Source organism: Aythya marila (assembly GCF_965140915.1).
Source record: "Aythya marila genome assembly, chromosome: 6".
NCBI classification, from domain to species: domain Eukaryota; kingdom Metazoa; phylum Chordata; class Aves; order Anseriformes; family Anatidae; genus Aythya; species Aythya marila.
The window spans coordinates 24,413,489-24,650,903 of record NC_139047.1 but is presented as its reverse complement, the minus strand read 5'-3'; the positions used below and the strand labels follow the sequence as shown (position 1 = coordinate 24,650,903).

General features: G+C 42.0%; 2 protein-coding genes across 4 annotated transcripts; one reads left to right on the top strand and one right to left on the bottom strand.

Moving 5' to 3' along the window:
- The first annotated feature begins 2,748 nt into the window (after nucleotides 1-2,748).
- SEC22A (SEC22 homolog A, vesicle trafficking protein) lies at nucleotides 2,749-18,776 on the top strand. Of its 3 annotated transcripts, none has more exons than XM_082763906.1 (9): nucleotides 2,749-2,832; nucleotides 3,634-3,703; nucleotides 4,962-5,190; nucleotides 6,998-7,201; nucleotides 9,228-9,391; nucleotides 10,508-10,702; nucleotides 13,402-13,520; nucleotides 15,986-16,051; nucleotides 17,646-18,776. In XM_082763906.1, the coding sequence occupies exons 4-9, from the start codon at nucleotides 7,020-7,022 to the stop codon at nucleotides 17,844-17,846; spliced, it is 927 nt and encodes a 308-aa protein (XP_082620032.1). In that variant the 5' UTR covers nucleotides 2,749-2,832; nucleotides 3,634-3,703; nucleotides 4,962-5,190; nucleotides 6,998-7,019; the 3' UTR covers nucleotides 17,847-18,776. The 3 variants fall into 3 exon arrangements, with proteins under 3 accessions (XP_082620032.1, XP_082620033.1, XP_082620034.1); XM_082763907.1 differs by lacking the exon at nucleotides 2,749-2,832 and adding an exon at nucleotides 2,843-2,941; XM_082763908.1 differs by lacking the exons at nucleotides 2,749-2,832; nucleotides 3,634-3,703 and adding an exon at nucleotides 3,718-3,853.
- A 2,566-nt stretch (nucleotides 18,777-21,342) lies between these two features.
- ADCY5 (adenylate cyclase 5) lies at nucleotides 21,343-237,172 on the bottom strand. Its single transcript, XM_082763626.1, has 21 exons — nucleotides 235,177-237,172; nucleotides 113,186-113,335; nucleotides 107,912-108,033; nucleotides 83,823-83,934; nucleotides 83,485-83,612; nucleotides 78,986-79,144; nucleotides 77,812-77,953; nucleotides 67,411-67,551; nucleotides 54,120-54,142; nucleotides 49,483-49,627; nucleotides 47,706-47,803; nucleotides 44,791-44,878; nucleotides 38,558-38,674; nucleotides 36,853-37,017; nucleotides 34,707-34,882; nucleotides 30,898-30,924; nucleotides 29,979-30,111; nucleotides 27,827-28,090; nucleotides 27,316-27,520; nucleotides 26,350-26,474; nucleotides 21,343-24,465 (listed from the first exon to the last, which is right to left on the bottom strand). The coding sequence occupies exons 1-21, from the start codon at nucleotides 236,185-236,187 to the stop codon at nucleotides 24,337-24,339; spliced, it is 3,660 nt and encodes a 1,219-aa protein (XP_082619752.1). The 5' UTR covers nucleotides 236,188-237,172; the 3' UTR covers nucleotides 21,343-24,336.
- Between the last annotated feature and the right edge of the window lie 243 nt (nucleotides 237,173-237,415).

Below are 237,415 nucleotides of genomic sequence, written 5' to 3'. Positions count from 1 at the left end.
TCAAATCAGATGCAGTTTTTTTTAGAGTGCAGAGCTGTTAAAATATCACACGTTCTTAGCCCATGTCGTGATGTCAGGAGCTTGATTTCAGAGTTTTAAGCATTCGTGACGAAGTTGGGCTGCACTGAACATAAACTAATAGATACTGATTTGATATATCTGTGTTTTTATGAGAATCGGCATTTCTGTAGAAGGAACGGAAAGCACACTATTGCATTATTAGCATGGTTTCCAGCTAAATCCCCAGCACCAAACTTTAAGAAAGATATAGAAAAAGTTGGCAAGGTCCAGAGAAAGGAGCAACAGAATTATAAAGATATTTGGTAAACATAAATTTTAGGAAAAGATGAAAGGCTTTGGGTTTGATTAGTGTAAATCAGGGAAGGCTAAGGAATATGGTAGCACTTTTCCCCATAAAAATGGGTTACAAAATGGATCAGAGATCTGGTATATTCCACACCCACTGGGTATTTAATAGTTTAATTTGCTACAAAGAAAGCTGAGGTAGAATTTTCTGAGTGACCTTTAAGGGTCCTTTGGCCTCTGTGCCTCTCCTGAGACTCCATCACTGGAGCACAACTATTGCCATCTCCTCAGGTTGGTTATTTTTCCTCTGGGAGACCTTTTTTAAAAACCATGCTTAAACACTGCATAGAGAGGCCACGAGTTTATCCTCCCTACCTCTAGCCATCCAAAACCTCAGCATATAAATGAGGCTGCTCCTCTTGGCTCCCCCTGCAGTGACTGAGGGGCAAAAGCAACAGCTTCACAATGGGCAATTTTGGTGAGAAAAATCCCATCCTAACTTGTCTCAGCTGCTGTTTTTATCTCCAGCTGGCTGATGGCACATTAAGCAGCCACATGGCTTTGTTATTTTGCTGCACCCACAAAAGGCTCCTCACTGCCATTTCTGAGGGTTTTGACACCACAGGGATGTACCTGGCACCACTTCTCTTCAACCTCTGGTGCTGTCCATATCCACTTTTGTGCTCCTCTTAATCTCTTTCTCTCTCCTTCTTTCCGAATGCCTACATTCCTTCACTTGACTTGCCTTTGTACTGACTGGATTTACTTCTTACAAATCTTACTTTTATCTCTTGCTTCAGCTTTCCCTAATTTATTCCCTGTGTGGTACCCTCTAACAATGTTTTACTGCTTCATTGTCTTAGGGGAGCCAGTGGGACAAGGAAAAAAAAAAAGATATTTAAAATGTATCTGGCTTGTTAGCCATGCAAATTCTTAAATAACAGGTATGATTTAAGTTCACTGTGAGAGCTGGAAGCACTTGAGCTGCAACTTCACTTCTGACTCTGCCATCGCCTCTCTCAGTGACCTTGTGCAATTTGTTGAACCTCCTGGGGCCAGGTTCACCTGAAAATAAAGAACATTACCTTTTTCTTTTTTCCCTAGGAATGTGTAAGTATTAATTAATAGATGTGTATATAATTTTTCAAGTTCTTTTTGTATAAATGCAAAATGCTTGTCATTATGCCTTCAAAGCATTTACAAATGGTCAGGAGAATTTTAGGGTTGAAAGATAAACAGTTCACAAGAACTGGAAATATTAAAATGACACACGTATGCACTTATCACAGACCTTTAGGCAGCCTTTAATTAAGCAATCACTACTTCTCAGCATTTGGTAGATGCTATCGTATCCTGTTAAATTGTGTAGCAGCTTGTAATGCTCTGCACTCTGTTTGTACAGGATAAGGACTCTCTAGAAATTATTTAGATTAGTGTATTATCTTCCTAACATACACTGCAGTTGTGCCTCCTCATTCAGGATTGAGATGTTCCTGTGCTCAGCTCTACAAAAGCCTGGCATGGACACAGTTTCTTCCTGGCAGGCCAAGATACTAACTTCAAATAAGCTGCAGCACAAGCAGCGTGCGGAAGGCTGCTCACGGAGCCATTTTACCACAGCACTGGGCACCGGGCTCACATCTCCTGCCTTGAGGCTGGGGTGAGAGATGGTTTTACCACAGCACTGGCACCTGGGTGTCCACTGCGGGTGTCCACTCCCAAGTGATGCTGCCCAGAGAAGGCAGACTTGAATTTGGAGAGTTTGTGTTTTAGTGCTGCCCTGCTGGCCACCTTGCTCCGGAGTGAGGCTGAGCAGAACCAGAAGGCCCAGAGCATGAGGCTTGGTGCCTGTACCTGGCGCTATGCAGTGCTACAGCCCCTCGTGCAGCTCAGCCAGCAGCGGACGGGGAAATTAAAGGGTGTTAGCAAGGAACAGGCTGCTTCCCCGGAGAGCTGAGCTGGCAGACTGAAACTGCAGGGAAACAGTAATGATGACGAGTAATGGAGAAAAATGTTCTTGTGCTGGTGAGGAAAACTGTAAAATAGAGAGTCTCACTTTGGGCTTGGTAATGGGATTTTCCATGTTTGTATCGTCACTCAGTGTTATTTGACTGTTATATGACTGGGAATGAGCAAAAGTGACACACTTGTGTCACTTCTCCGTGACCCGCATGCACACCAGCCACTCCGCTCACGAACCACAAGCAGTGCCACGTCCAAAAAGCCTTTATTAACCGGAGTGGAAACCAAGGATTTATCGCCCGGTGCCACCCGAGGAGCACAACCCAACCCCACACCGCCTCGGGCTGCACGGAACCGCCCTGCGCAGGGCCAGCCCCCGCCAGGCGGGGCCGCCCCATGCCCAGGCCCGGCCCCGGCGCGTCGCCATGGCAACGCCCCGAGCCGCGGCCGCGGCGCAATGGCGGGGCCGCGCGGGCGTCACGTGAGCGGCGCTCCCGCCGGCGGCGGCGGACGTGGCCGGTACCCAGCGTGCAGCGCGGCAGCGGCCGCCGCCACGGCGCTCCGGTGAGGCGGCCCGCGGGGCCTCCGCCGTTGCTAGGCAACGCGGCCTGCTCGCGGCCTAGCGCGGCCTGGCCGGGTCCGCTTTGGGTTTGGGTGGCGTGGGCCGGTCGCGGTGGGTGTCGTTAGGCGGGCTGGGTGCCGGGAGGGGGTGAGGGTTGCTGTCTGGGGATGCTGTGAGGGCCCGGAGGAACGCGGGGTTGTGTGGTGCGGGGGGTGCTGGCGGGAAGCGCCTTGGTTGTGGGGGTGCCGGGGGCTGTCAGGGCAGGAGGGGAGGCTTGCTGCGGCTCAGGGGCTGCCTGCGGTGTCTGGGGGTGTCTGCGGAGCTGGGGTGGTTTTTAAAGCAAAGAGAGATGATCGCCTGCGCCTAAGTAGTTATGATGAGATCTCAGATAACTGTAAGGTAATTATTATGAGATCACTAATCGGAAGATCAATTTATTAGCAGTACTGCTATATAAACCCTTCCTAAGGCCTTTACAGGTGCTGCCTCAGGACTAAGTGCCACCGTGACACGTAAATAAACTAGATAATAATTGCATCTCTCTCTAAAAAAAAAAAGTCATGGTAAGACAGGCTCTGTTTTTCATCATCTGTCTCATGGGAAGAAATGAAGCTGCAGCCACACGTGGCAGCTCCTGTTTGTGAGCGCAGGAGAGGCTGACGTGTATATTGGTTGGTATATTGGGTGGTTCTGGAGAGGGTGGAACAGCAGCAGGCAGGCCAGCCAGCTGCTCTCCTTCCTGCCTGGGGCCAGGTTCCTCCGTGGCTTTCTTTTTCCTGAGTTCTGCCAATTTCCATTTGCAGGAAGAGCCACTAAGCATTTCTGTGCGGTGAAATCAGTAGACAGACCAGAAGCAGATGCACACGGGGAAAGGTGAGACCAGGATGAGCACTGAAGGATGCTTCTGTAGCAAACTCTCCCTGTCAGTCATTGTCAGAGGCTCAGAATCTACCCGTGCGAGGGGAGGTGTTCAAAGGATATAAGCTTTTTTTGAGGAAAAGCTGTGGAATGTGGAATGTTAGGGTGAGTTAATATCTGCAGTTTTGAATAGATGATTAAAAAAATTAAATTTAGTTCTAAAAGAAGTCCCATATCTTTAAAACTCTTTCTTCAAAATCATGTCAGTTTATCTCTTGATGCCTTGTGTGAAGTGCTGTTGTTTTGAGAATTGAGTAAAGTAGCTTTTTGAAGATTTGGTAAGCTTTTCTTTTGTGTGAATGCATTTTCGAGCGAGGCTGAATGTTGTGTTATAGTGTATGTACTACACATACCTCTGTACGTACGTGTGATCTTGAAACCGAAATAACACTTCTTTTATTAACTTCATTTCTTGGGTACCTTTCTGATTCTGCTTTAAGGAGGCTGAGAAAGAAGTACATCTTTACACAGGGTGGGTTTTTTAAATGACAGTAACAGAAGCTGGTTATCTGCTGGTGTTAAGACAGACACAGTTTTTACCTTGTATGATTTCACAGTACATGAAGAGAACCGGTGGGTTTTAATGGTGGCCTGTCTTCTCTAAAAGAGTAATTTCTCTGAATGTGAGTTCTGAAGAAAGTAACTATTTTTGTTCTAGATTTATGCAAATATTTATGGGTAAGGGTCTGCAGCGGTCTTTATTGTTCGCGTTATTGCCCATGTGTACATCCTGTTGGTAGTGACACTTCCCTTGTCCCTAACTGTAAAACAACTGATGTCAGACTGAGCACTGAGAATCTGAATGCTGTGGAATTATGGGTATGATTGTGTGGTGTTACCTTTCTAAAGTGTTTGGGTTTCTAATTGGGGTGGATTATAAATTAATTAAACTTAGTGTATGAGGTGAATTCAGTCAAAAGGTTACATTATTTAAGTTAGTAATGTATTGTACAGGTGGATACATGTTTGTTCCTAGTTTAAATGGCTGAAGTAATTGCAGATTCCTCAGCTTCTTGTAAGGAATGTAAAAACACTAATATTTTTGTTACTCTATTAATATTTTTTTTTCCTTGCTTGACTACATCCGAATAATCTCTTTGGGGTGTATTCAGGCTTTTCCAATGTGACCTCACAAAAAGAGCTTAAGAATGTTGTTAGCCAGTAAATACATTCTTCTTTATTATTTTTTTTCTGTTTGTTCTTATCTTATCAGATAACTCAACATGAACTATAATCAAGATCATTTAAGAAGTGACCAGAACAATATTTTTCCTTCTGAGAGCTGGCAACAGGATTCTGAGATTCTTCTGCTGTGCTGTCATACTTGCTACCTGCTCCTGAAATAGGACATGGAGTTATGTTCCTTTCTTCATGTTAGGTGCTAATGAAGTTACTTGCTTCATCAGAGGAAATGCAGATTCATGAAATTCCATTTTGTGCAAGTAAGTTAATGAGAGGAATTCTGAACTTTGCTCTCACGTTACTGTTCTTATGTTTAAATTGATGTAGCTCCCAGAATTCCCTCCCAGAATTGGGCCCCAAGTGGTAGAAATGGTTATTGTCTGAGAACTGCTGCTATGGAGAGCTCATCTGCAATTTTGTCATGCTCTGGAGCTGCTGTCGTGGTTGTGTGGTTAGCGGTGTAATTAAGAAAATGTGTGCTCTGTGTATTCCACGTGAATTGTCCTGCTGGAGGCGTGTGCATGAACTTAAACACAGATAGGTTAAAGTTTCTAGGACTGCAGGTTAAGTTTCCAGAATGCTTACCTCTAGGAAGTCCTGAAGGTGTTGGGAATTCTGGATGGCTGCTTTTTGTTGGTTATGCTGCTGATCAAAGCATTTTGTACAACAGGGAATTCTCTAGGGACATTGTGAAAAACAAGCATACCTTATAAAAGCCCAAAGGCACTCAGGAGACTACAGGCAACAGTGACTTCTGCCGCCGTTAACGAATTTGGGGGAAGGCTGATATGCTGTGGAAGTAGAACTAGAACGATATTCGTTTGGAACTTACTCAGCAGACTTGCTGCGTCTCAAAGCAGGTTGAAGTTTGCTGATGAAGCCAAGTTTCTCAAATCAGAAATCACAACATGGAATTATACGTGTGTCTTTCTGAGCTGTAAATGTACTTGAAAAAAATCACCATCGATTATTATTTCATAAATATCTTTATGTATAACCTTTGGGGAATAGGGAATTTGAAAGGGGAGAGCTCAAGGGGAAAACAGCGATTTCCTTTCTTTTACAAAGAGGCAGTGCTGTTTGGGGAAAAGTTGGATTCCTAAGTTTCAGAATACAGTCCTTGAATTGCTAGGACTTGTAAAGCGCCGTTAATGTCATGGTTTGAAAGGTGCTATAAACACGTCAATATTGTGCACTAAAGCATATTTCAGCTGTATTCATAAATCTGTTTTCTGTTTCATTTTATGACTATATGAAACTTCAGGAGCATCATCTGAGGGAGGCAAAAACTATTTTTTTCATAATTTCTGAAGTGATAGGTGTAGTAAGTGGTAGGAGTCAGCAGAGCAGTGTTAGAAGTTGTGTAAGGAAGTGTTTGCTTTTGGCTTCATATAGATTCTAGCAGTTCGCCCACTTGTCAGAGTAATCAGCCTCTTAAAATAATCTGCATAGAGCTTGTCTTACTAAACTTTTGGATGTTTTGTTTTAACATAAGATTTGAAGAACTTGAAAGTTTTAAATGTGTCTTCTGTCTTGAAAGACTGTCTGCAGGCTAGGTGTTCATGCTGTTAAATGCTTCCTAGAATTTCTCGCCTTTTGTGTGGGAAATGTTTAAATACACATTTATTTTTTTCTTTAGAAGGATAGATTTCACAAAGCTTTATTTGTTATGCTTAGAAAATGACGAATACTGGAAAAGCACATGGGCTTTGCGAGTGCCATTTCAACCTGCCCAGTACTTGTGTAATACTGATAGACCCATTTTGCAGATCTAAAGAGGGAGAATGTAAGTACAGTATCACCCAGGATTTATGGAATTCAGATTAGTGTCACATTTTCAAATATATATTTTTTAAATTTGCTGTTGCTTTGTGTTTCACATAGACTAATGGATCCTATGCTGTTAGGGTTTTAATCTGAGTTAGGTTTGAAAATTATCCATGTGTCCCATTTTAAGCTTCAGCCAGTATACAGTTTGCACAGGTTGGTTAATCACAGTTGACTCCTTTTAGTTCTACCTTAATTCTGATTCATCTATATTTCTAAGTTTATTTTGTATTTTTTCAGGTTGTCATTAACGCTGTTGGCAATGTCTATGATTTTATCTGCCTCTGTGGTCCGTGTGAGGGATGGACTCCCACTGTCTGCATCTACTGATTACGATCAAAGCACAGGAGTGCAAGAATGTAGGAAGTATTTTAAAATGCTCTCAAAGAAACTTTCTCAGCTTCCTGACAGATGTACTTTGAAAACTGGGCACTATAATATAAAGTAAGACTTCTCTTTTATGTATTTGTAATATCCTTGTTTATATCTGTCTGTAATTTAAAGTTAACATTTGTATGATAGAAGTGATTAATCAAAATGAGAGTAATTCTTGGCAGTAATTCTTGTGTAGAAGTTAAAAATGGAGAATTTGTAGAGAGTTTGAAGCCTAGTCCTACTTCAGTGAAAGTCCTGTCTTGAAATAGACAATATTTTTATTAATACTGAAGTTGTTGACCTACTAGGAGCATTTTTATTAATTTTGAGTTTGTCTTTCACATGCAAATCGTCAGATACGTTCTTCGTCATGCTAGTTCAACTAGTATTTGTTTTCTCTTTTTAGTCTACACATATTTAAAAATTACCCAAGTACATTTATAACCCAGTATTTTTGAAACCTCACGTGTATGTTGTTATGGAATTAGGCCCTGCAGTGCTTCTGTTGTAACTTCAGAATTTCTGTTGATTTCAGAGAAAACGTGGCCCAAAAAAGTAGCTTACCATGATAATTATTTCATACTGTGCTCTCAGTTGAGGCAATGAGTTGTGCTTCTTCATTTTTCTGTCTTCCTACCTTTTCATGCCTTGGTTGTGTCAACAGTTTTTTATCCCGACTGGCAGCGTGTGGAGTCTGAATCTAAATAAATAGGTTGATGTGATTTTGGTTAAAAACATGCCATGATTTTCAATTCTCAGACAAACTATTCATCTTGTTCTCCCACCTCTCCCTGGTCCTAGGAGGTTTTCTCCTCAGCCTTCTCTATCTCCCACGTGAGATTCAAGTGTCTGTCATACCCCATATGTATGTGTGAGTGTCCTGCTTTGCTCAGGATCAGGGCCAGCACGGACTAAATCTTGCCAGTCAATGTTTTTTTGATTCCTTGTGTCAGTGCAAGAGCATTCTTGGAAAAGCAGTATCAAAGTATGTTGATGGCTCAGTTGCAAGAAATGGTGCATCCCTTTGTTTTAGTAGACTTTTAAATTTGATTTTCATGCTTGAAATTAATGTTTTCTGTATTCTTGCCTGCTAGTCTTCCAGTGCTTGTTAAAAAAAAAAACACATGGTCAGTAGCTGTGTGTTTTACCTGGTTGTTGAATGGTAACTTACAGCTATTTCCATTTGTTATTTTGATGTTTTAAGATGAGTTGCAGTTTCCAAGACTGATCCCTTGTTTGTTTGTTTTTTTAATAAGTTCCTAACTATCACCTGCATTTTCTTGTTTAAACATCATGTTATATGATCGTTCTGTAAGCAAGAGTAAAGACATTACAAAACGTGTATGTCGTATCCGTACTGCTCTGAATTTCTGTTATACTTCCACATTGCAGATACAAACACAGGGCAAATGTAGGTTCTCTTTGTATAAGTAAGGAACATGAAGTAAATATTTCCTGTAATAAATTAATGTGTTGAATCATCTCTTTAATCATCTGTAAAATGCAGAACAGTTGTTGAAGAAAGTCAATAGTTAATCTTTTTAAACCTCACCTGTAGTCCGCTTGTAAACTGATTGGATTAAAAAAAAAAAAAAAAAAAAACTTTGGAGAATGAGAGATACAGCTTAATCAAGAGGTTTTTATGACTTACCTTTGAGTATTTTTAATAGTGTAGGTTTTATATGTCAAAATCTTGAAAAAATTTGAATATGTGTCATGAAGAAGTGAAGTCTAATGAACTGCCTAAACGCAATAGGGTTATGTGTATTAAATTTTGATTTTGTATTTGCCATCTCTGGCCATCTTTACTCTCTCTGGAGAATGAGGTGTTTGTTACTTTTTGGATCAGTTTTGTGTCCTCCTAATGTATTTTAACAAGAACCACCTGCCCTTCCCTGCTCTCTGAAGATAAGCTTTTGCTTTTTGACTAAAACTAAATTAATTTTCTACTAGAATACCATTTGACTTTTCAGTAAGCGTTAATTCCTTTGCTACCCTGCAACAGTTTTTTGCTTTTCTGATTACAGAATACGAGATCAGACTAGTGAAGCTATGTGTTACCCAGATTTAATTTTTTTTTTTTTCTCAATTACAGTTTTATCAGTTCTCTGGGAGTAAGTTACATGATGTTGTGCACTGAAAATTATCCCAGTGTCCTGGCTTTCTGCTTCCTGGATGAGCTTCAGAAAGAGTTCATCACTACCTACAACATGATGAAGACAAATACTGCTGTCAGACCGTACTGTTTTATAGAGTTTGGTAAAGATCTGATTTCTTGTTATGTCTGTTCTCAAACTAAGATAAATGAATATTTAAATAAATGTGCAACTTAATGTACACAAAACAAAACTATACAAGGCAGTTTATTGCTGTACTTCAGGTGGATTTAGAATCTTAATTAACTCCCACTAGGGTCGATAAAAAAAATAAATAATAAAATAAAATAAAATAAAATAAAAACAAAAAACACAACCAAAAACTTCTTTGCACATTAGTCTACTAGACTGTAATTTCATGTTGGCTCTTAGGTGTTCAGCAGTTTTTGTTCAGTACATGAAAGGGAGAGATTTTTATTTGTCTTAGGATATACTGAGGCATTTAGTCCTCTGTTATGCAAGCTCCAAATACAGCTAATCTCATGTACACCAGATAACAGCTGTTATGGATTCTATTAATCTGTTGCTTTAATACTGCACAGTTGTTTTAAGTATTCTTATAAAATGCATTAGAATAAAACAAACTGCAATTGTAGAGGAAATTATATATAAAACTAATATAAAAGAAATAACTGTTTGGTAGTTCCTGTAATCCAGTCAGTTCTTTATTAACAGTTTTTGTATGACATTGTCTTCCTTATAAATATGTCTTTGAACCCTTTTTTATGCCTTTGTTTTACTAGGTGTTAATATAGAACAGAGTTCTACTGCAATCTTCACATTTGTATAATATGATACTATGTTTTCTCAGTCAGAATATTTTGCAGTCGCATTTCATACCTACATAAGTTTATACTTGAATGCAGTTGATTTTTTCATAAGGATATTTAATAACCTCTCAGCAAAGCCAAAATAAGTGCAGTAAATCCATTGTATTAGCAGTTCATTCAGTCTCATGCAGTGAAAAGTCATTAGTTTATTCACAGTTATTAAGTAATTAGCTTTCTAGAGCTTGATTTTTTTGACTGCAGAATAAAGTAGCACACGATATATTAGCCACAAAACAGAAATGGCATTAGAATGTTCCAAGATAAATGTAGTCATTTCAAACAGCGTATTTAAATTTGTGAAGTATGTAGTACATAAAGCTGCATGGTTTAAGATTACTTAATTAACCAAAGTCCATAGGGTTATAACTTTTCTTTTAAATTTTACACAGATAATTTCATTCAGAGGACCAAACAGAGATACAACAACACACGTTCTTTGTCAACAAAGATGAATCTTGCTGACATGCAGACAGAAATCAAACTGAGGCCACCTTATCAAATTTCCCTGTCAGAACTTGGCTCAGCTAATGGGTTTGCCCATCTATCTGCAGCAGAGTATAAGGGGACTGGTAAGATATCTGCAGGTAAGTTTCAGACTTTCATATTTGTATCCTTAAATGTCACAGATGCAGAGTGGTAGAATTAATCTTTCTTTTGACATTATTTCTTAAAAAAAATAAAATAAAATAAAATTTAACTGTGGTGTTCTTAAAGCATAAAATTGCCATGAGATAACGTCCTTTAGTTTAGATGTCGTGTTCTATGCTCTAAATGTTTCTCTTTGCAAGGCACTCAGAGAGAGAAAAAGGACTATTTAATGGACAGGCTCTTGAAGGGAAAACTAACCACATGAAAATAAGCAAAACAGGATGAGCACTTAACATAATCCTTTTTTTTTTAACCTCTTAATATTTATCAAAATTTTGATTGTTTCTGCCCAGTGAGATCCACTGACAAAAGCTAAAAGCAGTGCTATCAGTTAGAGCAGCTGGAGAGAGGGGCATTGCTTTAGGAAGCATCTGTGAAGGTGAAGTTCCAAAGAGTTGTGGTGTCTGAAAGAGCTATTCTCTAAAATAAGTGCTTTGTGTATGAGGTCAGTGATAGCAATTTCATATAAACTTGTCACATTCATTCATTCATTTAAGTGGTCTTGATTTTTTTTTTTTAATTTTTTTTTTTTTAATCTTTAATTTACCGTGTGTAGGAGGTACATGTGGCATTGTGTGGTTTTTAACTGGGGTAAAACTTGAGCAGGGTTTAAGGTTTGTGGTATCAAGTGAATGCTCTGAATCGGTTTGAGGCCCACATTTAGATGTTTCCCAGTATGCCAGAAAACTTGAAACTTCCCAAATCCTTGCTTATCCTGGGCAGGCACATACCATTGCCATTCACTTTACAGTGTCAGGGTGGAAATTGCTATTTTAAGGCTAAACATTTGCTAAAGTCTTTCATATAAGAAATCAGCTTAATTTTGTGCTTTTATATATTTTTAATAGGATATCTTTACTGTGGTATCATCCTAATTACATTGCTTATTCCTAAGGATTCCTTTAGGAGGCTGAGAACTACTTTCTACTAAAAATGAGAAACAGAATTGTTAGGGTGCCCCATCTGTACTGCCAGGGCCTTGATCCTGAGAATTCTAAGCACTATTGAACAGCGTAGAAATAACTTACAATTTCAATATTTACTATTTAAGAGTACTAGAAATTCTGGAAAATTAGGAAAATAAGTGTGAAGATATTTAAATTGTTTATAGGAGTAGAATCTTTTAAGCAGTACTGTACATATCTTTAATCATCTACTGCATGCTGTTTTGAAAGGTATGTTCCCTTCCATGCATCTCTCTGTTCAGTTATCCACTCCCTTCCTTGAATTGCTGTAGAAACTCACTATCCAAGGGCTGTGCATTACGAGCGGTTTGCACTTTCTCCTTGTAGCTCTTCAAATTTCAGATGCTATTAAATAATAGTGTCGTGAATGTGACTGTCTTTTTAGCAAGTCTGCTAATACTTGCGTAATTCTTCGCTATCATCGCTTCTCTCCATCCTTGAAACGAACTCTCCCTGGATATTTACTACCCACTCTATTGGCCAGACTTGAAAGTTTCTCCTTTGCTGTATGGTATGCACATACCATATATAACCGTAACAGAGTGGTTGTTTCTAGTAGTATTGCCCTAAGTTCACTATTAAATATAGCACAAATGAGCTAACTGAACTCATTTTAAGTTACTGCACACCAGTAATCAGACAGCCCTGCCTGCTTATCAGTGTGAAATACCTTTTGTCTTTTTTTGTTTGTTTGTTTAGTTTCTGTAACTTCATAAACTGGAAAGCCTTTTTCCTGGATCTGTTCAGTGCATACGACCAGGATTGACACTTCTCTCTCTATTAATGTTACGGTTCATTAACCTCATTGTTCACATCTTTACACTTCGTTGATTTGAACAGAGCGATTTAAGTATGGTTCAGTAGTCCTGTTGTTTTCTCAGTGTTGCTGAGACTGTTTAGAGTTTTGCATTGTTTTTTTCATATTTGTGCTCTGTTATTAATTATGGAAAGGGACAGTAATGAGCAACATAAGCAACTGTTATGTGCTTGTGACCCTAGATAAGCCTGAAGGAGTTGCTGTGCAAAGAAAATATGTTTTAATTTTAACATATTTTGTGAGAGACCTCTAAGCAGTATCTGCAAGGTCTGTACAAGGATGTAAGATTGGTATTAGCTGTAGATTCAGAGCAGTCTTCCTTGGAGTAGTACTCATTGGCTGTATCTATTTTTTTTTAAGTTAGGGGAATGTAATAGGCTTTGCCTCATAGTGTTCCATTCAGCAAGCAAGCTAAATAAGTCTTGATAATTCTTCTAATGCATTAGTGTTAAAGAAAAATTGAGATTGTGAGGGGAGCTCTTAAGTATGTGACTTATTACCTGGCTACTAATTGTGGACAAATTTCAGCAGCAAGTGCATCATTTGCCATTGATTTCCTGGTGCGTTTAAGCGGCTTTCAGGACCCTACTGAATAAATTGGATATATTGAGTTAGATTAAATATAATAAGACAGTTATGCATTGAAGAAAAACATGCTTTAATTCCTTTCTAGACCTTGTGTTGATATATTTAAAGTGTTTTTTCTTTAAGAAGCAAAATTTTGTTTTGGGGTTTGCTTCAGTTACCTCTTGAAATAGAAGGCACTGGTAAAAATGAGATTTGATATTTTTCTGTATTTCTTAAAATACTGCTTTGACTTCTAATATCTTTATTTTGTTCTTTCGATTTGCAGCTCCTCATCAGCGTCTGGAACCTGTCACTCTGCCAGGGATCGTCTCGTTTGTACTTAGTCTGTTATGTGGGGCTTTGAATTTAATTCGTGGCTTTCATGCCATAGAAAGTCTCCTGCAGGTATTGTATCATGTTTCTGAATTTTGGAGTTCTGCATCATTGTAGTTATACTGTTATTTTCGAAGTGCTTGCTATATGAGCTGAGTCTTGCCAGTTTTATTTTCACAAATACTGTCTGTGAGGTCAGACCTTTATTAGTGAAACTTGCTGCATATAATCTAAGTATCCTTCTCGAGAGTGATGGATCATTCGTTAAGGCTGTGAGTTGCAAAGGCAGTGGAAGGTGGGTGTCTGACTCCCTCCCTAGGTACTTGGCAGCAATGATTATGTGAACATCTTGCTCTTTTCTCAAAATTTATGCCAGGATATGAAACAATTTGAATAGATATTATTTTAAAACAGTTCTGAGAAATTATGGGAACTGTTGAGAATCTGGCCACATTTTTTTTTCTTATTTGTTCTTAATAAACCTTCTTAGACAGAGTGCTTATTTCACTCTGTTCTGAAAGGATCGACATGAGAGAAACTGTCGAGTGATTTCTTGTTTCCAAACACAACAAAACAAAGAAACAAAAGTAACCTTCAAGCATTTATTTGCTTATGTGAACTCTGCTCTTACCCTCCCAATGAACTTTCAGTTTCTTTCGATGCACAGAGTCCTTGTGTATGTTACTGTGAAAAAGATTTACTAACATTAAACAGGTCTATAGGGTTGTGCTGATGGCTGTAGAAACTAAAAATTCCATGGAGGTTTTCAGAACGAGAAGGGGAATCTTCCTCCTTGGCCAACAGCTTGTCTTTTTGCTAGAACAAACACGAGGACTGCAATGCTTTTGCTAGCTAATGAACTTTGTATGGAAGAAGGGTAAAGAAGATGACCTTTATTCCCGTAGTTTACATAGTTATTGAAATATGTAAAGATGTAATAAAAAATATTCTTTGAGGTCTCAGCATCTCCTGAAGACTAATGAATAGTAGAGCAAGGTTAATGAAAGCGTTCCATGTAGAGGCTTCTGTTTTTTCTAAAATAAAATAAATAGTGAGCATATCTTTACATTATTCCTAGTTACGATTTTCTATTGCGCACGTTTTTCTCAGTTTTTAATTAGGATAGAATTTAAAGTACCCTCTTGTAGGAATAGTACTGAACAGAATTCTGCAACTTTCTTTAATGGTTCTATAATTTGTTTTTTGTTCTTGAAAAAAAAAAAAACTCAGCTGCAGTAAGGTATGCAGGTGTTAGATTAATGTGTTTGACTGATGATAGGGCAGTCAACTCATTTTATGCTGTATGCTGTTGCATCTGGAGGTAATAGATGGCAGTACAGATGGAAGACTTTTTTTCTTCTTTCTGACAAATGATGCACACCAAAAATCCATAAAGCTTACTTTATATCTTATGGGTTTTTCTAAAATAGAAATAATCTGAAATATGATTAATTAAACTTCTTCTGAAAAGTCATTCAAAAACTTCTGTCCCAAATTACTGTTCCCTTTATAATCAGTATTTTACTTAGGTGTTAGAAAAACTCTGCTATGATTTGTAGCTGTACTGCAGCAACTACCTCTGCCTCACTGCCTCTGCACGTGTGAGTGGTTTAGGAAAGTACTGCATTGTGCTAGTAAGTTTTAGGTGCAGACGTACTGACTTTTCTCTAGTCAGCATTGTAAATGGAAATGCTCCACACTGAACACACTGAGCAGAAACAAGTTGTAGCTCTGAATGGATTGCCTTCTTCCCAAAGTGAAATCTGCTGGCAAGGGGGAACATCGGCGCACATACCCATTGTTAGCCTGGGAAAGTTTTTGATTGTTGCATGTGTTTGTTTGAAATGCAGTTAGACTATCACTGAGTATGTAGATTTATTCTGCTTAGCTATAAAGGAATTGAAAAGCAACCTGTTTGAGGAGGTTGGAAGTAATATGTAGTCGTTGTTCTGTTTTTTTTTCTAAACACAGAGTGGAAAGTTCTATCACTTCAAGTAACTTTTTCCTTATTTTCCTTCAAGAAAACTGGATTTTCTAATAATCTGATAAATTTATGTTTTGTTTGCTCTCATTTCCACTGAGGCAAAGGTGCCTGCATTATTTTCTGTGTAGAATTTTACCACACCCTAGTGGCCAGTTTGTGTGTTTCCCTTTTGCTTTGTTTCCATTTTGTGAAGCTGCAGGAAGGCACAGTTCTACAAAGTTGATATTAAAGGCAGTTAATTTTCAGAGGCATCGGCGGAAAGTAAGTCTCCAGCTGGGATTCCTCTGAGGCTTCTGAAAATCTTAGTGTTAGTTATCTGCTGTGAATAAACATTTTCATGATTTCAAATCAGGTTCCAGATCACAGTGGTTTATTAGAGATAAATAAGCAATGATGAGTGCTAATTTCTTTGGATTAGCCTATTATAGGGGTTCTTATAAATCTCTCTGTAAGACTATTTTAAAATGTAATAAGAATAACTTCGATGCTGTATGTGTTTGCTATATGTTCACTGAAACGTTGTAAGATCTGTGATGGCTTTTCATTTTCACAGAGTGAAGGTGAAGATTTCAGCTACGTTATTGCATTTTTTCTTGGAACAGCGGCTTGTTTGTACCAGGTGCGTTCTTGTGCTTGCATAATTCACTCGTTTAGAAACATCACTCAGTCATGCATAAATGTCATCGTGTTTTCCTAAATGTCACAGATACTTGAATAGAGTGATTATCAAAATAATTTCTGCTCCATTTTAATGTATTGATCATAAAATATCTTACAGTAGACTCATACGATACACTTTCTGTTGCTGACATTTTTTTTCAGTTAGTTGATTGAGTGATACAGTGTAGTTTGTCTGCAGAAGTCTCAAGCAATGGAGATTATATTGTTTCCTTTAAGTAATAGTTTCCCAGTTTAAGTGGATTTAACCATCTGACCAAATGCTTTACTGCTCCTTTTATTTGGAAGGGTTTGAAGTAAATACAGTAATACCTAGGCACTACAAACAGTAATTTTCTTCCACTTCATACATTATCGTGCATCTCTTTCATTTTCAAATCTTTCAGCCACTTTCCACTATCTCCTTCTCCTATCTGATATTTTGTGCTTACATTTCACATCTGCAGGTTTTCCATAAAGAGCCAAACGATACAATTTATTGGGGTTACAAGTGTACAATGGCTTGGCATTTTTTGAGGAACATAAAATATTAAAATAAGTTAAGTAGAATTTCTCCAACACTAATAAAAGATAGCAAATGCTTAAGAAGAACACTTACATAGTCTGATGAAGAATGCTTTTAAAAATTTGTGTGAGAATAGCTATATACTCTCTGGGAGCAGATTTGGATTACAAAGTAAGCCCAAGTGATGTTATCTGCCTTGAAGCACAGTAAAAGCTTTCTTTGGCAGATGGAAATTGCTAGAATCCGGAGGGGGCAAACTTTTTTTTTGGTGGAGGTCAAAAGGAAGTGGTTTGAATAAGAGGAGAAGTAAAAGTAATATCCACAAGAAAGCACAGGACAGCTCTGTCCTTTTAGAGATGAAAAGAAAACTGAGCCAAGAGACTTGAGCAGATTTCCTCTTGCAGTAGTAGGAAGGTAAAGGGTAGGAAACTGGGGGCAGTCCAGATGTTCTGTATTACACCACATTGTGCAGAAACTGACGCTTTAAACACAGTAGAGTTAGGTAGAGTTGTGCATTTCTCTCAAAACATGATCAGTGTTTTACCACCTGAGGAAGGGCAGTGGATCTGTGTGGACTTGTCTGCCTCCACCAGTTAATCCTCTGATGAACTCTGGCAGGATGCTGGGCTTGCAGCTGGGGGATTGCCTTGTGCTGAGTATTCCCCATTGCAGGGCCGTGCTGTTTTCCCTGTCCTCCCTGCTCCTCCATCTGAAGAGGATTTAACACTGGCTCTTGCTACTTCTGTGTTGCTCAGGTGGAACAAAGAGTGTGTTTTTGACCAGCGTTTGCCAGGAACATCCACTTCCCTTTATCATGGGCCACTTGTTATTGCAGTTTTTAATCAATTAGTATGAGAGAATTGTTGTTGATGTCAGGTACTTTCACCCTTCCATAACTGCTAAATTGACGTTGTTCTGACATGTTTAATTTAGGGTTTTGCTTTGGTTTTAATCCCTTAATGACCAGAGACATTTTGGTGGTGGAAGCTGTTTTCCATGCAATAATACGGTTTCTTCTTTTTCCTGACAGTGTTACCTGTTTGTTTATTACACGGGCTGGAGGAATGCCAAGTCTTTCCTGACTTTTGGGCTAATTTGCCTGTGTAACATGTACCTGTACGAACTGCGCAACCTGTGGCAGCTCTTCTTTCATGTGACTGTGGGAGCATTTTCTACCTTACAAATTCGACTGCGACAACCACAGGGAAAGTCCCCTGATTACAATGTCTGACAAGTCCTGGAACACTTAGAGGCAGTCTTGTTCCAACAGATACTCTCAGGAATGTAAAGCTGTTCTCCAAAAGAAGAAGCTGTCTGGATGGCGCTTTTTGGTTTTGTTCCTTTTTTTTTTTCTTTTTTTTTTTTTTTTTTTCTTTTTTTTTTTTTAATAAAGCAATGTAAGATGCCTGTGGACATTTTTCACTTGATGGTTAAACTTTTTTTTTTTTAAAGGAACAACCAAGGACACAAAAGAATACAGAACTGGAGGATAAAAAGGGTCATATCATGCAGTGAAATGTATGTTGCAGAGAGACTGAGATCGGGGAATTTCACCGGTGGCACGAAAACGCTTCACTCAAAAGTATGTCAATGGAAGGAATGTACAGAGTATGTGTCCTGCATATCATGTAAGCTCTTCAGTTCCAAAATCAGTTTTGCCTTTGTGAGGCAGTAGAGGATAGGGTAAATTAACAATAAAAATGCTATTCCGTATTAGCAAATGAGATTTGGAATATGTAAGCTACAATGTTTGGGAATGTTTTGTTTCACATTGACATATGCATGAATGTTTTCTTAATTAAGACATTACCTGGAAACTCCCTGTTTCTGGGGATCAGCTTTTTGGCACCTGTGGCTCTCCATCTAGTGGCATAAATACTTGCACATTTTTTCACCATGATTTTCTATCAATTATCTTTTGAAAGTGATTTGTGTGGGCAGGGTTTCTTTTTAGTAATTGTCCAGAAAGTTCTGCCACTTAACCCAGGACTTTTGCACACTTCCTCTGTTTGAGCTGCGGAAAGGTTGAAAGGAAATGGACTGGTGAGTAAATTGGAGCGACTTGTACTTGTTGGACTATTGTTCTTTTTATATACTTTTAGAAATGGGTGAATGATTAGCTGAAACCTGAAATAAACAAGTGCTGACAGGAAAATAATAAATCAGTCTGATTAGCTTAAATGAAAAAAACTAATGGGAATATTGTTCTTTTTTTTCTGGCTTTAGGCTGTTTTGTGCTGGGATAGAACCTCACTGAGAGAGACTTGTGTTCAAAGGAACAGTCATACACTCCTAAAGTTTGTGAACAAACAGCAAACACCTAACATGTACAACACAGAATAGCAGCAATATACTACTGGCATCGGTTACATTGGCCTTATTTGTGGCAGTTAAGATGATGGTTGGTTGTGATGCTCCATAATACATAAATAGATCGTTATAGGTGGGTTTGTGTGACCTGCAGTAATGTAAGGATTCACTGAAATCTTGAGAAAAAGAAGAAAAAAAAAAAAAAAAGGCTTTAATATAGGGAGGTTGTCATGCTGCTTGTGGTGTCGGATTTGGGGACTGGCAGAGTTTTGCTGTGCTCTGAAGTGTTGCTCTAGACAAGTTTCCTGGGGTACCTTATATCAAAATGTGGTGTGTGCTTCAGTAAGCTATTTAGTCAGACTGTGACCAAGAAGAAAGGAGTTAGAGTTTTTCAAAAGGTAGTTTTAGTCAAGAAAATAAGGTAAAACTAAGAAGAATTAGAGAATGAAATTGTAATCCAAAGTGAACAGAAGTTGTATTGCATTTTTCATAATGTCTTGTTTCTGAGACTGGTGTTTAAGAGCAAGACCATGAGGATAGCCCAGGTGTGCTGCCCCCACAGCTGGTGTTGCAGAAAACGTGCTTTGCAGCTAAGCCTCTTTCCTCCCACTTTGAGCCAGTGGAAAAAAATGTATTCGTGAACGTGGTCTGATTTTGTTTTGGGAACCAGGAAAGTGGGGAAGAGACATGGAGGAGGTATGGATGCAAGCATACACGTCTTAGGGATGTTTAAACCACAAATACTTTAAAGATCCAAAAGAATAGAAATCAGCCTTTGCTTAGCGCAGGGAGGTTTGCCTGCCTTCCCCTTTAATGCACCTCCATGAGTGCTGGTCACCAGAAAAGGTGAAAAGCAGTCCTTCAACACTTTAAGTCAATGGCTGAAAAGTATGAATATTCACTTTTAGGTATAAAACCAGATTTCATCTTGCTCACAAAGTGTAGAACGAGCGTCCTGTCTGTCCTTTCACTTCGCCCCACTCAATAGGCAGGGAGGCTATTTTCTGAACTCCTGACGGACTGCTTCGCTTCTAACTCCCGCTGTTGTGCAGATGCAGACATTTCCGTTGTCTCATTTCTCTGGTTTATATGTCAGCAGATAACCTTGTTTGTATTCTGAGATTCCTTCTCTTCCTCCTGCTTCTAAAGATGCCTTTTTGAGGACTGAAAGCTCTGCCGCAACGTGTGGAGGCACGCTCCTGTTCTGGTTACACTGGCATTAAGCTAACCGCTGACTAGCAGGTAAAATGAACAACTGCAGCTGTTGGTGCAACAGAGGACAGTTGTGTCTTTGTTTCTGTGCTTGTTTTTACGGCACTGATAAAAATCCCTCCTCACAATGACAGGTTGGTGTGTGCTTGGTAAATACGGCTGTTCTTCATCACTTGATATTGCTATGTGCTAAAAACAGGGCTTTAGCTTGACTGTGATATCAGGACTTGCTGACATTTTGCATAAGATGAGAAACAAGACGTGCCAGACCAGGTTAGAGGTGAAACTGAAAATTCCCAGGGTTTCCTGTTTGCTAGTAAAAATCCAGCATTTGGAGAACCTTCTAGTTCAGCTCTTCCCTGCTGGCATGACCAGATGCGAGAGTTAGACTTGTAGAGATGAATTTATGGGCGATGAATGCTGTCTTCTGCAACGTGATTTTATTTTGAATCGCACAGGGCTGTTGGTAGTTGATTTTTCTGCGGAATTTAGTGGAAGCGGAGCCCCCTGCGTGCCACTGGATGCCCGGTTCCTGTTGTCTCTCCTGTCCCTCAGGCACAGGGCCCGTATTTCATTCCCAATCCAACAGCAGTGGCCCTCCAAGGCGAGGCGAGGCACCAAGCGTGTGTGAGCAGTGGTTTCTGTGGGAGCTTGGGCTCCAGGGCTGTGCCATGCAGGGGGAAAGGAGTTTGTGGTTCGGTCGGGAGGCCTCCCGTGGGCCTTTCAAGGGAGCCCTCGGAGTGAGGAGCAGCCTAGGAGCTCCTGGCAGGGGCCTGCCTGCTCTGCTGTGGGTGTGTGGCACTGCGCCACCTGGCCAAACCAGCGATTAATTGTGCTCATCTGTAAGCTGTGTCTGTGCTTATCTGCAAGCCGCCACCTGGCTGAGGCTGCACGGGTTTGCTACCAACAGATGGCAGTAGGTGTTCGTGTCTGGAAGTGCGTTTAAAGCAAGAGCTGGGGCCAGCTGCTGCCAGCCCTCCAGGCCTTCTGGCTCTTGGTGCTGCTCTGGCAGCTCTCAGCTGGGCCCAGCGGGTCTAGCAGGGCCTGGCCACCACGCTGAAAGCAGAGCTCTGGGGACAAGTGGGACGTTAGGGGATGGTGAAGTGCTCAGGGACGAGAAGAAAACCATGAATTTCTGAAAAAGTTGCTCTGCCTCCCCTGAGTAAGGTGCTGTGTCTCCTTCAGTTGAAAAACTCGTAACAGAAATGGTCAAGAGAATGGAAATTGGTTTGTTTTGTTTTGCTTTTAGCTAGTATCTGCCAAATTAGCCTTTTTCAGACTGCATCCTAGGCTAGCTCTCCGACATCTCCCCCACCCCAGTCCAAGCTTTTAGGTTTAGCTGGCAGACTTGGGGATTTTTGTCCTAAGCCAATTTTGAATGCTCTTTTTAGCCCCCTCCACGTATGTTCAAACCAGAAGTGCTGCTGTCCTCAGGAGCACGCAAAATTACTGTGTTTTTTTTTTTTTTTCCCCCTCAGCTATCCCTAGTGCTAGCATGGATTTGTCAGCTGTCCTCAGGCCGATGTTTCAAAATAAGCAGGTACACAGCAGATGTGTGCGAGAGGGAAGCCGGGGGTGTTCACTGTGCAGGTGAGAGCTCGAGGAGCTGGGACTGGGCTCTGCGTAGGAGCGGTGTGGTCCCAGTGGGCATCCAGTGCTAGCCAAGAGCTGACTGTTTCTGTGTGGAAACCGGGTGTATTTACACAACATCTGCCTATCTCCTCACTAGCCAGCTGCATCTAAAATAAGACAGAGACGCTTTACCAGTGAAACAGTGTTTAATATAGTTAAATTACTTAAATAGATTTCAATTTCCATGGGAAATCATAACTGTATCCATTTTTGCAAGATCCAGAGTAAAGAGTGTGTGAATACCCCTTGAAATGATCATGACACACTGTCAACAATCACAGCTAGAGATACCGGGGACTTGAAATTTCATTGACAACACAACTTCATAAGATGAATCAAAAGGTAAGAAGACCGCAGACTTTCATAAAGCAGAAAGCAAACCTAAAAATGAATTTGTGGCAGGGAGGGAATGGAACTCAGTGAGGGAATAAAAGGGGTGGAATGGGGAAGAAATGCGTAATGGCGTGATGCAACTTAAGTATTTTGCAAACCAGGAGGGATGTAAAGGAGCAAAAGTATAGTACAAGGGCAGACTTGGCAGTTTTACAGAAGTCAATATACTATACTTTTCAGAGATGTTTCCTAGTGGAAGGGGGAAGGCAAGGGGCGATGCCATTTAAGCTCATGCTTAAATGGCTTAATGCTAGGGTTATGCTTAGCAATATGGCAAATTAATTAAGACAGGCCCATGGATTTTCACTTGTTCTTGTTGTCAAGTAGGAAAAAAATAAATTACCACCACAGTGCAATCATTAAGCTGTTAGTACTACAATAATTCTGCCCTGAGAAGAGTGGAAAAGAACTTTATTAAACGTCAAAAGTTTGGAGTCACTTTTAGTGCTAGCCAAATTCAATATCAAAACTCTCCCCTCATAGAATATAAAAAATATAGCTTTTAAATTCTTTTCTTTTTTAATAAAATATCAAGGGATTCTTCTTTAATAGCTAAAAAAGGTACATAAATGGTAACAGTGAACTATTCATAAACCCCCACTAGTGATAAAGATGTCCAACACGATATCAATGGCACTGTATTTTAAGGTTGCTCACCTCATACACATTTGCCATCAAAACCTCTTTTTGAAGATCGCCTAACTCCTCGGAACTGAAAATGTGTGACTCAGTTTAAGTAAGTGCTCTCTACAGGAAAGTCAACTTGATGCTGCAGTACATAGTTCTTTGTAATGTCAAATGGCAGTTACAATATCAGACAACTCTCATATCGTCAGGATTCTATTAATCCAGCTCTGAAAAATAATTATTTATTTTTTTAAAGAAAAGTTCAAATCATCTTTTTTCTTATAAGAGTTCCTGTTACAGTTAATTAGAAGATTTGCTTAGAGCTTTTTAACTTGCTTGACAGATACTGTCTCATTAGCTAAAATTAATAGGTCCTGTTTCCATTTGTTAAGATGCCACCCTCTATATGAATGCTGCATTGAACAACTGTGTGACTACTCTTTTTTTTTTTTTCCTCTTCTTTGGGGTTGTAGATTTTTCTGGATTTTCTTTTAAAATGCATCTGATCCAGCCTGGAAACTCACCTGTTGTTGTTCGATTGTATAGTGATAATCTGAAAACTGCCAAGTCTGTGTTCAGAGTATTATGCACAAAAAACTACACAAAAGTCTAACAGGTTATATACACCTCCCAACACACCTCGGTGTGGTGTGGACAGCCTGCCTTCTAATTTATATATAATTTACAAAATATAGAATTTGGTATTTCTGTTAGATCTCCATGTTTTCAATATTACAAAATAAAAAATACAAAAAAAAAAAAAAACACAACAAATTTCAGGGGAGTTCCCTTCCCCCCCAACGTCTCTTGTTTACATCTAGTCTTTCCCATGTAAACTGATATATACCAAAGAAGAGCACAGAAGACTTTTTAATAAATATGTTTGTAGATCCATCATTCTTTATCTTGATCTTCCCCTTCGCAAGATGTGCCAGCTCCACTCCGCAGAGCAGTCATTTAGCCATGTAAAAGAAGGGAAAAGAGAAGGCCAGAGCTAAACGTCTTTTCACACTAAAACATTAATGATGCCATTCTAAAAGGCCTTTTTGTGTGTTGCAATGGTGGGTATCAATTTTGAAAGCCCATTCAAAACAGCTAATAAAAGCACAGTGGTACACTTCAAATAGCTGGCAGTATGGGATGGAAACATTATGGCAGTGCAAATCCATTCCAAAATAATGCTTTGTAGTGAATCATACATTCCTTCAACCAAGTAAATGTTGTGTTGCGTCAATAAATACTTAAATAGCTTCTTGTATCATCCTGTGGTAGCAGCCTCTTTTAAAGATTCCAAATTCTTATCTGTGAACGCCGTAGTACACATCTTTGGTTGATTTAGCACTCAGCCAGGAACAAATTGAAGATGGTTTCTGTTGATTGCATTTCATGATAGGTGGCCAAAGAGTTTGCTGATACCAGTTCTAGAGTCGCTGTGTGAAATTTCAACTGCGTTGCATTTGTAAGATTCACTGCCGAAAAGTGATTCTTCTCCGGTTCACAACCTTCTGTAATGCAAATTCCATCTCTGAGCGATGCTGCAGTTGGCGCTAACTGACCGGAGGCCCTTCATTTAGAAAGTAGGTGGTCATTTCTCCTTTGCCTTTGACCTTAATGACCCCTCGATATTCCAGCTGGTAGTTGTTGGCTGCTAGAACCTGGTACATGTCTGTGGTTACCTGCAAAATAAACAGGAATAAGTGTACGCTTGTCGTGCTTTTCACGCAATCTTTTCACTTGCTTCTGGAGTCGTCCTCAGGTAAAATTAAAGTAGGATCAATTGTTTTGTTTCTGAGTTGACTTTTTCATATCAATCACTGACTAAAGAATTGGCACAAGTTGCAAAACAAACTCAGACTTTTAAAGTCGAGAAATTACAGAAGCCGCACGGAGTACGGTATTTGAAGCGAACCATATTTTTCAAGGAGGTCACAGTATAAAAAGAAAGAAATGAGTCACATTTTTTAAGATGCACCTGGTAGTTCAGGATACTCAGCTGCACTCATTATGTCACCAAAGAGGTAGTAGGAAAATGGGTTAAAATACTTCAAAAGTCCTCAAAAATGGCTTTAAAAATTTACATAGTGGATATATAATTCAGGAGTCATTCAGGGGGCCGTTTTATGGAGGAGAAGGTAGTGGGCAATGAGAAAGAGCCAACTAACGGAACCCTAGCCAGCATCCAGAGCCTCTGGGCAGATGCCATTCAAAAATAATTATGCTGCAGAATAACAGAATGTTAAAGGCCAGATTTCATGAGCTGTTCAGGGCCTAACGAGACAGCAAGGTGTAGCATAGTGTTTTCTGGAGCCTAAGTAAACAAAACTGAACTTTTGGGTAAATCATTCCTCCCAGCTATCTAATTTGCAAAATCCTATCAAGCACCTTAACTAACCTCACCCCAAGCTTTTGAAATACAGCACTCAAAGTGCTTGAAGTTATTAGACCCACTGACAGCTCCATCACTCGTACTTTTCTCTCAGTTTCCCAGTACCTGGCTGTTACAGCAGATGCTATTCAAAAGCAAAACAGAACAAACAACAACAACAAACAAAAACAACAACAAAAAATCTTTGGGAAGTCCAATTCTGCCCTGTCTGAGTCACTCATAAACACAAACTCTAAGTACTTCACTAGCAAATGGACAACGTAAAAACAGCAGCAAATTCTTGCTAAATCCTATCTCTTCTATGGTGAATCCTGTCTGACTTTGTAATTTCTCATCCTTTTTCAGGTGGTTTTAAATATTTCCAGTTCTGGCTTCCTGCTGCTGTTATGTTGTTGCACTGATTTGCTTAACTCAAATGAAAGTTGTTGAGGGACTGTCTTGTGGGAAAGTTTAAAGGGCATTGGATAAATACTGATCAGTTAACTGACAGCTTACTTGGATGGAAATGGCATGGCTTCCCCTCTTGGATTTTACCTCAGTTACTCATTATTTTTACATCCCTTCAGTATTTTCCTAGGGAATGACAATCTGTAAATGGGCATTGGCTCAGCAAGAGCAGGACAACAAAACCAAATCAATAGAAAGGTGACTGCCTGAACGCCAGGGAGATGTTTGATTACAAGACAGTTTCCATTAACCCAGTTAACCGTCCCCTCTCTCCAGTGTTATATTCTCATTCCACTGACGTCTAGCTCCTTGCTAGCCTCACAACACAGATGGCACTGTGAACAGAGACGTGACATACAGAAATACATTGACACGAGCCCTTGAAAAAGAAAACAACCCACACGTGCATGTAGCCTCACAGCAAAGCCACCAGCGTGAGTGGGTAAGCATCCCAGCAGGACGGTGTGCCCAGTGCCACTGAGGCGCTCAGGGAAGGAGCTCAGCTCAACACAGAACTAAACAGCAAGGTTTTGACCCAAGGTTGCTACATTGGTCAAAATTAAAAGGCACAGCTTGATGCTATTACTAGCATTGCCCAGTTCCCTTTTCTTTCAGAGCTGTATAAATAAATATATGACCTCAAGGAATAAAATACCAGTTCTAATTACATTCCAGAAGCCGTAAGCGATACAGGCAGTGTAAGTAAATTTTCCAGTGATTTCCTTACCTGAATCCTGTCAGGCACCCCTGTGCTGTCCATTCGGCTGGCTACATTCACCGTGTTTCCCCATATGTCGTACTGGGGCTTACGCGCTCCTATCACCCCAGCTACCACAGGACCAATATTGAGGCCTAGAAGGAGAGAAGAAATCCCACAATGCTCAGATCCAGCACAGGTGAACCACATGAAGCTTGAGGCAAGTTAATTTTCAGACAGTAAAAAGTCCTGAGGTTCATCAGTTCTAGCTGTGCTTTACCCTGACACATGAATTTGTTGCCAACAGCGGGGAAAGAAGCTTTAAAGACTAGTTGGCTTCTTTGATCAGTTATGACTGTCTGACTGGCAGCACTTGCTGCAGCTGCTCAATCCGCAGCTATTTTCCAGTACCAGATAGCAGGATAGGTGTTATTTGCCACCCTGTTGCCAAGCTAACTGCTCACTTGGATGTCAGCACAGGCTGTGATGCCAGGTAGATGCGAGACGGGCACTGCAGCATCCCGACAGCCTTCAAGTGCAAACCCCACACTCGACATCCTCACCTTTTCACCTCCTTCTACTTTCCTGTCTCTTTTTATTTCCTGATTTGACAGACAGCCTCATGCCCAACACCAGCTGTTGAACAGCAGGGCCTGGGACCATTGAGACTTTGGGCAGCGGACCACGTCACAGGTGAAGCGGGCCCAAGCAGAACCACTGTGTGTGACCAGGCCATGATAAGAACTTCGCTGCACCAAAGCCCAACTGCTCCTGGTTCTCCAGGGAGCTTTGGTAATAACACTGCTGCCTTAACAGCGCTGCTCTGACATTTCACAGAGGCCCAAGCAGGCAGACTGTTATTTTTCTGTCACTGGGTACAGAACAATTAACATAATTACACAGCTAAGGTAACCTCTATGTTTTTCTCTCTCTGTGAGATCCCCAGCTCAGAATGACCGCTACTGGTATTCAATCCCGTGAACGCAGTGACATTACCTATTTTCATCTGGAAGTTGTTGAATGAATGTTCATTAATGTATTTCATTTGGTCCATTAATCTCATGGCAAAGTCAGCCAGAGCTTTGATATGTGTCTTCCCTTCCTTGTCGTAAGTGGAGTCATTGAGGCCTGATGCAGCCATGTATGTACTGCCAATGGTTTTGATCTTCTCCAGCTGCCGAAATTGGTCTTCACTTATGATCTGTTAAACATGAGAAGTGCAGAGAAACTGAATAGTCAGACAGATCCATGCTGTCAGTGTCCTTGCCAAGTGTCCTCCCTTGGTACAAGCACTACAAAACTCTAGACAGTCCCCATTACTCAAAGTACACAAGGAAAGGGGGCAGAGGAGGGAAAAGGGAGTGAAATAAAAAAAATAAGACTTCTAGAATGGGGAGAAATGAAACATGGCACAAGGATTCAGTAAGCTACCTTCCTTCATAAGTTCAGCAAAACCCAAATAAACTCAATCTGTTTGCTCTATCCACACGCATTTTCAGTGACTTACTTCATCAAAGTCGGCAATGATCTCGTTGAGCAGTCTCAGACACTCCACCCCCTCATTGTTGGCCTCCAGTTCCACATAAAACTCTGAGAAGTTGCTTATGGAGGCGAACATGACAGCCACACACTCGCAGGACTGGTAGTACAGTTCATCATTTCGCCGCTCCTGAGCTAGGAAATGGGCTGCCACGTCCTTTGGCAAAATGTTGTGGAGGAGGCGTCTGTTATAGGCCTGCAGTTCCTCCATTTCTTCTTTCTCCTCAGTGGCCTAGTTTAGGAGGGAGAAAAAGACACACTTATTCTTTTGGTAACTGCTCTAGAGGAAAGAAAAAAGCTGAACGTGAACTCGCAGGGAAGACAGAAATGGAGGGAAGTGGGGGAACAGCAAAGAAGGGCAGAGGCAGAGAGATGCAGGAATGAGTTTTGCAGTGGAAGATGTTTGTCTTTGTGTGCACATGTAGATAAAAGCCAAAGGGGCTCCCTACAGGCAGACACCAAAATCCATTTTTGCTACATTTCTAGGCACTGAATCAGGTAATAACTACAAGGTCTGTTCCTTCCGGGAACTCCACTACAATCCTAGCACCCATGAACAGACATCGCTGGCTTTCCTAGACAAGCACATAGGGGTTCAGGAGGAGCATAGAGGTGTGGGTACTGATAACTTTTCTCTCCCCAGTTACCTGATGGTTGCAGTATTTTTCGCCTTGTTTACTTTTTGCCATTTTGAATATTTCTGAGCAAAGAGCAATGGGGTCAGGCAACAAACACGGGGTCAGGCAACAGCTGGAGACTGCACACCTGGTACAGAGGACATGTAGAGTGATTTGGGTAATGGGAGCCCTGGAGAGCACCCTGTGTACAGCATGATCACCTTCAGCAGAGGCAGCAATCAAAATTCCCCTAACAATGTATAACATTTTGAAATGGATTTTATTCAATTATTACTATTATTATTTTTCCAGTGCCTCTTGTCATTGCTGGAGAGCTGGAGTTAAAAAAAGGGCAGAATGTCCTCGCTCTTTTGGATGCTGGCGTGGACAAACACAGCTTAGCCATCTCAACAGCCACCACAGAAGGGATTACCTCCCCAACATCCCTTACCCACATGTTGGCAAAGAGACAAGCAATAGTTGCAAAGCACTTTATGACTTCTCTGGTTTCTAAAACAGGAAACTGGAGGTTAAGTGACAAAGCTGCTTTCAGAAGGTATGTCCAGCCAGAAGAAGAAAAACTCCTGGCTCTGCCTGGGGAAGCAATATGCTTCGGCCAGCTGAGCACAGACCTGGAACAGGCAAGCGAGCTCATCTCCTCCATTGTTTTACCATTTATAAACGAGGATAACAATGTTTACGTGCTTCCCAAGGAGCTTTAATTAATTGGTTCTTCCTCAGTGCCTCTTACTCGAACCACTGAGACCTATTATTAGAAAGATGTCCTGCTGTCCAGAAGGTAAAAAAATCTATAGAAAGCCTGCAGTCCTGTGGTCTCCCAGCTATGAGTCATGGGCAGAGCTGAGCCCTGTCCTGCTTACCTGAGAATCACACAGGACACCCTGACATCATTCACGGGCACACGTAGTGAAAATACTAACACTGAACCCAGGGATGGAAGCAAAGAGAGGCATTGTCTGTACCATGCTGGTTACCCAATGCCGCTGCCCAGGGGCTTAATGAAGATCGGACGTGAAGCCAGTTCTTACTGCTTAACAAGGTGGTGAATGAAACTGCAACTGTGAATCCTTCACATCTCTGAACACAGCAAACTAAAGTTGGCTGAACTCTGGGAAGCAAATCAACCGCGAATGTGAGCTTCTTACATTTACAGATTGTGTGATACTGCAGGTTCCTGCAACAGTGACAGGCTCAGGTGCCTGAGTTCATTAACCAAGATCTTCAGATCTACGATCTTTTATTGCAGGGACCATCCTAAGTGCACTTACAGGGAAACAAAGGGTTAAATTAAACAACCAGGATGTGAGGCACTCAGAATGAGAAGTACAAAAGGAGAAAGGAACATTACTGGTACGCCCAGCTAGGTGCCAGGCTCAGATTAAATTCAAAGGCATTTTATAACACTGAAACTTGATAGTAAATAACTCAGTAGTTATGCTAACACCAAAGACTATTCCTCCAACACAGCAAACACCCACTAACCTGGAGTTTCCAGAGGAAATCAAGCCTTGCAGTGGATTCCACTTGCTGGGCATGCAAATACAGTGCCAGGACAAAGACTGTAATGATGACAGGGGTGACAATCTTCAGCGCGACTCGTGTCATCACTGGCGAGCTGCAGCCAACAAAAGAGCAGAATTTCCCAGTTATTCTTAGTGTGGAGGAACACAGCACACTCCCCCGTTCTCACCTCAAGGCTAACTAACCACTGAAGAAAAGGCTTTTCTCCTTCCCTCTGTAGCCCATGTTGGTAAAGGGAAAACGATACCTGAAATAAGCTCAGGACTTTGACTTACAGGTGCTGGTTTCTGAAGCAGGACTTCAAAATCAGAAATTGAATCCAACTTCTTAAAGTGGGTTAACATCAATGTAAAAGCCACTTTCAAGAGAATAGCCATATGTGCTATGCTTGGCAAAACTGAAATGCTGACAGTTCTTCAGACTGTATTTACCAGGTCTCTTGCCTTGCCTTCCCCAGCCTCCGAAGTCTGGAACCGTTCTACGCTTCACATTTCGCTAATTAGACAATTTTAATGACTTTTGTCTTATAAAAAATCTAAAAGCTGGAAGGAACATTAAGATACATTCCCAACCCTTGTGACAAGCAAGTAAACAAAAATTGTTTGAATTACAGTTACACAGCATGAAAATATCATTGTGATAAAATCTTTAATTTGTAACTACAAGATCTATGAGACGCTCTGCAAAGCAAGTTCCCACAGGAAAGAGGATGCTCTGAGAGGAGCTATTGAGACAAAAGGGCAATACTCAATCCACGTAGGGTATGTGTGCTGTATTGCACTGGATCACAGTGGTGCATACATGCTGATACTGCACCTTGTGAACAGAAAATGTCTTCTGACACAAACCCATAAAAATACATCATGCCAAAGTGACTCACCATGGTAACGTTGCATTTGCTGACACGCTGCAAAAAAGAAAAGAAAACAAAACACAAAAACACAGACAAGGTTAGTAGAGCGGTGTGCTTCCTCTAGCACTCGTCCTTCTGTACCTAACGCAAGAGTACCTCTGCAATGTGGCACCTCTAACGCTGTGCGGGGCTATAGCCCTTTTAAAACAGAAAAGAGCAAAAAGACTGGGGGAGAGAAAAGGTCGCTGTCTGAGCTATGCTCGAAGATCCAGAGTGATGGTGCAACATGGTTAATTTAGTTAAAACATCTAAGGAGCACTGAGAGTCAGAGAATCGTTTGGGATTTGAATGTCAGTGTGGGATATTTAGCAAATGCTTGTGCATCTGTCACTACTTCATTAGGTCAGGCAGAAAGCGATTGATCTGAAGAAGGAAGCTTTTGGTTAACATCTCGTGAGGGTTAGCTGCCTTCTTCCCCACACATTGTAAGCCGGAGGCATGCCTAACTCCTTTACCTCTGGCACTGTCCCCTTTTTCTGCCAGTTGCTCGTCTCCAGTGCTGCACCTCGCTATGGGTACTGCACGCGAGTGCACTAAGAAAACCCTTATGCAGGCTGCTGTTACTATTCTCTATGCTGCAAAGGGCTCCTACGAAGCAGAGCTGCTGAAGATGGAGGGTGTGCTTTTCTTACAGTGAAAGGATGGAAAAGAGCTTTCTGGTAGGTAGTAGTTGGCTGAGTTCCCGACTGATTGATTGCTTAATGCTGCTGGTTTCTTCTCAAGAGTGGGCGGAGTATTAGGTGGCCGAGAACCTCGTATATGTATCTTTTAAAATACTGTTTAAATGGAAAGAAAGAAATCAGTGGTAAAATTACTGTATTGTCATTGACTTGTGGCTTTGCAGGCTACTGATGGGATACATCTTTACCTTGGGAAACTCACGTTTGTCCAAAGAGCATCAGACCAGAGTTTGCTCTCACTACGGTGTCAGAGCTAGAAATGATCAAAACTGAAATAGCCGAGGGAGCCTTGCTGAGCATAAAACTAACAAATAAAGCCATGGTTGCTCTTTAACCTTGTTTGCTCCAAGACATTTTTTTCATCTCTGAGCATGGAATTTCTTCTGACACAGATTTTGCAACCCGTGTTGTCTTGCACATGATCTATTGCGAGGCCTCCTGGCGAGCTCCAGCACTGACCACGCAGCAAAGCCCAGGTTGTGTCTGGCTCTGGACCCAGGCTGAGAGCCCTGGGGCCAGCAACTCCCACGCTAAAGGATGGAGCTAGTCGGAGCTGGAGACGCTCACTGCATGCAGCATGAGTCTCCTGCTCTCCTAAATCACTGCCTGGCTGAGGATGACTGACTGCCTCATTATCACTCAGTCTTATGACAAGATGGGGCAGATCTGACCTTTTTTGCTGGGCCTGCTGCTCAATGCGGGTGCTGTGCTTCCTCTAAAATCCTCAGCAGTAACACAGACTGTAAACCGCAGCAAATCCAGCATTTATACAAAACCTTTGGCTAACTGAAAATGCCCAATGCAAGCAATAATGGGAGTTGCACTGCTCCCCATGGGACAGACGTTTCCAGTAGGAGATAGCTCTTTAATTACTGGAAGATAAAATAGCAAGAAACTCACTAAATACATTCCTGTTCAAAGTTAGATGCACGTTTTTAGCAGGAAGAATGACTGATTTGGGGGACAGCTCCTATAGGACAGCAGCATCTCTAGGCTTGATGAACAAATTGCTGGGCAAAGCTTTTTAGGCTCCCCTAAGTTGAAACCTAACTGAGAAGCCCACATTGGTCCACCACATCTTTAAAACCAATGCATTTATCTCCTGCATGGGGAAAAGGTAAGATGGTAGAGCTCTGTGCATCCAGTTACACTTCATGTGTCACCGTGCTGGTGTGTCACTCCAACCAAGGCTACCCAGTCCCAACGTGTTACCGTCAGCCTTTCAGTTGCTTGCATGCTGTGTTGGTTTGTACACAGAAGTGTGAAGCGACATCTGCATCGCTTCTAATTAGTCAGAGCACCATAATGACTGCAGAGCAGACAGTAATTATGTCGCTACAACAGGCACCCAATTAAAGTAGTATGAGGTCATGCTTTTTTTTAATATCAGCTGGACAATAAGGTACATCTCTGAACTCCATGTTACATGCTGAGCTCCCGTCTTGCACAACGCACAAATGGACTGCCAGACTTTGAGGCATTAAAAAGCGGTCCGTGGAGCTCTCAGGACAAAACAAATACCATTTAACGAGAGAGAATACAGCACCACAGAAAGTTATTTCTGGGAAAACCTGCTAACCTTCTCCACTCTATTACTGACATTTTGATTGTGGAGTGACGTAAATTATACTACTAAGTGCTGTAATTTCACTTAGTGCTTGACTTACAAGAATGAAATGATATTTGGGATATAAAATGCTTTTATTTCTCTAATTGTGTTAGAAAATGATAAATAGCTTCCACTGTTGGAATACACACCATCTGCAAAAAAAGGAAGGGAAACCTCATTCTCCCCGTACCCCTGCAGAAAGCTCCAATGGGTTTCCTACACAATTTAATTTGCGTGACTTAACAAAATAATTTAAGTGATTACTGCCAAAGGATATAAAAGCCATACATCCATTGATTATTAATGGCTGCCCAGGAATGTTAAAAATCATGGAACATTTATGTGAAGGACAGAAGTAACCAGGTGCATCCAGTCAGTAGGGTTTAATGACCCTCAGGAAATTTGAGCAATTGCATCAGCTACTTCATAACACACAAAACAGCACAGGGTCAGGGGCATATCCTCAGCCACCCTCCTGTCTCAAGACAGGAGCAACCATAGGTACAATCCTTACAGATGTTTCACCTAAATTGGCCTTTAAACCATCAGGATTGGACATGTTACAATTGCCCTGCTGGGTTATCCCGTTGCTTACCAAATCTTTACTATTAAAGAATTTCTCAGCATCTGTGCAAATACTTTGGTATGATTCAAATTCACGTTCTACCCACACCTGAGCACAATTGTTGCCCAAGAGGGGAAATCAAAAAAAAAAATTAGTTAACATAACAATACAAACTCCCAGTGAGAAATGAAACCTGTGGTGGAGGGAGTGTTTATGAATGTGCCTAATTTACCTCCCTGACATGACTTTCAGGAGAGGGGTACCCATGTCAGTGGATGGTGGTTGCAACCATGATCAATATGGCCTTTGCTTACAAACTACCTTTTGTAAGCAAAAAGGTAACTGGATACTCCCTCTTAGCCCAGGTCCCTCGGTGGGGAATTGTGCTGTGATGCCAGCTTTTCAAATGCAGACACATGCCCAACAGCAGCAAGGAGATCACTAGCCAAAAGTCAATTATATTTTTCGGGTGCACTACAACAGATGCACAAATATCTCAGTGGTTCATTACCACACCCCTGAGCCACCTCAAATTTGTAGGGGATTTTTTTCTTGAGAGAAAAACATTTCTATATTGAGAGTGTATTACCAGAAGAAGTGAGAATGACTAACTGCAGCTCCCCATTTCTGGAAGAAAAAAAAAAAAACACAGATCCACTCTGATTGCAGTTATATTTTGTTATTAATAGAAGGTTCATTAGTCAAGTTCCAGAATAAAAAGGTCTTAAAGGGAACTGTGATCTCCTAATCTTCAGAGGTGGAGAGCAGCATAGACAAACTTTAATTTACAGCCTGCCTGCCCTGGTACCATGCACTTCCCTTGCTTGCACCATAGCCTTGGCACACCCATCCACCTAATGTCTCACTGAAATCACTGGGTGAAAGAAATTAGGTGAAGATTTCAGAAGTGAAAGGCACTTACTAGGTGTTAGCTGTAACCAGGAGATCTGCATTGTCAAAAAGGTTCACCCCTGGCACTTCCACAATGAGAACATATATAAATTCAATGAATAACATAAGGATCAGTTTTCCAATACAGCTGATCTGAAGGAACACAGAGCAGGCCAGGAGACTCAATAAGACACTGTAGGTAAAGTACTGTATAAAGACAAAAAGGGGGAAAAAACAGAAGAGAGATGAATGTCAGCTGGATAAACCAAAACTGAAAACAAAGGAAACTAAACAGAGGGATAGAAAGGGATTGGGACTCATGTGGTTGGGCTGAATGAACATGTAGACTTGGTTCTGCTTGTGGGATCCTCCAACACTGCAGGAGATTTAAGTGTTAAATCTGAACTGATGGAGAGAACAAATCTAGCATTCCTTATCAGGCATTATTTGCTTTACACTCGGGAGGTGTAGGGCTCACACCTATAGACACAAGGTTGTGGTGTAGGCTCACCCTGGACGTGGCTGTTAAATTAGCAGAAAGCCCCATCCAGTTATTTTGGAATACTCCGTGTTTTGAAGTCAAATTTGGGTCCCAAATCTATGTACTGCACATTACACAGGACCAAGGGTATTATGAATTCCCCTGTCAGGACTTACAGGCAACCGCTTGAGGCCAAATGGAAAGTATTGCCCCTGCTGATGTGATGCACTGAACCCATTGGCAAAATATGAGCTGGACGTGCTTCTACCAATGCCCAACACTGTGATCTTTTTTTTTTTTTTTTTTTTTTTTTTTTCCTGCCAGCAGCTGCAAAACCAGCCCGTGTATGTGTGGTAGCTCAGCCTGCTGCCACACCTTGCTTTAGCAGTCACCAGGGTACAAACTTCTGCCAATCTGATAGCTGAATGTTTACCATGCCAGTGCTTTCCAGTGTGATTGCAGGTTGTGAGTATCGCTCCTGGGAAAGCTGCTATAGGTGTAAAACCAAAGAGGTACGTTATCCAGCTCATCGCCTCCCAGCTATCAAACCCGTGAAGCTTTAAGTTTCCACTCTGTCCAGACAGGCCTATTTCTGGCCTAACAACTGTACCCATCTTTTCAGTTAAAAGCAAACCGTGGTTGAAGAATAAATATGCTCGTGTTCTGAGCTCATTTATTAATAGTTAATTGCTGATATATTCAATTTGAGAAAATCACTTGTACAGCTTGTTATTTGACTCTTCAATTTCTAGAAAATGTGTGGGTGTTCCTTGTGGCTGAGGTAGGATCCCCCCACCTCTGAAAGCACACTGGGAGCAAGAGGCACCTCCTGTACCAGCTCCAACATCTGCCCTGCAGAGTGCCGGGGAGGGACTCCTCCCTCCTTCGCCCATCGAACAGCAGGAGCTGCCTCGATGCTGTGTTAGCATTCCCTGCACGCGGAATGGCTGCTCCCCATTGATTATAACCCCTCTTGTCCTGAACCAGCACTCCTCACCACATTCTGATGAGTGCAGGCTATTTCCAGTTTTCCACTGTGCCAGATTTTGCTCCTGGGTCTTTCTGCGGACACACCAGGAGCCTGTGCGGGGTTGAAAGTCACACTAATGGTGGTCTCGAAAACCTCACTGAATCAGACTCTGGCAATATTCCCATCAAATAAAATTGAAACAAATTCAGTGGGATACCAGGGCTTTCAGTAGCACCCTGGACACCTGTATGGTTACAGATAGGCCATAAATCTGAAAAAATTATAGCATAAATCCAGATGGTTTTGCCATAAATTCTGCCTGCATGCTAGTGAGATTTTTCCCTTCACTTTTCCATTTGCAGCAGACAATACACATAGTGGCCATGACACATAAACTCACAGAAAGGTCTTGAATAGCTATGCAAAAGGATGATTTTTTTGGCAAAGTATTCTACCACTGTGTAAAATGTATTTGCTTTTTGCCATTAAAAACAATTATAAAAGCCTACCGATTATTCAACCGTGAAGGAACTTAAATGTGGCTGTGGACTCCTGATAACAACTTCAGCCACTTAAGTTTGTGAGCAGTGGCCTGCGTCAGCCTTATAACATCAGTCAGGAACAACCTCCTTTCCTCTGAACCACCACCATTTATCGCACAGTTTTATAGCTCCTTCTCAGGTGAAGCTCTGCAGCCCCCCCCTTTTTTTTTTTCCCAAGCAATACCTCTGGAAAGTTGCAGTTAGGCAAAGGACTGTCACAGAATCCCTGCAATGTGCCCAGGCTGTAGTTGGAAGTCAGGTTGCTGATAAGGCATATATCCACCCGGTCAGGAGTGATGTTGTATTCTGCAGCCATGCAGCTGGCAAGATCCACAGTGCTGCACATGAACTGAAGAAAAAGATGGTATTAAAGGCACACACAAGGAGAATAAAATCAAATAGTTTCTAACAATTAAAAAGCGTCTTGAAAATGGCTGTAGCAGGGGAATAATCAACGTGCAAAATGAGATTACCAATCTATGTTTTATTGGATATGCAATGGCTGTGCTTTTCTCTCCCAAAAGAATAGTTAATAAAACCCAGGTTGTGCACACTAGAAAGCTAGTTTGGTGTTCAACTTTTGTGAACAACTTTATGCCTAAAAGCTTACAGGCAGAGAGATTGTAGATAAGTACAAACACATTCAATTTTCTGTGATAAGCTCCTGGTGTATTTCTACTGATAGCAATTTCTGAACTGGTAACTTTCATCTGCCATCTCGAAGTCCCTAACACTTCTGCTGTGGGTTGTTGTACAGGAAACACTTTACTGGAAAGGCTCAATCAACATTTTATGTTATATTGAGGAAGCAGTAGAGCCCCATTCTGATCTCCATGTGCTGTTCCATTTGTCAATTTTGGAAAATTTTACACCAAGCAAGTCCCAATTGCAAAGAATCAAACATTACACAGAAAAATAAGTTTCTTCTGTGTGGTGCTCAGCAACCCACACCAGCTTTTTGCAGGTGTGCTGTGGGCGAAGGCAGTGGGGTGCCAACGCCACTGAGCTGGCACCTCCTATACAAGCACCTCAACAGAGCACAAAACTGTTCCTAAATCTCCACAATGCAAGTAGGGAAGCTTAGGCAAGAGAAAATAGTGATCTGACTTCAGGTGTTAAACCTCTCCATTCCAGTGCAAGTCAGCATTGCCTCAGTTGAGGCTGTAACTGAAAGCAGAGTCATGAGAAATCTTTGTAGCTACTCCCAAGTCCCGGGACCATCTATCTCTCTCTCTCTTTCTCTTTTTTCTCCCTCTCTTAAAAATTGAAATAGATGTATTTTAAAGCAGTTTCTTTAAAATGCATTCAGCCTTGAAGCCATGTGTACAAGTGAGAAACCAGCAGCCACGGGGACCTAGAAAACAGCCAGTCTCCCTCTGAGCCTGAAATCAGCAGTGGTGTTTGAATGTGAAGCAAAACCACCCCAGTCCCAAAAGTGCAACTTAAAGTGAAGTCTTTACAGTCCCTGTTAAGTGATTACTACACTCGGAGCAAGACTCAGTGCTGTGCAGACGGCCAGCACAAAGCCCACACAACACTTAAGTCCCACTCAGTACAGTGGGAGTTAAATGACGCATAGGCCTCGTGCTGGCCCTGCATGCTGGGGTGCGTTTCAGGCATGGTTTATGTACTTGTAGCAGGAGCATTTAAAGAATCAGAAAAGAACACGGGCAGAAATGAGTACCAGGCATAAAATAGGCTATAGGTATGCAGCTGCCTGGCTCCCATTTCCTTTCTGTGCCCAAAAAGCAAAAGGGGGCTGACCTCAGATGCTGTAAGCATTAGGCAGGATTACATTAAACCCAGTGGTTGCAAGGGTTATAATGCTGCAGAGCACTAATAAGAAAACTGTAAAGAACTGAGTGGGTCAAGGGAAATAATGCACATACCATGTTGACAAAGGCAGATAGAAAAACCAGGATAATGGCAAAGACTCCAACTAAGGTACTATTGGTCCTGGACTGTACAATCTTCCTAGAAAGAGTCTGGAGTGGAGCTGGGAAAAGCTGGGTGTGGAAGAAAAAAAAAAAAAAAAAGATTATCTAAACATGTAAAATCATTGCTTATTTTACAGATTACAACTTGCATTTAAACTGCCCACATCCTCCAGTGCAGTGTCTGCGTGGATGCTGCACAGGGGTCAGACAATGGCTGCAGGGATGGCAGCTTTGGGACAAAGAGGAGCAGGAACGTGACAGCTTGGTGGCCAAATCTATTTATTCCTTCCTAGTGGAAAGGCTTCTGCCTGGTCTCAGTTTGTGAGCCAAGATAGCACTGTTCACAGGCCTGCACTCATCCTGCTGTGAGAAGCAAACCACAACCACCTGTAACTGAAATAACAAGGAGCTTGTAAATTACTGGATTAAAATTTTTAAAAAGCAGAAATGAAAAAAAAATGTGTTATATCCCTTTGATGAAGAAGCGATACCACAGCACTTTCCGGTGCCATTTCAGAAACACATTTAAAAAGTCTTGGCCAGCTTCGTGCTGTGTTACACCCTCACTGGAGAAACCAGCTGGCCTCGTCTCATCTGCAACACTCGGCACCACAGACACAGAGGGCTAAAAATAACCTCTGGTAGGGGCAATCACAGAGCTTCCCTAAATAGTCTGTTCCAGAGATTAGCTATTATCAAAGTTAGATTTCTTCTAATTGCCTTCTAACCATACTCCTGCAGCAGTCTTTGCTTTCAGGTGCTGCCCTGTACCCTAGGTAGAAACTATCTCTGCATTGAAGCTAGACTAACCAGGTGTGGTCTGCAGCAAGGGTCACACCTCAGCATCGATGAGGACTCCTTGCTCTGCAGCAGTTACCAGAGAAGTCCAGAAGGCATTGAAACGAACTCCTCTCCATTCAGCACCACCAATCCAGTGCACAACTGAGGGCTGGAGCAGCGAGAGCTGGACACAGAACATCCTTGAGCACACCACCCTTTGACAGGAGAGCATCAGCTCTGCAGAGCCCTTCCCCTCTCTGCCTCTCTGGACAGGGGCTCTGCTGAGGACTGCCAAAGTTTTCCAGAATCCAACTCTCCTTCCTGTACCCGCAGACCGTGTGAATAACCAAGCCACTAGAGGGTATTTTTAGAGACACAAAGAAGCAAGCAGCACAGCGACACGGCACTGCAATTTAACGATGACTAATGTTTCTATTAAAAGTCCTGCTTTTCCCTTTTATCCTTCACTCTTACATCTTCAGAGATGCAACGTTTTGTCAATGCATAGCTTCCCACACAGCGACCCTACAACGTAATTACGAAGCGTTAGAGTGACTGAAGCACTGATTAGCTGCTGACTTTTACAGAGGGAAAGAGAGGCCGACATGGCGAGAGTCTAAGGAGCCAATTTCACCAGTGTATGTGAACTTCAGGAGGGAGGAGAGGGCAAGTCTCTGTTTGGGGTAGCAGGGTGGAAAGGGGAAATTGGGGTCCTGACTTATTGGTTGAGAATTGATTGAAATTCACTGAAAATTTATACAATCCTTCAGGCTGAGGAAGCCTCCTTCTGTAATCTCTGGGAAATCAGGCACCTAAATAAAACTCAGGAGCACTTTGTTGTGGATCTTGGCTCAAGCCCCTGCTGCCAATGATCCCAAAAAAAAGCCTGACTTCGAACCAAGCCTGAGATATCAAGCAAAGCTATCAGTGGAAGACACTTAAAGTCTAATGAAAGCATGTTTTCTTTGTATTAATCTTGGTTCTCATTACCAAGATTAGGCAAAATAGGGAAAATCGTAGGTCAGTAAACAAGTGCAGATGGAAAAAGTCCTGAGGAGGTAACAAATGCCAGAAACCACAGGAGGTTAGGATTGCAATGGAGAACACAGCAGCACAGCTGGGCCGCACATCTGAGCAGTCTCTGCCTTAGGAACAGCCTTCATGCAGGCTCTGTAACTCTGCAAACCTCTCCCCATGTTAGAGGCAGATCCAGCAACAGGAACACTTGCAGTCTGGAGGACCTCTGTGGTAGAAGTGGAGAACCTGTCTCAGCTCTGACAGGTCAGCTCTGCTCTAGCAGCATTCCTTCCATAAAGCATCTACAAGTCAGGGGTATAACAGTCCCAAAAAAAGACAAAAAGAGAAAAACAAGAAAGAAAAGAAAAGTGGATGACTTTTTCTCCCATTCTCCATTGAAAAAAAGAATCCTGCTGTCCTAGTAAAAGAAGGAGAAGAATCAGGATGTTATGGTACAGTGAAAATCTGTTCCCTGTTGCTGGCCAGCCCTCTGGTTTTGCACTGCCCAGCATCATTTACTCCTGTTAATACAGTTCAAATCTTGCCGTAGTGAAGAATGATACAGAGAAGGAGGGTCTGATGAAATGGCACCTCTGAGCATGCACAGGCATCTCCTGGGAAATGGGATGGAAGGGAAGTGTGATTTTGGGGACTCTGTCATTTGGCTATCCAAGATTCATATTTGGGTTGCCACAGAAACTTGAGACCACTTGTTAGCCCTCTTAAAATCTCCATGCCAGGAAAAATAGCCACAGTGGGAAAGAGGAAACTGGGCTCTCTAGTCAATTCCAGTTCATTGTACACTGAAATGCATAAATGCTGCAGGATGACCTCAGTTCCCATAAGAGAGAGCATGCAAGTACACAGTGAATGCAGAAGGGGAAATCAGGCACTGTTGTACAGGCGAAAATCCAAATTTAAAAAGCAACAAGTACTAGTGCTACATTGAAAATGATCCACATCATCCATTCATTTGCATGACAAAAAATAAATAAAAACTGTACTTTGCAGTAACAGCTAATCACAGACAGAAGAGTAATATTTGTCCTTTTTATCTTCTTAAGATATATTGTGGACATGGAAAACTGCTTAGATAATTGCTGTTGTTCTGTGAGATGAAAAAAAATAGGAGGTCTTTAAGTTCTGATTTTTCAATTTGTAATAAAAGCCTTTGAGTCATTTCGAAGTACATTAAGATGCTTCTGGAGTAAAAGACAATATCTCCAGGCAACTTGATGTTGCAAGTCCATTTATGTAACTTATTTCACAGAGATTTATTAGTCTATAAAAAAGTACAGTTTTCAGAAGTATTTTTCCCTTGTCTGAGAAGAAAAAAAAAATAAAATAGGAGCTTCTAGTGCAGCCTTCGGAGACAGAGAAACAAGTAGGCAAACTGGCCCTATGCAAAACCACAGTCGCAAAATCCTATCTTAATCTCTGAAAGAGACTAAGGGATAACTTGAAATTTCTCTCACACATGCTCCCAGGAACATGCAAGAAGTTAAATTCCACACAGCAGTTTATATACCAGGAGTTAAGGATTTTAAGAAAGAATACAAACTTGATAAGTTAGCAGCAAAACAGATGTCTGACAGTGGAGTATTTGCAAAGGGACCCTGGTTCCCATGACCTTAGACTCTGTTGGGAAGGAAAACCATCTCACGGTGGCCAAGTCTTCATTGAGTATCAAAGTGAAGAACTGGAACTCTCTTGTTTATTACAGCTGAAGAAACTTGGAAAGCCAAGCTGGCTGCATTGGCAGGTCCAGGATCAACTTCTAGTCCGTGGAGAATTTTATAGTAGAAGATAATAATGACAGCAAAAGAAAATAAAACATGATCAAGCTGTCCTGAAAGAGCCTGCTGGCCACTGTCAAAGCCTGAGTTGGAGAGGCCACAACAAGGAAGGAAGGAAAAAGAGTCACTTATCATATAACAACACAGCAAGCAGGCAAAAGTTATGCTTATACTGTTATCCTGAGGAGGACACCTGCTTTCTGACTTTGTATGGAAGAAACCACTGGTATGTAAAATACATGCTTTCCTATCCCACATCCGAGTGTGAAACAAAACAAATAAGGCTGACATCTCTGTGTCTTAAAATTTTATCTAAAGGTTCTGTAAAAGTACCTGCCTTCCTTGTGTGTATTTGTAAAAAGGCTTCCTGAAGCAATGTGCAGCACAGGAATAAAGTACTACCCCTTAACCAGGGGCTGGGTAAACATGCTGATTAAAAAACTCTGATGTGAAACAACAAAATCTTCAATGACAGAAGTAGGCTGCAACTGCTGGGAGCTGCTGCCAACATACAGGTAGCTGACAACGCAACCATACAGCAGAAGTACCTGTCCCCTAAAAAAGCCATCTCTTAATCAGATGTTGTCAGCCAAGGCTAATTTGGAGCACTAAAATGAGGTAATCAAAAAGGTACTGGAGCTAGAAAGCTCTCTGTTTTCAACATTTGCAATTTGTGCATATAAGGCACTGACCTCACTGTTATACAAGAGCACCTTGTGAGCCCAGGACAGAATGCTGAAAACTCGCTTTTCAGAACACTTCATAAAATCCTGTTAAATTCTGATATTAGTCTGAATCCATTCCGATGTCTTGTGTTCCCAAAGCCTGTCCACTGAGGCAAAAGCAGACTAAAACTGGTTGCAGGCACCAGTGAACAGATTTCTTCTACAGGAACTCGGAAGGTCAAGGCAAAGAAAGCAAGACTGAACATTCCCCACAGTCACGGACTGAAGAATGCTATGTGCCTTTTAAATTCGTCATTAAGATAAGTAATAATATTAAATAAACCAAAAAGCTCCAAAGCAAAATCAGACCTTTGAATTATGCCAGAAGTGAGTGCTGCTGTCAGTACATGGAGGCAGTCTAAGCTTGTAAAAGCCAGCGTGTGACAAACAACCGTGCACTTTGAAATCTGTCTCGTGGCAAATCCGCCACCTCGAATCCTTCAGGGGTCTGGGTCTGCTGCAGCTCTTGGCTCTGTAATTGCACAGCACCACAGGTGAGCTGGTGTGCTGGTCTGGCTCTGCTTGGCTGCCAGTGTGTTGGGATGGTTCTGCTGTGACACTGCAGTGTAAATAGGCTCCAGCACAGCTCTGCGCAGTTTATAAAGTAATGACACTCAACAGCACCTTCACATGTACTGGACACACAAAATATAACCAGGCATCAGTGGATACCATTTCTCAACTCAAGGGACCCAAGCCTTTCTATTAGCACTGTTATCTCTGACTTGTAAGTCTCATTGATGGTAAACAAGCAGGACTCATGAGATGCTGCACTTGGCTCCCTTTAAAAATGTCATGAGCCCAAGGGAAGCCCCATGAGCTGTTAAGTTCAAATATAACCTGAAGCTTCTTTCACAGCTCTTATTAAATGAGAGGGCAAAGCTTAATTCTTCAAATCTAACTTTCAAAAATCAAAAAGATGTGAAAGGTGTAAGTCTGTCAAAAGCACCCACCTTCAACTATTAAAAATGGCACAGAGAAGATAACTAAAATGAGGCAAATCATATGTCTGACATAATCTGTTACCTGACTATTTCTTCTGCAGAAAAATTAATGCTTCTGAGCTATTTTATTCCAAGCTCTGAGTAACAAAGGTGAGCTTGTGCTGAGGTGCCCGAATCTGTATGTTTTCCAGGTTCAGACACTGGAATGTATGGAATCTCCATGTGTGGAATGGAAGTAACCTCAAAACAGCAGATACAATCAACTAGCATGAGCATTTTAATACAAATACCTTTGTGTGAAAAAGATGAGTGTATCACCCTTTCCAAAGCACTGTGGCCATTTTGCCACAGAATGCCAACAATAATTAGCATGATTTCAGATTTCACACAATGTATTTCTCTGCTTACCAAAACCAGTTACAAGAAAGAGCTCACTAAATGCTGGAAGCTCTGTATAGTCATCTGAGAATGGCTGATAAAGTTATATATGTTTATGGCTTTTACTTCCCCTCAGGACATTTTTCCTTCATGATATTCTGCTTCTGATAATCTGCCTACCCAAACATGCATATGCAGCAGGGGACAGTACACAGGCTACGCCGCAGGAAGTTTACAGGGAGGAAACGAATGGTCAGTGTTTTGTTCCACATTGGGAAATGTGTTCTTATATCAATATGAGAGTGCCTGCAGGGGACTTAATAGACATGCAGATCCACAGAGTGATTACTGCTTGCTGAGCTAAAGAGATGCCAACCCTAACATCTGTTTGCAGTTCGTTCTGTCTTATCAAAGGCTTTTTCTGTAACCCTTGTCACATAGTGTGGATAGGGTGGCTAACAAAACACGCTATGTTAGCTGAAGAAACAGATTACTGAACCACTTAGATTTGGCAAAGGACTTTACAAAGAAACCACGTTACTCACCTTTACACAGGAGTAAATGACCGAAACAAACACCACTGTGGTCAGGATCAGGAAACAGGTCAGGTAAAAACCCAGCATAAACGTAGAGCTGAAAGCAAGGAGGTTTCTTTTTAATGCACATCATATAGAAGAGCTACAGCTCTGCTCTCAAGACTATGACATTTGTACAAGCTATGACACACTGCACAGGCTTTCCAATTAGGATAGCAGTAGGAGATACGAGGTGCCTTGAATACCAACAGATACTCTGCCCTATTTGAATTACTCACGCAGGCTGCAGAGCAGAGAATGCTGTATCTTTTACAGCAATCACCTTCCTGCCAGGGTGACAGCAGAGGGATTGAGAAATATCTACCATGCTTGAGGAGATGATGGAACAATCTGTTATGGTGGGTCAGCCCTGTCTGGCTGTGGGTAGGGGACCTCAGGAAGGAAAGTGTGCTGCGCACTGCAGTGAGGCTGAGTGCACGTGAAATCTGCAGGGGAGGCACGTTTCATGTTAAGCTGATGAAACCCTCTTATTTGTGCCCTTTATTTGTGCTTCAGGAATTGCTGGGATACCTGGTGCTTTTTATGAGGGAACACACAAGGGAAAAGCTTGGTGGGGATAGCTAACTATTTTTGCCATGTCTGCGCTCTGTCCTGTGTATGGGATGGAAGCAACCATGGCACGAGGACAGACAGGGAAAACAGCTTTAGCCTGGTCAGCTTGAGATGTTCTTCTGTTTTCTCTGTTCCTCTCAACTTTGAAGTACAAACAGGACCCCAGGGCCAACTTTGTACTATGCATTTTGATGTGTTTTGATCATGAAGATATTCAACAACAATTTCACAGTGATTGGTCTCAGTATGAAAGGACAGGCCCCCTCCCAGGAGTTTGCCTTGTTCATAATTTAAAGGAAGTATTCTTGCAACGTGACATTAAGGCTAACCACACCAAAGCCAGCTGGTCTCTGTGTTCTCTCATGACTACTAAGATAATTGTACTTGCTAATTCACTGTTTGAGCCTTTGTGAAATTCATTAAAGCTATTCCTCTTTATCATCATAAATTACCACTGCCATTTTGTCTCTAGTGTCAGATTCAAATTCCACATTGTGTCTTTGATGAAGCCCTGATGGTGACACATACACTCCTGTGGTTTCTGTTGCTGCTTATCTGTTACCTTCAACAGAAGACCAAAACTATGCAACTGAAATATCAAGAAAGACAAACCAAAAGTTGAGGGAAAGTATATCTGACCTGCAGTTAGAACACAAAATTTTATTTACTCTCTAACCCAATTATCTTTGGCCAAGCTACCTTACAATGCTAAAAAACTTACCAAAATAATTAAATAACCACCCCATTACAGGACACGAGGAAGGAGATGGAGCAGTGTGACATTTACACCACACTGCCATGAGGGATTGGCTCCTGCATAATACAAAAGTCAGCCATATGGTTGCTGCAGATCAGAAACTGTCAAGTTGTCATTTAAATGTTAAACTGGGTTTTATGGAGACAGTTTGGTGGCTGCTTAGGGAGTTTGATGAGTACAAGAAAGGGCTGGTAGAGGGCCTCTGCATGTGTGAACTCCAGGCAGTAATATCCAGTCACCAGATCCAAAGTGTAAGCCTCATCACTAAAGAGGCCAAACTCTCAAAGAATAGTTTTGGCCATTAGCATTAATTGCTGGAATTTATCTGGTTTCAATGTTGAACCTCTAGATTCCCAAAGCGGAGCTGTTTGTTTACACAGTGCATTTGTACTGATGTTATTGCTGATCCGATACTTCTGTGAGCAGAAGTGAATGTCCTCTTGCCTGGGAGAGTGAATGACCTCAAACATCAGACCACGCACTATTTCTATGACCTTCTCAATATCTCATCTGAATGGTACTAACCAATCTCTACTCTGAAAAGAACTGCACTGTGAATAGAAGTAGAGAGCAGTTGTAATGACAGACAATAGTACTGGAACTCTCTTTAAACAATTTTTGTCTTCTTGTAATGAAGATGAATTTGGAGCATTGTTAGAGCTTCTGAGATCTTGTCCTTCAGATTAAAAATGACTAACTCTGAATTTATTTCCAACACAGCAGTGCTCAGTGAATGATATATTATTGCTACTAGATGAGAGCACAGGAAATACCAACATGCTTTAATTTCAAGAGATTTTTTATGAGCTCTTTGAGAAGAAATACCATGGCTGCAGAGCTCACTTCTGGAAGAGATCCAGTGGATTACACTGTGCCTTTCAGATGCAGGAATACACTGCAGTGGTCCAAGAGCATTGTGCCCCACAGCCCCGAGGAGCTTATTCCACTCCAGTCCCTCTCTTGCCTGGGCAAAGAAATGACTACATCCCTTAAATCCTGGGTGAGCTACCCAAAGCTTAGGCACATGTAGCCTTCTGTACCTTTCCTCTTGCATTGCTAGTCTGAGTCCAGAAGAATAAATACACAACAGGTTATACCTCACCTTTGAAGTAGACCCTGAGACCTCAGCACTCTGAGCAAGGAAGCTGTGATGGCCTTTTCACCTCTCTGTCCTACTGCATTTAGATAAGAGGACAGACTAGCTTCATGTTGTGAATGCATATTATGCCTTAGTAGGCAATCCTTCCAGCTTAGTGATATTTGTTTTCCACAGGCTTATAAATGTGCTGAAATGAATTTCCTAAGATGGAGGTAAATGGTAAGAGGAATCACATTAGCAAAACACAAATCCTCACGTGCCAGTGAGGAAGTTTAATATGTACTAGAAATGAGTGAAAACAATAAGCACCATGCATCACTTGAGCATGAATTATTTAAGCATTTTCCTTTCTCCTTGGTGCTCTGAGCTCTCAAGAAAAAAAAAAATCAACAAAGAAAAGTAGGCCAGAATACAGGAGGAGAGCAGATGGGAGCAAAGGGATGAAAAGATACTCACTGTGGCACGATTATGATTTGAACAAAGCAGATGAAGAGGAAGACTAGGGAGGCACAAGCCACGTAGGCTCCAAACCTGTCATCCACCTGCTTGGAGTACTGCAAAAAAGCAAGCAAAGTTATGTTAGTGGGAAATTCGGCTGACTGCCTTTTCCCAACAAAAACTTCGTTCTTGGCTTCCATTTAGGTCCTTGGAAAGCACTGTTGGTAGGAAAAGACCAACATTACAAATTCCCCTTCTCCCTGCACAAGCTGTAAGGGCTTGAACCCTTACAGAGCTCCAAAATGCCAGGGAACAAACCCACACAGCTGGATGGAGACAGGATTCACAACTTGGACACGAGGAACAGAAACAGATTAACTGGGACCAGGATACCAGGTGATCATAATCAGACACAAACTTCTTTCATGGGAAGTTTACAACAGGGATGAATGCTGCTAATGAGAAAACCTTTGTGTTTGTTTTTTATTCTTTCCTTTTTTTTTTTTTTTTTTTTTTTGTGTGTGTGTGTGTGTGTGCAGACAGCTTGGCTCATTCTAATGATAGTGCAAGGATGCTGTGGTTTTCACACAGTCACTCACTCCAACTACTTGTCAACATATCAGTCACATGGGAGCTGCATCTGATTCCCAAAGATCCTTTATTTAGCTTGAAGCATGGTTCTCAGTACAGACGGTCTCAAAGTTTGAACCAAGAAATAAAAGGTGCTCAGAACAGGTGAACCACTAATTTCCCTAGCAGTTTTCAGCTATAAAATTGAAGAGAAAGAGTGGGGGTAAATTACATGCTTGTGCTTTTATTCAATCCCACGCAAATTCACTGAACAGCTATAAATCCTGAAAAAGTTTGCTTTTGTAGTAGGTTGCAATTCTTGTAATTGAAAGAGTATTTATAAATAAAATAATGAAATAATTAGTGCAAACTTAATTACTGAAGATTTATCCAATAAAATGGTGAGTTTAACCTGAATACCGCTCAAGTATCCCAAGGATTTGGATTAAAAAAAAAAAAAAAAAAAAAAGGAAAAATAAAAATGTAAACTTCAGCTTTCTCTGGGCAATTAAAAAACAACAGTTCATATGGCAGCCTTAATAGTAGCAGCCAGGTGCCTCTGGAATTAACTGAATTTAACTTCACTGCCTACCAGAGCTGATGTTGTCTCTATTAGATAGATGCAGAAAGTAAAAAGACCTTTGCCTCACCACAACACAAAGATAACTGAAATGAAATCAGGAAGCAATCAGCTATTTAGGAGCCCCAGGTCTGCTCCTCTCCTCTTTCAAATCCGTATGACAGAGAGAAGTCTAATTGTTGCTTAAAATTGGTTCCCAAAGAGAAAGAGAATATGGATTGCAACCCAGTGAACCTCAGTAGCAGCTGGGGCTCCCTGGGTGGCAGGGAAAAGCTCCTCCAGAGGTGAGTCAGATCTCAGGCAGGCTGAAGCAGGTTCCTCCAGTGACTTGAAGGAGATAAGGGGACAAGCTCAGTTTGGATGCCTCAAGATCAGAGGAACAAATCTGGTTTATTCTGTATTCCCTTTACAGCTCATCACTGCATAGTCATGTGTTTTCCTGCCCAGTGCTCCCTGCAGATGACTGTGGCTTTCTAGAGATGCGTATATTATGGCTTCCATGATGAAGCACAGTATTTTTAAGACCACGGTCCTATGTCCAACACCTAAACCCTTACTTAATCTATAGATATGAAAGCTTGAGCTTATGCAGGAAAATTAAAACTCACAGCAAGCCTGACAAGTTGCAGTATTAGCTAGCATTACCTTTTTCTCCAGGTCAGGCTCCCTGAATGTTAAGAGGAACTTGCGGACGTGCTCAGAGCGTAACCGATCAATACTTCTGGCATCGATGGCCCGGCCCAGAAACTCATCCACTTCATCTTCTGGGTTCATGCTTTCCTGTGTATTCCTGAGGATGTGAAAAAAAGAGAAAAAGAACATAAGAGGACAAGATAATTGCCCCCTCTTCACCACATGTTATCATCTCACTGTATAACAAACTGTAGGTTAATGGCATTTTGCTTATGACAACTTTGAGCTGGAAAATGGATCATGAGCTGAGAGGAAAATTATACCAGCTGTAGAGCTCATTGCCAGTCCACCAGTGAAAGGATTTATTTGGCTTTGCTTTTTTTTTTTTTCTTTTTCTTTTTTTTTCTTTTCTTTTCCCCTATACTACATCCATCAGGGAGCTGTTTTCTTGCTTTGAAGTCTCTTTACTGTCCTTCCTTCTCAAAATTAGGCAGTAGTTTCCCTCCTCTTGTTCTTGGACTTATTCTTTGCTGCATTTCCCTGCTGTCCTATCTGTTATTGCCTGAACTGGCAAAATAATCTATGTAACCAGTCACATTCACTGCTTCTCAATAATCATTTCTGTAAATATGTCTGTGAAAATTTCTGAACTTGAACAATTCTCCACTTTTGAGAAAAAAGTTGTTCATAGAACAAACATAGGGAAAAATGTGGCCTGACTACTCACTGCCTCCCTTTTATGCAGTTATATATGAGTAAGAGAAACATAAACCAGATAAAATTTCCCGTCTTTAAGATATTTACTTAATTCACTTGAGATAGGAAAAAGGTAGCAAAAGAAAATACAACATAAATTAGATTCTGCTTTCCAAACATGTGGAAGAAGATTTTTAAATTGCTTATAATCTTTAGCACCAGTTTATTTTCGATACAGCTTCAGAAAAATGAGGCTGATTTTCAAATACTGTTGAAAAAAATAACACCGAAAACTTAATTGCCCTGAGGCATTCCACGCTGAGTATCATGAAACCTGAAGCACTTCCCAAAAATCTCTAGTTCTTAAATCTAACAGGATTTTAATGACTTGATGCTGTCACTTTAATGGCCTGCCTTAAAACTAGCCACAGGCAGAAATTAAAAGCTGATCCTGAAGCGCTGTTTTTCTGCTCTGCTTACAGGATTGCCAAGGACACAGAAGTAGCGTGGGGGCATATTCCAATGAAGAACTATTTCTGTGTGCAAATCCCACGATGTGAATGCAGCTCCTAGCTCATGTTGTGTGACCTTCACCTTCGGCACTCTGGAGAAAAGTCCCGGGGTCTGACGAGCAAGATGGGAAGCTGCACTGCTTTGTTTTCTGGGGGTTTGTTTGCGCTGCAGGACAGGGCGCAATGCCCAAGGCTGTGCTGCAGTAGCCTGCAAACCAGGACGTGACTTTCTGCTCGGGGTTAAAGGCCCCTTTTCAGAGGAAAGGCTCTCCAAAAGCTTTTTATAGAATGTAGCCAGACTTGTGGAGTCACTCCGTGTCCCTACTCTGCCACATACTTCTCACCAAGGGAAAGGCAGACCGAGCCCATGGGCCTGTTGCCCTCCTGCTCCTGCCCAGCCTGCCATCTGAAGTGCCGACACCACAGCTAGGCCATACCAACACATCGGCGTCCCAGCAGTGGCCACACACCACCACCTTGTCCAGAGTTGTTTTTACTTTTGGACTCTAGAGTTATTTAATTCCTTGAAGGTCATATATTCTGCTTTGAAATGAAAACGTAGTTTTGTCCCTAGAAGGACAGGAAATTCAATTTACTTCTAGATGCTTCCTCAGAGGAAGCACATCTGCTTAAGCACTCAAGAAGAGGCTGCTTATTTTCATTCAGTCCTCACAAGTCTGTCTTCTGGACTAATAAAAATGAGCAAGGAAATTATTAGGCTTTGTATTTACAGAATGTCTTCCAAGATCCTGTGAGTTATTTACACATGTGGGCCATTCACATTTAGTCTTTTCATACCACATGTGAGAGAGGCAATACATTTTCCCCCAGAAGTGGAACAAAAAAGTCAGCTCAGCATCTTGGTGAACCTCAGTCACATTTCGAGCTCCAGTTCAACAGCATCACTCAGGAAAACATGAAGAGGAGAAAAAAAATTGTCTGCTGGGGTTTTGGCTTTGGCTGTCTCCAGTTCTGTAACGTTCTTATGCTGCGGAAGGCATTTCTCATACTACAATGACTTCTGTGGTTGCAGCTTATATAGAAACATGCCTGCAGGTTTTAAGTGACCTTGCTGGGACACTCATTATGAGGCAGCCACACTCGCACAAACTGCAGGGAAGCCTGATAACCTACATATACCTAGCTTCTGGGATGGCTCTGCAGCCAAGCACCCTGCCTGTTGTACCCCAACTAATTGCTGTACAGAAAGTTTGGGTACGTCTTCATAATTGCATGTTTTAAATCAAAAGACATTTTTTTCCCATGCTAAGGAGAGCCCTGTAGGCAGTGCCTGTAAGTCAGAGCTGAGGTACTGCCATAGACAAATGAGATTTGTATGTTGAGATGCTTATTGATATATTGATAGCATGTGGGGGGAAAAACAGGGATTTCAGGCCCCTGTGAAACTTTCAGAAACACCTCTTAAAAGCACTGCTGAGATCTCTCTAAATGCAGCCAACAGAAAATGGTTGCAAGGGACAGGAACAGCACGAACAGAGCTCGGAGCAGCTTTTGCACTCTGCTTGCACATGTGAAAGCCAGCAATTAACCCAGAGATGCTGGCTTCAGAGTAATCCAAAAACATTCTGCTGATTCGGTTACTTTCTGCAAATGAAGAGTGCGACCAGTGCCAAAACTACATGTATGCCATAATTTTAAATGCTTCATGCCTAGATTCAATAACTAAATCTGCATTTAGGCATGTAAGTGTCAGGACCTGTTTTCAGAGATCTGTGGTGCCTCATCTTTGCTGTCAGAGAAGAGCTGTATTTCTGCACGTGAAAGCACTGGACTGAATGCTTGACATGGTTTAGCCATCTGATTTTAGACAGTGTCACCATGAACATTTCCTTCTACAGTTTTTTTTTTTTTTTTTTTTTTTTTTCCAAACCTTTGTCCCTGAATTAAACAGACTGCAGCATCAAGAGAATCTGAGGCAATTAGGAGCTTCTTTTGGTGCTGAGCAGAATGGCAAAAAGCCTTCAATCTGTACAAGATGGGGTCACACTGAATCAGCACTGGTAAATACAGAGCAATCCTTTCCAGTGCTTAGCTGTTGGCAATAACAACTCAAGTAACCTTTGCAAACTGCAGGATGGAGGAGAGACATGATGGTCCTTGGAGCACCTGTGGAGGTGTTGTTCCTCACTCGCTGAGTGACTCATCTGTGGGCCAACACCAAGGCAGGTGAATTTATGATCTCTTGTACAAACTATAAGGATAGATCCTATTTCATGAGGAATACTTAAAATTTCTGTATTCCTAAGGATTATTTTTTTTTATAATCTGTTACATCTTTTCTCTCCAAAGTATACCTAATACCAACTGAGTTCACAGCAGATATGGATGTAAGACTCTCCCTAGGCACCTTGTACCACTGGCAAAACATCCCAGGGTGCACAGAGCTAAATGTTATTAAAATTGAGTTTGTATTGAAGGGCAAGGGAAGGAGAGAATGATTCCTAGTATTGCCATGTTCAATCTTATCACATCCCTTTCCTTTTAGGGAGTTGCTATCAGTGCTCTGCCATCATAATCTGAATTTTCCCAAAAGTAGATGACTTAGGGCCCAAAAGGCATTTAGCTGACCTAGAGCTGCTGAGTCCTGACTGGCAGCCTGAGAAACATGATAAGGAGCAAGAACAACATCTTTCAGACATCAGTCTCTTTTACTGTCACCTGTCTCACCCTGAGCAAACTTACATTAATGCCATTCAGTAGAAATAGATGTGAAATCATTACAGATATCTTCACTACAGAAAATCTTTTTGTTATGTCCAACTATGGAAGTTAGAAAGTGACCTTTTTTTTTTTCTCCAAAAGTATTTTTTTTTTTTACAACAAAAACACCACTCCTATTAAATTATCTTTACCATTTTTTAAAGTCCTATATAAAAAAAATGAAAATGCTGCTTTTATGTGCTTGCATTTTAGAGCATGAAAATGTGAATTTGCCCTTTAAAATAAGCTGTCATTTTTGAGTTTATTTTTTATATATAGAAATAAGTAATATGTAATAATTAGACATATATATATGAAACAGGAACTATATATGCCATTTAATAGATAAATAATTTGTTTTGCTGGAGACATTCAGTATTTTTAGACATGCTGTACATGAAGACTTTGTTCTCGGGATATTGTCAAAACAGCAAATACTAAAGGATAGTGAGTGGCGGCAGGGCAAGAGCAGCAAAAGTGTTTCAATCACAAATGCCAGTTAGAACCACACAAATGAATAAATATTATGAGGCAGTAGCAGCTCTGAATCCACAGTCAAACCCATGCCCTCAGACTGGTTGTCCCTCCAGGAGAAGCCACTGGGGAGCCCAGGCATTATTCTTGGCTGCTGGGCATTAATTTTTGTCCTTTTTAATATGAGGAAAAAAAATACACAATCTGCAAACATTAACAGAATATGACAGAAGTAAATTTGCTTACTTGTCCTTGGGGTCTTCAAAACCCTGAAAGAAAGGAAAAGGATACAATGGTTAGGAAACAGACTGACCTTGAGAACACAAAATATTCCTGAGATTGGCATTTTGGAGAGGAGTTTTCAGAGCGTTCATTTGTTAGCCATGGATGGAGAGCCTTACCAACCCATGGCAATGTTTTGTGCTGCCATGTCGTCAGGCAGACAGAACAGTTTTAGAAAAAATGCATGGCTTCAGATATAAAATGATGGAAGTAAAGATAAGGGAAATGCTTCATCTGACTGCTGGCACACATGGTTTGAGAGACAAAACTCAGGCTTGATAACATGGGACAACTATTTCATTCAACAAAATTGCACCTTTTGATGTCAGGACTCGGCTAAGGGAGCTGGATGCATTTTGCTTTTCATTTCTTCAGTAGGAACCTTAAGGGGTCTCCTTCCATCTCCCCTCACTGCACGCACACAAGAAATATGTTTTCTTGAATAAGACTACAGGAATTATTTATAATTTTTGCAATAGCCCAAATATTCATAATTCCGTCAGGGCCACCTGAACTGAGCAAGTGTGTGTATTTAAAGGTCACCCACAGTTTAAGTGGCTGGAAGGACTCAGAGAAAAATACATACAGAGGTACAGTTTTACATGTTTAGCATTATCATACCTATCAGACCCAATGCCATGAAAATGGACATTTTGCATAGGCTGAGACAAAATCTGCCCTTTGATATCTTGCCTTAAATTTAAGTGAATTTAAGAAAAGTTGTATATTTAACACACAGGGTCAAATACACAGGCACGGGATTTGTACCTTGTGTTCCAAAACATAAAACAAATGTAGCTGGGAGATATGTAACATTCCTTTTGTTTTCCTCCCTGAGACCTCAGGCCCGAACCGCTCAGGGCATGTGAAGATGTTCCAGCTGCCGGACCTGCATCTCTCCCACGCTGGGGGGAGCAAACTGAGGTTTGTCCTGACGGTGCATAACTACAAGTCAAACCATTTGGGCAGAAGTTTTTGTGCAGCTGCCTTGTCTGACACTGTCAGAAACAAGAACATCGACCTCTCCGTAAAGAACAGATTTTGCTCTTGCAACGAGTTAGTGCTGTGGCATTATGGCGATGGGCAGAAATAAATCCGACAATGTCCCTGAATGACATCAGCTTGGCAAGGGGTAAAAAATGTCTCTGGTCCCTAAGGTCAACAAGCAGGACAGCGATTCACTGAGACCAATGCCCATTTTTACATCCTCAGTTTCAAATGAAAACCACATTTCAAAATAGAAACTGCAACTCCAACTTAACCCTTCTGAAATTCAGCTGAAGGAAGTCTCTCAGTCCCGCGTACTAACCACCAGTGGATTAAAGTGCAGTGGGAAGAAGGAAACAGTAATGTTGATTCAACGTTAGCATGTGCACTTATCCAAGCCAAACAAAACATGTACTTTTGATTTCACATTAAACAGTGATGAAGGGATCATTCAACTTTTTGTCATGTGTCTTTTTTTTTTTTCCTTAATCATTTTACAGTTGTCAGGAATACCTGATTTATTTATTTATTTATCCACTAAGCGATGCTGCAACACAGTGCCAAGAACAAAAGCTCACTGATTAATCATGGAGACGAAATGCTCAGTAATTTGTCCAGTGTCATAGCCAGTTAGGCTAAAAAAAATAAGAAAATCATCAGAAGATGGATAGCTACCAGCCAACAAACGAGGGGGAGAGAACTGATGTGAAAACAGACAGTACTTGCTTATTAGATAGCCATCAAGTTCACATTTTCTAGCTTATCCACATGGGAACTGGATGACTGATTGCAGTTGGAGCGTCCCCTAAAATGGTCTGATTTTCATGGACAGCTAAGAAACTGTTCATGAAGCCGTGAAACTAAGTACAGATATAAAAGTCCTGCCTTCTAGGTGCATATGTTTGAGGATACAGGCCAACAGGTCAATTTACAAAGAAACCTCAGCAAAGTTATTCTCAAAAAATGCCAATATTTCACAATATCTCAAGTATGAAAATACATGTAGGCTGTATGTTTAGCTGGTCATTTGTATGAGTGATCACTTAATCAACATTAATTTAATTCTCCCATGCTTCTCTCTGCCAGCAAAACTGTGGTAATGAAAGTTTCTAAAATAATACAGAATTAATTGATCTAGTTCTGCAAATTAAAATACTAATTTGTGCTTGAAAGTTGGAAGCTTGGAAGTTATTCAAGCTGGCAGCTCAAACAAAATTGGTGTTTCAAAACTAAAAACTCACAATAAGCATACTTCAGGTAAGGCAAAAGAGGAAAAGGGAAAGATTATTATATTTTATTTCCTGGATCTTCATCTAACAAGGCTAAATATTTAAGAGTGACTTGAACTTTAATTAGAGAGAATCAGCTTTAAATTAAATGTAATAGGAACCTCTTTAAGTTAAGCAAATTAAATGATTCACTTCAAATGTTCCCATTTCATGAGAAAGTCTCTTCAAGCAGAATTTCCAAAAATGGAATTGCTATGCAGAAAGGTCTGCGAGATTATTTTAGGAAGAAAAAAAAAAGCACAAAACAAAACCAAAAACCAAAAAACACATATGCAAAAAAAACAAAACAAAACAAAAAAACAGCTTCTTAAAAACTGATATTTTATTACAGGAGATCTTTCTTATTTGCATTGGAATGCTTTGCTAGGATACAGCAAAAAATGTCTCAAGCATCTGGTTTTGACCAAGGATTTTTTTTTCCTGTCCACTGAAGCACCAGTCTCTCAACTGCATACTAAGAATCCTTTTAAGCAGAGGAGATATCACACACACAGTGTCATGCTGCTCGTGTGTTTCAGGCTGGAAAGGAAATTTCCCCTAGGCTCTGGTTAATGTGTTTGTACCTCCTCCTGCTTTGCGGGCATGCTTGGTCCATAAGAATCATTTGAAAATAGTCACTTAAATTATTTCCTTCCCCTTGCAAGAGACTTGGCCACTAATGGCACACTGGTCTTTTCTCTTTTCCACAGCTAGCAAACAGTTTTATTTCTTGATGTCTTGGATGCTTTGCTCCAATTTGCTCCCTTTAGCTTAGCATAGGGCTGCTTGCATGAATTGGAATGGTCTGTTATACCCAGGATTACCACTAAGCATGGTCAATCTTGCAATTGAAATCTTGCAATCTTGAAATATGGGCTACGTGGATTTGTCTCTGTTCCTAAGAATTAACACACTCATGGTATAGTAGAAAAATGACCACACATCACAAGTTCCTCAAGACAGGCAAAACAGCACAGACACTAGGGACAGCTTTCCTCCCCTGCCCATCCTGCACAGCTGGCCATGTCCATACTGTTGGTTTGCCTCCACTGCTGGAATAATTCCCCCGACCTTGCTCACGTATCTCTGCATGGAGCTCCATCCCATGTGCAGAAACATCTCCAGGTGAAGGAGCTCAAGCAGGAAAGTAAAATAATGGGGGTTGCTGCTGCAAGCAGCCCTGGCCTCTTCTGTCCTTGCTCCTGCTGGAGTCTGGGCAGCTGTGCTGGGCAGTGCTGTACCCAGCCTGTGCGGGTATGGAAAGGGTTTGAGTTCACCAAGGCTATGCCAAGCCTGGCATTTCTGCACACACATACATGGAAACCTGAATGCCCAAATGCTATTGGAAAAATAGCCAATAAATATCAAGTGCCTACCATTTAGGAGAGAGGGAATAAGAGGGTAGGAAGAGAAGAAGCCAATTCCTGGAGTAAAGTATGTAAATCCCCTCTTGATTGCTCATGGACCTGTGCCCAGCAAGCTGAAGCAGTGCCGATGGCTTTCCAGGGTGCTATGAAGAAAAGGCTGGGAACTGTCAGCAGGAATGAAAATGGCAATAGTGGTGATGGCTTCAAGAATCAGACAGATGTGAGTTCACAGGAGTTCAGGAATAGCTCCACAACCATGGTGATGGAGTAGCCCTTGTTAAGGCCAGAATTCCTTTTCTCTAGAAGGAAACCTAAGGCATGAGATGGGTCTTATCACAGTGCCATGCTAATGGACTTCTGTATATAGGATCTCATGCAATTTTTATTCAATGACATTTTAAATATCCCTGATACTGGAATTTTCCCCCTTCCCCCAGGAGGCTGCATTATTCTGCCATTAGATTGCAAATGTAAAGGTAAAAGCATTTAATAAGTGCTCTGAGACTAAGACAGTTGTCTTGCTGAATTCAGGAATATTAACCCAACCTTAGCTGAATCAGCTCCCTCACAGGCAATAGTACCTACCAACGAACAGTCCTGCTCTTTCTTCTCTTCTACGTGGGATTCTTAAAAAACAAACATTTTATGGCAGGTCAGGTGGCTCTGAATTTACAAGCACTTACTTTTAATGACCATCCTTCAGTGGGAGTAGACGTGCAGAAGGAAAAAAAGAAGGAATGTTATATTACTACATCTGTCCCAAAGGTCTACAATTTTATGAGGGACATTTTATGAATATCTATTGCACTAAAAGCTCATATGACTTCTATCTCTCTGCTTGACTTCTAAATTAACTAAGCCCTTTTCTTTGAAGATTAATACAGATTCCTTAAATAGAATGATAAAGTGTTTGTCAAAACCATGACAAGCTGACTGCTATACCATAATGCTTCGAATCAAGGACCATTAGAAGTAATAAGTCTAACTTTGAGAACATTAGCTGTAATTATTAACATATTGTAAATATGCCAAGAGAAGTGGAATAGACTTTACATCCTTTTAACTTTTCAGTTAGCTCCAAAAATAAGATAGTGGAGGGGCTGATGAGCTCTATGACCTTCTTAATGGCAACGTGGTTGGATCGCATGGATTCCACCTTAAAAGCTTTGTTGGCAACTCCAGCAAAGATCGTAAGGGCAAAAATGTCAGAGAAACTAATTTTGCTTGCCCTTTGCTCATCTCTAGCACAAAGACCCAAATAAATGGGACTTACATGATTTTAAAGCAGAAATCAAAAGAACTTTAGACTTAGGGTCAAGAAGATTGGGGGCAAAATGAGGTTTGTAAGAGGTCAGGCCAATTTACAAAGCACAGGTGCTTCACAGTGACCATGGAAAACACAAAAGGAGACAGACAGACACAGAGTGGACATAGTTAAAAACAAACCTGGCATGGCTCTGCTGCAAAACTAATTATTCACCTCTGTTTTCAGTACTGTTTTACATTCTACCTTCGTCCCTGTGGTCAACAAGGCAAGGCTAGGAAGACAGATGCTGTTAGGTGTAAGCGCAGAAACAAAACTGAAGGACTTTAAAGCACTCAAGCCAGAAATAATGCAATTTCTATACCAGAGTCCAGAAAGAACTGGCACATAAAATACACAGTCTGATGGGAAGGGTATTTAACAAGCATCTAAGTGCAGAACAACAAACTGGCACAAAACCAGTTTATGAAACAGATATAATGAGTGTGTCTGCTATAGCTGGAGCATAGACTAATGAGTACTGAAAAGGAAAGCTGAAGTGCTCCCTTTCTGCATCCCACCCCACTTGATAAATAGACTTTCATTCCTCTGCACTGCTCACAGATGGTGAAACACTTCACTTTGTTCTGCTGAAGATGATTTGGTACACAGCCCATGGCAGTTGGACTGGACATGACCAACCACATGGATTTATTTGGCCCACCAGATTTATATTCTGTAGAACATAAATTGTTGCTTTGAAATAGGTTTTCCCACCTTAATTTTAATTAACTTCTGGCTCTGAGCTCACACCTTGGAGAAGTGCAGGTTGCTCACACTTTCCAGTTTTCTGTCTGAATCCAAATTTCTACGGGTCAAGGATACATTTTCAAGTGAAATGGTTCTGTGCTTCACTTGTGAGCAGTGACCATACCTTGCAAAACAGAAAAGATAAAAATAGGTAGTCGTAGGAATGCTCTGACTTAGTTCCTGGCTCCTTAATCTCTGTGCTTTCATCTCTACACTCCAAATGATGACAAACAGCACAATTCTACAGAGATTGCTGTCGAATAGCCTTCTAATCAGAACAGCACAGACCACATCCAAACATAACCAGCCTTAACCAAAGTCACCCACCGGTGCTGACCACAGCTGCTCACCACCTCTGAACATCAGACCCAAACCTGCTGACCTGCCACAACTTCATTTCCGATGTCCACCTGTGCTGAGCTGCCACTAACATCAGAGGAAGTGTTCCTTGCATAAGTAGAAATGAGTACCTTTCTTTCTGTAGGTTTAATTTAGCAGGACTAAAAGACTGGATGACTCTTTTCAGTAGTGTCTTGACCCAAGCTGCCTTTTCCTGTATGATTACAGTTTACTCTAGAAAGGGGTACACAATGGTGGGAAAATTATCAGTGCAAGACTTCCATGCAAATATTAAATTCTACCTAAATTTTACAAATGCAGCTGCAGATCAGCTGTTGCAGGTTGCTGACTCTTACCCCTCTTAAAAAAAAAAAAAAAAAAAGAAAATCAGGGATGATTGCAAGCCCTGATCATCTGGAATAAAATGTAAGTTTGCAGACGAGGACACAAAACTGTACAAAGCCTCTGACAACTTGAGCAATGTACAATGCTTTATATGGCTCCCACTCATTTATGTGAGATCACACGGAACATTTGAATCAGACAAATCCTCTTTTCAGAAGTGCCAAAGCAATTATACGGCATAACTGTGGGATAGGATTCCTCCCCTTGCTGTTTGTCAGCTATCTAAACATATTGACTATAGAAAACCCAGACTAGATTAACAATTTCCTCCAGGTCTGTGGCAGTGGATGGGGATTACAGCAGAGTGGATCGCATGAGAGTTTGTCCCTGCTTGATTACAGGAGTTCGGGGGGTTCTGAATATTACAATAGCAGCAAAAAAATAGTGGGTCAAATTCTCCATTGGGTGCCCTCGTCCAACTCTGCTGACGTCAGTGTTGCTGTTACCAGATTTAGCAGATGATTGCTGGAAAAGAGGATAATAGTGACCCCGAGCTAAATGAAAACCTTTAGAAGGAGGGCAAGCCTTCTGTGCCTCATTCATGGAGTCAAATCCATTTCTCTTTGATGGGGCTGCACTGCTGACTGAGGAAAACTTGCTCCACTGACTTTTAGTTTACATTTTTGATCATTTCTGATGTTTAATCAGTATACTTGGCACAAAACCAGGTATAGTGCTTGTTCTTCTGATGCACCTGTTTCCCAATTTTCATTTCCAAGTAACAAGAAAACCTATTGTAAGGGCAACCTGGGGACAACAAAGGGTGGAAGTGAGCTGTATTTGTGACTCAACATGCAGAGAGCTGCCTGGCTTAAGACGGGGCGAATAGTACAAAAAATTATATTTTATGCTTGAATGACCAGGCTTGTAGACAAGGGATGTTTCATTAGAAAGTAAACGCCACACAAGCAGTCAAGTATTGTGCAGGAGACAGCACAGAGCTCTGCATGGTGCCACGAGGCATCAGGCTGTGCCCACCTGAAAGCAGAGCTTGTTCTTTACTGCTCCAGCCATTCCCAGGATGCAATTTTTAACCTCACCTCACATTTTTAACATCTGCATGCAGTCATATTTCCCACACATTGCATAAACTCTATTCAGTTTCATTTCTGTTTTACTTTGTAACTAGCACTGAGCTCATACACCATTTCATTGCAAATTAAATGCTTCATAAGTCTTACGCAGGCTCACAACAGAAACATGCTCAGACTGAAATCAGCATCGCTGATCTTCAGGGTTTCCTCTTTCTGTTCCTAAACTTCCTGATGTTAGACCTTTCCACCAGCTGAAAAAATAAAAGGAAATCTGCCAGGCACCTACGACCAGGCTCAGGAATCCCACTAGCGCTCTGCTCTTGTTGGATTACAAGGACTCAGAGGTACCTGTTTCTGAAGCAAACCTTCCCAATGGCATGTATTAGTGGAACAAGCTAAGCTGCTTGGCTGTGCTAGTCAGTGTAAAATAAATACAATGCTGTATGACAGAAACAACATCAGGGCTTTGCATGGCTGACCAGACCTCAAGGCACAACTCATGCTTCTGGTTTTGGGAAGCCAGACAGCATTTGGCTGTGGCAGTCTTAGCTGGCCAGCGTGCCACTGATGTTGGGGGTGCTCCCTCAACTGGGAGGCTGAAGTGCTGATGTCTGCCGACTGGGACAGACGATCCGTACTGAAACGGATGCTTGCTAAAAGATGAGACAAATTTTGAGATAAGAATCACATGGCTAAAGTACCTGGGCAAATCCTACAGCTCTGGGTAACCCTAAGAAGATGACGCACTCAGTTTGCTAGGGTTTCTACTGGACTCTCCTGTGCTGTTGCAAAGGAGGCAGAACTCCTACCAGGACATAAGAAGAGCAGCTTTGGCTGTAAGGCCTCTAAAATGACCGATGTCTTCTGGGCAGCATGAGTAAAACCTCAGTGGGAGTATGGGGCTCAGTGCAGGCACTGCCTGCTATCCATGAAATGGCAAGTGCTCAGAGAGGAACAAGAATACAGAAAAAGTAACTACAAAGAGGAAAAAATTAAACTGGTCTCTATCTGCCATGAATAGTCTATACAGCACCATGTTTTAAAACTAAAGAGAGGGAATTTGAAGTGAAAGATCGAGAAAAATAAACCGTCGACAAGGATGCTCAGCACAACTGTGGGATTTCCATCCTTTCAGGTTTTTAAACAAGGGCTGGGCAAATATTAGTCAGAAATGAGGGTATAGCTGGCTCCTGTCCAAAGACGGAGATAGATGCCTCAAAGGTTTGTGCAGCCTAGACCGGAAACTTCATAAAATATTTAAAGGTATCTTCTGTTCTTTATGCCCTATGAATTCTCATTCTTATTTCATATATCAATATTGATTTTTTCTTGTTGTCTTTGTATTTGTAAATTGTTTTATGACCCTCCAGACTGAAAAGCCCTGAAGGAAATAAAATGTTTTCAGCAAAACCAGGAGTTTCACAGGCTCCTTATGTAGCCTGTTCCTTGTATCTATGTTTTTCCTTAACTTAGATCTTCCTTGCAACCACTTAAGATGACTATTTTTCATCCTGTACTTTGCAGACACGGAGAATGTTTTATCATTATATCCTGTCCTTACAAGCAAGCCTTCATGTATCTGAAGACTTTTGTTCCTCCTCAATGTTCTCCTTTCTAGACTAAACAAACCTCATGCTTCAGGCTTCAGCCCTTCCGCACAGGTCACGCTGCTGAAACTCTCCTCATTTGTAATTCTCTCCACTGGACTATCTCCAGTTCATCCACATTCTCCTACAGGATTGTAATCCCAAACGGCACATGGCTTTCCAGCTACGGCCTTACTAACGCTGAGTAGAATCATTTGTCATCTAGAACAGCCCTGTCATTTTGGAAGGTATCGATATTTGCCTTTTGATCGTTGTTTACAACAAACCTCTTTCAATATACAGTCAACTACAATCCCCATTTTTTTTTTCTTTTTTACATAGTTTCGTGTTTCTGATGAAAACTAAGGCACAAGCATTATTTCCGGAAGTCTGAATTTCATCAGTATTTATAAAAGCAGTCTGAGATCTATACTGGGAAAAGCGAAGTATTTCTTAGTAACGTATAAATATTGTTATAGCTATAAATATACCTGTGCACTCAAATGCTTTGAAGTCAGTTTATTTCTGAATGTTTTGCAATTACAAACTGGGCCAGAGAAGCAGTGTGGAACACGAGGCTGGTGTAGGGAGATTTGTGGGAGCTCTGTTCCCCTGTGTACAACATGAACAGTGCAGAAGGAGCAACCCTGGTGCCTCCTGCATGCTGCCTCCCTGGAGGCTCAGCAGGGCAAGAAAGCCACTGCCCAGTGATGGAAGGGGAAACAGGAGGTCTGAGAGCAAACCAGGGCATCGGGAGATGGAGAGGCTGCTGGCCAAGAGAGGATGAGCTCGCACTGCTGCGACCTCAGCTGACTCGGGCACCAGCTAGCTAGGGTAGGACTAGGGAAATAAGTCCAGTTTTCCAGAATGTTTTAGATTATTGCTGCGTGGACATGTGTTTGATATTTTCTGCTATTTATATGCGTGTGCGAGTGCCTGCATAAAATCCTGTGTGCCCACACAGGACTCAGGGGAACAACTGAAATCAGCTGGACCCAGCAGAGGTTAAGCTCCAAGCCACAACACGGAGAGAAGCAGGGGCCGATGGCAGGGTGCCCACCCCTGAACCCTGCCAGACCCCACCTCGGTGTGATGCCATGCCCATGTCCACTCTTGGCAGAATGTCAAAATGCCATGACAAAAGAGGAGGAAAAAAAGGAGCAGGCAGCTACCTTTGATGTGAATCTGTCTCCTCCCAAACTACTAATAAATCCTCAGAGTACCGAGAGCTACCAGAGTCAGTGTTCAAAGGAAAGAAAGAAAGACAAAATAACTCTGTTTTCTTTTAAATAAAACAGATCCCTCCCAAAAATGCTATTCAGGGAACTTTAATGTTCTCTTTTGGGGAATTCTAAGTAGTACCACAGAAAACTGACTCTTTTTTTTTTTTTTTTCCTGGAAATATGGTTGCCTTCGTAATGCAACATGTTCTAAGTCTTGTGACAAAAAATTATGTCCTTTGTAACCATCCATTTTGTCCCCATACACAAATTTATGTATATCACCGTATCAATATAACGTAACTGCACATCACAGCAACATCACCCTGCACCTGACAGAGTTCTAGCTCACGGCCACACTTACAAACACTTACTTTGATGTTACAGGGCTAAGGAGCTCCAGGTTTTAAAGAGGAAGGCAATGCTGCACTGCTTGCCTGTGGCTTACTGCTTTGACTAATCCAGCCTTGCATGCCCATAGTTTTTGAGAGACAAGGCTATGTATAATGACATACAAGAGGGTTGGGGGGTAGGTGGGTGAAGTGGAACAACGAGAACATTTTCAGGAGCTTTGAAAGCTGGTGCGGCTTACTGAGATCAATGACATGTCATCCCAGAGGAGGGCTGAAAAAAGCCTTTGTAGTTCTGCTCCCCTTCTGTCTGTCTGTATTTTGCACTTCTAAGCAGGCAGCTTGCAGTGTGCATGTGCACGAAGACTGTGTGCACTGTGCATGCATTTAAGCATACACAGCATCCACATAAGGCAATGTTAGAGATGGTATACAAATAAAGTACTGTGCAAAGCTGGGTGGTGCAAGGAAATGCTTATTTAAATCAAAAGCTAACAGAGAGAGAGAAAGAGCTGAGAGAGGAGAAAAAAAATTGCTCCTCTGATATAATCAATAAGATGTCCATCTAGCAGATATTAAAATGGTCTCTAGTCCACAGAGAGCAGCATGTTTTTGTTTTGACTAAAGCAGCTCAGAGATACAGCAATGGGAAATACTGTAAATAATAGATTTTAAAAAATGTTCCACAAGTACAACAGGAAGTTTAGCTGAAAATAAGTAATAATACATCTGAAACAGGTTTAAATTGGTTTTCAGAAAATAGCATGACACAAACAACACAGACAAAATCAGCCTCTCAAAAGAGAACTTGGTACAAGAGGCAGCACAGAAGCAGATTGAGTGGAAAAGATTTTCTGAGCTGCTGAATTTATAAAAAGGTAAATACCATTACAAGAAATGTTCAAAATAAGAAGAAGAAGAAGAAAAAAAGTGAATCCTTTCCTCTTAAAAGTGAGGGGCAGTGAAGTTTTTAGGACTCGGCTTGGTATTTCAATAAATAATTATGTTTTTCCAACGGAACAACCAGCTAGACATGGCAAACTGTAATTAACACCAAGAAGCATAATACCATTTGGCATGCTTACACCTTGTTTCTGAACAGGAGGATGCAAGAACTCCTTAACAGCTATTCAAAGAAACTTATAATTATAATTATGTGCTAGTGTGATTAGGCTCTTCTAATAATGTCATGCCTATTGAGCACAACCTATTGAAAAGCCCACATAAAAAATGCACAGTTCCACAGATCTGTACGCTTATGTCAGAAACCCTAATTTGAAGATCTGAGAAATGAAAGAAATATTACTATGGAGATTAAGAAATTCAGTTTAGCACTGTAAAATAATATTATGATTGAATAATATTAGCACCAACTATTAATAAATCTGCCAGCATTTCCCATTATAAGACACCATATGCAGTTGCCTTTAGCTATGCCAAGAAATTTAAGCTGTGGTTGTGAGCCTCATGTTAAAAAGTTCTGTAAGCCTTTGGTGACCTGTAGCAAAACTTTGACTTTGGGCAACAAATATACACTCTTGACTGTTTACAAAGGGCCAAAACAGCAGGATGAACTCTTTGCAGAAGGACTTTTAGTCATGCCCGTATGAACCACAGAGGGAACACAAAAAAATCCCCAATCTCTATTTCAAGAGCTGGATATGCAGCTGTATATCGTGTATACAGAATGACTAACAGAATGTGGTTTGCAGTTGTCAAACAGCTTTGTCATTACCAATCTGACAGACATGTTCATGTGTAAACAAGGTAAATATATTTTAATTTTGCCCTACGTTACCCTGACATATAGAATGTTAAAAGAAATTCATTTGTTTAAAACTTCATCTAAAGATTAGTAAGCTCATAGAACAATCTGCATACCCATGTAAATTATTACATAGGTGCTAAATGCTTTTATTATTATTAATAGCCTTCTTTATAATAGAAAGTCTCTTTTAATCATCTTTATTGCAGACAACAAAGATATCATCTCTAACTTTATGTAAAATAAGCCACAAAAGTGCTCTCAGCCCAATTGTGTTGGTAACTGGCTATTGTTCATTTTAATTTAGAAGGAATTAAAGGTATAATTATGAAATGAAGATTCCCAATACCTTAGGCCAATTAATCCATGTACATTATAACATATTCTCGAGAGTTAAATGCAGTGGCATGATTCCTGGAGACTCACAAGTGTATGCTGGCACACAGCTTAGAGAAGGTGAACAGCATCTGCCTGTTATAATCAAAATAAGGAACCTTTGCAGGTGATGAAGTCTGTTATGAACTAATAGAAATGTATGTCATCTACCATTTGAATGCTTGGGTTACTGAGCAATTCTTGTAGCTAATCACATCTTCTCAAACAGCCTGGATGAGTTTTCAGAACGGGGGACAAGTCAGACAAAAGAGCCTTCTTTGTGCCATTCAGCCTCCCTTCCCCTTCCAAACAACCCTGCACCTCATCTCACAATCACTCACCTCCAGATGTACCAATTATTATTACTTCTGTAGTCAAAAAAGAATTTACCTCCCCCATTTGGAAAATGCCCTGAGGGCTGCAAAAACCTTCAGACAAAGCAGGGAGGGTTATATAATGCTGTATCGAGAAGAAAAGACATTAATGTCCATAAAGCAAGGCATTACCATTCTCTTCATCTCCTTGGAGACCTGGTGAGCTCCGAGGTGGTTATAAAAGGGCCTGTCGACACCCCAGTGTGGCGGGTTATGGCTGATGGAGTTAGTGCGCTGGCGGTTCATCTTGGCTATTGTGGCTTTCTCGTCTTTCTGAAATACAAACAAGAGAGAAATGCAGAGGAAAATTTGAAATGTGTACAAGGCAGTCATCCTCCAAGTACCCCTCCCTTCTGACCTCGGTTTTGCACCTTGAACTCTGTGAAATGGCTTCTGATCATGAGCAGGCCCAGCTCAATATTTCTTTTTCCCCATGCACAACTATGTGGCGATAATTTTTAGAATACTTACCTTAAATGGAGCTCACTATTTTACTTAATTACTCATTTTCTTGTTTCTAATAGCCACCAGAACCTGTGCAGGCAGAGGGGGCATTCCAAAACAGAGGTATCTATTTTCTTTTTAATAAGCCAAATAATTTCAGATATGAAATTGCACTTTCAAGCTACAAAAAGGGTCCTCAAAAAAAAAAAAAAAAAAAAAAAAAAAAAAAAGGTTGATGTGTCTGCAAGAGAAACAACACGCAGAATGAGCTGGTGAAAGAACAGGAATGTTAAAGCTCTGGGAATAACACCCATCTCAATAGGTGCAAGCAAGGCACTTTCCATACTTGCAGGATGAGAGCATCGTCCCAGAAATGCCAAGAAGGGCATGTAAATCTCGTAAACAACTTAACTGTGTAACTGCTAAGGGCAATAGTATTGCACAGTGTGACAAAACAGTCTCCTCTGCCCTGACAGTAGCTGCGAATTTTGTCATTGGCACAACTTTCCTAAAGTTTGGACAAGGTCTTTGGGTATGTTATTGGAGATGGTTTTGCATCTTGGTTGTATTTGGAGTTTACTGCAAAGCTTGTAGACTACCTGCCTGAAAGGTTTCATTCAAGTTCAATAACAATTGAAAGAGCACAGAAGTGCTGCAATTATCACGTCCTTACTTAAACAGAGATAAATTTTGTAGAGTTTGACAATTTGGGTAGCATGAATGGCTAAAACCTGTCTGCTTATTACTTGAGAGAGTGAGCCTATTTCAAGAGAATTACTGCTTCCATGTGATTGCCAAAAATTTATGTGAAATAGTTAATTTGGGGTTTCAGAAAGTGTTCAGACAACTGGATAATTTAACAAGAAAGAATCAGTTGTTTTAAACTTAGCATTTTCACTTAAGTCTTGCATGACAATACAGGTTGGTCTGAAGCTGTTTTTGCCCAGAATCTGCTTTCCCTATCTATTTATTTTGATACCTTGCTATTCACTGTAACTTGTACCTGTCAGGAGTTTGCAAAATACCTGGTGTTATTTCCATGGTAACCAGAGAGTTAAATGTCAAGTGTTATGCTGCCTTAAACTTATTTATTTTTTTAAAGAAAGGGGAAAAAAAAAACACACTGTTTAAAGTCAGTGCTGGGGAAAGCTGCCTGATTGACAAGTATGGGAATTCATCATCTCTTTCTTGCAAAGAAGAGACAACTCTGATGACAACATTTCCCATGGGACTGCAAGCTCACCCAGCAGGCACCAAATATTCCTGGGGAGGTAGTTCTGCAGGCTTCATGGCCATTTGCTGGGGACACTTGTGACAGGAGCCCTGTGTAGGACACTTGTGATGGTGACAAGCAGTGGTCACTGCAGCCCTGTTCCTACCCAGGAAGAATGACTAACTTAGCATCTCATGGAAACTCAGTGCCCTGCTAGCAGCCACCTGAGTCACTAAAAAGGCACCAAAGAGTTGCTGTGGCACCGTGGGAGCAAACCCAAAGGAGATGCCAGCTCTGCTGGTGGGATGTTTGCTGGGGACAGCCCGACGTGATCCCACACTGCCTGTCCCCAGGGCTACAAGTGCTTCCCACGCTGCTTCCTCCCCACATCAAACCCACCACTGCCCCGTCTGAGAGTGCTGAAAGCTCCATTGCTTGGCACCAGCCGAACTGCACATGAGCAATCATGACAGCACCGCTGGATGACCTCCAGGAGAGCAGCGCTATAAATGTTTCTAAAAATACACAAGTGTGATGCAACACTGATGTCCGGATTTGATTTGATTTGGTTTGGTTTGAGGTCTTGTTTTTTAAAAGTCATTACACTTTATAGTGTCTGCAATCATTTGCAGCACTTTTTTTTTTTCCCCCAGTTACGGACTGTTTTTTCATAGTTATAATTCCTTTTTATGTGATATGTTGCCAGAAAAGTGGTAGAAAATAGAGTTTCATTATCTATATGCAAATATACATTGTTTTCACTAATAGACGTGCCACTGCCAATCCATTCTATTACAAATTGGTGAAGGGTTTTCAACCAGAAGCAATCAAGAAGTGCAGCCACTAAAACTAGTCTGGGGACCTATAAAAACAAAGCCATTTAGTTATGTTACACATACCTTTACAGCAGCAGATGATAAAAGGTACATTCAGTAGATTTTTGCCCATGGCTTAGAAAATTTGCTTAGCATTTGAGCAAAGCCTTAAAGCCAAAAATTCAAGCAGATGTACTAAACCTTCTTGACCAGTGAGTGACCCAGCTACCTGCTTCTCATGTGGGTTAACTCTGAAACAGTACTTTCACTTCGTGCCAATCACTTAATTTGAAGGGAATAAAAGACCTCATACATGGATATTGGCATGTCTGGGTTGAGGAAAGGTCGGAACAAATAGGTAAATACATACTTCTGAGATTGTTTCTAATCTTGAGGTCAGGCACCATAAATTATCCATGGCTACGTGCACTCTGGCAGTATTTCCCCCACCCCCTTAAGAAGGTTTAATTCTTTACCGAAAAGATTGTGAACTGCATACCAGCAATATCTCCAATCAGATTAAAACACACATGTATACAGAAATAGTGGATTTTTTGCTTTCTAACGTTATATGGTATGCTACTTTACTATCTTGAATGGTAGGACTTTGTCATTAACATCAATACTTACTCAAAAACATTTTTTTAAACCTGATATTTCTAAAAGTTGAGCTAATTTATTTTCTGGAAAATCACTTGTTCAATGGGTGATGATAATAACAAACTCTCAAAATGACGGATGAGAATAATCACAACTCCTGTACGGAAATTTAAGAGGATCCCTACTCTGTTTCTTCCTGGCTAACTGGCAGCATGAGGACAACTTGCACACACTGCTACCTAAAGCATAACAAAACAGGAAAGAAGAATAAAGAAAAGGCACAGACAATGCCTTCCAGTTCTCACTATAGGTACTACCAACAACAGGAGCAGGTGCAAAAGTTTCTGACAGCAGCCTGTTTTTCAGATTCAGAGTGGCTACGCTCCAGAAGACGTTGTGGGAACTGTTCAAATCTGGACTCGCAAAGCGCCTGTAAATCTTATTCCCAGAGGTTTTATTGTGTTCCCACCACCAGTTCCCACACCATGAGCTACAGTACTAGTGTAGCAGAAGTGCAGAAATAGCTGGGATTTTCGTAAAATTGTCAGTTGCATAAAGCATGCCTGTTACTTCTCTAGTGTATGATTGGATTTTCCAGCATAGGCCATCACTACCAGCACAACAAAGTGGTGAAGCCCGAGCATGGATCAGACATTTCTCATTCAGCTACACATTGTTCTTTCAATTGTCTTGAAGTTGCACTGACATGTGAATGGTATTTCTTGCAGTAACACACGGTCCAATCATTGTCTTCATAAATCTACATGAGTGGAACCCCGCTGAGTTGTGATTAAATTCGTTCAATTGAGGAATCATCACATTAGACTGATGATGTTTTAGTAAAGTCACATGCACAACATTTAAATGACCATTTTGTTTCTTCAGCTGGATGGAGTTCCAGGACACTATTTAGAAAAGAATGAGAATTGTTTTTCTAGGAGTCACAGCCAAAGTTTTGTCGAGCTGTTTCAAGGCCACCATCAACAATGCTTTCTGAAACTGTTGTGTACCTGCTATTGTTTAAAGAAACACCCATATTTACTGCAACTGAAAGGCATTAGAAAAAAATAAACATTTTTTCAGTTTGCCGACTGCGCGCACTCAGTGCAGTGTTTAGTCAGCAGTATTGCTCATCAGTTGACAGTCATGTTTTGTTTCCACTTGTGTTCAAAGCAAAGTGTTTCTCCAGTCTTCTAACAATTTTGTGGACTATAAAATCTAACGTGTTGTTAAAATCCTATTCACCTTAAATGAAGACCACTTTCCCTCTCCACCAAACACAGACTTCTGCACCCTTCAGAGAGCAAAGCTTCTATCAGTGGTTAGAACTGATGTTGTGCTGGTTCTGCAAATCAACTGGTGCAGCACCTGATCCCAAAGCAGAGCAGAAAGTTGTCCATAGCCACCAGATGACGTGCTCCTATACAAACTCCAGAAACTCAGGCAAAAGAAGAGCTTGCACTACTGGATACCACGATAATAATTAAACGGCATGCTGTAAGAACAGTGGGAATGTGATAGAACAGTTGTAATGACCAGGACAAAGGTTTTGAATAAAACACATTACTGCAGAAGGACAGATATAAAATGTGGAGAGGTGGGGTACAGAGCTGTGCATTAGGAATGCTATGGTCTGCAAGGTAAACTGAAAAGTATAACACAGGTAAAACAAAACCACTTTGTAGCAGAATGAAATTGTACTGGGTAATGCTAGGTAGTTTGCTACAATGCCTTGGGGCTAAGTTTGGAAACCAGTGACAATCTGGGTAATAGACAGTAATTCTAGCTGGTAAGTCTCTGTTTATCTGGAAACACTGGCTTTCCAGATAAAGAATGAAGATGCAAAGCCAGTAATAGAGGAATGGCAAAGACCTCCTTAGAGAATTCCCATATTTATTTCATGCTAAGGTGCTAAGCTCAATAGAAACATATAGCCAAACAAATGAGCAATAAATAGTGAATAAGGGCAGAAGTCACCCCATATAAATCACCCTATATCACCCAAGGGTAACAGAGGTTCAAAAATCTACATTCCTCCAGAACTGAAGGAACAAAGTGTTTCTCTTTTCAGATAGTCACTACTGCCACAGTCGAGGCAAAAGCGAACAGGGATCATAAAAATAAAGTTATAAAGAGAAAATATGACATAAATTGGAAGCAAAACTTAAATGTAACGTACTGAAGGCAGAAGGACAACCTCCATCCCAGATTTCTGCAAAACTGCCAACTGCAATTCAGTTCTGGTTACAGATACTTTTAATAACTATTTAGTCAGGGATCATGACACTGAACTGTAGAGCAGCAAATGCTGGGCTTGAATTAACAGCCTTGAGAGCATCAAAGCTTTTCTAAACAGGAAAAGTACAGTAGCTCTCACTGGCCTTGTTTTTTCCATACAACATTGGTGAGAGTGCTGTGCTAGGGACTGGGGCTAAGACAGTTGGGGAACTAGAAACTGGGTGAAGAGCTGGTTTACAGTGAAAGGGCAAGAAATGGCTTTGAGTGAAGATATATTAGGCTGGAGGGAAGTTACTGGTAGAGTTTCTCAGTGATTAGTCTTGGGGCAGATTTTGTTATTAATTTTTTCTTTATCACATCTGGCACCAGTGCAGCAATGATGCACTTTGCTAACGAGAGGAGCACTGGCAGTATGTGACAGATAACAAAAAAGAAATATTAGATAGCACTGCCTCAAATAGCAATGAAGTAGATTTGATGGCCAAAGAGATTTTTTCCAGTTACATGTTCCTGTCTACATTGTAGTTTATGTATCTCTTTGCGTTTCTTACATGCTTTGAGAAACTTTGCTTTTCTTAATGTTTTAAGAAATTGGTCTCCATGTGGAGACCAGTGACGAGTGGTGCTCCTCAGGGGTCAGTACTGGCACTATGTAATGTCTTTGTCTGTAACATGGACAGTGGGATTGAGTGCACCCTCAGCAAGTTTGCCGATGACACCAAGCTGAGTGGGACAGTCGACATACTGGAGGGAAGGGATGCCATCCAGCGGGACCTGAACAGCCTTCAGGCCCTTGAGAGCTGGAGCACATCTCCTGCAAAGACAGGCTGAGGGAGCTGGGACTGTACAGTCCAGAGAAGAGAAAGCTCCGGGGAGAACTTACAGTGGCCTTCCAGTAAAGGGGGCCCACAAAAAAGCTGGGGAGGGACTCTCTGTCAGGGGGTGTAGTGATAGGATGCAGCATAGTGGCTTTAAATTAAAGAAGAGTAGATTTAAATTAGATATAAGGAAGAAAATTCTTTACTATGAGGGTGGTGAGGCACTGGAACAGGTTTCCCAGGGAAGCTGTGGATGCCCCATCCCTGGAAGTGCTCAAGGCCAGGTTGGATGGGGCTTCAAAATGCTAGTTTGAGAAATTGAAAATAATGAAATAAGTCACTCCTGCTCTGGGCTATCTGAGAAGCAGTTCTGTCACTGCCATTTTTACAGGGGAAGCGCTTACCCACAAGAGAATGAGCATCAGAAGAGAGTGCAAACAGGAAGGTGAAAACATCTGCAAACAGATGAGGAAAGAGAAACCTGAACTGACTGGATTTCAAAATTTTGCAGTTTGTTCTCTTTCAATAGAAAGCAACCCTTCTGTGTATCAGAAGGAAATCAAGGACTACATTTCCATCCCTAGGGATGTTATTTAAAGCTTAAGTGATCAAAATGTAGGCATTTTTTTTCCCTAAAACTCAACTAAATATGTTCTAGTTAACAGCATCCTTAAGAAGGAAAAAAGCTATTTTCAAAGAAGTTAGTCTGAGTTCATGGAACCAAAATACTGGGTAAATGTTCCTCCCATTTACTCTGTGCCAAGGAAATGGCATTAACATGATGAATTCATTTCATAGCTGAAACAGTAAAACAAACAAAAAAATACAGGAAATTCAAAGTTATGACTCCCCTTGGCAACAGTAATCAGAAAAGGTATGACAATAAATGCTGTTACATTTTATGCATTCACTGGAACTCCCATGATTGTTGGGTTTGGACAACATTTGGGACTGATGGACCAGGTATTCAGATAACTCAAAACTGCCTGTGTGAACTGGGAAATAGCTCAGGCAGTAAATCGAGTCACCTGTGCATCTGCTCCTGGGATAATGTAAATCATCCTAACCATGAGTTAGATCCTCTAGCACATACCTTTAATTAAACTGCATTTCTGCTCCCATTTTTTTTTGTATTCTTTAATTAATTTCTTTACATATATATTTATAATCGTGTACATTCATTCAGCATTTCAACGTGATTTTCTCAGTACATATAAGAGAAAGAATTAGGAAAAAAGATCTGATGGCCCATATTATATTAAAAAAAAAACACAACACTGCCCTATTCACTGCTAACTTAAGGTATTAATATCTAACCAAGATCAATAACAGTATTTCCCCACTGACCAATCTTATTAGAACGTGCAGATGTGACAGCTGTTTAAAATTCATGCTCTACTAAATCCAGAGACCAAGCATGAGAAATATCAGCTTCAAAAGGTCGGTGTTTCAGAAAGTCACATCATTTAAGATGAAAGAACTATCTCAATGCCAATTGCAACTAAGCAGATTGTGCTTCTGAAAAGGCATCAGAATTGCAAAGCATGATGCAGATGTACCCGATCACACCGGAACTAACAGCAGGGTTTTCATCTAAGGCCCTCAAGCATGAGTTTGTACTGCTTGAACTGAAGAACGAATAATGTTGTTTTGAAGCTGGGAGCAGACTCATTTACTGGTCTACTACACATGGACAACCCCTTTCACTCTCTGCAAGAAGTATATAGTTAGTGCAGTTGTTAAATGAAGGCAGCTGGCAGCTTGATCAAAACAGATGTTAAAATATCTTAATCACCTTGCAGAAATCAGAATCCAAGGGACAATCTTCTACCAAAGCATCCATCAAAAACCATTCTTACTAGAACCTGATATAAGCTGCTATAGAACCTGATATAAGCTGCTACCTGGAAGGGCCAAGATTTTAAACAAATATCCTTCACCATCCAGTGGCATAAGGTGCAGGATAGATGAAAGCCATGTGAACAGAACAAGCACAGAGTATGGGAAATTTTTTCCTTGCCCTTGCCTGGGCTCAAGAGGGAGAAAATAAAGACAGACATGATTTATGTTTTCTCCAGCAGAAGAGATGCTGCTAGTTGGGATCGCAATGGCGTACACAGTGAGAAAATCCTGTGGCTTATGTTCGAGGATCGCAGGAACCCAGAGACGACACACAGGAACCCACGACTAAGTTAGGTGAACACTCTATGGTCATCACTGCAACAGGCTCAAACGGAAACCTGGCTAAACACATTACAAGAAGTTATTAAAATGAAACAGAAATGGAAGGAAAAAGTGAAGTGCTAGAACTTTGTCTGGCATCCAGCAAAATATTCAAGGCAGACTGAGCTGGCTATGGGAGAAAGCTTTTCTTGCTTCTGATCTTCCTATTATGTGAAATGAGTTTTCATAGAGGGAGTGAACTTTAAACTACTCACAAAGGGATAGAAAATGGCTATGGGAGCAAGAAAGTTGCAGCAGTATGGGCAAACCAGGAGCCCCTCAAACTCTAAACATGAAGATCTATAACCTTGGGTATCAATTTCTTTACGTTTCAATTTAGCACAATAATTACGTAGGCCATGCGCATGTCCCAGTTCTTAACTACTCTGGGATGCAGCGTGTTACAGCAGCATTGTAGTAGTGCCTGGAGACTTCAGCTAAGGGCTACACTGCGTAACAGAGCTGCAATAAATACAGATAAAGTAGTGAAGGAATGCAGGAATGAGGAGGGGGGGGGGAGGAGAGGGAACAGTTTATTTTACACATGGAAAATCAAGGCACAAAGATGCGACTTCCCCAAAATCTAATTCTGGAGTGGAATCCACATATCTCTTGAGTCTCCGTCCAGTTTCCTAGTCACAAGACAGCCCTGTGTTCCAGAACTATGTCAAATCCCAAGTGCTTTGGTTCTCTGTTGAGTGTTTTGTCTACAATAGCAAGGAACAGAATCCTGATGTTTCCTTAAGTCTTCCTCTTCTCTCCAGAGAAACCTTAAGTTCTCCACAAGAACATGCAGACAAGTCAGTGACTACATGATTTAACAAGTCAATATAGCTTCTCCACCTCTTGAGATAGAGTCTGACCATAAAGGTATTTTGGTTTATGTTCTTAACTGTACCCAGCAATGAGGAAGTGGTTTAGGTATAAACATCAGCTGGTCCACTGACAGGCAGCGCTTCTCAGAAAACAATAAACTTGCACTGCAAGCTCTAATCCTCTTTTGAAGACTGACAATTGTTAATGAGATTTTTTTTATGAGCAGATAGAAACCAAAACATCAGCTTCTCTCTTTACCAGATGATAAGGGTTTTTCTTGGAGATTTTTTACACAATATCCATTAAGGAGATTTGAGGCTTCTATTCTCTTAGGAAATGAGGCAATGGTAGCAAAGTAGTTCTGTATAGGTGTTACAGTTATTCATAGCATCCATGCTGTTGGAACATGTCACAAATACTCATTTAATCTCATGGTAGCCATATTTATGGCTGTGGGAAGCTTTAATTGGTCTTAGATGCAGAACCATTTTAAATGATTTTCAGTTTGGAGCAACCTTTATATGCTTGTCTGTAATGTGAATAGCAAAGCAGTGTCTATAGTGCAGAAATTACTTAGAGAAATATTATTGTGAAGGCTCAGTTAGATGACCAAAAAAGACTCTTTTCTAATATTAAAGTCTACCATTATTTAAAAGAATACAAACTAGTAATAACGTCAACCTATTTTCTGTTATTGGTAGTGTTATAAAATGAAGATATATTGGCTGAAGTCTGCTTGAGTTTGACTTGATGCAAGTTCAAGTCAGTAGTGCCCTTATAGCCTTATTATGTGCAGGCTGACCTGTGTCATAGCAATGGGTATGATCTCATCCCATTGTCACAGTGGTCATCCATCACTACAGTGGGCCAGATTTTCCCATCTTCAGAAGCAAAGACTGAAAATTAATGATAAGAACTGCTCTAAATTTTATGTTTATGGCAATATAGTGAGCCAATGGACAAAATCACCTGTTTGTAATCTGATGGAGAAAATATCTCTGTGTTTTTAACTTGCACAAGTTTCAAAATTAATAGAAAAAATAAACCACCACACAAATCTACATTAAAAACATTGTTAAAAATGATTTTGAAAATTACTCAGGACGGATTTTTTGATAGAACTAAAAAGTACTTGGTACAGAAACTTTATACAGAAGGTGGCTACATTCCATTCTACATATGCAAAAGTTTAAGAAGAGTAGAGTGAAACTGGAGTTTTTGCCACTGAAGGGCAGATGGTCAATAGTTTTGCACACACAGAGTCCTCACTCATCTGAAAAAGCTGGTGTTCACTCTACTTTGATGTGTTGGAGACCATCTTATTATTCAAAGTAGCTAAAACCCACATTAGTTTGTCTGATCTTACCCGCTTCTGGCTGCACCGTACAATCAAGAAGGTCTCGATACTGTGCTCCTTCAGATAAGCATTGCGTTCCCCTCCAAAGCCCAGCTCCACCTCGTAGTCTCCATTGAGATAGTTCAGGGTTGCTTTTGTTATGTGGATGCGCCTTAAAGGAGACAAAAGACAAGACAGTTTTGTAGGCTCTGAAAAGTTATCATGTATCTATGAGATCAGTTCTTGTCAGTGACAGGTTTCATGTCCTGGAACAAATGGGCAACAAAAAACTAGTTATTTAGCCATGCTATGGCACTTACATATTTGTTACAGGAGTTTCATCTATTTTAGAGGAAGCAGGACATCTTCTTAAAGAGAGAAGCATGTTACACATCTATTTATAAGCACCTTCTTAGAAACAAAGCACTCATTCTTCTATTCACTTCACCCTATCACATAGCAGATATGTATATATGTATTTTTGGCAAATACAGGCCCTTCACAAGAGCATGTCTATGCAGCAGACATATGTAATATATACTGGAGCATGTATGTTTTTCATTGCGTGGCATTAATTACTGTGGTACAAGAGTGCCTTGTAGAAGTATCCTGCCAAGTACCATAGTCTTGCACTTTCTTCCAGAACAGAGAAGACGTGAAAAGTTGTGTAGACCAATTATCTCCCCGGGACAGCTTGGCAGCAAGTCAGACTTCAGCTGGTCCATGTAGTGGTGAAACAAGAACTGATTCTGCTCTCTGAAAGGAATCTTTCAAAACAAAAGGCTGGTCTGAAACAACACTTCTCACATTATCCAGCAATAGCTGGGATGCTCTCCAGCAAGCACTGTTAACATACAGTCACATCTCTTTGTAACCATGACCAGCTCTGCTTGTGTTCACACACACCTGTTCCTTTCTGCTGCAGCTCTCAGCTTTGTTTCACAGAGAAGGAATTCATTTCTTACCACAGAAGAATATGCGAATTTTGGGATTTTGTAGTCTTTCTGTAACCAAAGACACGTAGACATGGAACTGAAAAACCTTGCTAACATCTGTATATGTTTAAAATACGACGTCCACAGCTCATTTTGCAGCAGGCACGGTCTGCCTGAACCTCTGCCTCTCATTTCCACACCTCACTGTGAAGTGTCAGGCACAAAACGACGCACGGATTAAACACAACAGCTTTGAAGAAGCAACTTACCCAGCCTTGCCCCCTGCTTCCATGTGGTTGGCTAACGTAACATCGTTTGACCACACATCGAACTGCCACTTCCTAAGGCCCAAGACCCCACAGTGAACTCTCCCACTGTGGATTCCAACCCTCATGTTGACGTTTACTCCTGTCACCTCCCGGACTAATCTGAAAAGAAATATGGGAAAAGGATAATGTTAAGAACTGCACGCTTGTAGTTGGTGACACAAACTTGCACCCGGAATACAGGAAGCCATAATGACCTATAAATTATTCATGTATATACACAGTGCTTCTCATCCACAGTAACAGGACAACAAAACAAAACCAGACTGCACTGTACTTGGATGGCCTGGCTGAGCAAGCAGAGTAGTAATTAGATTAGGGGACCCCTTGGAGCAAATGCATGTCCTCTGAACTCATGGCCAAGCTGAAAATTCCTAAAAAATTTTCTGTGGGGACAGTGAAAAGAGTAAAGCATTGGTCTTTGATTTCCATACCAAAGCTGGACATAACCTGCCAGCACTCAGCATCATTAAGAGTAATAGCATGTTTCAAAAAGTAAAAGGAAATGATTTCAGAGATCTCAATTTGTCTGTATGGCACCATACATCAACTGTTCCACAGATGAAATATGATATTTGTGTGAAATACCCCATTGCCGTTGGAAAGCTTGAATGGGGTTTACAGCTGCATTCAGAGCAGCAAAACCAGAGAACCACATCTATTGCAGTCACTCCAAACAGGCAGCTACAAATACTCAAACTCTGATTTTAATGAGGTCTTGGATGCCCTGTTTACTCCCAAAATGACTGCTGGAATACTTTGTGGGTTTTGCCCTTTTAGGGCAAAAGTTAACTTCAAGAGTTGTTCACATGGAAAATACATTCAGGAATGTGGGTAGGGGAAAGTCTTGATGAAGACATCAGAACAACTCTGCTTCTCATTATTGCTGGTCACATAATTTCCAGAATGGCCATGTTCCATGGGGAAATTCACCTACATTATTACATAGGACAGTCCTTTCCTTTGTGTTGTTAGTACTTTGAAGCATGAAGTCATACTTTGTACCTACAAGATTTCAACCTTTTGGTCTTCAGGTTCATCTAGTCCTTTTTAAATTACATCCTCTGGACCCATAAGTACTGTCAACTTCCTAACATCAACACAGATCTAATATTTATGCTTTAGCTATTGATGAAAATGAATGATTAAAGATAGACCAGTTCTGGATTCTAGATCACTCCCTGCAGTATAATATATCCCTTAAAGTTGTTCAAGACCACTTCTCTTTGAGACAGCAAGGAGCTATACTTTGAATTCCTTTGTCCTTACAATCCCTATCTTTTTATGGTTCATTATCTACCAGCTGAAGTGACATCCATTATATTTATTAACAAGCTGCAAAGCTTCTCTGGCAGAGAGAAGGGAAGCTCCATATGGGTAAGGCACCACAGGCTTCTGAACTGAAAGAGTTCTGACCACATCACTTTGGAAAGCAACAGGAACTGGAGTAATGAAAATGCAGCTGCAGCCATTAGCTTTGCAAGGACAACAGCAGCTGAAGCATGCATGCAGCACTGGGGAGGGAGGAGGAACACCCTGCATGACTGCTAAAAACCCCACTGCACCCCCTGCCATGCCACAAGACAAGGGTACTTCTCCCAGTATGGTCGTGGATGAGAAGGTGACTTTTGTCAGACTTGGCAGCAAATGAATGAGCTTGGTTACCCTTTATAGACAAAAGAAACAGTCTTTTAATGGTTTTTTGTTTGTTTGCTTTTTAAGTTGATTTATACTGGCAGCACAATGAACATAATTCTATCCAGGTGCTGCACCTGGGTTGGGGCAATCCTGGACATGAGAACAGACTGGGAGAAGAACTCATTGAGAGCAGCCCTGTAGAGAAGGACTTGGGGGTTCAGGTGGACGAAAGGCTCGACATGAGCCAGCAGTGTGTGCTTGCAGCCCAAAAGCCCGACTGTGTCCTGGGCTGCATCACCAGAGGGATGGCCAGCAGGTGGAGGAAGGACATTGTCCCCCTCTGCTCTGCTCTCGTGAGGCCCCACCCGGAGTGCTGCATCCTGGTCTGGAGCCCCCAGCACAAGAAGGATGTGGGGCTGTTAGAGCGGGTCCAGAGGAGAGCCACCAAGATAATTAAGGGGCTGGAGCAACTCTCTTATGTAGAAAGGATGAGAGATCTGGGGCTGTTCAGCCTGAAGAAGACAAGGCTCTGGGATGACCTCACTGCGGCTTTTCAGTACTTAAAAGGGGACTTATAAAAAAGATGGACAGCGACTCTTTGCTCAATCAGATAATGACAGGAAAAGGTAGAATGGTTTTAAACTAAAAGAGGGAAGATTTCAACTAGATGTTAGAAGGAAATTCTTCATTCAGAGGATGGTGAGGCACTGGAACATGCTGTGGATGCCCAATTCCTGGAGGTGTTCAAGGCCAGGTTGGAGAAGTCCCTGAGCAACCTGGTCTGGTGAGTGGTATCCTTGCCCATGGCAGGGAGGTTGGAGCTAGATGGTCTTTAAGGTGCCTTCCAACCCAAGCCATTGTATGATTCTGTCTTTCTGATCTGGGGTAACATGCCCTGCAGCTGAGTACAGATGGAACAAGCCAACAAGCAGGGCACAGTGTTGGCAAAGCCTGCAGGTGAATGTTCAGTAGATATTCGTTACCTTAACTGTAAAACCTCCTGTCCTTAGGGGAGGAGGAGGAGGGGGACAGAGAGACAAGCAGAATGGTGTCATCTTCCAGGCTTAATAAGATAAAAGATTGTTAAATGCATTCATTATACATGAAGTGGGAAACCAGTTTTAAAGGCTGCTGAAGAGCTATTTGTAAACAAACACTGCGTGCACTTCAGCTCAGTTTATTTCAAGGTGAGGCGGGCTGCAGTTAATCAATGAAGTCTAGACATCTGAGGTGTTACTCAGCCTTGTGGGGGTTACAGAGCAACATGTCAAGGTCCATGGATTTCATCAAGCCAACTAGTGCAGAAGGTGAGGCACTTCTGGTTAATGTACGTAGCATTTTCTTTATAGGACTGGTTTGATAAGAATCACTCCTTGTGTTTGACAAGACACTTTGTCACCTGCCACTTAAGTGTACTTCACATTGAAGAAATAGCATCCTTTCAAGGGCTACTGAAAACTAGTTACTTGCAATGGTTTTTATTTTGCATTTTACATTCAAAGCCCAGAAGGGGACTAATGAAAAGCAACAGTGTAGACCAGGAGAGAAGAGGTAGTAAGTCCTGACAGCATGCACTGTATACAAAGCAAGGGAATGCTGCTGCATGCTGCTTTTGGAATGGGGTCCCTTAGTTGAAAATGCTGCTCTTCAAACTATGTGTTTGTGTGGAGAAAATGGGGCTGAAAAGTGGGTGTCTATTTGTGTCCTTGCAGAAATCCAAATTACAAGAAAGTACCGTATCAAGCTCAGCAAATAGGTACCTCTAGTTTTTATCAAGATGAAGTGAAATCTCAATCAATTTACCAAACAGAATGAGAGGAGAACTGCATAGAGACCTCTCATGTTAGTACTGTGGGCACTTTAGAAGCTGTTTTCACAAAGAAAAAAAAATAGAAAGGAAAAAAAAGCAGAGTCCCTGCTCAGTAAGGATGGTGTAGATACTAAGGTCAGCTCAGTTACCATCCGAAGCTGACTCAGCTTTGTGCCTAAACTCACATTCACTCATGATGATGAAATAAATCTCCCTTCCCTGTGTTCCTAAAGAACTGGAATTTGAAAGCTTACATCCGATGCAAAGAATATTCAATATTGTGTGCCATCCTCCAAGTAATATTATTAGATACGGGTCTCATGCTTGTTACTCTCCAAAGAAAAAGATTGTCTGGACAAACACAGAACTGTTAGTTTGACCTTAGAAACAGGCTAATCTCCATAATGCATTTTGAAAGAAAAATCCAAAGATGAGCAAATAAACAGAAATAAAGTAAAAAGAAGCATGGATCTGTCTCAGCTTGTGACAGACCAACCTTGTGGTTTTCCCCAATAATTAATCTGTCTAAATTCAGAAAGTGTTGAATCTAACCCATTTGGTATCAGAACACTTGGTGAAGGATTAGTTAAACTAGAGAAGACAGACCTCAGCAGAGGAATTGTCAGGTGAGTAAAAAGCTGGTTTGAAGACAGATAAGTGCAGAGTGATTGAAATTTAATGAAGTTATTATTAATCCTCTGATTTCACATTTCTGTAATTCACTGGAATCCTCCTTTGGGAATGAGACTTCTACTAACTACAGTAACCTTTGCCTTTCTCATCAGGAGACTGAGCTCTGATCTCCATGTGGCTATAATGGACTTAAGTGTCTGTCTTTCTACTGTGAAACCTTTATTGCATTCTGTTTTCTCATTCCAGCTGTTCTCTCTCTCCGCTGGCATCAGTCCCCTGGCTTGGCTACCTTACTACTTAAGTACAGAAGATCCAACTTGCTATTCGTTCTGAAATTCTCCATGGGGAATTTGGTACTTACGAGATGGCCTCTATCATATCCATTCCCATTTCAACACAGCAGTGTGCATGGTCAGCTCTTGCTTCTGGCAACCCAGACACGCAGTAATAGCAATCACCCAGGATCTTGATACGTAAACAGTGGTTCTCCTTTAAAAAAAAAAGAAAAAAAGAAAAAAAAAAAAAGAAAGAAAAAGAAAAAGTAATAATAAAGGAGAGAGAAATATTCAGCTTATATTCATGCTTGTAATAACTTGCCTTTTAGGGCAGTGAATATTTACAGAAATCCAGTGAACCAGCACAGTATGTCATTCTTGCAACAGGAAAAAAAATATATCAGAATTATAAAAGAAAACTTACAGCTGCTAGCTTATCAAATCTGGCAAAGAGCTCGTTCAGCGTCATGACCAGCTCCTGAGCAGTGCACTGGGAGGCCAGACTTGTGAAACCCTCTATGTCTGCAAAGAGGATGCTTGGGAAAAAAAGAGAAAAAAAAAATGAAAGTGTCATAAATTTGTTGCTGATATTTGTGTAAGATCTGGGGTAGAAGTCCAGGGACGGGGAGACGTGTGAAATAGGGGTGTCCCAGTCCTACAGGAGCAAGGAGATGAGCACCCCCAATACCACCTATGTTACAGTCTCTATTGCACACAAAGCCCTGAGGGACATGACCTCTTCCCCTACACAGTTTAGAAAGGGCCAGAAAACCCCACAATCCTCTCTTCCCTCCAACCTTGTGCCCAGAAACTGCATAGTACGTTGGGAGCTGGTGGTGGTGTGATAATGCTACTGATCATCATTAACAACCAGGCTCTCCTACAAAATGACCAGGTCAGCCTGGCCAGAAAGCCAACACTTACCATCTTTTTTCCCACATTCCTCAATCTCTCAGCTCAATAACATTGCTCTTTTCTCTGCTCTGCTGCATGAAAATCCTTCTGCCTGCTTCCTCCTCTGCCAAAGCTCAGCCAACAGATAAAAGTCCATCTCCAGTGAATACACTTAGCCTGCTTCCCACATCTTTTGCTCCTGCTTCTGTGGCTGGCTTTCATACTCACACCTGAGCCCCGGGGCTGGCAGCACCCTGCCCCATACCTTGTGTGGACACACACTCCTACAAAGTTCTCAATGAGCAAAGCCAGGCATGACAGCACTGCGTGCTGTTGGGGTGAAGGTTTGGGCACAGCAATGGCTGCCGTGTCCTGCCACAATTCACCACCATCCATAGGTGAGGACCAGTGAGCTTTTAATGCTCTTCATTCACTGGAGGAGGCAAACTGTGCTGATTTACTCTAATTTTAGTCCCTGAGATGCCTTACGCAAGCACACCCCTACAGGCTCAGGAGCTCCTCTTGGGTGGCTGTAGCCAGGCATCGCCCGGCTTTCTGCAGCCAACTGAGGAAACCTCTGCTACTGCAGGAGGGACACCGAATCGCCAGCATCAGCCCAGGAATGACCAGAAAAGCACTCTGAAAGCAGCATGGACTGATTTGAAAAATTATTTGTACTAGTAGTGATTCTTTGATTTCGATTAATCATTATTTAACTGTAAAACAATTCTGTCTCAGGGATAATTACAACACTGGAAACACTGATTTGTAATCAAACATAGTTATAAAGATACATTTGAAGCTGTTCAGTAAAATAAGCAGCAGATTATGTCTATGCAGATCTAAGATAAAATGTATATATGAACATGCATTGAAATAAATATAAAATTCGTAAGCTATATTTGTATATCTTTTTCTATTAGAACATTTTTCAAGTAGCTGATTTCTTCTTTGAAGTTGCATCAAGCTGCACTTGAATAGAAAAAGAAATAAAAGTGTAAATAACAAGCACTTTAAAATTGCCTCTTTGTAAAATAGAACTCTTAACATGTTCTAGGCAATTGCAGGGGCTATGTTTTCAGTGATAATTTCCTGCAACATCTTCAGACAAGAAGGAAAGACAACAAAAATATTTTCACAAGCATTTTTTGCAAAAATACTGAAACACTTTTCAATTCTGGCATGCTTTTCATATTTTTCTACATTTCAACTCCAATAAATCATCAACCAAACATATTGCATTAAATATTTCTTTGCTAGCCAGACTGAAGAGAAAATGTACAAGAAAAACACAAAAGAGGAATGCAAGGATGTCTGAATCAAAATATACTTTGCCATTTTTAAAAACACTTGACAAAATGCACACAAAATAAATCACCATCTCACATATTTACAAACAGAAGTAAACCTCCTAAAGAAATACACTTGAAACCTACTGAAATCTTAGAGATGTCTGCATTGCTCACTAAGCAACTTAAGTATGTTTTCATATGAAATGTAGAAATAGGAGATTTCTCCAGCTCTTGTGGCAGTAACAAAATGCATCTTGCTGAGGCTCTACATAATGCTTCTTTAACATGACTGCTAACTTTTTAAGAGCGGATTATGTGTCCGGCACAAAAGACACAACATACAAAATGCACAAAACCAATGCAAATTCATTTGTTCAGAGGGATGGGAGTTTGTTCCTGTTCCAGCATGGGGCAAATTGCAAATTCCTCACTTGTGGAGGCACCTTTCACTGCTACTATTATGCCAGATAAATGGATGAGACATTCCTAGAAGTTAAATTGCGGCAATATTTTCACCTAGGCAAATGGAGTAATCAGCAGAGACCTATGGAGCCAACCTACGCACAGATTTATGCCTTTTTCAAATTAAAATTACTTGATTACAACACTTTCTCAGACTTGCGACCCTCTGCAGGTGATCAGCAAATTGCTCTTTGTTCAAATTCAGCAGCTATCTCCTTTGGCTTGATCCTCAGCTTGCTCTTCCAAGGACAGCACGGTTGCAGCTCCTCATGCAGTTCTCTGGCCAAGTTTTGGAAAACTACAATTATAAGCAACTACAGAAGGGTTTATTACGAGGATAAAACCTGGAAAGGTTGTGTGATGGGACACAGAAACGCATCCTGAACACGAGCTGGTAGCAATATCTGGAAGTTAACATTTTCTGATGTCTCTGTTAGAAAGCCAATGTACTGCATGAGATGCTTCTCTGGGTGGGTGTTTTGTTTGAGGAAAGAGGGGCGTGTGAAATGATTTTAACAAAGCTAGTTTTATCATTTTGGAGAGGGAAGTCAAAAAAAAAGAAGTTTGGCTTATCTAAAGTAAAGAAACGAACTGGAAGTATGCTTCTAGTAAGCTTTAGATGCTTCTAGTCTCTTCACAGTCTTGAACATGGACATGACGCTTGGTAGTAAGGGGAAGAGCTTCATCTGCTACGTGCCTTTTGATGTTTATATGGAAACCTGCCTAGAATTGGTTGCATGTTAAGTAAGCCCTTCACATGACTCAGTTTTTGTGCTCTGTTGTTAACAAGAAGCATCTACCTGCACTGAACACAGTCCATCCCCTTCCCCTCTTCCATGACAGCTGGCGTATGCACCTCTTGCAGCACCTGAACCTATTTTTTATGGGTTTGAGACAGACTTCAGACCTGCCCTGCAAGCACATACCTAAGCCACCAAGCCAGCAGAAGATGCTGCCTGGGCTCTCATTGTCCTTCTTCTGGCACACAGGTTGCAGGGGACAGAGAATCTCATCAAGGGACCAAAAGTGAATTGGGAATGGAAGACAGGGAGGAAAGAGACACATTTGTGGCAGCAGACTGGAGAAAGAGCAGCAAACAGCCATCAGATAAAACAACCTTTTCAAACAGGAACCCAACCTGAAGTCTCTCTGTCCTCTGCTGTCAACAAAGAGCTCTGAAAGCCACCAAATCGCATTTTACTCCTCCTGCCTCATCTGTTCCTCGAGCACTCTCCTGCTAGCACTGTTCCAGCAGCTCCAGCAGCAGAGACAACAACTGGGTTTCTCGCTCCCAACCCTGTTAACAGCCCAGAAGGGAGGAATGGGGATCAGAGGTGCCATACTGTGCCACTTCTGTTCCTTTTGTTATTAACCCTGGTGACCCTTAAATTCACCCTCCTCCTTGCAAAATACCCAACAGCCAAGCAAAAACTAGAAACAAAATATTTCTCTTAAAACAGCCATCAGAGAACAGCACATGAACATCACCTTGTGTTTAGTAGGAGCTTTTCTTTAAAAAGCAGCCTACTAAATTTCCTTACACACTCAACGTGCAGTGAGGTTGCAGGAACATCTCCCAGTCTGACCAGTTTGTCTGGGAACCTTTCCCACACAGCTTCCCCCTACCCTCAGGTCCTTGCCCCCAGTTCACTTCAGCCTTTCAATTCAAGCTCCCCTTAGCAATGAGGAGATTTTATTAAAGGACACTGGTGATGGATGATTGTGCCAAAGGGCACAACTCAAGCCAACTATTTGTCAGTCTTCAGAGGGCAAGGCATTTCCTTGCTGGTGGGAGCGTAATGCCAGTAATCGGCCTTCCCCGTGCCAAAATTTGGGGTGAATGACAGTGGTCAACAAAAGGTCAAATGAAATGATTCTTACAGCTATAAAATATCATGAGATAAATGAGTGGTTTAGAAGGACTATTAAATGAAGCTGACTGGAAGGGACTGACCACACAATCTGCAGTTTGGGCTTCAGCAGCTATTATCAGCACAGAGTCCCGGTCCCTTCATCTGGAAGGCTATTGCTGTGTGGAAAAACCCATTTCGCAAGTAATTAAAATGTTGTAATGGCTTCAGAGCTCTTGATATATTTTCCACTTCATCGCTGACTTCAGAGTTACCATCTGATTTGGGTTTTGTCCAGCAGCAACCAGAGTATGACCTCAAAAAAGACCAAAAAATGACTTAGTTCTGGGAAGGCAGGACAAGAAAAGAGGAGTTAACATTCATTTTACAAGGTTTCTCAAAAATTATTTTTATTTAATTTAGGTCGAAAAGTACCACAAATTGTGTTATAGGGTAGAGGTGAATACTTTCCTAAGCTCCTATTTCAGCTCCTATTTCCATCAAGGACTGGCTCAAGACTTGATAGCTGTACAAGGCAAGCTGGGTTCTGTGCCTGTTGCCCTATATGGCTCCTGGCTGCTGGAGAGGGAAGATGAAAAGGAGCTCCAGCAGCTTCCAGATCCTGCCATCCTCCCCTCTGCACAGAGGCCAGCCTGCTGCCTGCCTGCCCTTGATGTCTGTGCCAGGTCCATCCCCCTGCCTCTTCTACCACTGTAGAGCATTTAAAACCAGCTCCTGTAACTCAGGTAATCCTTGCTGTGACTGCATTGCAAACAGACCCTGAGGCAGAAGCACTGCAGCATCTTACGGATGGCAAAGGAGAAGGTTCTTTGCAAGAGCACGGTAAGGGGACAGATCTTGCCACAAAGCAAAGAACCTAAGGAGTAGGAAGAGCTAGGCAAAAAGTGGGAAGCAGGAAACCCACGTGAAATTTTTGAAAATCACAAACACCTACAGAGAGTGATTTTGAAGTGCAGCCTTAGATATCTGAAGCTAGTAGAGTTATCAGAGGAGGGACACAATGCAGCCAGGTTTCCCTGCAAAGGCAGGATTGTTCAAAATGCTAAATTAAATCATCAGTGCTTTTAATGCAAAAACACAAAAACCAGTCGTGTTCTATTTCAAGACATGTGCGTGCCATGCACGCCAGCCACAACATAAATCAAGCAAGGCAAGAAACACAAACCCTATCACCATCACAACGGTAATGCCAGTCATGAATATAAACACCATGTGTTACTGGAAACTGAACACCACAGGCACTGCATGGGAAACAACAAAACCCCAGACTCGGTGAGCTTTAATGACACAAAAACAGCAAAGTGCATCCGACTGCATGTGAATCGAAGCCATGGTATTTTACTGCAATGAATGGTACCTAAAAAGAAAAGGAGAAGTTAATGTACCATAACAAAATAATCATCACTCACTAAGTAGAAGCTCGCTAATTTGCATTCATGTGCAAAGGTGTAACAAGAGAAAGTCATTTGCTGTACACCCAGCATGTCCACGTCTGTGAATTCACCAGGCTAACTGGTTAGGATGGTGTCTCAAAAATGCTGCTGTTATTCTACACCACCACCCACTGCTATTGGTGTTGCATGTTATTAAGTGATACTACAAACAAGGAAGGGAAAAAGAGGGATGTATTGAGGTAAAGATGACAAAACTCTTTGCAGAAGGCTGGGTAAGCTCCCTAATACCAAACTTTGCATTGATTCACAGAATGGCCAAGGTGGGAAGGGACCTCTGGGCATCATTTGGTCCAATCCTCTGCTCAAGCAAGGCCATCTACAGCCAGTTGCCCAGGACCACATGCAGACAGCTTTTGAGTATCTCTTGAGCAGTTTGCTGAGTTTTTTTGTACTTGGACATTTATTTGAACCAGCTCTTGGCCATCAGTGAAAGCCCAAAAGCTGTTCTGCATAGTAATAAATTCTTCTAGAAGTTCTCAGAGTAGACCTGGCAACATGATTCACCAAGTCTTCTCTTTCCTTGCTATAGCCCCATGGGGAAGGGATGACATGGAGGTGCTCTGTGTGCTCTTTTCAATGCACACGTCCTATGCACACAAAGGATTTCACCTTCTGGAAAGTGAGAACATCTCATTACACTCTTTTCCTCAAGGATCTAACAGCAGCAACAACAAAAGGACAAACCAAACCAAACCAAACCGAGGATGAGCCTGCAGCATCAGACGCAGGACACAGTACAGAATGACCCCAGTTGGGCAGCATGTCTAGGTACAGCAACACAAGCCTCATTGAGGGCAGCACAGCCCACGTAAGGAGGGCGAAGTGGCCCACACAGATCGCTGTGATGATGAACAGCCCAGTGACTGGTCCAGCAAAGGCTGCTTGCTACCTCCAGATTTACTCATGTCTCAACAGCACGTCAGCCTTGCTCTCTGGGGATGTCTACGCGACAGGGTAAGGTCTTACCCTCAGCAATACCAAAAACATTCTCCAGAACAGCAGGACATCAGACAGAACAGAAGTTAAAATATCCCCCTTTCTTACAGTCATGGAAAAAACAACAACAAAGAACCAACACAACAAGAGTAAAAGGATAAACTCTCTTTCCTAAACTTCTATGGTCATTTTGCAGAAGATTCATTTACTGTTGGGAATCACTTCTGGTATCTGAGCTGTAGCACTTCTGTGACACATCAGCTGGCACGGCTCCCCCGTGGGAAGCAGGACTCGGCCACGTACCATGACTGTGCTCTGTTTTGGGACCAGCCGTGCTGGCTCCCACTTGCTCAAGAGGGTGAGAAGGCACGTACATACACAAACGCTGTGATAAGCAAAGCAATGCTTGAGAGAAAGAGAAAATAAAGTAACCAGAAAGAAATGTACACAAAAACCCTACAAAAACAAGAGCCCAGAAAACTGTGGGCCTTTTTACCATTTTCTTAAGAGTCAAAGGCAGAAAGCCCCTGTCGCTCTTCCAAAGCAGCCACAAATGCAAACCAAAACCACATTTCATACTCAAGAAGTTCACTCTGCAAGGCCATACCGACTGAAGCTGGTGACACAAAGAACCAGCATAAAAGCAGGAGACCAGATGGCTCTGGAGACATCAGTGGTAATGTGCGGGCTGCCATCCGCAGAGCCACTGTGGATGATCAAGGCTGATTTGCAAAGATACCAACTCCAGAACCCTCCATTTACTTGATTTTCCAATGTTTGCTCTCAGATGAGTGTTACTGAGTGGAGGTTAGAGCTGCCTGGGGGACACAGATGGGAGATGGATACAACCGGCACAAACTCCCAGCATTTGTGGTTTTTGTGCTGTCTGCTTTAGCAGTGTGCTCCTGGGAACACCAGGCTGAGAGCGTCCAGCCCTCCTCATGCTCCCAAGAGCTGCTGAGAAAAACAGCACGGCATTTTGCACCATGGTCAGTGCTCCTCAGCTCGACACCTGTAGTCTGCCCTTCGCTGCCAGTGCAGGAAATAAGATTCTGAGATCACCAAGCAGAAGGGGAAGACTGCACCAGTCACACAGGAAAAAGTTTTTCCATGACCTTCATAGGTTTGCAGTTTACAAGCATGAGCAGCAACCCCAATTATCAGAAATTACTTATAGCTAAGCAGCTTCAGTACTCATTTTTAATTTTAAACATGAAAAACTTGCCATCCTCTCCCTCTAAACATCTTGAGTTAAAAGATTTTCCTATTTCAGCAGGCTATATTTAACCAGATTGATTCTTCACTAGGAACAGGAGCAATAAATAGCCTTTTGGGAAGAAAAACTATTTGGGAAAGGCAAAACAAATAAAGATATGCAGTGGCTACCTGCCAAACTATAGGTGGAGCACATTATAGATATCTTTGAGATGAGTGGAAGTAATCTTATTACTCCATCATCACAAGCCAAATTACATGCTGCTGTCTGCTGAATAGAGAAAAGAAAATCCAAGCAGCCTAAATAAGATTTGGGGTTGTTAAAGAGGGACTTCAGCCCTTTTTCAAGTGTCTGAGAAGGGACCAATGGAAATGAGAAATGTATGTCCAATCACTGAGGTCAGGGAAAAAAACACGAAAATGAGAAGGATGCCAAATCCATTCCATCTCTGAGGAAGCTTAGGAAGGGAAAGTCTAAGGACACACTTGGTGCAAAAGAGTCTTATCTACTGTAGAGCTGAATAAATAACCATGATGATAGCAGGGTATGCTAGAGCCAATTCAGACCTGGCTAACTCTGACCACACCTCTTTGGCTCCGAGTAAGCCCAGACTCACCCAGGCCTTCCTGACCAGTGTAAACCAGCCGGAAGGTCTGCCCAAACTGGAGCTGGATCCAACCCACACCAAAATAAATCTCAGATTCATTTGTCTCACAAGTCAGCCTGAAGTTCAGAACTGCATATAAAGCAAAAAGGAGAAGTCATGCTATTTTCTGTTTTTCAAACTCGAGGCATGCTTTGTGCTGTGAGCTTTTTCAGAATCTCTTTTCTGGCCTTAGAGCAATTCTTGATGTCAAAATCCTACCAAAAACCAACAAGAAGGAAGTCAGAACTAAGAGAGTACAGCAAGAAGGGACTATCCATTACCACCACATCTGTAGGAATCTGACGCTGTTCTTGCCTGCCCTCCTTCGAGAGGACTGCTTGCAAGAGTGACCAATGCTATAGAAGCACTGCAACAGGAAAAAGAAAAAACTCAGAACTTAAATATTAAATAAAGCACACTCTGTTGCATAGAGGCTGTGTGCCAGCAATCAGTGAGTCAGTTGTCAGAGAAGGCAACAGAGTATTAAGTTCTGGCATGGACAGCTAACAGTTTCACATGTGTATCATGAAATACTGGGTCAGGCATAAGAGACAGAGATGGAGTTAAGTTGTACTTCATCAAGTTTGTGGTGCTTTCTGTTATATATTACTTGGTTCTTTGTCTTTGCTTTTGAAAGAATGAGCTCTTCATACCTGGTCAGATCGCATTCTGTTTTTCCCTGTAATCATGGATACTGAAATAATGATACTTCTGCACTCCCTACCCAAAAAGCTGCAGGAATTCTGCATGCAGTGGTCATTTGAACATAACCTCACTTCTTCACTGCCTCCACTAACTTCCCCAGTGTCCTGTCCCTTGATGATTTATTTATTCTGCCAGGTCTGTAAGTTGGGGTCTCTTCCACTTTTTCCTCTGAAAAGCGATGACATAATGAAAACACTGCACTAAAATACATGCCATAACTTACATCAACAAGGAGCAACTCTGCCTTTCCTACAGCAATCTGTTTTTTTTTTTTTTTTTCCAAAGACACAGGCTAGGTACAAAAATACTCAGACTGTTTCACAGATAAGCTGAAAACAGACAAGCAATGCAATTTTCTGTACAGGCAATTACCATTCGTGTTTGGGAGCTTACCAGGTTGATAACACTGAAGTAGCCATTTGTTGGGAGAACTGATTGCTGGAGACAAGGAACATGAATCTTACCACTTTTTTCTGGAACAGCCAACATGAGCTGACTTGCTGCCTCCTCATTTTTATATTTAAAAATGTAATCGAGTATTTGTGTTTTTTAAATGACATCAGTAAGGCTGTAAACAGAAACCCAAGTTATACAGAGAAACTTGACCATGAATGCTTCCTAACGGCCACTTTTCTAAGAAACTTTTAAAGGAGAAGAACTTTTAAATTAAGACTTAATTCTTTGTTAGGGGTTCTGAAAGGTAAAATGGCTGACCAAAGAAAATGGTTCAGCTCATTAATTGAGAGATCATCTTGTTCTTAATTAATAAACAAAACTGATAATAAATCTAATAATATAACACATGGTATGTTCAGTGAGAAGGGGGATTGGCTGTAATTTCAGAATTAAATGAAAAGGAAAAATCCCTGCAGGAAATTGAACCTGTTATCTGGTTATTGTGCACTATATTAATATTTCTTATCTGATAAGAACCAGTAATGAATAGATATGCTCAAGTCATGAGTAAACTTCTCCCAACTTTATGGGGGCTACAATCAAGGTGTTTTTTTCTTTTCTTTTCTTTTTCCTCTTCTTTTTAATAGTGTGATATTAGTCTACTATCACATCGCAACAGATCAATGACACTTGAGCAGACATATACCTGCATTTCCTTCTGGTGACACAGAAGACTCCAGCTGCCATGGAGAAGCAATGTAAATATAATGAAATTCTGTACAATCAATAAGAGCAGTAAAAAAACCTTCCTCTTCCGAGTCAGCATAGGTGAGCTCACTAAGTTGCATATTTCTATGCAAAGATCATCCTTGAACATGGAATATTAAACTTCATGCACCTCTTCATTCCCTAATCGACCTTGTATTCCAAATACTTCGCATATAGATGTTATTTTTTACCTATTAATTAGTCTTAAATCTACATTACGGCCTTTAGATTACATATGCAAAAAACAAACAAACAAACAAAAACAAAAAAAACCACCACCATTTACAGCAGCTTTGTTTCTTTATGCTGGTCAAGATACAAGCTATCAAGACATCTTGAGTCTCATCTTTGACTGCCTGTCATTTGACTTTGTGGCCACGTATCTGCCGATTTCTTTCTCTATAAAATAAAATGGACCACTGTATTCTGGGCTTCATAAGCGTATGAAGTCTTCAAACAAACCAGCATTAGGTAATGGCTAAAATGAGGAAATAATGAAAAAAAATATTGCTTTTTACAAATATAAATGAGAAAATAGACAAAAGAGATTGACTCCCACTCCAGTTGGTGTAAAACCCAAATAAACAGACCACGTCTCACAAAATGTGACATATTACAGCCTGCAGCAATGTAGGCACTAAATGTGCATGTGTGTATCAAGCCTCAAAGGCACTTAGGAGGAAGAGTATGCAGACACAGAAAACAAATGTGGGTCCATGAGCACAGTGTGCAAGCACCCCACAAATCTTTCCACTCTGTTACCAGCACTACGAAAGCAACGCCACACAATTTCACCCAAACAGCAGCAGGGTATAAAAAGAAGATGGATAAAGGGGGTCAATCACATAGGAACTCTGTGGCAAAGCAGGAATGTGAATCCTGACCTCGTGAATCCCAAGAACTTCTGCACAAAGCCTTCCCCCTGAGATGCTGCAGCAGGCAGCACGGTGAGGCCGGGCTGCCCACTGCTTGTGGATGTCTTTTTAACTTTCAGCTGAATCTCCCTTGATTTTTGCAATCAGTGGTTTCTTCTCATAATGAAGCAGGCATGTAATTTTAACTTGATTTCAGAGAATTACTGTAATTGCCATCACTGGAATAATAGATCTGCATATAAAGAAATGGCTTTTCTCTTGCATTTTCCATTGGAAAATTTCATTTCTGTGTTAATGCATTAAGATATTTCACTAAGTCATTTGCTTCCTACTCTCGGTATTCACAAAATATCATCTTCAAATGAAGTTCCTGTAAACAGTTATTAGTTTACCACTGAACTAATACCAATAAAATCAATAGAGTCTGACCAGATCTTTTCCATAGCATAGGAAGTCACCCTGGGGACCACTTAAAAATATTCATGGCAATGTATGTCAGACTGTAAAAATAAGAGCAAAGTCACTGGTCTGGTTCTTTCTACACCTATGTTAAACCAGTTTAGCTTATTTCTGCATATTTTCTAAGCCTTTAGAGTAGGAACAATTTCGGCTGGAAGATTAAAGAACAAAAAATGAAATAAAGTGGCAGGCATTTGAAAGGATCTGTCCAGTTCACAACAGCAGCTCTCACAACCTCAAACTGCTTCTATATGTTAATCTGTTATATATACCATAAAACTAAACACCACTGCATGTTAGGAGTGAAACAGGAGACACAGCTTGCTGGTGGCTGATGCTAGGATGGCCGTTCTCCGTGCTGCAATGAATGGCATTTGGAGGACCTGTGCCTGTCTGCAAGCCAGCGCAGCTGGCACCAAAATTGTGGCTAATAAGGTGCAGGACAAGCAGGTTGGGGCTTCCTCTGCAGGGAATTTGGGGAAGCCAGAGCTAAATAGATGTGCAGAGCAGGAAGAAGTTTGAACAAGCTGCCTTATGCGGTGCGCTGAATGGTGCGTGCAGGTCTTCAGCCAGCGTGCCTTACCCATGCTTGCGATGTGCTGTGCAGTGTATCTGCTAGTCAGCAGGGCAACACGGCCGCTGTCACCAGCACAGATGCATTCAGGTTCCCAAACAGATGCCTCAGATTAGCATAATTTGCCCTTCCAGTTAGGAGTAGCCATGACAGTAGGGAAGTGTTTCTAAAACAACGCGACTGTGCCCTCCCACGGGGTCTGCGCCAGCGAGGGGGGCACGCGTCTCCAGCCTAAGCCGGAGCCACGGGAGGGGAGCAGAAGGAAACACAAACTGAAGATGTCTGAACACACTGGAATTTGCAAGATGCACACTAAGGCAAATAGCAGCTGTGGTATTTGATGTTTGTGTAGCTGTTTTTAATGCTCCTATAGTTCAGATATCAAGAGATGATTCTCTATTCTTAAGTACCAAGCCACTCTCCGGAAGCCTGAAAATGCTTAGCACAGCTCCTCTATTTCTTATATACCACAATAAACAAACTTGCAAAGGAGCTGGATTCTAAAAGCCAGTGCAAAGAAAGAAAGAAAGGCGAAGGAAAAAAAAAAAGCAACAGCCCACACAGCATCAAATGCTGGTAGGCTCAGTGCTAAACAGCAGATGATTCTTACTGAATAACTGCCCTAGATTTTGCAAACAATACAGGGGACAAAAATAGAAACCCATTTACATATTGCTGTTAATAACTTTATTTATAGTGTCACGGCTAGAGCACAATAACTGCAGCCATGGCTTAACTTGAAAGCCATTCACTGTGGCTGTCAGACAGAGACTGTTTTCCCAGTCCTTATGCAACTGAAAAAAAATCCTGCTGACAACAGCCGGTCAGCAGAGTCCTCACAAACAGAATGGACAAAAGTTAACAGTGGTCAAACGCAAAAGCAAATCATCCCCAGGATCACACTGGCCTCTGCCCCTCCTGCTTGCTTCGCACACTCTGTGGTTAATCAAGGACCAGGGAGGCTGCAAAACCCAGCGGATAAATTTTCACTTCAGTCTGAGCCTCATGCTAGCATTTTACAGGCATAGTTGACTGCTTTACTGCTTTCTTTTTTCTTTTTTTTTTTTTCTTTTTTTTTTTTTTGACTGAGAAATACAGACAGGCTCAGGCTAACTCAGCAGCTACAGCAGAAAAGGATGTGTCCCGCATTTAGGAACATCCCTACCACATCCGCGCTGCCTGCTAGATGACTCTTGCCAAATCTTTGCTGGGAACCCATCTTGCAGCCAGCTACAACTCCCCAGCACACCAGCACATCTTTAAGGAACAGGAGCACACACAGTGACTTGCAGCCTGTGTTCTTTAATATTCTGCAAAAGCCTGCTATATATAAATAAATGGAGAGAGAAGGCAAGCGACAACCTGTCTGTTAAGACCCCCCTGCATGACAGGAGTGAGCAAATACAGGTCTGATTTTCTCTCTGCCTGAATCTAGCCTGAACTGGACAACGGGCTATATTGGATAAGAAACAAGGTTGCCCTCAGGACCTTGTGTTGCAGCTGCTCATTATGTATAAAATACTTGGAATAATTAGAGGCAGAGGCAGGCAGCACCACGCTCTGCCCTGCTGATTACCGTGCTCCCTGTGACACGGGACAGTGGGATTCAAGACGCTGCTTCAGGGTTTCATTCTTTTGTATTAAAAAAAGAGAATTCACAAAAGAAAATGAGGACTCCCCGTTTGGTTAGCACTTCTAGAAGATGTGGCCTCAGATGCCCTCTTGCACATGGGGACACAGAGCCTAGATACCAAGCACAGGCGTGTGGGTCGAGCCTCAGCGCTCCCAGATGAGGAGGGGATGCCTCATCCCTTGTGTCTCTTCAGGCCCTCACTACTTCAGTGTTTTACTTTCTGTCACCCCGAATATCAACTGAATTCATTAATTTCTCTGGGTTTCCACCTCGTGATTTAGCGCTGAGTCCCTCTGCAGCCACAGCATTGCGAGCGGCTCCCAGCACAGAGCGCGAGTGTTTGCGCGCGCTCCCCGCTTGCAGCCTCTGCGCTGCCCCTCTGCAGCCTGGCCAGAGCAGAGCCCTCGTGGGCTGCTCATTAGGATGCTTCTGTAACAGGAGCCAGGAACGGCTGAGCTCTCATCAGCCTCTCCACCAAGTCAAATTAAACGAAGCAGCTGCCCGCAGCCTGCCCCATGGGGCTGAGTGGTAGCAGTGGACATTCACACAGGAGATTGTGTGTGGAAGGCCCTACAAAATGCAAGGAGGTGCTTCCCAGCAGCGCACGTTATCCAGTGAGATGGCTTACAGTTTGTCCAGTTATTAGTAGTACAAGAAATTCTGGGTCTCATATTTATAATAGAAAAATAAAAAGCTGCGGGACAAGACAGATTGATAGAATACAGCTTTTATGATCTTCCACTAGAAATGATCCTTAAATCTGCACAGAAAATAACCTAAAAAGACATGAAAGAACGCATAAAAAATCATTTAAATAAACCAGGGAACGGATAGGTGTAAGTGAAGAACAGTGATCTAATAAATGCTAATGAAGTTGGTGTTATCTGGTGTTACTCTGTATTACAGAAGCGCAGCCCTGCATGATTCTCAGCAGAGATGACATTTCACAATGGGTGAGCAAATGCTGTCACCCTCCTGTGCTGTTCTCAGAATCCCAGGTCCCCCCAGAATCTCTCATTTCATCCTTAAACCCAACTTTGGTTTTGTACTGTTTGCCAACACTATTTTTCCTTTTATTTTATTTTTTTTTTCAGTTGTTTTTAAGCTTTGGGAGTATACACCATTTTCAGTTTATTCCTTCCATCATTACGCACTTCCAAGGAAAAGGAGCTCAGCAGGAAAGTCGCAGCTGCAATTTCAGGCTTTGTGGGCTTTGCAAGAGATTTGTAATCGCTTCTGATTTCCGTAACAAAATTTTATTCAGTTTGCAGCTGTAAATGACAAAGAGCACTGGATCTTCAAAACAGATTTTCACTTACCGTTTATGTTTTATGATATAGCTTTGTCCTATATCAGACCTGTCATCCTATACTGAGACCTGCAGGCTGCTGCTCTGAAAAAGGCAAGACTCTAAAGAGAGAAAGGCACAGAAAATGTAGTTCCTTTCTCCTTTTTAATTAAAACAAAGTAGAACTATTAACTCCAAAGGCCTCTTTTTCTCTTTCCTGGAAAGAAAACAAATCTTACAAAGGAGCTTACAGTAGTTTTGAATATAATCCAGAACAAAAGGCTCCAAATGAAACAGAATAATTATACTTTTATGGATCACCATTTGGCTCCTGTTGTGGCCTGATCTGTAACTTGAATTGCTCCAGTTCCCCTGAGCAGAAGCCAACATTTTGTTTGCTTTGTTCTACAAGTTGATTCTTATTAGCTCATTCTTTGCAAACAACCCCTGCAGAAAGCAGCAGCACATTGGTGTGCATGTTTGCAGGGCCGGAGGCTCTCCACCAGAACCACTATGGCACATAACCGTCCACTATCTAAAACAGTATGTGGCTTTTTTCCATTTTCTCATCACCTTTTCTCCAGCCATTGCTAACAATTGCTAAATTTGCTCCTTGCTTTCCAAGTTTTTTTGGTCTTTCCTGTCATTTTTGCCTACTACACAAATATCCCACAAGCTCCGTGACATATGTCTCTCAGCTCCTTCACATCCCAGAATGTCACAGTGCCTCTCTCCAGCCTGCTACTGCATTCAGCACAGATGTATGGGGCTGCCAGGCCTCGGAGATAACTGAAATTAAGTGCTTGTCAGAAGAACGAGGGTTGTCCTAGTAACATCCTATTAGCAACACATTCCCCACAATGAGTGTGAAATAGTGCCGATGTGTTTATCAGACTCTGCAAAGAATTCTTGTTAAAGCTAAAAAAAAAGCACCCAAAACAACAACCAAAAACGAAAAAAAAAAAAAACACACAACAACAAATAAACAAGTGAACTGTCTTCGTTGGTGGATCAACAAACTCTATCTCATTTCTAACAAAAAATCCCAGCTGCCTCACACATTCAGCCTTCCTCTTCATTTGGGAGGGCAAGTTGTGCTTTCAGCAGCTGAAGGGGACAAACAGAGATTTATGGATGAACTTACAGCCGAACAAATATGTGGTCATCCGGCCTTCTGCATCACCAGCCATCTACTGGGGTGGTTTCTGCCAGAGGAGGCTGGGAGACAATATTTTGCTGATAGTCACACAGATTGAAGCAGAACAGGATGGAGCACCCAACGCAAGGAGTCGTTGCACCTTGTCTTGGGGGCCAGCTCTGTAGACCTGGAGTTGAGGGAGCTAATTTCAAACCCTGAGTATCCTCATATATATTTAAGGGATTCATTTAGGACTAGCAACATCCTTAGATTTTTTCAGTGCCTTTGAGAGACTCAGACACATGCCAAATGTACAGCAACAGCAGACAAAGATTCCTGCTGGCTAAGTATTGGGGAAGAAAACACACACATTCCTGTACATGTATTTTGCTGACTTAAAAAAAAAAAAAAATCATCGATCAAGCAGAGCTAATACAGGCATTTCTTTGTGGTTTATGAAAATTATTTGCAAACTTTCAGTTCCTCACAACACACTTGCTCTTGCAAATCCTTCATTATCGTACCACTTAAAACTTTGTGCAGCTTTCAGTGTCTTTGTAACAGAAACACAAGTGGACACAGAAAAATCTTCAATTTCTAAAAAAAATCACCTCCATCATTCCACGAAGCCAATGCCCTGCCAGTAGTGTCCATGGTGTGAAATTCAAAAAAGACTCTGGTCTTTTTTCTCCTTTGCTGTTCTGTGCAGTCCTCAGGCTGCTTCTTTTTTCTGTTTAGCTATCTATGTGAAGTGACCTTCTCTTAGCCTGGTCTCTTATAGAAACACCATTTAAGGAATCATGCGGTCTACACAGTCAGTACCAGCCTGTTCCTAATTTTTTAACCCCTAAGTTTCAAGCAATAATAATAGAAAGTTTAAAAAATACACTCTGATTTTCAGTGAGTGGAGGACAGACTCAAGTTAGCAATGCGCTAACTTGAATCACAGGATACCAGACCTCTCAAGAGCTCTTCACCACTAATTGGTTTCAGCTTTTGGCTCTTCATTATTTATCCAGTGTAAAAATGATATATACACCAGTAAAAACAGATGCATGCATTAGCAACAATTGTTGAGGGGTATAAATATAGTAGCAGACAAGAGAAGTTAACCCATCCCCATCGAACACTGTGTTTCTCATTTTCAGCTTCTGTAAAAGGAGTGCTTCAAATAGTTTTGCAAAGTTCAGTGCATTACAGAATAAAGAAGTTTAACTGATTTTTGCTTTTCAATCATTATAGTTTAAGGAGGAAGCAAAAAGGTAGGATGATTTTTACAAGAACCTCTTCAAATGTTATATAAACTCAATGTTCTTAAAACCACTTTGCATGTTAACTACATGACAGAGTAGGTGATTAAGTAAAAGTTAACAAAGTCTTTATAACCAAGCCTCTATAAAAGCAAAGTTTTGGTCAGAGATGACTTATGTTTTTGTTGCCTTTTTTTTTTCCCCTCAAGGTTACTTCAGAACAGAGAAGAGTGGAGGTGGATTAGCTTAATAAACATATATATATATGTTTACTATACATTCAATGCATTTGTTTTTACTATCAGGGCAATCAGCAGTGAAACTTGCATTTAAAAAAAAAAAGTAATTTGTTTCTAGTACTACTGAAGAAAAAAGAGAATTCAAATAACCTTGATGAGCTAAACTATTACTCTGTAAACTTCTGCAGGCACATTCATTATTCTCTCCAAATTACTATTCACAGTATTTCATCATTAAAACATCTAACACTCTTCAATCCATCACCCTGTGAACTTCACAGACCCTTGTGTACACTCAGAATAGCAGGGTGTGAATTATACATCACAGGCTCTTCCTAATTGCTGCTGGCTTGCTGGTGGCTGCAGATCTGCAGTCACCTGGCACGCTGCACTTTTGGGATGTTGTCTTTATTACAACACATGTGTTTAAGTAATGCATCCAGCGGGGTGCCCTGCAACCAGTTATTTATCTGTTTTGTTCTTTGGAGGGTACAAGACTCTCATGCCCCTCTAGGCACCAGGGGTTCCCAGCAGGGACCAAGATCACAGTGTATTCCCAGTTCAGAAAGACAGACCTGCAGACAACCAGATGAATGCTTAAGCAAGTTGTCACGTATTTGTTCTTCTTAAAGGCTGCTGTGCACATACACAAAGAGGCAGATTCAATAAAATATATAAACCTGCACTATTCTATAGCTGAGAAGTTTTCAGGAGTAAAACATCAACACACATATTGAAAAGAGGGAGTGATATTTGGATGAAATGCCTCCCTGAATATTAATGTCTAATATTAACATTTAGTGGTAAGTGCAAAGCAGTTCACCAACACCCATGGGTGAAAGGGACTTTGACATTTCCTAAAAACTAGTGCTATCTTATAAAAAAAAAAAATCATTAAACTTTCTGGAAAATTAAAAAGCTAAGATTCACACCAGGCAGACACAGGTGAAGTACCCAAGAGCTGGCTCTTGACAGAGAAACAGAAGAGTTCCTGAAAAAGTAAAACTCACTGCTGTCACTTGGGAAAAGGCGTGGGAAGGCTGATCACTTCCCTCCTACTCACTTTTCTCAGCCTACAGCCTGAACCAGAACTAATGGCAATTAAATGAGGAGGACACCTGAACCCACACAAAACCCACACAGTTTCCCCCCACCTACCTCCAAAAATAACTTGCTGCTACATGTGGGCATAGGCCTCAAACGAAGAAAAACAGCAAAAGTTCTTGCTAGGACTTGATGCTGGGAACCAACCAAGCAAGTAACCCGCAAAAGCATTTCATAAGGAAATGGAAGCTCAGTGACTGGCAGGGAGCGCATGGATGAAATCTGATTTTAGGCTTCTTCCCATTTAATGCTGATCTCCTCATCTCCAGACATAAACCATATATTTCATTCTCCCAATTGGGAGGAGAAGATGAGGAAGGAAATTAATTATATAGCAAATATATAAGAATTATTGGTGCTGTCCTTCCCTGGCAACAAGACTTTGCATAGAAATTAAAGCTTTGGCTGAAGCAAGGCTATTTGGGGAATTTTTGAAAATATCCAGAGAAGAACTGCAACAAATTTATACACTCCATAATATAGTTGTATTTTTTAAAGATGGTAAAATGAAACTGCTTTTTGCTTAGCTTCAATAACATCTCATGAAAAAAAAAAGTATGAAAACAGAATCCAGATGAGCTCCTGACCAAAACCAATTGGCATAACTGCCCCCAAAGACAATCTGCTGTCTGACCTGGATTTGAGAGAATATGCCTCATTGTAAACCCATTTAGCATTTCAAAAAGCATGTTTCTTTTAGCAAGCTGGAAAAAAAAGTATCCTCATGCCTGTACTCACCAACCAGAATACACCATTAAGCAGCACACTGCTTTGGCACTGGTATGTCCCGTTACAGCTCTATTCTGGGAGCCCTCCTACTAGCTGCAGTCAGAGCCCAGCCTTATACTACTACTTAAATTGAAAACTCCTTTAACCCCAAGAAACATTCATACTGGATGTCCTGCATGCAAGGACAGTGGCAGGAAGGAGAAGGTTGGTTGTTTAGTTGAAATTATTGCAAACCATAACATACATAGCATCTTGCAATCTAAGAATTTAATGCCCTTTATAACAAACTAATTAAGTGTCAAAACACCTGTAAGATGAAGAGGTTCAGCTGACATGGCCGACTGAATATCCTGACACTCAGACAAAGTGCGACTGTTTGGTCATTTCTAAGGGGAGAATTTTTGGTGTTAGAATGTAATTTGATCAGAAGACTAATTAAAAATGAGTTTCATTTACAGAGCTGAAAGCACATGGACTGTTTTACTTCTGCAAAGAGTTTGGTTTGAGTTGTCAAGATGTTTAGAAACCCGTGAGATCAGGTTAATGTTGTTGAATACATGATTCATAAGAATTATGTGAAGGGTAGAAAAGAGGAAACTGTCACTTTCACCATGCTTGGATGCCAGCCCTAAAATAAGCTTCTTGAAACAGTTCATCAAAGGAATTTCAATGACAAAGCCAAGCTTGATCCCTTCACAGAGGACTTCAAACCTTCTTTTATAGAACAGAGATTACTATATTTGGCCAAACCTAGATAACATTAAAGCCACTATCACTGCAGCAAGACGCTATAAATAGCTATAGTAATGTAAAACATCTAAAATTCCGCCTAGGAAGCATTTCAGATAAACAGTATTATCTATGCGTATTTTAGGGTTTGTCTATCAGACATAATCTCATTCATGATAAAGTGAACTGCTTTACTTATATAACTCACCTTGTTGTTTACCCAAAATTACTCATATGGTCTTGGGAACTCCTTTCCTGATTGCATTTGACAATAGACTTTATATTTAACACACATATGTGGGAAAGGTCATGTCACGCTCTACGGGTCTCCATTTGTCAAAGTTAATTCTCATTCAATAAATCAGGATGGAAAATGGTTTCGTTCCCCGTTCAAAGGTTCTGTTCATTTGCATCTCAAAAGAGAATATTAACCCCAAACCTCTTCAACTTAGTTTCTTCATCACCCTAAATTCTTCAGAATGTAGTCTTGAAGCAAATTTTGTTGCCAAAAATGACAGGAAATTATATTTTCATTGTGGATAAATTAGTCTCTGAACTTTACTTTCCATAACAATAAGCAGGAGATTATGAACTCATTCACAGGAAGCCCTGATAAGGTTCTAAAAAGATTTGCTTGCATCCATTCAGGTCAGACAAGCCACTTTACTTCTGCATAAAAACATCACCTTTCCCCTGTAGAGATAACCTAACCCCTAAGATAAATGTAACATAGTAAGCAGTATCATGGCAGAACTGCCTTATGAAAGGATCACAGCTGTGTTTTACAGGCCTACTCTTGGCAGCTGGGAAAGATCTTTCTACATAGTTTGTATGTTAGTTAGTTTTGTTTTGTTTTAAGGAAAAAAAGTGTGTAATATAATGTCCAAAACCAAGCATATCACAGAAAAACTGGTCATTTCAAAACAGAAGGAAAAAAACACACAGCAACTTGACATAATTTTAGTGTAACATTTTCTGCTGGTAGAGTAGTTTGAGTTTGTGTTTTAATTTCAATTAGAGGTGGTCCCAAAAGCCCGGGCCCAATCATCCCTGAAAATTAAAATATTTAATCTCGTCTGACACAAGATTTTGCAAACTTCTTCTCCCACACAGCATGTCAAGGCAGGCTAACAGAGCATGGCTGTGCCCCTGAGCCTCCTGAGCTCACAAGGCCAGAACAAAATTTGGCTGGATGGAAACCACCAGTGCCAGGCAGGCTTAGGGACTCCACACAGACTGGGGAATCAGTGAGCACCCTGAACATCCAGAAAAATGGGAGCTCTCGAATTCGAGGTGCTATGAAAGAAAACTTAAAGGTTTAAATCAACGGTGAACAAAATTTCCCATCCGTCATACTTTCATTTACAATTTGCCTTTTTAACTAACCTGGGAGAGTGGGAAAAGAGAACCGTTTCATACGGCTGCTGGCGGAGGGAGACACGCACCTCTGCACACACACATGGACCTTTCCCACCTCTGAGAACTGAAAGGAAATGCTTCTGCTCATAAATCATTAGCAGGAAACCAGATTCAATGGCTGGGCACAGCACCCTTGCGTCGACTTCACTTGCTTCTCAATTGCCTTGACACAATAACCTTTAGCTCATAAAAACTCAGATCTTATGACATTTTTGAATACTGACAAAAACAAAACAAAATTGCTTGGAGTGTTCTAATCTCAAAAACCTCCTCTTGAGCATTTCCCCCTGAAAAGTAATGTGTGCACTTGCTTTTCTTCAGCCTATTCATTATTCCCCATCATGGAGGCATTACCCCCTGCCACCAGCGTGTTTCTGGGTGCATGTAAATGCTTCAAAACCATCCACGGCAAAATTCCCACCAGAGGTGGTTTCAGAGCACCCAGGCAAGAGCAAAGGCTCCATGCTGAACTCCTAGTGTGAAATGAGTCATTTGTTCCAAATCATGTTTCCTTTTTCAATATTCATACTTAGTTATTCATCTCCCTAAAGTATATGAAGATGAGATGTTCCTACATTACCTTCTCTTTGCTTTCAGTACATATGGGTAAAGGCTACAAGAAGCCATTGTCTGGTAGGGTGAAGGAACTAAAGAAGAAAAATATATGCATATATTGAATACCATGCTTGTGCATTTGCTAATTTAGCATATTACTTTTAATTAGTTTTTATTTATTTAGTGATATAGTTAAAACAAAATTTCAAAGCATCATCATCCTAAAGAGATAATCACTTTTACTAAGACTTGACTGTACAGAGTGACTTTTAGACCTGCAAATAATGATATATGGAAACTAATGTGGAAGAATATAATACCATACTGATTAATCTCATGTCATATCCAACAACTTACATTCAATTTGAATGTCAAGCTGACCTTTGAGTACTGGAAAAAAGTAATTCCTCTATTAGGAAAACACACAAATGCCATCTATCATGAGAAATTTACAAACCTTCTTGAACAAGCTAAGTGCTATTAAGGAAAAATCGAATGCAAAGCCAAAAACCATCATCTACTGTAACACTTATGCTGTGGGCACTCTGGGAGGCCTCTTCCCCTCACCTTCATCACCATATGTATATTCTTTATTTTTCATTACAGAACCATTTAAGCATTTTACAGCTGATAATATTTTTGTCTTCAGTATTGCTAGGGGATCTTTAAAACTTTGCCCAGTCACAATTAAAACCTAACCTAAAGGTCCCTCTTCCCAGTTTTCTGCTTGTACATTACCTTTCTACTCCACTGCTAATACTAAGGAAACGTCAATTTGCTGCAGTCTTCAAATGCTTCAGAATTTTAAGTGAATTTTACCACATCATCTACTGGAGATTACGCAGGTGCAGTATATTGGAGATGCAATAAATCCACTTTTATTTATTGAGCACTAAGTATCAGAATATATAATTCACCAACGTACTTAAACGTAAGAGAGAAGACTACACAAACAGTTTACAAGAAAACCTCTTATTTGAAGGGAAGAGAGAGGGAGGAATGAATGAGACTCTGTCCCCAGCCCTGTGTCTCAGTAGAAGTATTTACAGACTTACAGAGCTGTTACACAGCATCAGGCTTGGCAGAGACAGAAGTCATTCCCAAAGACGCCAGGTACAACAGCAGAATTAAAATATGTCAAGATTAAGTTAAACTACTTTTCATTGCAGCCCGTGAAGATCTCAAGCAACATCAACAGCAATATCAAGTATGAGTTCATTCCCTCTTCCCTGGGAAGTGGACACGGGGAAGCTGGTGATGTGCTGAATCTCATGGGGACAGACTGCCCCAGCAACACGGACTGGCTGTGATTCTGCACCACTTCCCAGACACCAGACATTCATTTCATCTGCTCATCCAGGCAGACCAAGGAGTGACACGGCCTTGGGTGACTGAGCAGGTGCCAGGGGCTGCTACTAATGGACCCCCTGCTTGTAATTACAGACTGGCAGGGACTACTCCAAGTGATTTTAACCTCAGCTGGTCTCTGTAACTCACCCCCTGGAAAGTGCTGTCAATCTTTGACTTGCATCCCTTCAATGCTTATCAGAAGGGTGCTTGTTACTGTCAAAAAAATATCCAAACTCAAACATTCCACCTGTTCAAAGCCACCGAGATGCAATCCAGGAAAAAGAGAAAAAATAAAGAAGCTAAGGAAAGAGATCAGTTAAAGCTGCTCATCAGATGAAGATGTTGCAGACATGTGGCAATCCTCCTCACGTCCTATAAACAAGCTTACAAAAGTCAACTGGTGGCACTTGAGAGCTTTTACACTTATTTTGAATTAAGTGCTGCTGTCATCTTCATTCCCAGGCCTTAAGTGCTAAGTACTGGGATGGTCCCTCCTCCCCTGGCAGCTGGGAGATAGGCTGCTCTTCTTACCTGACGTTGTCATGCTTCTGGATGTAGATTTTATGAAACATCATATCTTCCTGTTTGGCATTAATGTCAGCTTTCATCTCCATGGCAACATGTCGAGGAAGTACAGAGAGCAGGAGCCGCTCCTGTGGAGTCAGACAGATGAAGCAATTAAAACACCTGCTGCCCAGTTAACAAACACACTTTGCTCCGCGCTGGGGAGAAATGAAGTCATCAATTTGGGGAGCGAAGAGTATGACCAAGTGAAACCACATCCATAAACCCAGCAGGTGACCCTCTGTCAAGGCATCTGCAATTCTGTCCTGACCCTGAAACAATAATTCAATGATTTTAGAGAAGAAAATATTATTTTTCATCCCAGCTGCACTGGGCCTGTGATTAATGCCAGTTCTTGCAAATGAAGGATCCATGCAACTCAGAAATTGCACATACACATTCCTGGAATGACTCTGCTAAATGATACCATCTGACCTTCCCCACAGCCTCTCCACACCACCACGAAGTCCTCTTTCACACAGCCCTACAGGACTGACACCCCAACACCCTTGGGCACCTTCTACAATTCCTTCCTTTCCTATCTAATCATCTAGGCACATTCCCCCAACAGGCACAAACCTGTTCTTGGCAGATAACAAGTCAACAGGAATGCCCCAATAAAACTAGCATGAGAAGTTAGCCCAACTATGCAACACGCTGTTATACTTCTACACCTAAAACCACTCCTAGTGCCCAATTGAATTAAGACCTGTGCACCCACCCACTCACCTCCAAAAGTATTTCCAATAACCACCTTCTGTCATCAGCATTTCATCGCTCTTCACCCTCCCTTGAAACAACTAAATTGCACTTTTATTTACTGATAATAGCTTTAGGGTGACTTTCATAACACCATTTTGTAAGCTGTTCCATATTTAGTTTTGTATGCTAGGCAAAAATTAGTTACATGACAAAATGATGACTTTCTGGTAATTTTCCTAAAAACTCACACAAAAGCCCGCGCTTGCTATTATTCTAAATTCGGTGGCAATTTCATGCAAAAGCTATAGAATTTAAACCTGCAGGTAATATGCACCCCAGGGACACATTTGTGTATTTCAGGTGTCTCACCTGATACATTCTGCCCAGACCGTGCAATCCCTTAATTTTATTCCCACTCACACCCTTTGCAGTTCAGGGGAAGTTTTTGCTCTGGCTGGAGAAGGTGGGGAGCATCTCCTCAGGGCTCAGCTACAGCTCAACCTGCAAGCAGTGCTCTGGAATAGCTGAAGAATCCCAAAAGCTTGCGCCACTCTTGTTTTTATTATTTTTCTTCCCCTGCAGTGAGCAGAAGAAAAGGGCCTTCCTTCCTGACGACACAGACACAATGTAGAATAAACGAAGGTGCCTAACCTTATCTAACAGCTCATTAATTCTCAACAACACGGGGAGCAGTTGGGCTCAAGCTGCAGCCCTGACTCAGAGGGGTCAGCATTCCTGTATTAATTACTCACATCACCAAACCTCTTGCCCACACTTCAGTTATAAACACATTCCTGGATTCTAATTTCTGGCTTTATCTGAAAGTTCCCCACTTATTTCTTCCTCTAAGGAGAGAGAGAAACGTTGGGAGAACCAGATGAAGATGGATTCACTGGATATGTGCTCAGGATGCACAGAGACATTTTATAGGCTGCAGCATTGCCCAGTATTTACTTTTTTTCCCCTCAACGTGTACCTTAAAGAGATTGATTCTTGCCTCCGGTCCCTGAGGAGGTAGTAATAACACAGGAAAAGATGTGTTGGAGGGATGTCTGTCTCCCCAGCTCCAAACTGCAGCAGTCCTGACAAGATACTTGTGTTTTAAAGCACTCTCACCTTCACTGGCATACTACATGTGCTAGCATTCACACTGCCAAATTTTATATATGTATATATATATATATAAAGATTATGAATCATGCACGTGTCCTCAGGCTTCTGTCAGCTATTAGTGTACTCCTTGAGCGTAAAAGCGCAACACATTTTGTATGTTTACCAGGGTAACTGGTGTATACACTGCTGTCATTTGCATATTATAATAGGCATCCTCAAATGTGTGAAAGCTGCTATTCTACGTGTGATTTTACACATCCTTTAAATAACTCAGAGCTCAATGGGGAGCTCAGGGGCACCCGCAGGTTTGGAACATTCCCTGTGGGCGCACCAGAGTGAAGGATGATTTTTTTTTTTTTTTTTAACTTGCTTGAAAATCAGGGACATGTCTGAGGGAGTGAGTTTCTTCTACTAGTACTCCAAGGGATTTTCACATAGATTTCTGGATAACTTGTGCTTGAGAACCTTCACCCCTGCTCTTCCTGACGCCACAGGCATTTGCCAGATTAAACCACCAATATTTTCAAGACAGTTGAGATCTTCATGAGACTAACACGACTCTGACCTACCACCGATTGGGAATAAGACTTAACAAGTGAAACGAATGCATGCAACAGGAACAATCCTTCATGCAACAACTAATTAGGAGGTTTAGCCGTGTTACAGAGCTGGACATTATATTCATCCTGTTTGCTGGGAGCATCATGATCGCTGAAAATAACCTCGGAAACTACCAGGAGGAGGCTGTAACAAGTGCTTTAGTAAGGCACAAGCCACGCTAAAAGACCTTCAAAACAACAACAAAAAAATCCTTTGTTTTATTTCAAATGGAGCACAGAAATTAAAGTCTCCACCAGAGTACAATTTTCATTTTGGTGTAATGACTAGAATGTACTGCAGCCCTCACTGTAAAATCACTTATGTACAAGTGAGGTGGCTGGGACTGCTGTTTTACAAGTCTAACAAGGCAGCAGTCTGACCTGATAAAAAAAGCAAAAGCAAATTCATATATAATTCTCACTTCAAAATACGATGCAAGTATAGTTCCACTGAATTATACATTAAACAAATGCATACCAAGAAGCACTAGTCTCTAGAATAGGCACAGATTAAAGAGTAAAATACAGAATCTACTCTATTTACATACATCCACATGGATATATGTATACGTGGGTGGATATATAAAACACACATCCGTACAATGCCTCTATACTACACAGGAATTTTAACTGTTTATGTTGCACTCTCCCAAGATGACCTCAAAGCATTAACCAATATTCAGTGTGCTACATCTGTCCATTTGTCCTCAGGTTTAATAACACTTACTATTCATCACAAGTTAAGTGATGCAAAGATGTAAAGAAGAAGACAACTTCACAAACAGAAGACAAGCAATGCTAGAAGGAAAACTGCAGTCTCGACAACCAGCCTTTTACTCAAATCCTAAGTATTTGCAGATTATTGAGAATAACTATTTTTTTTCATCCAATGTTATTTTATTCTGTGTAAGGAACGGTAATTCCTGTTATGATTCTGCCGTAGGTTATCTCAAGTAATAAAATCATTGAGGATTGTCTATTCTGGATTGGACACTCTGGATTGCTGTTTACTTTCTTTCTAATTTTGGATGCTAGTAGAAGCTTAATAAGGGAAAATATACACTCCTTTGCCGGAGATAATCTGCCTGCCTTTAATAGAGAACAGCACACAAGAGCATCGTCAGGTCTCCAGAAACAGGCAAATGATGATAAGAGCGCTGGGCTCTTTCCCTCCATACCTATTTGGAGACCAGCTCTCACAGACACAGGCTGAGCTGCCGGTATTTGCATCTGCTGTCACCTCTAGATTATCTCGATGCATTATGCATAGGGAGGCATCTGAACTGAACCTGGAAATCAATGTCGGCACAGGCTGTAGCAGCAAATAATCTTATTAGGAGTCCCCAGCTGCCAGGATCCACAGTTCCTGCTGGATGTACTGCAGGGCACATCTTAGTGACTGGCTTTGACCTGTGTTTTACTGATGTCCTAGCTTTCTCCTGCATGCTATGGTACCTTTGGGGAGGGGAAGAGGGACAGGTAAAAAGGCCTAAGACTATGGCACTTGTAAGGACATTTTTCATGTGGTATTTCTGGCACAGAAGCTCCTAAATCCAGAACAGCACATTCATTTGAGACATGCAAAGGCAGCCTCTCAGCAGGGAGGACAGACCTGGAATCAATAAATAAAATAGGGTATTCTCTTGGCTCAGTTCTTTCCTTCATTTCAAGGTGCCAAAGGAGGACTGGCCACTTGTTTCATCTTTCTGAAACTACATTTGTGACAAAGGAAAAAGGAGCTGCGATTGTGAATTTGGTATTCATATATATATTGTCAAAATAACCGTAAGGGTTAAGCAGGAAGTATGTCAGCCAGAAGAACCACATAAACGCTGCCAAAAGACTGATCCATAGATGCAGATGGGCTGGGACATGAGGGAAAAGTAAGCTGTGTTGCCACAGAGATAAAAAGATGCTCCACTCGATTCATTCCCCTGACCTGTTCCCCAAGTTCACAGCCACAACCAAGCTACAGGATACCTCTCAAGGGAAGACTGGAAGCCCCATTTCATGATTCCCTTCAAATTGGACGGGAAAGACCACTGCAAAACACGCTGCAGGTTAGAGATGTGTATTAGTAAAGAAATAGTCACACTGCCCAAAAAGTCTTTCATATCTAATCCTGAGGAGACAAGAAGTTCATTGCCACAGAACCCACAACTGAATTAGGGGAGCCAATATGGTCGGTCCCCTTGAAAACTGGGCTGTTTATTGGCAGCCACAGGTCTTTTTATAGCACACAAACATTGGACATATTGATGAAACTTACTTTTCAACAAAATAGAATTGACTTGAGGCCTATATGGTGCGCAAAGGTGTGCAAGCAGGCAGGGAACCTTGGACAAGGCAAGAAGAGGACTCTCTCTGGAAGCATCAAGGGACAGTATATTCTGTGGCCCAATTTTTATCTCTTTCACTTCAGAAACCTGCCTTATCTGTGGGTAGTGGCTTTGCTGACAAACATACCACATTTTGTCCTCACAAACAGGGTCCACCTGAAGCCTGCGTGCTGCATCCGTGTTCAACACGCAGCTCCAATGTGTGCAAAAAAACAGTGCACACTCTCTGTGTACTATGTAATTTTCATCTGCAGAGCAGAGTCCACAGGATTTGTTGATGTCTGTGGACAAATCCATCAGTGCACTGGGGAGGAAATACTCCCTGAGTTCTCTTTTAAGCCTTTAAAAAGCCTGCTGTCTCCTATCGGCCTATTCTTGCCTGCATCAGTCATCAAGCAAGAGGCCTGCAATTCCAATCCTACAGGAACAATTTGCATGCTAATTCCATTTCAGCAATTTCATTTTTTATTTCCCACTGTTGCTCTTACCTGCTGCTGGTTTTCCCTTTGAGAATGCAGCCTGGCTTGTATGCATTCCCTCGTCTCCTGGAAAGCCTGTCTTTGGGACACCTCTGCTGGGTAGTGGGTACAGACGCCTACAATGTTTGTACAGGAGAAGATGAGAACATTGGAGACCAGCTGCAACAAAAGGAAAAAAAAAAAAAAAAAAAAAAAAGAGAAAGAAAAAAAGAAATACTTGATTACATTTTGGAAAACTGCCATCAGTAACAAAGCACAGCTAGAGCTCAGCCCATTCCATCACTCCCTGATCCAAGCCATGGTTAAACCTTAAGCTCTTAATTCCAGTGTAGTTCACTTCTCTAGTTTTTAAATACAAAACTTCCATATATGGCCTTAAATATATGTTCTTAACACTGTGTATCACTTCACTGTAAGAATACAACTCTACTAGCAATACTGTAATCTTGCTTTTGGTAATCCAGTACCTTGCAACTACTACAACAAAAATCCATCTAAAAATGCTACTACTGTGTCAGCTAAGGTGCAGCTAGGACTCCTGCAGACAGACCTAACAGAGGAACACAAATATTTCTGTGCTCGTGTACCTACATATCTGGCTTGAAAACATACCAAAGATACATTAAACCGCTACTTTGAAATAGTGCTTAAATAATGAAGGGAAAATGCTGTTTGTTTTTGTTTTTTCTTCACAGGGTTTAAGAGCAATTGGAATATCTATTTCATCTAAAAAAAATTTGTTACAAAATTTTATGTTAAAAATACATTTTTAACATTTTTATGAACATGACTAAAAAAGAGTTATTAAGTCTGGTGTATATTTGGATTGGACAAGTACAAGGGAAAAGCTATGTCGCTCTTCTGCTTCCACATGGATTATGTTTTGTAACAAAGCAATCACATAACTTTTGCTGAAAACTAGTGTTGCAACTCTCTTATTTCCTAACCATTTTTTAATAAAAAGGAAAAAAGCATGCCCATTGCTAGCATTTGGTTCATGTATAATGTTCAAACTGCTTCTGACAGTATCATATAAACATTTCCCTTGACAGAGGTCAAAATACAACTTCTGGAGAGCTGCACAAGCTGTACTGTCTCTCCCTTTGAGGACAGACTTATTTGGAACACCTCTCATCTCTTCTAGGGGAAAAAAAGACGGTTAGAATTGCAAGATTCTTAAAAATAGGAATCTTTGGCCTATTCTCTAATGAGTTCAGACATACCCATTGCCTTTGTTACTAGTAATTTCCAGACCAACCCCTTCCCTGAAAAGGCAGGGCCAGGCTCTGAAGGCAGCACCCATGTGGCTGCCTCTCAAGCCCCAAGCTCACAGGGGATGCTCAGGACTCCCCAGACAAAGTTTAGTGCAGGAGAGAGGAGCTGTCCCCGTGTCACACACCAACACCCCGAAGAGCAACAGTGTCTCAGAGAAAGCCCGCTGGGACTGACTATATCCATACACAGAAGACAGCAGAAATTGTTTTATTAACAACTCTGACCTGAAAGAGGATTTACACAGAAAAATCCCATCTTTCTGTTCAAAAGAAGCAATACGTTAAAGTACAGCCAGCTGAGGGACTTCTCCTCTCAGTGGATGACTGCCAGTAGATGGCAACACCCAAAGCTCCCGCATCAAAGTGCCGCATGCACCTGCACTGAGTTCCCTCACTTAGGTATGACAGTAAAACACAGTGACCCACAGGTTTTATCTACATATATTTATATACCCATAGGTGGTTACCATCAGTATCACTTACACGTATCTGCAGGTAACTGGTTTCCAAGGAGGAAACTACTTCTCATCCCTTGCAGATTGCTCCCTCCATCCAAAAAGTCCATGCAAGGGACAGATGGGCTACAGTGCAGGTCATACACACACATGCAATAAGCCCCAACCCAAAACTCACATATTCCCCTTACAATTATCTTCTTACTCAGCTCTTTCTATTGCTGCCTGGATCTTCCCATGTCTGAAGTCCCACATTTCTTCCCCAAACTGATCAGACACCAGCCAGCTGCCACCTAGATCTTGCCCTTGCACTGCTGCATCACATTTTTTTGCTTATAATGAGCAAAAATGTGGGGTTTTAAGGATGAAAAATCCCTACAAAGTACAAAAAATACTAGTGCTCATTGTCTTGAAGAAACATCTTAAGAAAGGAGCAGAAGTAGGCTTTCCTGGGAGTTACTCTGATTCCTGCTCCACGGCTGCATTACTGGCAGCCTGGGAACAGCATTTGTCCAAGTTCAGGATGGTTGGTATGAGCTCGAATGGGTTAACGCTAAGTAGCATGTTTTGCATGGCTGGATTACAGCGAGACTCCCAAATCCTCTCTATTGGAACTATTTAATTTTACAGTAAATGGAAAATTTGTCAGTGCACATAAAACAGCACGCATCACATATTCAAAATGGAAAAAGATGAGAGCACAAATGACTTTCAGGAACTATTCCATTTTCTTTTTTTAACCCCCAAAAGACGAGACTTGATTTCACTTAGAGTTAGTAGTGCAAACCCAAAGCAAACTCCCCAAAATACTGACTCAACTCTTGCACCCAGAACAGCAGACAATGGCTGGTTTAGATGCCAGGCAATGTCTCAGGAGTTAACTGAGCAGATAAAAGGAACAGTTCAGTCCTGAAGACAAGCTCTTCATGGGTGTATCCAAGGGACTTCGCAGACTGATTTATAAGTCAGACACAGATGACCATGCTTTGTCTAGGGTGAATAAAAACTATATGGCAATGTAATTTTTAAGTAGAAAGGGACAGACACCTGTAACTATTCTGTTAAACAGAAGCTCATTGAATTCACAGTGTGGCATCTTTGAGGGATGCCATAGGGAGAGAAAGAGGGAAATCAATGTAATGTTGAGAGTATCAAAGATCTGCAGAGATTTAAAACTGCAGCTCCTACTATTTGCAGCAACACTTGTTATGTAGGCAAGAGCATTTGTTCAATATGTGTTCTCAATAATTTTCTTCATGAGTATTTTAAACTATATTAAAGCAGAAAAAAAAAAAAAAAAAAAAAGAATATCTAATCTCAATTTTTTCACAGTCCGCTGTCTTAATAAAATAAATTTGTACCCCGTTTGCCAAATGGTACTACAAGCTTATCAGCTTCCTTGCCATTTTGCTATGGTAACCAGCTTCAGTCCCAGGAGGAAAGAAATGATGTAGATATTAAAAAACTGATTCCCTAAGCTCCATGGCCTGAAAAGTAAAAACATATCATGGCAACTATTTCAGACAATCTGTGCTTGAAGAGCTGTTCAAGGCAGTGGGAAAATACAGTTGGCTATTTTGGAGCTGATTTCCTTCCCCTGCCTCGCTAGACATTTAAACTAGGAAGTTTCCTGCCCTTCTGATTTTAGAAAATAATAGTTTATAAAAGACCATTTCACTTACCTATAAATCCTAGATAAGCTATTAAGCTGGCCTACAGTATTGCCATATTTGAGTGTTTCATAAGCTAATATGTTTACTCTTAGAGCACCTGTGTGTGGCAGTGAAATGCTATTATCCTGATGTTACTGAGGCAGAGCTCTTTAAAGGCAATTTAGTATCTAACAAAAAGTACTTGGAGGGTTTCTCAAAAAATTAGCGCGACTTCTTCATTCCCCTGAAATAATAGATCTCAGTCTCATACAACAGCGCAGAGTGGCCAGTTTCCAGTCACTTTGATTTTAGCTCACAACCAGAGCAGTGTAAGGCTTTTGTTGAGTCCCTTGCAGGAAACTGTTTTCAATATTATTTTTTTTTGGTGATGGAAGGAAGAAAAAAAATAGAGAGAAGAAGATGGAAACAGTTTAGTTCCACGTGTTTGAGGAGTTATGAAAACCTGGTATTACAAAATCAAAATTGAGAGCTAAATCTGGTCTGCCTTTATTGTTACAAAATTGATGTTTTGGGCATTTCAGGCAAGACTGAGGAGGAACCCTGATGGTTCAGTGATCACCAAGTCTTCCAGACCATCACAAGCAGAAAGAAATATCAGCTTGAATCAATATTGCCCAGCTTCTCCATACTAACTTTCTATTTGATTACTCTTCAAACACCAGCTGCTATTCAATATGTAATTAAGAGACAACAACATGCTTAAGAGGGGTAGCACCAAGATAAATTTTGTTAGTTCCTTACCTCTGCCAGAGAAAACAAAGATGGTTACTACCAGGAAAATATGGGCCATATTCCTCTGAATATCACAGCTCATTATTATAATCACAGCTTTTATTTTTTTATTTATTTTCCAAGTTACCCTCCTCTAGTCAACTTCTCTTGCAGAGGCTCAGGGTTATTTCTGTTCTGAGATCCCAGTATTGAGCTATTCTCTACTAGTTTCTAACACCACACAGCAATATTTTTTTTTCTATTTATTTTTCATTTAAATCAGAATATTTTGCTATTTCATGAAGTCCCATTTTGCAGACACCCCCTTTTCAAGCTTTTACTGTGGGACAGTAAAAATGTCAAAAGGAGAAGGAAAGCACCTAGTGTTTAAGGCCAGGTTATATGGGGCTGTGAGCAACCTGCTCTAGTGGGTAGCATTGGGACTAGATGATCTTTATGGACCCTTCCAACCCAAACCCTTCTATGATTCTATGACACACAGAGACCAAAAAATCACAGAAAACTATCCAGAGGAAACAAACGATGTTTCCCATCTTTCTGGAGTTTTTCACTGCTCTGCCTCTGCTTTTCAGTTCTCATAACTGTTATCCAGTAGGAAATCTTTTGTTAAATCAATTATTGGTAGAGCAGCTAGGTTAACAGCAGACAACAACTGAGTTTCTAGACTATCTTTTATAGTGGTTGTATAGCGAATTGACCAAGGGGACCAATTATTAATTACAGGGGAAAACACTGAAATTAGATTTACTTTTGGGAGTTTACTTTTGAGGAAAAATTGTTACAAAGTTTTAATACTTATCTGAAATAGAATATAAGACCAAAAATATGATGGTGTACAAAAGTGCTAACTGTATTTCTATAGCACCTATGTGTGTGATTCAGAATTGGACACATGGATACATTTTAAAGCTTCAAAAATAAGAAATGCAAACATGAAAAAAAATTGTTAGGAGGTATAGCTGATGCTGTTTTTTAAACACTTTCCCTGAACAGCAATTAACCCTGTATTGCCTTTTTATATACGAATATCTAGTAAAATAATAAAAATAAATTAAAAACAAACAAGAAAACTGAAGCAGCTACAGAGCCAAAGGCATAATGAAAATTAAGAAGAAAGACAACATCAGCTGGCAGCAAGATCAAATTACTGATGTATTTGTGCTGTATATACAACATCTCCCATTTCCCAAAGCTACAACTAACAGAGTACTAAGAAAGTGAAAACTTGTAGATTATGCTAAAAAGATAATTAAATCGAGTCATGTGGTCCTCTCCTCCTGCTTGGCCAGTGAAGAACAAGAAAAGTACTAGCGAAGAAATTAGGAAGAAGTTTTTTTATTATTACTATTTTAAATGTGACAAGTACTTCTACTGACTTCTTGAAATAACAGCAACAACAAAAGATTAAATCAATACACCAGTCTCAGAACACATTTTCTGAAGTTGCTAAATGGTGCCTTTCCTCTCTGTTCTGCTCCTTCTGTGCAGCTACCACTTATTTGGATCTCGAGCAGCACAGAATACTGATTATAGCCACTATCTTCCAAAGACTTCTCTAAGTGCACTTTATGTATGAGTAGTGATACTGAAGCCAGCTCTGAAAATTTAAATGCTTCCCTATGTCATGGCATAATTTAGCAATCCAAAATCTGCAGAATTTATTGAAGAGTGATGCTCTAGATAGGCAGTGTATCCACGCAGTTAATGTTGAGAACAAAAAAAATTCCTTGTAGAAATTCTTTTGACACTTTTTTTGCACATTCCTTCCATTTAGGAAGCCTACAAGGAGCACAAGCTGCCTACTTCAACCTTTCCACTAGATTCCACATTCAGCATGAAGTTACTTCTTGAGAGTGAAGCAGTGGTACCAGGGCTGAAAACACTGAAAGAACCCTCATGCCGCTTGTGAATATCTTTACTGAAGAATTCAAGCCAATAGAAGCACTACACTGAAGCTACTCATTCTGTATATTTCAGTGACCACCTCACCTTTCCACCCCAATACGTGATGCTCTTCTACTTCCAAGGGAAAGACAAACAATTATTTTGCCCTGCATAAGTTCAGTCTTCAGAATAAAAAAATAATATCTAAATCACCTTTAAAATACATACCTGCAGGTAAAGACATAATATACTGCATACCTCATCCAGAGGAAAAAAATAACATTCTGATATTTTTCAATTCTTCCAGTTGTTTCAGATGACAGCCAAATGTTTGCTGCTGCTTTCTTAATTTTAACCTCACACCCTGTTCTACAAGATTTTCATTCATTTACTGACTGCTGTAATAGCAAACCTTGCGTGCACTCCTTCCTGCTGATATCCTCATTGCCATACAGAATACAGAAACATAAAGGACAATATTTATGATTTGGGTTCGTAACTAAAACTTTTAATCACAATTTTATTAAAGAACAAAAATATTACAAACAGATGTATTTTTAGTAAGCTCAAGAGGAAACATTCTTACATCAAACTGATAAATGCTACTTCCTCATCAGTGGGTTTATTTTGTTTGTTTGTTTGTGTTTTGAATTAATTTTTCCACTGGGATTTCAGCAAGATCCTATTTTCTTCAGTTACTGAGTGATAAGGTGCAGAGGAGGAGAATACACTGTCCCGACCAAATCTTGGCATAACACCAACTAAAAGAAGTATTTCCGTGTCTAAATTTTCCTGGAACTCTATCATGATCCCAGCAAAGCATCCTCTGCGTGGTGGCACTGCCTGGTAGGGAGGAAGCTCTCTGCTAGGAACAAAATAGCAGGGAAGGAGATCCCCAGGTCCTATCGGCCATCCTCACTGAATCCCCACAGCAACCAAGTTTCCATGCATCTTTACTCTTAACAAACTCAGCGAGCTACAAATAAGGGCCAGTTTTCACGTGAGGAACATTGATGGAGAATTAAGCAAGCTGGCAGTCTGGGGCCAAGTGTGACAGACAGGGAACAGGGGCATTTCTCCCTTCCCTTGTCCTGTTAACAATTCACCCCTTACCTTATTATTTAAATTGCCACTTCTGCTAAGTTGTTGCACCCAGGCTGTCTCCTCCAGCTCCTTATCTGAGCATCCCACCAGCCAGATGCCTCTCCTCACCACGTGCGCACTGGCAGAAGAGCTGAGCACCAGCAGTGCCCTTGGCCACTTCCAATGCCAACCTCTCGCCAGGCGCTGTCACAGCCTCCACGAGGCAAAATGTACTAGAAACGGAGCGGGGGACTCCTGCAGCTCTGGGCAGGTTTAACATGCCAGCCCACCTAACTTGAGCCTAGTGAAAACACATCTGTACTACACTGACAAAGGCATGACGCTCCATTTAATACACACTAACTGAGCAAGCAAATGTGTATTTTGATTTGATCCATGATTGGAGCAGGCCTTTGCTTACTTTGCTTTTCTGCATTTTTTTTGGGTTGGGATCAGGTTGTACACGGCAGCCAGTATTTTCCTACAACATCTCAGCCGAGGCGACCTCCACAGCCCATCCCAGATCTTCACGGTCACCTCCACAGCTGCCACCACCTGCTCTCTCCATCCTCCTGGCACGGGGTGCTCTGTCTTGCAATCACCCTGCTGCCAGCAAACGCAAACACACTTCACAGAGAAGCATGTTTCCCAAGACCTGTGCTGCTTCCAGTGGCTATGAGAAAAAATGCCCATACTAAATAAGCAAAATTACATCCCTCAACATCAACATCCCTCTGCCTCCCCACCACAGTGCACTCCAGTCCTTAGTGTTTTTGGGAATATCTCTGGGAGCCCTGTGCTCAGACACTGGCAGTGCATCGCCCCTTATCTTCCACTGTCATTTGAGCACAGGAGTCACCTCCAGGTCACTGGGAAAACAAAAATATTTATCTAGTTACATGAAAGTCTTATTTATCTGGGAAAAGAGAGCATTTGCCAATTGCTCAGCAGGCAGAAATGAGTGCCCTAAATACAGTCTGTAAAATATAAAAATCATTATTTCCCAGGCAGTTGAGTGTGTGTTTTTTGGGTGGTGGTGAGTTAGGTTGGTTTTGCTTGTTTGTGTGGGAAGAAATAGAAGATGAGAGAAAGAGTGGACTACAGATGGATTATTTTCTCTTGTTTTCATTTTAAGGACAACCCCCTTCCTTCTTCTGTTGCTTCAGGTTCCCACCAGCTAGGCTCCTTCCTCATAAACCCATATCACAACACACATTTTTAATATACAAAACTCCCCAAGAACCACTAAGTCTTTGCTCTCGAACTGAAGCAGTGACTTTTATCACACGCGGCACAGGAGCAGCACTCCTATCAGATAGCACAGAGCATGCACAGCCCCTGCTAACATGCAAGCTTACCTAGGAGGGATCTGAGAGGATCCCAACTGAACACCCAGCTTTAAAAGCTAACGTGCTGCTTTGCCAGCTGTTACACTAAGCTAAGCTTGTGCCTGCATGGGAGGGGTTGCATACAAGCTGAGACTCAGTGTTGTATCTTACAGAGATAAACTGGATGTTTAAATCAAACAGATTCAGTTTCAGCAATGCAAAACAAAACAAAACAAAACGCAAAATCTCAACCAAATTTTAATTGAGCACAATGGACAGCTTGAAGGCACATTCCTTGGCCTTCAGCTTTGTCATGCTGAATTTCAAAGGTCTACAGAAAAACAATAGTGATTTTAGAGAGAAGCTCCAACAGACTCTTCAGAGCTGTTTATACAGACAAGTGTAAGACAACCTAACTCCTAACTGCAGTGTTTACAATCAGCTCTGTGTAATACAAATTACAGAACACAATTTAGCCTGCCTTTATTTCTCTATATTGAGCCCCTCTTTCCTCTGCTTTTTGACCTGCAATACTTCACTTGTACTGTAACACTCATTGCTGTCCACCTTGGATTCTCTTCTCAGGTCCCCCATCCTGTCTCTCCTCCAGATATACACACAAACACACAGCCTCACAATTCCAGGATCAAACCAAACCAATATTTTAAAATAAGCCAAGATGAACCTAATACTTTTCTTGGTTACTCAGCTACTAGATGTGCTTTTCGCAGTGCAGGGCACATTTTTAATTGCTTTGCAATATCTGAAGGAAAAAAAAATCAAGTTATATTTTCAAGGCATAAGTATTGAAAACATTCTCCAAGTCCCATACCACGAGACTGCATTGTTAATTTCTTTAAACATTCTGAAATGGCAAGAAGCTGGCTTCTTGAACTGAGATATGCTACAATTGATGGTTATTTTTGCTAGGGCCTTCTGCTCTCGCTGGCAAATGTATAAGATGAATATCCTGGAAATATTGGTATTACAATACTGTAAAAATTCAAATGCTTAACAGAAACAAACAAATCAACATAATTTTGCTCAAGATGCACAATTTGGAAGAGTCTTTGAATTCTGACATATGAAATAAGCTGGGTCTGCTGAGAATTGGGCAGGATATGAAGAAAAGAAATCCAAATTTCTTTAGCTAGTGGAAAATTTTGAGTCCGTAATTGAACATGTACTTTTACTCTCCCAAAGATCATTACCAGAGATTATGCAGCTGAATAGGTTTTCTGAGGTGAACTTAAAATAGACCTAATGTCATACTGACCTCCCCAAGAGGATAGTATACACCATAGAAGTGGACTTTGAAAAAAAAAAAAAAAAAAAAAAAAAGTGAATTACAAATACTTAAAGTAACCTAATCTGAAGAAGAAATAGAGAGGGGAAAAGAAAAAAAAAAAAAAAAAAAAAAAAAAAGGAAGACTTTTTTTTTCCAGAATTTTTTGTAACATAACAACAGAACAGTAGAACAGTAAGGAACTTAAGAAACCCCATGGACTATGTAGTTCTCTACTTGTCTCTTAAAAAGTATAGTATCCAAAAACTGATACAACAGTCCTGTTGAAGTTTAAATCGCACTGAATAGCCTTACTTGTTTGCTTTATATTATATACAGTACTTGTCTTTATACATCCCAAAGAAATACTTTCCCTGGAGTGGGTAATATTGATCATAAATAAATCAGTTTGCAGTTTACTTTCCCTGTGAACATCATCTGTTGCTTCACTGCTTAAACACTTAGTCATGATGTTGCAATAGATTTTTCATTTCCAAGAATACAGTACCTGTGCAGATAGTCTTGCCTAGTAAGCCTTTCACAACTCATCATTTTGTATTATTTTGAGCTTTATTAGTACACTTGAAAACAAAATGAGTTTATGAAAAATACTTCAAACATAACTGATAACTAGGAAGATAACTAGACAAGTAATTGCTTTAAGAGGAAAATACAGCTGAGAGAGGCTTTGCTATCTACTGAAAATGAGGTGCAGTTATGGCCTTTATGTCTGAGAACTGAGAGCCATGTGAAAACAAACAAACAAAAAAGAAATTATCAAGAGATAATGATAATTTTAAAAATGGCACAAAATGGTGAGAAATCTTTTAGCATGTGATCAGTTCCGTGCCCACTGTTTGAAATCATAAATTGGTTCTTTGGCATACCACTGTAATCTGATACCATTTGTTGGTCTAAATACAATAGGGAGCTACCAAGTAGATTTTGATAAAAAAAAAAGCTTTTGATTGGATCCAGTTCTCTATTCTTATCAGTTTATCAACTTAAGACAGATAGAGCTAGAGAAAATGCTGAAATAATCTCCCCGATCTTAGCTCATCAAACACTTCTTAGTGCTTTATGATAATCAATAATGAGCAAACATGAGATACCCCTTCAAAGGCAAAGCAGGTGGTCCTTGACAGATTGCAATGATAACGAATACATCAGCTGGTATACAGAAGGCCCAAATGCTCTAACATGCATCCTGCTGCAGCGCTTGTAAAATCACAGTAAACAGAAGAAAGTCATAACTCCAGATAAGCAGTGCAAACCAAGGAGAAAACAGAAACAGAAGAGACATGTATAAGAGATTCAACTGGGTCTTCTCTACCTTTGACTTCTATCATCCTCTGCATCTCCAAGACAGTCTTTAAAATAAACCAACTATTCTTCTGAGAACTATAATGTCAAATATCTTTCCTAAACAGTAGAAAAGCTTCTCAAAATGCTTTCATCAGAAGTTACAGAAAATAGTATCATGTAACTCTTAAAAAACAAGCAACAAAATCCACCATCTCAGATGTATCTTTTTTGCTTATGACTAAAAAAAAGAGAAGCACAAACATTTACACTTTTTCTCTGATGATTACACATTTTTCTTTTACAACTTGAATTCAGAACTCTATTTTTTTTCCATTGCTTTTTCCACCTGTAAAATAACTTCTGCTCAATAACAAACTAGGTTTACAACCTCTTCAAACAGCAGGTCTGCAGAGAACCAAATGGTCCTCTGTTGCAACACCTAGCTGGCACACAATATTAAACACTATTTTTGTCCTGGGACTGCCTTAACGAGGGAACAGAACTAAGGTTGCAGAGGCCACCTAAATACTGAATAACATTCATCACCTCACAGTCAAATTTTTATCAGTTTCAATCAAGGCTCAGTAGGCAATATGTCACATTGCCTAGCATGAAAGTCCAACTTCACAGCTTCAATTTGCCCTTAAAATACCATTTTTACAGTGTAATATCGGTATATCTGATTATCAGCACCAAGCAGATCTCTGCTATGAATGACTGTTTAATTAGTTCAGAACAAGCTGTGCTGCTTTCAAACAGAAACTAGTTGGAAAATCAGCACTGAATTTCATCAGACTGTCAATACCTATTTGATACAAGCAAATAACCTGAACTTGAACTCCAAGGAGGGTATTTACTTTCCCCACTGTTTTCTCCCACTGCATATGGGTCAGATGCTAGCATCTAATTATGATTTGACCCAACTATGCATACATCAGGTCTAAACAACAGGAAATAGAGTGCCAGAAGTTATCTATCCAAAGGAATTCAGGAAGGGAATTTGAGATTTAAAACAGCAGAAACAGGAATATACTGTTGGGTGACTTCCCATTCCTTTCTTTAACCCAATTATTGTAAGAAGGGTGATTTCTTCGAAGAGGGGAAGGGTAGAGAAAGAAAGACCTAAAAAGTGCATTGTCCTAAGTCCACCATTGAATGTAATATCTTAACAAAATCATTAAAAGCACAAGTTAATGTACCTGACACTGAATAGTGAAGAAACTTGGTTGACCATGAAGTGCTTTTTTGCAAGCATGCCTTCTCAGCTCTGCTCCTGCTTCTCAGTTTGTGTAACATCAGCTCCAGTATCAAAGGAACAAAAGATGCACCTGGCAGTAACAGCTTCCACTTTAAGGAGAAAAAGGTTGGTCCTCGGACTGAAAGTGGATGGAAAATGTGCTCAAGTATATCTATTTGTAAAGTGTCTGGAAGCAGTCAAAGATCCCCTACATAGAAAATCATCTTAATAACAGCAGGTGCAATTCCCTCAGGGGAGGTGAACAATCCTATGCCATGGCATCTCATTTTTTTTCCCCAGCTCTGCAGAATTCCTTCATTCTAACTACAGTTAAATTTTACCCAGAACATGTTCAATCAAGCCCCCTTTTAGCTACTCCATCTATAACAGTTGTATCAAACAGACAGCACACATTTCTTCAGGCTACCTCATGAATAAAAAGGCACGTAGCCTACACCTCTCCTGATCTAGGTATGTTAGGTTCCTATTTGAGTACTCCAGTGTTCCTTGACATAGCTCATACAATGATTCATCAACAGCAAGTACTAAGCAATTAAATAACTTTGGTCCCTATTTTGTTTCACCATGCCAAACTTCTTAATACTCAATAGAGAATGCAACAAAAAAAAAGCACAAGGCAATGCACAACATGGACATTTATCCTTTCATGAGAAAGGTTTTAGGCAAATGGACAACAGTGACAGGCTACTTATTACCTTTACCTCTGTTCTCAGTACGTACCAAGGGCATGTCCACAATATTTTTCAACACCCACACTTGGCACTTGCTCAACGGATGGTAATCGCCACTGATCAAGGAGCTAACACTGGTTCCACACTGTGCTGTGGCCTGAAGCCAGGCTGGACTGAGGGGATCCCAAGGGTACAAGACCCAACCAGAGTTTCTCCATTACAATTTCTGCTATGTCAGATCTTCTCAAAACAGAGCAAGAGCTCTACCATTGAATAGCTTATAATGAACAGATGTGTTGTTACCTGTATGTGCTATAATTCATCCCCACAGTATGATTGCTACATGAATCTTCAGAGAACCAACAAACATTTAATTAATCCTCTCTCCACCTTTCACCTCAAGTAGTCAAGCACTTTGTGGTAAGACTCATAAAATATTGGCACCATCACGAGTATTTTATTCACACAACAGAATTATTTAATCACTGAAGCTATCGTTGCTAATTTTTATAACTATCTTTTTTTTTCTTTAAATGATCATTTACCTCTGTCTGTGTAGTAAAGCTGACTGAATTGGAGGGTGGTTGTTTTTTGTTGTTTGTTTTTTTTTTAATAGCCAGTGAATTGAAGGGATATTACACATTTCCAAACCATGGAATGCTCTACAGAAATTCAGGCTAGTTATTTATTGGAATCAAGGGTCCTGAGATCTTCTTTCTATTTGGCAGGATCTGATAATAAGGGAAAAACAGTTGTGACAATTCCATGTACAGGTTTTATTTTATATTTTAAAGAAACCGGCATATTTCTGAAAATACCTTTTCTCATATACTTCCTCTTCCACCACAGTTTGCTCTTATCTGTAGGCTCCCAACTACATTGTTGTCTGCGTACCTGAGTATAATTCACAGAATATCCTGAGCTGGTAGGGACCCACAAGGATCATCGAGTCCAACTCCTGGCTCCATAGAAGACCACACAAAAATCCAAATTCAGGAAAGCGCAGCGCACCAGCAACACGCTGCTCCCCCTCGCACTGCAGCAGGAGGAGACAAAATGGCGGCCGTGGCTGGCCCGCCACCTGCCTGAGCATTCGAGTCCTTCTCGACTTGTCAAGGTGTGCAGAAAGTGGACTTCCAGTCCAGACCTTGAGGGTTAAGATTCAGCCACAATTTTAGCTCTTCTAGGAGACCCTCTCTATTCAACTAGATATTAGACGGGGTTCCTATCCAGTTTTATTTTGGTAAATTGACCTTTCCCTTCTGTCATTTGGCTATTACCGCCGTTCCTTGCTATGCATGTTACAGAACCCACTTCTAATTGCTCTGCAACAGGTAAATTAAAACCATTTTGTGTACTTTCAAAGTACGCTTATTGGAAATACTCTCCAGCTCCTGTGCTGCAAGACTCAATCACTAATCCATTTAAGCAGCACGAAGTGATAGGTAAGTCAAATGCAAATTTAACTAGGAGATGAAAAAAAATTCTTTTTTCTCCTGGCCCCAGAGGGAAATCAATTTTTGGCACCTGAGCCCACACACTCAAAGATTTTCAGATGTATAACTTGTACCAGTTCATTAAGATGCTTTGATGATGTGGTTTTAGGAGCCGAAACTATCTGTATAAAAAGTTTGATACTTAAAAGCTGTTTAAACAAATGAGCTGCTCCTGAAGTAAAGTGCAGTCTTTGGGCACCCAAAATCAAATCTAATTCATGTACTTTTTTGAACCTCAGAAATCTCAGTTCTTGTTCTCCTGCATGTTCTGGTCTAGCAATTATATCCCGAGTTTTGATGGAGACAAACACTGAGTGGTATTAGCAAATGCAGTGAGGGTCACTGTTCAGAAGCGGAGAGGCTGTTGATTTTATTTCCCACTGGAATCCACTGGGAATAAATGAACTACAGGAATCCAGAAGAACAGCTTGTTCTGGCTTTGCTCTGCTTGAGCAGGAAAAAAATGTTATTAAAATACATACCCATACGAGGACTGAAAACAGGCTGTGAGGTCTTTTGCTGTCAAAATGACAAGCACAAATCTAGACCAATGCTGGCCAAAGCAACTGCCTTTATTTTGATCGCTGCTTTATTGCTTTTTAGTATTATAATTATTATTAGCAATGGCATGTCAGTATTGCTGTCAATATCGCTTCCCTCATCATACTATCAGAGAATGCCCAAATCACAAATGTTTCCTTTCAAACCAACGCTTCATAGTGGTTCCAGCAAGGAAGCTAATGACTGAATAAATACAGGGTGGCAGTCCACTTCTAGCAGACTCAGTCTTTCAAACTAGTACACAAACTACCACATATCCCTCTATCTGATAGACGAGCAAACTCCAACCCTAATACTTCAAAGAAATCCTGCATTAGGCCAATCTATCACTAGAATAACCTACCTCCACACAACACCCCCCCCAAATCCCACTAGTTAGGTATTGATTTACAATCTTCTGTATGAGGGTTTACATCTCTTTCACTATACAAAACACAACATTTAAGTAGGGAAGGTGTGAGTATTGATCTTAATGCAGTCTTCTTGGTACTTGTCTGCTACTATCTCTTCCCTACCTGCAAACTCTAGATTCAATTTCTGATTTTACCTGCATTTCTACATAGAATAGAAGAACATAGATAGAGTTAATTTTGTATCATCAGAAACTGCTCTAACAAGTGTTATGTGATTTCCTACTTGATCATTAACCTGTCAAATTCAGCATAATAAACCCTTCACCAGTTTAAGGAAATACAAAAGACTTGTCACAGTGAGAATTTTAAGAACACGACAATCATGTATAAATTAAACAAAAGTACTGATGCTACTTTCCACAGCTGGATCTGCAAGAAATAACTTTCCACCTTCACACAGTAAAAGCAACTGTTTCTGAAAGAAGTTTGTGCTTTTTTTTAAATTTATTAAAACTTTCTAAGCTTTCCGTGCAAAGGACTTGTCTGAATCACAGAGTCACTCAAAGTGACACTTGAATGCTTTTCAGGAACCAGGCAATGGTCTGGTATACATTAAGTTTATAATCTATATTTCCTTGTAGTCTATCACAACCTAATCAAACTATGTCAACAAGCGTTAAGAAGGGAGAACCAACACAGTAATTTTCCAGCCACGTTATGCCAGCTCACAAACGCCAAACTTTCCCTGCCAGTGTATCTGCAGAGCCTGACAAGTCAGTGCATTAAGTGTACTGCAATCTAAGCTGGAAGCAAGTTAACACTGGCTGATTTTCTAATACAGCGTTCAAATGCAAGAAATACTTCCAAAATCTGTACAAGCAGTATGAGGACAATATTCCAGATGCAACTTGCACTCCTGAGTTTGGAAACATCTGCACTAGTGGATAAAAAAGCCTTTTATAAGCAGTATCAAGTTAACGAACTTCCCCAAAGTGTAAAGAGAGCCATAAAACAGATATCCTTAAGTGGTAGGACACTGAAATAATGAGGGCTATAATTCTGTAGGAGGAAATTCAGCCTGTTTTTATCCCCTCTCAGTGATTTTTGCTAGCTAGCTCCACTAGCTACAGCTTTCCTAGAAAGAGGGTCTGGAGGCTGGACAGGGATTTCGGGCTTCAGGGTGAAGCCTGTTCCCTGCCTGTTCAACATATTCTGCTTAGTCTTTAACCAGTGTCCCCTGCTGCCACAGGATTTAGCACACCAACCATGATAAAGCACGATGTGTATCATCTCCCTCAAGAGATCATTCCTCACAAAAAGAGGTCAGTCCTCAGGACTTAAAAGAGAGGGTCTTCAACGGTATCCCAGAAGGCTTCTTCCCCTCTTTCTGAGTAACTGGTAGATGGAGCTCTTTGGGTAGTCACACGAAGGAGGGCTTCTGGCTGGGACTGGCTGTCCCTGCTGAGCATATCTTTATATAGCCAACAATTTCTCTGGTGAAGTGAGCAGACAATACTCCTGGTGGCCTTGTCTGATAGCAGTGGACGAGACTGTCCTTTCTCATTTGCTCACTTCTTCACTTGTAGCCCTGCTTGATTTATTTGTAGCAGCAATACGTTAATGTTATCTGACAGCTACTATTAAAGTGTCACAAGCATGTGTATGCAATAACGCAGATGCTGCAGGGAATCCACTGCAGGCCACTGTCTTCCCAGGCACAGAAAGCAAGGGGAGGGAGGGAAAGTACCTTACAGAGCAGAAATGTTCCACTGTTTTCTACTGCTCTTATTTGGAGGGGGAATTGACAGATAGGGGCAAAGGTTAAAGAGTTAAAAGACATGCAGAAAGCATGGCAGTGCTCAGACATAATCAATGTTGCAAGCTTTGTCACCTGTGACCTGATATTTAAAAAAACACAGCAAAACCAAAAAACACCTGCCCTTAGTACACCAAGTAGATGGGAGATATGGACTGTCAGAATTTTAGGAGATGTAAAAAAAAATCATTTGTTTTTCAGCTTCCTTCTTCACAGCAGTATAGAAGTGTGGTGATAAAATGGCAGAAGTTTGGTCTGACGACATTTACAACCTCCACACCCCCTCAAGTACTTACAGATCTATCGTTTTAATGCCCTTGCAAATGAGAGAGATATTACCCTCATGTTTCATATATACAGAGGGAGCAAAGAATTTGTCCAAGGTCACAGAAGAAACCAAAAGCAAAGCCAGGATTTGCATACGGATTTCTCAAGAACCAAATTGCCCAATACTTTAACGAAAGCATTCACTAGTTCCTTCTCTGTCTCAGCGTCCGTGAGAACAGCAATGAAGGAAAAACCAAGCAAAATATTCCTGCTATGTCACTTGAAGTGAGAAATGCTGAAAAACAAAGAATTTGCCTTAACCATACACTCTTCCCTTTATGAACTCTGAGAGGAGAAAGTGGTTCCAGGTCCAAAACTCATGAAAGGCTGGAAACATTTGACAGCTGTAGAAATCTCAAATAAATAAGAAATAAATCCACTGTGAGCCAAAGAATGGTATCTTCATAAAAAGAATCAGAGAATTATTTATATTCTGCATGAAATAACTTTCCACCTGCAAGTGTGATGAGGACTTGTAGGAACCTCACTGGCCATTCTTTATAATCTCAGTGAAAATATGAAGCAGTTTGTACTCAGTATCTGAAGGATTATGGATCAGAATGATTGCTACTATATTCACAGAAATTCAGTGAACCAGGTAATAGTATAATTGCGTGATTTTTTCCAGGGACACTGAAAACATCATCCAGAAAGTTGGAGCTAGGATGTTTCTAATCCTATCTGGCAGACAAGCACAAGCCTGTGAAGCCCAATTTTGGTAATAAATTTACATGCCCCCTTCCCCTGCTTTAAAAAGTTTTCATTATAGATACTTTTTAAACTGTTTTCAATTCACATAAACAAATAAATTAAATTTACCATGTCTTCTTGCTTGCCGGAGTGAGCTGAGTCAGCCAAGTTGTCCTGCTGATCACACAAAGGTAGTAACCCTGGTGGTCAGGCAGGGAGTATGAAACAAGGACAAAACAAGGTGCTGCTCACACTTTCTTTGCGCCCATGCCACACGTCTGATGTGGTGTGATAAAGGTTCCACCAGGCAAGGTGCACCAAATGTAGGGCTGAGAAGATCGCTCCGTTTTCTCTGGTCAGAGGGCTCTCACACCCCTCCTCATGTGGCCTACGTGCAGTACAAGTTTTGCACAACAGTTAGGATGAGCCTAAAGGTGGATTCAAAACATTTACTCAGGACACTAATACCTGTGTCTGCAGTGGTTTCTGTGGAAACAGCAGGGCAGGGAACTAAATCCTTCTAGAAAAACCTGCAGTGTAGAGCACTTTGCTTAGCCACTGCCATCGCTGTCCCAATACTTTTCTTTGTACTCAGCACAGTCAGCAACAAGTCTGATAATCCTAGGAACAACTGGGAATCAAGCTGTAACCTCTTAACTGCATCATCTACCTTCCCTCCTTCCAATGCCAATATGGTTAAAATACAGTACAGGTCAGATTTGCACAAGTATTTAGGCCAGATGTGCAGATAAGCAGCTAAACTATTTAGACATACATTAAATCACATTAAGTGCCTATCCGCGCCTTTTTAAACCGAGCTTCTTTCCCTTTATCAGATTCATAGTAATTTAATAGGAGCTGATTAGAAGCGAAGGTCTCCAGGGCCAATGCACAAAGTTTACTCCAGTTCACTCCAAGCCACAACCTCAGCCACAGCCTACTTGTTGCTGCGTGAGCTGAGGCACAGCACATGCAAAGAGGTGCCAGGCAAGTAAACCGGGGAGAGCAGGAGCACAAATCGTGAGCGCTGAGCTCCGCAGAGCATCCAAAGACCACGCTGGCGATGTCTAAGTCGGTGCAGTGCAGTCTGCTGTGTTTCAAGCTGTGCCTTGGTTTAGAGTCCCCCTAAGGGGAGAAAAATGCACTAAAATCAAAGGCCAAATAAAACATGCTTTAATTCTCAGCCATTAAAAACTCAGCTGCAAATATAACCGAAGCATGTTTCTTTTTAAAGAAACAACACAACACTTTCTCCCTCCAGCCCTGATGACTTCAAAGGCTTCAAAAGGAACTTGATGCCACGACCAGAGGCAAAGCTGCCTTTAAGTGCTGACTCCTGCAGTCCCGGAGATTTTGAGGTCCCAAATTCTGTTGTGATTCTTTACCCTCAGATGAATTATAACATTTAAAAGAAAGAATAATAATAAGATGGGATGCAGTTTCCAACATGGCTGTTTGAATGCCCACGTGTATGACAAGAGCTGTGGGCTGAGTAAATGAGTGCACAAAGCCCATGATTGCAAGACATGATCTTACAGGTACTACCAGTATACCCCAGTTTGAACCATCTCATCCCACCAGTGCATGGCCAGCCACAAAGGGTGATTTCTTACATCCCTCTCCCCTCTTTCTTCATGGTTCATGCTACCAGTCTCAGCTCTTGATCAAGTTCAGCACTTGCAGAAAACATGTCTGAAAGCCCTTTCAAAGTGTCTTCCCCAATGTGCAATAGTCACAACCCACTAAGTCCGCAGAGCTTTAATCCATGGCCTGGCACACTGACTTCAAAAGACACCGAGCTTCAAAAGACACATCACACACACAGGCTCGGGGGCTCCAAGGCACAGGCTATGCCTTCTCCTTGAATTCAACACCAGACACCTGCTGGCTTTCCCTCATCCCTAATGTAGCCTCACAAAACCCATTCATGGCCCAAAGCCATAGACTAAGGTGCAGGCTGCCCCTCAAATACAGCAAACGAAGGGCTAGAGGGAACAGGAAAGGAAGGATAAAACATCACCAGAAAAGAGATTGAACCCCATGGCTACCGTGTACTTGGATGAAAGATTGATTCCTTGCTTTTGCTGATGATGTTGTGGTACAGGCTGCACACGAACAAGGCATTCCTGAACTTTTAATTTATTACATGTTCCCAGCAAGCACAAACATAAAAGCTACTTTTGGGGATTTCTTGTTCCTGCACACTTAAAAACAATGCAGCCATGCTGAACCTCCTCGGCCACTGCTGGTTCTTTGGAGAGATGGTACAGTACAGGCAAGAGCCCACCGTCCTTCCCAATTCTCTGTCAAAAAGATGGGAACACAGGGAGAGGAAAGAAGCTGAGGAAAAAACTGGGTGAGCAGACCCATGCCTCCAAAGCAGCCCTATCTCTTCTTTAGGTTAAACTGGAATGAATGCAACCCTGGATTAGAAAGCATCTTGCATAAATGCAGATGCTATCCACAAAAGCTTAACTTCAAAAGAAACAGACTGAAGGATGCTTGCCATTCCTGCCAGTGCAATATCCAGCCACCTGCAGTCCTTTAGTTCTGTTACTGAGGATAGCAGTACCAAACGCCAGCTTAGTTCCTTCAGTGGGAGTTTAGTCAGATTAAACCCTGAATTTCTAAGAAGTGAAATCAGTGCACTTACTGCAGCATAAAGAATTGTTACTTCTCATCACCTGTCTCTAAGACTGAGAAGCTGTTGAATCCTCTCTATCCCACCAAGCCCCAACCAGCTCGCTGAGTCCCAGTCTGGCTGTGAAGGGCAACTTCCAACTTCAACCCAAAGCACTCTTTCCTCCTCCCATGCCAGCCTTGTCTTCCCCAGAGACGCATTTTCTTATGACAACGAATAAAACCTGTTTTGGTGTTTTTCTAAATTCAATTTCTTAAAAGAAACAGCAAAAAATAACAAACAAATTTTTCTTTACATTTTTCAACACAAAATAGTTAAGTGTGCCTAAGGGTTTCCAGGCCAGCAGAGTTTTCTTATTTGTTTATTTTAACAGAAGTAATTTGGAAAGCATGAGAGCAGGACGTACTGGTACCAACTATGTTATCTCAGCACTGCTGCAATTTCCCATAGCCTACACTATCTGCAGGACCTCTGTTTCTTTCTGGTCATTAATTCAGAAACAGCGATAGAGCTGAATAAAATCATGCCCCACAATGAATAGAGGAGCACAGAAACCCTGTATTTGACTAGCACTTCCCAGCCGCTGCCTGTACAGAAAAAGCTTGGCATGGGCAATGCCTTAAAAACTCAAGTGCTGATGAAGCCTAGATTTTGTAGACAAGTTGCTTACTGTTCAGAGGTTACAGGAAACCTGTGCTGCCCTGTGCCCAACCCCTCTCAGCAGCCTGAAGCCCTCCTTGCTGCATTTCAGCTGCAAAGCAAGCAGCCGACTATGCTCAGGGCCGTGCTGCCACAAAGCACATGCTCCCTGTGCCGAGCACATCTGCAGGCTATTTGCAGGCAGAGCGAGCAAACGAGTGCTGTGGATGATGCAGACCATCGGGACGACACGTGGGTGCCCCAGAGATGGTTGTGAGCCCTCCTACACAGAGCTCCAAGCTCCAGTGTTGCAGCCACGTGGCTGCTCGCTGGCTCGGAGGGGCTCACATCTGCCTGCAAAACATCTCGCAGATGTAGCTCAGTTCGCTCTGGAGCTCTTCCTCTGCTGCCGGTGAGCAGCTGGCCCAGGGCAGGTCACCCTGAGTCACAGGGACAATAAATGTCAGGGTCTGAACAGCTGAGCCTGCCCTTCTTTAAAGATCACAGCAACTCCACGCTAACTAGCAGCTCTGGGCTGTGAATGAGCGGCACACCTGAGAACCCTGGGTGGGAAAACAAACAAACAAACAAACAGCAAACACACAAGAATTCACTTGAGTTTAAGTTGCAGTGGAGAAATCTGCATCCCCCCCAGATCAGGGAAGGGAAAACGTGCGGGGATGAACCCACCATGCCCTATCACTACCCAGGTCTACCAGATGCCAAGCTAGCAGCAGCAGAGCGCAGAGCTCACAGTGTAATTTCCCTCCAGACTACTCTAAACTTGGAATGGTTTTTTTTTTTGTTTTTTTTTTTCTCTTTTTCCAAATTTATTGCTTCTCTGATTTCATAACAAATTAGCTCCATGTACCATTACAAGAATTGCTTTGCTGTCAGCCCTGCAGGCTTAATTTGGGGTCTGGGAAGCAGAGGGCTCTTCCCTTCTCACACGTTGTCAACAGCCATACAAGGTTTTAAACACTGAGTTCCACCCACGCCTGTCCTTGTACAACCCCAACGAAGCCTTACACAAGGTTGGACAGGTGTAAAATGACACAACGTGACCTAAAACAGTACTAAAAAGACAAATCTGGAGAGAAAAAAAAAGCTGCTGCTCTGACAGTACATATTATTAGACTTCAGTTGACTAAGGCTTTTCAGTTTTTGTGTTTTTTCTTTTTTTAAAGAACATCAACACAGCAAATTGGAGGGATGATAGTGGAAGGGGTAGGAGGAAAGAGATCTGCTGCCAACAGCACATGCTACATCACTGTTTTCATGGAGCATGTGGTCCCCATAAAAATGGTCCGATAAGCTGGTGTTACAGCCATCGTGCCACTCATGCCCGGAGAGAATATGAAATAGAAACCAGGACCACGGTGTCGCAGGCAATCTTTCACAGATTTATGTAGGCGACTCTTGAATCTAATTACCTTTTTTCATCTCTACTACACAGATCTCTTACCGATCATAAATACTATCCATCAAACTAGCACAGGAGCGGATCCAGTTGGGTGCCTGTGCTAGCTGGGTCAACGCTTGTATTGACAGGCAAATGGAAGCAAAAGCCCTGTATTTAAACAATCCATGTTGGGCTTGGATTCAGTTGTGCACATTAATTGGAAAGCTTGCTCCAAAGCTAGAGAAGTCCTAAATCTGCTGAGTAAGTGTGCAAGCGAGCATGCTGTCATGATGCTGACAGATGATGAATTTGTTTGTGTAGCGACTGCGCGCGAGTGAAGCAGCTTGAAACGCACCCGAGCGCGTGCTCTGCACAGCAGCGATCTCGGCTGCTATTCCTCTGCTTCCAGCTGCTGGCCAGCTGGGTGCCACGGAGCGACGACCCAGGTATACATTTCTGTTTGTAACTAAAGGACCAAGGAACTTTAGCTTAAGGGCACATATTTGAGAAAGGGCCAGCCCAAGGTATCCTAAATTAATGCTGTTTGAAGGAGCAGGAACATTACTCTCATCTTCACCTTGAGTTTGCGCATAGCCAGGGATCTGGGGCTTGAATGTTGTCCTGTTTAACTTGGTCTTCTCCCTTTTTCAGTTCGTCTATATATATGAAACAGGGTAAACTATTTAGGTAAATAGTTTATTTTACAGGGTAAAATATTTTAAAATATTCAGTGTTAGGTTTTTTGTAAGTAAGAAGAACCTACTTTTTTTTTTTTTAAAAAACATTCTCTACGTAAGACAGACCCTCCATTCCTTTGCTAAGAGGAAAGCCCTTCTTTTCACATGTTCAGTGTCAAGTAATTCATTCCCAAAGCTGGCTAAGCAGAACTGCATGCAGTACTTCCAGCACTGCAAGGTCTCACTCACTCATTGCATGGCAGAGCTCCTAATCCCTCTCCTACTGGGAGCACTTCACTGAATGCAGCCCAGGGTTGTGCTCGCCTTTCACAGCTCCATCGCTTCAGCAGCTTAGTCACCGTTGGACTGACTCATGCATCGCCATCATTCTCCTTCTCTGTCTTTTCCAACTGATGAAGGCTGAGCGCAGAGCTGAAATTAAATCTAGCATGACTTAAGAGCTGTCAAACTGGTAAGACCCTACCTCTAAGAAGAAAGAGTGCACAACTGCAAAACAAGATTTAAGCCCAAGGTTTCTATTTGTCAACTAAAATCACAGCTGAAATCAGTTGAGAGCACCCTGACAGTGCGCTGAGATGAATTTGCTTTCTCAGATATCCATCTGCATTTGCTGTTCTTCAGACCTATGGCATCCTGTCAATGTGATGCATCCATTAAAACTCCTTGCAATGTGATGTACATTGAATCCTATTTTAGGATTTCTTCACTCATTTCCAGCCCTTCCCTCCATTTAAGCATGCTAAAAACCTACAGCGTTGCTTACATTTAGATGTGGCAATTGCACCACCACATCTCCATATCTCTTTGCAGTGCTCCTTTAACCTTTTCTCCCCTTCTCTCTCTCCCCTGCTGCTCAAGTATTGTCCCGAGGCAAAACAGTTATTCACCTTTAATCCATTCCTAGGTGGTCTTAAACTTAAACCAGGCCTTGGCAGCTGCTATTCTTTCCTTACTCCATTTTTATCTATGTAAATGTTCTCAGGCAGGCAAAATAAGACGTGCTGCAGTTAGGTGGGTAGTCAAAGGACACCGTGCGATGGAGAAAGTTGGAGTTTGTAACACTTCAAAGCCCTACCTGCTGCAACCCAGCACAGAACAGAGCAGGGAAGCAGAACCACTGCTCCAGAGGCAGGTGAGTGGTTGCTCTCAGCCCTCGCAAGCCTGGTGCCCTTCCTAGGAAGTAGCAGGGTACCAACAGCCTGCCTGCACTGTGTGTCCGTAGAAATCCTTGGCCAGCAGCTCTCCTTGTGTTCTTGATTACAGCTCAGATCCATTTTTTTTTTTTTTTTTTTTTTTTTTTGCCTCTGTAAAGTTAGTTCTAAGAAACAGTAAAAATTGATTCACGCTAACGAACCTCGAAGCAATCATCGAGCATGGAATCTTTTGGCAGCATCCCTGGAATTAAATATTTACTGGACACATTTCTATTCTAGGGACTTAGCCAAAATGAGAGAGAAGGCATGCAAAGCCAACCTTTTCCAAAGCAAGCACAAAACCTCACACACATAAAGCCACACATCCCCTGCTGAGAGATCACAGAAACCTGGCTGCCTCAGAGATCATTCATCTGAAAGGAAAAACAAGAGTGGACTGGTAGGCTTGCAGGCACATCAGACACCATCTCGGCTGTGGTGTGCCAAGGAATAGCTGATCTGACCCTGCCCCTTATTCCCTTTTCTCTAGCAAACATTGCTTCTCGCACAGCCAAGGCAGAACTCCAGCAAATGTTTACATTATTGCACGATTAAGGTAAGGCTTAAAAATACCCCACCAAAGATTTTACTCTACATGTGATGAGAGCTTCTGATTGCCATCGTGCTTTGAAACAAGCTGCTTACTTTTGTTATCACCTTCCTTCTCCCGTGGCAACCCTTTCCAATCGAGTCACGTTAACTGATCTTGGAAATCAATCAAGCTCCTGTTCTGTTTACATACAATAGACCACCATGACTCACTTTCATTTACAGCCCTTGAGCTCTGAACACTGGTTTAGAACAGGCCAGAGATCATTACAGTCATGTTTACACACGGATCATAATATGCCAACCTGTCAAAATCTTGTCAACATTTAGTCCACATAAATCCAAAAACAGCCGCGAAAACTTGATGAAACGTCAGAACCAAGGCAGGCTGGGGAAAGGGCAGAGGCAAATATTTGAATCAAACACAAAAAAAATCCATGGACAGAACTGGATGAAAAAAGCCAAGTATCAAAGAGAGAGAGAGTTGTCTCAAATCAGTTAAGCAGCTTCACAACGAGCAGTAAGGCACGTGGGTTATGGAAAACTTTCATGGGTTATGGAAGACATCAAGACCAAGAAGAAAGGATGGCAGACAGCCCTTGGAGTCAGGAGAGAGAACTGCAGCCCAAACCACCCTCACATTGTGTAGCAGGAGAGGAAAAGGGCTACCTACGTAGAAAAGCAGCTGTAACAGCAAGCTAGGAACGTGCCTTGCTTTCTAAGGATAAAAAATTAAAACCAGGTGGTAAGGCATCACGGCAAGATGCACTACTTTTCTACAGAAGTGGAAACTGGACATGGCTTTTTAAGTACCGCTCCTCAAGGAAAAATGCACGTGCAAAGGGCTTACTTTCTGCCAAAGGGCAGGAAGCAACCATTACAAACAGCCAGTGTCATTAAGCTACACCACATTTCATCTCTCCTCGAGGAACGATTTTTTTTAATATAGTTTAGATTTTCACATCACTTACTAGCTTTTCTGAGCAATTCTGCTCTGCCTCATGCAATGCAAGCTTGGATGGATTTCAGTGGGAATTTGCATGAATAGTTAGTAAGCAAAGCTTGCAAACAAATCTCAGGAAGGAACTTCATGTTATTTTTACCTAATCTTATTTTTCCACGTTAAGTCATCTGGGTCAGTTTTGTTCCTGCTGGAACCCCACAGTCCATGGGAGTTTCAGGTAATCCGTAGCTCAAATTAAGCACCGCACAAATAATGGACTAACACATTTGAGAATTAAAGTTCTTATCTCTCTGCCCAAGCTCCAATCTGTATAATGTGGGATGATACAAAAAGAGCCTGAAGGTTTCATGAGCCAGACCCTATTTCTATAGCTAACCTTTTAAGGAAATCAGCTGTATTCAGTTTTGAAGCACAATTTCTCTCAGTTCCACGAGTTCCCACTAAAATCCTTAAATCAGAAAAATCTGACACATTAATTCAGTGGCTCTCAAAGGCACGTTCAGAACATAAGAATAAATGCAGCACTAACACTACTTTGTACTCATCTCTTCTCTTCCGATGGGGTAGATAAGATCTTTTGTTAGGAGTTTGCACAGTGCTCACTACATTAAGGTCCTGGTCCCAGTGACACTTACAGTCTAATAGAAAAATAAGGCCTGTTTGGAGCCAGTCAGGAATTATCTCAGCCCCCACCCAACACAAACACAGAGTTTGTGAGGATAAGATTGTTTCACATCAGTTATTCTTATGCCCATTGTCTGCTGTTATCTTTTCAACTTGCCTACAAAAATCCTCTGAAAACCACTGGCTTGCCATTCCTAAGCTATCTTAATTGGCTTCTGGTCTTGTTGCCAGTTTCTCTCCCTAGAATTGTTATGGTCTTCAGTATTTGCACCAATGTGAACAGGCAGATAGGGTCCAGTTTTGATTTTCCTCATTTAGTTTGTTCCTTAAAGTTTTTCCAGGATCTGTGATTGTTACTTAACTATTCTACATCATGCAGACCTCTGCCTTACCAGCTGCCTCTCTCTCTACCACCACTTTATTATGAGCTGAGGAAAGCTGGATGGAATTCTCTCCACTCTCCATCAATATATTCATCAAGCAGGTGTCTCCCTCAGCTCTGATTAGCCGTAGATGCAAGACTTAACATTCATCTGCTGAAGCTGGTGGGAATTTGCCTGTCATGTCAACAGGGTCAGAATTAAGTTAGAAATGTATTCATAGAAGTCACAGCTCTCGTAGTGCAATGCAGAAGTCAGCCCATAACACTGCTTGGTCAGATCCTCTCCTTTGTCAACAGAGCTTTATCAAAGCTGAGCTTGAGGTCCCAGAGGTCACTAACTCTGTCCTGCAATATCAGGTGTTGCACAGAGTGCCCAGGTCTTTGTTCTTTCTTCTCATATTGGGAGATGCAGCTGATGCAGCTGAACACCGGTGAAAGGCAGATTGATTTTGTGTTGCATCAGATATGAAAATACTTGTAATAGCAGCATCATAAAGCTGTGTTACTAGATAATCAATATACAAATCAATGCAAATCTGACCAACTATTACTGCATTCGGTATCCTGTAATTGATAACGAATGGTAACAGATACAGCAGAAGCTGCAAGAAACTCTTCAGAACATAAATTAGGAGATAAACTGCATACAGAAAAAGGCTTTCTTCTAACCTCCACGACTCACCATAATTTATGGCCTGATGCATTTTTTTTTCTCTATACATAAAGTAAAAAGGGGCAGCCTACCAGTGAATATATTCCAAACTTTGGGTCAACGTTATTTGTTCAGTCTCATCACTTATCTACATAGCGATGCAGCAGAAATAGGAGGGATCAGGGACAGAAAATGCCTGCTAACAATAATAGGAAGTGTTTGCTATACTCTTCCTTGCAGTCCTGGCATATGTTCTATTAGATCACCACTACACACTGAGCAGGCATGTTCATTCAGCTTCCCACAGTGGAAGCTGTGGGAATAAATATTTTTGTTCCCCAAAATATTTTTTCCACCCACAAATGATGGTTCTTAATTTAAAATCCTGTAACACACACAAATCAGTCTTGTTACTCTTTGTTCTGTGCCTAGCTTGTGACAAAATTCATTTCATGTGCCACCACGTCCATTCACCTCATTTTGCCCTAGCCTTCCTGAATCTTCATTAACCTCTACAATTCCCTATAATCTTCAACTTCTGCTATGTCTCCTTCACCCCATCATCCCAATTATGTGCATATCGTCCAAGGCTCATAACATGAAATATTGAAGTCCCGATTATTCACTTACTTTGCAAAATAAGTAAATATTCCTAAACATTTATTTCCTATTTCTTGGCATTAATGTCCAAGTAATCTTACAATTAGGAACAGCAGAAATTTGGAGGCAGAGAAGAGGATTAATAATGACTGAGTAATTTTACAAACATCTTCAGAGAAATAGAGAACAATGATGCTTACAATCCAACATTTAAGTCACCCCTGTGCCCTCTACTGTCAGGACCCTTTGAGTGCTGAAAACTTCACTCAACCTCCCAGTAGTTGGACAGACCAAAGGCATAAAGGTGTTCAACCACCTATTTTCCCCGACAAGCTTATCCTCTGGAAGCTGGTGATGAGTGGGGTCCTAGGATAGACACATATTTGGTGAGGGGTTAACCTTGGTTAGACCATATGTGAGTGGCTAAAATACACAGCATTTCCTTCATTGAACAATAAATTCTGCTGAACTTACTAACACAATTCTTTCAGATACTGACCTCAGGTGTTAAGCTGACCTGTGGACAAAAAAACTAGGACGGGATAAAGAGCAGTCAGTCCGCCCGTTCTCTTTCCCAGCATTGAAGTCCCAATCATTCATTTAGTAAATAAAGTATTCCTAAAGGTTTGTTTCCTGTTTCTTGGCCTTATGGTTAAAGTAATCCTTCAGTTAGGGTTCCCACCCACACCTTCTGAGATGCTATTTCATGACAGGAGGAGAAGCTTGGATTACTCCTTTATCCTCTTCATACCCAAGTGTTGGTTTTGGGTGTGCCAGCACCACGTGCGCCCAGCCACCGCCCAGTCAGTCCATCAGCATGTACCACTTCATTGAATGGCAGCAGGGACAAAAGTGAACGTATTCTTGAAATTTTCACCACAATACAAGTGACATCTGCTACCCCTCCTGTGGGCAAGACATTTTTTAAAGCCATGTTATTTCTCTCATCTCTTTCAAATTCATACATCAGTTGATTTTTTCCTCAGTAAATCTCCCTTTGTATTCCAAAGCTTTTCATTTCAGACGGGTTCAGCAATAAGGACTGCGAGTGCCTGTCTGCTTTTGCTTTGCTGCTTAAGTGGTAACATATTTCAAATTACATGGGATTGCCTGGTTCTAAAAGCCTTTTCCTTACAAAATGACAGTACGACACATTACTTCGGCTTCTGAGCCTGGTTTGTAACCACAGTGTGCTCTGCACACATCCCAGGGCTGTACATCTCCTAAGAAACCATGAAAGCCTCCAGTCCTGCAGCTGTTCATTGGGAAGCTGAGATCTTGATAAGTGTGTTTTGGTCTCAGATGAAAGATGATCTGAACTCCTTTTTCTTGGTCTGCTTTACCAGGACACAGTATAGATTCTAATTTGTACACAGCTCTGAAACCAAGCAGTGCTACAAAGCTTGAACACGTGCCCAGCTCAGTTTCAAATTCTGCTCTTAATCTACAATATAATACGTCCTATTTCAGTACTTCCACACTGTCTCTATTCCGAGATGCACCCTGAAGGCAAGAAGGGAGAAAGCCTTTTTTGGTGGCTTTCAGCTTAGAATATGAGAGAGAACATGCTTATCAATATGAGCTTCAATTTGAAGAGCTGTTCATTAGGAAAATAATATTATATTAGATATGCCAAAATAGTTTTACACTGGGATTTTTTATTTATTTATTTATTTATTTTATTTATTTATTTTTTACAGAAAAATGAATTAATGAAATTCTAAAGGAATACCTTAATGGAAAGTTTGAAGTCTGCCTTATTTTTTAAAATTATCCATTTATAGTTTTGTTTTCTTTCTCTTGCATCTTTCAGACTTAATGAGGACATTTGCATTACGGTAAATTTTCTACAAGATCTAATACAAAAGTGCTATTTGCAAATATTATTAAGATTACAAGCAAGAACTTTATTGGTCTGAACATCTTCATTTCTTTCTCTGTTTTATTGTTAATCTATTTTTCTATGCAATTTTCTACCTGAAACTGTAGTGTGGGTGTGACATGTTTCTGAGTGAATATGCTTAGGAAGTTGCAAAAGAAAATGATTAACTGAGTTATACGCCACTATGAAAGATTTTTTTTTCCCCACAGATATCAGGTAGTTATTTATCTCCTTTACACCTGCCACAAAATCAACATTTTTAGTTTTACTCTAGTAACGGCAGTGCACAGAAAACCTAAGTTGTTGATTCTCCTTTTAAGACATCTGTGAGGCAGTGGATAAGTCCATGTACACAACACAATCCAGAAATATTGATGGCACAAGACAATCTGCCTGCATTGCATAGTTCAAAGCCACCTTAATAAGTCTAGTTTAAGATGCAGTGAGTTTATCAGGTTGGACTCATGCTAATTTTGAGTCAGTGACATTCAACCTGACTTCATCCAGTTAGCTCAAGTGGCTTTGTACTGAATTTGTTATAACGCTTAAGGTTGTAAGGTCAACAGAGACGATGTATGCTTGGACGTGTTTGCAAACACCGCTGTTGAGAGATCCACCTATGTATCTAGGCCTCCTGCTGGGATCCTCAGCTTCTTCTCCATCTTAACAATTATAATTCTGCCTCTTTTATGGCCAAAGCACTACTGCAGATTGCCTGACAGCCCTTACTAGTAATAGAGCAAAATGCTTACACTCACCACACTGCACACAAAAAAAGCTCAGCTTCTCTTTTGTGGCTGACCTTTCCTGTCCTATCTGCTCAATCATGTCTTATTCACCCTCATCCCATCCACTCCCTCACCTCATTATTTGTTATATTTTTCAAGCAGAAGTTTTTGTGCTTCTCCTTGTTCTACTCCTTGCTGCCTCCCACACTTGGGCAGATGCTTCTCTGAATGAACTACAAAGTTATGTCACATCCCACAGCTGATGCCTCTGTGCCTTGGGTTTCAGCTAGAAAGTGTTTGTGGATGCAGTGCATCCTATCCTCTATGCACTTCTTCTTGGGAACCATAATACCTTGTGGAATGAGGAAGCGAAGCTATCAAGGACTCTCCCTTCACCTTCCACAGCCAAGGACCCAAGAAAGAAGAAAACTATTGTTTCGCTCGAATTCCAGTCTTTACTGACTCCCTGACAGCTATCCTCACTGAAAACGTGAAGGTGCACACACATTTTACCAGGAAAAATAGCAACAGCTATTCATGATTTTTTTTTTTTTATATATATATTTTTCAGATCCTTATGGCCATAGCTCAGAATGCTTCTCTCTTTGTTGGCATTACACACACAAAAAGACCAGTTCTCATTCTGTTTTCTATACAAATAGTCCCATTTTCTTCTGCATTACCTATAATTAACTAATCTTATGACAGAAATGGTGACACTCAGAGGCATCTTCAGCATCTTGAGTTATAAAACCATAAAAAGATTAGGACTGTAACTGACATTTGTATTTCTTAGGCATGTTATAAAAATAACTTACCTAAGACATTTCAGTTACTCTGAACATGTGACTATTAACTATTATCTATTCCTTTTTGACATTTGGATCCTATGAACGTTAGCTGAACTCAATTACATTAGCTCCCAAGACAACTTAAAGAAATAATGCATTTGCCTACGGGACAATTTCACCAGCCAGCATTGTCCTGCTGTTCGACAGAAGCAAACTTCTGCAACAACCCCATCTCCTGCTTGGACAATGTCATATGACAGAGCATCCAACGGTTTGCAGGTTTGTGTAAAATGACAGTGATTGCTTCAATAAAGCTGTGGATTGGAATATGCTAAATGTCAGAAGATGGCCACAAATGGAAAGATCCAATTTACCAGAAGGATGGAAATGGCCTTTCCTCATCTCTTCAATAGCAGCACTTATAGGCAGTTTTACAGTTGATCTCTCTTTGGATTAAAAAGTCTTAATCTTAAATTTCTATCATTCTCTCCGATTTAGTGAAGTCAATCAACTAGGGCCTAGGTACATTCTGGGTCTGTAAACTCTTGTTTAATATATCTCAAAAACATCATAAATACTGAGATACCACAAATGACATCACAAAAATCTTCTGATGCTCAACAAAATCAAGATCCAGATTTTTAGGCCAAGCATGAAAATGTGCTGAACACAACTCACAGATCACTGCTGAAAGCATTGCTTAACTCCACCCCACTAAGAGTAAACAAAACCACATTACTATAAGACCCTGTGAAACAGTTATTTATAATTATTATTAATCAATTCAGAACTAATAAAACACAGCGCAAACAGTAAACAACATAGTTGCTACAATTTTTACTAGCTTTCCTCCCTACCAGCTCTTTATTCCTTCATTGCTCCCACTCTACTTGCAACCTCCTTTGCTTTTTCTTTGAATTTCCTTTGAAAGGGACTGGCTAAGCCTAGTATTCAGCTTTTCCCAGAAGGCAACAAGATAAATCAACCACTTGCAAAATTATGAGCAGTTTCTTTGATTTATCTCAGTGGCCACAGGCAACTATCACTTAAATAGGAGAAGGTCAGTCATTACTAGTGATCCCCATATGAACCACAGCAAAATTATAATGTTAGAAATAGTGTTTCAATTAGGAAAATATTTGTTCCCCATTTACACAACCAAGCCCGATATCTTTCCCCCTTTTAAGCATAACAGCATGAAACAGTTGACTCCTATTTAACACTTTCATCACATGAAAGTGTTGAGATGAAGTGAGTGGAGATGAAGTTGGGGTGAGATGGAGCTCAAGTATTAAGAATACAACAGGAATTCTGGGACAGGTATTCAAGCAGGAATATGATCTGCATAACACAGAGCAATGCTGTTACTCTACCCAGCACTTGCCATCCACTGCTCCAAGAGGGCAACAACAAGGATGACTACAGGTAAGTACCTACGTACTATGATTGCTTGATTAAGAGAGGGGAAGCAAGAGGGACATGAAGGTTTACTGCAAAATTAGAAGGAAAATCATCTGTTCTTCATATCTGTGTTAGCCAAGACAAGAATTTAATTGCAAACAATAAAACAGAAATTATCATATTTTTTTTCCCAAGTCCAAACACAACTTTTTAAAAGTGAAAATAATTAAGTACTGAAATAGATTGCCTAGGGAAACTGGGAAATCTCAAACTCCAGAGATGTTACATAATAATCTAGACAGGTCAAAAATGACACGAACAGATACTTAATCCCTCCAACTTGCTGTTTTAATTATTATCTTATAAGCATGACTTTTTAAATGGCACAGTTTCGTATAAACGTGATGCATCAATTAGCATGTCTGAGGATTATACATTTCAGTTGGCTTGTGCTAGAAGAACGAAACAGACTGAGTAAATTCTCAAATTATTTTATTTATTAGAAACACTTATTTCCTAATTAAGTGGAAAATGCACACTTGCTTGTATAACTATGGAATTCAGCAGTGTTCTCAAAGAGGCCAAAACTCCCACCAATTTCAGTGAGATAGCTGTAATTTCAAACATCATCATTCATATGAAGCGTTTTAAAACAAAATAAAAAAAAACAAAACAAGTAGAACAATCAAATGCTTAAGAAGAGAAAGAGCACCCACGTGCTTTGCCAACAGAGGCTGGCATGGATGATGAGTTCCTGCTCTATGAGAGAGAGCAACGTACTAGCTCCTTCCTACGTTGTACTCATTTTTTTAATTACATTATTCAAAAGGAATTTCATCCCATCTGCTTTGTTGGTGACAATTTGCTTGTATTACAGAGTTACTACAAAAGTCAATTACACAAACATAACAGATGTGGAACAATAAGACACACATGGAAAATAAGAATGACTCTATCAGTTTAAATGTTCAGGCTGTTTTTCATGTGCCAATTTCATGTTACAGTGAAAAACACACTCATCTTCCTAACCACATCATTTATAACACTGGTTTTGTTCAGTGCTAAAATGCAATCTCTTCAGACACCTCAGCCTTCACAGGCCAAAGTCATTTATCTACTTAAAGCAATCTTCGTCCTGCAATTTGCATTCTGACAGGACTCTGCTTCACCGGGATCTTTGTATTTAATCATAGAGTATCTGAAATGGGAATTTTATAGCAAAGGTTCAAGGACAGAACTATGGATAAGGAAACCCATATGCCTTCTAACTGATAAGTGCTTCCTTTCCCTTTCTATACAGTTGTAGCAAAAGCTTCCACAAATCAGTGGCTCCCCTTCATCTAGAAGACTGCATCTCAAAGTACTCCCTACACTATAAGATGCTAAGGAACTGGACATGATTCAGAAACAGGTGACAATGACAAAAAGCATGAGGGGAGAAGGGTTTCTCACAAAATGACGTTGAAAGACTGGACCTGCTTAACTTAAATAAAGAGGTGATTGACAGAAGTATGTACAATCACAAATAATCTGCAGAACATATATAAGAATCCTCATCCTGATTCTATCTTGCAATTCAAGTGAAGCAGGTTATTCAAAAGTTTACCAGATCCTCAGTAAGGTTTGCAAAATTGCAAAGTATTAATGACACTACTGAAGCCGAAGTCTGATCAGGGTTCGAGGGAAAACTGGACTGAGCTCAGAACAGTCAGATTGTCCAGAAACACCGTCCTGTAAGGACAGCAAGGGCAAGCAGTGGAGGTGTTACATGTCTAACATTTCAGAGTTTATGTTAATCTCCGAGCTATTGGCTTTAAGAGGAGCAACTTCCTTGGGCAGATTAACTGCTTTCTTCTGCGTTCTGTAAATTGACCTCTGAAGTACCTGGGACTGGTTACTGTCAAACAGTCTGCAGATTTAATACCACATGCTGCCTCCTTTGCTTTGTTTCCAGAAACAGTGCTATGGAGATGCCCTGAAAATGCCCACTTACTTGCATTTTTCCTCAAAGAACAAGGTCTTTCTGCTAAGTCTCCTCAAAAGGAAAGCTGAATCATTACCGTTTAAGTAAACCTGTGGTTAAAAATCAATGCAATATTGCAATAACCAAAAGCCACTCTCATTACTTAACCATTAAACAGCAAGTTAGGAAGCTGAAGTTGTAATAACATCTCGATTATAAGCAGAGTTCACAAGTCAAATGCCTTTGCACACTTTACTTTGTGACTGCATACAATGGGTAACGTAACATGTTTGGCCACCAACCTCAAAATTATTAAATGCTCACCACTTATTTCAGTACGGGATACTTAGTCACATTCAAAACAGTTTCCATGAATGTAAAGTTATCTTGTGCTGTGTAATGCAAGTGAGCTACAGAAAGATTTGATGCATTCTACTAAGGACGAAAGTCTTTCCCTTTCCTGCTGTCATCTACCAGATTCCTACACTTCAGGATGGAAAGGTAAGTTTGCTGCCTCCACGTAACAAGCTCACTGGAATTACCAGCGAACCCTTGACACTTAAGGCTGTTTCTGGGTAAATATTATTGTAACTAATTCATTAATTTAAGTAGAGGCTTCCTGCCCTTTGGAATGAATAGATACATTGACAGATTGCCTTCTGGGTTGAATCCCTTACTGCTATAGCTTTTCTGATGATTCTGCAAAGGAAATTTTAATTTGTCCACAAATTCACGTTTACCAAAGAGTGATGCTACTTTTTTACTTTAAAGAGGAAGAGAAGACCAGTGTTAATTAGTAGTGCTCCTAAAGCGTGAACCCTTTGCCTCTTGGGTGCAATACTGCTACTGAAAAAGCAATGCAGGATGTTATCACTGCAGTAATAAAACAAGAAAACATTTCACAACAGCAGAATGCCATTATCCCAAAGGCTTTGCAGAGATATCAGTACAGGAATTGCTGCTCTCGGTACTGAAATGAAGTACACATACACTCAACCTGCTGCCATTAGACAAACACACTGGAAAAGGCTAGGACAGCTCAACTACATGGAGAACAGAGAGGAGGAAGTGAAGAGAATGATCTCCAAGCAAAATTCCAGTAGAAATTCAAGTAGACTGAAAGCAATAATCTAAGTCAGTACTTAACCAGGTCTAACATCTCCCATTATACAATTCTATGAATAAATCTACCTTCCTTTTCAACACATGCCAGAGCTACCATTTTCCAATCTGTTATGTATAAGACAATATAAGCATAAATATCTCAGAGGATATCAAACACATCTCTCCAAAGCCTTTGTGTATGAATCATGGCTTTTTTGTTTGCTTTACTTGTATTGTAATTATGAGCTCAAAGACAGAGGGAGGGGATAGGGAAGAACAATGGGCTCCTGTCTCACCAGCAGGCCCTTAGAAGATCTCTCAGTTTATTAGAAAAGCCCCAGAGAGTCCCCCTCCCTCAAGCTAAGCATTCTGGAGAACGTTTCTGTGCAGCCCAGCTGTCTGAGACCAACTGAATGGGTCTTACTTTGAGACCTTTTAATCTGTACAGCCTAAACTGAACCAACAGGGACTGGCTGAATCACGAAACTAATGAATCATTAAAATTTGTTTTTTTTTGTGACAACCAAATGTCTGCATAGAAAAATAGCAGTCAGAGAAGTAAGAACACTGAATTACAGCAGTCTCTTGCTGGCTTCACAATATCCATCATCACAAGACTTAGAAATCCAGTGCAGATCTCCATATAATATTTCATACCACTCTCAGTAAGGTCCTGGATAGGTCCCATTTCTCAAAGTCATGTAGGTCAAACCGTATTTATTACTAAATCAGGCAGAGCAGTGGAACAGTGTTAACTCCAGCATGAACCACAAGCAGCAGATGTCCAGCAACAACCATCTTCCTACAAATAAATAAACTGGTGTGTTGAATCTTGAGCACTATCTAAAGGACACCAAACTTCACCCAGAGATCCAGCAGAGAACTAAAACAAAGCAAACCATACTGCTTTGAGATGCTGAACTTCCTTATAGGGGCAAAAAATGTCTAAGAAAGTCAAACAACATCAAGTTTATGTTCTAGAATGGAGGAGGAGGAGGAAAATATCAATAGATTGAAATTGCTTATTTTATTGAACTTTGTGTAAATACAGATAAGCTTACGTAAATGCATCTTTGTTCATAAAAAAGTTCTCAGTGTTAGTTCAGTAAAAGCACTTTCATTGTTGCTTTGAGTAAATGATTTTTACATATACTTATTTCAACCACTACTCTCCAAAAACAGAGGTATGAGCGCTACAGAAAGTAAGGATTCAGAGACTGAAGAATCAAATTATTCCCTTTGTTTATAGCAAAGTGTTAAAGACCCATTTTCCCCAGCTGCCATACATAGCTTTCCCATAAAAGGAAACCGCTTTGGCTAACTTCAGCTCAGAATTAAAAATAAAAAGTAAAAAAATCTTGTTGACCCTGACCTGAGTAGCACCTGGAGCAAAACTCTGAAAGCGTGGAAGATGCTATTCTGGGTGAGCCTTAACATTATGCAGGTGCCAGGATGTCAGCACGGCAGGCTGTGCTGCAAAGAAGAGGAGTTCTCAACCCAGAGCACTTGGGTAAAGCACCGCTTCTACAGAACTGCTCTGGGATTAAGCCGCCCACATGGAGCCTCAGTGCATCCAAGCGACTCCAACGCACATTGCGATGGAATTTGCTGCAGTTCAGCGCCCGAGTGAAGTCAGGGGCGATTAACCCTGCTGAAACGCTGTACCTGTGGGCCAGATGTGTCCAGGTTTCTGTCCTGTGCTCAGCTTAACCAGTTTGGAACAAAGCGAGGAGAAAGCCCTCTTGGTACTGAGCTACCTGCTCACACATAAGGTTAGAAAAAGGTAAAAAACATAAATTGTTTTACATTTGGAGGTGCAATGGACCAAGGACAAGGTTTCTTATTTTCTTCCCAGTTTTGCAATATGCTGGGCTCAGAGAGGTCTCTTCCCTGTGCCCAGGTTTATCGTTCTGCACAACAGAGTTTTAACTTCTGTTTAGAGCTCAGATGCAAAAGCAGCACGCTCTACACCAGTGGTACCAACAACTCACATAACAAATTAGACTGCTGTTGGGTTAGACCTCCCTCAACAGCACTGATGACATCCCCTGGACTTCCTGAAGCTCCTCTCTTTGATGACTGTGCTAAAGGCAGACTAGTTTGGAACCAGCACTTGGAATATGGCCAGGAAAAGAAGGAAAGAGACCAAGGGAGATTATTCTCAAGCCAAATGCCAAAGAAAAAAATAATCCTTTGTTTTTTATTTATTTAAAAGAAAGCCACTCAATTCAGAACAGATAGATGTCACCCACATTTGCAGCCTTAAAACATATATAAATAAACAGTGCACCTGGCAGCTGAAGTTATTGATTTTCCAATTCCTGAGGGATAATAAATCTAAATAAATTGAATTAAGTACTTAAAAAATACAGACCATTTTGTTCCTTTAAAATCTGTGCAGGGGATAGAAATACGAGCTTCTGATTTCAATTTAATCCTGGTTCAAGTAGAAGGAGATTTTCTATCAAAAAATACAATATGAGATGTGAAAGCTTCCTGCTGGAAAGCACTGCTAAAGGAAGAGATAGATCCTCTTAATTAAGGTTGTCTTGTATTTGTCTCCCTAAAACAGACATGATCAATAGGCACAGAATGAAATTGATTGCTGCAGCTCATTTCATTAGGTGAAGCAAATGTCTCTATAGAGATTAAGCATGTCTTTAATATCTGAAGGTGGTAACATCTGTCTTGGTGAAACCGTGAGCTCTCTGAGGCAAGGTTTAGAGAAAAACCACAAAAAATCCCACCCCAACCAGATTAGTTGTAGCTGCATAATTCTTACAGCTCTCTCCCCAACTCCAAATCACCAAACCCCCTTATTACAGAAATTATCCTTCGGGCTCTTATCTAATTGACCCTCTGTACTAGCACTAAATGTCACATCCTTCCCTAGCAACAGCTGCTAGACCGAGCAAGGTCTCGTCTGTCATGCATATTTCTGCATAGCAGTCATCTGGGGGCTCCGCAAGGAAGCAGCTGGGAAGCCGGGGCCACGGTGCTCTTGTGCGGCCGGGGCAGGATGGCGAGCAGGGAAGCTGCAATCCGGAGCTGTGCTGCGAGGAGCCTCTGCAACTCAAAATTTGGCAGCCAAGGAACCCTGCCAGGGATAGACAAGCAGCTTGGAGGGCTATCCAACAAAAGCCTGAGCGCAGATGTACCACAATCACCACTAGAGGTGCGTGCCCTCTCTTCTTTTCCTCTTGCCCCAGCTGTTTTTTGCTCCCATTTTAACTGCAATGCTACAGAAAGGTAGGAAAATAGTGCAAGGGGATGAGGCAGGCAGTGATGGCGAGGACACAAGTCATCTCATGCTACGGGGGAGTCCGACTTGGCAAGCTTTGGTGTCAATTCCTGTTTCCAAAAGGGGTTCTTGGTGCTCACGTAGGCACGTAGAGGGCATAAAGCAGCATGCATCTGCAGTGCAGAAAGGGTTTTGTAGCACTGCAGGCAACTAACAGAGGATCTGAGGCCTGAGAAACAAATCCCACCATTGTTTCATGTTTTCATTTGGGAAAGGGTAAATAAAAATGCCTCTTGCCAGCCCAACAATAGGAAGGGATGTGGATGAAAAGCAGCCAAGACAGCACTACCTCTTCATCTTGCATCCTTGCCGAGGTGGGAAATAGTACAGAATGTGAGCTACCTGGAACTGCATAACGCAATTTTCTGCCAGCAATGCCTCGAGCTGAGGGATTACCATGATCCCAGGCTCAGGTCTTGCAAGAGCTTCCACATAAGCAAAGAGACATGAAATGTTCCCCCACCCATGTTTAAGGAATTGTTTTCATTGTAACTACACTCGCACCATCTGTCTCAGTTGCCTAAACAGTACCATGTGTGCAGTTTGTGCTACCCTCTCTGTAAAGATATTTACATACTCTTGCACAATGCACTTGCTGAAAGATGGATAAAAAGAAGGCAAAATCCTGCTGAGGCAGCTGCAGGGAAAAAATTAGAGAGAGGCATTCAGATTTGGCATGACTTGGGATGTTCAGAAAATTATTGAAACATTCTCATCAGCATCTCACAAGCACATCCAAGTAAGCTAGGAAGGTAGAGGTCAGGGAAACATTTCCCCCACTCCTCCCAAAATTCATGTTTCTGTTGTTGTTAAGAAAAAGTTTAAATCCTGTGAGAGTTCACTATAAGGTGGTGAGCTCTTAACTACATGCAGACTTTGGCTTAGGAAAATTGCAGTCAACCCCCAATTTTGGCATCGAAAGACACATCACTGTAAATAACCAGTTTTGCACATAACACTTTTTCCCAAAGAAAGGCTTCTGAGCACTTCACTCTTTTCAGTTTCCCCTCTTGCCCCATTTTTGGAATGAAAGAAGAAATATGGGGAAGAAAGTTGCCTGTAGTGGTACAACAGCCCAAAAGCAACCGCAGAAACAAAACCCACGTAGTTGGCATCCCAAGCTGGTTCTCTGCTCATAGGACACAGTATAAGCAAGACTTCACAGTTTCAACAGAATTTCATTTTGGGCTTTCAATTTTACTTGAAATTGAGAATGCTGCAGGTAGGCATTCCCTATTGACCCAGCTCAGTCTAGCTGGTGACATACAACTCCACTTGATCCTTGATAAATGTTCAGTGAAAAGTGAAAAAAAGCAAAAGAAAAAGGGAAAGGAAGAAAGGAAGAAAGTTAGTTTAATGAAAGACATGACATAGAGGGGATATATATACTTTGAGGATGAAAGTTTCAAGTCAGTGCTGCGCTATTTATTTTTCAAAGGTAAATGAAAATGAAGAAATAATTGTTAGTCTAAAAATAATGTGTTTACCTTTGTGTGAAGCTGTGGAAAAGCAGGAAACTAGAGATTTAGGCTGGTGGCAAACCAGGTGTAGAATAATCCAAATCCTTGTGTAATGCTGTCAGCAGGCTATCACACATTTGGTAGAAACCTTATTATAATATTACAAAATCAGCACTCTTATAATGTACACTTGTTTTCAAGCCAGTTTCAGAAACTCTGCCCCTCTTGCTTTCAACCAATAAAAAAAAAATCCCATGAACAATTCTAAAAAATTCCAAACTTTTAGCTGAGTGTTTGAATGGGAAGTTCTTGGACAGGTCCCTCCCTGCGATCACATATGTTCAGCCATGGTCCCACTTCGGTTTAGGGCCCCAGATTCCATTTTTCACGTGCTCTAGCCCATGCAGTAATATAAACTCAAGCAAAACAGGCACCAGCCTTCCAGGAAACAGCAATCTTTCTCTCTGTGAGGTATTTGGAAGGTGCTGAAGAAGCCAGCTGCCTGAAACTCTTCTGAGGCTGCCGTGAGATGTCTGAACTTTACAGTTCCCTCAGAAGTTCTCCCATACATCAGCTACACAGCAAAGGGCCCTGAAATAACATCAAGGTGTAATGAAAAAGCACAATTCCTACTGAAGCCAAACCCACAAAACTGACATGATAAGATTAAAAGGGTAACTGTAAGCACCATCCACCTGTTCTGGACCAAGGTTTGAGGATCCACTCAGGGACCAAGAGGAGTTTATGAGAAACCGAGTTTATAAGTTTTTCTGAGTTGTGACTAATCATTTCCAATGAAAGGAGACATTGGCCAGTCTTGTCTAAACAAACCAGACCAGGCGCGCTTAGGGAAGGAATTAGCTCACATTTTAAACACCACTTAGCTCCTACTTTAGGTAAACGGACAGCTAGAGCAGTTGGTAAACAATGGCCGCTCTCCTCACCTGGACAATGGCAGAAGGTTTTGCCCAGGTTTTCAGTCCCCCAGTTTACACCAGCAGCTCCTTCGCTTTCAGCACTTCCTCTGCTGGACCAGGCTACCATGTGCACGGGGAATTTCTTGCAGGGGTGTCCAGCCAACAGTCTCCTGGAGGCAAGGGCAGAGGCTGAGGCTGCTGGAGGTGAGCTAAAGGAAGCCCTTCCTCAAAGGCAAAGCAAGGTTGGCCAACCGAGGGATCATGTCTAATTAGACTGACACAGGAGAAAAAGAAGCTTTCAGCCACACAAATTCTTCTTCACTTCTGTCTCTGCCCTCAGACCTGCAAACCTCCAGCAAAATTTCTTCCTCCAAAGAGGAGATGCATTGCTGGTGCCTGTCTCTTACTGCTTGAAGCACAGGTCAAAACTGGGTATCCACCAATGTCAATATCTGCATTTAGGTAAAATGAATATTAACCTTTTGACGATTTATTCAAAGAAGAATTGCTTACAGTGGGACTTACTTTGCTTTCAAAACTGGAGAAAAAAACAGTGGGGACTATTTTAGGTAAAAAAATCTGAGTTACAGGGAAGAATCCTCCAAGAATTCAGAAAGGGCAGAAGACTGACATTAATGTTATCAGAAAACACTCAGAGAGTATGTGGTGGGAACAGTAAAAGCAACAGAATGAGAATGATGGACCTAAAGAGGGTTTTGCAAACTCAGGGAACCAGTTGGTTGGATTCCTGCAACAGAAACTCCAGTGGAATCACACTGAAAACTTGCAAGAGGCTGCCAACGGGGCAGTAGAGAAGACGGCTGTTGTATTAGCAGTTTAAAAATTAGAAGTTTAAAGTCTGACATAGAAACAATCTCTTATGGCTAAGAATAAATATAAAATAACAGCAAAGCTCTCCTGTGACAAAATTGGAACCTACATCACAAAAAGAGCATTACAAGTACCAGGGGACATGAAAGATGAAAAGAGAATATTCTTTTAATATATCAGAAGGAAAGTACAGCTCTGCTGCTTAATACAAGAGAAGAGAAAATAATTCATGACAGAGAGAGGCTGAAGTAATCTATGCTTTCAGGGCTCTAGGTCAAAAAAAGAAAAAGGGTTAGTTGTGACCAGAAACTTCACACCATTCTAAGAATGACTAGAATAAGGAAAGAAGCAGCTGAAAAATGTAAGGCAGGTTAAATGTAGTCAAGCTGGCATTTCTAATAAAATCCAATAATGAATTCAACCCCAAATCCCAAATCTTTGAATCACTGCCAAATGTCTTTGAGAATCTACAGTGAACATAAAAGACCCAGCTAAGAGGGAAGGTAAAGTGTTGCAATTCTCTCCAGAAAACAAAAACGCGGATTAACTACTGAAAGGAGAGGGTGAAAGATCCGCATTAGTTTAGGAAAAAAGGAAAGTGACTGAGGTGCAATGGCTTATCATAAACGATAGCAATATTTAAAGACAACAATTAGTTGTTCTCTGCATTTAGAGAGCAGAAGACAAGCAGTTGGCTCCACTTGCAGAAAAGGAGGTTTGCTTGGGTCAGACACTAGGGATTTTTTCCCAAAGTAAGAATACTTCAGAATGGGAACATGTGCCAGGGATACTTGTGGAACCATCCCCACCAAAGATGCTCAAGAACAGGAAAACAGCTATCAGGATTGGCCTCAGGGTATTTAGTTCTGCCAGAGAAAAGGGGAAGGAAACATGAAAAATTAAGCTAGATAGTTTCCTGAAGTCCCTCTCAGGGCTACATTACATTTTTGTGATTCCATAGGGCCTCAAGAACAAAACTGAGATGATGTTGGGAAGGAAAAAAAAAAAAAAAAAAGAACAAAGCAGCAAAAAGCAAAGCCCATATCCAGGTTGCTGTTGGTCTCTCGACGTCTGGTTCTCTTGAAAAAGCTAAAATAACACTGCAAGTGTATGTGGAAGAATATGTGTTTTTGGACAGTGATTCAAACTTGAAGCTTTGTTGTAGGTGCTCTGAATTCCCCCAGAAAAACCTACTTCTCTCCTTCCCTCTTGGCTCATTAGGCTGAGAAAACAGCCTTCAGAGCTACACCAACCTTCCTGAATACTAGTCTCAGCTCTCAAAATGGCACAGCTCAGAATGGTGTTAACTATTTCACTTGAAAAACAAAACCCTGCCCACGCTGCAGCTGGCAAACATGACCCATATTAGCCATGGGTTGCCTACATGAACCCAAAGTTCTCTTTCTAGGGGGAGCATTTCCAGACAGCACTTTATACAACCTTGCATTTAATCAACTTCTGCAGCTGGGGAAAGGTTTCATTTGCCTGAGCATCACTGAGGTAACACGCACCAGTGTGGAGAAGATGTACAATGATAGCTGGCGTCCACAATTGCCACCAGCAATTTCTGTGCCATAAAGGTGGTGGCCTTTAGGGCAACTGAACAGAAACTCACTTTGCCACTGAGAGGAATAACTTGCAAAATATGCTCAAAAAAAAGCCTTTGTTCATTCGCTGTATGCCTTGTCTATAAAGGATTCTGATCCTCCATCCTCCATGTGCAGAGCAGCCCTTGTAAGCTAGCAGCCACAGAAGCAAGGACTGACTTGTAATACTCTCACACTAAGGGCAAAGACATGCAAAATTAACCATGCAGCTTGGAAGGGGCAGTGCTAAAACATGGAGATTTACCACAGAGGAAATTGGTAGAAATTTTAAGAAGGAGGAAAGAGGAGCGTGAATGCTTTGTTTGGATATAACTAAGGACAAATAGGATAGAAATCAAGGCAAATGGCTACCAGAGCTAAATGCAGCAACTTAACCTGCAGGAATAAAGTACTGTATGCCAGATAACCCAGAGCTTGCCTGTCACATTATTTGGAGTTTCTACAGGCCTCTCAGTATGTCCTGGCCCTGAGGTAAACTTACATCCGCCTACAGAAATACAACCAGGAAATCAGGAAAATCTATACTTAAATTCAGCTCTTAAAATTTAGTAGGCATGTTGTTGAGAAGCTAATGTCCTTTTAGCATCTAACAGCATGACATTCCCAGAGGAGGCAGATGATGCAATGCAACAGGAAAGGCTATCTGGACAGAGATGTGCTGTTTATTATTATCAGCTGGACAACAAAATTTATTGATATACTCTTTGGTGGACAGGCTCTAAAGCAAACCTTTTCCTTTCTTGGCAAAGGAAGGATATCATCACAGTGAAGATAAATTTCTCCTTGTGTGAAATAAAATAATAATAATAATAAAGTGTTCTGGAATGGGCAGGATCCTGTAACAGGAGGAGGAAAATCTATGCTAGAAGTTGTATCTTTTACTATCATGGTAAAAGTACCTGTAACAGGGAAGGCCGATTGTACCTGAGTAAAGAACAACGCTACTTGTACTACCAGCTCCTGCCTGGACTACTTGCAGGAGTCAGAGAGCATCTTTGCTCTGCCCAGAGCTATTAAATATTTCTAATAATAGCTATAAAAAAAAAAAAGCTCTATGGTGAAGGGGAAAAATTCCTTGACTACTACAAGGTTTATACTAGTTACACACACACACACACATATATATATCATAAAAAATCGGAGTAACATGATCTAGTGATATGGTGAAACTAGCTCAGCGACAACTGCTGCAAGATTGCAAGGCTGACGCAGAGGTATTTTTGAGTGAGCAATTGGAACCAGTCCTCCAATAGCTGGTTTGCTGCTCATAAAACTAATAGGGCATAGAAACAAAAATCTTATGGGAAATTTAACTTCAGGATTGCTAATGTGGAAAGAAGAACATATTCCAGATGACTGAGGCTTTGGTAAATTTAATGCTAACCATCTATTGTAAATACTCTTTTATGAAGCCATGCAGCTACAACATAGTGAATACACACTGTGTGCCAAGTTTAACATGTTTAGTTTGTATGCAGATAGAACATCAAGCTACAAGTAAATCTGTTTTGTGTTCCCTCTCTTCTGTCTATTCTTACTGTGAAATACAATGAACTGACAGAAAAATTGAATTATAGGCTGACTTGAGATCTGTATCTCATTTTGGATCACTCAAGCTGCGTCCCTGTTTTTTTTACTATGCTACTCTACAGTTATTCCAAATACAACAGATGCTCAGTGTACTCCCATTGCCATCAGCAGCTCTGTGTATTCCTATAGTTGTCCTGAAACACAAATGCTTAGAAAAGCTTCCTCAGGAAACTCTCCAGTACATGGTTTGGCTAAAGGGAATGAAGGGTATAAGTATATACATACCTTACAGAACAGTGTAACAGAAACCTTAAATTAATACAAACTGAATGCAAACTGAATACATCTGTCAAAGAACAGGACCAAAACCCAGCAAGGTGCCCAGTTCCTGCAACAGCCACTTACAGGGGCTCCTACCTACCTGTACTGTTGTTTGATCTGTGCTATTTTATTATTTTGAAGAAGCGCCTCTCAAGAGCTGAGTTCACACTATAATATCTTGAACTAGCAAATTTTCACAATCTGCACACAACGTACCAAAACCAACTGCAGTTATATTGGTGGGATCTTAGACATTAAGGAAAGAAGTCCTACTCATGACCTGCAGTTCAATTCACAGGAAGATGCCATACGTGTAGCACCTTCAGGCTGTTTCATATTCTAAAATTTGCATCAAAAATCTCTTCGGAGGAGTTTAGAAATGCTTTTGTACACCTTAAGCTGTAACCTCACAGATGCTGTGGAATCCATTCCATGAGGGAATCCATCGTGACTGCTGAAGGATGGACACAGCACAATCTAGAAAGTTTGCCAGTATGAAGCGAGTCTACATCACCTCTCCTTGCACAGGCAACATACAGTAGAGCTACGATATCAACACTGCCATGGGGGTTTTGATACTAGAGTATCAAAGTACGAGCTGATTTATAGCCAGATTTACTCTACTATCAATCACAATCTCTGAAAAAATGAATTTTTTTACAAAACTTTTATCAATGCTTTTTATCATTAAACGATTTCCAAATGCTTTCCCCATGTCTAATCTCTGAAAAGTCCTAAAACACTTAGGTAAATATAATTCCTATTTTACAGCTGAATATAAAAAAGCATGCCCCGGAGAAGAATTCGTCATTGTTTCCCCATATCTGTCAGCTTTGAGTGCCATAACTTAACCTTCAGGTTACGCCACTGGGAGATGCAGACACTCGCTAGCTGTAAAGATTCAGCAGTAACAGTTGTTTTACTTTGTACTTCCAAAATAAATGATTGTTTCTGGAAGCTTTCTGTGCATAAACCAAGATCAGGGAAAAAATTTGCAGTGATTCTACACCCCATGCTTCATCATAGATGAAGATATTTTCAGTTACTCACTTCACTTCCAAGACATATTGCTTATTTTTGCAGAAAAGCACTTAAACTGAAGAACAGACATTCCTCTCTGGCTAACAGTATATAGCAACGCATTAGCAAAATATTCTTTTCCCTGAAGTTTGAAAATGTTGATTCCACCAGCAGCACTGGCCACAGATGCCCTCCATCAGTTTGGTCACAAACAATTGCCAGGTCTTTGCAATTTGGAGAGAATTTGGTGGAAAGCAGTTGCTAAAAGTCACGGCTGTGGCCACTCAAAAAAAAACAAAAAATACTTCCTACAAACTTGCATTCCTCCTACTGCACCCTCTCCTGGACACCTTGCCACTCCTGCTCAAGTGCTTCCCTGTGGTGGTGCTTTGCTCTAAGTCCCATGTCCCCCACACAGAGCAAGGGAGCATTGCTTCTAGAGAACGAGACACACTGAAGTTGCTTTGCTAAGTTCAGAGCAAACTGCTGAGAGCCCTGGGACAAAACTGTGGTCCCATCTCACAGCCTTGTCCTGCTTCTGCACCACCACATCCTTTTCGGGACACATCTGCCTTCCCCAAGAGGATGCAACTGCATGTAGCCTGCCAAAAACAAACTCTTCACACCACCAGGGGAGCCACAGGCAACAAACGCCAACGTCACGTTCAGCTTTTCAGGAACTCATGATGGAGATTTACGTGCGCTCTGCTGGCAGCTGCAATGCAAACAGGGCTTTCACGCGACTGTCTTGTGTCCTAGGGAATAATATTTTATCTTCTAGCAGATGTTACGGGAACAGATTAACAGCAAAGATACAACTGCATTCCACCAATGCTCAGCAGAAGTCAGAAGTAAAGAAGTCTTGTGTACCTAGGTTATTGTCATACACTTACCCTATGTCACTGGTAGCTAGGTGACACAGGTACCTCACTGCACAAGCTAGGATTTTTATCTTGTGAACACAGGGGAATGATTAGAGCTTGGCTGGATTTGGGCACTTTCTACCACTCTAACACACTTCCTGCTTTGAAGGCTTGGTTTTGGTCATTTAAATTGTCATAGGAGGCAAGGAGCTGAAGTGGCTGAGCAGGACCCCAAACCTCACTTCTCCTCCATCTCCATGTCGCAAGGCCGCACCTCACATGAATTAAATGCCAAAGTCTGACTTTCAGTAAACTCAGCTTCTTAAAAGCTTTGTATAAAGCAAAGCATGTGTGAGCACAGGCACTTACCCACGTTTGTGAGGCAGGACGCTAGGCCAGGTCTCCAGGGCTGTTCTCTAGAGCACGGTGTGTCACAAAAGCCCTGTCCCCACTGGCACCGAAAGGTCACGGAGCAGCCTGACACCACAGGCATGGGAAATGCTGATAAGGAAGGCTGCAAATGCAACTGGGACATACTCCATGTAGGTCTCAGCCTGGCTGCTATCCCAAGTGAAACAGCCAGCTCTTGGCCTCACAGTCTCTGGTTGAAGGGTGAACTGAAATATCTTTGCCATGCAAGGAGGGATTTATGCACGGACATGTACCTCTCTCTTTCCTTCTCTTACTGTGATACTCCCAAACTTCCTTTCCTTCCCATACCTACTGGCTAGGAGAGACCTGCCAGGGCTAGCTCCCAGTGACGGCCGCCACTACCACCATGTTCAGGCTGGGCAGCAGCTGCTGCTTCTGGCCCTCATTTTCATCTACCTTCCCCTCAGTAGGGCATGAATTTGGGTTTCCTTCCTCTGACCAGATGCTCCTTTGTGCAACTTCTGGGAAGTCTGTAACCTCTTCTGCCCTGTCAAATTTGGTGGAAACCACTGAGCCAGTTTAAATCTGTCCTGGTGAGGGAGTGAGGCGAATTCACAGACAGTGTGATCACGCAGCCTTGTTTCCTCAGAAAACCAGGCTGAAAAAGCCAAATATAAACAGAAAGCTTGTCAAAGCATTTCCTAGTTTCTAAGATCTACTTAAGAGAAAGAGTGCCAGGCAGGAGGAGGAGCACCAGGAGTTGGCCTGGTTACTCCCCATCCCATGTGCACTGCTGTGCTGAAGGTAAATGCATCTCCCACCTCTCAGAAATAGAGGTTGTGTCCCCCTCATCCTGGCCCAAAATAGATGGATCCATGTCCCTGAGGAGTGTCTGGGTATTACAGAGAAAACAAGCAGGCACAAGGAGGGAGTTCACCAGTCCCCCCCCGAGGTATAAAAGCCACACAACTTCAGACCAAAAGGCAACCCCAAAAATATTTTCGACAAACAGGTTTCCCCTCGCTTCCATCCTCTCCCTCTTTTAAAGATGAAATTCAAACCACAACCCAGCAGTATCTCAAGATAAAGCAGGTACAGGGGGACTTTCAAGTTTTGCTTTTGCCAGGTCTCTAGTTCCCTCTGTTCTGTTCCACTCCCAGAAGGGATCACATTCTCCTTGAGCGTATGCTCTCCTCAGAAAAAAAAAGCATAAAGAAACCCTGGGGCCTAGTTGAGTCCCAGCTACTAGTCCTGCTGCACACACGTTGCAGACGTGGTTATGTACAAAACACAGCACTGATTTGTTTCTAGTAATACACAAATGTACTGGAAAAATTCAAAAGTAATACAGTGTGAAGCTCTGGGGATTCACAAACTATTTACGGAATACAGCAATGCTACCAGAGCTTCATTTACTTTTAAACATATGCAGTCTTGGATCCCCCAAAGTGCAAGCATTTTACTGGCATACAAATGACAAAACTGCTCAGCCTCTTTTGCAAAAATTTCCATTCCTCCCATGATGTTCCAATTAGGTCTGAACCTAATAATTGTCAACTTTGCGAATAATTTCACATAATTCACTTGGGCAGAAATATTCCCTACAAGTCTGTGGTTTGAACTGAAATAACCAACCATCACTCACTTTCAGACCGTAATGTAGTTGCAGCTCATCTCGTTAACTTTAACCTTCAGTGCCCAACAGTACTGCCTCGGTGACACTTTCCTCTGCACTGAATTACAAAAATGCACAGAAATGTTTGCAATATGTGTATCAGGAGCAGCAGCTCATCATCCTTGGAGCCAAAGAAACTTCCTCCATAACTGAAGATTTTCTGAAGCCTCTCTTAAGGATGCTTTTTTTCCTTTCTCTCCCATACTGTGTTCATATCCACTTACTAACTTCAGTCTTTCTTCTTCCTAATATGAGGAAAATGATGAAGAGCTGTGAATCTAGTCTAGATAAGCTATTAAAGCATGTTTAGTATTTCCATGTGCATGACCAGGAGCACATAATCTTTTTTGCAACAGTAGTGTTTTTCTAAACTTTCTAATTTACTTTGACTCAGAGGAAATACATGATGGTCAGCACGACATGCAAAATTAGATATTGGCCGAGCAATCAGAGACAAAGCAGCCAACAAAAGATGAAGAATTTCTTTCATCTTTTAGTTTTTGTTTTAAGACATACATATCTACTCCGAGTTTCAGACTGGGAAACTTTTGATCTTGCAGTGCAAAGGAAGGGAAACCTCTGCTTGAAGTTTGGAGCTAGTGCTCTGCTTGCAGGTGGCAAGCTTTCCCTGGGCACTCGCAGCAGAGCAGGCACAGGGCAGGAGGCTCAGGGTACTGGAAAACACCCATCTTTGATAGCGATTTATAGCTGTGCCCTGGAAAATTTGCAGGTGCTGACGATGGTAGAACAGAGCTCACCAGGAAGAATTGTCAGCCAAATGTCCAGCTGCACCATACCTGCAATGCAGCCCCATTTCAGCTGTCTGTCAAGCCCCTTGTTCCTTGCCCTGAGCTTCTGCACAGTGGTGCAACAGACTGCTAGCAAGTGGCCACATTCCTTTGCAGAGGTGGGTGAAATGATTCATTGTCTATATATAGATCTGTTCAAGTACAAAATGATGCTGATTTTTTTCTTTCAATTGTTCTCAATGTATGTTTTTCCATTTCACATTATTATGATATTCAAAGGATATGTTGAATACTCACTAGACCAAAATACAAACTAATTGTGCCATCCCTCATAGATGTAGACTTAAAAGTTTCTCAATTTTATTTAAAAAAATTTTGTGATTCAGAAATAACCTAAGAGAGCATTCCTTGACAAATAATTTCCTCTACCAGTTTATCAAAGTCAGTTTAGTTATTCAAGGGTTACAGGATTCAAAAATATCCTTCTATGTTTATATATAACAATACATTAAAATATAATGGAATACAGTCAACAAGGAAGATCTCTTTTGAATATTTTCCCCTTGTATGTAAGCCATCTGCAGCTGGGAAATTTCATTGTTAGAGGTCCATTAATGAGATCAATACAAGTTATATCCACAAGGGATTAGCTGGCTAATATGCTATCAAAAGACTCTTGGATACAGCAAACTGTTTCTCTCATGCAGTCAGGCCTAAATGTGATCTTCTTTTCCTTCTTTCTCCATCCACAAAGTGGAAATGAAAGCATTCCCATTTTCTACAACACCAACTTTCACACAAACACACACACAAGATCATACAATAAACAAAATCAGAGATTCTAAATTTATCTTCAGTGAATGCTCAGAAAATGACAAGAGGTAGGTAAAAGGGAAGGTTTTCCTTTTTTATTTCCTTTTTTTTTATTATTTCTTCAGGTCAGTATTTAACTGACTTTTTCCCTGATCTCTTTTGTGGCTGTTTCAGGTTCAGCTATGCATTCATCAGTTTTACTTCTGGTCTCCAAGCAAGCCCATCTACAGTCACCATCACCCTCTTATATCTTCTGCTCCTACCCAAGAAGTCTTAACTTTTATTTCTGGATAACAATGGAGATGGGGGAAGAAACAAATTAATAGATAGCAATAATAATTTTAAACCCTCTCTTCACTTCAGGCTCTGGTATACAGAAACAGAAGGACAATAAACACAGAGCTGCCGAGCACAAGAGTCTGCTTGTTTCTCTGGGGAAGAAAAACCATCAAAAACATGTGCATTCGCCATGGAAGAAAGACTGCCTTTCTGGTTGTGTGTGAACTCACATGACAGATACAAGTTGACATAACACTGCAGTTATTTATCATGCAGATGTTTAAAGATAACTCTTAATAAAAAATGATAATCACACACAGTGACACAAATCCACCAGACCATGAAAGCTAATATTTACTCAATACTAAATACCTAGTGGTCATGCAAGCCTCTAAGGAACCAAGTCTGGTTATTGCTTTACTACTAGGAAAGCCAGTGCTTCAGAGAAAATAGATTATTTGGTTTTTCTTTTAATGCATTTATTATTATTATTTTCACCAAAGCTATTCAGCCTTTATGTTTTCCATCACATAGTCACGGCACACAAGCTTTCCATTTTCAGAAATACTGCAATGTCAGCACTTCGTGTGCCAGTAAAATGGATTTTCACCTCTGTATTTAGTTTTGGTTGGTTTGTTTTAAAAGAAACTGGAAAGAGAAAATGACTGAAGAACAATGAAGACCTTGAGCCCAGTCCTGCAAGAGCACTGGGATGCAACACAGGCACTTGAGGAAAGAAGGGTCCCTCTCTGCACCTTTTGTCATGCTTACAGATCACTTTTCCTGCCCCTCTGGCATCTTCTGCCTCAGCTTTGTGAGAGATGGCATGAAGAGTCCTCCATCTACTTTTAATCTTTTTACTGAAGGAATGCATAATGCCATACCATGGCCCTACATGCGCCACATAATCTTTAAAAAATGTTACCTATTGGTAATTGTGATCTTTACAACTGAGATAGGAAAACTGGCTCTGAGCAGTGCTTTTCTCTCTGGCCAGTTTCTGTATGGGCACAGACACATTTGGACTGCGCGGGGCTGCTTAAGAAGTCCCAGCATAGCTCAGGCACCTGGAAAAGTATAAACAGGTTCTTTGCTCAAGCTAATGTCTCCTTTCTTCCTTATCTCTCAGCCTTGGCACAATCTGAATTTGAAGCAATTGCAATTTACTTGATACTACAACATCCAAGGCAAAAATCCTTCAGACAGATGATTTGCTCAGTTCCACCCATTATGAAAGCATAAATACTATAAAAGCAGAAAGGAAGAAAGTTGCTTTGGGATGCTAGGAAATACAGTGTTAGTAAATGCAACGTGCTGTATGTGGATAAAACCCATTGAGTTTGTGAATACGGAGTTACCTACTATTACTCAGGAAAGAGATCTTGGAATCATAACACAGTTCTCTGAAAGCATCAGGCTGAATGCTCAGGGATGGTACAAGGGAAAAACAGTGTCAAGGATGATTACAAAAGGAACAGCAAACACCGTCTCTCTCCGTATAAACTGAAGTTTTGCCCACATCTTCAGTTCTACGCACAGTTCTAAAAGAGATTTGGAAGAATTAGGAAAAGACATGAAAAGGAAGATATAAATAACAGAGGTACAAAACAGCTTCTTTACAAGAAGAGATTATCCAAAGGATGACTTTTCAGCCTGCAAGAGATGATTGTGGAGAAGAACAGGATTATGGTCAAAAATCATGAAAAGCATAGAGAGAGTGAATAGGAACAACTGTTCTCATGATGTAAGAAATAGGGGGCACAAAATGAAATGATCAAACAGCTAGTTTAAAACAAGAGAGGACAATTTTATTTTTTTATTTTTTTATTTTTTTTTTATTATACACTACGTAATTAAGTTGTGGAACTCATTGCCACAGGATGTTTTGAAAGCCAAAAGCATAAATGGATTAAAAGAAAAGCTATTAGAAAAATTCATGGAAGAAAGGTCCATCAAGGGCTATTAAGACACAGATATAACCTCTGGCTCACGAAGTACCCAAAGAGCCGACTACCAGAAGCTGAGAAGGGATGCTGCTCTGTGCTGACCGAGAGCAGATGCTTTGGGAAAAGAGAGTGAAGGACCAAGCTATGGTCAGAATCAGGATACTGGATTAGACAGATCTTTGCTCTGATTCAGTATAGCTGTTCTGATGCTCTTCTAAAATGAACTAATTTGTCTTTGAGAATCTGATGCTTATTAAAACCCAAATGTAATTCCTTCCTTATTGTGAGACAGAGTGACCAGAAATTACCAGAAGTAGTACAAACAGTGATTATTTAAAGTTACTAGCTGTACTTTTGGATTGTCTTTAATCTGAGAATTTCTATACGATTCAAAAGCCACTTGGGTAAATTTATTGCTGCTTGAAAGTTTCAGTCCGTGACAAAAGCTTTACAAGACACTGTAGTAATGCTTCTATGTTTAAATGTACAAGGAAAACATCTGGTTAAATGCACAAGAGCTATTGCTTGAGGGGGGGAATAAATGTATTAAAACAATGAAAGGCCTCAACTTCTTTCATAAATATCAGTATAAACTAAATCAACTGCACAGGATCCCTATAGATCAGCAGTGCTGTAGAAGGGCTGAATCACCTCATAAAAGCCAGTAAAGACATACTAGGTTCTTTCGAGGATACAAATTAATGTTTTCATTCTTGCAGGTTTCTCTAAGGGCAGTGTAAAGCAGAAAAATCAATTACTAAAATAATATCCAATCAATAATTCAAGGCTGTACAGAAATGCATGTGCACCAGGCTGCACAAATCACTGTCAACTTTTTGAGTTCTTTTTCTGTTTCTGCTTTAATATTTCCCTAGCATAGTTTTAGCATACGGAGTTACTCAGCTGGTTAAGGAACAAGATGAAGCAATTTCATCAAAGTGAGATTTGTTCCTCCTCTGCATTTTCAAAAAAACTGGAACGATAAGATTCAGGTAGGTGGACAGATTTGAAATGAGAGCATTTTGCACTAAACCTTTTACAACTTTGTAAGAGTTTGCAGTTTTTCAAAAGTGTCCGCTCCACTTCTCCCAGTCACTCTTTCCAAGACAGGCTAGAGAGACAAACAGGCTAGTTTTGTGTAGGCTCCACAAAATGTTCGGGCAGGAAAAGTATATACAAAATAAGGCAAAATGTATCACCACTGTGAAAGCACAGATTTTATGTTCAGAGGATTCAAATTCAGAAGAACTAACATGCTTGATTTCTAGCACAAGTCCCTTCAATAAAATGTAATGCCCGAGAGATTAATTTAAAACTGATCTTGACCAATGTAACACTGGAAGTTGTCACGTTATAAATGTGGTCTCAGCAGTGATGGAGAGAGATGAAGGTAGAAGGAAAATGAAGGTAGAAGGAAAACAGATGCTAGAGTGAATGTATTCAGAAAGTAACATCTTCATTACCAAAGATGCCAGAGGAATCCTTGTAAAAAAATCATTCCTGACCGAGGTTGCATTTCAGGTATTTACTTCTGATTAATGTAAATCCCCCCCAGCTTTAGCAGGGGAGGGCATTCATCTTCACTGCACATTCTGAATTGCTTCAGAGCAACCTGCAGCTGAGCACTCTTAAATGACTCTCAGATCCCACCGTGCACAGCATAGTGCTTCGGTGGTGGGAAAGGAATGATTTTGGGGTGTGTAATCAGCATGTTGTCTCCCAGTGAGAGGCAATGACAAGCAAACAGTAGAAATGAACAACAATTTTAACTGAAAATAGGTAGTTCTGACAAAAGGGATGAGAACCCTGTGTTTCTCTGGGCCAAGTGAGTCCCCTCGAACACTATGCAACAGAATGATTCTCTTTGCTGTGAAGTGATACACTCCAGCAGAAATGAGGAAATATTTCCTAGCACCTTGTTGCCTGCTTAGAGACAAGTTTAACTCCACTGTAGCTGAGGTCACTTCATACACAAGTGCACCATTAGTAAATTCTTCATGTAAAAGCGGCAGCTCCACTTTCTCTGGCTCTTCCACCTGCAGCTTAAGGTCTGTGAAGGGATGGTTGTCCTCCTTCAAGAGAGCGTCAAGCTGAAGGCCTTGTTTGCAAAGGGAAGCATGTGGGCAGCCAGTTCCTAGCTTCCAGAATAAGGATGCTACTGAGACACAACACTACCTGGAGTTTTCAGGTAGGAGGTAGCTATCTGACATGCAGCATGACAGCGGTATAGAGCTCATTCTCAGAGCTAATAGCTAAGTCTTTATTCCCCTGTGGCTGAGGTCCTGAAATATTAGGTGTATATACAGCAAAATATTACTTTACTCATGGAAATTTTGAAAACATAACACCAAAGCAGATAAAGGTGATGGTGCAAAGTTCCCAAGCTCAAACAAGACCCTGATTGAGTTGTTGCTTCATATTCTAAGCAAACAAACAGAATTTCATAAGCTGCACAGCCCACAACTGTACTGTAAATACGTTTCTATTGCTAAAAACCCCAATGCCCACAGAGAATCGTGTGGTTCCCAGCAGCAAGCATTGTCACAGCCAGCAGAGACCAGGTTACCCTTCCTCCTCTTGTTGAAAAATCCCTACACCCAGATCAATACAATTCAGATTTAATGAGCCCTTAATGTTGGGCACAGAAGTTGTAGTAAGGGCCCATAGGAAAGGCACAGCATCCTCTGGGTAAAACAGCTTTCGGTTGCCATGGGAACACATCTTCCTGCAGTTCTGTAATCTCCCATCCACCGTGATCAGTACGATCCCGAAACAATTCCTGCTTTGATCACTTCACCCTCCCCTCTTGCAAGTGCACACACACACAAGCGTGCACACACACACAGACCCACAGCCTGACTCCTCTGCTTTTCCAGCAGGCCAGATGTGTGCAAGACAGGCTGCCTTCTTTTACTTCAGCTCTCTCAGGCCTGTATTTTTTTCAGTCTTAGAAAAGATGAAGATAGATTAAGCAAATGGGATATTTTAGTAGGTATTTTAGTGGTTTGATTCCAATCCAGTCATTGGAGTAGCTGGGGATGACTCTGGGCTTTGCCTCCAGGTGAGTCATTTCAGCTTCTCTGTGCCTCAGCTGTGCCAAACACAAACCCAGGGCTTTTCCCTTCCGAAGGAGATGGAGGGAAGCGAGCTGATGCTTGTGATTCAGGTATTACAGTGATGGGAATGTGCAGCTACTGCAGCTATAGTTTAAATGGAAAAATTGGTTTATGGGAGTATTAGATTCCTCTGTGAAACTCCAAGGGAGGACAGCTATTATGGACTGGAGCAAGAATTATTTGGACTATTGCAAGCATGACCACCAAATCACTTTGTGAGCTGGAGAAGCTCTACGCAGTTTTGCCTTGCAGAGTTGTTGAGCACCAGCAGCTCCCATCAATGCTGGGTTAAATTTTAGATGCTTGGCACTGCTGGGACTAATTTTTTCCCTATTTGTACAGCGGGGTTCTTTTCCTCTGGCAGTTCATATCAGGGGCTAGGAGAATTAGTTCAGATCCCTTGAGGGTATCAGAAGTTTTACTGTTCTAAATGCTACAGTGCTGCCAGTTCTGCCTGCTAACAGACCGACACCAGCTCACCCTCACTCCTCTTCTCCTCTCACTCTGCCTCAACCTCTCTGAGCTTTTTCCTTCTGCTGCCTTTTGCCACTGCCTGCTGGGTTCTGCTGTGCATTTAACTGTAGCTTCTTTACCACTTGTCTGCAGAATTGGCTTGTCCAGAGTTAAAGGTTGTCTGCAGATCCCTTTCAATCTCCTGGCCACAGATGGGAGTGCTGCCAAAGCCCTTCATCCTATTACATGAATGACTGCAGCACTTGGGGTCTGTGGGTTTTGGGGGGTTGTTTGTTTGCTTGTTTTGGCACCACCGACATACATCTGCCTTCAGATTCCGAGCCCCTGGCCATCCCCCTGAAGCAGGATGGCCACAGAGCTGGAGCAATGCAAGTAGAGACCTGACGGGGCCACCGAAGGGAGCCGTGGAAAACAGGCAGCACTTTGAACTACTGGATCCTGGCTGCTGCTGCCTGGAGGTGCAGAAATATAATAGAGCAAGAGCTATGCAGAAAGTGAGGAAAAAGCACAGGGAAAACCGTTCTTATTTTAACCATCTAATTTGACCTTAAACACCAACCACAGGTCCTCCAGAGGAAATCAAAGGGGTTAAGATGCTAGCTAAGGAAATGCCACTTGATAGGCCTTTTTACACATTCCCACATTGCTCTTTTGAAGGAGCCTGCAACCTTCCCATCTGACCATCATTGTAAGAAATGAATCATTTCTGAATCCCTAGACAACTAGGGCAAATTCATTGCATTGGAGAGTAGCACGTCTCCTCTGGCCATCAAGTCTTATAGCAAGAATCAACAAAGTATTTAAATCCACACAACCTTCTGCTTTAAACATGCATCAAATCGTATTTGGAAACAGGTAAGGCTCACCTGGAACCTTGGAAACCTCTTCCCCTCCCCAAGCACACATTATCTATGGCACAAGTGATCCTGTATATTTAGAATTTTATATCACACGTTTGACTAAGCCATTTGGTGAGGGAAGAAGAGATGGCCCGTCCTTCCAGTTGCTCATCACAATGAAAGCTTTTCATCGTGCCAGCCTGCAATTAAGCACATGGACAATTCAAACCTAAAAAGAAGCCGTTTCAGGGAATCCGTATAAACAATGATTATTCAGTATCACTAATTGTAGTGATTTATAGCAGACAAACTATCTGTCTCCAGACCTGCAAACGTGCAAATAATTAAGCAAGAAACAGTCTGCTCCTAGACAATAGGACAGGAGTGCAATAACTGAGGGAGATTACTTTATCAATAAACAGATGTCAGTATTCAGCACCACCAGTCTATGACCCCTTTTATCTCTGGGCCTCAGAGCACTTTACCAACATTAATTAGCCTTGTGAGATAGCTCCCATACCCATTTTATGGGCATAGAGCAATTATGCCTCCTTTATGGGCACACAGCAGTTAAAGGGCACTCGCAAGGTCAAAGAATACTTCCGGCACCCAGCCACCAAATCTGTCCAGTAACTCACTCCATTAGTAATGCTTTTAATCCTTATTTATTAGATAAGTTCCCGTGCTTGAGTGGCCCACATGATTGAAATTGGGATCCAGTATTTCCAACAAGTAGGCACCTAGGAACTGCAAAGTGTTCCCTTTAGAGTCAATCTATACCAATATCCACCTGAATAGCAGGGCTCAGAACTAGCATTTGAAACCTTAGAAATCTGATTTTCCCACAATTGCAGTCAATAGGTATCTACATTTAATGGAGAACACCTAATGAGATACAGGTAACCACAGTGTTCATTCTTCTCCTAACCTGCAGTCACTAAATAGCACTAAGAGACTATAACCGGTCAACACCACTATGAAACTCAGTTTTGTACGAATGATTGCCACGGCTCTAGGGCTGCGAGGAGGTAGGAGAGTTACCATAGCATCAAATGAAGGAGAAAGAAGCCTTAATATGATCTTTCTAATAAGGTCTGGCATAGGCATTAAGGCAAGTTCTGCTCCATGTACCAGCCACAGGCAGGTGTTTCCCTATACCACAAAGGCAAGAGGGAGCAGTGACAAAGACACTCAAATGCGTGACATTTTCAGTTCTGTCACCGACCTGTGGTGTGACCTTACATATACCACTTTGCCCTTGTGTTTGTTTCTCCATTAATAAAAATGAAGGGAACAACTCTTTTCCGAGTCCATCCTCCTCTGCTTTTCAGTTTGGGAGGTAAGTTCCCTGGCCACTCAGTCAGTCCGGTATGGGCCTGCATGAAATAAAGACTTCTCTTTTTTGAAAGACCTGTAACCAAATAACCAAAATGAGAATGAGAATCCTACCCTAAGGTAGGATTTTGTCAACCTCAACAAAATGAAAAAAAAAAAAAAAGTGATTGCTTTGTTATTGTTAGCTTCAGATATCCAGATCTTTTTTTAAGACTCAGGTCAATTTAGAGGTAAAGACATCACTTCAAAACAAAACAGAAAATGTAATTTACTGAGATCTCTCATGCTGTTTTTCTTCTTAGATAAAACTGAATAAATTTGGGGACCAGTCTAACAGCTCCACCTCACAAGCTGCGTTTTCATCATCCTTTTGTGCTTAAGATGTTCACTAACAGTTTCTGCTCAATTTTACCTTCCCACTTACACAGAAAACAAATCAGCATTTAATTAGGTGCATGTGACTAAGAGCTACTATGCAGTTGCACCATGTGGAGATTAAGAGTACCTTAATGCATCACAGCTTCCCAAAGCTTTCTCAGAAAACCTTAGATTAGTTACCTTTTATAGATGCAAATACACGACGTGTCACGAAGCTTGTTCCCCAAACAGCCTGCAAGCACCAACTAAACAGTAGGATCTCAGGCACGTTTGAAGGTATGCAGAGTATAGAAAGTGCTCTTTAATTGACAAGTTGGAGAATTGGACTCTTATGAAAACAGAGCACCTTTTTTTCACCCTGCAATTGCATCCCAGCTTGCTTAAACCAATGGAGCTGATTTTCATACAGGAAGATGATCTGTTTATCTAACCTTATTGAATTCTGCAGGGAAGTATAATTTCTCATCTCCTCAGCAAATGGGCAAATCTATGGTCTCAACATGAACCAGTTTGTGCTAGAGAGGAAAGTTTCAGAAAGGGTTAAGAGTTGAGTACAACCCATACCCAAACATAGTGACAGCCACCCTTGGTGTTAGGAGCAAACTGAGGAGCTCCTGAAGGCCATCGAGCTTACCAACACCTGTGGAAGAGCAGCTGTGAGACCAAAGAGTTGAGGGAAGAAAGATGAGAGGAAAATCCAGGGCAGTACACAATTCCCTGGGGATGTCCCTGCCCTTCCTCAATCTCTTTCCATCCTGTGACCACCAGTGACAGCTCAGCTCCCCTGGGCAGGACCTGGTGACACCACGCCACGGGGTGCCAGTGCCTCCCCTCTGCTCTCACCTGGCACACAATACCCAACTTGCACTGCCTTTACCACAAAATGGAGAAGGGAGGCAGAAGGATATACAGGGTGGTGGGCACTTCCAGGATCTTTCTGCAGCCTGGTTTGTGGCTGGATTTTAACAAATGAAAGCCATGCCCGGCTCTGCGATGTCATCTTCTACACAGATCATGCACAAACAAGGGAACAAAAGAGATGTGTTTGCTCCAGCTCCATTAGAAACACAAAGACATTGTTTTGGTGGATAATTTGTTTGCTCAGGGAAGCTCAGCTCAATTTCAGGAATAGCACTGCGTGGTCCTGCAACTAATTTAAACGGATAAAATAAAAGCCCCACGCTCAAAAGTATGGAGACAAAGACACAGAGCTCACAGTCCTTATATTTAACATCATACTGAAGTGACCCTAATTTATCCACGTAACTACCTCACTTTTTCATGCAAGGTAATTTAAAGCAAAAGATGGGGTTTCCACTTAAATTCTTACATTCAGAAGCAGTTGCACTTACAACTCATACTCATCCTGCTTGGAAATGGGACTTGCACCAGTTCTCCCAAAGTTTTTTTCATGAATAAATAGTCAACGTTGGTTCTACTTTGCCTATCTTGTGGCTTAATCCTTAGGTGGCACGTTATGTATTCATGTCTCACATTGTTTATTTTTTTTTTTTATATTTCCAGATAAAAGTGATATCCAGAAGAATGAGCACAAACAATTGTTTAAAGTTGATAGAGCTGAATTCATTTATGAGGAAAAAGCGGTCACATCTGTGCCACATAAGGATGTGTTGGGAGGCCAAGATACAATTATCTCATTGGTGATTTAAATATAGCTTTAGCCAGAGAGAGTTCATCTTCACCCATGCTGTAAATTGGGTTAATTTTTCAGCATGCCAAGTGGCAATTTGTTCTCATAACGTGAGTGGCTTTTGTAACATCAGCTGCAGCTTCACAATATTAACATCTACCCTTTAGAAGAACTCCAAAAAAAATGAATTATTCACCCTAACTTGAACAACCGCTTCATTCTCAAATCAAGCAAGTAACATTAACCCTAAATTATTCTGCATTAGAGTAAGTAGGAGCTGTCTGAAACAGGGATTAAGTTAGTATTTACTCCAATGAAAAATTAAGCATCTGTTTAGGCGTACAATTCAGTGACAGGTGTTACCTCCACGAGTGAGAAGTGCTGAGCTGTGAACGCGTACAATTTTGCAAAGGGACTGCTCAGCTAAAAAAGCTTTGGCTCAGCCCACACAGGATACGGCACAGGAGTGTTTATTTAACAGAGCTGCAGACCTCGTGGTGGAGCAGTTGGCAGGTACTGCCACAGACACGGCAGAAAATGATGGTGAGTGTGGAAAGACTCCAGCCTGTATCATTCCTTGGGATAACAGCTACACCTGCCTAAGTGCAATCACCGGAAAAAAAAAGGTCTTTCACATCTACGAATTTCACTCACCATATCCATGCTGCTGGACACTGAACAATCACCAGACTGACCACAGGCAAAAACCTATACTCTCCCAGTTTTACATTTCTTTGTGGGAGAGATGAGGGAGGAAAGTGTCTGTGTGCTAGCTGCAGAAACGCTTGGCACATGTTGGCAAAGCCAGCTAGGCTGCATTTCTGACATGAGAACTTCAAAACAAACTTTTATTGCTTTCAGTGGAAGTTCCATGGTACAAAAAATCCCAGAAGCAGTTTCCAATCTCTGTGTTGTCTTGTGGCAACCCAGATCCTGAAACAATTTTCTAACAGAGAAAGATTTTCTTCATGTTTTTCTTGCAGTTGCCCTAATTGTTTCTTCCAGCCCTTTGTTTTTCTTGCTTTTTTAAAGCACATTTATATTTGAGGGCTAGGCTAGCATTGCTGTGTGATGACCTGAGATCACTTAGCTTTACACAAAACAGGGATTAATCCTACTTATATGTGATGTCTTAGAAACACATTTGGAAGTTACTCTTAAGACTTTTCCTCTTGAAAACTTCTGATGAAACTACAGCTTCTTCTGAAAGCATTTTTTAGCATCTAATGAGCCTGAGCAGTGTGAGGTCAGCTCCTCCACATTTACATTTCCAGACTTGCACACTTACTTGTGCACCCACAGAGGTCCGTACAAGCACAGACAGGCAGGTCAGGTACGTCTGCTTCTCAGAAATTGATCTGAGTCGGGGATGGGAAATTGCACCAGAGCACAAAGGCTTTCCCTTCTTAATCCCACTTGATACTTTGCATATGCTATGATTTTAAAAGATTCCACAGCTCACAAATTCATACATTTCATCCCACCTACAGAACAGGGAGGAAATGAAAATCCTCTCCAAGGCATGCACTTACACCTTTCCCGACTCAGCTACTTCCAAGAGAGGAAGAATCATCCTCAAGAGAAGACAGTAGAGGCGTTCCCAATATGAGATGGAGCCACCTGACTTCTTCAGTTTACTTCCATCTTCCCTATTTAGCTATCGAGCATTTCCCGTGTGAATTCTCAGGGGCACAGGTATTGCCAGCTCCCTGCTAGAAGGCTTGTTTGTTTACAAGCTCCCTCAGAGGCAGAAAAGCAAATGCAACCCTGCTGCCAACACACTGCAGCTGCCAGACATGGTCCAGCAGAATTAGCATTATCTGAGCTATTCTGTTTTTATAGCCACCTTCATTTGGGAAGGAGGGGAGTTAATTCTATCAAAATTTCACTGATAATGAGAGGTAAACACAATGCAAGCAGCAATGCCAATAACCTTTGAGGACTACTTTATCTTAGTGAAACTTCTCTATTTCACAACAATTCCCTATCAGTGCTGCCTCCTTTGACACATTGCTCTTGTTCTCTCCAGCCTGTCGTTCTCTGACTATAGCTTAGTGCATGTCTATACAAAGGCTAGCAATAATAGGCCCTCAATGTAATTTAATAAAAGAGAATTTATATTTGGAGCCTGGGTAATTGCCAGAAATAAAATCTGGTTTAAATATTATGTTTTATTTAACGTTTCCCTTATTCAAAATGCAGCGCTCTATTTACAAGCTAATTAGAAGGTTTTATAGTGTTTAAAGAAAATCTATTCACATTAGTAAACCATCAACACATCTTGTGCAGATTGCTATAAGCCATCCTACAGAAGTTGTCAGCGTCAATCACTTGCCTTCATTGTCAGCATAGCTACTATGTTATTACTCTAGCACAGTACGCAAGCACAGAAGAACCAGATTTAACCTAGGAAAACTACGTTTTTCCTTAAGCTCTGGCTAATGACTGAAAGTAACATATTGAATCAGTGACAGTCTTCTCTTGACACCTGCATATGAGTATATTTGACAAAAATGTTGTACTTTTTATCTTTTGTTGGCATCAGTGTTTGATACAACAAAAAATAAGATTATTTTTTCTTACAATAATATAAACAATTTTTTATAATAATTAAAAAGACATAAAACCAAGAACAAATAAGATACTCACAACTCTAAAAAATAAGCTCCCCTTATCTACAGGCAGTGGCAGTTTTAAAGTCTCCTCTAGGCTAGCTCGACCTTGCAACTGACAGTGATCACATGCAATTTAAAGATGCAATTCCTTCTAGGTCTTGAGAAAATGTGTGAAGTTAATCTATTGACCTTGGAAACCTGTCAGAAACCACAGAGTATCTGTAAGCGTGAGTTGTTAGCTCTGTCTCCGTTGTGGTCTTTAACCTCTCTGTAATGTGTCTTTGGGTTTGATCCTACTACCTGCAACCACCTGAGCACACCACCCAGAAAACAAAGTTGTTTCTTAGAATCCCTGGCTCTTCCCTGGGGATCAGGAGGGATGTTGGCAGAGCCTGGCAATGGGTTTCTGGCTGTAAATGGCAAGTTAAACTGATGTGGACCCAGCTGCCTGTAGACCATTCTGCCCTCACATGCTGGCCACAACACTACAAGGCCCTCGGACCAGGCAGCTGGCATAAGCAGGAGCTCAGCATGCACGCAGCTCCCTGTGACAGCACGAGCTGGGGAGCAGTTAGCACACACAAACCCCCTCCAGGAACACACACGTACAGTAACTCTAAATCACAGACCACTGCACCATAACTGCAAATCATCTGCACCGTGCTGAACTGTAATTTTAGTGTGTCTGTTTGCAATGCAATCTGGGTCTGTTTAGCAGAACCATTTCGTATCTGTGATTGTGTGTGGGAGTAGGGGTGGGCGCACGGCTGACAGGTGCAGTAAAATAAAGCCACAAACTAAGCAGTGATGAGGCAGCCCAGCACTGAAAAAGGTCTTCAGGTAGCCGTATTTCTCAGGAGGCTGGAAGAGCAGCCGTAAGCATTCAGCAGCAAACAGATGACCTGAAAACATCCCTCAAGTCCCATTTTATATGCACTTCTCCCAATACTTCTCTTACTCCACATTCAGAGAAAAAAAAAAAAAGAAAGAAAAAAAGAAAAAAAAGAGCTTAAAGCCACTACTCCGAGAACATTGAGCTATCCAGTTAGCAAATGGTGCAAATTCAAGCCTCCAGCTAGTGGGATGTGAGCACACCTGCACACAGAGATGAAATTGCAGTTAAAGATGAGTTACCTATGGCAGGCTGAGACATAATTGTGTTATCGATTGTTATGGTTTTTTCTCATCATCGTATTACAGGATGCTTGAGAGACACTGTACAAACTAGCCTAAGCATCAGCGGTACGATATATGTTCCACTGAGCACTGGGTGTCTCGTGCTAGTGACTGCTGTCTCAGCTTGTTCCCTTTGCTTTTCCAGCTTTTCTGTGACCTTTTTGGTTATTCCAGTTTCAGTATTTCTATGGCTATTCTCCCTCAGAAGGTTTATGAAAGAACCTCCCGCTCCCCATGCGGGAACAGATGTCTTTAAATCCTCATTCAGATCCGAGTGACACGATGGCTATGGAGCGATGTCACCTCTTAGAGCCTGCTGTTGCAATGAAAAGTGCCACCTTCCATGGCCACTTGTCACCAGTCATACCTTGTCCCTGGGTATCTCAGGAGAAATGCCTGCATGAGTGAACATCTCCCCTCACAGAGGCAGGTGGAGCCTTCACAGATGCTCCCAAACCTGCAGATTTAGAGAGCCCCAGGCTTGCAGCTCTGCCTTTGCTGAGGAGGCAGGATCAGGCCCATGGGTAGCACAGAGCCAGCCCTGACCCCCAGCGCCTCCCACCCAAGGTGCTGGGCATCCACAGGGTGCCCACACGCATCCCGCCCTTCAGAGCAGCCTCAAAAGGCCTGCCCAGGAGATCAGGTCGGTCAATGGAAAACCAAAAATGACTCACAACAAACTACTCCTTCCCACAGGCCCATCCTGGTAGGTTAAATCATTCCGTCCACTTCAAAAATGGAAGGATTTAGCTTTCCTGACATAACACACTGCCTGCTTATCCCACCTGCATTATTCTGCCTTAAAGCAGAGCTAGTATTTTGTTTTTCTGGCTTCCCTCCAAACATTCACTGGAGCCTTCTGAAATCCCAGTGCCTCATCCCTTCCATCACATCCTCCCTCCTCAGTAGAGGCTGGAGCATCTCTCACGTTCGACCTTGCTCTGCTTCCCTTTTATGGTCTCCCTGCTGATGATGGTAATTTTAGTTTGTATCAAACCACAGCTAGATTGGTATCCTGTAATGTTTACAGCCTCCCGTATTGTATATTTTGGAAATGCTAATAAAAATAATTTTTGAAAGGGAGAAAGGAATTGCATTCAAATTGCTCACAGAGCATGAAGGAAAAATACCATCTTGTCAAGATTAGCTGTGGGTCTCTAACATTATCCCTTAATTATTATTGAATAGCTTTGTCACAGACTCTCACTGGGGAAAACCCTTCTGAGCCCTCTAAAATTCCCAAGCCACTGTTTAGATTACAAGTTTCACAGAGTGCAGGCTTTGAATCCGTCCCCAGTACCTGACATGATCACTGGCTGCACAAGAAAAGATTGTTTTCATTAAAAAAAATGAAATGGTCTTTTCGAGAAGCAACAAGCTGCACATTCAACACGTGTGATGAATGCAGCTGCTTTTCCAGGGACTGCAACTGCTACCTGTGGAAGGAAAAATACAGCTATGGACACACAATAGCTGGATCCTGCTTTCTTTCCAGCACCAACTGTATTCTGTGCGCTCTGCTGACTTTGAAAGGAATGCCCTGCACAAAGGCACAAGATTGATTTCATTGCTCTTCTCTGCACACAGCTCAGGAATAATTTTTCAGTCTAAATTAACAAATATCTACAGTATCGGTGCTCTTAAAGGAAAGTAATGAACTGTTCTATATTCATCTCTCTCATTACAGATTTGTTACAGCTTATCACATGAATAATATTCCAGCTCTTAAAAGAAAAAAGCCCTGTGTCAGAGAAAAAACACTTTGATTTCTCATATGCACTTAAACACCAAGTTAATTAAATAGTAAGAAGTCATACAAGCCATTTTAAATCTGCTAACACAAGATGAACTCCTACCTTTTCTGTGCACAGGATGAATTTTTTAAGTGATGTACTCTATCTGCTATCACAGATAAGGCTTTCGCAACCATTTTAGACAGAAATTGATGGCATTTTGCAGCATTATACTTAATTCTGGGAATGAAATAAGGGCAGGATTTCATTCCACACCCATAAAGAGGAGCAGCTCAGAAATCAGAGCGTGAGGACAGGGCAAACCAAAGAGACTTTGTGTCACCAGTTGACATTCTTGCTCACCCTCTCCTTTAGCTGCTTAGACCTTCAAGCCTTTCCAAATTATGGTAATCTTGCAAGGATGTCCCATGGGCTACACCAAAGTTCAGACCACATATTATGTTATGGATTATAGATGTCCCACAAAATCACTGCCCTCTGAAGGTTTTATGCTGGAGAGATCCTGCTGCAGTCACAAAAGGAATTAGGGCATTTACAGCTCTTTGTAGCACTTTGAGATTAGAGTAGTGTCAAAGGGCAAGGATTTAATCTGAAAGAGCCAACAAAATGGCATTTACAAACACAATGCTGAATGCTCAAACTCATTCAGTTCACTACTCAAAGGATAACATGAAGCTACAATTAAAAACTATTGCAACTCATGTGCATCAGGGAATACAGTCACACCTGCCTGTGCAAATCTGACAAGATACCTGCAAACTTAATCTACTCAAACATAGCCTTTCTGGGCTATATACTTAACAAAATTCACTGTTAATGGGGTTAAAAATAGAAACAGCAAGAACAGTCCCAGAAAACCTTGTGTGTCCTGAGGCAGGGAAATGTTCAATTCTCACTCTAATTCAATACAGATTTTGGACACCTTGAAATCAGGTTTCTAAATCCACCGAGCCAAAACTAGTTGTTACCAGAACCTGGAAGTCACACTTGAATGTATTTTGCTGTCACTGAGTCTTTTTTTGTGTGTGTGATAAGCCTGGCTGCCATCCATCCTTTGGAGAAAAGTACAAGCAAACCCCTCAAACAGCAGCCCTGCTCTCCCATGGCCATGAGAAGGTGTTCTGAGGAACAAGGAGCAGACTGTAAGAATGAACTTACCTTCAGAAGTCTCCCAAAACTGAGGTGGCTCTGAACCTCACAAGCACCACTGGATTAGAAAGTCCTGCTACAATGAGGCACTGGACTGGGCACGGAACATACAGTCCTGAGCGTTAGCTCTGCTTGCTCCTCCAGGCAAATCACTTCACTCTTTGCCTATCATACTCTCTCTCATTTATTTTAAGTGTAAATATGCCAAAACATATACAGCTTTTCTCTATGATATTGCTGACAGTGAAGATATAAAGCCCAGATTTCAGTATGGGTCCTGAGGCACTCAAGTGACACAATATGGTGTTTAGAAATCCCCCATTAAGCAGAACAGTGACAGCTTCGCCCCCAGTGAGCCTTTAACAAGGCTTCCTTCCATATGCTCAAGAAGTTTACCTGTCCAAAAGTGTTACCATCCCTGAATAATTTGAGATTCACACTGTCGCCTGTGAACCTTTGCTATCTCAACTAGCTGAAAGGCTTGAAAGAGGGATTTGTACTAAGGATTTAATTTGGATTAGAAATTGATCTCAATGAGTCTACTCCAAATATATTTCTTAAATGAAGCGAAGGATTTTTTTTAACATTAACATTTTTCTTGTCTGGAGGTCATCCAGACAGAAAATTCTGTAGCAAAGCTTAAAATACAAGTTTTCCCTGACTACCAAACTGAATATTAATTCATTTGCATGCAACATATAACTACAGTTGTTTGCCCACATAAATATGGTTAACCAGATTACTAGAGCAGAAACTCAATGAAAGTTAAACTGATTTGTCAAAGATATCAAACATCATTTTCTAAACAATAAAAAGAAAGAACTTTCATCTTTAAAAGTCACAAACATCACCAGAGAGAGAAATGGACACTTACGATGAGACAGATAAAGGGGTTGGTTCATGTTCAAAAGTTCTTTTGATATCAAAACTGATTGATGGTATTTGACCTTAGCAGTGTGGATCAATCAAAAAAAATAAAAATAAAAATGAAAGCACTTTGAAGAATCCTTTTAAAACCACAGACCCACAAGAAACTGTAAGAGATTTCAGCTGTGGGACTTCTATTTGACCTCCAGAAGGTGGTAAGCTTGCATCCTCATTTGAACTGTCAAGCAGCTCAATATTTCTAATAATTGAATACGTGAAGTCAACTCACTTCAAGATATAAAACTGACCACGGTGCAAAAGGAGTGAGGAACTAATAAATTATTTCTGAACAACATTTATTTTTGAGAACTTCAAAGTTTTTAGATCTCGTGACTTCCAGGTTGTTTTGGTATCTAAAAAATTTATTCCCCCCAAACAACTGTATCTCTCTGTATATAAATGATGAAATTCAGTACAACAAGCAATGGATACCTAAAATATATTTATTCCTTAGAGGCCTCATTCATGCAGTTTAAGTTCCAGCCAAATATATAGGCCACCAAAACAGGCTTGGCATTGTCTTTGTAGGGGTGAAAAAATTGCTTCAAGGTATTAGAGATCTAAAAAGATTAATCTGTGCTGAAATAGGTGGTAGGCTTGTAATACCTGTGAAATCTGGACTGGTCTGTTTATTATCATGCAGGACAAATCTTTCAGTAAAAAGGGAACAGCAATGTTAAATTCCTGCTTGCTGGTTTGAGACTTTAAAAGGAGCTGTCAATTCTTCTTTTATTTATTTAAGAAATATCTCCCTGAATATACACAAAAAGAAGCTGAAAAAGTACTACTTCTCCATTTTATGAACTTGAATAAAGGACAGCACAATACAAGATTCATGCTAGTTAAAACCAGCAGTAAGATTCTACTCTTTATCAGGTTACTCTCCCCTCCTCATCATTTTCCTAGCTTCCCCATTTCTCTGTGCTAAGTTTAGCTTCTGCTTCCTCCATCTTCAAATGTCCTTTTTAAGCCACCTCCCTTTCTCCCATAATCTTATTTTCTTCCTTCTTCATCCTCCTGTGCCAGCTTCCTATACAAGACCTTTCCTTGGCTTTCGAAGCCCAGCTGCCTAACAAGCTGCTCAAAACCAAGAACCTCACAGGAGCTGAGAACCACTCCTATCAATACATTTCCTTCCCGATGATGTTTTAGACAGTGGGCTATACAAAACGCTTGGGGTAGATTCTAATCCAGTCTTTCATTTGTGGGAACTCAAACCCATCACTAGCCTTTGCCCTCTACTTTCATCCCTCTTTAAAAAGGCAAGAGTTACAGTTACCATTGAGCATCTCTTTCATGTCCCAGGGAACAGGACTGTTTTAAGCTAATATTCTTTGAGGCTAACCACTCTACTCTGGACTCCTTAAGTTTGACAAAGTTCATTTTTCCTAAGCATTTTCTGGAAATCTTCATAGGGTAAAAATAGTAAAGCATTACTCTGAGGAGCATTTTTTCCTGCCCGTTAATGTATTTCCTTATGGCTCTGTCTTGTGAAGTTAACCATGCGCCCAGAAAGGAGTCTCTGCTGAGGAAGCTTCCAATAGCTCATCAGTTCAAAGCAGACCTGGTATTCATTTCTTTTGACAAAGCATCATCCCTGCTTTGAACAGGCAGGCAGTTTCTTTATCACATGGCAAATGAAACATCTGCACAGCAAGGCCAAACTGCTCCTGCTGGGTTCATTATTTTGATAGCTTTCCAAGCAAAGTTAACCAATTTGTCCCCACGTCCATCCCAACTGCCCCACAGATTAAACCCAGCAATCATCACTACCCATCCCTCCAGCACTTTCCAGGGCAGCGGACTGTGTGTTCCCACACTTTATCATCACGAGGTGTTGTTGTGCCACTGCTGATGCAAACAGCTGGTCAGTTTTTACGATGGGCGTATTATCATCGGCTGTTCCTGCACGATGCGTAATGCATTTGATTGCCTTCTCCCCTGCCGTCAGCAGAGATCTACCCATCACACAGCCCACACAAACTTCCCATCAGAAACACTTCTGCACAAATCAGATGGAAAAGCATTATCTCAGAAGATAGACTAAGAGAGTGAGAGACGTGTCTTATGATATGTTAGACCATATCTGAATAATTCATTTAGCCAGATGTTTTACAGCCTAATTTTCAGAGATTCTTAATACTATCCACAAGTAAAATCCGAATCAGTGTTTTGCAAAGAAGCCATTAGCCAGGCCAGGATCTTACATTATGCTGCAGGATTATAAAATAACATCAGTGTCTCCTGCAGTAAGTTAGAGCTTAATATACATGGATATATGGCCAACAGAGGAGAGGAAAGTGGGCAACAGGGATCAAAGTAACAACAGGATGCTTCAGAACTTGCTAAAATTGAAGCTTGCTAAACTGAATTTAATTTCCAATGACTACATTCTGTGAAAGTTTATGTTAACAAAGTGTTTTGAAACAGATTCTTTGAAGGAAGTATCATCCCCATTCTACAAATAAGATCCTGAAAAGTTTAATTAAAACTGGTCACAAATTTGGAACTAACTCTACAGGAAATGGTCCATTCAAAACCAAACAAAACCAACCCCCCCCCCCCAAAAAAAAAAAAAAAAAAAAGAAAGAAAAAGGTTGCCAGCATAATTTATGCTATGCAGATAGAAGACTACCAAAACTTTTTGCTACAGAAGATGGCGAATTCTTAATAAGGAGTTGTTTGTTGCCTTTTTTTTTTTTTTTTTGAATATTAAAAAACATTGTGTTTTTTAATATTCACAATTTATTCTCCTTCAAGAGTTTTCAACAGACTAAATTTACTGGAAGCCACAGCTACCTAACTAGCTGGATATGTTTGGTGGCACAGTGAGGTTTGAATCAGCATTTCCGAGCCTGCCCTGGGACTTCCCATGTTCCTAGCACAGGGTGAGCGGTCCCTATTGTAAGAGCCGAGCGGAAGAGCTAAGGACAATTACATCACGAAACGCCAGCCTGTGGATCAATAACTCATTCAAGTGGTGGATGAAATAGCACAGCAGGACACTGGCTAACAGCCCCACTGCAGGCCACAGAAAAGGATGCTTTTAGTGCAGATTAACTAAAAACACACAAAGGATGAGTTTGGCTGAACTCCCCTGACATGAGCAGAGCTCTGTTAAATGAGGCTCTGGTTGAATATAGCGGACAGTTATTCACAGCACACACTGTTGCAAATTAACAATCCAGAGAGCTACAGAAACTCCAATAATCCCAGATTTTAACTTTTTTCCTCCCCTGTTTTTCCAGTCTTGAAATATCAGAGGTAGAGGTTATCAAGAAAACTTTTAAAAACTTTAAAAAGTAGTATATGTCATTTGCATTATGAGATTTCCACCATTAATGGCTTGTGCAGCACAATATGTTCTTTAAACGGGCTAAATGCACGAGAGACTGCACTTTGTCAAGAGAAATGGATATGCTTGTATTACTGCTGGCAACACCCCTAACACAAACAACGTCTTGCACTTTCCTTCAAGTGTGTTTATCTTATGTGTTCCTCTGAAAGAAAATGACTCCACAGCATGGAAAAAGGATATCAAATCCCAGCAAGTGAATTAGGGCCGGATTAGGCATCACAAAGTGCCCTGTGCAGAGGAGCTGCAGGATAATGCAGACAGCTGATCCCCAGCATCGCCCTGGTGGCCTGTCTGTCCCCCCAAAAAGTCTGGCAGTCTGGTTAGCAGTGCTGGCTGAGGACTGAGGGGGTCTGGAAATTGAAGTTTCAGGGCTTGTTGCTGCAGGTCAGTGTTAGCACACGCTGTGTCACAGACACCTGGGGACGGTCCCCTTGCCCCTCCGCATGCCAAACTTGCTGCGTCGCCAGAGTTAACTCCAGCTGCCTTAGGGGCCAGTTCAATACATGTCACAGGCATTAAGAAAAAGTCATTAATTACAATAAATTCCAGCTCCAGCTGCCAAATCCTGGGAGAAGGTTTGTGTAGCTGTAACAGCACTGCACAGTGCTGTAAAACTCTATCAGAAAATAGAATTATCACAGGTGATATTACGTGTATTATCACACATGTCCCCAAAAAGGATCCAGTTCCACCTCATTTTTGTTTCAAACAGTGTAAAGAAATTGCACTTTGTGAAGAAACAGGTACTTCTTCCAGATCACCTCTTCTATGTTAAACACACACATTGAGGAATCCCAAGGATTATCTGTTGGATCTCGTATCACACCCACCAGACAAGATCCATGCTGTGACATAATGCGCTTCTACTCTCACCAACTGTAAACCAGATAATGAGTTTGCAACATAAAAGATCAATAAAAGGTTATAACTAGATATTTCAACCAACTGAATAAATTTAAGTACTCTGTTGTGTTTTTTTTTTGCCACCAGGAGAAGAACACTGACAGGAGAGCTGGCTTTTACCTAAGTTGCACTCTTATTGCAACTACTGTTCGGGGAGGGGTGGAATTAGCATTGCCAAGTACTTCTTGTTTGTTTCTTTAAAGCCATGTTTTTAGCCACCTAGTGAATATTTCCCTGAATTCTAGTTAGAGAGAAAAAGATAAGGGAGGCAAAAAAGGATGCCATCACATCAATAGATCACCACAGAGCTGTCTTCTAGACACACCAAGACTCTTTCTGCCTTGCAAAAAAAACACAAACATTTTCAAATTCACTCCGCAATGGCCTAATTCTTCTCCTATTTAGGTCAAAGGCAAATCTTTCATTGCCTTCAAGTGGGAGTAGAGCAGGGTCAAAAATGAGTGTTTCTGAAAAACACTTCCAAAGACACAAATGCCGCTCTCTGATGTTGCTCTCTTGTAGTCACCTTTGGATCCTAACTGCATATCAATACTATGTTCACACCAAGGGACTGAACCAACATCAGGAACTTTTCCTAGCTCATATATCACCACAATGAGATCATTTAAGGCCTGAGGAACTCACTGTCTAAATAAGCAAAACAAAAGGTAAAGATTTTCAAGTAACTTTTCCAAAATGACAGAGGGGGGAAATGGAAGATCTACCACCAGAGATCCCTCCAGTCCTGGAGAACCACGCTCAGTCCTTGTCTGCTCCACCTCCATCAGCATCTTCATGCTCTTTTCATTGATAAAAATATTAACAACAACTTCACACTTTCTTCTGGTGAAAACCAGGAAAGCTCCTTTCAGAAAGGAATTTTGGCACCAAGGCAGAAAAATGATTTTATAAAAGCTTGGGGAACATGCTCTTCTCTCCACAGACACACCCCTTCAGCTGTAAAGACTTCAAGCTGCGTCACAGTCAGGACTATTTAAACAAATGACAGCTCTGTATCAGATTCTTCGATGCTCCGTCTCACCCACGCAGCCTCAGTTAGCTCAGCTACACTCCCAAAACTACAGGCGGAGATAATACCACACAAGGAAGTAAACAAGAAAAAACCCACTTTGCTTCTTTGGTAGTAAAAACAAGAGAGAATCCTGATGAAAAAAAAATGGAAGCAAGAAAGGAAACTTGTAGGGACAGAAGTGTGTTGTTTGTTTGTTTGTTTGTTTTTTATCCAGAGTTTCAAACGATAGCATTTCAGAAGAGGACAGAGTTTAATCATCAAGTCCAGTACTGCAGTTGAAAAAATTAATCTACTGAATTTATACCACAAGACTTCGCACATTCCCTGGCAGTAACGTGCCAGTCCATTCCTTGGATGCTTGTTCCTGTTCCTATTCAGGATTCTCCTTTCTTAAGCAATAAATCCAGCAGGTTTGTGCACTGGCAGGATCTCAGGTTTGGCGTGTTTCTAGATACAGCCATGTTTCGGGCTTGTTTTCCTGCTGCCAACATCCCCGTGCCTCCAAGGGAGCCTTTGTAAACATGATGTTAGAAATGGCTTTTGAGACAGTTTCCCCAGGTAAGAAGTGGCAGATATAAACCTAGTGAGACACCAGCAGGAAAAAAAAAAAAAAGAAGAAAAAAAAAAAAGGCAAAGTAGGGGCTAAAAAAACCTTGCTGCAGTAATTAAATTGTGGAGCAAGACAGAGGAGTCCGTTATAAGATTTTCTCTGTATCAGTACATTATTCAGAAATTTCTCTAGATTGGGTGAATTTTACAATGAAAGAAACACCAGCAGAAAGAGCTGAGTAATTTGTCTTGATCCTCTGAATCTCACATCTTATGCATTTAAATGGAAAAAGGCGTGTGCATTTATTCCTCGTAATCTCTATCGTGGCAACATTGAGGCCATTAAGTGCAAACAATTTGTCTTGTGGAATAGGGTATTCTTGTGCATTTTTCCCTACCAAAGTTTAATTGCTGCATGTTCTGATCTCTCTGATAACTGCTGGTATCTCCCTGTATCATTTTGATAAAAATAGCCCCATACAACTCCACCCGCTGGCATGTGCTTACCCACACTAAGGAGGCTCCCAGGAACTACTCAGTCCTTTTAGGTTCCCGATCAGCACTTGGGGGACACGTGCTCAGTTTACAGCTGTACATATGAGATACTAATAGGAAACCTCAAGCTTCATTTGAAGGGCAGTCACAGGAATCAATTACCTCCTTTCCCAGGTAAAGGGCCGCCCTCCAGCAGCTTCAGTGAAAATGACTCCCCTCTATCCTTCATCACTTCAGTCCATTTCATTGCTACCAGCTGGTTTTGCTCCTACAAGAAGTTAAGACTGACCATACATGAAAGACGGTGCATTTGCTGAAACAAAGATGGCAAAGAATGTGAATTTTGCCTTATTCCTCTAGAAACAGCCTTCAACAACCAAACCTGCTGGAGATGGGAAAATGAAAGGAGCAAAAGCATGTAAACCATGCAGCAGAATGAAAGGAAAATCTCTGCAGATCTATTTGACTGTTTTCTGTGTCACGTATTTCAGCTGTATCACTGCAGTACTGCATGCGCACATCTACAGCATTGGCTCAGAGACCAGAATTGTTGGCATTTGGAGGGTGTTGATGGTCGGTTTGATAGTAACTGAATGTTAAGTCACTTCCAAGTAAATCCCCTAGACTTCATGACTTCAGCATCACTGGCAAGAGAAGCACTTGGACATCCACTCTGGAACAGTAGTTAAAGGTTTGTTGTTGTAAAACTTCTTTTGTCAGAAGTACAACCTCCAGCAGAACATGCTACTCATCAGCACAGGGGAGCCCGCAGTGCTTCTCCACTCAACTGAGACTCGTCCTGTGGAAATAATTCCTCTACATAAGCCAGAAATCACATTTCACAGCCTTCAATTTCAAGTCTAGGCTTTCTTGAGAAAACAGTTTTGTAAGCTTTGGAGGAGAAACAATAGGAGCTAACTGCATGCTAACAAATTAATTCTTAAAAAGCTACTCCACTTAGGAGCACACTGACGAAAATTCAGAACAGAGCAGCACATGAAAGGACAACACAGATCTTAACCAAGATACACATGTTGTGGTAGCACATATAGAAGCCAACATGTAATTCCATATTCATTGATAACAGAGGGTACTTTTCTTCCTACACATCCTCTCCCATTTCTATATTCAGAATTGAAGTGAAGCATATGTTCCCAGTGCCATAACCACCGCTGGATATATTTAAAGTTTTACCATATAAAAATTCAGAGATACAGCAGCTACTCTCAAAATGACTACAGTGAATTATTCCCAAACAGAACCAGTTTTGTTTTATGGCTTATAAGCAAATACCACAATGACACGTTCACCAAAGCACATGAAACCTACTAAAATATGTTCGTAGCTTTTCATACCATAATTTTGACCTTTTCATTTTCCAATTATTTCTCTCAGCAACCGAAGAGATTTGTTTTACAACACTCATAATTTCGGGGACCTTGGCAAGTGTGTACAGTACCTTTCAACATTGCTGCCAAACAACTTGAGTTAAACTAATAAATCAAGTTATAACTGTCCTCTGCTGATAAGCAAAATTACCAACAACACATGCTTTATAGCTTAAGGACACTACTTATTTGTATAATTCAAGTCCTACTGTCACCTGAAAGAAACGCATACAAAAATATAATCACAAAGCAGTAGTGACATGTTGCACAAACACTGCTAATAACTTTAGCACCGTCCTTCCCATTGTAATCTGGAAGAACTTTGCTGGTTAGCAATTGCAAGCAATGGTATACTTCACTCAAAGAAAAACAAGTAGAACAGTTCCATTATTCACCCAGACACAGCCTAATCCTTTCCTACAATTTGTTTTTGTTTTAGCTGCCTGAACTTTGGAAAAGCAAATACTTTAATAAATTGACACTGGGGTGTTGCAGTGTCCTTGACATCTCCGTAGGCCTGATGTCAAGGTCCAGTCGTGCAGATGTTCTCTCCAACAGGCAATTTGAGCAAGGGAAACACCTCAACATGCTGCTGTAGGTACTTCAAGTCACTTCAAGGGGAGAAACACACCAGCGTACATCTATACAGGGCCACGACTGGATGTATTTTGGAGTCAGGATGCAGTCAGGATGCAGGGACTGAGCATGATTTGTGCTGTATCATAAAATACCAAGGCGTGAAACAATGTGCAGCATGCATGTCCTTCACCCTGTCCTGAGGCAAGCCCAGCCAACACCAATCTGGAAGGAAGTGCTTTAAAAAAGCTTTGCAAAAGGAAATGTTTGACTTGTTTTCAACACCTCACAAGCCTGACTGGCTGCTTTGTGACTTCTGCTGGCCAGAAGACTCACCTCACGCATTGCACTGGGAGCAGATGCGCGGTGGAGTGCAGGGACAGGGCAGCCACCTGCCAGGGAGGGCCATCAGCTCTGCCCCAGGAGGTATTTTAGTTGAATTCTCCATCCTACCAGCTGATGGCAGGTGCTGCCTGCCCTCCTCACGTACCCATGTGTCAACAGTGGCTTCAAGAGCAGTGTCGAGCTGGGAACTTGATGGTCAGAACTGACAAGCCCTCCGGTCAGGGCTGAGAGGGCTGCAAGTTCACCACTGAGAAGGTTTCCAGGTTTCCTTAGAAGATGAATACAAGCACGACCATACAAGGAGTACTTTTACATCTAAAGATGTTGCAAGAAAGGGTTCATGTTTTTATTTGCCAATTATGAAGACATTAATTTCAGTCTCTAAATCCAGAGCGGAGAGATTTTTCAGCAAAAGGCATGCTATGTCAGTGCCAGAAAGTTCATTTTTCTTCCTCCCAGAGGAACACATTTTTCATCCTGATGTCTTCTCCATCAGAAATGTGCAATAGAGAGATCCTGGAGACGTAGCAAAATTCCATAAGACTGAAAGAGCCACATCCTCTGCCTGCTGTGCAGCTCTAGGTGCAATGAAGCTATCCCTGAATCTGCCCAGGAGCTTTCCCTAGCATTTTGACACGACAGAAAACCAAGAAGCACTGCAATGAAGGCATTTCTAAGCAACTATTTTGACTGGAGAGCGAGTAAAACCACTATGGACGTAAGGGAGAAAGATTAACCTATTCATAGAAAACCATGATTTCTGAACAAACAAAGCTGTCAAGAATCCGTGAAGTTTTTTAGGCAAATAAAACCTGGGAAAATCAAGTGTTGACACAGTGGAAGCCACACATTTTTGAGAGCACAAGACAAATCTGGCATCTCAAACATTAGCTTCATTTGCTGCAGGGCTTCAATTGTCCATGCCAGTGTCTCTCCTCACCCATAAAACCAGGCTTTAATCTTCCTTTGCAGAACTGTTAAAAAGGCATTGCCACTTACCATCTGCTCAACATCCTCCTTACCCTGTCTTTACATGAAACACCTTCCTCCCAGTTCTCAGAATAAGCAGCAGACCTGCAGGATCCTGCCTCCCCTGAACAACACCATCTTTAAAATTTATATTCACACTTTAGGAAATTAATTCCAATTAGCTGGCCTGGAAGCTTGCTCGGAATTAAATTCAAATTTCTTGTAAGAGAAATATTGGCACTGGGGAAGGAGGTGGTCCTTTGCTTTTAAAAATGCATCTCCAATGGAAGCAGGGCAACCAAGCGGGAAGGCAGTACATTTGTCTGGCACTTTTTGTTGACTCGGTGACAATTTCGTTGACTCAGAACTCTGAATTCTGACATCACCTTGTTACAAAAGAAGCATTTTCAGCCACATGTTATTTTTCTACAGGGATTTGACTCATTCTTCCAAACTTTAATTTAGAATCAATTGTTTGCTGTGTTATTTTCACACATAAAAGGCAGCGCTGGCTCTTATTACCCCACAGAGATCTTTAAAAGCCTGGAATATACTTGTGGGATAAGTTCCTTTATTTAGGGAGAGAACAGGGAGGGGAAGGAGAAGCACAAAAACACCTTCAATTGCTCAAATCACTTAGTTAGGCAAACATCCTAATGCCTTTCTTTTTGTTTCAAAGAGCAAATCTGGAAACCACTAGGGGCTGCAGGTTCAGGCAACTCAAAGGCCAATACAAGTACTTGACTGTCACTTCTGAGTAGGTGGAAGCTCTCTTCTGAATCAATTTGGAAAGGAAATCACCCACACATTTCCATGGTTGATTAAGATCACGGCTCAAATGACCACCTGCCAGCAGCCAGCCAACAGAGGAAAGGGGAGAAGTAGAACAACAACAAAAAAAAAATCTAACACAGATTTTCCAAGCGGTGTAATTGTGACACTATGTTAGAAACCTAAATTAAACTGCTTTTTATTGCTCTGTACTCTAAGGCTGGGGTATGCACAGGTAAGTTTTTTGTAAGGATTTTTTTCCACCTCTCCAATAGGACTCATAACTCCACACAGACTTACTATTAAACAGTTCCACGAACTCACCAAGATAAATATTGTGACTCATTAGGGCTGTCCCAACCACCTGTGAATCAAAACCTCGCAAGAAAAGGACCTGCAGATAATGCTGTTTAGCAAATCAAGGATCTTCTCCAAGTTGTAAGAGCTCCCATTGAACAACAACTTATCATGATGAGAAAGAAACACTGTCTAGAAACCTGCAGTCAGCTGAAACAACATTACTCCCATTTGTATGCTGAATTGATAATGCAGGTGACATCTTCCCCAAGTGGGGTGAAGATAGAATGAAATTTATTAAAATAATAATAACGATAATAATAAAATCACATGGACTTTCCTGGAAATGTAGTATTCCGCTCTCTACTATGAGGATCTCAACCCTGACAAGTGTCTTATATGCTTCAATGTGGTGAAAAAAGACTGGAATGGCTTCAGGAATAATTTATCAGAATGATCTGGTCTTGAGAACAGATCATGAGGAGCTCGTTTATGCAGCTTAACAAAAGCAAGATGGGGAGGCAACTGTTCATGCACAAAAAAGAGAGCTGATGCCACAACACTCTTAGTCATGCAGATAAAGGCAAAACAAGCTCCAGTGATCAGAATTTGAGGAACATGATATTCAAGCTGGAAACAAAAGGCACCTTTTATCGTAAAGGTAATTCCGTATTGTAATGGTTTACTGAGTACAACGATAATTAGCTATCACCTAGGGCCCACTTTAATTAAAACTGAATATTTTTCACGAGTATCCTGTAATTCATCGGTACACATCCCAGTTTATACAAGAATCGGTGGAGCCACACAATGTGCCACATACCAGGTAAAACTCTAAGCCTGAAGATAGCCATGACAAACTGTGACTTAATCTTTGCAGGGCTTTCCCACCTGCTCCCAATCAATACAAGCAGCTTTCCCTGGATATGCAAACAAGCTGTTATCATCCTCAGGCACACTCCCTTCACTGTGCAGAGATAGCTGCTGCTGAACAGGGCTGGATGCTGGCACAAGCACGGAAACCTGCCCACACTGCCTCAAGACGAGGTGAGGTGCTGGAGCTGGATGCGGGGCTCCCCTTGCACAGAGCGCTCCTGCTCCTCCGCCGCCATCCCCAGGGCAAAGCACAGTGCTCATTCCCAGCAGCAGTACTGATAAATGCTTGATTTATCTCCAAAAAGTGAGGTGGGCTCCTACACATTTCTCATTTTCTTTTCCATAATTACTCGCTAAGCATGGCCTGCAGCACCTTGTGGAAGCCGAGATGGAGAAGCCTCACATTTTCGAACGTGAAGACTGTGGCTTCAACAACACGAGAGTTTTATACAAATCAGGTTTACATGAACATTTTTGAAGTCTGCAGGCTCTAGAAAAATGTTGTATTTTTGCTCTTTTCTTATGGTAGTAGGATATAACAGAACTAGGAAAAACCAGCTTCCTCAAGAAGTGATGACAAAAATGTAGCGTTACTTAAAGGTGCTCCTTTCTAAGTACTGGATAAATCACACACGTCCATCCTATAAGCTACACATGCAGCAGTGGGGTTCATGTTCCATTTATTAGAGATCATTCGGAGTAAGCCGCAATGCACTGACTTTGCTGCTGGTGAATAATACACTACTCTAAGACCTTACGCAATAAAAACTACTTACCACATTGCTATTAATTTATCTCAATTTTTATTATCTTTAGGATGCTCGTCTTAATGACTCCTTTGAAATTGCCAAAGCTGGCTGAGAGCCAGCCACAGTGACACTCAAATTAAAAGAAAAGATCCCTGAAAGCTGAAACACAAAGCGATACTCATCAAAAACTAAAGCAAAATGTCAGTGTGTTTTAGATGTTGACATTTTAAGTAAACCATGACCTTCTCCCTCCAAAAACTTCAATCTAATTGTTATATAGAACAGGTTCCCCATTAAAACTTCAAAAGATAGAGTCATTAAAAACTCTAGAGAAAAATACCCAGCTCATCGAGCATAAGAACATTGCATTTAAAAACTTTCCATGCTTAAATAGTATAATTTGGTGGGTCCTCCCACTACACTAGACTACATACTGTTTTCTGAGGCCGTGCTTGCAGCAGCTGAATAATGATGCAGAGCCACAGAGAAAATAAACGCCTGTATGTGCACCAGGAGAGGACAGTAGTTATGAAGAAGTGGGTAGACAGTCAGCAAGGTGTCACGAAGGGTGTCACAAAGGCTGCAATCGCACAGAGGTCCCAATGTAAGGCTGTTCACCAGGCATCAGCAAGATGAAATTTCAAGTGAGGGCATGCAACCTGACAACAAGCAGCAGAGCTCACCACTAAACAAACGAGTGGAGAGAAACTACGAGGTAAGACACCTGGCCTTTCTTTCTCCCAATGCTGTTGCGTCACAAAACCAGCACCGAAGTCTCAAGACCTCTCTGAGCTCCAGATTCCCCACTAGGAGGTTCTCAAAAGCTTCTCAAGAATGCTTTTTTTTTCTTTTGTAGGACAGAAATAGAAACACCACCTGCTTGTACCAGTGATGCAAGGATGACCAGCTTACCCCGCTGAGCATGTGCAAGCACGTGTACATACATGCAGTGCAGAAACACGAGTTCTTTCGCTCTCATTTCAGGACATCTCTGCTGAGTCATGGTGAAACACGCAGAGATTTTAACTGGGGGGCAGCAAGAAAATGAGACCGAGCTTTGCTAGGGAGCTCACCAGGAGGGCAGAAGGGAAAAATCTATCTGTCCTACTCTTAGGACTAAGAGGAGAGCATCACCCCATGACTCATCCTAAAGCTCTATCAATAGAGATCAGCATGATCCTACAAAAAAGGGATGTGATTGACTCAACTGCGGTCAGCAGTGTCCAGGCACACAAAAGCTGGAAGGCAGAATCTGGTCCCCCACTCTGTTCACCTTGGGGGGTTCTGACTTCTTAAATATCCACTCTTATTAGGAGCTCCATAACAGGATGATGCCACGATTGAAGTATCACGGGACTGAGAAAGTTTGGTTGTCTTTGATATGGTTACCAACTAGAGAAGAAAGATCACTTGAAACAAAGCATTTAAACAACTGTCATGACTATTCTGTGTGCTTTCCTTCACCTTCCTTGCATCACTGGGAAAGAAAAAAAATTTGTGTTTTGGAAACAGTGCAATAGGCTACAAGGAGCCTCCCCCCTGCGCAACTCCAATATGTCCCAGACTCTTGCTAGCCTCACATGTAAGACACTTTTGACATTCTAGTCTTCTCTTTCAAAATTCATGTTCCTGTGTCACCCAGGCTTATGCTCCTACAGAGGCTGTTTAATCCCATTACGGCCAGAACATCCTGAGCCAGCTGTGCAGCTCACGTAACTGGCACGTAAGGAAACTGTGGCCAGGATGGAGAAACAGCTGAAAATGGATTGATCAATGTGGAATGGACGTGAGGATGAAGCAACTGTAGGCAGAGATCAAAACTAGGCAAAGAGGAGAAGTGGGAAATGCAAGGAAGGAGGTCTAAAGAAATGAAGTTGGATCATACTAAGTTTGATCAGAACCTTGAGCTAAAGCCCCAGGTACACTGCATTTGGTAAACACTAATCACTGGCTTACAGATCTGCTCTTACTCCAGCACCCCGGTGAACTAGCGTCGCTGATCGAACAATAACCCTACTAGACCATGCCACCAACATTAGCTTTTTTGCTCATCAAGTCTTACATTTACACAGCATTTTAGGCCCGAAGCACAGTACAATGAAAACATCTCTCCAACTACTTATAATTCAGTAGATACAGACTATTCAGAGGAAAAAGCTGGAGAAAATATCCCACAGCCTTTTTCTACTTTAACTGCAAGATTTGCTTTTTCAGTGAAATACCTCACACTTGAAGGCAGTGTGGCTTGGTGAAAACTTCACTATCACAGGAATTATTCAAAATATCAAAGGAGGGGTGGCAGAAAAACAGACCAAAAGACATCACTTGGAGGCTATGCATCATGGAAATGAGGCTGTAAAGCCCAGGAGTCTAACTAGGATTGCTTGTGCTTTGAAAAACTGTTCAGCTGTATTTCTTGTTTCCAGAGGATAAAAATGTCATAACAAGAATTAGAGACTGTCAACAGCAAGAACAGCTAAAGGGAGATTTATTTATTTGTTTGAACAAGACAGAGACAGCACAAACAGACGTGTGAGGCCATCCTGAGACCCCAGCCTCGGAGGCAACAGGGGCTTTCAGTCTAGTCTCTGGCAGGGGATGCTCACCCCACGGAGTGCTGCACAGAAATGCCACCCCAACGTAAGGCTCAGCCATGACCAGTGATGTGCTGCCTGTGGATACAAAATGTGTCATTCCCTGGAATTAAGGAAGTTTAGTTTTCTGCAAATCTGCATCTTGGGCTCTGTAATGACTCATAGTGTAAGAGATATTTCCCACAGCTGGAACCACGTCTCAGGGGTCTGCCTTTGGATATATTCTCTGGTGTCTAGAGGAAAAAGCTCATCTGCATTAATGCAGTTACTCTAGAGACCTCTACCAGTCTGTAAAATTTGGCTGCTACTGGACAACAGGTTAAAAAAGAGAGGAGAAAAGAACAGGTAAGGAAAAAAAAACATGCAGAAACAGCTTCATCATATATGCTTGTTTCCTATGGAAACAAGGCTAAAACCTAACACGCTACAAAATGAACATTCAGTTTAGTGCCAGCATAGAAGAGAACCCATTCAAGGTTCTGTTTCAGAGCATAAGATAACAGAGAAACTCAAGCAGCAGAAAGTATTTGTCCTTCACAACCAGAAGTCTCTAATAATTGCACACATCCCTTTTTCATGTTGTATTGTACTATGGGAGCACAACAGGGAGGGAAGAAAGAAGAGAGCAGATGTCACTGGATTTTGAACACACTGTTAGCACAGAGATAGCCCCAACACTGAAATGCTGCTAAAGAGCCAGACAAATTAATGACTTGTATTGGACTGATCTAGCTGGATGGTCTAAGACTTTTTTTTTTTTTTTTTAATATCTTTCCTGTAAACAAGTCACACAGCGTGCTCCTCACTGATCTGGTTGCCATATATGAACAATCCACAGAACACAAAAGAAGAGGGTAAAAATAAAATATACGGAGATATGTATAGCCAAGCTTGCCAAGTGTTGTCGTTTGCCTGCACATACAGTTCTTGGAGCTAGGAAGGAACAGGAAAAGATCAAAATGTCTTTGCATTGCCAAGCATCCACTCTCTCCTCTGCAGAGTGACTCCTCCTTTGATGTCAAGATGAACCAGCATCATTTAAAGTCAACCAGACACATCCTAACCCAGAAGAAAGGAATTACTTCCCAAGCTCCTCCTATGTCACTTGCTCTTAGTATCATGTAAAGCTCTGAATCATCCAACGCATGTAACTTACTTTTATGGAGACAGCTTTGCAGAATAATTTATGTTCTTCAGCAACCACAACAAGCCATCTAAATTACCAGCAGGCAGTGAGATAATAACTTTACCAGGCAGATAATGAAGCTAAACACCAAAGTCTCAAGCATCTTTTATGTGAGCTATAAGAAAAGTCTGCTAGGCGAAACCAATGGCAGAATATAAAGTATTAAAAGATTCTGGGCCTAATGCTCAGGACAGAGACCACTATCTAGTGCCCATTGCCTTGGGGCCCAACACAAAGCAGCTTTGCTTGTGGCTTCTTTACTCTGCCAGAGAACAAACTCTGGATCTGCCACTAGACAGACAGGAATACCTTCAGTGTGGAATTGCTTTGCTGCAAGGGAAAGCTTGTCCAAGAACAGCAGCCCTTCTGTGCTCTGCCTGGGTTGCAGAATCCTCTGAAAGAAGTTATGGCCCTGAACAGTTTCCAACAAACCAGAAGAAAGGCTGATCTTCGCTACACTTAGCAGGGCAATCATGACTTCCATTTTGCTTGTGACTAGACAATGCCACATCATCCTATTTTCCAAGCTTCACCAAACACCACTGAGTTGCAAGAGTAACATTTTCCACTGTAAAATGTTGTGATGCTTCACTACAGTCAGCTTGCCATCACAAATACTCCTACTTCTTTATTAAAGACTCCCATAGGCAGGAGAGGAACAATCCTCCACTTGTTGGTCAAAACAACACAGCTTTCTTGTTCCTTTTTGTAATTTCAGATTCCTTCTTATTCAGGACTATGCTATCCTCCAGAAAGAGTTGAATTCCACCTATCTAACAAGCAGGAGTTATCCGAGTTATTGTCTGAATACCCCATTTGATGACATTTCCTTGGGAAGTTAAAGGACACCATTCTGACACACAAATGCTGCCTACTGATTATGCAGGATTTTATTTTTGAATAGAAATAGTAATTCACATATGTGCCCAACTGTCCCTGAAGATTAAACTTTTCCTCAGCCAACCAAATTGTCAAAAGACACAGACTTCAGCTATTCTTAATCTATTCCTTAATTTTACCAAAGGACTGTGCAGCTTTAACAGCTCAAGTTTTCACCTACTCATAAGATCAAGGATCTGCACAAACCTCATTTCTTCACCCAGCAAAAGACAGGTTTTAAGAACAGTCCACCAACTCACCTGGTAACAGAGAAGTCATCCATAAGCCAACAATCTTTCCATTGCAGCCACTGAGAGCTGATAACTCAGAGCATGGATAGATAGCCTGGGAGAGGGTTGTCCACTTAAACATCCGGGTGTAGGAGAAAAGCAAGTGCTGCTTCGTAAGCGCATTTATCATAACAAAAAACAATCTCCTTTTCCCCAAGGTGGCTTTGAGACAAGTGACAGGTCCCTAGCCAGAGCCTGTTCTGAAACCCAAAGCCTGAGTTTCCATGTCATTGCCCAGGAGGGTGTCTTCCTATAGCAACTCTTCCTCACCAGCTCACACTGCCCACGCACCGATGAAGCAGGTTTACCCCAAGCACAGCTGAAACAAAGCAAGGTGCTAAGGCATTCAGTGGGAGAGAACCGACAAAGCCTCCATTCAGACCACGCGCTTCCTGTCCTCTTTGAAGTGCTGGGAGCCCACCTGCTCTCACTTGTGTGCAAACTCACACCTAAAGCCCAAACTGCAACGTCCCATCTGCCATTCCTGACCTTCCCCACCTAATGTTAAGCACGAGATTATTTCCAAGCACTTCTCATTCCCTCAGGAGGTCTGTGACATCACGAGGCAGTGAAGTCAAGTAAGTAATCACCAGCTGGGACTTCCTCTGTCCTCTGTGACATTAAGAGAGACCAGCATGTTTGATTATCACTTAGCCTCGGCTCAGGCAATTCAGAGAGCAGAATCAGATGTTCAGGCTCCTGGTGCAGTCACTGAAGGGAACTGGGTATCTCAGAAAGACGGCACTCTGGGCTCTCACGCCATAACAGGGATTCACCTACGCCCCACTAATAGGAGGTGTTTGGCATACAAAAATGCTGTCCCTCATCACCTTTAATTAACAATTTAGAGTATTCAGCCAGGAAAATATAATATGTCCTGCTCAGTTAAAGAACACTGTAGTTTGCTGTACCCACCTCCCATGCTAGTACACTGCACTGCCAGGCTGGGCTGTGCAGAGTCTGCCACTCCCTCGGTGCAGTCCAACATCATAGGAGAAAAAAGCAGAATATGACTCCAGAGTCCCGTGGTTAAGACGCTGTCCTGGAAGTGGGATATCTAGATGCAAGGTCTCATTCCTAAGAACAAAACATCTGAATAGTCTGGAGCTCAGTCTAGGTTCACCCAGCTCTCCTCTCTGGGGATGTGGTTATTGCAATAGCACAGACTATTGAAAAATCAGGACTGAAGCACGCAGTTCTGGTGAATGATGGTAATAAACTAGCATGTGATGAGTCGTCTTCATTTTCTACAGGCAGCTCTCTCTCCACTCTTCTGTATTGCTATGGATATTTACATTACTTAACGAGATGCCAAGATAAAACCACTGAAAAGCATTACTGAATACTATTTTCTCTTCTCTGCCCTGCTTCAATTTATATTTGTCTCATCATTTTGCCAGTACAAATCTTCTTATTTGATCATCTCTTTAAAACCTTCTGAAACAATTTTAGAAGCCTGACTCAACTGGATGTTGAATTTTGACATGCTTTTGAGAGAAAGATTTATGCTTAACAAGTGATCCAAAATGGTTGTCTCAAATACACTGATTTTGAAAAGAATTGGTCAAAAATCAACCTAGATTTTCTTTAGACTTTTTAGTGTCTGTCCTATATCAGAGATGGTTTCTCCCTTGTTAGTAGTAGCAGAAGCAAAGGGACAAATAGGGCTTGGTGTAAGCGCTGACGATTTGCACCACATCTTGACACAGCTGCCAAACAAAATCAATCTCAAAGAACGAGTGTGTCATTAAAAGCAGCTCATAGCTCAGAGATTAGCAACTGTATGTAAGGAGGCAGCATGGCTGAGCAACCACAAGAGCATAACATCACCTAGAGCATCTGGTAGTGCACCAGTAGCGCTGTGTGGCTGCGTAGGATGGAAGCAACATCTCCCTGTGCTGTCCTGATTGAGATACATAAGGAAGCTTTTGAAATACCATCTTTACAGCGCTTTAAGATACCAATAGCCAAACAGACAAATCCAGGAATCCATAAATAAGTAAAATGGGTATATTTTACTATTGTACATGCAAGGAGGAGGAAAACTGGAAAGGATATGACTTCAGCGAACGATAATCTGCACACACACAGCATGCATTTCGATGGACTGCTGGGAGTCGTCAGGGCATAGGAACTGCATGCAGACTGATAAGAGCATCAAAAGAGGCTCTTACCATTAGCATTAAAGTAATTGGCTGTAGCACAGGGACGTGAACAGAAGATAATGATGGCAGTAGTTTGTTATATTCACTCATTGTTCTTCCTTCTCCTCCTGCAATTAGAGTGACTACACACATAATGCAATGCAAAACTGTATTGACTGAATTTAGTCTACTAGCCTCAGCAGACAGTTTCTGTTTAGTATGTTGTCTTTCAACATGCAGCACAATGCAATATCAGAAGCTTAAGACAGATAAACAGCATGAGCTCATTACAAAGATTCATGACTGATTATGCCATCAGCATCGAGCTCTGGTTTCACCAAAATAAAACATTTGTTTTCTAGCAAGAGAAGTGTAGCTATTTCTGTAGCAGAGTCCTGTTGAAGTACCCTGCTTATAAACATGGCCAGAAAATGTCAGGCCCGCTTAAATCCTGGATTGGATCAAGTCACTCAGGTTTAGCTGGAAGGACATATTTCTGTTATCTGGGACAGCTCCTGGGTTCTGTCAAGATGCAGAGGTGATGACAAAGTGGCTTGGCAACCATCTTGTCGGAGGCAACAACAACAGCGACAGAAGAGCACAGCTTAGGAACAAGAGAACAAACACACACCATTTCCACCATTGTGACCTTTTCCTCCCAAAGGGAGAGAAAGTGCTGTTATCAGAAAGATATTAGTAGGGACCTTGGAAAAAGAGCATTGCTTGGCTGGCTCGTGGAGATTGTCCTGTCCTCAGCTGAAACGTACAGCGAGGAATTCCTTTAAAACAGCCTAAGAGCTGAGCACCCAGAAAAAGGAGTGAAGAAGGGTCTTCAGTTGAAGTCTTGCATTACAAAATAATTCTACAATTCCGAACAAAGCAAATGCAAAATGCATCGACTTTGATCTGCAACCAAACAAAGCATCAAAACCTATAAATAGTGCATGGTTTATAACTGTAGGACTGTCACCAATTCTATGTGTGAGTGACAGACATGCCCTTCATCTGCTTTTACAGCAAAGAATCGTTATATAGGCAGTTTGCTGAAGCTACCATCAAAGTTAAAAACAAATGGAAGCGCTGGGAACACTTAAGGATAACAACATTCGTCAGTTAGGCTTTCATTGACCTTGCAGCAAGGACTAGAGCTGGTGCTTTTTCTGGATTTCAAAGGAAAGTGTAAGTACCCTTATATGTAAGAGCCACCTCACTGCACTACTGCATGTTTTCCATGCTGGCAGCTCCAAGGTCCCATTTACCACATTCCTCACCCTTACAAAATGACAGATTATTAGGAAATAAAATCCAGTCATACACTGAAATTAAGAAAGCCAAAAGGAATGACCTGCCCTAATTAGATCGTATGATCAGATCTATTTCAAAAGTGAAGGCTTTTTTTTTTTTCTTCCAGCTTGCCTGACTCACACATTCTTCAGCAGCCTCTGTTTTGCAAGTCAAAACGCTGTGGGTAAGATTTAGCCAGAATCAGTAATATTTAGCAAGGTGCTGTTTACTAGTTGTTCTCACCACTAACACAAATAAGGGGAGCTACTGGCCACTAACAGCTGCAACACACAACTGAGGCCAGAGATAACTGAAGCCAGAGCACTCTCTTTCCAGATCCACTACTGACTGGAAGCATGAAAAAGTCCAAGTGCCAAGGCAGCATCATTAAGACAGCATCACTATGAGCTACCCAGTTTTGCTGCTTTAATATATTTCCACGTAGATTGACAGGGATAATGCTAGCTTGTCTTCCTGCTTGTCCCCCAAAAGTGGCATCTGCTTTTCCTGACTTTGTAAACAGAGGTTAAATTTTGCAACATGCACCCTCTCAGTTTACATATTACCCAGCAAGTACATAAATACACCCCACCCAGGCTTAAAAGAAAGAAACATACTCCAAGCTTTAAAAACAGCTGGTTTTGTTGTAGTGAAAGATACTCCAAATGCCTAATTTAAATAGCTAGGGGAGCAACATAGTCAAATCTGGAGAAATGGGGACAACCTCTCTCTTCTCCTCTATCACACTCAGTCATCATCTTCTTCATACATAAATACAGGTTTGCTTTGAACTCATCTCTGGTTCAGTCGCCAGTCTATTACCCACACTTCATGAATGCTCTGCTTTCTCCCTCTATCAATAAAGTCAAGGGCCAAGCTTTTAGGACCTCAGTATGAACAATTTACTTTCATTATTGCCATCAGTCTTCTGTGTGTTATCTGCTAAAATGTTGCCTATACCCACAAGCAGCCATCATAGGAGAAAAGAAACTTTCAGCAGCAACTAATCTAGGCTGAACAACTACAGGTGGCAAAGTTGAAAGCTTATTGCTCTCTAGGTAATTGTATCACATTCAACCACGCAAAATTGCATATAGTAAAGAAAGGCAAGGCCTAGGAAACATTCTAATGCTGTTTCCTTCTCTCCTTTGTAGTTCCCTCCACCCTTTCTCTGGGAGAAAGGAAGACATGTTATGATTACAGTGCACAACCAGAGTAAGTGGTGAGAGTTCCTTGGGTTGGCCAAGGGGGAAGAGAAAGGGAAATCACACACCCACTGTGGCCTTCTGCCCCCATCTAGTGGTGCCTGCTCCAGAGGTAAAACCCATCAAACCAAATCTTTTGACTCATGCAGGAATGCTTCACAGGTCTGGGGACAGAGGCCCTCAGGATGGCACACCTAGCAGACTTGTGCTCGGAGATGCACCAGAGTCGGAGCTGGGTGGACGTGGAGCCCTTGTCCATCCACCCGATGTTCTCAGCTTGGGTGGTGACTGCTGGATGTCCCTCAGCTGGACAGAGCACCACGTTAACCTCAGTGACAATCACCTCTGGGCCTAACAGAAGCAGCAAAGGTACATAATTTCAGGTGTAAATGCTATCACTTGTAGGCTTCTCTGCTAAGCTGAAACAGTTTATGCTCAGTACTGATTAAATATGTCAATTTTTATTACAGATGTTTCCAATATACCTCATTCCTGAGGTGCACAAACAGCTATAAGACAAAAGGAGTACCACTTTCAACTTTGGCACAAAGAAAAAAATGGGAACAATTTTAACACAGTAGCGTGGCATTATACATTAAGGGTTCAGAGAAATACCTCTACATCACCTACAGTAACTTCTCCTCGAATTCTTATAGACTGAACAAAAAATAAACAGATATAAGCATTGAGGGGAACAAGTGATCCACACAGAAATCCCTCTGAAATCTTCACAGCAGCTTCTTCAGAAGTTATTTGATCACTAAAACAGACACATTAACAGCAGTGTCTCTAGGGACACCACTCCGAGCTAACAGCACGACTGGGAGCCCCGTCACAGTTCATGGAGTTGCTCTATGAGACACAAAGAAATCAGCCTACAAATAATTTCTGGATTTCAAAGGAAGTCCAGGTCTGCAAGCATGGAAAGGGGACTCTGCAGTACAGCCAGCTGTCTGTAGACATTAACCAGCAATTCCATGAGCAGAGGAAATAAACACGGCTTCCTATAGATTTACGATTTGGTTCTCTGAAGCTTAATGAGGTTGGTAAGTCAAGATTTTTCTGCAGTTCGGATATATCCTCTTCTCTGAGGGTTCTCCAGAAATGACAGAGGTCAATCTTGCAGTGTTGTCATCTATCTCAACGGGCACTAATACTTGGCATGTCCTGTCCCTCACCTGCCTAAGTTCATGAAACTTCAACTGAAATTGCTGCTGCATCTCTGTCACGTTTGGTTGAAACTGACTGGCAGGTTTGAAAATTATAGCAAGGAAGGAGGGAAGAGAGAAAGACTGTTTAAGCCTCATTTCCATTACAAGCCAGGCCAAAAATAGCACAAAATTAATCATATTAACATTATATACTTTAGATCACCTGCAGCTTTGTAAGCTGGGCCTGTGAATCCCAAGAGCATCCCTTAAGAATGCCCTAGAAATCTGTTGGTTGCATTGCTTTCAATATCTTGTTTCATATATGCTAATTAGAATGGAGGCAATTAGAGCAAAATTAATTTACCCATCTGTATTTGTTGTTCGTGCTTCCCCCAAATGCTGAAGAAAATTGACAAATATTAAGTCAGCATGTCAAAGAGCTATTTCTAGCTTGTCATAAAAGGTGTGAAGAAATATATGGCATTTGACTGGTTTCTTCTGTACCCATTGAAGTTATGGCTTTAAGGATCAAGCTGTCAGAAAGGGTGACTGTCAGTGACCAGAAATGATAATTGTTTCAGGCAGTCCATGCCATGATGCTTAGATCGGTTTAATTAAGGCATATTGCCCAGACCAGCTGTAGATTTAAAAAAAAAAACAAAAAACAAAAACCAAAAACCTCCAACTGTTTAATAAAACCAAACAACTTGGAACTTCAAAAACATTAAAAGTTAAGAACCAGATGTGTGAAGTGTTTACTGCAATTGTATTTCTGTGCCTGTAGGGATAGCCTGCTTGATGTGCCCTCTCTCACGAGATGGGAAGTCGGATGGATCAGCCACAAGCTGCTCTGGAGAGGTGAAGAGGGGAAGGAGCAGGGTGAATGAGGAGCTTGGGAACCTCCAGGTCACCTCTCTCTTCCTGACAGAAAGCAGGCCTGCCTAACCTCTGCTCCAAATCTCTACTTCTTTCCTGGGACAAAATCAACAGAGATTTGTCAGTGACTGCAACCGGTTGCAGTGACTGCAGCCTAGCCCTCCAGATAAAAGCCAGAGGAAATGCTCGTTCCTGTGACAGCTCAGGTTCTAGGAGAGGCTTGCTGTATCATCACCACCAGTACTGATACACTTCCAGTTTTTCCTGGGGTTTTGTTGTCTACCTATTTAATAAGCATATCTCCTCTGCTAGACATTGAGTAGAAGCAGACCCAGGAAAAAACACACCTACAAAACCTCACAAAATGCATCTTTTCATTTGCCAGCAAATCCTTTATAGCTGCACTAGGATATACAGTCACTTTTCTCTCTTGTGCCTGACCCCATATTAGGGAAACACAGTCTCGATGCAGTTTGCTTCTGAGATTGTCATATGAGACAGTGTCAAAAGCCAAACTGCAAGATGCGGGGAGTTATTATTATTATCACTGTTATTATCATTTCTCTTACTGCTGTAGCTGAAGAGAAGTGTGCCTGGTTAGTTGCCATTTGTTCTCTGCAGAGCCACTCTGGCTGTTGTTCATCTCCCCGTCATGTCCCAGCTGCTTGCACACTGTGCTATTAATTCTAGCAGATTTTTCCAGGAAGCAAGGTGAAGCTTGATGGATCTACAATTCCCCCACACTTCTCCCTGCCTCCAGCCAACATTCCCCCCCCCTTTTTTATTTATTTTATTATTTTGGAAAGACAGCATTAGTTCTGATACTTTCCGTTCTTCTAGTACCTCAGTGACCTCGCAAATAGAACCAGCAGTTAGGAGAGGGTTTCAGCTAGCACTCTAAGCATCCGAGCAGCCTTCTCCTGATAGCAAATGGGTCTCTTAAGAAAATGGCTCCTATCAACACTGAGATGTGCAGTGCCTGCTGCACCGGTTCTCAACCCGAGGCGACGACAAATAGTTTTCTGGCAGTTTCATTGATCTCTTCTCTCATCACATGAGAGGGTCACCAAAGGTTTGAATGTAACACAGGGTCACACAGTTGCTCCTGAAACAAAAACAACTCAAAAGTCAATAGCTTGGAATAAAAGCTTTGTTAACATCCCAATGGTGTGTACCTAGCTCTACCACTCTCACGAAAAGCACTGCAAATTCCCTAGCATGGATGAAACTACATCACTATGAGTACATTTAAAACATTTTATTTCTGTGCAGAAAACACAAGCCTCTCTGTAAAAGGCACCGCATGCTGTCACACAAGTGAGCACAAGCTAAGAGCCATGTTGATACAAATCATCATCATACTTCAAAATAAATATTTAACTGCTAGAAATCCCAGGTAAAAGCCAAGCCTAACAAGTCTCAAAGCCAAACATATTTAATTTATTTATTTAGGTGGAATGCTTTTTCTTTTTACCATGAGCAGAGACTCCCACAATTTCCTTAATGCTTCCATTTAAAATGGATATTTATGCACTGAGACTAATTTCAAGTATTTAAAAGAACAAAATACAATTTCTCAAACTGATTGCAAGGAGGTATTTGCAGAAAATTCACACCAAATCCTGCTGTCACAAGGACAGCAATTTGCCAACTGTGATATTTAGGAACTGCTCCTCCTCCAGCAGAGGAAGTTTAAAAATATTTATCTCAAAAAGTTCATGAAGTTCAGTTCAGCTCATCCATTCTAGAGTTTGTCCTAAGTAGTAGGAATTAGGAAAAGATGCAAATACAAATCTGTTTTTTGAAGAGTTATTCTGGGTTCACCTCTAACAACTTGGGCTGGCAGCAACCTAGCTAGTTTCCCTGGTAACCAGAGATACCTAAAAAACAACCTGAGCATGAGGAAAAGTGCCTGGTGCGAGGTATTTGCACAAACAAGAAGCTGTTTTGAAAGACTTGTAAAAAGTGATTGAAGAGGGGATTTGGGAATTTTACGAGATCTGATGTTGCTCTGGCTCTTAGGCACTACTGCACTGATGAGCTATGGAAAGACATAGAGAAAGCCCAAGCCTGCAGTCAGCAGGTTTAAACTCCTTCCACAGTTCCCTTGGAAGCAGGGGATTTTCTCAAGTTCACAGGCTGAAAAAAAGATGGGAGGCCACTGCCCCGAGCCAGTGCACTGTGCTGTTATTGCCTTCTCCCTGACTGTGTTTTAGAGTACTTATTGGTGCCTGGTTCAGGACGGATGCTGTGCTCTGGTGTGAGTGCCTAAATGTGCCTCTTCATTAGGTATTTAAATAGAGAAAGCTCTGTAAGCATCTTCACAGCATGCAATTACTTGTCTGCATCAACCTGCAGCTTTCTGGGTACAAGGAGCCCAAGATGCCTAAATCTGGGCTTCTGATTCCACTCCGGGGAGCAAACAAATACTTAAGGACCCAAGCCTTTCATAAGATTTCAAGGACCTTTCCATCATACTTTTTTCCACCCGTATTTGGTGCCTAAAAATGCAACTGCACTAAAAATCTTCATTACAGGACAGATTCAGATATTTAATAGAGAGATTTCCATTAAGAATAGCTCTGTTATTCCAATATTTCCTTAATTTGGGGATTAAAATATTCCTATCCATCGTCCTAAGAATCTTAGTAATTAAAATACCACAATCCACAACAAATACATTTGCCAGTTGCATCAGAAAGTCAACAAAGTGAACTAGATACCATCCAAAGCCTGTAAGTTTTGTTGTGTAGACAGTACTTTGCTTCTGATTAAAATTGCTCCATTCATCTGAAAAAGGCCTTCTTAAGTAGGTAGTTTTAGGTGAAGGTCCCAAAGGTCAGCCTACTTGGGCAGAGACTATTATAGAAAGGACAATTAAGGTATACTTACATCCATGTGCAACCATTAACAGACAGAGCCAAAAACAGGAGCTCTAAATTGGGAAATGGCACCTACGGCATTCAGCCGAGTTCCAAATTTCCATCTCCACTGCAGCGTATCACTCCTTCGGGAAAACTAATGAACCACAGAAATAGTAAAGGGTGGGAAATTTCAACAGGAAACATTCGGCTCTGTGGGGTAGCCCCATTTCCTACAAAGGCAATGGAAAGATTCCTAATGACTTCAGAAGAGGGCTAGATGACATTTGCATAACCCATCAGTGTAAATCTGAAGTAACTCTTCTGCCGTTTACTTCTTAAGCCCATGCAAGATGCATACTGGCTTTAGAGGGAAATCTATTGCACAGCATCTGCAATAAGTACTCTAACATCTGCCTGTATCCTATACAAAAACATTCAGACCAGACCTGACACACATAAAAAATCTGGTGTCTGACCCTTTTGATCTACATACCAGAAACTCCTGACACCACAGACTTCCACCAGTTTTAAGACCGATCTAGCTTAGTCTCTATTTATTTCCTCATGCATCTTTCTTTCCCTCTAACAAAGGTAACAAAGGTCACTAAGACATACAACGCTTATAAGTATCATTCAGAATTTCATTTTTGACACAGGAGATAGGAAGAAAAGAAATAACAGGCTCTTAATAATGCAGTTTCTACTAATTAGCTTGTTATCAACTTCTCATACAAGCTCAATAATGGACAAGCCATCCTACAAACCTGGGGGAATTACAGACACTTCCCTATCCCTCCACAGCCAGCGGGGAGGTGCTGCCAGGTGAAATTTAGCTCTCGATTTTGCCTTTGCAGTACTGTTGCCTTCTGACTGAGAGGCAGCTGTGTGGTGGTGGTGATATACAAATACTGGAGGGTGGAATGGCAAAGGGCAAAATTGCAAAAAAAAATGGCAAAACTGCCAGCAATGAAGAAAATAATTTCAAATGATGTTCAGAAATTCTAGAGAAAGCTGCCACCTCACCTCTTACCAGTCCACAGTGCTCCCGGATAACAAACATGGAAAATAAGTTTGGAAAACAAAATGCAAACATGGAAAATAAAGTGAAATGAGGACAAGGAACTTGGTCAGTGTCATGGCCACAGCCAGAAGCGCCTCATACAATTTCCCTCCTTGTTCTCTGCAAAGCAAATCTAATGAGAGGAGGGTACACGGACTTCATGCAACGCTGATGGCGTTTATCAAAACATCCTCTAGGAACTTCCAGGCAGCAAAAGGTGGGTTACCAAAATTCGTCTAATTTCTCTGGAAAAAGTTACCACTACCTCAAGTATTAAATGAAGAGCACTGATAGGAGATGGAAGTATTGCACAGCATGCTCAGAATGAGTGTAGGCTTTGCAACTTCTTTCACAATGTGAAGATTAATTGAAGAAGGAAATATTTAACAGAGCCAAAACACACAAAAAAAATGTGGAGTAGAAACAGCCAAGTCAAATGCAAAACAAAAGCAAACTTGACACACAGAGAAAGAAGCAGCAGATTTACAAGAATATTTTTTTGTTTACCTCAACATAAATAGTTTTAAAAGCTACTTTAATTTCTAAACACTCAAACATTATTTCATATCTAAAAGGATTGCTCTTTAGACACACACTTTCATGTTTCACGTGATTTGTAAAAGCTAAACAAGTTAATGAAAGGTAAACAGTTTTACTTGCAGCTTTCAAGCACATGTTTAGAGGCTCTCATTGAGCCTCTGGTATTATTTCATTAGTACAACGTAGCTGACTGAAAAATAGGTGTTTGATGCTGCAGCACTCTGACTGCCTTTTGCAAGCTGCCAACGTTTTAGATCCTTTAAAATTCATGCTTTACTAAGCTAAACAGGACCGCTCCCACCACTGCTAAAGCATCATAAGATAAAATGGACTCTTTTCCTAAGCACAGCAGAACTTGATATTTTCACTAGTAGAAAAGAAGTTTTACAGGTTCCCTCATCTTGCAGATAGGGATGCCTGAGGAATGCTGCACTGAATGTAAGACAGACAGCAAAAGAGCCAGTGTCTCCCATGTCCCCATCCACTGTAAGCCACAGTTCCTCTTTCCAGGCATTAAACCACGAGCATTTAAATAAAACCTTTGGTGTCATCCCTATTCCAATGGACTCTACTCACCATCTAATGGGCAAGAGAAACAAATCCAACAATGCAGAATTGGGGTGGCTGGAGGTATCAGGAAGACACACTGGGGTGAGAAGGACAACCAGAGAAAATTGTCACTGCAAGTATATAAGGGTATGTCTCAACCAAAAATATCTGGTTACAGGGAAGGAGCCAGAGCTACAGGAAGCAACAACAACAAAAAAAAAATAGCGATGGGCCTCAGCAAAGGCACTCCCTTCTCCATGTATGCAGCAATACCTTGGCAAAGAGACAAGCTGGAAGAACCGACCATGCTCTTGGAGGGAGGGATGGTAAAAACAGCTCAGAAATAAGGCAAAAAGTTAACTGAATCAAGAGCGCGAGTGGCGGCAACTCCGTCAAGAAAACAACATGGGGTCTGTCAGTGGAAAGACAGGCAGTGGTCATCAGTCACAGCTGAAAAGCTTTTGCCAGTCTGTGAAGCTCACTTCACAGCAGCGGTGACCTGGCTCGCTGAAGGAGGCAGCTTGAGCAGCCGATCACCACAGTGCTGTAAAGAGCAAGACACCCAGAGTGGCACAGGTTTTGCTGGGGTTATCTCAGGGACTAGCCAGCCCTTCGCCACCTCTGGGAGCTGCACCTTCACCAGGCATGGGGAGCTGAAGTCGGAACCAACTGTTTGCTTTAGGCCACTTCCAAGCGTCTCCTGCCGAAGAGAGAACTCACGTGTGGGCTGCTGTGATGCTCAGACAGACCCCAACCACAGCGGGAATATCCAAGGAGCACCACATGAGAGGGCTGTGATACACGGCAGGGGCACAGGCACTCAGCCACCTAAGCAATGGCCTTTCTTTCCTAATTACACTTTTTTGCCAAGATGTAATTACTTTGCCTGCTTTGTCTTGTGCTTGACAGACTGCTGATCTCCCCGTTACCGCCCTGTGTGCTGACCTGGCAGGGACCAGCCCTTCCTGGCTTGTAGGTATATATGGGTATTTTTATTCAAGGCTCTAATAGACTAGATAGGCTTCACTGAATCAGCAAAACTACTCATGTGATTTCCTACTTCTATAACTACTTTATATCTGGGTATAAAAATCCATATAGCCCTTCCTCCCACACCTACACAAAGGATTTCAGTTCAGCTCTGCGGGGAATAGAGACTCTAAGTGCATGCTATGAGCGTTATCCAAAACCCTCTGAAGTCAGTGAACTATTAAGCGAAGCAGTCACTGCTACAGGACCTGAGTACTTACCTATTAACTACCTGAAATGAACCAAGTGCCTGAATGCAGGGTTGCTCTATGCCCAGATTAATACCAGAATGAGCTGCTGCAACACATACAGTAAGAGCCAGCCAGAAAAAGTAATTTAGTCTGTTGAGAATTTGTATTTAAGCATTTCCTCTAGGACAGCCCCTGAACCAAAGGAACTCCATCACCCTCTGCACTGTCTGCAGTCATGGGTCATGACCAGAGTTATAGAACTTCATATACTTCCATGACAAATTGATCCAATAATGCTACAGGGCAAGAAGGGATTTCTACTGTGGACAAAGTCTCTCTGAGATGAGACATACTTGGAGCTCTCAGCTGCATGGACTTGCTCCAGCTAGAAAGCAGCCCTATCAACACTGCACTGTCCCAAAGGAGGGCTTACTTTTGCACTTATGCAGAAGGTGCATTTGGTGCCAGAGAAAGAAAAAAAGAAAAAAAAATGCAGACATTTGAGCTTTAGAACAAAAATGAAGGGTTCTCCCTTTAGAAAAGCACTTACAAAAAGCTCAAAATTAACACTTGCTTTTTGTCACCCTGCGAGGGGATATGGAGTTCAAATGTATTGAAGTTCCAGGGAGGTATCTAAAGCATTGATTTTCTTTCTGCATCTGCATTTTGCATGAGTGGTGCTGGTTTGCTGCAACTGCTAGGAAATTCCCTCTCTAAATTTGGTAGCTGACAGTATAAGCATCCCAGAGGCCCTTTGCTTACTGGCCTCTCCCCACACATCTTAGGTTGCTGACTCTTCAGGGCTGCTCTAGTTTGACTCATTTGCCTCACAAAGACCAAGCAGTGAAGTCTTACTCAGAGTCCACTTTAACCTCTGCCACGGACCAGCAGGCTTCTATAAAAAAATAAGTGGGCAGATCAATAAAAGCAGGCACAATGGAGGATTAGGGAAAAGTGTAGAATTAGGGGAAAAATAACTGCAAATAAAGGAGAAACATAATTGTAGCCTGTACAGAATCACAGATCTTCCTTGGTGGTGTCCCTCTAGAGGTTCTTCAGCACATGATAGCAGAGAAAGCCTGAATCCTGCACTCCAAAGCCCTGGACAAGAGAATTGGTGTGCGATAGCTTCCCAGTTCCTGAAATAGAGCAGATGTCTTGGATTTTCAAGGGGATTTCCTCTCACTATTTATCCTGTGCCACTGGAGACTGTCCCTGGGGTCGGGGCCAGAGGTATTTCAGGTATTCCCTCTCCATTACCTGCTGCCCACTCCCCCCAGCTGTGAACAGCTATTTTATGCTCCCAGCTCCAGGTAAGACCACCGGCAGGCACATCCACAGGGACTGGTTTGCACAGTACCAAATCTGAAAAGCACATTTATCTTTGCTACCTTGCCAGTTCTCGAGGTCACACTTTATTAATACAGATGATAAAGCCAGGAACAAAATAGACACCGTGCCCAACCTTGCCTGCAAAACAAAAGCACTATGCCCCAAACCAGCCTTTGCTGGAATTTCCACTGCAGGTGTGTGGCAATCTGGGGATGTTTGATTATCCCACACTTAGGGGTTTTAAAGCATGTGGGAGCCAGCATTGAACCCGGATGGTACCAGTTCCTCCTGCAATCGCTCTGTTAGCGACATGCCTACAGAAAAGCAAGCCTGAACCTCCTGGACAGTTTAAAACATTTATCAAGCAGCTTGAGTGAAGCAGGGCTGGTGCAGGGAGTGTTCCCAGCAGAGCAGGGTGAGGAGGCACAGGTCTGGGGCTGTACTTTCGACTTCTCCGTACTGGGCGCGATTGCAGGAGCTGTGCCGATGGCTGCGTGCAGATAAGTTCGGAAAGCTTCGCTCTTCTGGGCCCCTCGCCTCTCCTTAAAGGGGAATCCCAGCTCTTTTGCTCTAAACCTTCCCACCTGCTGGCAGGCTGCTCCTCACCAGAGGGCACACATTTCCTAGGATACATAATTTCCCAGATATTCTTGATAGTGGTAACTGCCTGTCTAGGATGCGGGTAGATCACTCTCAGATCCCGGAGCCATACGCAGCAGATATATAGCATGATAGGAAACGGGAGTACAAACACGCACAGTGTGACAGCTCCTATCCTGAGATGTAATGGGGTGGGACATAATCTGAGCAGGCTTTAGGGTCAGCCCCATGAACAGCAGACCCCTCTGTGCTGGCGTCTGGCGACCGACCTGCTCCCCTGAGCTGAGGCCTGGAGGTCTTGCCCCTGCTGCTGCTGCTCCAGCCCTCACCATGGCAGCACGGCCACCACAGCCTTTGCCCCACGTTCACGTTTGCACCAAAACCCTGAAGCCCACCCTGCTGGGTACCGCTCGAGGTGGGGAAGGGAGAGGGACTTTTCCCCAAAAATTCATTTGAGCAGAGCGATGCAGGCCCATAGTCTGAGTTAACTTTAGACTTCCAGTGGAAGAGCTGCTGGCAGCATGCCCAGATTCCTTGGCCTGCTGCCTGCTGAGTCCTCAGAGACTATTTTTATCATTATTTATTTATTACATTTAACTATCTTGGGGCTGGACCGCAGACAGGCGGAATCTAAAAATGCAGACGCTCAACGGAAAGCTAGCTGGGAGGTAGGGGGGAGGTTAATTATAATATCTGGTCCTGTCCCACTGAGGAGCAAAAAAAAAATAAAAAAAAATGCAACAACTTCTAAGAGAGTTTGTGGCTTAACAGGCTTAAATTCTTGCAATTCTTTTAGGCACCACATTGCCTAGAAAGAAAAGGTGCTGGCTCACCTGGCAGGTACACGTGCCATTCCCATACAGTCTGGCAGACTGGGCAACAGCTTGTGAATTCAGAGAAAGGTCACGGACTAGCAGGAGCAAGAAAACGATGCCATGGAAGCTGACAACCCATCGCAGCAATACGGAATAGGAGGCCACTTGTGAAGAGTGACTTGAAGCAGTAACTAGTGCTCCAGTGCCGACCAGTTCTACCTGCTGGGACCCTCCCCAAGAAAGGCACTCTGCAGCTTCTTTGGCTGCCTGAGAAACACCAAACCGTCCCACACAGGCTGCTTGTCTGGCTTTTGCTGCTAGATACCTAGTGTTTTGCTACTGCCTTAGAGGTCTGCCTTACAGACCCAAGGGTAATTCCTCTCAGTCCTTCCCAGCCTGAGCTGGAACCAAGCCAGAGAGACCATATATCCCATTATAAAGCCCAAACCACACTCTGCTATTCAGAGAATGCAAAGCCAGCCAAAGCCACAAACAAAACGGATTGTTCCAAAATGCATTTCCAGATGGATCGCGATGAATGAAACTCAGAACACCTACAAAGAGATTTCCATCTTCAAAAGGAATTTGTGATCTCCCTGAATACCAGGCCTGGGAACAGGAAACTAAGGCAAATGAGACTAATTCTTTCTACAACAGAAATACTTCACACTCAAACGAATGCTTTCCACCCACAGACCATAAAGCCTTTTTTTTTTTTTTTTTTTTTTATATAAAAGCAAGCACTACTCTGGTTTCACATAGAATAGCAGAAGCAAGGCTTGTAAACCACTTGTCCAGGGTCAGGCAATACAATATGGTATTGTCAGCATTTTGACCTTGCTTTTCTAGTGCTTACCTTGCCCTATTGTGCTGTCTGGACAATGTGTTGGTAGACAACAGGCTTTCTATTCCAGCAGAGCCCTGTAAATCACAACCACCAATCTGCCCGCATCATGCCTGGGTTTAACTGAATCAGGAGCTGGTGGCTGTTGCCAGCACAACACTGATGCAGGAAACCTCATCCTATTTGCACAGTACCAGCAGGAGCCTTGCAAGCATGACACAGCATACTGCCATGCAGAAAGCAGAGCTTCACTGCTGCTGCAGGGGACAGCGTGGGTCACAGCAGCCCACGTAGCTCACAGGACCAGCACACCCCCTTCGTTTCAGTGGGATACCCCTTGGTGGGATGTTTCCCTTGGTTTCAGTGGGATTTCTGGATGCAGGAGGACTCACAGGTATTATGATGTCTCAACACGCTCTGAAAAAGTTGGGCTGTGTGTGGAATCTGACAAATTCGAGGTCTCCCCCTTTTGCGCACCTAAGACATCTATCCAGGCCTGGAATTTCGGGGTCTCCTTAGGCAGGTCTAAATCACAGCCCAAAACACAATGATGCTATCAGCGTAAGACGTTAGCAGTACCTTACAGACTATATACATGAATCCTGCTAAATACAGCTTTTGTTTGTAGTCCAAGCCTCAGAGCCAATCAAACATTAAATACAAAATCTTCCTTTCTCCCATTTAGAAGAATACTTTAGCTAGCAAGGCCATTTCAGTGAGATGTGCACACATTTCAAAATGTAAACATAGCAGGGCAGGAAAACAAAAAGGAGTGTTTGACTGCTAATGAATCACCCTCACTGAAAGTTTCCTTTGGGGCATGCTGCCATCTGAGTCACTTAGCTCAGCATGCTTTTTAGGTAGGCTTTTCTCCTGGCTTCATTCACCTGACTTACATCTCTCCAGCTTATAGGGATATACATCTCTACCCGACATGCTCTTGTAATGCTATATATAGTCAGCCGGGCAATGGATGAATGTTCAGCTATATTTTAGGCCTGCTGCAATCACAGTGACAAAAGCTTCCTCTAAAACAGCATTTTTCTTTCATGAGTAACCTTGAGACAGTCAGAACGGGGCTTGTATACCACTCCTCATCTTCAGAAGAATTTTGCTAAACATTAACTAGTTGCTCCTCGTATCACTTGTGGTGTGGTCTCTATAAACATGCATTAATTTCCTCATTGGTTTAACAAAGATGATATTGATAAATTGCGTTGCTAGAGATGAGAGATTAAAAACGTCTCCCAAGCATGACTTGGGCCCCACAGGCTGTCAGCCCTGAGATGTGGACAGTCGGTTAAACAGCAGATGTGCTGACTGCTTTCTCCTCTTTTACTCCAATGAGGTCCAGCTCAGGGCACATTTATTGGATGCATTAAACCAGAAATAAGCCCTTCAAGAGCTGTGCTCTGGCCTGTTTCACCCATACTGAACTCACACACAATTTCACCCCACAAGCACTCATCAGCTTGCTAAATGCCCTGCCTTCGCCTGCACTGTTTACAAGTGTCCTCTTCCCTTCCCCTTCCCCAGGTAATTTCAAATCCTGTCAGTTCCCAGCTTTGGGCATCCATGTGCCACAAAAATAACTCTGTTGCCACAACAAATGCTTCTTTCAGTAGCTGTGCCTGGCTATAAAGGATCATACCATGCATTAAACCAAGCCAGTAGATTTCTCTTCTGCTAAGGAGCAATTGCATCTGGTACAGCATGCCCACATTCAGCACTTCCCAGCAACCCCGCTCAGTGTTCCCTGCAGTAATGAACAAAGTTTTTACTCCTTCAGTCCTCAGCATCTCTCCTTCTCTCCATCTAGCCTTGTCAGCCTACACATTTCCCTTGTGGAAGAAGCTCTGAAAAGTAAAACATTCCTTCAATAAAAGCATAACCATATGCAACATCAAAAGACGTCCAACATTAGGATATGCTTATAACATAAAACCCCATCCCCTAGGAAAACCACTTCACTTAACTGATGACCTGTGCCACTGCAAAAGCACACAGAGACAAGTAGGATTGTGCACCGTGCTCTGCTTTGCCTGATGAAGGTAAGATCGCCTGATGAGCAGACCCTGTAAAACATCCTGCAAAGGGAAACTGAAATGCATCCACTCAGCTGCTGAGCCTGCTTCAACGTCAGAGCCACACTAACATCCCGCGGGATGGTGGGACACACCAGCTTCTTCCATCCTTCCATTCCTCACGGCTGTCTGCTTCCAGCCATTCTGCGTGGGCACCACACCATCCCCACGTGGTGGGAAGCTGTGACCTACAGACTTAGTTGAGCCTGTAAGGAGTGGTGGTGGTGGCAACGTGGAGACAGGACAAAGGAGCCTGGCAGCTGTTTGCATTGGATCGATGCAGACCCTCCAAAGATAAAACTTGCTAGCAAAGTCTGCTATGTTTACAGCTACACAGCAGCTGGCTCCTTTAAAACAGAAATGCTCAGGAACAAAACAGGAGGCAGACCTACCAGTGAGTTGTTTGGTGAAAGTTTCCTACAATTTTTCTATTGTCAGTCCCAGCTGAGAACTGTTTGTTATGGACAAGCTGCACGTGAAAGAGGGGACCAACATGTACACACCAAAAAACTTAAGTAAAGCGTTATCCCCTGTGTAAGATACATGGCAAGATATTCTGGGTCTCACCTTCAGAGTCTGTCTTTACTTCTTTCAACCCCTTGTTCTCTCCTCCCCCTCTTCTTTGCAGTCCCCTTCAGCCACTTCTAAGCAACCATTACCTACCAGCCTGTTGCCATATATCCACTTCCAAGGCAGCAGCAAAGCCTGGGCGAACTTGGAGCATTTGATGCCCCATCTCTTTGCTACAGCCGAGGCTCTGTGCTTCACTGCATCCTACACAGCACACTCCCAGACTGCTAATTCAGCTAGCTCATGATATTTTGCTCAGCAGGCACCAAATAACACTTCACAATTCATTTTAATTGCAAGTTCTTTGTAATGTTTTCTTTGTTCAAGAGAGAGGAGAAAATTTAAGAAGTGGTTGGTCTGGCCTCTGTAACAATACTGGTACAGATCTAAAGCTTTCAAAATAACAACAAATTTACACCAAAAAATAACAACCGCAAGTGATGTCTCACAGCTGCCTCTCCTCATCTCCAGGCCCCATCCCACTGATCTTCCTGGTTTTATTTCCAGCCTTCTGTCCCCACCACCTCCCTAGGGGCCCACAAGACACCTCTGTCACCTTGCCTGCTCTCTCCTCACACACAGGCTCTCCTTCACAGTCCATTTTCAGTCCAACCCTCCCCAAGGTCCTGCAGACTAACTCCCCAGATCCCACAGAACAGCCCACCTTCTCTCAACACCACACTGCCAACACCATTCTCTTGCTGTGGCTGGTGCAAAAGGCATGTGGAGAAGCAAAGAAAACAGGCAGGCAGGACTGCGAGCACAGAATTCAATAAAGAAGCTGTAACCTGTTCAACAAAGAAGCTGGAACCCAACCGTTAGCATCCCTCGGTGCTTGCCTTTCATCTGCACAACACAGACCATGCCCTTCCTCTTCAGGCCAACACACAAAGCATTTTTACAAGGAGCTTGTTCACTTTTGCTCTCTGAGCATTCAAATTCAAAGCTGTATTCCCATTTGGAATATTTATGTGTTTTAACAAAACCTGACAGACACCTAGCCTCTGAATATACTCTATCTTTCCTTCCCAGCACAAGTGTGCTGTTCAGAGTCTAGCCAAAGGCTCTGTGAGGATCCTTTCTGCATTACCACACCTGTTTGCACTGCTGATCACATAAGTAATCGGCCTGCTGGGGTACGTGAGATTGGTCAGGCAGCTTATGCCATTCAAGAGCAGCTACCTCTGAAAGCTTGACCAAATAAAGAAATCCACAAGACTGTTATTTATTCTGTAGAAGTGACTTGAGGCACGAGGAAGCTCTCACACTGCTTGGTCAATGAAAAACGTGGTTTAGGGTGATTTTAGAAAGCTAATCACACAAGACCCACTTAGGAGCCTGTACCTAACTCAGCTTCCAGATGCCTGAGGCATCCCATGTTGAGTGCCTAGGCACTACATTAAAGAGCAGTCAGGGACACTGGCAGGTTAACCAATTCAAGACGATCACTTCTTCAGACCGTATCCTCCTCCCCAGATATTGAGACTGGAAAGGGCCCCAGGAAACCATAAGCATTTCTTTTGTGCTGTAAAACTATCTGGGTCAAGCCTGCTATCCCATGGGTTCACCATGACAAGTATCAGACACTCCACATGTATTAAAACCCACTCCGACATGGTACAATGTCCCCACTATGATTGAGACAGATGCCCATCCAGGAGGATCAGATCACTATTCTTGCCATGCTCCTTGAGCACCCCAGCTTTGAGGGGGTTCTGCCTGCTCAAGGGGCTGGTCAAACCTTGATCAAACCTGAACACAAACCTTAGATCAGGCCCGAAGCCATGAACATACAGCTGTGCATGCAACAGCTCCAGAAACACTGTGAACAAGAACCAGTTTAGGGCACAGTTACGGAAAGAGGTGCCAGCCCAGCATCCTCAGCCACTCCTGACAATGCGTTATTGTTCCCCTATAATGCAGTTTTGTTTAGGGCCCTCTTTGGAAATTCCATGACGACATGCATGCAAAGTGCCAGGGTGGATGCATGTGCTCCTCTGGTATTGTTTTCACCGTGGTTAATATTCCACCCACCAAGACCTCCCAAACAACTGTCTGCTCCATATGTTCACGACTTCATAGAGCAGGGATATACAGTCCTGTCTATACACAGTTTCTGTCTGCCTGTCCCCATTGCTCCCAAAAGTCACCGGGTGCCTCTGGCAGCTGCTTTTCAGGAGTTTTGGAGGGCAGCCACAGTGATGGGGCCTGCACACCCTTGTGAGCTCCCCGCCCTTAATCACCTGAGCCACTGGTCCTGAGGACATAAAATCATGGCTTGATTCACACTTCTGTTAAAGAAACAACAGAAAAAACAGTGCAAGTTCTCAGCACAAGAGGGTTAGGAAATAACTTGTGTATTACCACTAGCTAAATAAAATCCTCCCCATCTCCTCAGCAGAGCAGCACTTGACCCGCATTATCTAGAAAGCACCAGCTTGCCTGTTGTCCTGTGCAGGCAAGTTCTACTTAGAAAGAAACACTGGCCCACACTTGAGCTGTCTCCATGATCTGTGGAGCAGAAGAAAAAGGCTCCCAAGGCAGCACCATTAGCCCAGTGTGCCATCCTCAGTGGAGGGGTCCTCTGAGGTAATTTTTCTTTTGGAGGGACTAACGCCAACCTTTTCCTTCTTGCCCACAGCACTCACTCAAGAGTAAAGCTGATTATTCCATACTCCTACCAAAGAGCAATCCCGCCCTGTGAAAAAACTGCTTCCACCTAAAAAATGTTTCATAAACTACCAGCTCCCTATTAAGAGACATGTTAGGAGTCACTGTGCAGATATTGCTTGTAAGGCATTCAGAAAACAAACCTGCATGTGTGGTCCATGTTGCAAGGTGCTCTGCTGCAATAAGGAAAGCCATACAAGGAGGCCTACACCAAAACACCCTGATTAAATTAACGTGCTCCACCTGTGCTCCCATACCCTCCTCCCACTGTCAGCAGCTGGAGAGGTCTCTTCTAGTATTTTAACCCTCAGTTTTTCCTATAGTTGGTGAGTACCCATCCACATGTTTATTTGCCAGACCTTTTCCCATCCAGCTTCTTGTTTTAAAACTTTTTTGGAGCACTTAATATTCCAGTTAAGACACAGATGGATATACAGATAGAGTTTGTACATGATCCAGCTATACTGTAGGATACGTACACTTCAGTCAGTAACATGTTGTCACGAATGAACACTGCATGCCACGTGTAATTTAAGGTCCTCCTCACCATGATACCTAGAAGAAAAAGAGGCAAATTGCTCTGCAACTTCCCACCTGCATGTTTGTCTGCTCAGTGATGCCACTTCCAGAGGAGCTCATCAGAAACCACCCCAGCGTTGTGCTGAGAACAGGCCAGAAATGGGGAATGACAAAGCACGCCAGGGAGAGACAGGGCTGGAGGACTGCAGCATGGTGTGCAAGTCACAGCCTGATTTTCCAGAAACATGTAGTGCTTCTCTCCAGCTCTGATAGCAGGAACAGGCAGGTGGGCTAGGCTGGGCAGCAGAAGAAAGAGACAGATGCCAAGGTAAGCCTGAAGCAAATTAAGTATCAGAAGGCAGCAGGTTCCTTTGAGACTGCCTGGTTGCTCTTTTGGCAGAGGAGGAAAGCAAGCCATTAAAGAGGCAGAATACAGCAGTGTAGACTTCATTTGCAGCACTAATTGCCATGCACGTGCACTAATTGCCCTCACATGAAATGCAAGGGAGCAGGCACTACTCTAATCCCATGCTGGAGGTGAGGCTTCCAAAACAGTGCTTGTTGGGTCATGCTCTCAACCACACACTCGATTCCTACCAAAGCAAACTGGAGGGAATTGGAGCAGAGTCTTTTTTTTTTTTTTCCATAAAATTATCCACTGAAATTTATTAGAGACTGAAGAGGAAGCTTTCAACCAGTTGTTCTCAGCCTCCTTCAGCTGCATCTGTGTCTGCTCCTGGCTCCTTGACATCACTTTCTCACTACATGATGCCCAGCTGCCATTCCGCCAGCTCAGGTGCATATGTGCACCTCCCAGACTATTTTAGTGGAGGTAGTGGACTAAATTAAGTAAACAATGGACTAAACAAAGTTCAGCTGAGTTGGGCTGAAACTAGGATGGGGGCAAAAATGTCTCAGTTACTGAGTTTGACAGTCTTTTTGTCAAGCACTGCTGCTACAGGACATGCAACCAAAACTCTGCAAGACCCAAATCTCAGTAATCCTTTACCACGTGGGTGAAGAAGAGGAAAACGCACCTCTCACCACTAAGTTTTTACAGTGTTTCTTCTTTCCTTTTTATTTTTTTATTATTGTTTTTCCCTGGGACCTACAAAGGAGTCAGGCCGGGGAGAGACTGGAGACACTGCAGACATCTCCCACCAGCACCCCTCTGAAAGGTGTGCACGGCAGGGTGGCTGGTGTAAGGCAGATGCCTTTCAGAAAGGTGAAGACTGATCAGTGTAAATCAGTCACTATTGTTCTACGCCAGCTGTCCCTTCATACAGAAAAGCCCTGAGGGGAGTTTAAGGCAATTCCCAAGCAGCCAGAGGGAAAAAGGTATTTTTGGTGGCTGGCAGAACACATTTAGATTCTCATTCATTTCTTCTGGTGCTAAATACAAACTAGACAAGGCAATAAGGATTTAGGGTATGGTTAGAACAGAGGTAAGATTCCTATTAGATCTGGCAGCGACAGGCAGTAACAGAGGGAGGGAGGAGGTAGCCTGGCCATTAAGCTTCAAAAGCTCTTTAACTCAGCCCAGGAAACTGCAGCTCTACCTAAGACCCCTGCTCGTGCAGAAGGCACCTTTCAGGCTTTTTCCTCTCCACTGAAAGGACAATGTCAAATTTTTTTCCAATTTTTTTTTTTTTTACTTCCTCCCACTCCGTCCTGACCCACTGGCCACCAAGCCAAAGTTACCATGCTACCCACCTGAATGGAGTATGACACTTCTCCACCCATCCCCAGGTTTGGCGGGGGGGCTGTCAGCCCCTGAGGTTTTACATGTAGCAGATACACAGCAAGGCACTGGGTGAACAGTGCATGCAGGGCTGTAAGTCGCTTAAACAGAGGAAGAGCTCATGGAAACCAGGGGAGCTTCTCCAAAGTGGGACCCAGAACAGCATCACCGGCTGCCACTTCATGGTTTAGCAACCTGGAATCGCACACCAAGGGGCAAGCAGAGAGGGCGACACTCTTCTAACCACTCATATATTCCCTTTTCTAAGCCAATACTATTAAGCACTCCTGTCTTATACAAGCTCCGGTCTTACCCTGGAGAAATTATGGTAAAGATTTGTCTGCTCAGAAAAGTTCATCAAAATAAATTGAAGAAGATTATTTAAACCTGTGTGAACACTCCTCTTAATGAGCGTGACTTTATTTAGTTTGCATTCCCTCTGGAAGTGAATTAAATTAACTGGGTCCATTTGCATCTACAGTAGTTGAATAAGGTGATTTCAGCAGTGGACAACAGTTTCTATGTAGTATTTTTTTTGTGGCTTAACTAATCCACCTACAGCTACTTTTCCGGGGCATCACTACTTGGACAAACCTTCAGTGTCATGACTACAGCCAGATAATCATTATCTACATTAGTTTAGAAGGGAAAATTGCAGTCTCCAAACTTTAACCAATGAGAGATGAAAACATTTTCAGGAAATACTTCCTCAAGTATGTGTTCACAGCCATTTCGACTGTGGCTGCAAAAGGCACACACTCCTAAGAGCCCCTGAAGCAGCCCTGAAGTGCTAACAGGTCAGGAACATAGTTAACTAAGGATGCCTGCTCCACCAGCTGAGGAGGACTACAGGATGAAAGGGAAGCCACCTGTGAGAGGAGCTGAGCATCAAGGTTTTTGCTGGCACTGCAGCACTTTCAGGACCACCACATTTATGTGCCAGATGTCATAAACATGTACCATTTGTGACAAAGAGAGAGAGCAGCAGGCTTGGGGTGGGGTGGGAACTAAAGAAAGTGAAACAAGGAAGCTAAGAGCCAGTTTCAGCTAAGAGCAGACACAGAGTTACGGTCATGGGCATCTCTACAACCTGCTCATCAAATCCTACGCAGGGCTGTGCATGCTTGTTTGCTTAAAACAGGCACAAAAACAAAAAAGCATATCGGCACCTTCGTGACTCCAAGAAGCATGGATAAAAAGGATGGGTGGTTTTTGGATGAATATGTGATTAGTACCTGTCACAAGCAGTTTAGGCTGACTTAGTCTTGTCTTGGTGGATTGGGATGGTGTAGCTGACCTCCAGAGGCATCCTTCAACCATATCATCTCCAGTTCTGCAGCTTTCAAAAACTGTCAGTGCATCTGTCATAGCAGTGGGATGGCACTTGCTCCAGCACACTAACATGACTAAGAAGACACAAGCCTGAGCTCTAGTCCCTCATTTTATTCTGGCTTTTCAACAACCCTGCAAATTTCTCAGATACAGTAGTAAACCCCACATATGAGCAGTAGCTACGTGACGGTGCTTTCATGTACTGTTAAAGAGTCAAGAACAGAAATGGAGCAAAGAAAAATGCCATATTCAACAACAGTTACAAAGGCAAGAACGTAATTACCCAGTATGAAATCTGGGCATGATGTCAGAGCCCTTTCACAAACTAACACGACCATCTGTGTTATGTTTCAGGCAGGCGATGCCACCTAAAGCAGGAAAATCCCCCCAGTATGTTCCACCACAGGGCGTTATAAACCTGTCCTACTAAGGTGGGGGAAGCAGAGGTTCGGTTCACCTTCAGTTCAGAGACTTGCTGATTCCTTTTTCAGCTGGCAAATACTGTGCGTTCTGCATTAAAACGATTTTCCATGCCATCTGAACAAAGTCAGTAAGCGTAAGAGAAGAATCAGTCACCGAGCTGCACTAAGAGCCATCAGTAGTCCTTCCTGGCCTCGCCATCAGCGAGCTCACTGCAGAAAAGCCATTCCCACACTAGTAACCTCCCTCCTGCTTAACGGTTTTAAATACTGCAGTTAGCTTTTAAAGAGCTAGAATGACATTTTAATTACACAGTCTCCCACCGCACTGCATAGCATCTTCCTTTGCAGGCACCACACAGCATCGCTTCCTTTCCTCTGTGAGATTACTAGTAACCACCTGCCTGAAAAAAAAAAAAGCAATCCCATTCAGTTGGAAACATCTTCATTAATAATGTATTCCTTGGTCCACCCATTTGTGTAATTCTGTGCATAAATCCCCATACATTAAGCAAGAACACAGACAAAGCTGCTGTCGGGTACCTCCCAGCAAATGGAAAGAATTCATCACTCAGCAAGCATGTCTGAGCAGCTCTGTCATCTGTGGGCTGACTGGCAAACTACTGTTTTTAGAAATACTGATTTGAGTAGTCCCTTACCACAGTGCTAGCTCTAAGAATTCAGTTTCCAGTGTCTGAGGTACACAGAAATCAGTGCTAGTAACATTTAGTCTAGAGAAGGGAATAAAGGGAAGGAGCCACGGCTTTTTCTGAAGGGGAGAATGCAGCCAGGGAACTGTCTGTATTAGAGATGTTTTATGACAGATTCTTGCAAGCAATGTCATAGCCTTTTCTTTTGACTATGAAGTGAGACAGAATGTCTTATACAAGCTGCAAACGCGTTTAAGGAATAAACAGTTTGCATAATTTGCTGCTTTAAGAGATCAATTTCTAATGTCGGGGGGGGGGGGGGGGGAAGAGCAACTTTCTGCATTTATATTCCTCCTCTGTTGCATCAGCACAGTCCTTTGTTTACTGTCTACAAAGATGCACTCTGATACTAGTGGAATGTGTATGCTAAATCAGTAATGCAGCTTTAATCCTCAACTCAACTCCCCAGAAGTAAAGTTTCCCAGGAGGAGGGAGCATGGCAGCTAAGCACTGCAGTACCATAAAAGCCCAATTCGCAGTAAAAACTTTTATAGGCGTTGCATGGATGCGTACAACATTTCATGAAGAGATGCGAAAGTTCAGCATTTTGCCTGAAAAGCCATCGAACTGCAGAAGAATCAGTCTGGCTAAAGGCGACAGGGAGGAAAACCAGGGCAGGACTGAGGATGCTTTGAAATACACTTCTCTTCTGGCTTCTCCTGCTGCATAAAACTTTGACCATACAGTGCACACTGGATTTGCCTGATGCTATTTACTACAGACAGTCCAGATAACATCTTAAACACACAAACGTGATTTGTGTTCTTGATGTCTAGGGAAGAGAGCAAAAGATGCATCGCAATTGCATTAATCACTTACGATGGATATGAAGAGAAGCACACACAAACATTTTATTTGCAGAACGAAGCATGACGATACAACAAAGCATTCTACAGCTAACATTGAAAGGAAAATCCTACTCTTCATCAGAAGTCAAGCCTGGCACTAGGAGTGATACTGTCGGTGATGCCAAAGCTGCCCATGACTTCTTCTAAATTCACTTGTAAATGCATCACCTTTGCAGTGCAAAACTAAATGCGTCTGGCTGAAACAGTTCTCAAACTTGTCTAACCACCAGGCTTTTGAAGAAAGAAGGGCTTCCCACATCATCAAACGCAAGCTGGAAACCAGAAGCTAAAGGCAGAGCTTTAAATTGTGCTCAGTCCACTGCTCCCAGTATCAGAGCAAGACCAACCCATGCTAGGTTCTGCTGCAGATCTGATCAGCAATGCCATTCCTCTACCTGCCAGCAGTGAGGCTGGCAGCTTGTCAACACCATAAAACATCAAGTACAGATTTTCTTGGGAGTGGTCCAGTCGCAGGTGCTAAAAAGCATTTTGCCTCTTGTCTTGGCCTGACAGCCATTTTTTTGTGTGATCTCGTTAAGTACTTGAAACCTCAAGCTTTTCTACGATAAGGTGAGAACATCTTGGAGGTCAGGAGACAAATAATAAAATTCTTGTCTCTTTCTCACACCCCCTCATAACTAGATTATCCTTTTTAATATCTTTGGGGTTGTGTTTTTTCATTCACATGAGATTTCCCCTTGGGTTTTTACCTAGCCTAAGGACTCCATAATAATGAATCAATTTAAACTCCTGGCAGGAGGAGGATACATCTCGGGTAAAGACAAAAAAGGTTTTTCTTAAAGTATCATCAATTTAAAAACAAAAAGAAGAAAGAGCATCCCCTGGATGCAAGATATCACAAGCTAGGATCGCTAGGCTAGACTTCAGAAGGAGTAAAGGAGCTAACACTGAGTGCATCCCACATCAAAACCCAGGACTCACAGGAGATGAAAAAAAGTCACTCAGCAGCTACACAGGAACCCCACCCACTTCCCAGAAGCTGTGAATTTTTGCATTCCTCACAAACACACACGTTGTCGCTATCCTACCACTGCAGGCCATGAAAAAAAGCCATATAACACATCCTGAAATCTCGGAGCAGCTATAAGGCTGGGGGGAGACTGCTGCGCTCTAGCTCCGTCTGCACTGCGTTTTCTGGGTACATATTATCCTTGCAAGGTGCCATGTAAATCCTACAGTATAAAGCAGACGGCAAGATAAACCTTGCCCAAGGGTAACAAAACTTGGAGCCCTGTCTTCCACCTCCCCAAACAAAAGCGGGTATTTTCTCTGAACCGCACCCACCTGCACAGTGAACAAAAAAAAAAAAAAAAAAGAAAGAAAGAAAGAAAAAAAATGAAAAAAAAAAAGAGGACAGGCACATTTCAAAGCACAGGTTCTCACTCAGAAGCAACCAACTTCTATAGGGTAGACCACTTTACCACACACATGGAAGCTGCTGTCAAAATAATTTTGATTTTTTTCCTCTCGATGTTTCAGCTGCTGCTGAAGATTTTTTTCATTGTATCTTGTGCCAGGACAGAAGGAAAGGTCTTTTGGTTTGATGAGAGGATGAGAGTAATACCCACTACCAAAATGCAAAAACAAACCCAGCTATTCCCAAAAGACCGTAACTGTTCCCACTACTGAAACGGCCAAAAAAGTTAGCAAATGTTTCAGTTTTCCTAAAAGATTCCAAGGGAGCTGTGGTGCATGACTGAAAGATTAGCTAATCAAACCCAAACTGAGAGAGAGAGCGCATTTGGAGAGCTGTCTGGTGCCCAAAGTTCACATTGCAGCTGGGCAGAGTCCCAGACCTCTTCCAGCCCGGAGCTCAGCAGCACCGTAAGGATATTTAGAAATCACCTGAATGCAGTTAGTAACAAAAGACCACATCAATAAAAGGTCCTGACTCCAACAGGTCTGTGACAGAGGACAGGGTCACGCGTGGCTCAAACCAAAGCCCCCAGCCCAGGATGCGTGAGGTCAAGTCAACAGCCACGCTGTGGGGTTACAGCACCCAAAGCCGTCCTTCTGCCTCCTGCACCTCGATGAAACCTGCTGACATTTTGCTGAAACATCTTTGCCTCTCCAGAAGGAAACAGAATTAGCACACCCTGCCTTTTCCAGCCCATCAGATGCTCAGCAGGACAAGCCTTTTGCCAGCATTAGCGCACCTGGCACAGCACGGCACCCAAATCCTCCCCCACTGAGTTTCGTATTCAACTCGCAAGTTCCAGGCCAGCCATGGGACTGCAACTGCTACCACAGGGCCAAGAAAAACGAGTTGAATGGGTCAGTTTACTGAGACAACGAACCTACCAGGAATGCAGAAAAATTAGACATATGGCCCTCGGTAAACACTGTTACGTGAGCAGTTATGGGTGTCAGGGAACGATACAGTGAAACGAAAAAACAATTCAGGGTGGTGGGAAGGAGGGGAATGATGCCCAGGAAGAAGATTAGGAGGTGGCAGGACCACACGGTAATTTAGAAGATAAGACAAGCAGACATGCCTCTATAAACCTCAAGCAACACAGTCATTCCCCAGAGATACCAACAATATTCCTAATAAAGACTAATTGATATACAATACCTCAGGGATTAAATTAATTACCTCTGTTAGCAAATTACACTAGGGAAGGCAATTATCAATGCAACAGCTACTGAATGTTTCAGGTTGTCATTTTTTTCCTAACCTAAAGGCCTCATATGGTCAATTTTTACTGAGTTCAGTCCAAGCGTGGCTCTGTCAGCCTTCAGCTGTGAGGGCTGCCGGGGCACATCTTCCCGCACGAGCAGCTCTGCTGTGTTTACGCAGAACAGGACATTAAGTGCTGCGAGGCACACGGTAAGATCACATCCTAAATAAGCGTTACTCAAATTTATTTTCCAGGCAAACAAAAGTAAAAGAGCAGTATGAAACTGTTAAAAAAAAGTGACAAACAGATCTACCTGCATTTCAGGTAGCACATTTCTCCTCCTTTGTGAATAAATGCCACTAGAAGACAATGAAAATGCAATACAGTGACTTGGTAACACTTCTGAGAATCTGTTAGTCTCAAAATCAGTCATTATCTACGTATCTCACGCATGCTGCAGCTCAGTTGGAACACGCAGTACTACTTCTCCTGCTATGTGACTAGCTTCTCATCGAATGCCATTTGAATTGCATCTAAAAAGCATCTTTACGAGGTGCTAGAAGATATCCAGAAGTCAATACCCTATTACAGTAAGATGTTTTTAGCTCTGCTGAAGTGACAGTTTATCTAGGGAAAGGAAAAAGACGCATTTTCATACCATCTTCCTAGAAATGGTTAAACTGAAACACCACACTTTCGAGAGCCACTGTGCAGCTGTGGATCAATCATGTATCATTAACATGGACTGCCATGGAGGAAGGCCAACACATACACAGTTCTCAGAAGTGAAGGATGAGGAGTACTCATGTAATGTTGTTATGATGGAGGCGTATGGAAAGGGACCGAGCAACAAGGAGCTCAACATCAGGAGCCTTGAATTGGAGTGCCAAAAACAAGAGCCGTGTACTGGGGCAGCTGCAGACAACTGTGCTATTAGAAAGCCTTTGCAGAAGGTTTGCAGTAGTATTTGGAGAGGAAAGAGAACTGAGGTTTTCAGTTTCTCTTTCAGTGAGGTTACAGACACAAGACAAAAAAAAAAAAAAAACACCCAAAAAACACACACCCAAAAAAATCTTCTATACATCTTTCCCAGTCTTCTGTTTTTGTGGTACCTTAACAGTCACCCACTCACACTGAATTAATAAACTACAAAGCCTTAACTGTATCCTTGAACAAGGAACCTCAAAAAGTTACAATAGAACAGGTTTGGATGGGAAAACAGGAATAAATCTAACCTCAGTCCACAGGTTTGTTTGATGTTTGTATATTGCATTCTTATCCTTCACTCCTGGTCCCCCATCCCTCCCACACACCATCCCCATCCCTTTTCAACTCTGATTCAGAGCCCAAACAACTCCGTTGTGAAACTCCCTGTCCCTTCGCCCCTAGCCTGACAGAAATGCCAGGGCTTTCTCAAGACCTGCTGTGCTGAGGGCAACTGGTCCACTCACATGACCGCAGTGAAGCATCTGTGCTCACCCATAAGCTGCTAGTTCCCCCCGTGTGTCCATGCAGATTTTGTGGGTTAGTTAGGTGATCTGTTTCTTCTGGAAGACGGAACAAATCTCATTATCAGCTTTGTTGTGAATACAAGACAATTTATTGACAAATAGTGTGTTTCCTTCTCAGGTAAGTATTTGACAGTTTTATTGGCGTTTACTTCTCACATGAATCTTGGAGTTGACTACTTCCAGAGCCCAGAAACGTATCACAACCACCAAATGGAAAAGTCTAAAAAGATACAGTGTGAATACAGAGGGGAAGACAGACCAGTGTGCACTGAAACACATTTGTAACTCCCATCCTTCCCAAAATAATGCAAGGACACAAAGCTGAAGACAAATGCAGTCATCCCCTCCCCAGTGAATCCAAACCCAGTCCTTCTGGAATTAATTGATCCCAGGTACACAAAAACCTTTAAGTGATCAAGATTTGTCGTTGCAGGAGTGTCAGACATTGAGTATTCTCTGCTACCAGCAGCAGTCTGTGGAGGTAAGTTCTCAAACAATTTCTTCTTATCCCCTCACTCAGCAGGGGATAGCTTTTGAAAGTAATGCAATAATTCACACTAATCGTTGTGTTTTGTTCCAGTTTAACATTAGTTCAAGAAGTTGGGATCATCGCCTGTACCCAGTCAGACTCACGGAAGGACCACGTACACCCGCTGCTTTCACCAGGGGTACTCAGGCTGCTCGTTTGAAAGGCAGGCCCCAGACTCCTCCAGTCAGCAGGCAGAAGCCAGAGCTGCCTTTCAAAGTCCATTGACCCCAGAATTGTTGAAAAGCAGCTCAGCTGAGAGGGAACAATCACAGCTACCTTTATTCCTGCCACTTTACCAATTCAGAAACAGTGGTGTGCCTTAATCCTTTCCTGAAGCAACGGATGAGGAGGGCTCTCTGCCTTTAAAGACACCAGCCTGACTAGCATCACCGCAGACCACAACATCTGGTGACAGAGAAGTCCAGGAGTGCTAGGAGCAAGGCTATTCAGACAAATAAAATCGTGCATCCTCAGAGAGGGAATCCAACAAGTTGCCTTTCTCCCAAAAGGGACTGACAACTGAGAATTTCACCATCTTTCTCAAGAGAAGCAGCGAGGCTTTTAACGGGCTCCCCGAGCCTCGTAAAAGCTGGCAGAAGTCTATGCAAGAGTCACCCAGCTTGAGATTTGAATTATAAAATGTCTGATTTTTCCTTGCTTGGAAGCAACTGGGAGAAGATTAAAAGAAAACAAGCCCTCACAAAGAATAACTTGCTGAAGTACTATGGTTAAAATGCCATGACAAGAAGAGGCTGGGGGACGCACATCCCAAACAGCCTTTCTCCTGCGAATGCTATGGATAAAGAACCATCTGGTCACGCAGTCACAGATGCATTCGTATCCACTTCTGCTCCACAAAACCCGGGCTGATGTGACTGTCAGAGTGCAGCCACTGAAAACAACTTAACCCTCTCCTCTCGATTTTATCCGGCCTTCATCCACCTTCACCAACATGAGTCTGAAGGGAAAAATAGGGCTTACGTGCTTCAGTGGGGCAGAGCTGAACGCGCCACATTTCCATGGCAACAAAGGCAGCCCCAGTGAGAAAGGCCTGCTCGTAGCTGTGAGGCAATGTGCTCTGTAGGAACAGATTTTTCTATCAGCCAGAGATAGCAGCTCACGTTCATACGCAAATGTGCAAGGAATCTTGATTCTTGGCCTTGTGCAGCCCCGCTGGATTCAGCAGAGCTGTGCCAGTGGAGACCGCAGTGAGATAGAGACTGGCACTTGGGGTAAGTAGAAAGAAGTACAACGTGGAGAGAGACGTCATCTTTGAAAACAAAGTGAGAGGACTCCTAAGATATTCTTCACCAACTAAATGCTTTTCTGAAGCTGCAGTAAAGCCCAGTTTTGGCACGAAAGGGAACACAACTGTGGCACACAGATTTATGAACACTTCACCATCCCCTCCTGCCTGTGCTTTTACCTTCAACAAGTTCACATTTATTCACGTGCTCAGCCTCTTACAAATAAACCTGCTGTGCTGGGAGGAGGGAGCCAGTCTAGCGATCCTGAGCTGTAATCATCCCAAATTCTCCACCGAGGGAGTCGATCATTTAGGCTGCGTCCCGTTAAGATACAGTTACCGATACTTTCCACTGTGACAATACCTTATATGCTCATCACTACCGTCAAAAATCAACTTGTAACAGATTAAGTCTTTTTGCCTTCATCATGATTTTGCCTTCCTATGTAAGAACACAGTCTCTGAATATATCAAACTGAAGAGGACAAGTCTCAGTGTATGCAGGGAAGAGCATGCACAAGGCTCTGTGGGAACCAGAGCGGCGGTGAGCAACTTCTGGCATTAGCAAACTTTTCCAAGTCAAGCAGAAAAACAGTAACAGTCCCATTTACAGCGTATGCTCTGCTGGAAATGCACAAAAAGCCATTTATATCAAGCATAAGAAAAATATGCCATGTGCAGTTTATAAAAATATCTGTAACAAGCTAAGAACAAAGCCAGAAACTGTCCGAGCAGGCTTAACTGGGCAGGGACAGGGGGAGAAGAGAATAGGGAGCAAGCAGGGGGGAATGCAATAATGATTTCAAGGGATATTTTGTACAGGGAAGTAGTGACAGCCTGAGCATACTGGAGTTTTATTGATATGGAGGAAAAAGCCCTAGAACTTTTCCTGACACTGCAATCGGTGAAACTCAAAGCAACTTCACAGCCAGGCTCGAGGCAGGTGTTGCAAGCACAAGGCTGAATTTTGTGTGATGTGACAGGTCGGTAGGCTACCGAACTCCTGGTGCTAACAAACACACAAGCATCCAGGCTGGCTGTGACAGGTTCCTGCTTGCTCAGACCCCTGCTCCTTAGATGGCTGGTGATTATCACATTGCCATGTTTTCAGTCGCTGGTTCTGGGATCACCACGGTGCCTACTGAGCTGGTAGTGTATGACCTGCATGGCCACTTGCTTTGCTTTGTAAAGAAGAGCGGCACCTTGTATTGCTGTTGTTTATACAGATATGGTAATTAAAAATTGCACCGTAATGCGTTCAGCAGTAGTTTTATTGTCCCTGTGAACTGAGCTGCTCCAGTTAAATATGATATCACTACTAAATAATCACCTGCTTTTATACATCTTTATTTTTTTCTAGCTGCACATGAACTCTGGGCTTCCTCACCGTCGACATTTCCAGCACATCTCAGAGCAAACACCTTCCTGGTAAACCAAAAGCTTATTCACCGTTTCCTTGGAGCACGCTCCCCGACGCCTCAGCCAGCCCTGCGCCGATGTGAATTTAGCCCCTGGAGTTACACACGAGGATAGCCTCTACCTGACAGAAATCACGAGACTTTCCACATGTTTGTTTCCTGGTGATCCGGCAGCCTGCGGGACACCGTGCCACAGGTGCATGTGGTGTGGAGCTGTTGACACTAAACACAGCTGAAGGGCACTGGGGGCTAGCCGGCCGTGTGCCGCTACAGTGGGTGTTGGAAACCCCTTGGACAGGTTTCCTAAACGTTCAGAGCCTTAGAGACACCAGCACCGAGGAAACACAGCTATAAAAAAAAAAAGGGTAGAGGGTACCACCAGACAGCACAACATCCCACCGAGCGGCAGGTTGCTCGGGGCTGGGGACAGGCAGCCAAACCCACCGTCCTCGCTCTTCCAGGGCAGGTTGGGGCTGCTGAGCGCACAAACGAACAAACAGGCTGGGGGGTCGCCTACCTGCTTTAGGAGGAACTTATCCTCCGCGTTGATCTTGAGGGAGACGGCCAGGTGGATGGCGGAGAGCACCACCCCGCTGATGACCGCGGCCCTCATCCGCACGGGCAGTAGCGTGTAGATACTGTAGATGAAGAAGACGGTCCACCAGATGCCCTCCGAGGCGCTCCTGGGCCACACCAGCAGAACCCCTACCACTTGCACAGCCAGGATGACCAGGATGACGGAGTAGCACGCCAACCACATGTGGTCCTGGTGGAAGTCGTTGCGGTTGCACACCATGCACAGCACCACCATCAGCAGGATGGCCAGAGAGAGCACCACGACGTAGGATACCTCATAGCGGCCGTGCACAGCATGGAAGATCAGCATGACCACGCAGACCAGCACCAGCACGGCCATGAGCATGGTGAGGCTGCTCTGGTTGAGTCGGAAGAAGTAGCGCTGATAGAGGCGCTCCAGTTTCTCCGACTGGAACTTCTTGGACCTGAAGATCTGCAGCAGGCTGCTGCAACAGCTGCCCATGGAGAAGGCCGCCTCGGAGCCCCCCTCGTCCCCGTCGTCCTCCTCAAGCTCCTCGATCTTGGCCTTGATGCGTCTCTCCTCCAGCCCCAGCTCCACGGACCGGGGCCGTACCTCCCCCTGCTCCCCCAGCTGCCGGGGGCTGGCATTGTTGGGGGCAGCGGGGGAATCACCACCAGGCGGGTGGCGGGACCGGTGACGTCGGCTTTCGTCACCGTGCTCCTGCCAGGCGGATTTGGACCTAAAGCTCATCATCCTGCAGCCACTCTCCCCGCGGCTCCGGCTCGCCTGGGGCTCGTAGTCTTCCTCGCTCCGCCACCTGCTTGCCATGCGGGAGGCCTTCTTGCCCGAGGACCGGTTCGGGGGTGGCGGGTAGGAGTAGCCATTGGCCCTGGCCTCCGCTTCGCCCCAGGCTGAGCGATGCTGCTCGGTGCCCGCCCAGGGCGCGGGGCCACCGAAGCCCGGGGGGCTGACGCTGTTGGACCGGGACATGCCCTGCGAGAAGGGGCAGCGGGCAGGGGGCTCCCCCACACCGAAAGGGACGACCAGAAGGGGACAAAACCCCAAAACACAACAAGGGAAAGAAAAAGATGGGGGAGGTCGATGTGAAAAGAGGGGGTGCCAAAAATAAAAAAAAAAAAAAGCCAAAAACCCCAAAGTCTCCGCAGCGTCCCCTAGAGCCGGGGCATCCCGGGGGGGGGGGGGACCTCAGGGCAGCGCTGGCTCCATCGGCGGCCCCGCTGCTTCCACACCCGGGGGGCGGCGGAGAAGGGCCGGGGGGCGACGGAGGGGACCGGGGGGGTGACGGAGGGGACCCGGGGACCCCCTGCTCAGGGCAGGGCGGCCTCAGCCGCTGCGGGGCGGCCGCGGGGGGCTCGGTGCTCGGCGGGGGAGCCGCATGGCAGCTCGCCGCGCCGCGCCGGCCCCGGGCACCCGCCGCCGGGGGCCGGGCACGGGGCGGGCGGGCGGGCGGCGGCCGCCCCGCGGGGAAGGCGGCGAGGCTCAGGCTAAGGCTCGGGCTGCCGGGGCCGCGGCGGGCGGCGGGAGCATCCCCTGCCCCTGCCCGGGGGGAGCCTGCCCGAGGCGGCTGCTGCTGCTGCTGCTGCTGCTGGTGATGGTGGTGGTGGTGCTGCTGCTGCTGGCGGCGCTGCTCCGCCGCTGGGAGGCGAGGCGAGGCCGGAGCAGCCCCGGCGGCACGGCAGGGCGGGCGGCAGCCGCAGTGCTCATGCACATACAGCAGGCAGAGCTGGGGAGAAAAAATAAAAAAAATAAAAAAAATAAAAAATAAAATAAAAAAAAAAAAAAAGAGGAAAATGGGAAAAATAATTAAAAAAAATAAATCAGGGAGGGGAGGGCTCGGCACGCTCGCCCGCCCGCAGCGGCACGGCCGGGACCGCGATGGGGACGGGGAGCGGGACGGGGAGCGGGCTGGGGACGGGCACGGCACAGCCCGGCCCGCCCGCCCCGCGCCCCTTTGTACTCCCCATTCAACCGGGCGCCGGCCGCGCCGGCCCCCGCCCCGCCCCCCGCCGGCCCCCATTGGCGCGCCCCCCGCCGCCGCCGCCTCCCATTGGGCGCCGCCGCCGGCCGGCCCGCCAATGAACGCGGGAGAAGGGAGGGGGGGGGGAAAAGGGAGGCGGTTTAACCCTTTGGGTGCCGCGGGAGGGCGAGGCGCTGCCTGAGCTCCCCCCCTCCCTCAACTTCCTGACGGGGCGCTGCC

Excerpts from the sequence above, each read along its gene's own strand:
- SEC22A (XM_082763906.1), top strand. The coding sequence starts at position 7,020 with ATGTCTATGATTTTATCTGCCTCTGTGGTCCGTGTGAGGGATGGACTC. Across the intron at positions 7,202-9,227 it reads ACTGGGCACTATAATATAAA|TTTTATCAGTTCTCTGGGAG; the intron begins GTAAGACTTCTC and ends TCTCAATTACAG. Across the intron at positions 16,052-17,645 it reads CAGCGGCTTGTTTGTACCAG|TGTTACCTGTTTGTTTATTA; the intron begins GTGCGTTCTTGT and ends TTTTCCTGACAG.
- ADCY5 (XM_082763626.1), bottom strand. The coding sequence starts at position 236,187 with ATGTCCCGGTCCAACAGCGTCAGCCCCCCGGGCTTCGGTGGCCCCGCG. Across the intron at positions 30,112-30,897 it reads GCAAATGCAACGTTACCATG|CTCGCCAGTGATGACACGAG; the intron begins GTGAGTCACTTT and ends TGTTGGCTGCAG. Across the intron at positions 27,521-27,826 it reads TCATTGCCGACTTTGATGAA|ATCATAAGTGAAGACCAATT; the intron begins GTAAGTCACTGA and ends CATGTTTAACAG.